The sequence below is a fragment of the Engystomops pustulosus genome, chromosome 10 (genome assembly GCF_040894005.1).
Source record: "Engystomops pustulosus chromosome 10, aEngPut4.maternal, whole genome shotgun sequence".
Taxonomy (NCBI): domain Eukaryota; kingdom Metazoa; phylum Chordata; class Amphibia; order Anura; family Leptodactylidae; genus Engystomops; species Engystomops pustulosus.
The window spans coordinates 28,219,984-28,508,341 of record NC_092420.1 but is presented as its reverse complement, the minus strand read 5'-3'; the positions used below and the strand labels follow the sequence as shown (position 1 = coordinate 28,508,341).

The 288,358-nt window shown below is 42.7% G+C and overlaps 9 protein-coding genes and 2 long non-coding RNA genes across 17 annotated transcripts; 4 read left to right on the top strand and 7 right to left on the bottom strand.

The window, feature by feature from the left end:
• Window positions 1-23,944: 23,944 nt before the first annotated feature.
• On the bottom strand, window positions 23,945-26,316 carry LOC140104492 (germ cell nuclear acidic protein-like). Its single transcript, XM_072128062.1, has 8 exons — window positions 26,208-26,316; window positions 25,741-25,812; window positions 25,535-25,616; window positions 25,392-25,434; window positions 25,059-25,209; window positions 24,834-24,963; window positions 24,538-24,745; window positions 23,945-24,317 (listed from the first exon to the last, which is right to left on the bottom strand). Exons 1-8 carry the CDS (start codon window positions 26,277-26,279, stop codon window positions 24,230-24,232), a joined length of 846 nt encoding a protein of 281 aa, XP_071984163.1. The 5' UTR covers window positions 26,280-26,316; the 3' UTR covers window positions 23,945-24,229.
• Window positions 26,317-31,055: 4,739 nt separating this feature from the next.
• Window positions 31,056-33,453, bottom strand: LOC140104434 (germ cell nuclear acidic protein-like). Its single transcript, XM_072127973.1, has 8 exons — window positions 33,339-33,453; window positions 32,872-32,943; window positions 32,666-32,747; window positions 32,523-32,565; window positions 32,190-32,340; window positions 31,966-32,095; window positions 31,669-31,876; window positions 31,056-31,448 (listed from the first exon to the last, which is right to left on the bottom strand). The coding sequence occupies exons 1-8, from the start codon at window positions 33,408-33,410 to the stop codon at window positions 31,361-31,363; spliced, it is 846 nt and encodes a 281-aa protein (XP_071984074.1). The 5' UTR covers window positions 33,411-33,453; the 3' UTR covers window positions 31,056-31,360.
• Window positions 33,454-61,028: 27,575 nt separating this feature from the next.
• LOC140103635 (uncharacterized) lies at window positions 61,029-74,232 on the bottom strand. The gene is made up of 3 exons (XR_011850153.1): window positions 74,127-74,232; window positions 65,792-65,891; window positions 61,029-62,397 (listed from the first exon to the last, which is right to left on the bottom strand). It is a non-coding gene; the product is annotated as an uncharacterized lncRNA (long non-coding RNA).
• LOC140103634 (platelet glycoprotein IX-like) lies at window positions 65,787-80,956 on the top strand. Of its 2 annotated transcripts, none has more exons than XM_072126787.1 (2): window positions 65,787-65,827; window positions 79,874-80,955. In XM_072126787.1, exon 2 carries the CDS (start codon window positions 79,880-79,882, stop codon window positions 80,492-80,494), a length of 615 nt encoding a protein of 204 aa, XP_071982888.1. In that variant the 5' UTR covers window positions 65,787-65,827; window positions 79,874-79,879; the 3' UTR covers window positions 80,495-80,955. The 2 variants fall into 2 exon arrangements, with proteins under 2 accessions (XP_071982888.1, XP_071982889.1); XM_072126788.1 differs by lacking the exon at window positions 65,787-65,827 and adding an exon at window positions 75,770-75,875 and having other exon boundaries at window positions 79,874-80,956.
• A 6,905-nt stretch (window positions 80,957-87,861) lies between these two features.
• Window positions 87,862-108,879, top strand: LOC140103779 (platelet glycoprotein IX-like). 4 transcript variants are annotated; one of them, XM_072127014.1, is made up of 3 exons: window positions 87,862-88,004; window positions 96,333-96,527; window positions 108,139-108,879. In XM_072127014.1, the coding sequence occupies exon 3, from the start codon at window positions 108,140-108,142 to the stop codon at window positions 108,773-108,775; it is 636 nt and encodes a 211-aa protein (XP_071983115.1). In that variant the 5' UTR covers window positions 87,862-88,004; window positions 96,333-96,527; window position 108,139; the 3' UTR covers window positions 108,776-108,879. The 4 variants fall into 4 exon arrangements, with proteins under 4 accessions (XP_071983115.1, XP_071983114.1, XP_071983113.1 ...); XM_072127013.1 differs by lacking the exon at window positions 87,862-88,004 and adding an exon at window positions 94,219-94,277; XM_072127012.1 differs by lacking the exon at window positions 87,862-88,004 and adding an exon at window positions 95,153-95,232.
• A 52,005-nt stretch (window positions 108,880-160,884) lies between these two features.
• On the top strand, window positions 160,885-170,720 carry RAB43 (RAB43, member RAS oncogene family). The gene is made up of 3 exons (XM_072129193.1): window positions 160,885-161,175; window positions 165,424-165,607; window positions 169,102-170,720. Exons 1-3 carry the CDS (start codon window positions 160,984-160,986, stop codon window positions 169,353-169,355), a joined length of 630 nt encoding a protein of 209 aa, XP_071985294.1. The 5' UTR covers window positions 160,885-160,983; the 3' UTR covers window positions 169,356-170,720.
• A 2,507-nt stretch (window positions 170,721-173,227) lies between these two features.
• LOC140103809 (haloacid dehalogenase-like hydrolase domain-containing 5) lies at window positions 173,228-190,342 on the bottom strand. Its single transcript, XM_072127053.1, has 8 exons — window positions 189,983-190,342; window positions 183,019-183,228; window positions 181,820-181,932; window positions 180,317-180,410; window positions 179,325-179,358; window positions 177,643-177,817; window positions 176,490-176,678; window positions 173,228-175,853 (listed from the first exon to the last, which is right to left on the bottom strand). Exons 1-8 carry the CDS (start codon window positions 190,088-190,090, stop codon window positions 175,451-175,453), a joined length of 1,326 nt encoding a protein of 441 aa, XP_071983154.1. The 5' UTR covers window positions 190,091-190,342; the 3' UTR covers window positions 173,228-175,450.
• Window positions 190,343-194,803: 4,461 nt separating this feature from the next.
• On the bottom strand, window positions 194,804-219,372 carry ISY1 (ISY1 splicing factor homolog). The gene is made up of 11 exons (XM_072126877.1): window positions 219,261-219,372; window positions 217,520-217,542; window positions 215,730-215,781; window positions 215,316-215,381; window positions 208,225-208,267; window positions 204,962-205,074; window positions 203,840-203,957; window positions 200,858-200,980; window positions 199,069-199,181; window positions 197,071-197,157; window positions 194,804-195,015 (listed from the first exon to the last, which is right to left on the bottom strand). The coding sequence occupies exons 1-11, from the start codon at window positions 219,261-219,263 to the stop codon at window positions 194,908-194,910; spliced, it is 849 nt and encodes a 282-aa protein (XP_071982978.1). The 5' UTR covers window positions 219,264-219,372; the 3' UTR covers window positions 194,804-194,907.
• A 7,370-nt stretch (window positions 219,373-226,742) lies between these two features.
• LOC140104143 (uncharacterized) lies at window positions 226,743-231,965 on the bottom strand. The gene is made up of 2 exons (XM_072127531.1): window positions 231,204-231,965; window positions 226,743-227,068 (listed from the first exon to the last, which is right to left on the bottom strand). Exons 1-2 carry the CDS (start codon window positions 231,942-231,944, stop codon window positions 226,763-226,765), a joined length of 1,047 nt encoding a protein of 348 aa, XP_071983632.1. The 5' UTR covers window positions 231,945-231,965; the 3' UTR covers window positions 226,743-226,762.
• An 11,459-nt stretch (window positions 231,966-243,424) lies between these two features.
• CNBP (CCHC-type zinc finger nucleic acid binding protein) lies at window positions 243,425-247,383 on the bottom strand. 3 transcript variants are annotated; one of them, XM_072128759.1, is made up of 5 exons: window positions 247,225-247,383; window positions 245,478-245,618; window positions 245,235-245,327; window positions 244,452-244,650; window positions 243,425-244,367 (listed from the first exon to the last, which is right to left on the bottom strand). In XM_072128759.1, the coding sequence occupies exons 2-5, from the start codon at window positions 245,599-245,601 to the stop codon at window positions 244,250-244,252; spliced, it is 534 nt and encodes a 177-aa protein (XP_071984860.1). In that variant the 5' UTR covers window positions 245,602-245,618; window positions 247,225-247,383; the 3' UTR covers window positions 243,425-244,249. The 3 variants fall into 3 exon arrangements, with proteins under 3 accessions (XP_071984860.1, XP_071984862.1, XP_071984861.1); XM_072128761.1 differs by having other exon boundaries at window positions 245,235-245,297; XM_072128760.1 differs by lacking the exon at window positions 247,225-247,383 and adding an exon at window positions 246,813-246,950.
• Window positions 247,384-247,717: 334 nt separating this feature from the next.
• LOC140104960 (uncharacterized) lies at window positions 247,718-276,132 on the top strand. The gene is made up of 3 exons (XR_011850464.1): window positions 247,718-249,504; window positions 251,810-251,861; window positions 271,248-276,132. It is a non-coding gene; the product is annotated as an uncharacterized lncRNA (long non-coding RNA).
• Window positions 276,133-288,358: the final 12,226 nt, after the last annotated feature.

The following is a 288,358-nucleotide window of genomic DNA, read 5'->3' as shown; positions in this document are numbered from 1 at the left end:
TTTATTTCTGTTTTAATTCCCATCACTCAGTGTAAGATTCTAGAGTGTGGGTGGGGACTCTCTAAGCAGACACTTCCTGATCTATCTGTGCTATGAGATACTGTGTGCTGACAATGTGCTTATATTATCAAGGTACAGGTTTTTCTACACTTTCATTAAGCTTCTGAACATTCTACTAGTATGTGACACAGAGAAAAAGAAAGATGATGAGATCCATGAGATATATATCACACACAATGACACGCTGTTAACTCAGCTCTAACACACACAGGCAGCGCTGCTACGTGCCTCCTTTCCCTACTGTAAAAACCAAGTTTGTCCAAGGCTACTTGCTGCCAAGAAGTGTCTGTGTTTGAGCTTGTCTTGTAATGGACAATGGAGATCACACTGCATCAAGCAGGCAGCTATTAATGAGAACAATCTGCCATGTTCAACCATAAAAATCAGAAGATTTACAGTCATATCCTGGAGGAACTGAAGTTTTGTACACCAGGACCGATAGAGACAGTTGGAATTATATTTGTGAAATGCTGTATTTTTGTTAATCACAGTGCATTAGGGAATGTGTTTTTTTTGTTATCTGTTGGATCAGGCCTAACTTGTCTTCATGAGAAAACCCCTTTAAAGGAAACCTATAAACCAAACATACCTTGAGAATGCTGTAGCTACACTGATGCAGGATCATATCTTGGTTAATCCCTTAGTTGAGTGATTTTGCTGTAATAACAATTATAACATTCAGGACCTTTGGAAAGCTATGTCAGGCTGGCTGCCTACATAAACACATTACACACAGAGCTTTTCATTACACATGTAGCTTAGTCAAGACATGACTAATCAACCTGAGCTGGATCACTCATACACAGCAGCTGGGGGATGGTGCAGCAATTAATTATTATGCCTTTAGGCACAACCCAGGGATTACATCATCCTGTGGTGCAGTGAATAACTAATGTGTTAGGAGAAGCACTGTAGCAGCCATGGTAGCAAGACAGCTTCATTATCATAATTTTATAATTGTTTTATCAGCAAAACCACTCATTACAGGGATTAACCAAGATATGATTCTGCATTAGTGTAGCTGCAGCATTCTCAAGCTATGTTTGCTTCAAGATGCATCAAATCAAATGGTAGGTTTTCTTTAAGGGCTGTTTAAGTGTAAGGTTACCTGAAAATATTAATAAATGCGTTCTGGTCTTCTACCAGTCAAATGATACAAAAAAGTTGTGCAGTTTGGCTGAAAAATTACAATAGTCTCATAATTGTAGTCCATCTGTATTCATAAGCAAAGTTTTCCCCTCCCCTTAGGGTGATGACAGTATATGCACACATGCAGTATATGCAGATCTAGCTTAAATTTACTGTTGTTTAAACTCCAAACTATGCGTAAAACAAAACCCTAGAACACCAGAAGTTACTGTTTCTTTAATTCTATATAAAGAATATTCTGTTCGATTGTAGAGCCAACTCGACATAAAACTTTTATAGCTGACGCTAGAGCGGCAGCTTTGGTCTCCAGGTAACTGGAAACAATCACTGCACTTTTTGGATCCCAGATGATTCCTCACAAGCAGCGAGTCCTCTCAGTCTTTGTAAGACTTCATAGCACGTTGGCAGCAAGGGACTTCTACCTAGCAGATTGATTGCATTGATTAATTGTCTCTACTATTCCCTTCTGTCCTACAATATTGAACATTCCAACTTACTGCCTATATGAACAGAATTAATTTAACAGTTAAAATGCACAATGCAGGACTCTTCTACTGTACCAAAACGGAAGACCATTCAGTGTAGGCTTATGCGAAAAGTTATCTAATTTATTTACTATTTATCGACTCCCTGTTTGATCATTAAGGGAACCTGTTACCAAATTACCAAAGTACCACTTGTGACAGGTTCCCATAGATCCCTATTAACTAGCTGACACCCTTCTTTTAGCCAAAAATTGTTTCCCTTACATCCTGTAATTTGCTGTGATTTCATGTGATCAGATACATACATGGGGTAGATGTTGCAAATGTAACAGGACCTTAGATGACATCACCCTGGTCACATGACATGATGTGCCCAGTGATGTAACATGTCCTAGCAGTGAGACCTGCCAATCGGGAACAAGGTGGCAGGGAGTCCAGATAACTGCATATACTGGACCCCATTACTATCACGGGATTAACATCAGGTAAGGTGAATATAACTTTGAAAATTAATTTTTAACATTGCATCCATGGAAAGGAACCATTTAGGGATAAGAACAATGCTTTTCAATCATAGTTTTGTCCAAAGCCTTTAAAATTGGTGGATTTGGACAATTGTAATCTAATGTTACATTTAGCTGAAATACTAGTCAGTACATACTTTACATAGAGAAACTACACAATTTAAAGCCTGTGTCAGTAAAATGTGTATTGCTCACTGCAGGGTTGGACTGGGGGGGGGGGGGGGGGGGTCTAGGACCCACCAGTGAAATAGATTCTGGCGGCCCACCTACTGCTACATGGAAATATTAGCTGCATATTCTTAGGCTGCATTTGCATAATGTGGTTTTATTGAGTCTGCATTCAGGGAGGAGATTCTCAAGATGCACCTAAAATGTAATTCAATCTTGTGAGCATTAGGTGTGGCCTCTCACCTTCTGCTCATATTGTGGCCTCTCAACCTCCCCTCATATTATGGCCCCTCTCATATTCTCCTCATATTGCGGCTTCTCTCATCGCCCCCTTATATTGTGGTCCATCATCTCCCCCTCATATTGTGCACCCTCTCATCTACCCATCATATTGTGGACCCTCTCATTTCCCCCTCATATTATGGCCCCTAATATTGTGGCTGCTCATTTCCTCCTCATATTGTGGCCTGTCATATCTCCCTCATATTTGGCCCCTCTCATCTGCTCATATTGTGGCCTCTCTCATCTCTTCCTCCTATTGTGGCCCCTCTTATCTCCTTCTCATATTGTGTTCCCTGTCATTCCTCCCTCATATAGTGGCCTCTCATTTCCCCTTCATATTATGGCCCCTCTCACCTCCTCCTCATATTGTGGTCCCTCCTATCTCCTTCTCATATTGTGGCCCTACTCATCCATCCCCCACACATACCCCCCTATATTGTGGACCCCCTCTTACACCCTATAGTGCAGGCCTCCTCTCATAGCCCCCTATATTGTTCCCCTTCTCATATCCCCTTAATATCACAAAGACTGTGCAAAGTCCAACAGAAAACAGGCACACACCCCTTAGTAAATCTTCTGCAATGAGTTGTTAGGGAGGTGTCTAGCTGTCTGTCAACTCACACATAAGGAGGAGAGAACATAAACTGTTCGCATTGCCTTTCCGGTTACCTTCGACACATTTGGTACAATTAGAACATTAGAATGCAGCGGTCTCAGCACACTCTAATTTAGGCCACATTCACATTCTGAGAAGAATGTCTTCGGTTTTAATTGATCTGAGAAGCATTACAATAAACATAAACTTTTACATATTAATAGGGCTGTACCAAGTTGACATGTTATCCCCTATCCACAAGGTACCACTGGGGTACATTTACTTACAGGGTCACTGAAGTTCACTGAAAGTGCATTGTCCGACAGAGTTCCCCATCTTTTTTGTGGTGCATTTTAACCATAGGGCGTGTGAAACAATTTAAAAGTTAAATACAGAGCTCAGTCCGAATCAGTCGGATTGTCTGATGGCACACCTCCCTAATTTGTGTCGCATGGAAGCCAGTACAGCTGCGCCAAAAAAAAAGGGTCGTGTGCGATACAATCCCAGCGTGGACACTTCTTAAATACCTGTGCAAGCCGTTTTAGCCACGAAAAAGGTGCACAGTCCGAGTAAAGTGCACTTGGCTACCATTGGTAGTTTCATTTGGGCAGCACGATCACCAACGATTAACATGTTCTCCCTATCCTGTATATTAAAGGATAGGATGACAGCTAAGTGGAACAATTTCAATTTGTATGCGTCCTCCTTCTTTTCCATGTTCATCTAATGGTGCTGTTGACTGCACATGACCAAACTCTATCCCATTTGTTTATGAGATTTTAACATATATGTCAACATTTTTCCTTGACTTAGCACTGCTTTGCTCCTGGACTTAAAATAGCAATAGTCAACTTACTCACTTCCTAACTGTGCAACTACTGCTCTGTAATGTAATAATGCTTTCAGGATGAAACTATATTAGGGTACATTCACACGCGGTATGCCCGCCGTGCATACCGCCGTGTGCTGGAGAGGAGGTAACCCCTCCTCCCTCCATAGAGAATAGCGGCGCATGGCCGCACACACTCCGAAAGATAGAGCATGCTCTATCTTTTTGCGGTGTGCGGCCCGGATTGGTGCCACACATGTGTGGCACCAGATCCTGGCCGTGCCGCTATTGTCGTCTATGGGGACATACATGTGGCCGCAAATTTGCGGCCGCATGTACAGTCCCGCAGACGGCAGTGTGAATAAGCCCTTATATGCATGGAGGAAGTGACTTGCCATATCATAGATGTCCATGGTGCTGTGAGTCCAAATCACTGAACAGTGTGAAGAAATGTGTAAAAATTGTTCTAGACTCTGGTCTTATTAAAGGGATTGGCAAAAACTATGTATTGTTTACTTATCATCAAGATAGGCCAACAAAACTTCATCATGAGAATCTGACATCAGCCCCCTGTAATAATCAGCTGTGATGCAAAATTGGAATTAGTTGAAGGGGTATTCCCATCTGGACATTCACATTTAATTTAATTCAGCTACCACAATATAGAAACATTTCTTAAGTTTGATGTTATTTAAAAAATGTATCTGTGTAAAGATAATATCCAATAAATGTAGCCATGTTGTCCCTTAAAAATGAGATGGTTGTCCTTGAATATGACCACCCCAGGACTCTGGTAGCAGTGGCAACGCATTTGCTATTGAGCCGTCCGACCACCTGGACTTAGTGTTCATTACCAAAGGACGGCTGTGGGACATGCAGTAACTCCCGGCATCATTCCAGCAGGGGTGGTCGTATCAAAGGACAACAATTTCTTTTCTAAGGGACCATATTTGAATTATTTTCACACAGTTACATTTGAAACTGAACCACGGTTGCAGTCATAGCTTCTGTTCGAAACAGAGCCTACTGCTTTTGGATCCATCTCCCTGTGTGTTAAACATCCGCCTAACTGAAACGTCAACCCCTTTAATGAGGCCAACATCATTTATACTACAACTTTGCAAATTGTATCCTATAAACCAGGCTTATTAACTTCTTATCAGTATGCTACTTATCTTTTCTTCTTTTCATCCCAGAGGAGCATTCCATGGCCTATAATACTCCTCCTAAGGAGAGACAATACGCCATAAGTCAAGATCAGAATCTTTAGAGCTAATTTACCTATTAATAAGTGTTTACATTGCTCTGAGTCAATCTGCTGCTGTAGGAAGAATACACCTGTCATAGGTAATAAAAGGTAGTAATCCGGGTGAGCTCTGGGATAGCTCAGCGCCTGTCTAGATCTGACACATGAGCAGCAGGGAACATTACCTTCACTGTAACAGCACATGTTCATCTGCCCTCTGCTCCACATCTGCTCGTGCTTTGACCTTGATTCCTACACAGATAATGGTCCAATTTAATCTGTATTCACAAGATTGATGTCCAAAGGGAAACATGTCCCTTACCAGATTGGCCTTACATGTGCATCAACCATCTTTTGTGTACAATAGATAATTCAATGGCGGATGTCTGAGATTTAATTTACACATAGGTATTGGAGGCTACATTGTGTAATTCTGTCATCAAATGTCAGATAAGGACCTAGCTTTTAGTAGACAGATTGTAGCAGTGATTTACTAATGTCATTTCGTGATATTTGGAATTTGGAGTACAGTATATGTTGGTCATATTTCCTGGAGTGAACATTGTTCAAGCCCTAAACTCAAAACACACCATAGTCATCTATGATACTGTCTGTGAGTCACTGTGGGACTAAAGTCCTATCCTATAATGTATTCAGTGTGAAATAGTAGTGTTCAATTCTGTAAATGTGGCCAACACACAGTCATGAATAAGATTGTGAGATTAACAATGATTTTTGTGAGATAATCCTTTATAGACATAGAGGATAATCTATTCCCCCACTGCCGGTGTTTGGAGGCGTATCTACCAGGCTGAGAGGCTTAGTAGATATGGACGCAATTCCCGCCAGGTCAGACCTCTTTAATAAAGCTCCCCCATAATCTTAAAGGAAATCTAGCATTTGTTTTTATTTATTGTGCACCAAACATAACTTGAGAATGCTGTAGCTACACTGAAGTAGAAACATATCTTGTTTAATCTCTGATCAGAGAGGTTTTGCTCAAAAAACAATTATAAAATTCAGGACCTTGGGAAAGTTGGGTGCAGACTGGCTGCCGTACATAAAAGAGCTGCCTGAACTGTTCAGACAGGACTAATCAACCTGAGCTGGATCACTCATACATTGAAACTGGGGGATGGTTCAGCCATCGATTACTTCTGCCTATCAGGGACAATACAGTGATTACGTATTCCCAGCAGGTCATGGCTGGAGCGGTGCGTATTTACGTGCACTGAGGGGGTAGACTCCCTTTTAGACCTTGTGCACATGAACATATTTTTCCTCTGTCCATAGAGGCTTGTAGTTTTGTTTTCCCCCATTTTTTGCCCCTTATTTCTCCATCATCTTCTGTGAAAATGGCCCTAGTGTCTTCCATATTAATTTTCTGCGTATCCGAAAAAATGGAGGATGTCTTAATGATGTCACTGCAAGATTCACAACTCTCAATCAAGAATAAAAATCCTCAGGGAATATTAACTCAGAACCGAACTCTTGCCTGCACTTGACTCTGTAGCTAAGCAACAGAATAAAAAAACAGGCTGTAAAAATTGATAACCTGAACGCAATCGGCAAAAAGTGAAGACCCATGGGAAAGCACTGCATGCAAAAATGGCTAAGAATGGCCCTGAGATTACAGTCCATAGATGCAAACATGACACTAGGAAATAAACATCAATAGTTATGAGTCCATTAAACAAAATAGCAACCTAAAGCTTCATTCACATGGACGTATCGGGGACGCAAGCTTGTGGCCGTACATACGACCCCTATAGACAGCAATAGATGCACTGAGAAATACGGTACCGCTCTGTATACATGGAAAAGATAGGACATATCCTATCTTTCCCCAGTGTGCACAGTCAAATGCCGTGCATTTCTATAGAGAGGGGTCACCGCTCCTCCTCTCCAGCGCGCCGGATGTGTGCCTGCCTAGCTACCACCAGGTGGGCGCACGTTCCTGTGAATTTAGTCTTAGTAACCCACAGATACAAAGGGGCACATTTATTTACCCGTCCCGTTGACGCCGCAGATCCGGAAAGCGCGCGAGGATTCAGAGCTGCCGCGATTCATTAAGATCGTGCGTACAATTTCCTGCATGTGATGCTTCCCCGCTGAGGTCCGCCGGAGTTCACTTTCTTCTTCCCGGTGCATGTAAGTGCTGATCTTGCAACACAATTTGATTTTTATATTCCGCGGTTTGTCCGGATCAGTCTGGTTGTCCGATGGCCACGCCCTCCGATTTGTGTCGCATGAAAGCAGGCGCTGCTGCGCCATAATCCGATCGCGTGCACCAAGAACAGTGCAAAAATTCGGGAAACCCGATGGAAATGCGTCTGACGGACCCTTAGTAAATGTGCCCCAAGGGCTAGAAAATTACTGAAAAACACTGGTGTGCAAGAGGCATAACTGTGACAATTTTCTGTGAAATCTAAGAATCTTTATGCCGGACCCAATATCAGACTTTTCACTAGTGAAGTTAAATGTACAATTGAGAAATCAAGAAAAATACATCTAGCAAGCAGACAATGATCAGCACTTATCCCATCAATCTGCGGAGAACACAGAATCCTCATTCAGGCTGAATAGAGAATGTTTGAGTAAAACTAAGATTCTTTTCACCTGCAGGACATTCTGAAGACATCTCAGCTGTTACAATGAGACAACTTAAGAAACTGGAAACGTTAAATTCTTTGTTCTGCACATTGTGGTGTTGCATCTGCAATCCAGAGCAGTGAATATCCTAACAAGTCTCCAGTAAAGATGTGTTTGTGAAAAGTTCAAATACAGTATATGGATATCTAGATGGAAATAAATAGCCTTAAGTTCTTAAATATTTCCTGAATATACTGTAGTCAGTTTTTCGCTAAATAGATCATCAGTAAGGGAGAAAATATACTACTTCCATTGCCAATAGAATTAACCGTCCTATAGTCACCTATATATATAATGTCTGTATATTTATAAATGTGTGCTTTAAAGATAGGCAGGACATAAATGTTTCCAACACAAATGTACTGAATATTATTTGTTTAGTGAGCCTATGAATTTGTTCTTAGAAACAGTATTCCAGTATTCATAGATGACCTCAAGTCTGAGCCAATTATTTTAAGGCTAAAGAACATCGGCTCTACACTGACTTGGGTTGGCAGCAATGCAGTAACCACACAGGCAACATCTCTAACATTTTTTGAATATTGAGGAATTGCCTCGTGAACAGTCAGCTTTGACGAAGAGTTGACCTTTCAATATCAGGCTTTCCTTTGGGAACAACTCACTGGGAAACATGTATCTTTATTTCTGCTAGTCAAATTGTCTAATTAGTTTTTGCAACTTTTCAGTGCGACTTTTGCTGTCGTTTTTCAAGTATGCCTTGGTCTGCACCTTGTGCAGTGCGCTTTATGTGTCTTTATTTTCCAGATGTTCCGCGTGACCTTTCACTTATGTATCACTTTTTTTGCTTATTAACGCATACATTAACATCATGTGACCGAAGCCTATGGGGCAGATTTACTTTCCCGGCCCATTCGCAATCCAGCGCCATGTTCTCTGCAGTGGATTCGGGTCTTCCAGCGATTCACTAAGGCAGTTCCTCCGACGCTGTCTGCGGCTGTTTTTCCGAATCCGTTTGTTTTTTGTTCGGCCACGCCCCCAATTTCCGTCGCGTGCATGCCAGCGCCGATGCACCACAATCCGATCGCGTGCGCCAAAAACCCAGGGCAATACAGGGAAAATCGGCGCAAATCGGAAATATTCGGGTAACACGTTGGAAAAACACGAATCGGGCCCTTAGTAAATGACCCCCTATAGGTCGTCATCTCCCTGGGGTGTGACTAGAGGGCTTAAAAATGCAGGACACAGCCTCAAATCCAAAATTTACAGTAGAGTCCACTCCTGTATATAACCCCCTCACGTGGCTTGTGTCCATGTCGATTTGAAACATTTGGAACAAAAAGTCTCAAAAAGAAGCCAAAATTTGCACCTGCCAGGATAGGAAAAACTGAACATGTATCACAAGTAAAAAGACATGATCATACATAAGGCGCAAAAAAGAGTTGAGAAATGTCACATAAATTCACCAAAGAAAGAAAAAAAGATGATACATGTCCCCCACTAAGTGTTTCACATTATAATGCTGCACAGTATAGTAGTGCTAGGTAACATGAAGGCTTGGCTTCTTTACCTATAGTACTTTTTCATGTGTGTTTCTGTATTTATGAACTTGAGGTGTTGGAAAGTAGTTTTCTCCTCATATTTTATGTATAGTGTATAGAATTTACCTTAAAGGACATCTACCACCAAGATGAAGGTTTGTAAACCAAGCACACTGACATATTGGTGTGTGCCCCCTCTGGTAGGATCTGCTCATCTTTTAGCTTCTTATGCCCTTGTTTTTAAGAAATAAAGGATTTAAAAATTTTGAAAATGAGCCTGAGGGGCTCCAGTCTCTATTGACATCTATTTAGCCTGTAGCCCCACAGATGCATGATCTTTAAAACCTTTATTTTCATAAGAACAAGGTCCTAAGAAGCTAAAGGAAGACCAAATCCTGACAGAGTGGGAACACACCTGTATGTCATTGTGCTTGGTTTACAAACCTTCCTCCTGGCGGTAGATGTCCTTTAATCCTTGTTGTCTGGTCTGACAACATTCCCAGTGCCTGTTTACTGTGACCTCTATGGGATAATTGTACCCACATTTATCTCAACTAAAAGCCTTCATCGTTAGATCAGGAAAAGAACTGACATTTATAGGACACTCCATAATTTCCACAACTTTTTATAGAAAAAATATTCAGCACATATTTCAGTGAACTAATTATAACAATGTGTTATATATAGTTGGAGTTGGTCCATTTATTCCACCAAAATTGTCACTGATCCAGACTCCAACTCCACAGCCCTGGTTGAAAAAAATTGGATTGAATTAACTCTTACAGACTCTTTAAATGTTGATTTGACATACACACACTATATATAAATATATATTGCTAAAATTTCATTGATAAGGTGTTTACTGATAAGCAATAAATTAAATAATGTAATTAAAATTCTATTCTTTAGGATCTATTAAGTTTATTTCTACCAAGTTTCCCAAAAGCGAAAAAGTACCTGACAGCAGGTCAGTAGGGGGGCTCTCATGGAAGGGCCAGTTTAGGACCTCCCTTGTCTCACTGGCTTATGGCAGATGAAGAGAGCCGTGCTGTCATTACTTTATGTCTGTCCCTTCCATGATAACCATTCCTATATCAGTAGGTGGGAGGGGTTGCAAATGTAATTGGCAGGTCTGTCCATGATAGGCACTTCCATTTCAGTGGTTGGAGGGACATACTGATTGCAGGCCCCCCTTCATCTGCCAGAAGCCAGCAGGACATGACCCACGGTTCCTTCCGGAAACAGAAAAACTTTACCGGGGTTAATACAATATGGGTGAGACTTTTTGGGTCTTGTACTCTTACCAAACCCTTTAATAACATTTAGGGAAGGCTTTTCTGCTGCTGAAGAGCAGTAAGAAGGGTTAATGGCAAATGAGGGCTAATGAAAAGAAGTATTGGGAACTGGAAGTTTCTGTAAGCATCACTTTGTTCGCTATATAAGGCTGCTGAATGAATAAAAAGTATAAAAGGTGTTTGGGAACATATTGCAAAAAACATGCAACGCACAGGGATAGTTTATGACAAAACCTTGCCCCGAGACAACACCTTTAAATTTCTTGAACAACCAATTCCTTACAGGAGAAAATGAAAATTCCCCTCAGTTTCCCACAACTTCATGATCCAAGTCCAAACCCTTATAGACCTCCTAAATCTTCTAAACATCATATCTCAGCATTATTAGGACATACATTTAGAAAACCCCACAATTACTGGTAACTTCCCCAAAATAATAAATGTATACTGTAAGTTGGGTAGCCAGAAAGTTACTATAGATATCTTACACTGACATCCCTCCATCCTTGATCCTTAGGAGGTTGGAATTATACAGGACAATGTGGATTTAATTGGTTTCAGTTCTGGTATAATACAGATGCTGACAGCAACAAACTGTTTAGAGAGTTGGTACAATAAATGTATCTATACAAAGATTTCCATGATGCAGGCCGTGAAAAGTTCCAATTAAAAGGCTTTGTTATATAGACTCAAATACTTGGGAGAATGTGAAAGAGGCATCTGCTTTAATTGTTTGGTCTCAATGATATCCTGCGGAATGAACAGAAAATATTGTCCCTTTGAATGTAAATTAGAGACATTATTCGAATATCTGCAGATGTTGTTTCTAACCGGCTCAATTATTTTGATGTAAAGTTTGACCAATCACCATCAAACGTGCTTTACCGTCTGACACTTTTGTCACACTCTAGCAGTAGCAGTGTAAAAAGAAAGTCTTGTTATGAGTTCTATTATTGGCCAAGAAACATCATTTATTTTATGCATGAATAACGTAAACATATGCAACACCCTCGCCGATGCAATGGCGAGGGAGGGTTTGCGAATAAGCCCCATAACATGTCACCACATCACACAGGGGACATTGCAGTGGTTAATCCTGCCTGGCAAGGCAGAAGTTAAATCTGTATATGATGTACAAGTCCAGTATCCAATGATCTGTGTTACATCCTGTGCTCTGTGAACTGAGAGGTAATTGGAGGAGCAGCCACCACCTGACCAAAGGGAGGTAATAAAACCCCCTGGCCAGGAATGTTCTAGAGAAGTTTCTCTCAGGAGAGAGAGGAGAGCAGTCTCTCCCAGAAGGGAGAAGAGACCGGTCCTAGTCAGGCCCTCTGGGTCTGCAGGACGCATGCAGAGAGTAGTTAGCTGAGCAGCAGCTCAGAGTCTCTAGCACACCGGACCAGTGCAGGAAGAGCCTAGCCCCTGCCTGAAGTGGAGAATAAGACTAGAGTTAGTGTAGTGAGGAAAGGGGTATCATCCTACCTTCAAGGGTGATACCTGAAGAGATCCAGGACCGAGCTGAAGCCTCCTCTAAGGACACAGCTGCCTCCCAGCCTGCTCTTACATCCAGGCTGGTGACCTACATCCTGTGGCTCCCTCCAAATACCTCTCCAGTACTCCACCATCTTGTTAAAGGCACGTTTGCTGCGGTTCCTGCGGTTCAAATAAAGAACTGTAAGTTGTTTTCTTCAACTTCTGTCTCAGTCTGGTCCCTGCTAATACGTCTGCCTTCATCACCGGCACCCTGTCCATCACCCAGAGACTCACACTCGGGACATTAAGGGGTTGCCCCAGGGAGATCCGCTATAGCAGCCTCTCCCTCATCATTTCTTGCCAACACCACCCTGCTGGAGACCTGCCAGGCTGTAGGACAGCCCTCCGGTTCCCCCGTACCAAGCACCGTGACAATAGCGTGCTTAGGCCGCAACCGCCAGCCACTCCGGTACCGCGGGCCCCGGCTGTCTCCAGGCCTCACCTCAAAGGGCTAGGCCCCGGTGGGGGATGTTGCAAGTGGCGTCACGAACAGGATTGATACTTCTGTGCCTTATTACGGCATTAAAGACTTTCCTTTATTAAAAAGACTGTGCTGCCTAACCCTGCTGACATTCGGGTTTAGGCCCAAGTGCTTGTGTGTTTCTGGAATGAACTGTGTTATACTGCTGCCACGTGCTGTCGAGCGCCGCTCCAGCACTCCAGAGGTTAATCCTGGCAAGAACTGTACCAGCTCTGCTACATCCGGCGCTGCCGTGCCTGAAGATTTTTACCTCAGAAACTGTGGCGCAGCAAATAATTCAAGCCCGCCAAAACCTTCACTGGCGGGAAACCCAGATGACGCATCAAACTTCACCCACGCGCGAGGGGCGCGAACCCCGCCTCCTGTGGCGCAGGAAAAATTAGAGCCCGCCACAGCTCTTGGCGGGAAGGACTTGGACTCCTCCCACTGGCTAGAGGCGGACTTCTTGCCCTGCCTCAGAGAAGCGCCAGAACTCGAGTGGATTTTGGACAGTGAGGACAGCATCATGTGGGGTCCTCCGCCCTTCCCTCCTGTGGAGCGTCCTGAATTCTATGAGGTACTAGAGACTATGGTGGTGGTCTCTGCGCAGCCGGTCCGGAGACCCTCCGCTGGACATCGGCTGCACTGAGGATTGACTCGGGCCTTCGTCACCAGGACGTGTTTTCAAACGGTGACGCAGTACCAAGTCCCACCCGGGCGGTTCCTCATACCTATCCCGGTTACCATCCCGGTACCGCAGGCCCACGTGGAGGCGCCACGTGGGGAAGCCCCGACTCCTGTCGAGCCAACGCCTGGGCCTACTGCGGCTGTGCCACCTGCTCCGAGGCCTACCATTCCTGCTGTTCGGCCTGCTAGTCCTGCTGTGACGGTTCCTGATCCTCCGGCTGCTCCTGCTCCTGTTCCGGCACCTGCCCGACCATCACGGAGATCCGAGCCTGCACCGGAGCCCCGAGCCCCAGCACCGGCACCTCCGCAGCCTCGAGGCCGAGGTGAGGCCGCCCGCCAGCGACTCCGGGACGCTGTCTTGGAGCAGCGACGCCGCGAGAAGGAGGCCCAACGCTACATGGCCGGCCGGTCTACAGCTGGAGCCTGGGTGGAGAAGAACCGCACCACCGGCATGGTCCGGTTCTTCGATAAGCAGCGTGGCTATGGCTTCGCCACCCAGGACTACACCGGACGGGAAGTATTTATACCCCGCCGGTCCGTCAAGAGGCCTGATCTGCCGGAGAGCCAGCACAACCTGAAGCCAGGCGAGTGCATTGAATTCTCCCTGCAAGAGGGGCCCCGAGGACCTTGGGCAGCTGGTGTGATCCGGATCCCCGACTCCGATGAGGACCGCTACTTCCCGCACGACGACTGGTATGAGGACGACGAGTGGCCGGAGTCTCCGAACACTTCTTCTTCCTCGGCTGCGAGTCCCCGGGCGGTGACCCACGTGAATGCCCCATCCACGGTAATCGTGAGTACGGGTCCCATTGCCATCTATGGGCCGGGCATGATCCAGGGCGCCACCCCCACCGTCTCCCCTGCCGGGAGCGTTGCCAGGTCCCGCGGCTCTTCTGTGGGAGAAGACATCCCGGCTAGCGAACCTTGTCCGGAGGTTCCATCTAGGCCCACATCTCCCCTTGCCGGTTACCAATGGGGTGATGACCCGGCCCCGGAAGAACCGGAGCTGGAAGGAGCTGCGGCGCGGCCGCCGGGCCCTGTTTATTTCTTCCTGGACCCCTCCGTGGTCCCTGGCTCAGTTGAGCCCCCGGCTGGAACAGCCGACACCCCGGGCGACAGCGCTCCTCCCCCTGAAGGTCCGGAGGATGTTGCTGCCCCTGCAGTACCCGCTACTGCCACCGGGTGTCCCCAGCCGGCACCTAGTCCCGCTGAGGATGCACAGGATTCCCCGCTGGAGCCGGATCCTGTCTCTGCTGAACCCAGCGATGCAGAGTAACCCCTGAAGGGCTGTAGCCCACTTCAGGTACTGTACTGTACATATTGTATATTTCTGTCCTTTCCCTAAAGAGCCAGAGACTTTCCTGAGACTCTCATCCTTATTTATCTCAGTCAAGAGATTATACACTGTCATGTGCTATGATAGCACCCTTCCTCTGCCACAGCAGAGATTCCTACCAAAGGACTCCGTCCCTCTCCAAATAGAGGAGAACCTTTGCTTCTTTATTGCACTTTTCCCCACCTCAAGGGCTGTACCCAGAAGATGGACTTTGTCATTAGAGACCTTCTGAGAGACTTTTGCCAGATACTACCAGGAAAAGTTGCCATGTAATTGACTATTATTTTGCACTTAATGCCTTCCTTTTTAGGTACGGACATTCTGTTTGCACTTTTTATGCCTTTCCTTTTCAGGTAAAGAGACATACTATCCTGCTACCCTGAGTAGCCTATCTACCTCTGTAACGTTTGTAACGTTTAAGATGTGTACCCATTGGGCTCCTAAGCCAATGTGATCTTAACCTGTTTGCACACTGTCAGAAGATATGCCAGTAGTCTGCATTAACCCTTTCATAGGCTTTACAGGTTGTAGTGTGGCTGTGTCGGACCGTCTTTCTTGTAAAACACTGACCGCTACCTGATCCCTCAAACTGAGGTTTGCACATGGGGGTAGTCCGTAAACTGCGGGTCCTACGGGGACCGGGGGTGTTACAGAGTTAGCACCTGGATGCCACCCATACATGGGTAAGGATACCAGTCAGGAGGTACTTGTGTCGCATATGCTAACGCAATGCAGATAGACACCTTATATAATTGCCGCCAGGGAAGAAGCGTTGATACAACAAATATACAGGCCTTGGTGCAAGGAGTGGATTACAGGACATGACACCACACCTTTCCTACTGTTCGGTTTAATGGCGTCAGCGACCAACTGTCATACAGCTATATGTTTTTGTCTTAGTCCGACACCAACCCAGGTGCCTGTCTCCAGTACCATGGGCGGTTTGTCCCTACACCTCACATAGCCTGCACTTCCCAGAAGTGCCCTTAGCCCCCTCTGTGCCCCAAAACATCTGTAGTCGAGCCGAGGGCGGCTCTTTCAATTGCCCCCGGGGTATGCAACACCCTCGCCGATGCAATGGCGAGGGAGGGTTTGCGAATAAGCCCCATAACATGTCACCACATCACACAGGGGACATTGCAGTGGTTAATCCTGCCTGGCAAGGCAGAAGTTAAATCTGTATATGATGTACAAGTCCAGTATCCAATGATCTGTGTTACATCCTGTGCTCTGTGAACTGAGAGGTAATTGGAGGAGCAGCCACCACCTGACCAAAGGGAGGTAATAAAACCCCCTGGCCAGGAATGTTCTAGAGAAGTCTCTCTCAGGAGAGAGAGGAGAGCAGTCTCTCCCAGAAGGGAGAAGAGACCGGTCCTAGTCAGGCCCTCTGGGTCTGCAGGACGCATGCAGAGAGTAGTTAGCTGAGCAGCAGCTCAGAGTCTCTAGCACACCGGACCAGTGCAGGAAGAGCCTAGCCCCTGCCTGAAGTGGAGAATAAGACTAGAGTTAGTGTAGTGAGGAAAGGGGTATCATCCTACCTTCAAGGGTGATACCTGAAGAGATCCAGGACCGAGCTGAAGCCTCCTCTAAGGACACAGCTGCCTCCCAGCCTGCTCTTACATCCAGGCTGGTGACCTACATCCTGTGGCTCCCTCCAAATACCTCTCCAGTACTCCACCATCTTGTTAAAGGCACGTTTGCTGCGGTTCCTGCGGTTCAAATAAAGAACTGTAAGTTGTTTTCTTCAACTTCTGTCTCAGTCTGGTCCCTGCTAATACGGCTGCCTTCATCACCGGCACCCTGTCCATCACCCAGAGACTCACACTCGGGACATTAAGGGGTTGCCCCAGGGAGATCCGCTATAGCAGCCTCTCCCTCATCATTTCTTGCCAACACCACCCTGCTGGAGACCTGCCAGGCTGTAGGACAGCCCTCCGGTTCCCCCGTACCAAGCACCGTGACAATAGCGTGCTTAGGCCGCAACCGCCAGCCACTCCGGTACCGCGGGCCCCGGCTGTCTCCAGGCCTCACCTCAAAGGGCTAGGCCCCGGTGGGGGATGTTGCACATATTTTAGGAATCTTAAAATGCTACAGAATAATAAAACATTCTTAATTAAAGTGTCACACATTGGGTGCTCCAACATTGGCTTAGATTTTAACTCTATTGGGAGAGTATAGTAGCAGACTTAGGCTACATTCACACTGCTGTATGGGGGACGTGTATACGACCGACATATATACGCCATATATACCTCTGCCATAGTCGGAAATGGGAGCGGGTGCGGCACTGTACCATTCCGTAGCTGGGAGGAAGATAGGACATGTCCTATCTTTCCCCGAAATACGTGCACCATATATCGCTATGTAGAGGGGCATCACTCCTCCTCTCCCCAGTGCCGACGTGTGACAGCAGGCACACATTGTGTGACTGTAACCTTAGTAAGAGGTCAGAACCTCATAGTAATTCAGGCATGTCACAAAGTACCAGTACCTATACATTAACCCAAAATCAATCAGCGATGAAGCAGCACTCCAATAAATATAAAAGAAAAATGTATTTCACCATAACAATGCGACGTTTCGCCTTTTCAATCGAGACATACCTATTGTTTTTTGGACTTAATACATTAACCCAAAGTGTTCTAAAGTTCTAAACTAACAAAATTGGTCACCATGTGTAGACCATATTTCAATGCTTTTATCAGAACTTTCTGAATGGGTTCTTGCTGCAGTTTTCTGAGCTCGTGAACCACACGCTTGGCTGTTCTGCTTGAGAGTGTGATTGACAGCATGCTCTACAGGAATAATTCCATTGGCTAAGGTGGGTGTATGTTCTGTGGAAAGCTGGGTGACAGCTGTGGTTTGAATGATGGACTGCCAAACTAATCAGCTGCTGGGGTGACTTCCAGGAACTCCACATATACCTACTCTTCACTTCAATCAGGTGCTGGTTATACTGGTCTCTTGACTGTTCTACCGTCTCAATTGTGCTATTCTTGGTATTCTGATTCTTGCTACATTTTGACCTACATTTCTGTGCCTCAATGCCATCTTGGTTTTAACTCCGCTATCCTGACTCCGCTTGTGTCCCTCTGTCTCTGTTCGTTTGTCATCTGTTCTGAGCACATTCTCAGAGTAGGGACTGTTGTTCATTTCTCATTTGCAAGTAAGTACAATGTGGGCAAGTAGGCAGGGACAGGGGTTGTGGCTTAACTCAGGGACTGCACCTCTTTCTCTGTTTGTGACAGCTTTCTTGGTAATAAAATCTAAAATAATAATTACGTAAGCCATTTTGGGTTTTAGAACCAAGAAAGCAATACATGCAGAACCTAAATACTGTATTGATTTATTTTGGATATTTTAACACGTATTTTAAAATTGCTGTTATGACATTAGCTTCATGTACTGTTTTACATGGAATTCTTTTGTAAACCTTCCCTCGGTTCTTAACTAGAACTTTAACACCAGGGTTATCATATGTACAATACAATCACAGATGTATACAAGAAGTATAAAGAGTTCTAAAACGTGGATTAGGATTGATCACCAACTCCTATGTGAATGCCGTCTCAGCTATCTGGTCAGGCTTGTTATTCATAGTCAGAGCATCAGGTGCTTCCAGTTCTTGACTTGTCGGTAGCTGTATTGGGCTGCGCTTCATTACAATGCACTCAATCGATACACCTGAAAAGACGTGGCTCTGGAAATTGCATTCACATGCGGCAAACTGTGATTCATGAAGATGTTTGCGCTTCTTAGCTCAAAATTGTAACATCCAAGTTATTCCATAAGTAATTGGACTTCTTGTTGGAACATTGCTTGCAATCTTTAAAGGTTGATAGCAATCTGCTGCTAGCAACAGGGAGACATGAAGTCTACTCAGGTGCAAGCCCAAGCTGATAATCTGTTCCTCTAAGACCCATCACGAGGTGATCTGACGCTGGTGCTTATTGTTAAAATGAAGAACTGAGAACCACAAACGTTGCAAAGGAGAGCCTGAAATCTTTACTGAGATGACCTAGACCATGAGTCGCTCTGGATCACCTGGAGACTAGGAGAAGATGACACCGTGTTTCTAATTAAATTAATTCCGGCTGCACATATCTGGTATCTATGGAAACAGGAAGGAAAGATAACAAGCAATGAGACTCTATGACACCGAAAAGCATTGTCCTTTTTTACAGTAGACCACACAAAGCGGAACTCTGCACAAATAGTGTTACTCCAGTTACTAATATCTACTTTTACTATAAATCATAAATAATGTCACCTATTACAAGAGATTGATAATATTGCTATAAGATTTTTAAGAAAATATCTATTCATTTTTCTTTTACATGATGGTGTTTTTTTAAATGTAGACCGGGCACCTGTTATGGTCCTACTAAATAACTTCACTTAGGATCAAAGCATACGTAGAAGATGTATTAATCTGTCTATGCCAGAATACTGGAGTGATTTGCACCTGAAATACTGTGCGCTAAATTTATTAAAGGTTGTAGACCACTTTTAGGCAGTTTTCTGATTTGTTTATTTTTACAGGTGCCCCTGAAGCACACACAATAGGCTGGTATTTCTGGAATTTGCTGGGCAGCTATAGTCGCCAAAGGTACTCATTGGCCCAAATCTGAAGAACTGGTGCAAGCTGCCTTAGTGCAGTTTGACTTACTAATGTGCAGTTTGCAGCAGATTTTCTAAAGTGTATGACAAAATGCAATGGTGACACAAAAGTGGTAAAATATTTAAAGCGTAACTGTAAAGCTATAGGGATATAACCAAATTATTAAATGTCATCCCCCCTTTGAAAACAAGCAGAATGATGCCTACTTTGTGCTGCTCACCCTTTTCTTTCCAAAGTTATGGAATTTCTTTGTTCTGTAAGTGTTTGACAAAAAATCTTTCTTCCCAGAGGTGAAGTGAGCGGAGGCTAATGTCTGTCTGTCCATGCCCTCAGGCTGAGGCCAGTTAGCTTGCCCGCAGATCCCATAATGCCTTGTGTTCACTCTCAAGGTAATTTAGCATTAAATCCATTTAGTTTCCCACAAGTAAATCCAGTGAACACTGCACAGTACACATACAGGATGTTTATGGTGACAGGCTGGTGGCTTCCATCACATGGAAGAGCAGGGGACATGTAATAAGTGGTAGAAAGTACACCAGTAACATGCAGTCTATAGCCTGTGCTGTGTGAGCAGTAAGGGTTAATAGGTTATCTGGAGAGAGCTGATGACAAGGTGGGGGAAGTGAGCAGCACAAGAAGAGAGAGTCACAGACTGGGATGGAGGGACTGATCGGGAATTGTATCTCACAATTCTGTGACATCTGTAGACATAGGAGACATCTGTATTCACACATTCATCTCTGCTACACACACTGTCACATGACCTCCTCCCCTGTAAGCAGGGAGCAGCAGCTGCTCCCCTCCCTTGTAACTGTTTCAGAAACATAGTGTAAACAAAGTATGGACTCATAAGGATTATCAGCACATGGAGAGGAGGCGACCATTGCAGCACTGAGGTAATCTGTGGGGGATAGCAAGGAAACTACTGAATATAGGTAACAAAAGATAATAGGCAAAGTATTTTACATACCAAGAGATATTGATTTCTGGAAAAAAACCCTTAACGTTACTCTTTAATAAATACATGTGCAAGCTGCAAGCACCCTTTTGTAGTGCAAATTATATAGGCCATTATCTGTAAAGGGTAATGAATTAAACTTTGCCTTCTTTAAAATAATTTTGAGGTTTTGCAAAAAATAAAAACAACAGTGCAAGTAATATGCATTAACCCTTACAGGACTCAGCCTTTATGCGTGAGGGCTTGTTATCTGCATGACAAATTGTACTTTTTAGTTGAACCATTTAATATTCCATGCAATGTATGGAAAGTCAGAAAATATTCTAAGTGAGGTGAAATTGAAAAAAAAAAATTTGAGTTTTCTTTTGGGGTCTGTTTTTACAGCTTTCATTCTGCACTCCAAATGACACTTCCTCTTTATTCTATGGGTTTATATGATCACATTTATATAGGTTTAATTAGGTTTTAATATATTTTTTAAAAATGTAATCTTTTGCACACAAAGAAATATTTGCCATTGTGCCAAATTCTAAGGCCAATAACCTTTTCACACATTTTTTGTGGCACGTGAAAAAACTCTCTGCAAAGAGTTAAACCATTAGACACTTTATCAGGCTGCTTTATCTCTCTACTGAAAGTGGATACAGGACAGAAAGCTGATTTACACAAATTGCTAAAGGAAACTTCCATCTCGGATCTACCTATCAAGGTATATCCGGTGACAAGTTCATCTAATAAACATTATCTGAGCCCTTTTAGGGCTAATCTTTCAGTGCCCGCTAAATTCAGAAATCTTTTATTACCAATGCAAAAATGCAAATATGTGGAAGAGGAAAATGGGGTGTGGAGTAGCCGGAGTTGAAGCTACACGGCGCAACTACTACACGTCCCAGTAGCCTCATTCGATCCTCCTACTATATCTTCAGTGCGCATCTCCTGGTAGCACTCGTCCGTGCTTGAGCTGGTGGCTGCGCATACTCGGTACCGAGCCGAGTGCACACAGCTGCCAGCTCTGCTTAGAGAGTCTATGCAGAGCGCGGACGAGTGTGGACAGCTAGCAGGAGCTGCGCGCCGAAGATCTCATAATAGGAGGATTGAAATAGGCTACTGGGGTGTGGAATAGCTGCAGTTTCAGCTCCGGTTACTCCACGCCCCAGTAGCCTCTTTCACATATTTGCATATTAGGGTAATAAAGGATTTCTAAACTTTGCGCAAACTGAAAGATTAGCCCTAAAAACGGCTCAGTTGATATTTATTTATTAGATGAACCTGCCACCTGATCTACCTTAATAGGTCCAACACAGTAGGTTTCCTTTAAATAAGCAAGAAAGGCAAAGGAATAAAAGTATATAGTATATTAGAAAGTTTACTATTACCACTTCCATGATTAATGTATGCTATTGTGTTGAAAGTTTAGTAGTTAGAATAATCAATTAATATATTGTATTGAGGAACAAAATGCAGTGGCCAAAAAGTAAAGTAAAGTAAAAAAATGAGCTGCATTTTACAGAGGCCCTGCTTGTTATGTATGCTGAAAGCAATACATTAAAATCTAAAATTATAAATACAGTATTTTTCGGACTATAAGGCGCACCGGAGTATAAGGAGCACCATCAATAAATGCCTGCTAAAACATCTAGGTTCATATATAAGGCGCACCGGAGTATAAGGCGCACCTGATTATAAGGATGAATGACCAGCAGGTGGCAGACCTGTGCACAGTTCAAGGCAGCTGTTGTCTGTAAGTATGGTTTATATATAAGGCGAACTGGACTATAAGGTGCACCTTTAATTTCTGAGAAAATCAAAGGATTTTTAGTGCGCCTTATAGTCCGAAAAATACGGTACTGTAATTAATTTTATTACTATTATTTAATCTCTTTTCCATACCAATGAGTTATAGATTATCTACTTTTCCAAGCTGTGGCAATTTCACCTGCTCATTTGCAGAAATCAGTTTACAACATGCTGACCTTTCACATTCTTTTTTTCTTGAGGACATGTTATAGACCTTAAATAATGTCATGCTTCATGTATTGTTGTAACATATGTACCTAAAAATTGCCTAAAGCCATAGAAAAATCAATGACTTACTTACATGATAAATTTGATGGTCATTATATAAAAATAGTGGAAATGAAATTTAAAAAGGTGATAGTACACCAACCTTTGCGTTCACAGACAGCCTAATAGTAGGAAGGATATCGATAGACATTTGTCAATTCAATGACCAGGGAGAATTATACACTTGATGATGTCTGAAACTTCAGCCTTTATATTAATAGAAATAGATTTAAAACTCCAGATCAGACCCCCAAATTATTACACATCCCATACAAGGCTCCAGGACATTCCTTTTGTACCCTCTCACGCTTTCCCATCTTTTGTAGTCCACCTCTTGTCCAAACCTGTCTACTAACCATTATAATCATACAGGGGCGTAACTAGGAGAACTTGGGCCCTATAGCGTATTTCTGCATGGGGCCCCTTTCCCCTTAAAAAAATATATACATATTTGAACAGACGCGATTATATAATCACATAAGTTTACTAACTCAAATACACGCACACACAATTATACACTCATATATACAAACATTTATATAATATATACACATAAAGTTCTACATTCATACACACGTTTATATACTCACACACAAATACATACATGTATACACTTATACGTACACATTTATGTGCTCATATATACATTTATACACTAATACGTACAGTATATACTAACTCATACATTATACAGTATGTACACATCCATACATTTATACACACATATTGTATAGAACATATATATAAATAAAGATTATTATTATTATATGGCCTTGGATAATGGCATATTGGTTCTGCTATCCCGGGCCCCTGAGTAGAGTGGGCCCCATAGCAGCCATAGCTGTTACGCGACTGTTTATATACACACTTTCATTTACCTTCTGAACATTGTACTAGCATCTGTCACATAGAAAAAGAGAGATGAGACAGATCAGAGATGATGAGATCCATGACATGCATATTAAACACAATGACAGTCATCTCTGCTATTCTACAAAACACTAGATCTACTGTGCATTCCTGTTGTGCCTCCCCAGATAACTAACTTATCTGCCTGTAGCTTGTTGTCCTCCTCTGGCTGCTGCTACCGGCAGGAAGTCAGATTGTATCAGTGTGCATTAGTGAGTAAGCTCCGTCATGGACTGCAAGAGGGGGAGCTACAGTGCAGAGAGGAAGAAACTCAGCTCCACGACCGTGACACAGAAATCCAAGATGGTGTCCCCATTCCTAAGTCAGAAGTTACATTCTATGGAGCTGAGTATATGAATCTTCACTATCATATTAATATCCCAATGTGAGAGTTGCCACAGCCCCAAGTATACTCCCTGCCCACCCCAGTTTTGCTGTTGTGCTTTTGGTTATAATACATATCACCTGTTATCGAATCACTTGGACTGTTCCATTTTACCTCCCAATTCTACCGGCTTTGAGTTATTTTGTAAAATGATTAATGACACTCTGCAAATATTTTTGGCCAAATGTAAAAAATTTACTAAAGCCAATTAACCTATCAGTATATTTTTGTTATGTGGGAGGAAACCGGAGTACCCGGAGGAAACCCACGCAGACACGGGGAGAACATACAAACTCCATGCAGACGATGGTGAATTGAAGACCCAGTTCTGCAAGGCCACAGTGCTAGTCACCGAGCCTCCGTGCTGCCCAGATGGTAAGATGGTAGATGTTACATATCACGGGTCTTCTGGGTGACTTCTCTCTGCTGGGATCTTGGGTGGATCTTTACTCTTGACTGATGATGGAGTCGGAGATGTACTGACTGATGTCTTCAGGTGGAGTCTAGGAGGATGATGTCTCCTTTACAACGGCTGCACACAAACCTCTGTGTGTCTAGAGAGGCTTTCCAGCGTCCAACCCTAGAGAGATAGAAAGATTATATTAATGGTAAAATCTATAAACAATTATAGAGCCTCCTTTATTCATTACTGTGGAAAACAGTCTGCAGATATCAGTGAAGCAAGCAGTGGTGGTAACTAACACATTGTACATGATCAAATAATAAAGAAAAACTCCTGAAATACAAGAACCTCACACTCCAGGACACCACCCTGGACACTATAACAGGTGGCATCTTACCTGGACTGGCACCCTGTGCACTCATACATGAACGGGTAGTGGATCTCATAGTCGTGGTATCTGGAGATCGGTGGGAGGTCAGGGTGAGCCTGTGCAGCCGTCTGGCAGAAGAACAGCCAACGCCAGCCGTGTCCAGCGTTTCCATCTCCATCAATGACCCAGCAGGCAGCATGACACATTTCATGGATCAATGTGTCCCGAAGTCGTGCTGAAGAGAATGTGAGAGAAACTTCCAATCAGTATATAAAGAGACATGGAAGATATAGAGCAGTTGTAGTATATGAGGAGACACATACCTGCAGAATCACAGATCTTCTCTGATATCTCTATGATGGCACAAGGATCGCCGCTGTCCCCTAGCAATCTGGTGACACCGGCTGTTGACGTCATCCTTTTGTTCCATCTCACTTCCATGTCTGCAGGAAGCTACAAAGAAGGAAGAGTAACAATATAGATATAAGAAATATAAGCTTTATGTCTATAATTCTATGATGTATACACTCAATCTACTCATTGTATACCTCATCGTCAAAGACGGTATGGTTAAAAAACTCATAAAGAAGTTTTGTCAGCTCCTCTTTGTTCTCATGGAAGTTGTTCACATATTTTGAATGAGGAGAAGCAAGATCTGTCAGGAGACCGTAATTGATGGGACGCTCCGGTCTCCCAAAACTGTAAGAAAACATAATAGAGGATCACAGATCAATAATCAATATATTCTAAGAACATACACAACATGCAGATTCTACACATCTGATCGCTAAGCTGACAATATAATGTGTAACTAATTATACTGCCACCTAGCGACCAAATAATATGAACCTGATAACATGGGGAATATATAAATACTGTACCTTTCCTCCACCAGCTCAATGCTCAAGGATGGAGAATTCAGATCTGGAAAATATAACAAATAATAACATCATATCAGTAATAAAATTGCAATTTATTATATTCTACTGGGGATTCCTGATCATTATAGAAGTGTCCTGTATACCTGCTATGGGTGGCTGGTAGGGACCAGAGCCACCATCCTCCTCTTCAAGGCTCCATGGAGAACTTGGAGTAAATGGATGAGACTAGAATAAAGAAATATAAGAGACAGATTATTATATAGAAGGAAAAGAAACCGTATAAAAGTGTAATAAATCCTGTAGAGCCGCTCAGGGCCATAGAGAAGACTGTAGAGAAGCGGCCACCTACCTGATGTAGAGTCTCATCATCGTCCAATGTGTTGGACTCAATAAATGTTCGGCGCTTCTTACTGACCAGAATCTAGGAAGGAAAATATTAACAAATTGACAAAATTTTACCTGGATAAATTCTAGATACATGTTGTTTAGTATAAGGGGACATCACACTGACACTATTACTACTAATATACGATGGATTGTGCAGTGATTTATCATGAGGATATGTGCCCTGATACATGGCTGGGAGACAAGTCTGAGCCCTCCTACAGTATATGGAGGGGGCAGAAAGCTCCAGAATCAGCTCCTGCGGTGACCCTATGGGGGCCCTCGTACTAGGGATAGGGGTGACACTGCTGTATACATGTAACTAGAACATGGAAATTCAGCTATAATATCAGGAATGTGGATGCAGTCAGTTTTTATATTATATGTATGATACTAAAATGACACAATTTTTGGCCAAAAAATGGAACTTACCTGGTCCTCGCTGCCGCTGTCTTCTGAATCAGAAGAAATAACAATGCAATGTTTTCGCTTTTGCTTGGACATTTCTACACAACTGGATAGCAAATGTCTCGCACCACGAACTCTATAACCCTCAGCGGGTCTGGACGGAATCAGAACCTTTAGAGCTCCTTCATATTGTGAAATCATAGTTTGTGTGACATCACTAATATTCTGGAACATGATGGCTTTTGTTACATCAGGGTTACCATGATACTCACACGTACATCACAGATAGATAGATATTATATAGACATCCACAGTGATGGTAAAAATATAACCAAAACTGTAGTATAATCATCTAGCAGCGATATTAATATGTAATATGAGGTAGTTACAGGCAGGACCACCATCTTGGGGGGGGTCTAGTTAAACTGTGTTCAAAAGGGGTGCCCGACTGTCTCACAGTACCCACAGCCCCCCAAACGCGGATCTACCTTTAGGCAGGCCCTATATGAAGTTCCACCATGAGTCTAAAAACAAAATAAAAATCTATACTCACTTTTCAGCATCTTCCCCTGGCCCTGTGGCTCCGTTTTCTCCTCTCCCGGCCTGGCTGGCGGTGTTGCAGCCGTGTAATGTCATAGTGTATGCACCATGCGGACCGTTACACTATGACGTCACACGGCCTCAACACGACCGCGTCATAGTGTATGCGTCCGAGCTGGAAGAGGGGAAGACAGAGCCGCAGTCTCGGGGAGAAGAAGCCGAAGGTGAGTATAGACTTTTTTTCTCGAGGAGCCTGCTATAGATATAACATAAATTATGGAGGGCGATTTATGTAAGAGGGCATCTGGGTGGACATTTCATTAAATGGACTGGGGGGCTGTCTATGGACTGAGGGCACATGTGCTGAGGGCACTATATACTGAGTGGGAATGTGCAGGAGTTTTCTATATACTGAGTGGGAACGTGCAGGAGCTTTCTATATGCTAAGTGGGCACATGCTGGGGCTATCTATATATTGAGTGGGCACATGTTGGGGCAATCTATATATTGAGTGGGCACATGTTGGGGCAATCTATATACTGAGTGGGCACATGCTGGGGCTATCTATATACTGAGTGGGCATGTGCAGGGGCTATTCACCAGATACGTTATGGAACTTGGTCACTATGTCGCCACCATCCTGTGTTATCGACTAAATATACCGTCAACCTTTTTCTTCACATAGGAAATCATTTGAGCGCTTCTTGCTCACCTCCTTTGGTTCCTCTCGGCTACCCATTGGTTTGAAGCCTGAGTCCATTTAGGGTATGTCGCCATGACACACTCTAGCCTGCCGCTGCTGCCGCTGCCTCTGCATGCCGTCCCCTATAGTGTCAGGGCAATTATTGCATGTTTTAGATGCTATCTAGCTTCATTCTGTCACTCTGTCATGGCCATGCTGTTGCCCATAATTTTGGCATACTGGTGCGATTAAGCAGCCTCAGAGGCATCCATGCATGCTGCCCCTGCTGTTTCCTGTCCATTTCCGTGGTGTTTCCATCCTTTTCTGAGGTTCCCAGGTGTTTGGCCAAGCTTCCCTGTGCAGAGCCGTGGTCCCCTTGAAAAATGCTCGAGTCTCCCATTGACTTCAATGGGGCTCGTTATTCGAGACGAGCACTCGAGCATCGGGAAAATTTCGTCTTGAATAACGAGTACCCGAGCATTTAAGTGCTCGTTTATCTCTATCTACTACTAGTTCACTGCCTCCATACATCGTCCTTTTATCAAACGAGCTGTGTCGGGCAGAATTTTGGGTTGTTTTCATGGCTTCCACATCAAACTTGTTAACTTTGTCGTCACCCTGCTGTGTAATCCACAAAATATACTGGCAAACTTTTATCATTTACCGATATTATTTCAGCGCTTCTTGCGCATCTGTTTACATTCCCCTCACCCGCCATATCCTAAACTTATAAGATCGCTACTACACTTGATCTTATACAAAAGGTTCTTAGAAGTGCTGTTTGGGGAGTAGCCTAGAGACAGGGGCTTGGATTGGCGAAAGCTTGCCTGGCAGCGGAGCGCCAGCTCCATCTCAAGATCCAACTAACATAGTTTTAACTGCAGCACCTTTAATCTACTACTAGTTCACTGCCTCCATACATCGTCCCCTTATCAAACGAGCTGTGTCAGGCAGAATTTTCAGGTGTTTCACCAGATACATAGTGGAACTCGGCCCATCTGTCGCCGCCATGCTGGAGACCTGAAGTTGCAATCATAGCAGCGCAATATGGATGCCCCATACTGTCGCTCTTAATCATGGAACCATTTCCGTAAAAACAATTAAAAATAGAACCACTATGCTATTCCATTATTCCTAGGTGAAATATTCAAACGACCCGGCCTGCTTTGAAAATTATAATTTTTTCAAAGTAAACGCTTCTGGCCCCCAGGCCCATTTTGGGTGGGGAGGAGCCGAGAGACAGGGGCTTGGACAGGCGAAAGCTCGCCTGGCAGTGGACCGCCAGCTCCATCCCAAGATTAGGCAGCCTCAGAGGCATCCATGCATGCTGCCCCTGCTGTTTCCTGTCCATTTTGCCTCCACGATCCTCCACAGCGTCCACCAATGTCTCATTTCAACACTCTATACCCCTGACGCTGGAGCACGAGAGGATATGCAGCACATCATCTCCTTATCAAACGAGCTGTGTCAGGCAGAATTTTCAGGTGTTTCACCAGATACATAGTGGAACTTGGCCCATCTGTCGCCGCCATGCTGGAGACCTGAAGTTGCAATCATAGCAGCACAATATGGATGCCCCATACTGTCGCTCTTAATCATGGAAGTCGTCTCCATGGCTGCCTCCACATGTCGTCCCCTTATCAAAAGAGCTGTGTCAGGCTCATTTTTCGGGTGTTTCACCAGATACGTTATGGAACTTGGTCACTATGTCGCCACCATGCTGTGTTATCGACTAAATATACCGTCAACCTTTTGTTCACATAGGAAATAATTTCAGCGCTTCTTGCTCACCTCCTTTGGTGAAGCCTGAGTCCATTTAGGTTATGTCGCCATGACACTCTCTAGCCTGCCGCTGCTGCCGCTGCCTCTGCATGCCGTCCCCTATAGTGTCAGGGCAGTTATTGCATGTTTTAGATGCTATCTAGCCTCATTCGGTCACTCTGTCATGGCCATGCTGTTGCCCATAATTTTGGCATAATGGTGCGATTAAGCAGCCTCAGAGGCATCCATGCATGCTGCCCCTGCTGTTTCCTGTCCATTTCCGTGGTGTTTCCATCCTTTTCTGAGGTTCCCAGGTGTTTGGCCAAGCTTCCCTGTGCAGAGCCTTGGTCCCCTTAAAAAATGCTCGAGTCTCCCATTGACTTCAATGGGGCTCGTTATTCGAGACGAGCACTCGAGCATCGGGAAAAGTTCGTCTCGAATAACCGAGCATTTTAGTGCTCGCTCATCTCTAGTCATTATATAAAAATAGTGGAAATGAAATTTAAAAAGTTGATAGTACACCAACCTTTGCGTTCACAGACATCCTAATAGTAGGATGGATATCGATAGACATTTGTCAATTTAATGACCAGGGACAATTATACACTTGATGATGTCTGAAACTTCAGCCTATATATTAATAGAAATAGATTTAAAACTCCAGATCAGATCCCCAAATTATTACACATCCCAGACTCCAGGTCATTCCTTTTGTACCCTCTCACGCTTTCCCATCTTTTGTAGTCCTCCTCTTGTCCAAACCTGTCTACTAACCATTATAATCATACAGGGGCGTAACTAGGAGAACTTGGGCCCTATAGCGTATTTCTGCATGGGACCCCTTTCTCCTTAAAAAAATATATACATATTTGAACAGATGCGATTATATAATCACATAAGTTTACTAACTCAAATACACGCACACACAATTATACACTCATATATACAAACATTTATATAATATATACACATAAAGTTCTACATTCATACACACGTTTATATACTCACACACAAATACATACATGTATACACTTATACGTACACATTTATGTACTCATATATACATTTATACACTAATATGTACAGTATATACTAACTCATACATTATACAGTATGTACACATCCATACATTTATACACACATATTGTATAGAACATATATATAAATAAAGATTATTATTATTATATGGCCTTGGATAATGGCATATTGGTTCTGCTATCCCGGGCCCCTGGGCCCCATAGCAGCCATAGCTGTTACGCGACTGTTTATATACACACTTTCATTTACCATCTGAACATTGTACTAGTATCTGACACATAGAAAAAGAGAGATGAGACAGATCAGAGATGATGAGATCCATGACATGCATATTAAACACAATGACAGTCATCTCTGCTATTCTACAAAACACTAGATCTACTGTGCATTCCTGTTGTGCCTCCCCAGATAACTAACTTATCTGCCTGTAGCTTGTTGTCCTCCTCTGGCTGCTGCTACCGGCAGGAAGTCAGATTGTATCAGTGTGCATTAGTGAGTAAGCTCCGTCATGGACTGCAGGAGGGGGAGCTACAGTGCAGAGAGGAAGAAACTCAGCTCCACGACCGTGACACAGAAATCCAAGATGGTGTCCCCATTCCTAAGTCAGAAGTTACATTCTATGGAGCTGAGTATATGGATCTTCACTATCATATTAATATCCCAATGTGAGAGTTGCCACAGCCCCAAGTATACTCCCTGCCCACCCCAGTTTTGCTGTTGTGCTTTTGGTTATAATACACATCACCTGTTATCGAATCACTTGGACTGTTCCATTTTACCTCCCAATTCTACCGGCTTTGAGTTATTTTGTAAAATGATTAATGACACTCTGCAAATATTTTTGGCCAAATGTAAAAAATTTACTAAAGCCAATTAACCTATCAGTATATTTTTGTTATGTGGGAGGAAACCGGAGTACCCGGAGGAAACCCACGCAGACACGGGGAGAACATACAAACTCCATGCAGACGATGGTGAATTGAAGACCCAGTTCTGCAAGGCCACAGTGCTAGTCACCGAGCCTCCGTGCTGCCCAGATGGTAAGATGATAGATGTTACATATCACAGGTCTTCTGGGTGACTTCTCTCTGCTGGGATCTTGGGTGGATCTTTACTCTGACTGATGATGGAGTCGGAGATGTACTGACTGATGTCTTCAGGTGGAGTCTAGGAGGATGATGTCTCCTTTACAACGGCTGCACACAAACCTCTGTGTGTCTAGAGAGGCTTTCCAGCGTCCAACCCTAGAGAGATAGAAAGATTATATTAATGATAAAATCTATAAACAATTATAGAGCCTCCTTTATTCATTACTGTGGAAAACAGTCTGTAGATATCAGTGAAGCAAGCAGTGGTGGTAACTAACACATTGTACATGATCAAATAATAAAGAGAAACTCCTGAAATACAAGAACCTCACACTCCAGGACACCACCCTGGACATTATAACAGGTGGCATCTTACCTGGACTGGCACCCTGTGCACTCATACATGAACGGGTAGTGGATCTCATAGTCGTGGTATCTGGAGATCGGTGGGAGGTCAGGGTGAGCCTGTGCAGCCGTCTGGCAGAAGAACAGCCAACGCCAGCCGTGTCCAGCGTTTCCATCTCCATCAATGACCCAGCAGGCAGCATGACACATTTCATGGATCAACGTGTCCCGAAGTCGTGCTGAAGGGAATGTGAGAGAAACTTCCAATCAGTATATAAAGAGCCATGGAAGATTTCAGAGCATCTGTAGTATATGAGGAGACACATACCTGCAGAATCACAGATCTTCTCTGATATCTCTATGATGGCACAAGGATCGCCGCTGTCCCCTAGCAATCTGGTGACACCGGCTGTTGACGTCATCCTTTTGTTCCATCTCACTTCCATGTCTGCAGGAAGCTACAAAGAAGGAAGAATAACAATATAGATATAGAAATATAAGCTTTATGTCTATAATTCTATGATGTATACACTCAATCTACTCATTGTATACCTCATCGTCAAAGACGGTATGGTTAAAAAACTCGTAAAGAAGTTTTGTCAGATCCTCTTTGTTCTCATGGAAGTTGTTCACATATTTTGAATGAGGAGAAGCAAGATCTGTCAGGAGACCGTAATTGATGGGACGCTCCGGTCTCCCAAAACTGTAAGAAAACATAATAGAGGATCACAGATCAATTATCAATATATTCTAAGAACATACACAACATGCAGACTCTACACATCTGATAGCTAAGCTGACAATATAATGTGTAACTAATTATACTGCCACCTAGCGACCAAATAATATGAACCTGATAACATGGGGAATATATAAATACTGTACCTTTCCTCCACCAGCTCAATGCTCGAGGATGGAGAATTCAGATCTGGAAAATATAACAAATAATAACATCATATTAGTAATAAAAGTGTCATTTATTAGATTCTACTGGGGATTCCTGATCATTATAGAAGTGTCCTGTGTACCTGCTATGGGTGGCTGGTAGGGACCAGAGCCACCATCCTCCTCTTCAAGGCTCCATGGAGAACTTGGAGTAAATGGATGAGACTGGAATAAAGAAATATAAGAGACAGATTATTATATAGAAGGAAAAGAAACTGTATAAAAGTGTAATAAATCCTGTAGAGCCGCTCAGGGCCATAGAGAAGACTGTAGAGAAGCGGCCACTTACCTGATGTAGAGTCTCATCATCGTCCAATGTGTTGGACTCAATAAATGTGCGGCGCTTCTTACTGACCAGAATCTAGGAAGGAAAATATTAACAAATTGACATAATTTTACCTGGATAAATTCTAGATACATGTTGTTTAGTATAAGGGGACATCACACTGACACTATTACTACTAATATACGATGGATTGTGCAGTGATTTATCATGAGGATATGTGCCCTGATACATGGCTGGGGGACAAGTCTGAGCCCTACTATAGTATATGGAGGGGGCAGAAAGCTCCAGAATCAGCTCCTGCGGTGACCCTATGGGGGCCCTCGTACTAGGGATAGGGGTGACACTGCTGTATACATGTAACTAGAACATGGAAATTCAGCTATAATATCAGGAATGTGGATGCAGTCAGTTTTTATATTATATGTATGATACTAAAATGACACAATTTTTGGCCAAAAAATGGAACTTACCTGGTCCTCGCTGCCGCTGTCTTCTGAATCAGAAGAAATAACAATGCAATGTTTTCGCTTTTGCTTGGACATTTCTACACAACTGGATAGCAAATGTCTCGCACCACTAACTCTATAACCCTCAGCGGGTCTGGACAGAATCAGAACCTTTAGAGCTCCTTCATATTGTGAAATCATAGTTTGTGTGACATCACTAATATTCTGGAACATGATGGCTTTTGTTACATCAGGGTTACCATGATACTCACACGTACATCACAGATAGATAGATATTATATAGACATCCACAGTGATGGTAAAAATATAACCAAAACTGTAGTATAATCATCTAGCAGCGATATTAATATGTAATATGAGGTAGTTACAGGCAGGGCCACCATCTTGGGGGGGTCTAGTTAAACTGTGTTCAAAAGGGGTGCCCGACTTTCTCACAGTACCCACAGCCCCCCAAACGCGGATCTACCTTTAGGCAGGCCCTATATGAAGTTCCACCATGAGTCTAAAAACAAAATAAAAATCTATACTCACTTTTCAGCATCTTCCCCTGGCCCCGTGGCTCCGTTTTCTCCTCTCCCGGCCTGGCTGGCGGTGTTGCAGCCGTGTAATGTCATAGTGCAGTGATGGCAAACCTTTTAGGGACCGAGTGCCCAAACTGAAACCCCCAAGCCCCCTCGTTTATCGCAAGGTGCCAACCAAAAATAAAGCAGTAACCTATTGCTCCCTGTTCTTCAACAACGTTCAATCGTACCTCCTGAAGACACCAACATAGTAAAAAAAAAAGATGGAAAATTTGCATCATTTTAGCTTCTTTCCAGTGTCCCTCTGTACACAGAGAATCATGGGGCCAGCAGGAGGTCCTCCAAAGATAATTCGGCGCTGTCTACACATTCCCCTCTTCCTACATTCCCATGTAGCCAAGTACGTATCACTTTAAAATATGACTGAAAGCAGCATCTTTTAAATTGTATGGAACTGCAGGAAAATTCTTTGAGTCCTGTCTGGTGTGCTGGGGTGATGGCCCGGGTGCCCACAGAAAGGGCTCTGAGTGCCGCCTCTGGCACCCGTGCCATAGGTTCGCCACCACTGTCATAGTGTATGCACCATGCGGACCGTTACACTATGACGTCACACGGCCTCAACACGACCGCGTCATAGTGTATGCGTCCGAGCTGGAAGAGGGGAAGACAGAGCCGCAGTCTCGGGGAGAAGAAGCCGAAGGTGAGTATAGACTTTTTTTCTCGAGGAGCCTGCTATAGATATAACATAAATTATGGAGGGCGATTTATGTAAGAGGGCATCTGGGTGGACATTTCATTAAATGGACTGGGGGGCTGTCTATGGACTGAGGGCACTATATACTGAGTGGGAATGTGCAGGAGTTTTCTATATACTGAGTGGGAACGTGCAGGAGCTTTCTATATGCTAAGTGGGCACATACTGGGGCTATCTATATATTGAGTGGGCACATGCTGGGGCAATCTATATACTGAGTGGGCACATGCTGGGGCTATCTATATACTTAGTGGGCATGTGCAGGGGCTATGTATATACAGAGGGAATATATGCTGGGGCTATCTTTATACTGAGGGAACATGTGCTGGGGCTATCTTTATACTGAGGGAACATGTGCTGGGGCTATCTATATACTGAGTGGACATGGGCTGGGGCTATCTATATACTGAGTGGGCATGTGCTGGGCATATCTATACACTGAGTAAACAAATGCAGGGTCTTTCTATACACCGAGTGGGCACGTGCAGGGGCTATGTATATAATGAGGGGGCATGTGGTGGGGCTAGCTCTATATTGAGTGGACACGTGCAAGGGCTATGTTTATACTGAGTGTTTATATGCTGGACATTTCATTAAATGGACTGGGGGGCTGTCTATGGACTAAGGGCACATGTGCTGAGGGCACTATATACTGAGTGGGAATGTGCAGGAGATTTCTATATACTAAGTGGGCACATGCTGGGGCTATCTATATACTGAGTGGGAACATGCTGGGGCTATCTATATACTGAAGGGACATGTGCTGGGGCTATCTATATAGTGAGTGGGCATGTGCAGGGGCTATCTATATACAGAGGGGATATATGCTGGGGCTATCTATATACTGAGGGGACATGTGCTGGGGCTATCTATATACTGAGTTGGCATGTGCTAGGGCTATCTGTGTACTAAGTGGGCATGTGCTTGGGCTATCTGTAAACAGAGTGAAAACATTCTGGGGATATCTATATACTGAGGGGACATGTGCTGGGGCTATCTAGATAATGAGTGGACATATGCTGGGGCTATCTATATAATGAGTGGGCATGTGCTGGAGCTAGCTCTATATTGAGTGGGCACGTGCTGAGTATATCTATACACTGAGTGAACACATGCTGAGGCTTTCTATATACTGAGTGGCCACGTGCAAGGGCTATCTACACTCACTGGCCACTTTATTAGGTACACCTGTCCAACTGCTCGTTAACACTTCATTTCTAATCAGCCAATCACATGGCAACAACTCAGTGCATTTAGGCATGTAGACATGGTCAAGACAATCTCCTGCAGTTCAAACCGAGCATCAGTATGGGGAAGAAAGGTGATTTGAGTGCCTTTGAACGTGGCATGGTTGTTGGTGCCAGAAGGGCTGGTCTGAGTATTTCAGAAACTGCTGATCTACTGGGATTTTCACGCACAACCATCTCTAGGGTTTACAGATAATGGTCCGAAAAAGAAAAAACATCCAGTGAGCGGCAGTTCTGTGGGCGGAAATGCCTTGTTGATGCCAGAGGTCAGAGGAGAATGGGCAGACTGGTTCAAGCTGATAGAAAGGCAACAGTGACTCAAATCTCCACCCGTTACAACCAAGGCAGGCAGAAGAGCATCTCTGAGGCAGATGGGCTACAGCAGCAGAAGACCACAGCGGGTGCCACTCCTTTCAGCTAAGAACAGGAAACTGAGGCTACAATTTGTAAAAGCTCATCGAAATTGGACAGTAGAAGATTGGAAAAACGTTGCCTGGTCTGATGAGTCTCGATTTCTGCTGCAACATTCAGATGGTAGGGTCAGAATTTGGCATCAACAACATGAAAGCATGGATCCATCCTGCCTTGTATCAATGGTTCAGGCTGGTGGTGGTGGTGTCATGGTGTGGGGAATATTTTCTTGGCACTCTTTGGGCCCCTTGGTACCAATTGAGCATCGTTGCAACGCCACAGCCTACCTGAGTATTGTTGCTGACCATGTCCATCCCTTTATGACCACAATGTACCCAACATCTGATGGCTACTTTCAGCAGGATAATGCGCCATGTCATAAAGCTGGAATCATCTCAGACTGGTTTCTTGAACATGACAATGAGGTCACTGTACTCAAATGGCCTCCACAGTCACCAGATCTCAATCCAATAGAGCATCTTTGGGATGTGGTGGAACGGGAGATTCGCATCATGGATGTGCAGCCGACAAATCTGCGGCAACTGTGTGATGCCATCATGTCAATATGGACCAAAATCTCTGAGGAATGCTTCCAGCACCTTGTTGAATCTATGCCATGAAGAATTGAGGCAGTTCTGAAGGCAAAAGGGGGTCCAACCCGTTACTAGCATGGTGTACCTAATAAAGTGGCCGGTGAGTGTATATACTGAGTGGGTATGTGCTGGGGCTATCTTTATACTGAGTGGACACCTGCTGGGGCTATCTATACACTGAGTGAACACATGCTGGGGCTATCTATATAATGAGTGGGCATGTGCAGGGACTATCTATATACTGAGTGGTTTTATGCTGGGGCTATCTATATACTGAGTGGGCACATGCTGGGGCTATCTATATACTGAGTGAGCATGTGCAGGGTCTATCTATATACTGAGTGGTTATATGTTGGGGCTATCTATATACTGAGTGGGCACATGCTGGGGTGTTTATATACTGTGGGGGCATGTGCAGGGGCTATCTACATACTGTTCTTCATGAATCAGGCGCTCCATGCACTGCTCTGACTTTTTATTGGTGCATCTTTAACATTAAATGCGACACATTTCTGATGCCCCTTTCAGTGCAGAATTTTGTGTCAGGTATAGTGCAGCTCTGACACAGATGAGGCGCTAACACCAGTGGTGTAACTACAAGAGTCAGGGCCCCATAGAAGGCTTTGGCATGGGGCCCCCCTTCCCACTTGAAAATTATACATATTTGTATACTCACACATGCAAGTTAAAATGTGTACACTTATGCACATATGCTCATATAGAGCATATACACACACATACAATGACATTTACAAACACACAGCATATATACACACATACAGTATATGCAGACACCATACACCATATACACATACAACATATACACATCACAGATATATACATATTATGATGTAGAAAGTGCAGCATAATATGGATATAATGATGTACATCCTCCACTCTTTAGTGTGTCAGGTCGGATGCTGGGGCCCCCTGACACTGTGGGCCCCATAGCGGTTGGTATGGCTGCTACCACTGTAGTTACGCCCCTGTAATCATACTGTCAGAAGTGCCCTAGATGTGATGGCGCCACTCTATATCCAAAGTTTTCAACATAGATAAAGGCAACCTTGGCACATGGACAAAACCTATTTGTTTTCGCAGTGGAGTGCCAAACGTTTGTGGAGAAAGTCGCGAACATCTGCAGACTTTCTACACTTCAAATTTGTGCTCAGATCCTATAACTATGCCCTTCACCTTGCTATACCGTTATTTTACTAATCTAATATCCTTTCTCTAACAATCCCAAAAAGCTCTTCAATACACTTCACCCATTACTAACACCAAAGGTGCAGCCACCACCTCTGGCCTTGGGGGTGAAGCTCTGGCCACCTACTTTAATGATAAAATTGGTTGCATTCACATTTCTTAATCCACCCACTCCCTTAATCCCTCCGATACTTCACCATGTTCGTTCTCTTCATTTGAGCCAGTCTTTTCCTCTGCTCTCCAACTACTTGCATCAGTGACCCCATGATTGAAAAAGACTATGGGGGATATTTATCATATGCCACAGCTGTATCCAGCGGGGTCCTGCACAGCGCTTATCTTGGACTTAGCGTAGAAATAAACGCAGCCGGTGAATTTTCAATGTAAAAATTTGCCAGCTGCCGCGCACCCCCTTGGCCGGCCGCACACTGGTGTGAAGGTGGCAGATTGGGGTAAATAATTGCAAGTGCTAGCAATAAACTTGCATTAGCGATTATTCCAGGGCTTCTATGTCACTGAGGTGGCGCAGAGGCCCTAATAAATATCCTCCTATATGTTGAAAAGTTGCATCTTTGAATATAGAACACTTCACTGTTTTGATTGGAACCATAAGGAGTGTTGCAGCCTTTTTTCTTAAAGTGACCCCCATCCCTTTACATCTAGAATGATCCCGCTCCCCAGCAGTCACTTCTCATTAAAATCTTCAATCTCTCTCTCTTCTGGTGTCATTCCCTTTTCTTTTATGCATGTGGTTGTTACCCCATTACTAAAAAAAACCTTCCCTGGACCCATCCAGTGCTGCTAACTACCAACCAGTCCATAATGTCCCTTTCATCTCCAGACCCCTGCAACGCCTGGTCTATTCTGTACTAACCCGCTATCTCTCAGCTAACTCCCTCCTTGACACACTACAGTCTGCTTTCCATACTATGCACTCTACTGAAAAGTATCCATTGATCTCCTCCATGCTAAATCCAAAGGTGACAATTCTCTCCTTATTCTTCTGGATCTCTCTGCAGCGTTTGATACTGTGGACCACCAGCTAATCCTTAGGATGCCTCATTCCATTGGCCTGAAGGACACTGCACTCTCTTGGTTTTCCTCCTATCTCTCTGACCGCACTTTCAGTGTCTCCTTTTTTGGATCTTGCTCTTCTCCTCTTCCTCTCAGTGTCGGGGTTCCTCAGGGCTCAGTCCTAGGATCTCTTCTCTTTTCCCTCTATACCAGTGATGGCGAACCTTTTAGAGCCTGAGTGCCCAAACTTCAACCAAAAGCCACTTATTTATTGCAAAGTGCCAGCACAGCAATTTAAGCAGTAATTGTATTTTGACAACTTTCAATCGTTCAGCCTCCTAAAGACACCAATGCAGTTGAAAGGAGGAGGGCAAATTCGCCTATCATTGTAGGAAGATTCTTTGAGTCCTGTCTGGTGAACTTCATGCTGGGGTGATGGCCTGGGTGCCCACAGAGAGGGCACCGAGTGCCACCTCTGGCACCAGTGCCATAGGTTCGCCACCACTGCTCTATACTGACCCCATTGGACAAACCAGCAGCAGATTTGGTTCCAGTATCATCTCTATCCTGATGATACCCAGCTATATACTTAACATCACCCCTGCCTTAATCCAGAACACTAGTGATTGTCTCTCTGCTGTCTCAAACATCATGTCCTCTCGCTTCTTGAAACCTAACCTTTCTAATACTGAACTTCATGTGTTTCCACCATATACTAACTGCCCTGACCCTGTACTCTCCATCTCGGTCTGTGGGATCATTATAACACGGAGGCAGCAGGCCCACTGTTTTTCGCTGGACTACGACCTCTATTTTGCCCTGCATATTTAATCTCTTGCTCACGCTTGCCACATGCATTTCAGAAACATCTCGAGAAACCATCCATTTCTTACAATTGTCTGTTGCCCAACTCGTGCTCTTCGATCTGTCAGTGATGTTAGATTAATCTCTACCTTAATTCGAACCCCTCACGCAGCTTTCCAGGACTTCTCCCAAGCTGCAACAATTCTCTGGAATACTATTGCCTGGACCATCAGACAACCTCCAAAGTATTAAACATGCTCTTAAAACCCATCTCTGTAGGCAGCCTATCACACTCACATACTGCATGAAATGTCAAATCTCTCTTTACTTATGCATCCTTTGTCCTCCTCCCATCCTCCACTAGGTATATACCAAGCTCCAGGCTTCTCTGCAGTCACATTCACCTTGGACTTTGTATATAAGATGGTGGCTGATGGCTGGTTCAAGCAGCAGCATTTTTATTTATTAAATTATTTTATTCTATTCCCTTATAAAAAAATGGCTGGACCATTATACATCGATGGAGGAGGCCACAGCACGCAGAGGATTCCAAAGAATGAAGGCTTTATTCACATAAAAGACATAAAATTTGCGATGTTTCGATTCGCAAGGAATCTTTCTCAAGCATAAAAACATGGCCGATATGGGCACATATATATACACAGGTGTGTGATGACATCATTTCCTTTTGTGACGTAATGTGCAAAACTTGCAATAGTGAAATATTCAATTCAAATACAAAGTAATAAGGTGCTACAATGTGCAAAGAGATATTTAACAATTCATATCAACATAAATATACAATAACATCTCTCGTGTGGATCAAATAAATACAGTGAGTCCATGTCTTATTCTATGTTCAGTTCATGAACTATCGTGCAGGACTTAGATTGCTGTCTCTCCCTCACTTTTCTGGACCATTATACAAGCTCTTGTCCCTCTTGTGTCACCCGCTCATTCTCATTTACTGTAAGGTCTGGTGATCAGGGCTCTTACTCCTATTGTTCCAAATGACTGCTTGTACTCTGTAAGGTCATATTTTATTTGTATATGTCAACTATGATTTGTAAAGATTATTATTATTATACATATGGTCATTTTGCAAGTGTTTTTACTGCTGTCAGTTTTAGAATGCATGTTTATCTCTTTAGTGGTTCTTTTAGCTTAGCTTTAATTTTCCCACAGGAGTTTATATAATGAAAGCCTAGCTCTGATTGGTTGCTTTGAGCAACTGCTAAAGTTTTGCTCTCAAATGCTTTTGATAAATTGACTCTTTTCTTGATGCTATTTTAGTACATGGATTTCTACAGATTTCACCTTCATGAATGTAGAGACATTTCTCAACCTTGTCAGGCTCTAGCGGCAGTGGGCCCACTGGACCACTGCGGACGATGACACCTGGGACCGGAATCTAAATAGCACCTGGTTTTCATCAGAGCCTGCGGCAAAGCGTGTTGGACTTGCTGCGGCGTGGTACCCCCAGGTCGTTCCACAGGTGCAACTTTGTCCGCGGTGGCGGCCAAGACGAGGTACAAAGACGGTAGTCAAAATCGTGGTCGGGAACAGGCAGGATTTCAAGACAGGCAGCACAGGATCAACATCTGGAACAAACCAGGAGGTAAGGGCAGTCAGGACGGAGTCATGTTCAGGAACGGAACAGGGGTCACTGCTGAAATCAGCAGACAGGCACTAGGCAATGACACAAGCTTTCTGAAAGGCATATAGCACAAAGATCCGACAGGAAGAGTTTGGGAATTTATCAGAATTGGCAGCCGGCCAGCCCCATTTATCGGCGTGCTGGCCCTTTAAATCTCAGGAATCCGGCACACAGGCGCCCTAGGAGGCGGTGGAACACGCGCGCCGTACCGCCAGAGTCAGTGCTGGATCGCGGTGAGGTAAGTGAGCCAGGGGGAAACCGGTGCAGCAGAGAGGGCATGGGTGCACCTGTGACCCGGGAGGTGGGTCGCAGGATCACCTGTGACAAACCTTTTAGGTCCTGTGCCAAAACATTATCCTCTTTCATCACAATCTAACTATTGAAAATTATAGCGCTATTTATGCACCAAAATAAACACCCTGCGCCCAAATGAATAAATGTCTGGCAATGTTTTTGGGTTATTTTGCAAGACCTAGCAGGAAGCAGTTTCAGGATCACTTCTGAGGTTTTATGACAGACATTACAACAAGGCATGAAGAATGGGAGATACAAGGTTTTGACAGGTGTGGATACATAAAGAGTAATAGAAAAAGTGCTCTAATGTTACATCCATTATTTATATTCATATCTACATGAAAATGTAGCAGAGGAGAAATGACATGTGCTGGATAGAGAGATTTGTGTCCTTTATTCATTCTCAGACTAAGGATCCAGTACAGATTTAAAGGAGAATTCACACTTATTGACCTATGCAGATGCTGCCTCATCTATATCAGATTGGTAGGGCTCTGACACACAGGGCCTTCACTGTTCAGTTAATTCTAGCTGCCCCCAAACCAGAATTAATGTAGAGATTGGAGCATATAGATTAGTAAACACATATAAATAGGATTTATATAGTACATAAATGCCTAAAAAAAATTGGCAATGCAAGTTCTGCGCGTCAAAAGCACGCGCAGAAAACGCACGTGAAAAACGCAAGTGTGAAAGGGGCCTAAGATGCTTAAAGAAAAATGTAATCTGCCAGAGGGGGCACACACCAGTTTGTCATTGTGCTTGGTTTACAATCCTTCATCCTGGTGGTAGATGTCCTATAAATAAAGATTATTTCAATATTTTCTATTTTCATCTGAACTATTGATTTATGCATTTTGCTTAAAAGTTTAGTTACACTTTAAGATAACCATTTTACGTTGACAATAAAAATAGAGTTCTAATTTTTAATACTTTAGAATTAAATGGCAAAAAGTCTAAAATGGAAAGATAAAAAGTAATTAAAATGACTTTTATATGTTAAAAAAAACATGTGCAGAGTCTCTTAATTGACGCTGTATTTTCCCTCTTTGCCTCTTGGTTTTTTTTTGGCCTGGAGGCTGTTTGAGTGACAAGTCAGCGGCCTCTCTGATTTGGTTGTGTGCCCCAGGTTCCAAATGGAATGACGGCAGGTTGAGCCAATCGGCTGCAGGTGTGGCATCAAGTGACTTGATTTATACCTGGTAGTTCAATAGCCTGTGCTAATTATTGGCTCTGTCTTGCTGCACACAACATATATGCTGGCTGTGAGCTAGACATACAAATTGCCGCTAACTCACAATTGCCATTAACTACTATTATGCAGGATCACGTTGGGGTGAGCACACTGTGTCTCACTGTACAATGATGGGCAAGTGCAAAATATTGCACGGGGCTGCCTATCCCCTATGGAGATGGGAGGGCTGTGAAGCGCTCACCCCTCCCATCTCCGCCCCGGCCGCCTAAAAATACCCTGTTTGCTTCCCATTTCAGCACACAGTTATTTGTACGAGGCTTTAAAGTTTATGTATTAGTTTATTTACATTTCACAGTTAATATTCTTAAAACTAAAAAACTATGTAAGATTGCAAGGTTTTGTCTCCCATTGTACTCCACAAATGATTATACATTCTTTTGTTCCGAGAAAGTGCATTTTCAGACGATAATGCACTGTGCCGCGATTCACTTAGATTGTGTGCCCTATATCCTGCATGTGTTGCTTCCCCCATCAGGTCCGACAGAGTTCACCATCTTCTTCCTGGTTTATGTAAGTGGGTTGGATTGCGACACAATTTGAAAGTTAAATCTCGTGCTCAGTCCGAATCCGACAGCCCGTCCCCGATTTCTGTTGCATGAAAGCCGCCGCAGCTGTGCCAAAATCTGACCGCATGCAACACAATCCCCTTCTAAATACCTGTCACAGCCATGCAATCCCCGAAAATGTTGGAAAATCCGACTAAAGTGCGGCCGCGGACCCTTAGTAAATAAGCCCCAGTATATGGTACATTATATCATGCCAATAAAAATACATGCTGTCTCACAAATAAAAATCCAACATAATGATAAAAGAAGAAGCTGAAGCAAGTGCTCTGTGTCTTCTTACAACATGTCTTAGACATCAGAGCAATCTAATCTATCATAATAAAAGTATCCCTAAACAAATGTAACTGATCCTCATCCAGAAATTCTCTGCAGTTTAGTAACTTTACCAGGACTATGAGGCACATTATACTTTCATCGTTATTCCACAAAGTAAAATCTGGAAAATAATTTATGCAAAGACGTCTGGAGCTCCAGCCCTTGCACATTCATATCACAGTAGCCGGACCCCTAAGCTCACATATACATCTGTTCCCACAGGGCAAGAAAGCATCTTGTATTGAATAAACTTCTCAGACTATTCATTTGTAGTGACATTGACACATCCTCAGATTGCTGTAACCAGCTAAATCCATATTTTTGACGGCTGCTTTGGGACATATTTGAAAAAGTAAAAAAAAATGTTAAATCTTTTAGCAGATCTCAAGGCATATTATTCAGCGCCAGCGTATATCATCCTCCCGGCTGTTCTATTTCTGGCTCTTCAATAACCTTATCCGTGAAAAAAAATATAGTAATCTTCTACCTGCATTTAAATGTTAAAGCGCCTTTTGTGAATACTTTTATGAGACTGAATATAGGATTTCGTGCTATTCTGCAAAATAACCAATTTCCTGGGACTGATAGAATATAAAAGGAAAAGGGATTCTTTGAACGAGCCGGCGCTGCCGTGAATTCCACTCCTAAACAATACTCCTGGTTTTATTATACCGCACTATCGTTCATAACGATAGGGAGAAATGATGTTACTAATGGACAGAAAGTATAATAATCTCCTGGAAATTGACTCATTAGCTTTATTTTTCAGAAAGTGTAATGCTAGTAGAATGGTGCCTAGGAGTCACTGTAATACAAGATCCGTAATGAATTAAACATAAGAAGGTTTTTAGAAGTGGAACCGTGGTGGAAGAATAGATTTCAATTAATATGTTCTGTGTATTTATTGTATTTTCTTCATTCTCCCAAAAAATACTTGCGCTTTCCTGACCTTACTGCTTTAGTAATTACCTTCAACTAATTAAACAGTAACAGGTAGGAACAGCTAGTATAACGGATACCAGGAAAGACATAAAAAAGAGGAGACAATGTAATATTTCACCTGGTAGTTTGTTTAGCATTTTGGATTTACCAGAAATACACTGCGGCTCACCCTTCATTCTTTTCATAAACTTTTCAATATCTTTAGAAATTAATGGAAATGTACCAAAAGTTATATCCTGAGGATTTATTAAGTACTGGTCCAGTCACCATTTCGCGCCTGAACCGGGATCATACTGGTCAATTCCAGGAGATGCCAAAAAAGTAGTCCGATGGAACCATCTGTTCTGAGAGCGGGCAGCTCAGTATTCAAAAGACTTTCCATCGGCTGCTGCTCATTGACAAAGCCCAACCATTGACGCAAGGAGGGAGCACCGGGGGAGCGCCAACAAGCTGGGATACAGGCCTTGGCCGCGTTAAGAAGGTAGCACAACAGGGATTTCCTGTATGTGGCAAGGGAAATCTCATGATGGTGAAGCGGAACCCAAGCGGGATCGTCCAAGCAGCTCTCTGCCCGTCACCTCGCAAATCACCCCCAACACCGCTGTCCAATATGGAGCAAGTGAGGGGCAGCTCAAAAAAATATGAAGAAGCGTGCCCTCCTTTTTACCCTAGCACCAACAGGTCTGAGGGATGCCAGGAAACATCTTATGAAGGACATGAGGCAACCTATACCATCTGGTTAGCAACTTATAGTTTGTCTCCTGATAGGCCGTGCTCAGTGAATATTTATGTGCCAGTTCGTATATCTTCTCCCTTTGCTCTGTGGAAAGGTTCAATGTCAAGTCTTGTTCCCATTTGGTCATAAATGATTGAACAGCGGGGTTGGGGGGATTGAGGAATCTATATGCTAATGTGAGAGTACCCCTAATCTCACCCTTTTGGGTGCATGCTCCCTCAAAGCCTGTCAATGACCGGCTAAAGGCAGGGAGTGACACGAAGGATCCCAAATAGTGTGCTAATTGGAGACCCTGCCACATCGGTGCCCACGGGAGGTCCGGCGGGGAGAGTAGGTCTTCTCCTCCGTGCTATATCCCATCCACCAGGGAGTGGCAAACCCTAAAGTGGCCAGCTCTGACCCATTGTTTGAAAACCGGCGACGTGATCCCTGGGGAGAATACGGGGTTACCAAGGATTGGTGTTAGGAATGAATCAGTGGGGGAAATCGTGGCCCTTGATCTGCAATGTTTAAAAGCCAACAGGGTAGCATAAATGGTAGGGTGAGTGGACAGTACTTGCCATTGTTTTTCTCCACCCATTTGAGGCAGGACAATGAGACACGGGTAAAGTGCTGCTCAATTGAAACCCAGGCCTTCATGGTCTTGTGTCTGCACCAGTCAACAACCCTACTGAGGTGGGAGGCCACAAATTATTTAGTGATATCTGGGAGCGCCACACCACCCTCGCTCTTGAGCAGGTATAAGATTTTTTTCTGCAATCTCGGGGGTTTACCGGCCCAGGCAAAGGTCTCGAATAGTTGTTGTACCGAGGTTAGGTAGCTAGCAGGGACTCTGATCAGCAGGGCTTGGAAGGGACAAATCAGGAGAGGAAGAACATTCATTTTGAGGACCCCTATCCTCCCAAACCAAGAGAGGAATCCTTTCGACCATTTTTGCAAATCAGTCTTAAGGCCTGTAGTAAATTTATACAGTAAGTTTGGTCCGGGTCTGCTGGGAGGGGTTCATATAGCAATTTAAAATAATAAACAGAATAAACAGCATGTGCAGCAACAAAGAGCCCCAATTACTACCCCCTTCGGCACAGCTGAAACGCTTCTTGTAGCCATCTAGAAGCTTCTGGCTCTTCTCCGTTGAGATTTTCTCCCCCTCCCAGGGCAGATTTTCAATGGGATTGAGGCCAGGACTCCATTTATTTCTTTTTCAATCATTCCTGTGTACTTTTGGATGTGTGTGTGTGTTAGGTCATTGTCTTCCTGGAGGACCCGCAAACTTCAACTGCAGCCATGTTTTCTTATACCGGTTAAGGCATTTTGCTCTAAAAACTCTTGATAATTGTCCAATTTCATTATACCTGTGATATAGTCAAGCACTAGTACCAGACACAGAAAAGCAACCCTTGCTTTACTGTTGTTAGGCTGTTCTTTTCCTTATAAGCTTCATTGTGCCATCTATTAACAAACTGTTTCTTTGCATCACCAAAAAGCTCTATTTTTGTTTCATCTGTCCATAGAACATTTTTGTAGAAGGATTGTGATTTGTCCAGGTACTCTCTGGCAAAGATCATTTATTCTTTTTATGTCTTTTCTTTAGCAATGGTGACTTATTTGGCCTTAGCCCTTACAGCTCTGGTTGGTTTACCATGCAGTGTATGGTACTTGACGAAACCATGACCTCAGACAGTTCCTGGTTGGTCTCCAGGTCTTTGAATGTTTGACATGGTGCCCATCTTTTTTTTTTTTTTTTTTTCTATAAAGCGCTTTATTAAAGGGGTTATCCGGGTTTAAAAATTTTTTTATGGCCGGGCTGGGGAGGGCTAGTTAAACATAATAAACATGGACTTACCTCCTCCGGTGCTGCCGGTGTCCCGCGCCGCGGTCACTTCGATCCGTGCCCCTGTAAACAAACAGGGGCACGAAAGCCGCGCACAGGGAGCTTCCGGTCCGCGATGTGGACGGCTCCTCCCATCCGTCCCTCTCTCTCAGCGTTGTAAGCGCTGGGAGATGGTGCGCATGGGAGCTTCTGGCCGGCCGGAAGCTCCCTGTGCGCCCTTGTACTGAAACCGGCGCATGGAGAAGACGGGCCGCGGCGCAGGACATCGGCAGCACCGGAGGAGGTAAGTACATGTTTATTATGTTTAAATAGCCCTCCCCAGCCCGGACATAAAAAAATTTTTAAACCCGGATAACCCCCTTAACAAATATATAGGCAGCAACATTATACCAACATCACATTTCCATATAATAATAATAATAATCTTTATTTATATAGCGCCATCAAATTACGTAGCGCTTTACAAATCATAGGGGACATATACAACTATATTACATTACAAAGAACAAACAGTCATATAGAACAATAGGAGTGATGGCCCTGCTCACAAGAGCTTACAGACTATGAGGATGAGGGGGTGACTCAAGAGGTACAAGAGCTTGTATAATGGTCCAGCCATTCTTTATAAGGGAACAATATAAAATAATTTAATAAATAATTTACTAAACAACGATGTTGCTGCTTGAACCAGCCATCAGCCGCCATCTTATTTACAGGGTCCTAGGTGAAAAAGACTGCAGAGAAGCCTGGAGCTTGGTATATATCAGCTGTTTGCCAGATAACAGATAGGATAGTACATAGGATGGATTAGTAAAGGGAGAGTTGACATTTCATGCGGTTAGCGAGTGTGATAAGCTTGCCTAAAGAGATGGGTTTTAAGAGCACGTTTGAAGCTTTGGAGGGTGGGTATTAGTCTGAGAGTCTGGGGAAGGGCATTCCAGAGAATTGGTGCAACTCGGGAGAAGTCCTGGAGACGTGCATGAGAGGTTCGAATTAAGGTAGAGATTAATGTCACTGGCAGATCGAAGAGCACGGGAAGGGCGATAGACTGAGATGAGAGAAACCATTCTGACATTTTCTGAGCATTCTTAACTCAACAATATATCCGTGCTATTGCTGCATATGCACAAACAAATACTATTATACCTTTAAAAAGTAATAAAAAAATAAAAACAGAAAAGGACCTAGTCTTTAAGGGGTTAATATTAAATGAATTGCTGGCAGTGCACAGGAGAGTTAAGGCTCAGAAGTGACTAGCCTAGGCTGGAGTAAGTAGCTCAAGAGGGAAACGGGTGGACCTTGGAAAGAGCAAATAAGGCCAAAATCCTTGACGCCGGACACTGTGGTGGCAACTGACGGATACTCTTAGCTGCAGCCAACCCCAGGGAAGAATAGCCACGAGGCCTTCAATAATCCTCAAAGAGCAGGTTCCCAGACCACCAAACAAACCAGATGATAAGTCCAAAGACTCACCCACACGTAATGTAAATGTCTGTGCTGCAAATTGTAAAGACTCCATTCTACAGCTTTCCACATCTGGTGCAAAATATTCAGTTTAGATGTAGTTTGAACAATGACACCAATTTTATTTTATAAATGGCCAAATAATTGGGCAATACTTGAAAAAACCAATGCAAATATCAAATGAGCTATGCAGACTACTATGCAATTGAAAGGTCAGTGCTGGAGACAGATATATTGATTTTCTATAAATCTTCCCTTTTGAGTGATTTGTCAGTGAATGAATTCCACAGACACTTAGGCCGGTGCCACACGCACCGCTTTGTCTGCATTTGGAGCTGCCGCGATTCGCTAAGTTTGTGCGTCCAATTTCCTGCATGTGTCGCTTCCCCCCTCAGGTCCGCCGGAGTTCACCTTCTTCTTCCTGGTGCATGTAAGTGCTTGGGCTTGTGACACAATTTTGAATGTTAAATCCCACGCCCCTCTTTAAATCCGATGGTCTTTTATTGCCTTTTCTTATAAATGGACAGATTGCCTAAATTGTCATGGAACCATGCTGGTCATTGTCAGAAAATGTAGACCTTATACAGGAGAAGGGCTAAACATGTCTGCAGCCTGCACTGAAATGGTTTGAAAAGGAACCAAGACCATCTTTGCGTTCTGAAATGAGAGAGTTAACTGCAACTTTTTGAACCCTACGGGGCACATTTACTTACCTAGTCAGCAGAGTTCACAGAAAGTGCATTGTCCGGCAATAATGCACTGTGCCGTGATTCACTAAGATTGTGCCCCCAATATCTTGCCTGTGTTGTTTCCCCACTCAGGTCTGACAGAGTTCACCTTCTTCTTCCTGGTGCATGTAAGTGCTTAATCTTTCAACACAATTTAATAGTTAAATCCCGCTCTCAGTCTGAATCAGTCGGATCGTCCAACAGCACACCCGCTGAATTGTGTCGCATGGAAACCAGTGCAGCTGTGCCAAAATCCAGTCGCCTGCTACATAATCCCAGTGCAGACACCTATTAAATACCTGTTAAAGCCATGTAATCCCCAGAAAAAGTGCAAAGTCCGCCGAAAGCGCGATCCGCGACCCTTAGTAAATGACCCTTTATGTGTCAGGTGATTTAATTTCCATTGTCATGGCTCATCTACTATCTATTAATGTTTTATATTTAATAAACCTGTGGATTTTTTCTTATAAAGAAATATAAAAATTCTAAACACAAGAAGATGCAAATAGACGTCCTTGGAAGTAACGCAGGCAAGGGGAATAAGTGAACTGCTGAGATTGCTGCCTGAATTCAGAGAAGTGGAAAGAGTTTTCAAAAGGAAATCGGTTATAGATTACAAATATTAATTTTATAATTGAGACATTGTGATTGAGAAAAGGGTTTAAAAAACAGGCACACAAGATTCATATATCCCCACAATTACTGCAAAACCAAATATAAAGAATCTTTATTAAATTATAACTAGAGATGAGCGAACATACTCGTCCGAGCTTGATGCTCGATCGAGCATTAGCGTACTCGTAACTGCTCGTTGCTCGGACGAGTATTTCGCCCGCTCGAGAAAATGGCAGCTCCCGCCGTTTTGCTTTTTGGCGGCCAGAAACAGAGCCAATCACAAGCCAGGAGACTCTGCACTCCACCCAGCATGACGTGGTACCCTTACACGTCGATAGCAGTGGTTGGCTGGCCAGATCAGGTGACCCTGGAATAGACTAGCCCCTGCCTGCGCTGCTCGGATCATTCTCTGTCTGGATGCCGCTAGGGAGAGAGCTGCTGCTGGTCAGGGAAAGCGTTAGGGTGTTCTATTAGCTTACTGTTAGGCAGGAGTGATTCTAAAAGAACCCAACAGCCCTTCTTAGGGCTACAATAACGTTATAATTTTTTTTTTTTTTTATTTGCAGCTAGTACCATATTGTGAGGAATTTGCAGGGGGACTTGCTACCGTTGTGTTTAGCTCTTAGTGACACACATATCCACCTCAAACACCAAAGTGGGAAAATTTATTAGGGGTTTGAGTAGAATTAGGCACAGTCTGCCAGTTTCTTTTTATTTTACGTTTATTGTTTTAATAACTCAGTGTCATCTCATCTGGCATAGTAGTGTGCTGTAATACTTGGCTAGAAAATAGCCATAGGAGAATACAAACGGCCTAATTACGCCTACAGTAGCTTATATATATTTGATTTCTGGTTGATCTGCTGGTGGCTGTAGTTGTTGCAGTGCATCTACTAGCAAATTGTGAGCAATTTGGAGTCAGACTTGCGACCACTGTGTTTTGCGCTTAGTGACGCACATATCCATTGCAAAGACCGAAGTGGGAAAATTTATTAGGGCCCGGGGTTGTATTTCAATTAGGCACAGTCTGCCATTTCCTTTTTTATTTTACGTTTATTTTTTTCATAACTCAGCGTCATCTCATCTGGCATAGTAGTGTGCTGTAATACTTGGCTAGAAAATAGCCATAGGAGAATACAAACGGCTTAATTACGCCTACAGTAGCGTTATATATATTTGATTTCTGGTTGATCTGCTGGTGGCTGTAGTTGCTGCAGTGCATCTACTAGCAAATTGTGAGCAATTTGGAGTCAGACTTGCGACCACTGTGTTTTGCGCTTAGTGACGCACATATCCATCGCAAAGACCGAAGTGGGAAAATTTATTAGGGCCCAGGGGTTGTATTTCAATTAGGCACAGTCTGCCATTTCCTTTTTTATTTTACGTTTATTTTTTTCATAACTCAGCATCATCTCATCTGGCATAGCAGTGTGCTTTCATACTTGGCTATAAAAGCCAAGCAATAGGATAGCATTGTTTGGTTTTAAAAACTAAGAAAAACAAAAAAAAAAACAAAAAACAAAAAAAAGTTAAAAAAAAAATTCAAGTTATAACTCTCATTTTCAAAATGTTTAACCCGAGGGCTAGGGGTAGAGGACGAGGGCGGGGACGTGGGCGTCCAACTACTGCAGGGGTCAGAGGCCGTGGTCCTGGGCGGGGTGAGACACCACCTGCTTATGAGGGAGCAGGGGAACGCCGCAGAGCTACACTCCCTAGGTTCATGTCTGAAGTTACTGGGACTCGTGGTAGAGCACTGTTGAGGCCAGAACAGTGCGAACAGGTGATGTCGTGGATTGCCGACAATGCTTCGAGCAATTTGTCCACCAGTCAGTCTTCCACGCAGTCCACCCATGTCACCGAAATCGGCACTCCTCCAGCTCCTGCACCTCAGCCTCCTCCCCCCCAGTCTGCCCCCTCCCAGCAAAATTTGCCATTTGAACCGGCATACTCTGAGGAACTGTTTTCTGGACCCTTCCCACAGTCACAAACCACTTGTCCGGTTGCTGATGAGCAATTTTCCGATGCCCAGGTTTTCCACCAGTCGCAGTCTGTGGGTGATGATGACCTTGTTGACGTACTGGAAGAAGTGTGTAAAGAGGTGTCCGACGATGAGGAGACACGGTTGTCAGACAGTGGGGAAGTTGTTGTCAGGGCAGGAAGTCCGAGGGGGGAGCAGACTGAGGGATCGGAGGATGATGAGGTGACAGACCCAAGCTGGGTTGAGAGGCCGGGTGAACACAGTGCTTCTGAGACGGAGGAGAGTCCTCGACCAGAACAGGTTGGAAGAGGCAGTGGTGGGGCCAGACGGAGAGGCAGGGCCAGAGCTGGTGCATCAGCGCCAAATGTGTCAACTAGTGAAGCTCCCGTGGCGAGGGCTCCTGCGGCGAGGGCTAGATTTTCAGAAGTCTGGAGGTTCTTTAAGGAAACACCGGATGACCGACGGACTGTGGTGTGCCACATTTGCCAAACCAGGATCAGCAGGGGTTCCACCACTAATAGCTTAACTACCACCAGTATGCGCAGGCATATGAATGCTAAACACCCCACTCAGTGGCAACAAGCGCGTTCACCTCCGGCCGTGCACACCACTGCTCCTTCCCCTGTGTCAGCTGATAGTCAGCCCCCTGATAGTCAGCCCCCTGCCCAGGACCCTGCCACAAAAACCCCATCGTCGCCTCCACGATCCTCCACAGCATCCACCAGCGTTCAGCTCTCCATACCCCAGACGCTGGAGCGGAAACGCAAATATAGTGCAACCCACCCGCACGCCCAAGCCCTTAATGTGCACATCTCCAGATTGCTAAGCCTGGAGATGCTGCCCTATAGGCTAGTAGAGACCGAGGCCTTTCGCAGCCTCATGGCGGCGGCCGCCCCTCGGTATTCGGTCCCCAGCCGTCACTACTTTTCCCGATGTGCCGTCCCAGCCCTGCACCAGCACGTGTCAGACAACATAATCCGTGCCCTGACCAACGCCGTTTCTGACAAGGTCCACCTGACCACGGACACGTGGACGAGTGCTGCCGGGCAGGGCCACTATATATCTCTGACGGCACATTGGGTTAACTTGGTGGAGGCTGGGACCGAGTGTGAACCTTGCGGCTGGTCATATACTGCCGACGCCGAGGATTGCGGGGCCTACCTCGGTCCAGGTGTTTGAGGCCTACTATGCCTCCTCCTCCTCCCACCCCTCCTCCACCTCCTCCTCCGAACGACCATCCGTGGGCATGGCGCCATCAGTCGGTAGCTCTAGGCACAGCAGCAGTGCCGTCGCTAAGCGACAGCAGGCGGTGCTCAAACTGCTGAGCCTAGGCGATAAAAGGCACACCGCCCAAGAACTATTACAGGGCATCACGGCGCAGACTGATCTGTGGCTGGCACCGCTGAACCTGAAGCCAGGCATGGTTGTGTGTGACAACGGCCGTAACCTGGTGGCGGCTCTGCAACTCGGCAGACTGACACATGTGCCATGCCTGGCCCATGTGTTAAATCTGATAGTTCAGCGTTTCCTCAAGACATACCCCAATCTGTCTGATTTGCTCACGAAGGTGCGCCGCATCTGTGCGCATTTCAGGAAGTCCAGCACAGATGCTGCCACTCTCAGGGCAGCGCAGCGCCGCCTCCAACTGCCCGCTCACCGACTGTTGTGCGACGTGCCCACGAGGTGGAATTCAACACTGACCATGTTATCTAGAGTTTACCAGCAGCGCCGAGCGATTGTAGACTGCCAGATGTCAACTTCCACCAGAACTGGTAGTCAGGTCAGTCAGCTTCCTCAAGTCTACAATGAGGAGTGGACGTGGATGTCTGATATCTGTCAGGTGCTGAGTAACTTTGAGGAGTCAACACAGATGGTCAGTGGCGATGCCGCCATCATCAGCCTCACCATCCCGCTGCTTGGCCTGTTGAAAAACTCTCTGGTCAGCATGAAGTCGGAAGCTTTGCGCTCCTCACAAGAGACGGGGGAAGAAGATTCCCTTTTTGATAGCCAAAGCACCCTTAGGTCTGTTTCTCAGCGCATATCGGAGGAGGTGGAGGTGGAGGAGGATGAGGAGGAAGAGGAGGAGAATGTTGGCGAGACACAAGAGGGGACCATTGTTGAGTCCTTCACTGTTGAGCGTGTATGGGCAGAAGAAGAGGAATTGGAGGAGTTGGAGGAGGAGGAAATGGACAGTCAGGCCAGTGAGGGGAGCGAATTCTTACGCGTTGGTACTCTGGCGCATATGGCAGATTTCATGCTAGGCTGCCTATCCCGTGACCCTCGCGTTCAAAGAATTTATTCCAGCACCGATTACTGGGTGTTCACTCTCCTGGACCCACGGTACAAGCAAAATCTTTCCACTCTCATCCCTGGAGAGGAAAGGAGTGTGAGAATGCATGAATACCAGCAGGCCCTGGTGCACAAGCTGAAACAGTATTTCCCTTCTGACAGCGCTAGCGGCAGAGTGCGTAGTTCTGCGGGACAAGTAGCGAGGGAGAGTAGGTGAGCAGGCAGCTTGTCCAGCACTGGCAAGGGTACGCTTTACAAGGCTTTTGCCAGCTTTATGTCACCCCAGCAAGACACTGTCACCTGTCCCCAGTCTCGGCAGAGTAGGGCTGATCTTTACAGAAAGATGGTGAGGGAGTACGTAGCTGACCATACCATCGTCCTAAATGATCACACAGCTCCCTACAACTACTGGGTTTCAAAGCTGGACATGTGGCACGAACTGGCGCTGTACGCCTTGGAGGTTCTTGCCTGCCCTGCCGCTAGCGTCTTGTCCGAGCGGGTTTTCAGTGCAGCTGGTGGCATCATCACCGATAAGCGTACACGCCTGTCGACTGACAGCGCTGACAGGCTGACGCTTATCAAGATGAATAAAGCATGGATTTCTCCTAATTTCCAATCTCCAGCAGGTGAAGGAAGCTCAACCTGAATAATTTATCCACTCCTCCTCCTCATTTTCCTCCTTCTCCTGCTCTTTGTACAGTAAAGCAGAGGAAACTGGCTATTTTTTGACAGGGCCCACTGGCTCTAGCTATAGTACTTTATGCATTTAATTTTTCTGGAGGGCCACCGACCCGGTCCTCTGTTTTAAACAATTTTTGGGAGTGCCACATACAGGCACTCAATCTATTCAATTTTTCTGGAGCTCCACCTACCTGCTCCTCTGGTTTGAAAAATTTTTTGGACTGCCACATACAGGCACTCAATCTATTCCATTTTTCTGGAGGGCCACCTACCTGCTCCTCTGGTTTGAAAACTTTTTTGGACTGCCACATACAGGCACTCAATCTATTCAATTTTTCTGGAGGGCCACCTACCTGCTCCTCTGGTTTAAAAACTTTTTTGGACTGCCACATACAGGCACTCAATCTATTCCATTTTTCTGGAGGGCCACCTACCTGCTCCTCTGGTTTAAAAACTTTTTTGGACTGCCACATACAGGCACTCAATCTATTCAATTTTTCTGGAGGGCCACCTACCTGCTCCTCTGGTTTGAAAAATTTTTTGGACTGCCACATACAGGCACTATCCAAATTGAATTGTCTCCATAGCAGCCTCCACACGTTGTCTCCATTGCTACCTCCAAAAGTCGTCCATATAGCTGCCTCCATACATCGTCCCTTTATCAAACGAGGTTTGTCAGGCCGAAATTTGGGTTGTTTTCATGGATTCCACATCAAAGTTGTTAACTTTGTCGCCACCCTGCTGTGTTATCCACAAAATACACTGGCAAACTTTTACCATTTACGGATATTATTTCAGCGCTTCTTGCGCATCTGTTTACATTCCCCTCACCCGCCATATCCCAAACTTATAAGAACGCTACTACACTTGATCTTATACAAAAGGTTCTTAGAAGTGCTGTTTGGGGAGTAGCCTAGAGACAGGGGCTTGGATTGGCGAAAGCTCGCCTGGCAGCGGAGCGCCAGCTCCATGCCAAGAAACAACTAACATAGTTTTAACTGCAGCACCTTTAATCTACTACTAGTTCACTGCCTCCATACATGGTCCCCTTATCAAACGAGCTGTGTCAGGCAGAATTTTGGATTGTTTTCATGGCTTCCATGTTAACTTTGTCGCCACCCTGCTGTGTAATCCACAAAATATACTGGCAAACTTTTATCATGTACCGATATTATTTGAGCGCTTCTTGCTCACCTCCTTTGGTTCCTCTCTGCTACCCATTGGTTTGAAGCCTGAGTCCATTTAGGGTATGTCGCCATGCCACTCTCTAGCCTTCCGCTGCTGCCGCTGCCTCTGCATGCCGTCCCCTATAGTGTCAGGGTCAATTATTGGATGTTTTAGATGCTATCTAGCTTCATTCTGTCACTCTGTCATGGCCATGCTGTTGCCCATAATTTTGGCATAATGGTGCATTTAAGCAGCCTCAGAGGCATCCATGCATGCTGCCCCTGCTGTTTCCTGTCCATTTCCGTGGTGTTTCCATCCTTTTCTGAGGTTCCAGGTGTTTGGCCAAGCTTCCCTGTGCAGAGCCTTGGTCCCCTTGAAAAATGCTCGAGTCTCCCATTGACTTCAATGGGGCTCGTTACTCGAAACGAGCACTCGAGCATCGGGAAAAGTTCGTCTCGAATAACGAGCACCCGAGCATTTTAGTGCTCGCTCATCTCTAATTATAACATTTTATGACAACCAAATTGGGCATCAAGGCCTAAAAACTGTTAAAATGCACCGAGATAGTAGTCATGGTCCGAATAATATACATCACATGATTATAAACGGCCATGATAGAAATAAGAGCCTGGATTTTTTTTCAGTAAAGAAGGAAACTGTTCACTGCAGACCCTGACTCTCTGGACTTCTTTTTCATTGGGTTGCACCACGCCTTACCATCCATCCCGGAGAGCAGCAGCAAGTGGTGACACTTTGACCCAGCATAACAATGGGGCCACCCCTTGATCACTGCACTAGTGTTGCTAAAATTTAATTGCTTAAAAATTTTTAAAACCCCCTAAAACCAACCTACTAAGAGGTAAAATTAAAAGCAGATGCAAACTCTACCAGTTCAGACCTGTAGACCATTTCTGAACTGGCAGAGTTTTTTGCTACAGCCGGTTGTCCGTTAACATCTTTGGACGCCCACCTCTTTCTCTGCTCACTGACACATCCATATGAGCGTGTGAGTCGGAAAAAGGCCAAAAGATGGTGGGGAGAGGGAGATTCATGGGCTTTCTCCTCTATAAAACTGGCGTAGAAAGCATAATGAATCTCCCCCAATGTTGCAAATAAAATCTAAACCTCTTTGTAGGAATATATCTGGATTGTCAGAGAGCCTGGTGTGTGCAGTGCATCTAGTGGACAAGGTCAGCGGCCATTGGAGCATCGCCTTGTTATTCGCAAGACATTTTGCATAAATGACTCCTTCTCAACAGATTGTATTCAGCCTTTATAATGTATTACACCTGTTGTGAAGGATGTGCAACTAAAAGCATATTACACCTTTTAGGACCTTGCACCACATTTAACATGCAAAGTCTAACAGAAGTGTGTCGCATGCCCTGGTTCGATTCTAGCTTAAACTGAAATGCTTCCTTCCCCACCAAAAAAGCCTACCCCTGATCCTGTGCTATTTTGGGCCCACTCTGAATTTATAAACAAAAAAAAAGCTTCTACAACCTGTTCAAAAAATGCTAACAGCCTTACTAACAATTAAGAATGTTATTATTAAGTAGTCAATGTCACAAGCAGAATTGGCATCTAGTACCTTAAATGTGATGAGGACTTCATTATATTTCCTCCTGCCCATAGTTTATCACAGCCAGAAGTCTTCAGCTCCGTGCGGCACATCTCCAAACTGCAGCGGTAAAAATACCACAGTCACTTAACATATAGGGGCAGATTTACTTACCCGGTCCTGTCGCTATCCCGCAGTACGAGGATTCGGGTCTGCCGTGATTCACTAAGGTCGTGCGTCCAATTTCCTGCATGTGTTGCTTCCGCGCTGAGATCTGCCGGAGTTTACCTTCTTCTTCCTAGTGCATGTGAGTGCTTGATCTTCCGACACAATTCCATTTTTAAATTCTGCAGTATGTCCGAATCCGTTGGGTTGTCCGACAGCACGCCCCCGATTTCTGTTACGTGCAAGCCAGCGCCGATGCGCCACAATCCGTTCTTATGTGCCAAAATCCCGGGGCAATTCGGCGCAAAACAAAAATCGTCGGGAAACCCTTCGAAAATGCGTCCGACGGACCCTTAGTAAATGAGCCCCATAATGTCACCTGGATGACACTCGTTTTTGCGTTTTTATTTTTCGATCCCCACCCTTCAAAAATCTATAACTTTTTTATTTTTCCATGTAAAGAGCTGTGTGATGGCTTATTTTCTGCGTAACAAATAGCACTTCGTAGTGGTAGTATTCAATGTTCCATGCCATGTACTGGCAACTGGGAAAAAAATTCTAAATGCAGGAAAAATGATGAAAAACACATTTGCGCCATTTCTTGTGGGCTTGGTTTTTACAGCTTTCACTGTGCGCCCCAAATGACATGACTACTTCATTCAGTGGGTCAATACGATCACGGGGATACCAAATTTGTATAGGTTTTAAAATGTTTTCATACATTTACAAAAATTAAAATTCTTCATTTTGCCATCTTCTTGCGCTAATAACTTTTTCATACTTTGGTGCATGGAGCTGTGGGTGGTGTCATTTTTTGGGAATTTTGATGACGTTTTCAATTTGATTTTTATGTTTTTTTTATATAATTTTTTTTTCTTTTTTTTTTTTTTTTCAGACTCCCTAGGGTACTTTAACCCTAGGTTGTCTGATTGATCCTATCATATACTGCCATACTGCAGTATGGCAGTATATGGGGATTTTGCACACCGCACATTGTAATAGATAGCCTAAAACATGATAGCCTCGGATCTTTGTGTGATCCGAGGCTGTCATGGCAACGGGGAGCGACAATCAGAGGCAAGATGGCGGAGCCCACATGCGGCCGGCTCTTTAGTGCCGCTGGCAGCTTTGCAGGCGGCGATCAAAGGGTTGACACCCGCGATCGGTGCAAGTACCGATCGCGGGTGTTAGTGACGGGCGTTTGCTTCATTATGAAGCAAATGCCCAGTGAGTATAAAGAGGGCTCAGCCCGTGAGCCCTCTTCCTACTCCACCATGCGCAGCAAGACGTAAGGGTACGTCTTATTGCGCTATGGGGTTAATTATTAGATGTATTTCAATTACAGCCCCCACTAGTTTAATTAAAATTTGATCTCCATATACAGACCCCCCCAGTTTGATTATACACAGTATAATATACACCTTCTCCTCAGTTAAATTGCAATCTGGCCCCTACAAGCAGGGTGTAATTTTATACAGCCCTATATATACAGATCCCCAGCCCAAGTTTAAATATGTACAGCACCCTGCCCCCTAGTTTAAATTCTGTCTCCTATATACAGATCTCATTCCCTACTGTAATTAAACACAGTACCCCAGTTTAATTAAAGGAGTTTCCCCACAAACAAAAGTGCTGATTAGTGAGGGTCTCAGTGCCGCACTTTTAGTGTAGTGCTCACTGTTCCATGTCAGCTCCATAGAGATTAAAGGAAACCTACCACTTGTAGTGGCAGGTTTCTGATGGAAATACCGGGCACCAGCTCAGGGTGAGCTGGTGCCGGAGCTTACTTTTGTTAGTGTTTTAAACCGCGGTATCACGGTTTAAAACACTTTTGAAACTTTATAGCCGGCGCAGGGAGGTACGCGCTCGACGCTTACCATGCTCGCGGCTCTCCTTCACTTCCTATGTAGCCGCACGCATGGTAAGCGCCGAGCGCGTACCTCCCTGCGCCGGCTATAAAGTTTAAAAAGTGTTTTAAACCCGCGATACCGCGGTTTAAAACACTAACAAAAATAAGCTCCGGCACCAGCTCACCCTGAGCTGGTGCCCGGTATTTCCAAAAGAAACCTGCCACTTCAAGTGGTAGGTTTCCTTTAATAGAGCAGAACGGTCATGCACAGCCGTCTGCTCCATTACTCTGAATGAGCAACGAGGTAAGTAGGATCCCATCGAATCTCTCGTTTTCGTAATCCGTGGGGGTTTCAGAGACCCCTACTGATCAGCCGTCTCTTTCTTCCCCTGGGTTGCGGCTCCTCTATGTCCTCCACAGCACTTAGAGCGGTGCAGACAAGTGGGTATCATTTGCGTCGCTGTACATCTCAACACAGATGCAATTGATATGCGTCCCTCAGTGTAACACATGTGTCCTTGCCAGTGGTAGGTTCGTTCTGTTGGTGGGCGATTTAGGCAGGTGCCTGAACAACTCACGTTAATAACGGCAAATCTGTCACCACCTTCAGGGCTCAGTCATCTGCCGCCTCATAGGAGAAGCCGCTCTATGCATGCCCCTTATTAAAGGTGCACCAAAAAAAAATGGTGCACTTTATCGGGGTCATGCAGGAAACACTAGACTCATGAAGAATGGGCACCACAAATCATGGCTCTGGCACCCTCTGCAGTTTGTATGGTTTTTAGTAAATGTGCCCCACCGTATGTGATCCATTAGTAATGTCAATATATACTATATCGCCAGGCAGTTTTATTACTCCTATTAATACCACTATCATCTGCAGGGTAATTGAGAATCCCAGGATCCTCTGCTGTTCCGCAGTCCAGGTAGATGCCGCCTTATACCTTATTCTACTCAAGATGTACGGTAATCAAGAATTTACCAAGGACAATGAGAAGAAATTTAAGTTGATATTTATTTCTGTACTTGAAAATTTTTTTATTTAATGTCACTTTTTTTAACAATTTTTAGATTCTGGTCAATAATAAGAAAGAGATTTTGAGTTCCATATAGAAGACAGTAGCGGTAGATGAGACTTCACATCAAGTGGCCGAAACAGTACAGTGTTATCTATGACACTGAGACGCTCTGTGCAAGATTTATTACACTTTTATACTTTTGCCTCATTGTAATAGTATGACTAATTTTTCTTCATCTTTATAGTCTCATCCATCACCACCAAGGTCTCCAAGGAGCCTTGAAGAAGTGGAAGGTGAATCTGGTCCCTACCAGTCACTCATAGCAGGTATACAGGACACTTTAGTAATAATCAAAAATACCTTTTCAGTAGATTACAATAAATTCCATTTTTGTTCATTATTTAACCATAATTATTAAAATATTTTATACTGTTTCTACTTTTTGACATGTGATTAATAACGTATATAAAAATTTAAAAAAATTATTATTAATAAGAATATATTGTATTTGTTGTATTTTCCAGATCTCCTTCCTCAAGCACTAAGCAGGTGGAGGAAAGTGTTTATATATTCACCATGTTATCTGGATGTTAGTTGGTTGTGTTATTTAGTTATATGTCCTATATATTGTGTGTGTTTTTTGAATGTTCTTAGAATCTATTGATTATTGGTTTGTGATCTATGTTTTGTTCCAGTATCAGGAAACAGGGTTGTCTCATTAATTAAGATCTCACTTCTCCTCAATACTTATATATAACAATCTTCCAGGAGAACAAGGAGGAGCTGACAGGACACCCACATGAGTTTTACAAACAAACTGTATTTGATGATGAAGTATAGGATATAATATACACCCATCTACATGTTGGGATCTTTACCACTTTTATGAAATAGAGTTAGAGGCAGAAAGTTATGGGTTAGGATCAGTAAAATGAGTGTATTTCTCTATGCTTTACAGAATCATTGACATAACGGTTCTATCTGTTACTGTATATCTGTCATTTTTATCCTCCCTTCTTGTGTAGATTCTTGCAGATGTGACAATCACCTGGAATACAAGGTTGAAAACAATAGGCGGTATCCCCAGATTGCGTGAATCTGTGTTACTACAGGTGAGTTACTTCTCATGTACAACTGATGTTTTGGAATCTTCATGTCTCTTTATATACTGATTGTAAGTTTCTCTCACATTCTCTTCAACACGACTTCGGGACACATTGATCCATGAAATGGATCGATGGAGAAGGAAATGCTGGACACGGCTGGCGTTGGCTGTTCTTCTGCCAGACGGCTGCACAGGCTCACCCTGACCTCCCACCGATCTCCAGATACCACGACTATGAGATCCACTACCCGTTCATGCATGAGTGCACAGGGTGCCAGTCCAGGTAAGATGCCACCTGTTATAAAGACCATGATTGCGTCAGACATAAATAATTGTTAAACATCTATCTATTATCTTACCATCTGGGTTAGCACGAAGGCTCAGTGACTAGCACTGTTGCCTTGCAGGACTTGGGTCCTGAATTTACGATCAGACCAATAACATTTTCTACATTGAGTTTGTATGTTCTCCCTGTGTTTGTCTGGGTTTTCTACAGGTACTCTGGTTTCTTTACACATTGGAAAAATATACTGAAAACCTACAGGATAAGGGATACAATGGATAAATACAATAAAATAAATAAGAGGTTACACCTTCAAATGGTTAAAGAAAACTAATTCATCGGGTAGTGGCTATCTAGGACAATAGATAATAATTCAAATGCACACTTAAAAGGGTATTCCCCTCTGGGCATTTACATTTAATTTTATTCATTTGCCATATGTAAACATTTCTTCAATTGGATGTTATTAAAAAAATGTTCCTGTGTGAAGATAATTTCTCATAAATGTAGCCATGTTGTCCCTTAGAAACGAGATAGCTTCCTCGGATACGACCACCTCACATTTTGGCAGCAATGGCCATACATGAACTATTGAGCCCTGTCTGACCACCTGGCTACAGCAATCATTACCACAGGACGGCTGTGGGACAGTTTCTCTCAGACATTTCATATACAAAAACCTTTTGTTTCTTTGTGCAATCCCTCCAGCAGAGGTGGCCATATCCAAAGAGTCAGTCTTGTTTCTAAGGGACCATATGACTACATTTATGAGAAATTATCTTCACTCAGGAACATTTTTTTAATAACATCTATTTGAAGAAATGTTTATTTATGGCAGATTAATTAAATTGATTGTGAATGCTGAGACGAGAATACCCCTTTAAAGTATCTTAAAATGATATGTGGCTATAGGAACACAATACCAAATACATGCCTGATTGTGCACCTTCATAAATCCCCAAATAATGAAAGAGCCACGCTAAAACTGAATTAATCCTCCAAGAGAGGTAAATTTTAATATCCTAATGACAAATTCTCATGGCAGGCTAAACTACAGGAGTACAATCAAGGGGGCGAGAAAGTGGGAGCTGATGGAAGTGCTCTTTGGTGCAGGAGCCCAGGCAGTGATGAGTACATCTAAGAAGTAGTCACAGCTTCTCCTGCTGCTCTGCTCTAGATCCAGATATTAGTTGTATGTATCAGCATCAGGAACCAGTGCAGTTATAGGGGGGGTGAAACCGGGGCATGCGCCCTGGGGCCCCTACCACTTTGCACTTAAAGGGGCCCCCACCAAATGTGGGCAATTCGGGTGGTCACTTGACCGCAGGAATTGACCACGGTGTATTTGAGGCCAGGCCGTATCCAGCAGATGTGCCCTGACTTCAGTCTATGGCAGAGCAAGGGAACAATAAGTTGCCTGCTTTTCCATAGACGATCGGGGGTATACAAAGATGGCGCCGCCATCTTGGTACACCTCTGATATTCACTATCCTGACACCGCAAGGAAGGAAGATGAGATTCTCGTGCATTGGGGGGATGATGGAAGGTGAGTACAATTTTATTCATTTTACCTAGGACTGTTTATAGTTATTATAGGGGGATTGTATATAGTTATTATGGGGGGGCTGTATATAGTTATTATAGGGAGGTTGCATATAGTTATCATAGGGGGACTGTATATAGTTATAGGGAGGCTGTATATAGTTATTACAGGGGGCTGCATATAGTTATTACAGGGGGCTGTATATAGTTATTACAGGGGGCTGCATATAGTTATTACAGGAGGACTGTATATAGTTATAGGGAGGCTGTATATAGTTATTATAGGGGACTGTATATAGTTATTATAAGGGACTGTATATAGTTATTATATGGAGGCTGTATATAGTTAATGCTGGGGGCTGTATATAGTTATTGCTGGGGGGCTTTATATAATGATAACTGGGGGGCTGTATATAGTGATTACTGGGGCATGTATAAAGTGATTACTGGGAGCTGTATATAGTTATTGCTGGGTTGATGTATATAGTGATTATTGGGGGTCTGTATATATTTATTGCTGGGGACTGTATACAGTGATTACTGGGGGCTGTATATATTGATTGCTGGGGGAGCTGTATATAGTGATTACTTGGGGCTGTATTGACTAAATACTGGGCGCTGTTTATAGTAGTTACTGGGGACTGTATATAGTTATTACTGGGGGCTGTATATAGTTATTGCTGGGGAGCAATACATAGTGATTGCTGTTCCTTGTCTGGACTACATTAAGTGGGGGCTCTCAACAGTTTTTGCCCCAGGGGCTCCCACCAACTTAATCTGGCCCTGTCAGTACTTGCCAGCTATACTCACTCACTGGGGGGGATTTATCATTGGGCCAAGTACCCAAACTATAGCCACTTATTTCCGACAAAGTGCGTATAAACACAATTCAATCAGCAACTTATTGCTTTGTCCTCTGACACAGCTTTGATTGGCGTATTAGCGTCTTGAAGGCACCAATAAAGAAGGAGGAACTTCAGATTATCATTGAAGCATCTCTCCATTGTCCCCTTGAACAGGAATGCTCCAATAATAACCCAGCCCTGCCCACAACTCTATGCTCCTTTAGCAGTCCCAGTAAGTCCTGGAAGTGTCGCCTTAAAACAGCGCTGAGCGCAGCACTCCCATGCAGGAGGAGACCCTGAGGCACTCATCTTGTCTGGCAAACTCTGTGCTGGGATGACAGTTGGGCACCCCGATAGAAAGGGCTCTGAGTGCCACCTTTGGCACCTGTAGGGATCCCACCAGTGCTATAGGTTAAACTATATCCTTGGACTCTTAGGCAAATCACATGTAAAGCTATTTTTGCCTGGCTTTTGCTCTGTTCAGAATGTCCACTGCTGTTTCTGGTTAATGTCAGGAAAAGCTATAAAACATGAGCTTTACTTATCTATAAGATCCATCACTGCTGCTCTGGTTCACCCACAACCCAGTATATAGCTGAGGCCATCGAATGGCTATAATGGTTGTGTGTGTCAATGTGCCATCGGTCTTGTAGGCAGGTAAACAAAGCCCAATGGGGCAGAATAAGAGAGGCAATGCTAGCTCTAAATGGCAAATAAAGGTTATTTATGGTGAAAATACACAGTCCTTTTAATAAGGGTCAGAAATTAGCTATTGATGTGTAAAGGAGAAACTGTGGCAGGCTGATATCATTGTGGTGTCCTGTGCTTCTAAAAATGTATTACCCTGAAACCAGAAGCCCATCCTACATCTCATTGCAGGCATTTTATACATGTCATAGAGTATTATCTGGCGGGGACCACTGGGAGGAAGGCATTTAGAGGAGTCAGTGTTTCCTTCCTGCTTCCTTTGTACATTAGATAAGTCTTAAGTATTAGTGAAAATAAGTAGAGCAACTTACATCACTGCTGACCTTGAGCTACTACACTCAATAAAGGTAAGAGGGGTGTGTGGTGCAGGCCATCACTTCAATTTCTCCACCGTCTTCATAACTTTAACATCTGTAAAATATTAGTTAGAATTTCCAGCCAATAGGATGGAAGAAAGGATGGATTAGATGAGCAGGTATAACATATACAGTGTATCTACTGTCAACTCTATGTATAGCCCAAATGTCATCCGCTTGCATCTAACGGCTCTATATACATTCCATATTTTATCAACCTGATGCTAATGATTTTATACACAGTCCATTTATTGACAGCCTGAACCTAACAACTATATTTAGCCTATGTGCAGTATGTATACCCTATGTATACAAGTCTATATACAGCCTATATACTCTCAGCTTTAACCTAGTATCTCTATTGTCTGTCATTTTGATCCTAACAGTTTGATATACAGTCCGTTTATTGTCAGCATAACCCTAAGAATATATTTAAATATATTGTCAGATTGACCCTAAAATTTCTAAATACAGCTCAAATATTGTCAGCTTCAGCTTAACAAATAAATATACATATATATTTGTGTGTGTATATAGCCTGCTCTCTCTCTCCCTCTCTCTCTCTCTCTATATATATATATATATATATATATATATATATATATATATATATATATATATATATATATATATATATAATATAGAGAGAGAGAGAGAGAGCTTGACCATGACAAGTCTATATACAGCTCATATATTTTCAGCTTCACCCTCATTGTTTCATATACAGTCCATATATGTTTAGCCTGACCCTAACAACTTGCATATCCTATATATCAGATTGGCCTCTTTCTATATTTAGTATTCTATGCCTTGTACTGGGAAGCTGGAATAAAATTCCAAATGACAGCTCCCCTATTCTTTGGGTAGGCACGATCACAGAGATGGAAAATGTATTTGTATTTTATTATATTTTAATCAATTTTAAAAAATGAAAACCTTATGTACAAAGAAATTTCTTTGTCTTGCCTTAATCTGATGCTTGGGTTATTTTTTCCGGGATGAGCTAATGTTTTCATTGCTACTATTTTGGGGAATTTTGTTATTGTATTTTTAGACTTCTGATCCCTACTACCATCTACTGCAGAATATAGCCATTTTACTGCTGATTTTTATCGGTGTGTCACTGACAGACCGTTACAAATATGTCTGAATGACAGGCCCTGGAGTCTCCAGGTGTATCGTTGATCTCTTGATAGCATGTCTGTAGAGTTCATATGATCCCCTAATCCAAGATAGCGACGTGTCTACGCCCCCAGAATTTAAATGGTTAAAACCTGCAATCAATGCAATGAAAGAGATACAAAATGTGTTTGGGTTTTATTATATTTTGATAGATTTAAAAAAATATAAAACTTTTGTACCAACATTTTTTTTTGCCCCTAATCTACTTCAGTGTATGGAGCTGTGTACTGTGTTATTTTTTGCGGAACCAGCTGATGTTTTCATTACTATTATTTTGGGTTTGGGGAATTTTTCGCTGTATTTTTCAACTTCTGATCACTGCTACTATCTACTCCAGTACAACTGTATTGCAAGATATGGCTATTTTACTGCTGATCTATATCGGTGTGTCAGACCGTTACAGATCTGTCTAAATGACAGACTCTGGAATCTCAAGGCTGTCAAGGTGACAGATTGTTGATATCACTATTGCGATGATCCAATCCTCTGATCCAAAATGGCGACGTGTATGTACCGACAGCTTTTTAAAGGACATCTACCATCAGATCAAGGATTGTAAACCAAGCACACTTTCATGCTGGTGTGTGCCCCATCTGGCAGGATCTGCTCTTCTCTTAGCTACTTATGCCCTGTTTTTTTTTTTTTTTAAAAAGGCTTTTACATTTATGCAAATGAGATCGAATGGGCTCCGGGATCCATAGGTGTTAATGAAGCTTGGAGCACCTCAGGCATATTTGCAGAATTCATAAAGTGTTCTTTCATAACAGCAAGGGCATAAGAAGCTAAAAGAAGAGCAGATCCTTCCAAAGGCGACACACACCAGTATGTCGGTGTGCTTGCTTTACAATCCTTTAAATGGTAATACTAACAAGCTGTGCACCTGTGTGACATCGCATGGACAGATTGCTATCCACCGTAAGTAAACAGAGAAGCTTTCTAAAGAGGGGCAGCAAGCAGAGATCTAGAGAAATGTGAGGAATTGATACAGAAAGTAAAAAAATTGGAAAATTGTGTAACTTTTCCTTACACAAACCATATCAATTATTTGCTGAAAGTGGACAACCCCTTCAATGGCCTTGTTAAGTCTAACAGAAGAGCTAAATAAATGACATCATCTGATACTACATCTATACTTTGATAGGGTGAAAGCACCTTGAGGTTGTATTCTGGTAAGTTGGCAGGTAAGTATAAAATATAAGATATTAGAAGTTTACATTTGACTAAGTTTGGTGCATAAACGTATTGTGGTAGAGGGAATGGTGTCTGTCTGGGAGAGGTCATTTGAATGTCAATTTATAGTGAATAAACTCATCTTAAGAGATTTAGTGGCCCTTTAAGACGGCTTTTATTTGATCATGGACTGAGCTAATTTGGAGAGAACATTTAGTTTCAATTATGACTCTATAACAGTTGTTAATGAAGTTGACAAAATTAATTTTATGGGAGATATTTCTCACACAGACAATTAATTCCAACTTGGGTTTCTAAGTTCTTCAAAAGTTGCATTGTTTAATTAGAAAGGAGCTGACGAGATATGAAGCAGATAATATCATCTCCCAAACCACCTGGTTTTTATAACTTGGGAGTCCATTACCCGGATTATTAATGTGAGCCTCACCACATTTATTAATCTGACGTAAAATGAATATATGAGAGTTGACTACTGCCGTAATTACACAAAATTATAATGATCATTACTCAGTGTGAAGAAAATCCCCTGCTTCATCTAGCAGCAAATATAATATGGAATGAGGCTCTACTGACCCTAATACTTAGGAAAGGTTGTAGTATGGACATCAAACCGCATATATAGGACCCATTTCCCACAACTTCATTGGGTTTTAAGGGGTTTACCAAGTTGGCAAGTTATTCTTTGTTCAAACAAGCTGAGATTGTCGGTGAGGTACCAACTACTGAGCACTGATCACAAGAATGGGATGTCCATTAGTCTGAGAACAGGGGATCTATCCAATCAGAATGGGAGTGTCAGAAATTGCAGAGCACGGCACTCCATCTAAAACAATTAATGCGAGTGGGCTGGAGATATCCGAGTGCTGTGCTCAGCAATTTCTGACATTCCCATTTATTGAATTGAGAAGCAGGACCTATTCTCCTCCTGTCCCTCCAACTATTAGTAAGAATAGGGACCTTTTCTCCAGATTTCTATGGGTCCCGTTCTCATGATCATTTGGGGTCCCAGAAGACGGACCATCCCCAATCAGCTTGGCAATATTAATGGAAAGACAAATATTTTATAGCTCAAAGTGCGCCATGAACCAACTAAAAACCACTAAATTATATGGCTAATGCATGGCCCTTCTTCCCTTCTGGCCTCGCTGTGCGCTCATAAAACAAGTAACGGCCACATGTGGGGGGTCTCTCTACTCTGGAGAAATTGTAGAACAAATTGTATGGTGGGTTTTCTCTTTTTATCTTTTGGAAATGTGTAAATTTTAGGGCTAAATGAACGTATAACTGACAAAATGTGACCATTCTAAATTTCACCTCCAATTTGTTTTAATTACTATGAAGATCTCAAGGGGTTAACAATCTTCCTAAACGCTTTTTCTTATAGTTTGAGGGGTGCAGATTTGAAAATGGATTGATATACAGGGGGTTTCTAATATTATAAATACTTTCATTGAAAACAGTAATGATCCCCAACAAAGTTAATTCTGAAATCTCCTTGAAAATACTGAAAACCGATATTCGATTAGTAAGACGCGTGACATCAAAATACATTTTCCAGACATTTCAAAAATTATGAAAACGTAAAGCAGACATACGGGAATTGTTATTCAGCAAAGTTATTTAGGTGGTAAATCTATCTGCCTGAAAGCAAGATAGTTTAGAATTTTGAAAATGACAAATTTTTCAAAAAAATACATTATTTTGTATTTTTTTTATATATATATATAAACTCAAAACCTATCAGTCAAGATTTACCACTAAAATGAAGTACAACATGTTACAAAATACAATCTCACTTTGATAAGTAACAGTGTTCAAAAGTTATAACTATATAAAGCGACGCAAGTCAGAATCCAAAAAATGGGGCTGAGCCTTAAGCTACAAAATGGCTGCGTCCTGAAGGGGTTAAATTATATGATTTGCTATGTATATAAATATTCTTAAAGGTGTTCTTTAAGCGTGTGTTTTATTAAATAATTGCATATCTTACAGTACAATTCAGCTGTTTCCAACCAGAATGTGGACATAAATGGAAACATGTGGATGTCGGGTGGGAGTACCTACCTCAGTGTTTTCCTTTGAGTAATATCCCAAGCTGGTATAGTTGTCATGGGACTGTGGCAATTACAAGCTCAAAATGTATAAACCTAAAACTTAGTACAAAAAGGTCCACATATAACCTGAAAATATTGATGGATATTCCTCAGAACCACTTCATTATAGTAATGGTTTCTGCACTGTTGTATTTCTTTGCTCTATTCTCAGTTAAGCTGTTCTTAATAGGTCGTAATTCACACTGCGCGCCTCTGGCTGCAAAACTCGGTTTGTCAATGGGTGCTTAGTAATGCATCCATATTCCTTGCAGAAAAGGGCAAACCCCTTTTTCTTGTGAACACATATCATTAGGTCCAAGCAACAAGTCCATCAAAAAACCTGCATTACGATGGAGTTGTAAATTACGCAGCCCCTCTAACAAAAAAAATATTACTTTTTTTTTCTCCTTGAAAATCTTTTCTTTTTATTCATTTTAAAAATGGCTTATTGTATATTAGTATTCTATAATTGTATGATCATGAAAGATTTTCTTTGATCTCTGCATTGCTCCTGTTCCTCTAAATGGAATTCCCTGCTGTCCTCCATCCCTGAACACTACCTAAAAAATAAAAATATTTGTAAAAATTAATGAAAGGAGATTGGAGCTTTTAGGTGGAAATCTGTTTTCGAGGACTAATAGGGGTTATATAGAAATTTTCAGAACAATTGGAGCAACGTCGGTTCAGACTGAATAGATTCGGAAAAATTTCAAAAATGTCAATTGCATCCTGGATTATTCACTCCTCTCTAATGGCCATCAGTCACATGGCCTGGTCCTTCCAAATCAAGTGATTGAAGCTGAGATACATTACGAAGCAAAGCCATGGTGATTTAGTGGTTAGCATTACAGCCTTGCAGCGCTGGGGTCCTGGGTTCAAGCCCCACCTGCAAAGAGTTTTTATGTTCTCTCCGTGTTTGCGTGTGTTTCCTCCAGGTTCTCTGGTTTCCTTCAACATTCCAAAACATACTGGTAGGTTGATTAGATTGTGAGCCCCATTGGGGACAGGGACTGATTTGACAAGCTTTGTGCAGCGCTGCGTAATCTGTGTGCGCTATATAAATAAAGAATAATTGTTATTATTTATTATAAATGTTCAGCAGTGTGCATGGGGTTGCCAGGTGTCCGACACCCTCAGTTCCAATATTAGGCCCCTTCCACACTTGCGTTGCATTTCACGTCAGAGTTTGATCAGGGTGCGATCTGGGTTTGGTCAGTGAAAAACGCGCATTTTGCATCAGAGTGCAATCAGTTTTCAGTCAGAGTTTGTTCAGTGTCTCAGTTTTTCACGCGCGTTTTTGATGCAATTTCAATGCAATTTCAATGCGTTTTTCACGCGCAGAAAATGCGTGTGAAATGGACTCAGGACTGAGCTCTATCTTTTCTATGGCAATCGATGCGTGAAAAACGCATTGCACTTGCATTGCACTTGCATGTGTCTCAGAGTGCAATGCGTTTTTGATGCATCTCCATAGACTTGTATGGTGCGTTTTTGTGTGCGTGAAAAAAAATGCAAGTCTGAAAAGACCCAGTGGTAACAATGGGTCAGAGTGCAATGCAAGTTCTGCGCGTCAAAAGCACGCGCAGAAAACGCGCGTGAAAGACGCAAGTGTGAAAGGGGCCTTATTGAAACACCAACCCTAAAGTGCTAAAAAAAATCCTTTAATAACATGGTAAGAGTAACATTTTCACCAATATAATGAACATATCTCAAAAAAATGACTTAAATACAAAGATATTGCACTCCCCAGGATATCCTCGGGGCAATTAACGTCTTCCATTAAGTTCTGGTTTCTCACCTCCCTTTTCTCAAGGTAAAACGCTCATTTAGCTGCAGTCTGTGTAAGGTGCACAAACCTAATTTGCAATTCTTGGAGACATTTCCACAATTAAGTTTCCGTTTTAATATTTAATTTCTCAACCAAGCTTCCCAATGGAAATAACCTTAACTGGATATGACATTAAAGTTACTTAGTTACTGACTTTAATTCGCCAGACTGATGACATATCTTGACTATAAAAACATCCTTTGCTTAACCCTATACCTGCTCTATGAAACCTACAGAGGCGGCTCCTTTCAATGTACCCATTATGTTATCTGTACACATTGCAGATTTCCATGAGGAAAATCCTCACCCAATACACACGGTTTTTATGTGCATTTTTCATGCAGATTTAATACAGATTTGTCTATTTAGTGTAGTGTTTTTTTGTGCGTTTTTTTTTTGTGCAGATTTTCCACATGAGGTTTTTTTTTACCTTTTATGTTTCACCTGATCTGATGTCATTTTAAGTAAAAATCTGCATCGAATCTGCATCATGGTGCGGATTTTATGCAGATTTTCACTCTCCCAGAGACTTCAATGTAAAAAAGCACATGCAAATATCCACAAGGACGCACAAGAAAAGTGACTTCATCATTATTTTATTAAATGCATATAGTGAAAAAACACATTGGGGCACATTTACTTACCCGGTCCAATCGCGATCCAGTGGCGCGTTCTCCAACGTCGAATTGGGTCTGCCGCGATTCACTAAGGTCCGTTCAATAAGGTGTCGATGCTGCGCCGAGGTCCGCCGGAGTTCACCTTCTTCTTCCCGGTGCATGTAAGTTCTGATCTTTCGACACAAATCCTTTTTTAAATTCCGTGGTTTTTCAGAATCCGTCGGGTTGTCCAACGGCCACACCCTCCATTTTCTGTAGCTTGAAAGCCGGCGCCGATGCGGCAAAATCCGATTGGGTGCGCCAAAATCCCAGGGCACGATTCGCACCCTTAGTAAATGAGCCCCAACATCTACATTAATATTTCTAAATTTACTTTAATGCTGCTGTATTGCTTTGATGCTGCAGGGCTCCTGGGCAGCATACATGACACTGCACAATGAAAACCTAATACATTGCAGGGGAAGAAAGATGAAGAGTAAACTATCAGTACATCAGAGATCATTTTTACCAGGGGTATAACTACAAGGGTAGCAGCCATAGAAACTGCTATGGGGCCTGTGGTATCAAGGGGGGCCTGCCCCTGGGGTATTGGGTGTGTATATGCTGTATGTCTGTATATGATATTGTATGTGTGTGTATATGTGATATGTATATGCTCTATGTCTGTGTATATGATGCATGAGTGTATATAGTATGTATGGAAATATGGTGTTTATATAATGGGGCAGATTTACGTACCCGGTCCATTCGCGATCCAGCGGCGCGTTCTCTGCGGTGGATTCGGGTCTCCCGGCGATTCACTAAGGCAGTTCCTCCGACTTCCACCAGGTGTCGCTGCTGCACTGAAGTTCCCCGAGGCCCGCCGGAGTTCACAATCCATTGCTGGGTGAAGGTAAGCGCATGTCCAGCGACACTTTTTTTTTAAATGCGGCAGTTTTTCCGAATACGTTGGGTTTTCGTTAGGCTGCGTGCATGCCGGCGCCGATGCGCCACAATACGATCGCGTAGTATGCAGAAATAAATAATAAAATATCCAGGAAAGATGGAAAATGTAAAATAAAAATATGGAGGAGCCACTAATACGGCATACTCCTGTATATGCCACAAAGTCACAGAGTCAAAGATATAAAATTAGTGCTCTACTCCTTATACTGTTTGTCAAATGGCTAGAGCCTCTCACCACCTCTTCATGGACTGGAAATAAAAGATATCCCAGACTCCTTGCACGGCCAATCGTCCTCCTTTAGTGGGTTGAAACACAATCCTCGTCTCGTTACCGTGTGCACGGCGTGTTCCCAATCCTACATCAGGAGGTATGCGAAAGGATAGTGCAGATTGACAGGTTCAAAAAGGAAATAGTATTTATTGTATATACTCACACATTCCAATTTAAAAGCACGCACGTAGTAAAAGCATAAGACACCTAAAACACCTCGCCCGACCCAGGTTTCGCCTATTCAGGCTTCTTCCGGGGCATGGTGTTTGGCGTCATCACTGGTGTTTTCATACCAAAAATCACATACACCGACACAAAACCACTTCCCCCCTAACTCAGGGAGACCAAAACCTTCCATCCGCATAAACATGATGTCATGTATTGCCATACAAGCCGATGTTAATTTGCATATCAAAATACAAAAATACACAAAAGCTTACTTACATGTAAACAAATTTTAAAAAACAAATTTAAAAAACTTTAAATGTTCGTTCAATATTGATGCTGTACATATTAAGATCGCCTCCTTCATTCCTATATCATTCCTATATCAGCATTGAAACATTATACAGTTATACAGTGATTACTAAAATAATTATACAAGAAAACTTTTTAGTTCAGAGTCTATATTAAGGCCATATGGTTGGAGGGTGTTCAGGTGGTAAATCCAAAAACCTTCCCTGACATTCAATTTCTGGTTCAGGTCTTCTCCCCTCCAGTGTGCCTCAACTCTTTCCAGACCAAAAAAAATTAAATCTTTAGGGTTCTGGTTATGCTTCTCACGAAAGTGGGCAGACAAACTGTGTGTCTTTAAACCCTTCTTTATATTTCTAACATGCTCGCGAATTCTAATTTTTAGCTTTCTCCCCGTCCTCCCAACATACTTGAGTCCACATGGGCAAACAATCAAATAAATAATGGCGCAAGTATCGCAATTTATAAAATCTTTTATCTGTATTGAATTCCTTTACTACCCCTTTATCCACCCAACTTCTATACTTGCATCCCTGACATTTTTTGCAACTATAGAATCCTTGCATCCCTGGACCCTTTGTGTTTCCCTCTCTCACAAAGCTTGAGGTGACTAGATCCCTAATATTATGTGCTCTTTTAAAGACAGTCTTAGGTCTAGCGGTGACCTCTTCACTTAACACCGGATCACTTGTTATGAGATGCCAATGTTTCTCTATTATTTTTTTGACATCCAGTGCCTCCCTGCAATATTTCGTAACAAAGATGGGGTTAGAGGAGATGCTTTCACTTTTATCTTTTTTTTCCCCCAAAATTTTTTGTCTATTGTCAGATACCTCTTCATATGCCCTCCCCAGAATATCGCTGGTGTAGTTCCTTTCCTTAAACCTATTTAAGATGATTTCAGCCTGTGCAGAAAAATCGTCCTGTTTACTACAATTCCTTTGAATCCTTTTTAGTTGGCCTTTTGGTATGTTGTTAATCCAGGGGCGATGATGGCAACTATTAAATTCAATGAAACCATTTACATCGGTGGCTTTAAAATGATTTCTAGTTAGAATCTTATGGTTTTCTATGTATATTTCTAGGTCCAAAAAATTGATTTTTTTGGGATCAATTTCGTAGGTAAAATTTAGATTAAAATTGTTTGTATTGAGGTACTTAATAAATCTTTCAAACTCAATAGAAGTACCCAGCCACACAATGATGCAATCATCTATATACCTCCTGTACACTTGTATATATTGTTGGAAGGTCTTTGTCTCCCTGAGTTAGGGGGGAAGTGGTTTTGTGTCGGTGTATGTGATTTTGGTATAAAAACACCAGTGATGACGCCAAACCCCATGCCCCGGAAGAAGCCTGAATAGGCGAAACCTGGGTCAGGCGAGGTGTTTTAGGCGTCTTATGCTTTAACTATTTGCACGCTTTTAAATCGGAATGTGTGAGTATATTCAATAAATACTATTTCCTTTTTGAACCTGTCAATCTGCACTATCCTTTCGCATACCTCCTGATGTAGGATTGGGAACACGCCGTGGACACGGTAACGAGACGAGGATTGTGTTTCAACCCACTAAAGGAGGATGATTGGCGATGCAAGGAGTCGGGGATATCTTTTATTTCCAGTCCATGAAGAGGTGGTGAGAGGCTCTAGCCATTTGACAAACAGTATAAGGAGTAGAGCACTAATTTTATATCTTTGCCACAATACGATCGCGTGCACCAAAACCTGGGGAAATTCAGGGGAAATCGGCGCAAAACGGAAAAATTCGGGTAACCCACCGTAAAAACGCGATTCGGGCCCTTAGTAAATGACCCCCATTGTGTGTGATTGTAACTCAGATGTGTGAGTATACAAATGTGTATATATTTTTTCTTAAGGGGGGGGCAGCTTATGTGATAAGCTACAAAGCAGAAAGTAGTGCCAGTGGCTTATTATTGGTGTGGGGAAACCTTTAGGGTATGGGTTCCAAAACGTTTTTGGTTTTGACATTATGACAAGGGTATTGAAAAGAAGCATTCAAGAATGGGACGTGTATTTATAAAGTTGTGGGACTCCATCGGGTCATGATTAGGTTTAGGTTGAGAGTCGTCTAAGTGGTCGACATGAGCTATGAGGTTAGTTTGGGGAATGGGCTTATTAGTGTACATTACACGTAAGGGAGCTTTAAGGACCTGCAGTTGCATTGTCCAAAGAATACAAAGATCCAGAGAGTAATGCAGCAAGTAATATACAGATCCAGGTCAACAGAAATGAAAGGGTAAACAATATATTTGAATACCTATGAGTGGAGCAGCAGGAGGAGCATGTGTCCTGCTGCCTTAAATAATAATATGGTAGTGTCTACAATTGCTGATTACAGCACTCTGGTATCTCCATTACTCTGATTCATGATCTATGTCAGTGATGGTGAACCTATGGCACAGGTGCCAGAGGCGGCACTCAGAGTCCTTTCTGTGGGCACCCGGGCCATCGCCCCAGCACACCAGACAGGACTCAAAGAATCTTCCTGCAGTTCCAAGCAACTTAAAATATGCTGCTTTCAGTCATATTTTGATACTTCCTTCGCTACTTGGGACTGTAGGAAGAGGGAGAATAAATAGACGGGTCTGAATTATCTTTGGAGGACCTCCTGCTGGCCCCATGATTCTCTGTGTACAGAAGGACACTGGAAAGAAGTAAATGTAAATTTTCCATCTTTCTACTGTGTTGCTGTTCTCAGGAGGCCAATATGATTGAAAGTTGTTTAACAGGGAGCAATAAGTTACTGCTTTCATTTTTAGTTGGCACCTCATGATAAATAAGGGTGGTTTGGGGTTCAGTTTGGGCACCTGGCCACTAAAAGCTTCGCCATCACTGGTCTATGTTAGTGCTGGAGATAACCCAACACTCTGCTCAGCTATTTCCAACATCCCCCTAACCATTAAATGGAGCAAATGACACATCCTTGACTTGCTGCTTCACCAATTAGTGAGAATAGATTGCTAGTGGACCCAACTATTGAACCCTTAATGAATAAGCTAGAATAACTTGCAAAGTTGTTACAACCCCTTTAACTCCTATTTCTAGCCAGAAAGGTTTAGCAAATTAAACATTAACTTTAATTTTAGATCATTTTTAATATTATGGAACATTTTTCTTAAAAAATTCTGCTTAATTTGTAAAGAAACGGCCCATAAAAAATTATCCTTAGTAAAGGAATTACTTCTTTGTCAAGAACTGCCTGTCTACCAGTTTGAAGACGGGACACTCTCCTCTGTTTCGTTTACACCGTTCTGAGCAGTGATTGTTAACTATTTCTGTTCTCTCCCTTCGCTCTCCCTATGCTTTGAGCATTATTTTCAAACATCAAATTGATAGTGAAGGGGTTAATCCTCATTGCTCATAGCTGTGTAAACAAACACATAAGGGCCCATATCGTGTTTTTCCGTCGTGTTACCCGAATATTTCTGATTTGCGCCGATTTTCCCTGAATTGCCCCGGGATTTTGGTGTACGCGACCGAAATCGTTGGCGTGGCCGTAAGAAAACCGACGGATTCGGAAAAACCGCTGTATTAAAAAAAAAAAGTGTCGCTTGACACGCACTTACCTGCACCCAGGGTAGGACGGTGTATGTCAGTGAACTCTGACAGAATTCAGCGCAGCAGCGACACCTAGTGGACATGGGGCGCACTACCTTAGTGAATCGCCGGAAGACCCGAATCCTCCACTGAGAACGCGCTGCTGGATTGCGACTGGACCGGATAAGTAAATCTGCCCCATGGAGATTAGATGTAAATTCATAGTCCACTCCATAGACACTGTACAGGCTGGAATCTGTACTTGAGGGGGTTTTGCAGCCTGTTTTTTTAATAAACTAAGCAGAATTTCCTAATATATATTATTATATTAGAAAAATGTTCACAACCCTCCACCCCACACAATATTAAAAATGATCTAAATTGACAGATCATTTTTAACCCTGGCATACAAGATCGACATTCCGGGGATTGTTTATTTCCACTTTTTTCAGCTGTTGATTATTTGTCGAATTGTTTGTCGATTCCACAATATGAAAGGAATATGCAGGGTTATAAATGTTTGCAGTTTTCCCTTGGTAAATTCTTGTATTGTTGCAATGCAATGATCCAGACACATTCCACCTCCTATTATTTTTATTTAAAAACTTGAATAATATTAATATGATTTCTGGTAATAATGTCCTATTGTTTTCATCGGAAATGGTCTTCAAATATGTCATCTGTATCAGTAGCTACTATTACATACGGTGGAGTCCATTAGCAGATATGAAGAAACTACTTAAAAAATACTAAAACACATACTTACAATATTCAGAGAAAAAAAAGTGATGAAAAATTGAGCGACACCGATCTAATAGTTGTCATTGCCTACATCGTTGAATCCAAGGTGACCTTATCTACTAAAAGTGTCAAACTCTTCTACAGCTCCTCTATTTATTCAGTAATGCAGAGACCTGTCTAACGGGAACACGCCGGCAGCGCGAAATAATAAAATATCTTTTTTTTTTTCCAATTTCCAGGCAGTTCCATGCGGAGGCAGAACTGTTGGCCTAGCACAAAGTGGAGATAAACTGTATGGGCAGGTAGATAAATTAGGTCCCTCAGATGAAAAATTGATACTGAAGTTGGAAATGAATTAATGCAAGCTACAACTCAGCAACTAAAATATAATCTATAGCAATAATGTTTTGCTGCAAGGTGTTTGGAAAATAATGTATTGGGGATAATTCACTGCACAGGAGAACAGCCATTGGAATTATGTGACAGGAGGTACAAGGAAATATGGAGCCTTTAGTAGGAGCTGCAGATCCCAGAGCTGAGCTGATAAATGTTGTGTGATAGCGTATCAGAGACATTACATCCTTAGTGAATATCAGCACCACAGGCACGAGAAATAAGTGTCGCCTTCAAAAGCGCCATTCAATTGCACAGCATCGACTGTCCATGTCTGAGGAATGATTCCATTACAGGCAATGCTTTATTCTTTACACCACTAAACAAATCAGAGCCAGAATCAGAACTTCTGAAGGAAGTTCTTAAGTTGAATTTGTATGAAAGTCGAAACTGTATGTTTTATAATTGTAGTTCCAGACAGCCTGGTCAGGAGCCCCCATACATATTAGATGGTCGACAAAATCTTGTTTTCATCTGCTTCACATCCAATGTGATAAAAAAAATATGTACCATATCCCGTCTGTACTGTACATCAATATATGTTATAATAAAACAACAATCTAGGATGATTAGAAATAATTAATATTGCATATTATTTAGTATTATTGTTACCTTGAATGAGCACAGAATACATTGATCATAACTTGTAACCTCAGGTCTTGATTTTTTGATTATTTCATCTACCGGTATGTACATATATAATTCTATCCCCGTTGTAAACTGTAATGTCTTTTGCTTTCTAGGCATAGATGGCGCGGAGAAAGATCTCTGTATGCATCCTGCTCACTGCACTGATTCAACTTTGTAACTGCAGCATTGATTCATGTCCAGGACCTTGCAGCTGTTTTCCATTGCAGACAAGTGGACTAATAGTGAACTGCAGCTCAAGGCATCTCAAAGACGTGCCAGATCTCCCGGAGATTACTGTACGGCTTTATTTGCAAAACAACCTGATAACATCTGTTACTCCTGGAGCTCTTGATCACTTGGTCGGCCTCCAAGAAGTCGATATGTCTGGCAATCCTTGGAGTTGTGATTGCCAAATTTTGTATCTAAAAAGCTGGATTGAATCTATACCTGTCCAGAGAAATCCTAGAAATCTTAAATGTGCAACTCCAAACACAGTATCCATGAAACAGTTGGAAAACCTTACAGGGAATGACATGTCCCCATGTAGAAGAACATGGCCCATCAAATGCAGAAAGTTCTTTATACGAGATCTATATTTGATTGGACTTACTGTGTTGGTGCTTATTTTGATGTCCTATGTGGTCCGGATGGCAAGAAAACTGGCTTGTCGTATTGCAGTCACTACCAGGACTTGTCACAAAAAGGCCTCAAGTGAAAGCTACAAGTCTAAGTGAGGCAAGTCTTGGCTGCAATGCTGGATTATAAATAAGGATTTGAGAGTCTTCGAGATTCTGGATCCAAAAGAGTAGAGGATGAATGTTAAAAAGTGTATTATTTTTATGGGTGCATGCGCTATCACTCTAACACTGTGCTGTTTGTTCAAGCACTAGGCGCTGCTTACTTTAGTAAGCAGCTCCTAGTGCCGAAATTTTGGGTGAGTCCCAAAATTAAAGTCCTCTTTAATTTTGATCACTAAAATAATTTCAATATTCACCACAATGGAGAAGATTTATGATACTGTCTCTGAATTACAATTGTATTTGTTGCCTACAGCAACCAATCACAGTGAAGCTTGCATCTTGTACTCTGCTTTTAAATATTTGGACGCTATGGACAAAACTATTTTATAAACTTGCCCCAATTTTTTACAATAAAAGACTTCTTGCCTTACTTTATAAGGGAACATTTATCTCAAATTTATAATGAATGGATAATAAATGCAATTGTTTTCACTGTAAAACTTAAGCAAACCCGCCAAACAGTGGGATCAAACATTTGGCCGTTGTCATCGGAGAGTTTTTTGCGGGAAAAATTTCAGTACAACTTCTATTTTATTACTATTCAAATCCCTGTTCTGTCTATTCCTATAGGTCCATGGTAAAACATGATGTGGGAGATTTGGCCCAGTAGAGACCGTGGTAGCGGTGATTCGTGATGCAGTCCAAGACAGTGACACCAAAGTTTAGTCCAAAACAGGTCTCGCTTGCGTTTATTGCAGCAGCAGGTACAAAATAAAACAGCCTTTACATTCAGGCATCAAAACAAACAAAATCCTACCCGTCTAGTTGCTAACTAAACAGAGTTCCTCTAACTCACCACTAAAACACAAAAGACGTCGCTGCTCCAGGCACAGAGGTCAGGGCTGTGTGTGCTCTCCAGCCTCCTTTCAGAGAGACAACGCTCTCAGCTCTGCTCAGCAGCTTTATGCAGGCTGATTAGGCTGCTCCCACCACCTGTGTCTAAGGTGCTGGACAACACAACCTCTGCATTAGGGCCTTGCATAGTAGGAAAAGCCAGGGGAAACATACCGCCCATCCACAGTTAACCCCTTCAGTGTCTCACAATGAGTACAGAGCTTTCCCAAAGCAGATGATGGAAGTTTAAAAAGATTCCCACCTTATTGCTTATAATTAATAATCTATTTATAAGAAAAGCCATGAAATGTCTCGGTTGTCATCCAAATAAGGATCCCAATGATCATCTGATTGCTTGTAGCCTCCGGACAACGCAGGAATCAACACAGAGCATGAAAACTTAAAGGAAATTTACCATTACTAGTATGGTAGCAAAGATAAAATACACATACTCGCCTATAGTCCTCTTCTTCTTGATCCTGGTGCTGGTCTTCTTTAATCTTGACAAACCCGGACCACTGAAAAAAAGACTTATACAAAGCCCAGAGTGTGGGGACACGACGTCTGGTACGCCTCTAGCGTGATGTGACCTCATGCACTCTTTTTCAGCAATCCAAGTGTGTCAAGACTTAAAAAGACCAGTGCCGGGGTCAAGAAAAGAGGACTATAGGTGAGTATCTGGAGTTTATTTTTGCTTACTAGTAATGGCATATTTCCTTTAAGTGTTTAATTAGACTTCAAAGGAATTCGGCTGGTTTATACATTGTAAACTTTGCAACCTGATGCAGGATCTTACCTTGTGATAAGTTTTATATAGTCTCCTTTTCCTAAACAAAAAGATATACTAACAAGCTTCAGGGGGCGTCACCAACCCCTCCAGACGCAAGGCTAAGAGAACAGCTATGGAGGCCAAAGCCCCTCAGGTTCATTTGCACTTTTTTGTAAAAAAAAAGCTAAAAGAAGCTAAAAGAAGAGCAGATCCTGAGAGAGCGGGCACACACCAGCATGTAGGGGGACTTGGGTTACAATCCTTTATCCCGCTGATAGATTTCCTTCAACACAGCCATTATCTCAACACAATGGGGCATATTTACTTGCCTGGTCTGCAGAGTTCCCCGAAAATGCATTGTCCAACCAGAACACACTCTGCCACGATTCACTAAGATTGTGCGCCCAATATCCTGCATGTGTCGCTTCCCCACTCAGGTCCGCCGAAGTTCGCCTTGTTCTTTCTGGTGCATGTAAGTGCATGATCTTGCGACACGATTTTGAAGTTAAATCCCGCGCTCACTCCCAATCAGTCAGATTTTTGGGGGCAAAAAAATACTCCCACTACCTGGGACATGGGGAAAGAGGCTGCTCTATCTCCATTTGAAGCTGTGACTACCATCAGCCTATCAATCTGCAAAAGAGAGGGAAAGAAATATATTGTTAACACCAGGGATTACACAAATGGACAAGAAAGACAAGATCATTCGCTTCATAACTACATTTGATAATGGAGCTAGCCAAGCTAAGAAGGTCTTATAAAAACATTTGGGCCTCCTCCTTTTTGATCCACCAATACATTGACTATAAGAATATAGCAGTGATATTTGAAATCACATGTATCTGTGGGGTTGAGTATATTAGAAAAACATATAGGGAACTGAGTAAAAGAGTAGGCGAACACGTCAGCGACATCATTAATGACAATGACACACCGGTGGCAATACATGTCAATCTCCTACATAACCGTAACCCTAAGTCCCTGAGCTTTATGGGGATTGACAGGATCAAACCCTCTCTCAGAGGTGGAAATTGGGATCAGAAAATCCTGATGAATGAATTCAGATGGATTTTCAGATTAAACACCACTTCTCCCAATGGCCTGAATGAAAAGCTTCATTTTAGCTGTTTAATATGAAGAACCGTTGTGATGATGTCCGACCAATAAAATCAGTCAATTAGTCTACATTAATTCACCATTGTGGGGAATAAATAGATCTCTCTGATCTATAAAGATGACGCATAGAATGTGCCTCTGTTTTAGCGCGGGTACTATTTCCAAGCAGTTTTTTTTTTTTATACAACCATGATCCTGAAAAGATTGTGCCACCATTGAGTGATGCAACAGTAATGTCGCTATAGCACTGCTTCCCCTGGACAGGACGTATCTCCTCAATGATGCAACTGAGTCTCGTGACCCGGATATCGGATGATTAAACATGGGAGACATGAGGACGAGTGAGTACAGAATGCGTCACAAGATAGGATATGGCGGCGAATCAGTTCTCCGCGTCAGACGATTGCAGTGGTAGTCACAGTTCCAAACGGAGATAGAGCACCTCTGTTTCCATGTCCCAGTAGTGGGATCATTTTTTTGCCCCATAGACTTTAACTGTCTTGTGGGATACACTTTGGCTGTGATCACCTCAATGAAACCCCTGATGATTGTCTATGTATAAAATAGGATGAAACGCGTAGGCAGGGCCGGCTCCAGGTTTCAGCGGACTCCTGGGTGACGGACCGTGCCAGGCTGGACATAAGGCGTGCAGATCGGGTCAGGCGTGAGGTGCTGCCCGCACCATGTCGGCTGCGCCACACATGAGGTGAATAGGGTAATGCAGGGCGGGGCACGGTGGCCTATGCGGGACAGGAGTGGATGGGATTCTGAATTATACTTTGCCCCCACTACCTCTCCGCCCACCTTCTATGTGGGACGGGCCCATAATACGGCTGTTGTTACACGGCCCACTGTTTCTGGTCCATCGTCGTGGTGGGCCCCTTTGGAGCTATGGGGTCAGTCAGGTGCTGACGCCGGCCCTGCACGTAGGACGAGGATGGAGTACATAATGGCGTCAGAAATGGGACTGCCCCTGTAAGGGCAGGAGAAATATTACTCTGGGGCTAGGCTGCAATAGAGTCTTTTTCTCTTTGTGACTGGAATCATCCTAGTACATGAACTTGGACTCTACAGTCCAGAAACAACATGGGCTTCATATATCCTGACCTCTCCTGGCCTGTAATCACCTAGAGCAGTGATGGCGAACCTTTTAGCGGCCGAGTGCCCAAAATCCCCCCTTATTTATTGCAAGGTGCCAACCAAAAATTAAAGCAGTAACTTATTGCTCCCTGTTCTTCAACAACAGCAACACGGTAGAAAGTTGACAAATTTTCATCATTTTAGCTTCTTTCCAATGTCCTCTATGCAAAGAGAATCATGGGGCCTCCAAAGATAATTCAGCCCTTTCTATACATTCTCCCTCTTCCTACAGTCCCAAGTAGCGAAGTAAGTATCAAAGTATGACTGAAAGCAGCATCTTTTAAGTTGCTTGGAACTGCAGGCAGATTCTTTGAGTCCTGTCTGGTGTGCTGGGGCGATGGCCCGGGTGCCCACAGAAAGGGCTCTGAGTGCCGCCTCTGGCACCCGTGCCATAGGTTCACCACCACTGCCCTAGAGTAATGGTAAGAATCTTCCATACTGTATAGTAACATTAGTTGATTGTGGTCCTCTGATAATCTTCCTGTCAGTAACAGGACTATGCTAACAGGTATTAAGGTGTGTCACACCTGAGCTGATGACTAAGAAACTATTCATTAAGGATCAATATTGTTGGGATATTCACTTTGGATGTCTTATTGGGTAGACTACCCGACACAGTAATTGAGTTCTTTGTGGAGCATCATTTTATTTTATTTTTATTTTCATATATATTTTATTTAAGTTTTCACAGTATAACAGATATATAACGTCATACACAATAACATAAGACTCTAGGCTTGAGTTAATGTTAAATGTTTAAGTTTATTGTGGAGCATCATTTTATATTGCTCCACGAATGCTGTATTCGTTTTGACTATGTACGAGTTTCCAGATCTTGGACTAAGGAGTGGAGGTATTTTTGCTTGGTTCTCAAACTCTGTGCTGTGGTGACAGCCTGGGTGCCCACATCGAGTGCCACCAGTGCAGTAGGTTCGCAATCAGGCCAGTCTTGTACTGACAGAACATTAAACCTGCATACAGAACATTCAGGAATTTGCTACTGGGGACTGTGTGATATTATCTCAATGGGAGTGTTAAGATGGACATTTTGGGTGCTGCCAGCCTGTATAATGTGGTCCAGGCATTACGGGAAGGTGTTCTAGGAGCAGCATCCTATGTGCCCAATGATTTACATATCATCATATATATCAATCATATATATATATATATGTATCATATATTCAAATATGGCATATTCACAGGATACACCATAAGCGTCCGAGTTGCATCCATAAAACCCATGCCCATTGCAATACCAGCAATAACCCCTACTACTGTGATGGTGATCTCCACCAACCTTTATCCACTCCTGTTTGTAAAGATCACAAACTGTTTTTAGAAAGATTTCCATGATGAAGCTATTTCTGGATCTTGTGAGAAGTAAGCAATTTATTTGTGTCAATGCTCAAATTACAGAAAGGTTATTGCAGTAAAATGCAGTAAAAAGAGATGAAATCTCCAAAAACATTTATGGTCACAGCAAGGATACAACTAATAACCATGGGCCGCAGTTTAATAGCCAAGATATGAAGTCCTCAATGGGCAATAAATCTTTCCTACAGTCCTTTATTATGTTAGATCCTTAAACGTCTCAATAAGTCCAGGAGGTGAAGAATATATATAAACTTGTTATAAGGCTGCGGCCTCCAGAAAACATAGGTATTGTATCCAAGGGCTGTATACTGCTGGGTTAATTATGTGAAACCCTGAAGACAATCCTATGAGCCTTCATCTATGCCCTACTTTCCATATATTCAATTACTATGATCAGTAATGCAAGACACATGAAACCTCAACAGCGGGCACTTACCCACGATGCAGCACATCGAGGACTAGTTTGCTTTCATTGAAATAGTTAATTACAGTAATGCACCGTTGTGCTGGTTTATTTGTGCACATATTTATGGGATAATTATAGAATATTTCTATCTGTAAGCACTCAGCTCTTCAGTATACAAGTATTTGTTATAATTTACTAGGTAATGGATGGGAACAAGAGATCCAAATCTCTGCACGATACCTGAACGCAGACAGAGATCATGGAAGTGTAACAGAATAAATTGACAAACCCATCACGTCTGTAGCTTAATAAATGACAGCGCGCGCAGCGTGGTATTACACGGTGGTCACACATAGCATACAGCACAAAAGCCATTTTCTACAAATACACCCACACAGCTGTGAAGAATATCTCACTACTCACAGCCCATTCTTGCTATTGTAACAGGGAGAATGGAAATCGGAGCTGCCTACGTCAGTATTACTAATGTCATTTACTATGCTTCACTTCTGCCTCTACTCCTCTCTGTGCAGGCTAGAAAACAACTTTTGTTATTTAGATTTAAATCGATTTTATATTGACCAAAAAAAAATCAAAAAAATTAAACTTTTTGAAATTCAATCCAATGGTTGATGTAGAATATGGATCGCTTTTAGCCCATTATTAAAAAGTAAGTAAAAAACAAGTCACATTCTTTCCACTTTGTGTAATCTGACTTCTTGCTAAGAGTGAATGCAATTTTTGAATGTGACAGGGAACAAAAACTTGTTAAGCCTCTTTATAAAAATCACAAGCAGGGAGAGGTCTAGTGAGGTCCCATATACTTCAATGGGTTCCCTGTTATGTGTCTTCTGATATTAAAAACCAACATTTTAATGTTTTAAAGAGAATCTGTCATATTAAAAGTTCAGACAAATCTGAAGACTATATGGATTCAGTACATGGAGGTCATTGTAAGTACCTCTTGTTGGAAGGGGTGGTGGCTGTAAGGTCAATTTTTTTGTTATACTTTGTTAGACTAAAGTAAGCAGCTACTGGGAGCACCCGTGACACATGGCTTCCTTCCTTTTAAAATCAACCTTTGAAATTATGCTAATAAATAACAAGGATGTTACCAGAGCCGCTCTGTGCTGTTGCTTCACAGGCTGTTACACTGTCTCACCTTGCAGCAGCTACACCAATAACATTACTGCCCGTACATAAGGCTGTATCATGTGCAGGAGAGTCATAAATATACCAGACTTAGCTTCAGGAAGGATGCTTGTTGAACTCACCTCGGGTCACTTGCATAAAGCTTTGCAAACTGAATCTTTAAGAGGGATGGAGAGACCTGAGAGGCAGGGGCAATGCTTTCTAATGGCACTTTATGAAAATATATTTTGTTTTGAGGGCTTATGTCAAGACTTGAATCAGCAGACTCTGCTGTCCAGAGATGCAGCTCTCTGAACAGCTCCAGCACTGATCCTTGGCCTAGTTCTTGATCTTCCAGTTCCCAGTTTCTGTTCACCGATTTTGTTCCACCCCTTTTTTGATTCAACTTTCTATTTAAACACACCCCTTCTTATCCTTCCATACAAGATTATTGTGTTCCCAGCCTGTAATCTAGTTTAACTCCTACTCTCGTGAAATTGACATCTCCTGTGCATAGACCACTGACTTACTATGATACCTGCCTGCCTCCCAAAACTGACTCTGATCTTCTGTGATACGACCACCAGCTTCATCCTGACTATGTTACTGCTAAGCCTCTCCTGTGTGCTGACTTCTGGCTTCAGCAACCATGATTCCTTCCTGCAATTACCCAAGTAAGTAGTTGCAATACTTAGACCCCAAACCAGACCCACATAATTACGGCATAATTTGACTGAAAAGCTGTGCACTTTGTTAAAAGTGAAGACTGATTTCCATAGAGCCCTTTTAACTAAATGCCAAATCACAAGAGAGCCCTTTTAGGACTGCCAGGCAAAGTACTATTTTATTTACAGAACTGTCCTAAGACAGGATAGAGCCTTAACGGTCAGGCCTAAAACATAACTTTTAATAGGTCTATAAAATTGTAATCAATTGTTAATCTATTATCACACAGTGAATTAAAATCCGCAAGTCCGAGGCTGCTGATTAACCTAGTATGATCTATAATGCTGGGTATTCACTCAGCCAATAAGTACATCGATGGGTCTCTGTTGTGTAACGGGTCACTGCAGAGACCATTGATGTACTTATTGGCTGAGTGAATACCCAGCATTATAGATCATACTAGGTTAATCAGCAGCCTCGGACTTGCGGATTTTAATTCACTGTGTGATAATAGATTAACAATTGATTACAATTTTATAGACCTATTAAAAGTTATGTTTTAGGCCTGACCATTAAGGCTCTATCCTGTCTTAGGACAGTTCTGTAAATAAAATTTTAACTAAATGCCACCCTTCTTTTAGCTAAAAGTTGTTTCCCTCACATCCCCATAAAATCTACTTTGTTACCATAAATTGTTGACAAGTTTGCAATGCCAAAAGATGTATAGTAGAGAGCCTATCTCTTCCTTGCATCTCCAACATATGTTTGAATATTGTGGGTACATTTTTGCTATCCTATATGGTGTGAAGTACCACCTATACATTAGTTTCCTTGCTGTCTTTTGGTCATTGTATCATCCCATACCCAATTCCTTGGGACCCAGGTATTGCCCTGCTGTCTCTAGGTATGGAAAACATTCCAATCTCTCAGGCAACAATTATATCTCATTGTTTAAATGCAACTAGAAATCCTATAGTTAAAAATTGTAAATCAAACTCCCTTCCCTCCGTACAAGAAATTTTCTGTACAGTTAACAACAATTATAAGATGGAACTTCTTATTTCCCTCACTACTTATTTCTCCCATTTCTTAATTTAGGCGCAGGGGGGCACTGGAAACGTGCTATATTGTTTAGTGTGATGTTTGTGGCGTAAGAGATTAATGATTTGGCGTATGAGCCAAAAGGTTAAGAACTGTCCCCCCATTCATGAAGGTGAAATGGAACATCTCTAGACCAGCTTTTAGCTGCTCTAATTATAAAAATAAAAGCATCAGAAAAGTGTCAAATTCAAAAGCAGCGCCTCAATTTGGCACCCAAAAATAGAACAAGTCATAATTGTCGTAAAAGCACCAAAGTAAGGAGCAAGAGGAAAAAAAAATAAGCAAATTTTCCGTTTGAAAGGGGATAATAAATGCCTCCACCGTGTCTACATATTGTTATGTAAGTGTTATTACAATATCATAGCTCCCAGCCAACCGTCCTGGATTCAGCGGGACAGTCCCGTTTTTTACAGTGCTGTGCCATCAACCTGATGGTTGGGAGAATGTCCTGCGTTTGCTCACTGTGTCCCACACATCCCCTCTGCGTCCCGCCTCCTGGTGCCAAAAAGAATCACTCATCAGGACCCGGAGACAGAATTTAGAGAGAGCATATATACAGGACACAGCTCCTCCCTCAGTGCTCTGATTCCTACCTCTTGGTCTAGAAGCTACATGCCTGTTGCCAGCTCCTCCTGCAGTCTTGCTTAAGCCATGTCCCTCCTCCCCCAGCCATGCTCAGGGATGAAGCACAGTCATAAAGGCAGCTGCTTGGGGGGAAAATGAGAGGTGCTGCTGGGGGGATATGAGGATGGAGATGGGGGGAAATATGAGGGGGGCTTCTAGAGGGGAATATGAGGCTAGCTGTTGGGGGATATAATGGGGGCTGCTGGGGGGGAAATATGATGGTGGCTGATGGGGAGAATATTAGGGGGAGATACTGGGGGATAATATGAGGGGGAACTGTTGAGGGGACACTATTATGGGGAGGGGTTGGGGGATAACATGAGGGGAAGTGTATTTGTGTTTGCCTCTAATAACCAATCAAAGCTCAGGGCTCACATTAATGACCTGTGGCAGAACAGCAACCAATCACGGCTTAGCATCCAACTGCCACAGCAGCAGCAGACAATGGCTCCTGTATATTGTGGGTAATAAGTGGATTTTGGAAAGTGTGAGGAGAAAATTTCAGCTCAATACCTGTGCAAAATTTGGTGATTGTAAACGCGACGGTACAGATTCCTTTAGTGGACTTACATACACACACACACATACACTTTGCTTTTTATATCAGACTAGCTGTAGCTCCTGGTGTTGCCTGGGATAGTAAAAACTGCTCTTAGCTATAACAAAATAGAATGGGTTAGCAAAAAATATTTATATGTAACTTTAGACTGCCTCAGCCTGTCTCTGACCATCTCTGTCACTGACCGTCCCTCTTTTGTACGTTTTTGAGCATCTCTGTCTCTGACCATCTCTTTCATTGACTGTCTCTGACCGTCCCTTTCAGCGACTATCTCTGACCGTCTCTTTGGGTGACTGTCTGTCTTTGGCAGTCTCTTTGAGTGACTGTCTGTCTCTGGCAGTCTCTTTCAGTGACTGTCTGTCTCTGGCCATCTTTTTCAGTGACTGTCTGTCTCTGGCAGTCTCTTTCAGTGACTGTCTGTCTCTGGCAGTCTCTTTCAGTGACTGTCTATGACACTCTCATTCCTGTGACTGTCTCTGACACTCTCATTCCTGTGATTGTCTCTGATACTCTCAGTCCAGTGACTATATCTGTCTCCGAATGTCACTTTGTCTATGGGGAGATGTATCAGAGTGTTTGAGAGCAGAACTGCCTATGGCAACCAATCAGAGCTCAAGTTTCATTTTTGCACAACAGTTTATAAAATTACAGATGATCTAGGATTGGGTTCTATGGGTAACTTTATGATAAGTCTCCCCCTATCTCTGTATCCCTATCCATCTTCCCTCACACATAAGCATCTTATACAAATTGCCTACAGTAGCCAATCAAAGCTCAGAGCTCATATTAATGACCTGTGGCAGAATAGCAACCAATCATGGCTAAGCTTTTAACTATAACAGCAGCAGCAGACAATGGGGGTCATTTACTAAGGGCCCGATTCGCGGTTTCCCGACGTGTTACCCGAATATTTCCGATTTGTGCCGATTTCCCCTGAATTGCCCAGGATTTTGGCGCATTGGCGCTGGCATGCATGTGACAGAAATTGGGGGGCGTGGCTGAACGAAAACCCATGGATTCGGAAAAACCGCCACATTTTTTTAAAAAAATGTGTCGCAGAGCTTGTACTTACCTTCACTGGGAACAGGCCGGTGAACTTGAGTGCTTTCCGATGCTCTTCGGAGGACGTCGGAGGAACTGCCTTAATGAATCCCGGCCGGACCCGAATCCACCGCAGAGAACGCACTGCTGGATCGCGAATGGACCCGGTAAGTAAATCTGCCCCAATGGCTCCTGTATATGGTGGGTAATAAGTGGTTTTCGGCTCAAAACCAAGTTTACATCATTCCCGGAGTCACAGAGAACAACTGTGCAAAATTTGGTGATTGTAAACACGATGGTATAGATTCCTTTAACGGACACACATACACACACTCAGCTTTATATATTAAATTATATGATTCAGTGTTATATGATTTTTCCACACATAAATATCTTTATTCTGATACCAGATAAATCATTTCCCATGATGCTGTGATTCATTATTGAAATTCTATATAGCGCATTTACCCATTTACATATATCAGTGGTGCTTCGGGATATTTACTGCAGGTGCCAGGCTCGCTGAATGCTAAAGTATGATGTAATAAATCACTTGATCAATAAACCATTAAACCCTAACCTGCCTGCGGTATTTATTACCACGTGTATGCTATCACACAACTATTCAGGGAAGAGTAAGGAAAGGACCACAAAATTAGCAGAGAAAATGCTCCAAAATTTATGTGGAGATATTATCCATCTCCAGCAGAGCTGGGTTCAGTTTTGGTTAAATAATCACATGGAGGATTTTTATGTATGATCTCGGAGTAATAACCCCAGTCCGAGGAATACATAACTTTCCAGGTGTGTTAGTAACCTTCTCACATCTCATTTGGTATGATATTGCAGTATTCTTTATAAATCTTCTTTCTTATGAGTATCCTCTGACATTTTCTGAGGTTGCACACTCACCTATGTTTCAAGTATGCCATCTAGTGATGAAAACTCGATTTTTGTGAGATTCTTCATACTCTTGAATATTTCAAATTCCATCATTTACCTTGTATGAGATCCACATTGCAATCTTAAAGAAATCATGATATTGCTCTAGTTATATATCTAAAGTGGAAGGAAGGGGTAAAGTTTCCTTTGACACTTTAAGGGATTTCCCCATATGTCATCTTTTCAAAGATTCAAATCTTAAAGTCTAGTAATTCCCAAATAATTTCATAAATGGGAGCACCCATGTATATTGTCTTTCTTTCAGTGGCGTAACTAGGAGAAGAAGGGCCCCATAGCCGGCTTCTGTATAGGGGCCCCCCTTCCCACTTAAAAAAGATACATGTTTGTATATTTTCACATGCAAGTTACCATTACACATTTATACACTCATCTAGAGAATGTACACACATACATACAGTTTATACAGACACATATGTATACACATACACATCACAGATACAGCATATATACATCAGATGTTTGTTATATACATATAATGCTGTACAAGTTTCAGCATAATATGTATCTAATTGTGTACATCCTCCACACTGTAGTGTGTCAAGCCAGATGATCGGGCCCCCTGACACTGCGGGCCCCGTAGCGGCTGCTATGGCTGCTACCACTGTAGTTATGCCCCTGCTTTCTCTGTCTCCTTACTAAAGGGGTTGTCCACGGGCAGGGTAAAATTACCATGGGTCTTGGGTCTTGTATTAAGATTGTTGGTCCCCTATCAGTACAAATGTTTTTGAAGCAATCAGACCATTTTTGCCTAGTTACAGTACCAGATCAAGCTTACTTCATAGATACTGTAACAGAACCAAGCTTTCATAAGAACGGACCATGTTAACTTCAGCTCCGTCTTTACAAATGGCAGATCCCTCCATACAAATTAGCAGAAAGAAAGATGTTGGTAGCTACCACCAGTCACCACTAGGGACCAGGGCCAGAGTAAGGGGGCGGCAAACTTTTGCCCAGGGTCCCCTGTCCTAAAGGGGCCACTGCATGTGGACGTGTTGCTCCTTTAATATCCCTTGGTTGAATGCCCGGGTGAAGATACCTATGATCTATCTCCTGTCTATATATCTATCATCTCTCTGTCTAGTTATCTATCTCCTATAGTTTGTATATTTCCTATCTATATATCTGTCTATCTAACCATCTATTTATCTATATATCTCCTAGCTACTTGTATATCTCCTATTTATTACCTATCCATCAATCAATCGATCTTATAGATCTCTTCTATCTATGTACGTATTTCTCATATTTATCTTCTATCTTTATAAAATCTACTTAATATTTATGCTTCAATAAATCTATCATTTATCTATAAATCTATATCAGGTTTCAAGTTTCTCTTTTATAATCTATCTTCCTATCATCTGTTTATCTCCTATAAAATCCTCCTACAGTTCAGTATTACAGATACTTCTCATACTACTGTTTGTAACTACAACATGTTATTATTGTTGCTCAAGGAGCCTCAAGGAGCCTCTTACTGACTGTGTCTGTTCAAAAAATAGATTTATTTTGGGGCCCCACTTTTAGTTTGTCTGGGGCACCACTTCCTCTTAAACCGGCCCTGCTAGGGGCAGCTTTCTAAACACTGAAATATGCAAGTTACAGTTCCTTTATTACTGTACCGTATTGCTTCAAAATGTTTACTTTTCACATTACAATGTCGTTTATTAAAGTTAATTTATAGCCAAAACACAGCTTTACAGAAGTTTACACACTTTTTGCATTAATAGTTGAAAGCCTCAGATTACCTCCAACAGTCCCAGATCCAGTAGAACAGTCCTGGATTTTGGACTAGTGTCCCTGGGAAGCTGGAGGCAAGTCCTGGGCTTCCTCTGGACACAATGATGCAGGGAGCCAACAGTTCCCCACATAACAATTGAGCCTCTGCCATGGTTGTGTGTATCAGAGGCCGGCAGGCACAATGCGATGACATCATCAACTGCCAGCTTCAGAGCCAGGAGGGAGGAGCACTGCTGCAGAGGATCGAGGAGAGGTAACTGGTACCTTATCAATGTGAGCTGGAGTGGGCCACCATGTAGGATGGAGGCTATACTATAAGGGTGGGCTACAATGTGAGGGGAAGGTAAAGCCACTATTTGAGGGAGAGAGCAGTTGTAATATGAGTGTGGAAGAAATTTGATAAATAAAAGGAATATCATTTAGAGGAAAAGATAAACAGAAAATGAGGATTTAGTGGAAAGTTACAGAGAGGGGGGTATTATAAATGGGGGCATTATATGTGAGGGTTCTACAGGAAGGAGGCGCATTATATTTGCGGGAGGGGCAAAGGATAGGAGGCCTCATAATGGGTGGTGGGCATGTCGCAGGAAGGGGGCATTATACAGTGTGAGGGCACCTAAGGTGGGAATTATATTGTGTGGTAATACTGGGCAGTGGGATAAGTGGCAGGGCAATTGCAGAAATATTTTACAAGGTCCGTCACATTCTGCGTCTGTTCTTCTCAGCCACATAATTAGGGAGGAAAGCAGAAGTGGATCAGCAGCACTGAAGAGATGAAAATCTTCCCATTACTGTTTTCTTCCGCTTTTGTTTCACACATTACTGACCAAATGATGTAATTGTAAAATTATAGACATAGGACATGATATGAGTTGAGTAACTTATGAAGTAGCGCAGTCTAGGGGACATATGTACCGTATTTGATGGCGAGGGCTCAGTATGTTCAGAGCCCAAAACCTGATTGTGAAAGTGAAGTGTAAAGTAAAGCTATACTGATCTGGCTAATAAGGGGTTAAGGTGAACACGAAAAAAAACTTTTTTCTTTATCTTTAAACTTATTGGACGTGAAAACTTTTGGGCGGAGATGTGTGTGACTGTGTGTGTTCTTGTACTGATAGACAGTAAATACGCGAGTTTGAGAATAGAGTGAAATATTTCCACTGGACTATCTATGGTAACTTCAGAGCCGCGTGGACTTACCTACTGAGGTAGAACTGGGGCTAGGGCATCATAGCAAATATCTGTAGATCATGCTTGGGTGTGTTTAGAGCACACTCCAGCTGTGCCATGTTAGGAAGTAGAAGAATGATTAGACTTTTACAGGCGGTCCCCTACTTAAGAACACTCGACTTACATACGACCCCTAGTTACAAACGGACCTCTGGATATTGGTAATTTACTGTACTTTAGCGCTATACTAGAATAAACAGCTGTAACAGTTATCACAGGTGTCTGTAATGAAGCTTTATTATTAATCCTGGTTCTTATGACAACCCAACATTTTTAAAATCCAATTGTCACAGAGACCAAAAAAGTTCTGGCTGGGATTACAATGATAAAATATACAGTTCCGACTTACATACAAATTCAACTTAAGAACAAACCGACAGACCCTATCTTGTATGTAACCCGGGGACTGCCTGTATATCTTTATTTCCCCATGTACCAAAAAATTTTCCCAAAACAATAACTTTTTTCAAAAACTGTTTTGTGTGAAGACATGAACCTTACCTTTGAGTCAAAATGCCTTGACTTCATTCTAATAGCCTACATCAGTAAATGTTCCTAGTTAGGGTCATGAGTCATTTGAGGAACCTCATTCACCAATTCTTATTAGATTTTCTTATTAGATTTTCAGCAGATTCTTTAAAATAGATCTAGAAGATGGAGATGGCTTCCATTAACTCATAATGAAGATGTAAATAGAGCTTTGGCCATGATATAGAATATAAAATGTATGTGTATCGTATAACTCATACATTGTAGGTATGTTTTAAGCATATGTTGTAGAATTCAAGCAATTTCATACATGTATTTTATTTGGTACATGACCACTGTGCATTGTTTTGTAGCACAGTCATTTACAATGTAAAGATAAAACGACAGATATACTCTACATAATGTCATTATAGTTTTGTTGACAACTTAAGCAAAAAATATTCATGAAAAATAATTATATTTTCATAGCATTCCTTCTGGTTATGTGTACAGCTGGTATCTTGTTGACTCCTTATCAATCCAGAACACTAGTTTGCTGGTGGCTTTTCGGTAGCCCTAACCACTGCCTCTTATCTCTCCCTGACAACAGGACATGTCACGTCAGCTGTCACACACATCATGAATACCAAGCTGTATCTTTCCTCCAATGCTCAGTCATCATGTGCAGGTCCGAAACTGGAAGGAGAATTAAAAGAATTGTTTAATTACAATGACCAGACTCCGTGGTCAGGAGACACTAAGACGTATAGACATGGACACGTGTGGATCGAAAAAGTAGCTAAAGGTAATGAAAATTGTTTTTTTGCTGCCAGCAAAAAGTCACGTCTGTTTGGGCATGTGCAGAAGGAGGCATTCGCAGGTTAATAACAAATAATCAGTGAGAACATATGTATTGGAAACTGGAAAATATCTCTTGCCTAAATGATATTAGCATCCACCTCAATGACCTGAAGCATTTGTGAGGCTTTATGAGGGATTACATACACAAGTAAAGCTGAAATAATAGAGTTTTAGGAAAACCCTTACTTTGTTAAGGCATCCCCCTATACAATCAAACCTCTAGTAAGTGTCAATGTAGGGAGGTAGCAGACACATTTATTTTAGTAAATATTTAAATTCTATTTAGGAAAATTGGCAACTGGTTGTTACCCCTTGAGCTGACCATGTCAGACTGCCGAGGGGGTATGATAACACCCAATCCATTCCTATATTCTAAGGCGGAACCACACAGAGTAGAGCTCTAAGAAAACATAGTCAAGAGTTGATACTTAGAGGGAATGGAACAGATATGTGGGGAATGATCAGATTCTTCCTCTCATTGAGGAGTAGCTGTGTGTCTACCATGGTTATGATTTAGGGGGTAGCCAAAACCTTTAGCTTTGGTCGCTACTCAGCCACCGTGTCGCTTGTGTCCTGGCACAGGCTCAATGTGATCGCGTCCTCCTGCAACAAGTCGCAAGCTTCTCAGGAAATAGGTTCTGGCCTGTGGCCTGGGCAGTATTTGCACTTACATCGGAGGAAACTATGACATCCCCACGACCTACTGAACCGATTCGCACACTGCTTAAGCCAAAGGTTCGGAATTTCACTGTGTGACCAGGCAGGTGGAGACGATAATGGACATCATGTTCACCTGTGCCACAGTGATCTGTATCTCATGATATGGCTGTGAGATGTAATTAGGTGAGCAGCGGGGCAGGGAGCCATTAGCTTCCGTGCTTCTGCTACTGTAACATTGATGACAGGGGGAACCGGATCACAGTCCCTGTGAAAATGTAATCATTTCTGCAGGGAAAATAGGGAGAACTGGCTACAGTCCTGAGTATAAGGGGCAACTTCTGCTGGTCTACTCATGTCTAGGACTTTGCCGCTGCTTCCTCTACTCTATCAAATAAAGAGTGGTCTAGTAGAATACTAATGGAGATAGTGGGTAATGTGGGTTGTCCATGGCAGTACAGTGGTTGATAGGAATAACCCTGATGGTTAAGGGTATGAGCAGAAGGGGACCCTTGTGCACCTGAACAGGCTCCCATGCTATCCATCCGCCAATGATTCATTGCCCTATATTTAACATTTCCATATTTTCTGAAATGTATGTACTAATACTAAACTAAACAGTACTAATGGTACTGGACTACAACATTAGAGGAGCTCTGAGCATTATTCAATGTCAGAGGTACTAAGATTTTAGTGTACACACTGGCATCATTATAGGGGAGATCTTGGGAGGCTTTACCAGAAGCATCTAGACCCATAATCAGGAAGGGATCGTCCAAAGAGGACACCTTTAACCCCTTAAGGACCAGGCCCTTTTTCGTTTTTGCGTTTTTATTTTTCACTCCCCACCTTCAAAAATCTATAACTTTTTTATTTTTCCGTGTACAGAGCTATGTGATGGCTTATTTTCTGCGTAACAAATTGCACTTCGTAGTGATGGTATTAAATATTCCATGCCGTGTACTGGGAAGCGGGAAAAAAATTCTAAATGCAGTGAAAATGATGAAAAAACACATTTGCGCCATTTCTTGTGGGCTTGGTTTTTACAGCTTACACTGTGCGCCCCAAATGACAGGTCTATTTCATTCATTAGGTCAATACGATCACGGGGATACCAAATTTGTATAGGTTTTATAATGTTTTCATACATTTACAAAAATTAAAACCTCCTGTACAGAAAAAAAATTCTTCATTTTGCCGTGTTCTTGCGCTAATAACTTTTTCATACTTCGGTGTATGGAGCTGTGAGTGGTGTCATTTTTTGCGACTTCTGATGACGTTTTCAATGCTTCTATTTTTAGGACTGTGCGACCTTTTGATCACTTTTTATAGAATTTTTTCTATTTTTCAAAATGGCAAAAAAATGCCATTTGCGACTTCGGGCGCTATTTTCCGCTACGGGGTTAAACGCAGTGAAAAACGGTTATTATATTTTGATAGATCGGGCATTTTCAGACGCGGCGATACCTAATGTGTTTATGATTTTTACGGTTTATTTATATTTATATCAGTTCTAGGGAAAGGGGGGTGATTTGAATTTTTATGTTTTTTTAATATAATTTTTTTTTTTTTACTTTTTTTTATTTTTTTTTTTCACTATTTTTCAGACTCCCTAGGGTACTTTAACTCTAGGTTGTCTGATTGATCCTACCATATACTGCCATACTACAGTATGGCAGTATATGGGGATTTTGCATACCATCTATTACAATGTGCAGATCGCACATTGTAATGGATGGCCTAAAACATGATAGCCTCGGATCATTGTGTGATCCGAGGCTGTCATGGCAACGGATCGCCGCTCCCCGGTGACGTCACGGGGAGTGACGATCGGAGCCAAGATGGCGGCGCCCACGCGCCGCCGGCTCTTTAATGCCGCCGGCAGCTTTGCCGGCGGCGATCAAAGGGTTAACACCCGCGATCGGTGCAAGCACCGATCGCGGGTGTTAGCGACGGGCATTTGCTTCATTATGAAGCAAATGCCCGGTGAGTATGAAGAGGGCTCAGCCCGTGAGCCCTCTTCATACTCCCCCATGCGCAGTAAGACGTAAGGGTACGTCTTATTGCGCTATGGGGTTAAGAGGGTTTCACATTCTTTATTTGATCCCACTATTAAATGCTGAATCTAAGTAAATGCAATAATGAAACCGACCTCTAATCTAAATATATTATATTTGCTTTATCAAATTTTCATCTTTTAATTTCACGCCCCATAAATTTAACCTCCATCTTTACCTCTTACAATTTAAGAGACTTTGGAAAATAGCCACGTACAAGCAAAAACGGCACAATTAAAATGCACTGTCATTTGATCTCCCTGATAGATTCAGTAGGGGAAATACAATGAGAACAAGAAGCAATTAATATACAGCTAAACAAGTGTAAGTCAGAGAAGGTTAAATGCCACCAAGTTTTAAAGGTGGCATATTCTTCAATTTTATGTGACTGTTTCATTACACGATCATTCACAGCCCACACAAGTAGCAGCTGATAATTATGTTCTTACCAATTTTCTCCCCATCGGGAGGGATATTTCAGAGGTAGATACATAGTAACCTGTTCTCTGCTAGCAAGATATAGATATTTATAGTATTTAAACAGAGTGGTAAACCTACCTTTAAGTACTGCCTATCCTGATATCCTTTGGACGGCCTCTTTATTTTAGAAATGTCTTCTTGATTATGGGATATTCCACGGCTCAGAACCCAATTCATCAGATGTGATCTAAGGGGGGAATATAGCAGAAGGTGTTTTATTTACAGTGAGGACCAACAAATATTAAATAAAACATTATGGGGCACACTTACTTACCCGTCCCGTGCGCGATCCCCGATCCGGAATGTTTGACGATAATGAACTCTGCCGCAATTCACTTAGATTGTGCGCCCGATTTCCTGAATGTGTCGCTTCCTCGCTCAGGTCCGCCGGAGTTCACTATCTTCCTCCCAGTGCATGTAAGTGGTTGGCTTGTGACACAATTTTTATGTTAAATACCGCGGTTTGTCAGAATCCGTCAGATCATCCGTCGGCCTGCCCCCCTTTTAAATGCGCTGCAAATCGGAAAACGTCGGAATATCCAACGTTTGTGTGGTCCACAGACCCGTAGTAAATGAGCCCATATATTGTTCTCTGTTAAAGTGTACCCAACATTTCAACAATGTTTTCATAAATTAGTTGTACAGTGTCTCTACATGAGGAGTAGCGATATTTTTGATCATTATATGACCTGTACTCTGCCTTTTAATCAGTTTATCCACAAGGAAAATTTTGGATAATCTGTTCCCTCTCTCTTTTAAAGTGTCACTATAAAGTTACTGATAAAATAATACATAAGCCATTGACAACAATTCAAACAATATCTGTATCATGCGGCTGGCTTCTTCCTAGCCTGAGATATAGATTGGTATATATATCATCCCTTCTTATAAAATCATATTTAGCTATTCCTGAAGTAGGCAGCACTTCCTGGTTGTAACATGAGCTAAGGGCATTGAGGCCAGAACACTTAAGACATTCATATGAACTAGGACCGCATGTTTGTAAGTGGACGACCTGAAGAGTGTGACATCACTCCAGGTCCTATTTTCTTGTACTCCTCTCCTGGAGGCCCTCCCAACAAGCCTCCGGTCATCTCTATATGGTCTCCCATGGTTACCAGAAAGCATGACAAAAGGAGAGAGGGGGACAAGATAAAACATTTACTAGCAGCTAAACATATGCAGATGGCTAATTAGAGTCAATTAGAGAATTGCTTATTTTTGCTTAGTGCACAGTTAGGAAAACATTTTTATACTTTACAGTTGTACTTTAAGCATCAGTTTCCTTCCCCTCTCCATAGACTTCTTTTTAATCTGAATACATCAGTGAACTGCATAACCTCTTGCTCTCTGAAGGCAATTTAATTTCATCCATTTGTCTCCATGCCCCTATAATGATCCACCAAATAAACTGGCAGACAAAGCTAAGTAAATGCCCCTAATATCTTTATATCTTTAAGGAGGATTAAAAGACATCTACCAGCAGAATGAAGGATTGTAAACCAAGTACACTGACATACTGGTGTCTGCCCCCTTTGGCAGGATCAGCTCTTCTTTAAGCTTCCTATGTCCTTGTAGTTAAGAATAAAAAGGGTTTAAACATTATGCAAATGAGCCTGAGGGGCTCCAGGCTTTATTCACACCTATGGAGCCAGGGCCCCTCAGGCTCATTTGCATAATATTAAAAGCCTTTAAAAAAAATAACAGGCCATAAAAAGCTAAAAAAAGAGCAGATTCTGCCAGAGGAGGCAAGCACCAGTATGTCCGTGTGCTTGGTTTACAACACTTCATCGTGGTGGTAGATGTCTTTAAGGAGGGAAAAAGCCTCCATAAGTGGAAACTTATGCATATTTGATATCTGATCTGATATTATATATTGTAGACATCTCACTGGAGAAGTGCTCGAGGGGGTGTACATCTCACCTAGGTTGCTACGTAGTGTGAGATGGTAAGTCCAGGATTGATCTGTTGCTCAGCAGTATTATGCTGCTGAGTTGTTGTTTAATCTTGCCGGGCCTGGATTTACATGGAGTGGCAGGTAGGTTTGGTAGTGGGACTTGCCACTCCCTCCCCTCGATCCAGTTCGGGTTTTGGATCAGGTGAGCTCTGCTCCTAATCAGCCTGTGAAGGTAAAAGCTTTCCAAAGCTTGCAGGTCTGGGCTCTCAGCCAGGAAACAGCCTATGTGGGTTTGGAGGAGCCCTGCATCTTCCTGTCTATGCGGCCGCTGTGTTTACGAGTGTTAGATAGGTGAGACAACCTGTTAGTAAGCGCCCAGACGGGTAGGTCTTTTGTTTGAACTTTTAAAAGCACGGTGTTGCTGTATTTATGTTTGCTGGACTGTTTATGCTAAAAATAAACGCCAAGTTGATCTTTTATACATCTACGTCTGCTGTGAACTGTGTCCTAACACACCATCCCCCGGGAAGATCCCTACAATTGGTGCTGCGGAGCGGGCAAAAACGGTTGCTAGGGGCAACGGTGTGTATCAACTTGGCTACAGCTGCTTATGTCCTGGGTGAAGACTGCTACTTCACTCCAAAAACAGACAAGCGCCATGGAGGAGATGTGGAAGCAGTTTATGCAAGTGAATTTGCAACAGCAGCAGGCTCAGACAGCGGCTAACCTGCGCCATGAACAAGCAATGGCTCAACAACAAAAACTCATCGAGCTCCTGATAGCTAAGCAAGAGGCGTCTGCAGAGGCTAATCCACAGCCAGCGGTGGCAGCCGCTCCAGAGACTTTTTATGTGAGACGGGCTGTGCAGCGAGCGCTGCAAAAGATGACTGCTGAGGACGATGTTGAGGCCTACCTAACTGTCTTTGAGCGTGTGGCTGAGCGAGAGAAGCTACCAGCTGCTGAGTGGGCAGAGGTCATTGCGCCCTATTTAACAGGTGAACCTCAAAAGGCCTACTATGACCTCAGTGAGCAGGAGGTCAAGGACTATACTCGGCTAAAAGCAGAGATACTTGCCCGACTAGGAGTTACCGCTGCTGTCCGTGCCCGGAGGGTACGCAACTGGAACTACAGTCTGGACAAATCTGCGAGGTCCCAGATGTATGACCTGATCCATTTGGCAAGAAAGTGGTTGGAGCCAGACACCTCTACTCCTGCACAGATCCTAGAGAGGGTCGTGATGGATCGCTACCTCCGAGCACTGCCTGCTGACCTGCAACGCTGGGTGGGACAAGGTGATCCTAAGAATGCAGACGAACTTGTCAACCTTGTGGAGAGGTTCCAAGCGACTGAGGACTACCTCCGTGATGTTCCTGCAGCTTCTTCACCTCCCCGGAGTGCCAGGTCTGTGCCGTCACCTGGTAAGAGACTTCCATCGATTGGGGGAGTGTGGAGGGGTGCTGATCGAGGGAAAAGGGCTCAAGAGGTATCTCAGGGGCAAAAGACTGGCGATGGTCCCGGGTGGCCAAGTGGCCCTAAAAAGGACTCCCTGCCAGGGAGACCAGGCCCTATCAAGTGCTGGAGATGCCATGAGGTGGGACACGTGTCTGCCCATTGCCCCCTTACCTCTGAGCCAATGGAGTGTGACGCTAGCCGGCGTCAGTCGCTATTTGCGGAACCATCTTGTGTTGCAGTTCCTGGACTAGAGACTGAACCGCAAGTCTGCAACATTACCATTAATGACTTCCCTGTTAAGGCGTTGCTGGACTCAGGAAGCCTTGTAACCTTGGTGCATGCCAGCCTGGTGGCTGGGGACTTTGGGTCAAAAAAACACATGAGTGTGGTTTGCATACATGGTGATACAAAAGTTTACCCTATAGTGCTGGCTAAAGTCGGGACTGAACTAGGCTCCGTACAGTATGAAGTGGGTGTGGTTAAAAACCTCATGCATAATGTAATATTGGGACGAGATTTTCCGTTGTTCTGGGCTTTATGGGGAAAAAGAAAAACCCCCGAAAGGAGTGAGAATACCCCTAAGGTTGTTGCATTACCCACTGTAAATGATAAAACTGTGCAGGATGAAAGTGATGCTTTTCCTTTACAGGTCCTGGCTGGAGAGGAGGAGGAAGCTCCTCCCACTGAGCAAAATATACCAGACTTAGAGGTGTCTAGGGTTAATTTTGGGACTGCACAGTTGCAGGACCCCACTCTTAAGAATGCGAGAGAGCAGGTTACTGTTTTGAATGGGGTACCTCAGGAACCAGATGCTGAGAATAAATTTCCACATTTTTCCGTGACTAATGATTTCTTCTATAGAGTCACTAAAATTAATGATGAAATTGTGGAACAGCTTCTGGTCCCTAAGCCGTACCGGCGTCAGGTGCTTGACATGGCACATAACCATGTTCTTGGGGGACACTTGGGGACTGAAAAAACGCGGGAGAGAGTCCTCCAGAGGTTTTATTGGCCTGCAATTTATGATGACATTAAAAAATACTGCGAGTCATGCCCCACATGTCAGCTTAGCGCCCCAGTGTCACATTTTCGTAGTCCTTTGGTGTCGCTCCCCATTATAGAGGTGCCTTTTGAGCGTATTGCCATGGATTTAGTGGGTCCCATTGTAAAATCGGCTAGAGGACACCAGTACATTTTGGTTGTCTTAGACTATGCGACCCGCTATCCTGAGGCTGTGCCCTTAAGAAACACTGCATCTAAAACAATTGCCCGGGAGCTGTTTTATATGTTCTCTAGGACTGGGATCCCCAAAGAAATCCTGACTGACCAAGGTACGCCCTTTATGTCTAAGGTGATGAAGGAGCTATGTAAGCTATTTAAAATCACACCTATACGCACCTCTGTATATCACCCCCAGACAGACGGATTGGTGGAGAGGTTTAATAAAACCCTCAAACATATGTTGAAGAAAGTGGTAGAAAAAGATGGTCGTGATTGGGATCACTTGTTACCTTACCTGATGTTTGCTGTGAGGGAAGTTCCCCAAGCGTCCACAGGGTTCTCTCCCTTTGAGTTGGTCTATGGTCGTCACCCTAGGGGTCTATTAGATATTGCAAAGGAGACATGGGAGAGTGAGTCCACCCCATACAAAAGTGTTATCGAGCATGTAGCACAAATGCAGGACCGTATAGCCACTGTAATGCCCCTAGTAAGGGAACACCTCCAGAGGGCGCAAGAGAGCCAAAGTAGAATTTACAACCGTTCTGCGAGAATCAGGACATTTAACCCAGGTGACAGGGTTCTCATACTAGTTCCCACTATAGAGAGTAAATTCCTAGCGAAGTGGCAAGGTCCCTATGAAATTGTTGAAAAGGTCAGTGAGGTAAACTATAAGGTGCACCAACCAGGTAGAAGGAAGCCTTTCCAAGTTTATCACATAAACTTGATCAAATCCTGGAAAGACAGGGAATCCTTGGTGGCAACAAATCCTGGTAATAATTTGTCACAACCAATCCCTTCGGTCAAGGTTGGTGATACCCTATCAGGGTCACAGAAACAGGAGGCTAAGGAGTTTTTGCAGAAAAACAAAGACAAGTTTTCTGACCTTCCAGGGCGTACACACCTCATCCGTCATCACATTGAAACTGGGCCTAGAAGCAGAGTAAACCTCAAGCCCTATAGGATACCAGAAGCACGCAGAGAGGCAGTGTCTGCTGAGGTGAAACGTATGCTTGACCTAGGAGTGATTGAAGTTTCACAGAGTGAATGGTCCAGTCCGATTGTGCTAATCCCAAAGCCCAATGGAACTTGGAGGTTCTGTAACGATTTCAGAAGGTTGAATGAGATCTCCAAGTTCGATGCTTATCCTATGCCCAGGGTAGATGAGCTGATTGAAAAGATGGGTAATGCCAGGTACATAACCACCCTCGATCTCACAAAGGGCTACTGGCAGATTCCTCTTACTGATGAGGCTAAAGAGAAAACTGCATTCTCCACCCCTGAGGGGTTGTTCCAGTATGTAGTGATGCCATTCGGGTTACATGGAGCACCTGCGACTTTTCAGAGGTTGATGGACTTGATTCTGCGACCACATCGTGATTATTCAGCTGCCTACCTCGATGATGTGGTCATTTTTAGTCCCGATTGGGAAAGTCACCTCTGTAAGGTACAGGTTGTGTTGAATGCCATAAGTGATGCAGGGTTGACCATAAATGCCGAGAAGTGTGCACTAGCCCTAGAAGAGGCCAAGTACCTGGGTTACATTATTGGGAGGGGTTTGATTAAGCCACAGTTAAATAAAATTGAGGCAATACAGAATTGGCCTAGACCCCTGTCAAAGAAACAGGTCAGAGCTTTCCTGGGTATTACGGGCTATTACCGTAGGTTTGTGCCGAACTTTGCCTCAATTGCAGCCCCGCTAACTGACTTGACAAAGGGCGGAAAGTCAGCAATGGTGACGTGGACTCCAGAGGCCGAGAAGGCTTTCCAAAGCCTTAAGTCTTCTCTGTGCCAACAACCTGTGCTAGTTACCCCCGATTTCAGGCGAGAATTTCTGGTCCAGACAGATGCCTCTAACACAGGGTTAGGTGCAGTTCTCTCACAGGTGGTGAATGGTGAGGAGCATCCGGTGATGTACTTGAGTAGGAAGTTAACCCCGGCCGAGAAGAATTATGCTATTGTGGAGCGTGAATGTCTGGCAGTGAAGTGGGCCCTAGAATCCCTGAAGTATTACTTGCTAGGCAGGAAATTCAAGTTAGTGACAGACCATGCCCCCCTAACATGGATGAAACTAAACAAGGAGAAAAATGCAAGGGTGACTAGATGGTTTCTGTCCCTACAAAATTTCAATTTCACTGTGGAACACAGACCAGGGAAATTACAGGCGAATGCTGATGCACTGTCAAGGGTACATTGTCTGTGGGGACAAAATGCTCAGCCCTCCGGTCTGAAAAAGAGGGGGGGGATATGTAGACATCTCACTGGAGAAGTGCTCGAGGGGGTGTACATCTCACCTAGGTTGCTACGTAGTGTGAGATGGTAAGTCCAGGATTGATCTGTTGCTCAGCAGTATTATGCTGCTGAGTTGTTGTTTAATCTTGCCGGGCCTGGATTTACATGGAGTGGCAGGTAGGTTTGGTAGTGGGACTTGCCACTCCCTCCCCTCGATCCAGTTCGGGTTTTGGATCAGGTGAGCTCTGCTCCTAATCAGCCTGTGAAGGTAAAAGCTTTCCAAAGCTTGCAGGTCTGGGCTCTCAGCCAGGAAACAGCCTATGTGGGTTTGGAGGAGCCCTGCATCTTCCTGTCTATGCGGCCGCTGTGTTTACGAGTGTTAGATAGGTGAGACAACCTGTTAGTAAGCGCCCAGACGGGTAGGTCTTTTGTTTGAACTTTTAAAAGCACGGTGTTGCTGTATTTATGTTTGCTGGACTGTTTATGCTAAAAATAAACGCCAAGTTGATCTTTTATACATCTACGTCTGCTGTGAACTGTGTCCTAACACACCATCCCCCGGGAAGATCCCTACAATATTTTAAAGTCTCTTGTGCAATTGATTTATGAAATGTTTTTGAAGCCTTAGTGATCATTTCAATCATATGGTATTCTTATAATAGTTGCATACAATTTTCTAACAAAGGGGATCTTCCTCAAATAACTATCAGCAGAAAAACGAGCTAGTCAAATCATTACTTGAAAAAACATATATCTTTTTATTCATACAATTCCAAGTCAAACAAGTAAATATACACACAAATTATGTTAAAAATATACCAAGGGAACCAAGTGTCCCAGATGGCAATTGGGACCACACAGAGTACCAGAACGGCCCCCCCTCCTCCGTCTAAAACCCCAAAATAAAGCAATGTGTAAATAACTAAACAGTTTAAGCCCAATAGTAGGGCCAACAAGGTAAGAAAGGGGTAAGTAGCAATGCAACCCTTTAGCCCATTCGGTGCCCCGGAGGTACCATCCGGGGTCTATAGTCAATGGCTATTCATATTGCACTTACCCGCAGGCATGGTGACAGGGGGCAGACAGGAGACAGGAGGAAGGCCGAGCAGGCACACCCCGACGCGCGTTTCGCTGATGCTTCGTCAGGAGGTGAGGAGTGTGTGTTGTGTCCTCCTATATATACATCAAACCGCCGCGTCCGCTTGAAGACGCGCCCACCGCGTGACGCGTCGGTCCACTGAGGTCGCGCACCGGGCATGCGTCATCATGGTGCGCCCGACCCGATCACGTGGTCAGGATCTTCCTCAACCCTGATGCTTATAACAACAGGACTAAAAGGGTATATGGGTTGAGTTTGTATTTATGATAAAAAATGTAACTTTTTGTTTTCAATGTCAAATAATTTGATATAATAAAAAATAATAATAAGCAAATAATAATAAATTATTATTAATAATAATAATAATAATAATTTTATAAAAGCAGCTGGTGAAACCATCACTCTGGTACATTCTAGATGCCTTAATTTTTTTTTTCAGATTTTGATCATCTTCTTTTTTCAGGATGCTGATTGGTCCATATCTAATACTTATTGGGATCTGGTTCCTGACATTTACTGATGGAAGTAATTGCCCTGCACAATGTAAATGTATAAACTTGACTGAAAATAAATTACGGGTGGACTGCAGCTCCCGGAACTTGAAGATCTTTCCTTTCCTACCTAAGGACACAGAGGAGTTATACTTACAGGAGAACCTATTGACAGAAGTTCCTGCTGGGGCCTTGGATTATTTAATAAACCTGAAAAAGTTGAATTTATCTTCCAATCCGCTGCATTGTGACTGCAAGATCCGGTACTTAATTATGTGGCTCTCCGTTGCTAACATGGACGGAGTCAGCGGGATACGATGTGTCTATCCCTCCTCGCTGTATGGGAAACCAGTCAGCCAGTTAACGGGGAACGAAATCAGTTCTTGCTGGAGGCGCGCAAGACTCTGTTCAGACTTTCTATTTAATGATGCTTTACTTTACACTCTTCTTTTCCTCTTGTTCTTCCTAATGATCTTATGCCTGAAAACTTTTAAAATGATAAAGTTTAAAATCAAAGTTAGTGATAATGACATTGAGTTAAGAACATATCAAACACCCAAAGTTGGTTTCCTTAAGAGAAGATCTGTTTCATATGTAAAAGCCTGTTAACTCCTTGAATATCTGTGATATTATGTTTATTAACTTATATTTTAGTTGCTGATTAAGTGACAGATATACTTGGTGTTGTTGTTTATGGTTATCCAGGAAGAAATAAAGACCATATGTGCTTGTACAAATAGGGGGTTTCTAGGAATTCTGGTTGATGACGGATCGTGTCGCCCCCCCACTCTGATCAGCTGTTCCGATCAGCTCTGATCAGCCGATATACGCCCCCCATACACTTCTATGGGCTCACGACGCCCTACGGGAGCGGTATGGTGCAGCACACATGCGGCACCGTACCGTTCCGTAGCCCGGGAAAAGATAGGACATGTTGTATATTTTCCCGTATTACGGCGCCGCGGCCATATATCGCTATGGAGAGGGGCGGGGGTGAGCGGCGCTCACCTCCTCTCCCCTCGCTGCCGTGTGCCCGCCGTGCTATGGTGCGGCGGGCACACAGCAGTGTGCATGTAGCCTAAGGCTGCATGCACACTGACGTATACACGCATGGTTACGTCCAGGTTAGCATACGTCTGGCGCCGTGGAGAGGAGGAGGAGTGACCCCTCTCCACAGCGATCCACGGTGCACGGCCCATAACACAGGGAAAGATCGTTTCCCCGTGTACGGAGTAGGTGTGGCACCATATCGCTTCATGCTGCCATTGCCGGTCTATGGAGGACGTATATATGTGTATGTAGCTGTAACGCCCATACAAGTAATTGGGGCTGAGCTGCAGTACCAAGCACAGCCACTACAACTTGTATGGGGCTGTGCTGGGTAGACGAGGCTACACAGCAAAGCATTCTGGGTACATACATTTTTATCAGAGCTATAGACTATTAATACAGAATATATAGTTGTAGGCATAGCATTCTTATAGCCCATGTAATGAGGTGTGGACGTTTTTTTCTACTATTTCTTTCTACTAAGAATAGAAACATTGGATTGTCTATCTCCATGTAACTGTTAACAGTAAATCTTGGCCATTCATAGAGACCCATATAAAAATACACTATACATTAATAAGTGCGAAGGAAACTGTATTTGTCCAGGCAAGTCCTTGGTACCAGGTGTAAATGAATGATTTCAGGGTTGTTGTCATCTTCTAATTGCATCTTCTGCCGGTCTCAGTGACGATTTCCTCAACTCTGAGTAGATATTAATGCATATGGAAAACATGGCTTATCCACGTATCCTGTCTAAGTGGACCTGACACTAAGGGGCACATTTACTTACCTGTCCCGTCGCGATTCCTGAGGTGCGTTGTCAGACGAGGATTCGGCAAAAAGCCTTTCTAAATGCGGCGCACATCTGAAATCGTCGGATATTCCGACGATAGTGCGGTCCGCGGACCCTTAGTAAATGAGTCCCATAGTATCCGAGGTGAACTCATTGGGGGTCATTTACTAAGGGCCGATTCGCGTTTTCCCGACGTGTTACCCGAATATTTCCAATTTACGCCGATTTCCCCTGAATTGCCCCGGGATTTTGGCGCACGCGATCGGATTGTGGCGCATCGGTGCTGGCATGCACGTGATGGAAATCGGGGGGCGTGGCCGGACGAAAACCCGACGGATTCGGAAAAACCGCCGCATTTAAAAAACAAAAAGTGTCGCGGAGGTTGCACTTACCTTCACCAGGAATAGGCCGGTGTACTTGAGTGCATTTCAGCGGACTTCAGCGCAGCAGCGCCATCTGGTGGATGTCGGAGGAACTACCTTAGTGAATCCCGGATGGACCCGAATCCACCGCAGAGAACGCGCCTCTGGATCGCGAATGGACCGGGTAAGTAAATCTGCCTCATTGTAATGGTTTATATATACCATACACAGTCACAGAAGAAGGAAGCGAATCCTTGAATTTATTTCACACTTTTGTGCAGGTCTATTTTTCAATTAAATTTTTTTAGTAATCACTGCAGAAATCCAGCTCATTGCAAACAAGTTTAATAACATATTCTTGCAACTGAGAACATTTGGAGACAGAAGTTGCACCAAGACAATTCATTCTTGGGCCCTCTACCACATAATGGGGCTTGTTTACTAAGGGTCGCGGATCGCACTTTCATCAGACTTTACATAATTTTCAGGTTTTGCGCGTCTTTGATAGGTATTAAACAGGGGATTGTGGTGCACGCGATCGGTTTTTGGCGCAGCTGCGCTGGCTTTCTTGCGACAGAGGTTGGGTGAGGGCGATACAACGGATTCAGACTGAGCAGTGGATTTAACATTCAGATTGTGTCACAAGAACAAGCACTTCCATGCACCAGGAAGAAGAAGGTGAACTCTGTCGGACCTGAGCGGGGAAGATAATGCATCATAAATGATGTCCCTTAGGAACAAGATAGCTGTCTTTGGATACGACCACCTCTGCTGCAAGTGATTGCACAAAGAAACAAATAGTTTTTGCATATGAAATGTCCGGGAGTTACTGCATGTCCCACAGCCGTCCTGTGATAATGAATGCTAAATCCAGGTGGTCAGACAGGGTTCAATACCGCATGCGTGGCCACTACTGCAAGAGAGCTGGGGCCGGTCGTATCCAATGACAAGTGACAAAGATGGTGCTGATGGATGGACTTCAGTCGATCAATAATTAATAAGCTATAGATAAGAAATCAAAATTGTGAAACCTAAGAAACCTATTTGGAGTGGTGACATCACTATCCTGTGCCTCTATGCCAAGCTACTGAAGACAGGAAGAAGCCTGCTGGGAGGTGAGTAATAATTTTTTGTTGTATTGTTATATAATAAAGACTGGGGTAGAGGTGCATGGCATTATAAAGACTGGAGCAGAGGCACAGGGGCATTACAAAGACTGGGCCAAAGGAGTGGGGGCATTATAAAGACTGCTGGGAGGCTTCTGTATATTTTTTATTAATAATGGGAGATTGCTTTTGAGATGCCATTTTTATGAATGGGGAAGCTGCTGATCATTTAATTAGTGAGGGAAAACTGCTGCATATTTCATTAATAAAGGGAGGCCGTTGTATATTTCTTTAATGAGGAGAGGCTGCTGAACATTAAGTTAGTGAGGGGAGGCTGCTTCATTTTCATGAATAAGGAAAGGATGCTGTATATTTCATGAATGAGGGGTAGCTGCTGGGGATTTAATTAGTAAAGTGAGGCTGCTGCATATTTCCTGAATAATGGAAGGCTGATGCATATTTCATGAATGAGAGGAGGATTACATGAATGGGGAAGCTGCTGATCATTTAAAGGACATCTACCACCACATTTAGGGGTATTAGACTTTCCCAAAATGGATGCTTGCGGTAATGGGGGACTCCAGCTGGCATGCTCTGGGCCGTCCTCTATACCGAAATATGCAGTTATAAACACTGGCTGTCGTGTGACGTCACTGGCTGTCTCCAGCGCTTTCTGCCAGCGACGTAGATGAATATTAATGAGGGGGCGTGCATAAATTATGTTCTGACGGAGCCAGGAGGCACTCGCCTAGCCGATTGGTGAGCGCCTCTGGCTTATTTGCATAAAGTTTATAACTGCATATTTCGGTATAGAAGACGGCACAGAGACCGTATAGAGAGCATGCCAGCAGGAGTCCCCCATCACCCAAAAGGTAATGAGCATCTGTTTAGGGATAGTCTACCACCCCTAAATGTCATGGTAGAAGTCCTTTAATTAGTGAGAGGAAGCTGCTACATTTAATTAGAGGAGGCTGTTGAACATTTCATGACTGAGGGAAATCTGCTGGACATTTAACTAGTAAAGAGAGGCTGCTGGAAAGAAAGGGGGAGGCTGCTGGACATTTCATGGATGAGGGGAAGCTGCTGATAATTATATTAGTGAGGGGAGGCTTCTGCATATTTCATCAATGTCCTTTAAGGTTATCACAATTTACATTCAGTTTGTTGAAATTTAAGTAATAAATGTAACTTGTTTATTTATGATGGTAAATTTTATCTTCCTGCTTTCTGCATTGCCAGTTAATTGCAGTGGTTTCCCTAGATGTAAATTACAGTCTAACTATTCCATATTCTCTGCGTTATTCAGATTTCTGTAAACTTTCCCTGCTGGATCAAGACTAATTTATTGTAGCTGGATTCCATCTGCCTAGCAAATATTTTGTCATCTCCCTGCACTGTTCCTGTCCAAGTAGTATTTACCATCTGCTAGACATGGCACTTTTTGGCATCACAGATATAGATCCGTCTTTCTCTCTGTCGATTGCTCCGAAATCCAAATAAACATTTCTTGGCATTCATACAGTGCTTCTCCTGCTATTTCAATTATTAGCATTTTTTTGAGGAAGAGGTAAACAAATGACTATGCTAAGTCTCTTCAAGGCATTAAAGGTTAAAGAAGAAAATAAGGGAATAATTACTCCCAGTATTGGACATCCACCTAAACTTCATTACACCTGCATTGCACATATGCCTTTCTGCCTTTTCTAAGCATTTGCATTACATTATAATTGTGTGTTTTAATTTACCTGGCTTTCTGACAGAATCCTCTGTGTAGTCCCAGGGGTTGGGCTTTGGTTTGGATGCATTTCAAAAAACAACATGTGACTTGTCTGTGGTGCAGACTGCTCAGCTCTCAGCCCCCACCTTTGTTCTCCTTTATAGCTCCTCCCTCCCCCACTGATGTCAGCTCACCACCCAGTGAGCTCTGTACCTGTGAAGGTGGGGCTGAGAGCTGAGCTGAGCAGCACAGACAAGTATAGTGTTGTTTTTTGAAATGCATCCAAACCAAAGCCCAACCCCTTGGACTTAACAGAGGATTCTGTAAGGGTACAAGGTAATTTATAACACACAATTATATTGTAATGCAAATGCAGAAAGGCATGTGCAATGCAGGTGTGATGTCCCTGGTGCCAGATTCCAGATTAGCACTTGAAGTGGTAGGTATAAGAAGGCAATACCGAGCAATGCCGGAGCTTATTTTTGTTAGTGTTTTAAACCGCTGTGTTGCGGTTTAAAACACTTTTTAAACTTTATAGCCGAAGCTGCTTCGGCGCACGGAGGTACACACTCGGCGCACCATGCGCGCGACCGTGCGCGCACCTACATAGGAAGTGAATGAGAGCCGTGGGCACGGTTGCGCGCATGGTGCGCCGAGTGCGTACCTCCGCGCGCCGAAGCAGCTTCAGCTGTAAAGTTTAAAAAGTGTTTTAAACCGCGATACAGCGGTTTAAAACACTAACAAAAATAAGCTCCGGCACCAGCTCACCCTGAGCTGGTGCTCGGTAGTTCCCTCTTATACCTGCCACTTCAAGTGGTAGGTTTCCTTTAACATAGAGTGTGCAACACAATTCTATCAGACAGTGCATGAAAAATGTGGCGCCCCTTTATGTGCAGAATTTTGTGTTGCATTGGGAATAGTGCAGCCGAAACACATTATAAATACATGTGCAAGCTGTTCACTGAAAAGAACATGCCAAGTCAGACAAAAAATAGTTTCAGGGGCTTTAATAAACCTGGGCCAATGTCTTCAAATAAATCAAGGAAAAAATAGGGTACTTGCTAATACACCTGGGTGAAAAATCTGTTGCTCAGTCTCCACTTGTTTTGATGCACAGGTGCCTAGACGGCCAGCCAAGGACCCAAGTTCATGGAACAAAAATCTTCAAAAATGGCCCAGCAACCAAAGTTAAAATCCACTAATCTTTATTGTATAAATGTTTAAAAAGTCCAATGCAAAAAACTAACGCGTTTCAGGAGTTTATCTCTTAATCATGGTTGAGGGATAAACTCCTGAAACGTGTTTGTTTTTTGCATTGGACTTTTTAAACATTTATACAATAAAGACATGTGGATTTTAACTTGTGATGCTGGGCTGTTTAAGATTTATAAATACCTGTTTATCAATTTATTGTATACATCATATATTATATATATACGAGAACTTTTGTTAAATTATTCCAAGATTATATCGGACTTGATTATTGGCAATTAGTGCCTCTCTGACCATTGGAATACATTATAAGGATACTGGGGTTTCTGTAGACCAGTTTATTGTCAAATTTAAAATGTATCAAATAAAATACTATAAATTGTGATAGTCTGCAAAAAAAATCCATCTCACTATTGCGATTGATACGGTATTTAGAGAAGGAACAAACACTGCACCTTTTATATACACATCATCTATCCTTCCCAACTCATTTACTTTGCATATGATTCTGTTCAACGCCATTAACCCAATGACTGTTCCTGAGCATTTACTCAAGGTAGATGGGGGGGCTTGAGAGAACCTGTCAATATAAATAGTTTTAAGCCATCAGTAAGAGTAGCCACCAAAAAAGGAATCATTGATCATAAAATCTGAAAATACATCCTGGGACATCGGACATTGCAACCCCATGTTTCGGGCTGCTTCTTTTAACTCTTTTTTTTCACAGCGATCTTGGCATGTCAAGATTAAAGAAGACAAGCAGTGGGATCCTGTAGAAGATGACTATAGGTATGTATGTTTAGGTTAATTTAGTTTAATGTTAAAGGAAACCTACCATCTCTTATCTACTTGTTCATGGTGGCAGGTTCCTCTAATAAATGCCATTGCAGCTATTTTTAGGGCTAATCTTTCAGTGCTGATAATTTTGGAAATGTTTTATTGCTCTAATATGCAAATTAGTAAAAGAGGCTACAGGGGAGTGGAGTAGCCGGAGATGAAGCTACACAGCATGGCTACTTCACGCTACTGTAGCCTCTTTCACTAATTTGCATATCAGGGCAATAAAACATGTACAAACTTATCAGCCACTGAAAGATTAGCCCTAAAAAGGGCAATGGTGGCATTTATTAGAGGAACCTGCCACCGGATCTACCTATTAAGGAGATGGTAGTTTTTCTTTAACCCCGTAACGACCGGGCCCTTTTTTGTTTTTTCATTTCCTTTTTTCCTCCCCACCTTTTAAAAATCTATAACTTTTTTATTTTTACACTTAAAGAGCTCTGTGAGGGCTTGTTTTCTGCATAACAAATTGCACTTCATAGTGATGGTATTGAATATTCCATGGCGTGTGCTGGGAAGCAGGAAAAAAATTCCAAATGCAGTGAAAATGGCGAAAAAACACATTTGCGCCGTTTTCTTGTGGGCTTGGATTTTACGGGTGTGTGCCCCAAATGACATGTCTACTTTATTCTTTGCGTCCGTACGATCATGGGGATACAAAATTTGTATAGGTTTTATAATGTTTTCATACATTTACAAAATTTAAAAGCTCCTGTACAGGTTTATTTTTTATTTTGCCATCTTCTGGCGCTAATAACTTTTTCATACTTTGGTGTACGGAGGTTTGGGTGATGTAATTTTTATGACGTTTTCAATGCTATCATTTTTAGACGACTGGGGAGGGACGTTCTTCAGCAAGATGCCGGCGCCCATGCGCTGCCATCTTTTTGAAGCCACCGGCTTTGCCAGCGGTGATCGGCGGGAATGACTTACCGGCTATGAGCCCTCTCCATTTACCCGCACCCGACGTGCGCCGTACTATTATGGCGCGCGTCGTTAAGGGGTTAATGGTTGATTTCCTTTAAAGGGGTTGTACCAACTTTAAAAGTTATTCCCTATCCACAGTTGGTGTCTGGTAGGAGTGTCGGAAATTGCAGAGCACAGTGCTTGGCTATCTCCAGCACTCATATACTATTGAATGGAGTGGCAAGAGGCACGGCCACTCTACCCATTAGTGGGTAGTGCTGTTCTACCCATTAGTGAGAATAAAATTCTCATTCTCCGGATTTCTGGGATTGCTGCCGTTCTAATGACTGATGTCCCAGCAATTGGACCCTCACTGATCACCTTGTTATCCCTTATCTCATTGAATTTGAAAAAAAATTTAAGCTGTGTGGCGCATCATGGGCGTAGCCGCAAGAGTACCCTCTACTACCCACTTTCACAGACGGAGCATGGCACTGTCATTTAAGACTGCAAGGGAAGTGGTAGGTGGTAAAATTAGGCAACAGAGTGATCACCAAATCTAGTGCCAACAACCAGGATGCTCCAAAATGCATATTTGAACAGAAATAAAAATAAAGGTGCACTTAAAGTTGTATTCCCATGAAGACAAGACTCTTAAATATACTTAGGATAACAAAATAACACATTCTATAATTTACTGTTATTAACAAAAGTAGAGCATTTCACAAATATAATTCCAACCTGTCTCTATCAGTCCTGGTGTATGCAATTTTGGTTGTCCCTGGATACGACCATAAATCTTCTGACTATGCTGAGATTCTTCTCATGAATAGCTTCTCTTGTCTGCACACTGCAGTGCTCTCTGCCCCTTCTTCCTGCACTGCAAGACCAGCTCAGACACAGGGACTTCCTGCCAGCCAGCAGCAGTGTGCAGAGACTTACTTTACAAGCTACAAACAGATAAGGTCTTCCATGAAAGTTCCCAAAATGCACAGTATACTCGTGGCTCCTTAGAGCTCAGTACAGAATGATGTTTCTTCTGGATAAACCATTCGTTGATGTATCATCTCTTGCAAATCTTTAATATCACTAGAGAGGGGAGACGCACATGTGAGTTGGGGGCAATCATTATTCACAAGCAGATGGAGGTGTATAATGAGTTTGTGCTCCTAGCGATAAGTTTTAAGCAGGTAGAATTTCAATGCATTTGTGGTCTTCACATGAGCAGAGGAATCATAATCAGGATAATATGAGAATGCTATAAAATGTGAATTATTTAACATTTTCAGATGAAAGTTTCCAAGATTGGATCCATTGCGGTATAACCTTTACAATGGACTTTATCCTGTTAACACCGTTCTCATTAGATTTTTTATTTGATCATGAGAACAAGGCACAGCAGTCAATAGGTTAATTATAGTTCATTGCTTTTCAGCATGATTTACAGAGTTTCTTGTGGTTCTGTAGTAGATAATTGATGACTGTTAGATAGAACCGCATACTCACCTAACAGAGTAAGGCCGGCTGCACACAAGCATGCTTGGTCTGTGGAAGTCAGAATCCATAGACCAAGCACAGAACAGTTGATGGGACTCTTTGCATCATAGTGAACTGTGCATGCTGGCTGCAAAGCTACCGCCATCTTATTGGAGATCGTCGCTCCCCTTGACGTCATCGGGTGGCGATCAGTTGGCATGACAGCCTCTTCCGAAGACCCGAGGCTGTCTGGATTTAACCCATTCCTTACTATGTGCACATTGTAATGTATGAGGATAAAAATCCCCATATACCATATGCCATAATGTAGTTTGGCAGTATGTGATAGGATCAATCAGACAACCTAGGTTTAATGTCTGAAAAATAGTCTGAAAAATAGTATAATACATAGACCAAGCACAGTACCGTTGGTGGGACTCCTCGCATCATTGTGAAATATGATGCAAGGAGTCTGTGCATGCTGGCTGAACAGCAGCTCTGCCATGATACTAATGTTCTGCTGAACTACAGGAATCCTTACATCAGATATAACAATGAAGCAAGGACTCCTGTCCCCTACAGACAGATCACATTTGTGTGCAGCCAGCCTTACAGCAGGATTCCCATCCCCCCCCCCCATTACTATATAGCATGTATTTTTCTTACGTATCTATCCAAATTTATCAGCCTAATCTATGTACATGAGAAATAACACATTTGCATGGCATTATGGGATTAGCTCTGATATTTGCTTGCTAGTAACATGGAATTCAGCAGAGAAGTAAAAGATTAAGAAAAAAGTGCAGATTAGGAAGAAAATTAGGAGATTAAGAGTCCAAGTAAGCGGAAAAAGACGGATTTACCCTTGATAAGATATATTACAAGGTTAGTCAGCAGTGACGTAACTAGAAGAGGCAGAGCCCCATAGCAGGCTTCTGATTGGGCCCCTTTTCCCACTTAACAATTATATGTATTTGTACACTCACACATGCAAGTTACAATCACACATTTATACACTCATGCGCACACATATGGAGCATATACACACACATACTGTGTCATATACAAGCATACAGAATATATACACACATACAGCATATATAGACACCGTATACACATAAAGCATATATACATCACATATATGTTATATATGCAACACCCCTGCCAAAGCATAGGCAAGGTGGTTTCACCCTCTCCATGTTAGGAGCTGTTATCACCTCTCTAGGAGGTCTCTAAGTACTGGAGAACTTAGTGATTGCAGATATAGCCACTGCCTGGTAAGGCAAGAGCTAAGCATGCTAGATGTTATTGTCCAATGATATTCTTTGTAATATTGTAAAGTAAGCTGGAAGCTAGTTGGAGGGAGTATAAGGGAGTATAAAAAATGCCTGGTGGGCGGGAGCACACAGTCTCCGTGTAATCTCGGGATCAGGCTGTATCAACATCATGGGCTTCCCATCCTCCATCATCCAGGGACTCCTATATACACCTCAGGGGTTGCCCCAGGAATAAACCTATTGCATCAGCCTCTCCCTCCATATTTTTTGCACACATCACCTGCTGGAGACGTGCCAGGTTGTGGGTCAGCCCTCTGGTCCCCATACCAAACAGCGTGACCACAGCATGCCCAAGGCTGCACTAACCAGCCACTCTGGTATTATGGGCTCTGGCTACCTCCAGGCCACAAGAAAAGGCTAGGTCACTCCAGGGGCGTAAGCAGCAGAGGCTGGGCCCCATAGCAGACCTTTGAATGGGACCCCCTTCTCTTCCCCATACATATTTATACACACATTTACACAAGTACAATCATTTTTACACACGTGTCTACACATTCATACATTTATACACACATAAGTATATGCATATCATATACACACATATAGTATATAGACATCAAATTTACAACATATACAACATACACACAGATATACAGCATATATACACGCAGATCCAGTATATACACGCAGATATAGAGCATATATACACATACACATCCAGTATATACAACATACACACACATATACAGCATATATACACACGCATCCAGTATATACAACACATACACACAGATATACAGCATATATACACACACATCCAGTATATACAACACATACACACAGATATACAGCATATACACACACGCATCCAGTATATACAACACATACCCACAGATATACAGCATATATACACACGCATCCAGTATATACAGCACATACGCACAGATATACAGCATATATACACACACATCCAGTATATACAACATATACAGCCTATATACACACGCATCCAGTATATACAACACATACACACAGATATACAGCATATATACACACGCATCCAGTATATACAGCACATACGCACAGATATACAGCATATATACACATGCATCCAGTATATACAACACATACACACAGATATACAGCATATATATACATATAAACACACATCCAGTATATACAACATACTCACAAATATACAGCATATACACACATGCATCCAGTATATACAACACATACCCACAGATATGCAGCATATATACACATGCATCCAGTATATACAATACATACCCACAGATATACAGCATATATACACACACATCCAGTATATACAACACATACACACATATATACAGCATATATACACACACATCCAGTATATACAACATACACACACATATACAGCATATACACACACGCATCCAGTATATACAACACATACACACAGATATACAGCATATACACACACGCATCCAGTATATACAACACATACACACAGATATACAGCATATATACACACACATCCAGTATATACAACACATACACACAGATATACAGCATATATACACACGCATCCAGTATATACAACACATCCACACAGATATACAGCATATACACACACACATCCAGTATATACAACACATCCACACAGATATACAGCATATACACACACGCATCCAGTATATACAACACATACACACAGATATACAGCATATATACACACACATCCAGTATATACAATACATACGCACAGATATACAGCATATATACACACAAATCCAGTATATACAACACATACACACAGATATACATCATATATAAACACGCATCCAGTATATACAGCATACACACACATATACAGCACATATAAACAAATATACAGTATATACACAACATACACACAGATATACAGAATATATACACACACATCCAGTATATACAATACATACGCACAGATATACAGCATATATACACACGCATCCAGTATATACAACACATCCACACAGATATACAGCATATACACACACACATCCAGTATATACAACACATCCGCACAGATATACAGCATATACACACACGCATCCAGTATATACAACACATACACACAGATATACAGCATATATACACACACATCCAGTATATACAATACATACACACAGATATACAGCATATATACACACACATCCAGTATATACAACACATACACACAGATATACATCATATATAAACACGCATCCAGTATATACAGCATACACACACATATACAGCACATATAAACAAATATACAGTATATACACAACATACACACAGATATACAGAATATATACACACACATCCAGTATATACAATACATACGCACAGATATACAGCGTATATACACACATCCAGTATATACATCATATACACACACATCCAGTATATACAACATACATACACACATCCAGTATATACAACATACATACATATATGCAGCATATATACACACACATCCAGCATAAACAACACATACACACAGATATACAGCATATATACACACACATCCAGTACATACAACATACACACAGATATACAGTATATATACACATCCAATCAGTATATACAATATACACACACATATACAAACACATATACATGCATTTACAGTATTTACATACAGCGTTTACATATGTATTAATTATACTTACCCACGGTCATCGCGTCGCGCCTGGAACGTGGAGTCGGGACGCGGTGGCGGGGTCACGAAGCAGACGAGGTGGGCGGGCCGCGGGTGAGGGGGGTGGCCCGCGGGTGAAGTGGGCGGGCCACAGGAGAGGCAGGCGGGCGGGAAAGCCACAGGAGAAGCGAGCGGGCCGGGCCGCAGAAGAGCCGCAAGTGCCGAGGGCGGTACGGACCGGTTGTGAGCTGGGCGTGTCAGGTGGGCGGGGCAGGCACCAGTTTCAGCAGCAGAGGTAGTGGGACGGCTCCTGAGCCCGGGATGGACAGCCGAATTATAATTTGTTAATTATATGTCCCCGGGCCCGTCCCACTACCTCTCCGCCCACTTCATATGTGGCCTGCATGGCAGTGGAGGTAGTGGGACGGGCCCGGGGACACATCATTAACAAATTATAATTCGGATGTCGGTCCCGGGCTCAGCTCCCTGTACTAGCGTTCCTGCTTCCTGCCAGTCCATCACGGGCCCCCCATGAGCCTGGGCCCCGTAGCAGCTGCTACGTCTGCTACGGTGGTTGTTACGCCACTGGGTCACCCCATAAGGGCCCCATAGCAGCTGCTATGGCTGCTACCACTGTAGTTACGCCCCTGTTTGTCAGAAAGCAAACCTTTAACGTTTTGGTTGTCTGTATGGCCATGGTTCACAGTCTATTCATAAAGACAGCCTCTTCCTACTTGAGGCCTTCTATAGACATCACATAGAAGGTCCTCCTACTTAACTCTTAAAGGTAATCTACCATCAGGATTAAGGATTGTAAACCATGTGCACTTACATGCTGGTGTGTGCCCCCTCTGTCAGGAACTCATTTGTATACATTTTACATTTTTTTTTTCATAAAAACAAGGGTATAAGAAGCTAAATGGAGAGCAGATCCTGACACACCAGCATATAAATGTGCTTGCTTTACAATCCTTCATCCTGGCAGAAGATTTTCTTTTAGTGTTGTTCCATCATTAACCAAGATCATTTGCAAGCTGATTTTCAAGAGTAGTAGCACTGTACAGACAATCCTAACCTTAAACCCCAGTTGCACCCTGGATCTTAAGGACCAAACAATTTTTTTTACATAACTTATCGATTAATGTTAAAGCATTTTAGGGGAATATCAAAAATTACATATTTTTTGCACTTGATTCTGGTTACCACAGGCATAAAACAACAAAATAACTTCATTCTATAAGTCATTACAAATACTAAATCATTCTGGGTGCTTTTTAGCTTTTGTACTTTTGCACAATAAAAACACGTTTCAGTGAAAACTAAACTTGAACTTGAACGCCCTTCAAATTATCAAATAATACTTGAACATTATTCTACGGTTTATGGATTATTCTACAATTACGGCAGCAACTAATATAGGAAAAGATTTTTTTAAAAATCGAAAAAGCAAAAGCATAATGATAAAGACGTGATGTCGAAACATTGCTATATTTTGTGAATAAAGTGCACTACTTTGATTTATTTATAAGTAGTGCTGCTGCTTTTTTCGATTTTTGTGGATTGGAGGTCCTAGCAACATGGATCCATGGCTGGGTGCACCCAGAACAATGGGGCAGATTTACTTACCCGGTCCGTTCACGATCCAGCGGCGCATTCTCTGCGCTGGATTTGGGTCCGGCCGGGATTCATCAAGGTAGTTCCTCCGCCGTCCACCAGGTGGCGCTGCTGCGCTGAAAAGCATCTGAACGCGCTGGAGTTCACCGGCACGGGTCGAGTGAATCTAAGCGCGTCCCAAGCAACACATTTCTTTTTTTAAATGCGGCGGTTTTTCCGAATCCGTCGGGTTTTCGCTCGGCCACGCCCCCCGATTTCCGTCACGTGCATGCCGGCGCCGATGCGCCACAATCCGTTCACGTGCGCCAAAATCCCGGGGCAATTCAGGGGAAATCGCCGCAAATCGGAAATATTCGGGTAACACGTCGGGAAAACGCGAATCGGGCCCTTAGTAAATGACCCCCAATATGTTGAATTACAGATGAGTATTTAAGTGCTGCTTTATATCTTTTTATTTGGAAAAGATTTCAAATGGAAGAAATATTATCATAGTATTTTCTTGTTTGTTATATGTACTGATGAAAAATGGTGTTCCTATTATGTATTGGTATTGGTGTATTGGTATTCCTATGTATTGGTGTTTCAGCAGTCCAGTCAATATAAGACAATATGAGCCAAGGAATTGGCTCTCCATATTGGAATCAAATCTGATGTTTTTCTTACTTTTACCATATGTGTGTTCGGTAGCCTTATGGACCGATTTGGCAAGCTTTGTGCAGCGCTGCGTAATCTGTAATAAAGGAATTAAATTACATTCATTAAATTATGTTTCTCTCTCCTCTCAAGACGAAATGACTGGGATTCATAGGATTATGCTGATTTATGCCAGAATCAATCTTCATGTTAATTTTGCAACCAATGGATTGGCAGGGACCTTCACAAATTGGGTCACTGCTAATAACACTTTTACAATCCAGATTCTTGAAATTCTGTAAATCTGTCTTTCCAGCTAAAAGAGGCGTGGCTTTTCTTATCTAATCCTGGAAAATGTATTAATTGGAAGTCTTTATAAGGAAAACTCTTACATCATGACCCTAGTCACAAGCCTCTCACAAACCAGTTCCCTACACTGTACTGATGAGACCCAACCAGGTCAGAACAGTGCTGTCCACAGTTGGGAGTCTGTTCCATCTGGAAAAGATATACTGGTTTGGTTTTAATCCTGCATCATGTCATAGGGCTTCTTGTGGGTCAGGCTTGATGTCAAGGGAGCTAAAAGAGGCGTGGTTTTCCTTATCCCATCCTGGAAAACGTATTTGCATATTTTTCCAGTTTCAAGGCATATGTTGGACATCATTACATTTGTAAATTTTCTTCCGTTTTTTTAGTGGAAAAAAATAGCGCAGTAGCCCTAGTTAATATTTCTTCTATTAATAACGGAAGTAGAACAGAAGCTACTGTTACTTACATGGATCTTTATTGGAAACACAAGGTGAACTGAAGACTTAACATTCACTTTCTGTATTTCGTTTTTAACAAGTTCTTCAATAATGGATATTGTAAAGGAATCCCCTGATGCAGCTGTATATTCAGCCTAACTTAAAGATATATTGGGTAAAAAAAAAATTCTATTTGCAATACAAAATTGTGTATTCATAAGCACAACATGTGTAAAGAAAATGTAATTTTCAGACCATAGACGACTCTCGCAGACCCTCATCATGGAAATATAATCCAATGTGAGAGGTGAGACACCACCAACAAGAAGATCCTGTAATAATATCTCACTGCTGGCACACGGCTCCCATTTCCTATAGCATTAGTGCCATACTTTTATCTCGGCCCTTGACATGTAATAACAATGTGCTATCTAGTGTCTTATTATTGCCTTTTCATCTGTCACAGACTCTTCTAGTGGTAGATAATAACAAAGATTATATTATGATCCCCGATACAGTACTTGGCCCCGCTGCTGTTGACCTTGGCAATGTCACCCATTACCTACTCAAACATTTCTAGTAGCAAATATGAATAAAGTAACTTCCTGGAGAAGAAAATATATCTTTTTGAGTGCCTAAAATGACATTTTCACTCTTATCCAAATCTGAGTTACCAGCAGAATGAACCCATTGTGTAACACATCAATCATCAATAATTCATGCTTCACTCCACTGTCACAGTAATGTCAGTCGGGTTGTCGTATAAAGGACCTTGCTGGTACAATCTCTTTTTGCTGTTTCAGATTTGGGAAACTTCTCATAGAAAAGTAGACGCACTTACAAAGGGAGAGTAAAGTGTAAATAAAAAAAGACAATAAAAATAAAAAATATATACTCACAAATAGCTACACCGCTTATCACTGTGATAGATACAATTAAAAGGGTAGATTTATAATACCTTGGCGTATGATGAAGCGCCTCCCCTCTGGGACCACCCAATACATCAGGAATTTCCAGACTCCTGATGTTTCCGGCTGTGCCTGAAAATGATTCTACACCAAGTCCATCCTGGAATAGAATTGCGCTTCTCCTTGGGACTTTTCAGCCCTGAATAGTAAGAAGCAATAGCAAGTGCGCAGGTGCAGATCAGGCAAGTGCTTTCTGCTGTGGCTATATTATCCGTTTCATCCAAAGACGGGCATTTTGCAGGAGTGTTCACTTTCAGTGTTTCCTCTGTTCCGAGGAGGCCAGTCATTGGATTGAGCAGGTGTTGTGCTCACTCACAACTTCAGGTCTGGCGCAGGACCTTCACCGTTACTGGAGTAACAATGGAACAGGAAGGCAGAGCGTCAAAAGCATGTGTTCTTGTTTTTCAAAGCCCAACCTTGGCCGCCTGGAGGTTTTCCATGTTCCCTTTATTATGATATCCAAATCAGATTTGAACATGGCTTTCGTCCTTTTATAAACCTATACTGTAATGTTAAAGGGGTGTTCCCATTCCAACAAATTAATGTTATTGTTTGTATTATAAAAACATATACAATTTTCCAATATATACATTCTGTATAGAGATGAGCGAACATACTCGTCCGAGCTTGATGCGCGTTCGAGCATTAGCGTACTCGAAAAAGCTCGTTGCTCGGACGAATACTTCGCCCGCTCGAGAAAATGGCATCTCCCGCCGTTTGGCTTTTTGGCGGCCAGAAACAGAGCCAATCACAAGCCAAGAGACTCTGCACTCCACCCAGCATGACGTGGTACCCTTACACGTCGATAGCAGTGGTTGGCTAGCCAGATCAGGTGACCCTGGAATAGACTAGCCCCTGCCCGCGCTGCTCGGATCATTCTCTGTCTGGATGCCGCTAGGGAGAGAGCTGCTGCTGGTCAGGGAAAGCGTTAGGGTGTTCTATTAGAATAGTGTTAGGCAGGAGTGATTCTACAAGAACCCAACAGCCCTTCTTAGGGCTACAATAACGTTATACTTTTTTTTTTTTATTTGCTTGTGGCTGGGCTTGCTGGCACTAGTAGTGCAGCTAGTACCATACTGTGAGGAATTTGCTGGGAGACCTGCGACCGTTGTGTTTAGCTCTTAGTGACACGCATATCCACCTCAAACACCGAAGTGGGACAATTTATTAGGGGTTTGATTAGAATTAGGCAGAGTCTGCAGATTTTTTTTTTTTTTTTACCTTTATTTCATTTTATAGCTCAAACTCATCTTGCAAAGCACAAAATCCAGTTGTGTGCTGTCAGTGTAGGTTAGAAACTAGCCATAGCAACAGGATAGCATCGTTTTGTTAAAAAAAATAAAAAACTAAAAAAAAATAAACACAAATTTTTTTTTTTTTCAAGTTTACACTTTAATTTGGAAAATGTTTAACCCAAGGGCTAGGGGTAGAGGATGAGGGCGTGGACGTGGGCGTCCAACTACTGCAGGGGTCAGAGGCCGTGGTCCTGGGCGGGGTGAGACACCACCTGCTGATGGGGGAGCAGGGGAACGCCGCAGAGGTACACTCCCTAGGTTCATCATGTCTCAAGTTACTGGGACTCGTGGTAGAGCACTGTTGAGGCCAGAACAGTGCGAAGAGGTGATGTCGTGGATTGCGGACAATGCTTCTAGCCATTTGTCCACCAGTCAGTCTTCCACGCAGTCCACCCATGTCACCGAAATCGGCACTCCTCCAGCTCCTCCACCTCAGCCTCCTTCCCCCCTCCCACCAAAATTTGGCATTTGAACCGGCATACTCTGAGGAACTGTTTTCTGGACCCTTCCCACAGTCACAAACCACTTGTCCTGCTGCTGCTGAGCTATTTTCCGATGCCCAGGTTTTCCACCAGTCGCAGTCTGTGGGTGATGATGACATTATTCACGTAGTGGAAGAAGTGTGTAAACAGGTGTCGGACGATGAGGAGACACAGTTGTCAGACAGTGGTGAAGTTGTTGTCAGGGCAGGAAGTCCGAGGGGGGAGCAGACTGAGGGATCGGAGGATGATGAGGTGACAGACCCAAGCTGGGTTGATAGGCCGGGTGAACACAGTGCTTCTGAGACGGAGGCGAGTCCTATAGCAGAACAGGTTGGAAGAGGCAGTGGTGGGGCCAGACGGAGAGGCAGGGCCAGAGCTGGTGCATCAGCGCCAAATGTTGCCCGTAGTCAAGCTCCCGTGGCGAGGGCTAGATTTTCAGAAGTCTGGAGGTTCTTTAAAGAAACACCGGATGACCGACGGACTGTGGTGTGCAACCTTTGCCAAACCAGGATCAGCAGGGGTTCCACCACTACTAGCTTAACTACCACCAGTATGCGCAGGCATCTGAATGCTAAACACCCCACTCAATGGCACCAAGCCCGTTCACCTCCGGCCGGGCACACCACTGTCACCCCTGTGTCATCTGCTAGTCAGCCCCCTGCCCAGGACCCCGGCCCAAACACCTCCCGTGCGAAAACCCCATCTTCGCTTCCACGATCCTCCACAGCATCCACCAGCGTTCAGCTCTCCATACCCCAGACGCTGGAGCGCAAAAGGAGGTATAGCGCAACCCACCCACACGCCCAAGCCCTCAACGTCCACATCTCCAAGTTGCTAAGCCTGGAGATGCTGCCCTATAGGCTGGTAGAGACCGAGGCCTTTCGAAACCTCATGGCGGCGGCCGCCCCTCGGTATTCGGTCCCCAGCCACCACTACTTTTCCTGATGTGCCGTCCCAGCCCTGCACAAGCACTTGTCAGAGAACATCCTCCGTGCCCTGACCAACGCCGTTTCTGACAAGGTCCACCTGACCACGGACACGTGGACGAGTGCTGCCGGGCAGGGCCACTATATATCGCTGACGGCACATTGGGTTAACTTGGTGGAGGCTGGGACCGAGTCTGACCCTGGGGCTGGTCATATACTGCCGACACCGAGGATTGCGGGGCCTACCTCGGTCCAGGTCTCAAAGGCCAACTATGCCTCCTCCTCCTCCCACCCCTCCTCCACCTCCTCCTCTGAATTACCATCCGTGGGCATGGCGCCATCAGTCGGTAGCTCTAGGCACAGCAGCAGTGCCATCGCTAAGCGACAGCAGGCGGTGCTCAAACTGCTGAGCCTAGGCGATAAAAGGCACACCGCCCAAGAGTTATTACAGGGCATCACGGCGCAGACTGATCTGTGGCTGGCACCGCTGAACCTGAAGCCAGGCATGGTTGTGTGTGACAACGGCCGTAACCTGGTGGCAGCTCTGCAACTGGGCAGACTGACACATGTGCCATGCCTGGCCCATGTGTTAAATCTCATAGTTCAGCGTTTCCTCAAAACATACCCCAATCTGTCTGATTTGCTCACGAAGGTGCGCCGCATCTGTGCGCATTTCAGGAAGTCCAGCACAGATGCTGCCACTCTCAGGGCAGCGCAGCGCCGCCTCCAACTGCCCGCTCACCGACTGTTGTGCGACGTGCCCACGAGGTGGAATTCAACACTGACCATGTTATCCGGAGTTTACCAGCAGCGCCGAGCGATTGTAGACTGCCAGATGTCAACTTCCACCAGAACTGGTAGTCAGGTCAGTCAGCTTCCTCAAGTCTACAATGAGGAGTGGACGTGGATGTCTGATATCTGTCAGGTGCTGAGTAACTTTGAGGAGTCAACACAGATGGTCAGTGGTGATGCCGCCGTCATCAGCCTCACCATCCCGCTGCTTGGCCTGTTGAAAAACTCTCTGGTCAGCATGAAGTCGGAAGCTTTGCGCTCGTCACAAGAGACGGGGGAAGAAGATTCCCTTGTTGATAGCCAAAGCACCCTTAGGTCTGTTTCTCAGCGCATATCGGAGGAGGTGGAGGAGGATGAGGAGGAAGAGGAGGAGAATGTTGGCGAGACAGAAGAGGGGACCATTGTTCAGTCCTTCACTGTTCAGCGTGTATGGGCAGAAGAAGAGGAGTTGGAGGAGGAGGAAATGGACAGTCAGGCCAGTGAAGGGAGTGAATTCTTGCGAGTTGGGACTCTGGCGCATATGGCAGATTTCATGCTAAGCTGCCTATCCCGTGACCCTCGCGTTCAAAGAATTTATTCCAGCACCGATTACTGGGTATTCACTCTCCTGGACCCACGGTACAAGCAAAATCTTTCCACTCTCATCCCTGGAGAGGAAAGGAGTGTGAGAATGCATGAATACCAGCAGGCCCTGGTGCACAAGCTGAAACAGTATTTCCCTTCTGACAGCGCTAGCGGCAGAGGGCGTACTTCTGCGGGACAAGTAGCGAGGGAGAGTAGGCCACCAGGCAGCTTGTCCAGCACTGGCAGGGGTACGCTTTACAAGGCCTTTGCCAGTTTTATGTCACCCCAGCAAGACACTGTCACCTGTCCCCAGTCTCGACAGAGTAGGGCTGATCTTTACAGAAAGATGGTGAGGGAGTACGTAGCTGACCATACCATCGTCCTAAATGATCACAAAGCTCCCTACAACTACTGGGTTTCAAAGCTGGACATGTGGCACGAACTGGCGCTGTACGCCTTGGAGGTTCTTGCCTGCCCTGCCGCTAGCGTGTTGTCCGAGCGGGTTTTCAGTGCAGCTGGTGGCATCATCACCGATAAGCGTACACGCCTGTCGACTGACAGCGCTGACAGGCTGACGCTTATCAAGATGAATAAAGCCTGGATTTCTCCGCATTTCCATTCTCCACCAGGTGAAAGAAGCTGAACCTGAATAATGTATGCACTCCTCCTCCTCATTGTCCTCCTTCTCCTCCTCTTTGTACACTAAAGCAGAGGAAACTGGCTATTTTTTTTGCCAGGGCCAACTGGCTCTGGCTATAGTACTCTATGTATTTAATTTTTCTGGAGGGCCAACTACCCTGTCCTCTGTTTTAAACAATTTTTGGGAGTGCCACATACAGGCACTCAATCTATGTAATTTTTCTGGAGGACCAGCTACCTGCTCCTCTGGTTTGAAAACTTTTTTGGACTGCCACATACAGGCACTCAATTTATTTAATCTTTTTGGAGGACCAGCTACCTGCTCCTCTGGTTTGAAAACTTTTTTGGACTGCCACATACAGGCACTCAATCTATGTAATTTTTCTGGAGGACCAGCTACCTGCTCCTCTGGTTTGAAAACTTTTTTGGACTGCCACATACAGGCACTATCCAAATTAAATTGTCTCCATAGCAGCCTCCACACGTCGTCTTTTTAGCTGCCTTCACACGTTGTCTCCATTGCTACCTCCACACGTCATCGCCATTGCTGCCTCCAAAAGTAGTCCATATAGCTGCCTCCATACATGGTCCCCTTATCAAACAAGCTGTGTCAGGCAGAATTTTGGATTGTTTTCATGGCTTCCATGTTAACTTTGTTGCCACCCTGCTGTGTAATCCACAAAATATACTGGCAAACTTTTATCATTTACCAATATTATTTCAGCGCTTCTTGCGCATCTGTTTACATTCCCCTCACCCGCCAGAACCCAAGCTTATAAGAACGCTACTACACTTGATCTTATACAAAAGGTTCTTAGAAGTGCTGTTTGGGGAGTAGCCTAGAGACAGGGGCTTGGATTGGCGAAAGCTCGCCTGGCAGCGGAGCGCCAGCTCTATCCCAAGATCCAACTAACATAGTTTTAACTGCAGCACCTTTAATCTACTACTAGTTCACTGCCTCCATACATGGTCCCCTTATCAAACGAGCTGTGTCAGGCAGAATTTTGGGTTGTTTTCATGGCTTCCACATCAAACTTGTTAACTTTGTCGCCACCCTGCTGTGTAATCCACAAAATATACTGGCAAACTTTTATCATTTACCAATATTATTTCAGCGCTTCTTGCGCATCTGTTTACATTCCCCTCACCCGCCAGAACCCAAACTTATAAGAAAGCTACTACACTTGATCTTATACAAAAGGTTCTTAGAAGTGCTGTTTGGGGAGTAGCCTAGAGACAGGGGCTTGGATTGGCGAAAGCTCGCCTGGCAGCGGAGCGCCAGCTCCATCCCAAGATCCAACTAACATAGTTTTAACTGCAGCACCTTTAATCTACTATTAGTTCACTGCCTCCATACATGGTCCCCTTATCAAACGAGCTGTGTCAGGCAGAATTTTGGGTTGTTTTCATGGCTTCCTCATCAAACTTGTTAACTTTGTCGCCACCCTGCTGTGTAATCCACAAAATATACTGCAAACTTTTATCATTTACCGATATTATTTCAGCGCTTCTTGCTCACCTCCTTTGGTTCCTCTCTGCCACCCATTGGTTTTAAGCCTGAGTCCATTTGGGGTATGTTGCCAAGACACTCTCTAGCCTGCCGCTGCTGCCGCTGCCTCTGCATGCCGTCCCCTATAGTGTCAGGGTCAATTATTGGATGTTTTAGATGCTATCTAGCCTCATTCGGTCACTCTGTCATGGCCATGCTGTTGCCCATAATTTTGGCATAATGGTGCGATTAAGCAGCCTCAGAGGCATCCATGCATGCTGCCCCTGCTGTTTCCTGTCCATCTCCGTGGTGTTTCCATCCTTTTCTGAGGTTCCCAGGTGTTTGGCCAAGCTTTCCTGTGCAGATCCTTGGTCCCCTTGAAAAATGCTCGAGTCTCCCATTGACTTCAATGGGGCTCGTTATTCGAGACGAGCACTCGAGAATCGGGAAAAGTTCATCTCGAATAACGAGTACCCGAGCATTTTAGTGCTCGCTCATCTCTAATTCTGTATCAATTCCTCACGGTTTTCTGGATCTCTGCTTGCTGTCATTCAATGCAAAGCTTCTATGTTTGCTTCCAGTGGACATAAATCTGACCATAGTCACACAGGTGCACAGCTCGTTATATCACACAGTTCTGATTATTCTCTGTTATATAATGAGCTGTGCACCTGTTTGACCAAGGTCAAATTTCTATCTACTGGGAGTAACATAGAACAAGCAGAGATCTAGAAAACTGTGAGGAATTGATACAGTAATTAAATTAGAAAATTGTATAACTTTTAATTGTAAAAATATTAACATGAATTTGATGAAATGAGAAAACGCCTTTAAATACAGAATTTATGGAACAACAGCTTTAGTTTAGACTTAGTATTTTAACCCTTTCACAACCCTTGATGCAATAGCATGTCACAAGTTGACTGCGAGTGCATGGAGAGGGCTCACGGGACCAAGCCCTCTCCATTGCATATTTCAGCAAAGACTTAACGGTACTAGCACCAATCGCGGATGTTAACACGCACATCGCCGCCGGCAAAGCTTGTTGGAGATCGTCGCTCCCTGTGACATCATCGGGGAGCTGCGATCGGTTGCCATTCCCTTTTTAATGGAAAACAGATGAGATCAGATATCTGGGGATTTCTCTAACAGCAGATCTCAATAGATTATTCAGAAATAATTTTGTACCTTTAATGAGTCAGGTAGAGAAGGACCTGGAGCAGTGGGTAAGGGGACTTTCACTTGGTTGGGTAGATGTTCTATAATAAAAAATGAATCTATTCCCAAGAATTTTATATCTCCTACAGGCAATTCCAATTACCATCCCTTAATCATTTTTTGAGAAAATGGCTTCATGTATTTTTTCCTTTATTTGGAGGAGGAAAAAGGCCAGAGTTTCCAGGGAGACACTATTTCGACCAAAATGTAAAGGAGGATTGGGAGTCTCTGATATATTTAGGTACTATATAGCTATACACCTCTCAAGGATGATAGACTGGTATAGGCTTAGGGATCTGAAATTATCATTAGAAATGGAATTTCTTCTCTGCCTGACCTTAAACACCCAACTATATCTCCTACATTAAAGATCTGTAACAAATATCTACAGGGAAGCTCTTTATCTCCCCTACTCTCCCCATTATACCCTATCCTAAATAATCCAAACTTTAAACCAGGAAGGAATGATCAGAGATTCAGAGAATGGGCGCAGCATGGGAGGTTATATTCCAGGGAATATATAAAGGCGAATGACTGGTCTTTGGAGGATATAATCTCACAAGAGATTCCTAATCACCTGGGATACTGGAAAGCAATACAATTACATCACTTTTTGAACTCCTTACCACCAGCCAGCGCCTTTTGTCGGGAGTTAACAACATTTGGGGAAAGATGCCTGGGCGAAGGGCATATTGCCCATTCTCTCTCGGTAATCTACGCACAGGTAAGAGATGGGGAAATTAGAGGCAGACCAAGCTTTATAGGAAAGTATGAAAGAGATCTTGGATTCAATATTACAGAACAACAGGAATAACAGATCTATAATCTGTTATTAAAAGTTATTAGTGCCAGAAGAAAAAAAGTTATTAGCGCCAGATGAAAAAAAGATTTTGTACAGGAGGTTTTGATTTTTGTAAATGTATAAAAACATTATAAAACGTGTACAAATTTGGTATCCCCGTAATCGCAACAACCCAAAGAATAAAGTAGACATGTCATTTTGGCTGCACAGTGAAAGCCGTAAAATCCAAGCCCATAAGAAAACAGCTCAAATGCGTTTTTTTCACCAATTTCACTGCATTTGGATTTTTTATTCCCGCTTCCCAGTACATGGAATGGAAAAATATATACCATCACTATGAAGTGCAGTTTGTTAGGCAGAAAACAAGCCGTCACACAGCTCTTTATGAGTAAAAAGAAATAATTATAGATTTTTGTTTGTGGGGAGTGAAAAATAGAAATGAAAAACAAAAAAGGGCCAGGTCCTTTAAGGGTTAAGCTGAAATCCCCCTAATATAGTCATTTTATCTAAACAATATTTGGATGAGAGATTTATCCCACTTGCTAAGTATTATCTATTTTTAGTCATTTTAGCATACTGTTCTGCAAATATGCAATAATTTTTGCAACTTTTGTTAAAACGGTTTGCCAAGCTTACCAGCTAATTGCTGTTAGACTTACTTTACTGGGCAACGAAAAATGCAGATGCTACAAATCTAACATTACTATTTTCTGCTTAAATACTACTAAAATGGACACTATGGAGGATATTTTTGATAAATACCCTCATGCAGCGGCTTATGATAGCCCCCCCACCCTTCCGGCATAGCCAGCTCAGACCGCTTGATGTATCTGGCAGGTTTTATGGCAGGTCCCGCCCCATGCCCACTTTCTGACGGCCATGCTCCCCTCTCTAACAATACGCTAGCATTTGCAATTATTTCAATGTGGTTCCGATCCCGGGTACCAGGGCTGAGCTGTGATAACACAACCTGGCACTGACAGCAACAGGACTTTAAGTCCTGCAATCTTCTGTTGTAGTTGTTACTTTGCTGTCCCCCGATCCAAGGAGGCCACTCATTGGCCGAAGCAGGTTCTGGATCCCCGTAGTGTTTTCCAGAGTTCCTGGAGCATTTTATTAACATCAGAATGATGGGAGAAAAACAATGGATCCTATGGCTCAATTCTAACACATAGGGGCACATTTACTAAGGGTCCGCTCTTTTTCGTCGGGTTTCCTGAAAATTACCGATTTGCGGCGAATTGCCCCAGGATTTCCGGATCCCCGTAGTGTTTTCCAGAGTTCCTTGAGCATTTTATTAACATCAGAATGATGGGAGTAAACCATGGATCCTATGGCTCAATTCTAACACATAGGGGCACATTTACTAAGGGTCCGTTTTTTTTCTTCGGGGTTCCTGAAAATTACCGGTTTGCGCCGAATTGCCCCGGGATTTTGGCGCATGCGATCGGATTGTGGTGCACCGGCGCCGGCATGCATGTGACGGAAATCGGGGGGTGGAGAAAACACTTGTATTTTTTTTTTAAATGTTTGCTTGACACGCGCTTACATGCACCAGGAATAGGTTGGTGAACTCCAGCGAACCTCGGCGCAGCGGCGACACCTGATGGACATCGGGCGCAGGAATTGCCGGAAGACCCAAATCCTCGACGGAGAACGTGCTGCTGGATCGTGACAGGACCGGGTAAGTAAATGTGCCACATAATGGCTAATATCAATCAAACCCCAAGTTTAACTTTTATTTTTCTACTGAATTATTTAGGTCCCAGTTTCAATGTCCCAGTGCAGTTGATAAAAAAAAGCAGAACTATGATTGCTGTGGGACCATATCCGTCAGACACTTGAGACACATTTTATACTATTTTTTAAGTGATTCGAATATGAAACAAAAAACATAGCTATAAATATATTCATTAATACCTGGTTAGGGTTAATGATAATTGTAGCGTCACCTTCTATAACTTTAGAGCACACGGATGCAGAAGGATGGTTACATCCAGAGCCGTCATTCATTGTATACATTGTCTGATTTGTTACTGTCTATGCTCCCTATTACTTACTGGTGACTTGTTATAAATAACAGAAACTAATAAAATATTAGCCACAAACTCCGTGTTAGTACAAGAGTCTCCCCTGAGCGTCTTCGGGACGTAATACGGATGGCGGGAACCTTTTATTAACATAACTGTCTATTAAAAGAAATTCAATTTTCCAATTAAAAAGCTAAACGAATTCCAGAGGCCGATCAATAAATCTATCTATAACACGCTGGCTCAGACTACAATCCTCCTGATTATTACTAGATGAGGAAGGCTGTGTACACAGCCCCAGGATATGAGTGAAGATACATCAAAGGAAAAAGCAATTATGTGCAAAATAGTCTTGTGTCTGATTAATGAACAAAGCGACATTGCTTCCATGCTTCTACAGATGTGATACAAGAGAGCTGCAATGCAGCTGGAAAGTTCTTGATAACATTTCAGTTTGCACTGTAGAGTTCAATGTAAAGTTCAGACAGGGACACAGTAAGGGGGCGCTAATGAGGCCAAATATTCCCCTTCTTCACTGTCAACCCCAAACTGAAAAGGGCTTTCCAGGCTATAGACATAGACACAAATATATCAGGGATATCCAACCATCTAATACAAAGTCTAGCAGGAGGTTATACTGTACTGCTCTCTTACTACCATCCTGCTTTATTGGACGGCTAAAAATCCAAAGGCAACATATGTCCTTGGGGGAGTAAATCTGGGAGAATCCCTTGTTGAGAAGGACCTGGGGGTACTAGTAGATCGTAAATTGAATAACAGTATGCAATGTCAATTAGCTGCCTCTAAAGCCAGTAGGATCTTGTCATGCCAGTTCTGGGCACCAGTCCATAAAATACATGCCCTGGAGAAGGTTCAACGTAGAGCCACAAAAATGATAAGGGGTATGAAGGGTCTCAGTTATGAGGAAAGATTAAAACAACTAGATTTATTTAGTCTGGAAAAGAGACGTCTACGAGGGAACATGATTAATTTGTATAAATATATGAACGGTCCATACAAAAAATATGGTGGAAAGTTTCATAGTTTATACGGTTGAAAAAAGACACCTGTCCATAAAGTTCAACCAAGGAAGGGTAGGGATTGGATGAGGAAGGGATTTAGGGGAAACAATTCTATATAACATAAACATCAATGTTATTTAGGTGTAAAAAGGCATCTAGACCCTTCTTGAAGCTCTCTGCTGTCCCTGCTGTGACCAGCGCCTGAGGCAGGCTATTCCACAGATTGACAGTTCTCATAGTAAAAAAGCCCTGTCGTCCCCGGTGATTAAACCTTGATTTCTCCAAACGGAGACAGTGCCCCCTCGTCTTTTGATTTGAGGAGTTGTTTCAGATTAAATCAAATCAAAAGACGAGGGGGCACTGTCTCCGTTTGGAGAAATCAAGGTTTAATCACCGGAGGCGACAGGGCTTTTTTACTATGAGAACTGTCAATCTGTGGAATAGTGTGCCTCAGGCGCTGGTCACAGCAGGGACAGCAGAGCGCTTCAAGAAGGGTCTAGATGCCTTTTTCTAAATAACATTGATGGTTATGTTATATAGAATCTCTTCCTCATGCAATCCCTTCCCTTCCTTGGTTGAACTTGATGGACAAGTGTCTTTTTTCAAACATATAAACTATGATACTATGAACTTGCAACAGTCAGCAAAGAACAAAGCGGTCTAGAATATATCCATGACAGTAGGAAATAAGGCGGCATTTGTCAGGATAAAAACCTCATAGCCTTTATAAGAACACTGTTGGATGCCATTTCACAGAGCGATGACCCATTTTGTGTTTACAAGCCTGTGGCCATACACAGTACTGCACATTCCCATATATTCAAGATAAGTGTAGTATTACTGTGCTCTATATATATATGGGGTGAGATATATAGTACTGTGTTGTGCCACATTTGCAGACTAATAGGAGTAGCTCTTTGCAATGACCATATAAGCAGGGAAATATGCTCGGGTTACACGAATTTTACCGTTTTGCGCCGATTTTCCCTGAATTGTCCCGGGTTTTTGGCACACACGATCGGATTGTGGCGCATCGGCGCCGGCATGCACGCAACGAAAATCGGGGAGCGGGCCGTCGGAAAAACCCGTCAGATTCGGAGAAACCGCCGTATTTTTTTTAAAAAATGTGTCGCTCGACACGCCCTTACCTGCACCCAGTCTGGTTTGGTGAACTTCAGTGCACTCCGACGGAATTCGGCGCAGCAGCGACACCTGGTGGACATCAGGGGAATTGCCTTAGTGAATCGCCGGAAGAACCGAATCCTCCACAGAGAACGCGCTGCTGGATCCCGAATGGACCGGGTAAGTAAATCTGCCCCATTGCCTCTTTTGGATACCCTGTAAGGCAGACCCCTTAACATGAAGCTTGACTTTCAAGAAGCTTAATGACATGATGCAGGATAACAGCCAAACCAGTATATCAAGAAGGAACAGATTCCCAATTATAGTCAGAAGAATGTAGGGAACTGGTTTAACTGAGTTAGAGGCTTTTGACTATGTCTCCTTAATCCTACACCATTATATAGAAATATAACTATTTATACCCAGGGCTGTAACTATCAAAGCTGCAGGGGGGATTGGGCCCAGTGATGGAGGGGGCCTGCACCTGGCAGATACACATAACACTGATTGCAGAAGCAGCATAATCAAAGATGTGCCTGTGCGCTACACTTCCTACATATACTCAATCACCACCACTGTCACCAATGCCGCATCATATGTTGTGTGCCGGTAGAGCACATGGACCTTTCTCTGCTTGCGCTGCTGCACTGGAACCCCCAGGGACTTGACGCACCTGAAGGTGAGTGCTCAGTTTATTTTTATTTATTTTTTTAATATGACAAGGGGACCTGTGTCTGCTCCCTTTGACATTTAACTAATAAGGGGAGGGGGCTGCTGCATATTTCATTAATGAGGGGGATGCATGACATTTCTGTAATAAGGGAAGGCTGGTGGACCTTCCAATAATAAGGGGTGGGGTTGCTGGATATTTTATTAAACAAGTGGCTGCTGGACATTTTAAGAATAATGGCGCCACTGCTGTACATTTTGTTAATAAAGGGGATAACTGGACATTTCATTAATATTAGGGGCTGCTGTTGGAGATTTCATTAATAAGGGGAGGCTGTTGGACAATTCATTAATAAAGGGAGGCTGCTGCTGAACATTTCATTAAAGGAAATCTACCTCCCTCTCCTAGTGCGGTGATATCACATGAGAGGCATGAATTCACTCCTCCTTCGTGATAGATGCCTCCCTCTCCCATGTTGTATTATAGCAGTCTAGGGTGTCGGACATCTTGTCCTCGCGCTCGGTACTGCTAATTATAAGTTTACTTTCTAGATGATCCTGGTGTGTCTAGTTTAGCGAAGATGAAGAGGAGCGAAAGTGAGTATCTATCTGTTTTTTAGGTTTTTTTAAATGGTACATTTCCTTTAAGAGGGGGGTGCTGCTGGGCAGTACATATATAAGGGGGGGCTGCTGGACAGTATCTTAATAAGGGGGGTAGCTGCTGGACAGAATCTTAATAAGCGGGGCTGCTGCTGGACATTATATATATAGTGTATGAACATGTGCTGTGTGTACGCATAAATATGTATTCAGAAGTGTAATGTGCAGGACAGGGGTGGCAGCGATAATTTAGGTATGTAGGGCCCCAATCCAAAGTTTGCCCACTGGGTTCTTTATATGACTTTGTTTATACCAGTACCTTAGTGCTAACCAAACAACAAATATATATATATATATACAGGCGGTCCCCCTACTTAAGAACACTCGACTTACATACGACCCCTAGTTACAAACGGACCTCTGGATGTTGGTAATTTATTGTACTTTAGTCCTAGGCTACAATAATCAGCTATAACAGTTATCACAGGTGTCTGTAATGAAGCTTTATTGTTAATCCTGATTCTTATGACAATCCAACATTTTTAAAATCCAATTGTCACAGAGAGCAAAAAAATTCTGGCTGGGATTACAATGATAAAATATACAGTTCCGACTTACATACAAATTCAACTTAAGAACAAACCTATAGACCCTATCTTGTATCTTGTATGTAACCCGGGGACAGCCTGTATATATATATATATATATATATATATATATATATATATAGATAGATAGATAGATAGATATATATATATATATAGAGAGAGAGAGAGAGAGAGAGATAGAGATATATATATAGATATATATCCCTTTCCCTTTTTTCCTTTTATAATAAAAACATATCATTTGGGACAACATTTTTTGCTGGACAACCAGTTATTATTTTTAGAAAGTGCTAAGACAGGATATTAACATATTATAGGATGCATCATTTTAGAAGACAGTACAAATGTAGCAAGGTACACAAAATTTCTCCTAGCAAAAACAACATTTTGTGCAATTTGCTAGAGTGACCTACTTTTCTTTCAGTCATAATGTGCCACTTAATACGACTCCTCTAAAGTTTAACAAAGCCTCCGAAGTCTGTCCAGGAAGGAGCAAAAACTGTCCCATTCTTCATATTTTTGGCACAATTTCCTCTAGAATTTTAGTGGAGTAAATTCTTTTTCTGTCATTGGAATGACTTTTTATCTAATAAATCATTGATATTAATGACATTTCTTCAGTAATATGTTCATGATAATTGAGAGATGATTATTAAACAGTAATTTGAAAATATTACAAATACTTGCAAACCATAGAAAATGTGATCTGATGATGTATTGTGCAAATAATGACATTATAATAAGGATTTAATTGCCCAGTGTTTGTGTATAATTAGCTTATCAGAATTTTAGGAGGAATGTGTGGTTGTTCAGTTGTCAGTAATATCCAGCAGATGAACATGTTTATTGCCGTGGCGCTGATTCACCACTAATCCACAATTTTAGAATGATATCTGTTGGATTGGCAATTAATGATTTAAAGGGGTTGTACCACAATTAAAGGGGTTAAAAAAATTATATGTGGCCCCCTCTCGTACAAATATATATTTTTTTTAGCTTTAGGACAACACCTTTAATGATTGATATTTATGGAGCAGAATGGTGAGGCGCGTCCAACCATTGAGTGGCGAAGGGGTCGTGGGACCTCTCGTTTTCGCGATCTGAGGGGGTCTCAGCACTGAGACCCCCACTGATCAGCAAGGTAGGGCCTAACTTGTCTTCGTGGGGAAAACCCGTTTAACAGATAATGGGTAGGGGCGGTGCTAGTATGCTGCCACCTACTGTTTAAAGTGTATAGCAACATCCTCATCCACTTAAAGGGAAACTGTCACCAATTTTTACCCCACTGAACTACTAAACCCCCACAAGTAGGGTATATTTGGTTAAATATTACTTAGAAATATGCTTTGTGTGTCATATTAAAGATAAGAATCTCATCTTTCAGATCACATCAGGCTTATGGTTCTGTGAGCTACAGAACAGGACATACAGACAGGTAAAATAGGCAAAAACTGGAGCTTCATCTGCAGCTTGCATTTCCAACTATGTGTTTAGCTGCCTGCATCTCTGGTTCTGTATCTTACAGAGCCTGACGGGATCTGAAAGATGGCATCTGTATCTTTAATATGACACAAGCAGCATGTTTCTAGATGCTATAGAACAGAAGATACAGGATACACTACCCTTGCAAACACTAAACTTGACTCATCTTTTGTGAAACTTGAAGTGAGAAGAGTCTTATTTGCCTGATTTTGGGAGATATTTTTTTTAATAGGCAAACGGATGAGATTTCAAATAAAAGAGGGAATTCTGGAAAGGACATTTGAACCCCTACCTGAGTAGTAGTCTACTGGGGTAAAACCTGGTTCAGGTTCACTTTAAGGGCAACATTTGTTCAATACCAGTAGAGAAGTGGTAATTGATGCAGAGCCACCCTTGTTTATACAGCTTCCACCGTGCTCTCCAAATGACACCTTCCCCTTATCCTTTGGGTTTGTAAGACCATGGAAATGCAAAATTTATATTGGTTTTCTTATGTTTTAAGATATTTAAAAACAGTTAATATCTTTTGAAATCAAATTTCTCCATTTTGCGCCATATTCTGGGGCCAATGACCTTTTCATACTTCAGTGTACAGACTTTTGTAAAGTGTCATTTTTTAAGGTGTCATATTTTTTGCGTGATGAGCTGACGTTTTCACTTTTTCAGACTTTTTGCCAGTATTTTCCATTATGGGGTTAACCCAGGTGTATAAATGTTTTTCTAAGGCGATACCTAACATGTTAATTTGTTTAATTTTTTTATTGATTTGAATTAGAAATTTAGAAATTTTAGGTTTTTATGGAATTGTTTGGGAACTTTCTTCCCAACTGGCATAGCAACCAATCACCTGGCATTAGCCCTCTCGATACACACCTTGCTTCAGGACGCAGTAATTCTATGTCCATCTGCATCAAAGGCTCCGTTCTCTTAGCAGATTCAGGCAAAATCTACGTCAGGACGGACATTCCCAGACCAGGTCTGATCTGGCGGAGATTTCTGCTATACTGTCCAGTTTTCAGAGGGAGACTTATGACTTATGAGACTTTTTGCAGGGACTATAGCAGCAATCTTTGCCAGATTAGGCAGCATGCCCCTGCCCACCCACCAGGGGGAAAACTACAGGCATAGCAACTGCTACTGGGCCCGCAGTGTCAGGGGGCCCGGCCACCCGATCTGTATGTATGTTAATACTGTGTATATCTGATGTGCGTATACTAACATGATGTACATATACTATATATATGTGTATAAATGTTTATATCGGTTTATAAATATGTGCGCATGAGTGTATTAATGTGTGTGATTGTATAAACATGTGTGAGTGTACAGATATGTATATTTTTTAAAAGGGGCCCCATTCAGGAGTCTGATATGGGGCTCAGCTTCTCCTAGTTATGTCCTTGCCACCCACCACCAGCCCTGCCCCTCTGACAACTCTCTAAAGTGGCGAAGGAGAGATTTGCAAGCGTTCTTGTCTAGAAAACTGGCGGAGAAGCCATAGTAAATATCCCCCATTGCGTGATGTAAGGTGTCAAGCAATTGTGCACTTCTGAGGAATGACTGTATATACTGTATATAGTGTCTATAGTGTCTATAGTGTTAAGTTTGTGTTTCTGCTGTAACTAATCTTTACTTCTGCCATTCCTGCACAATGTTACACTAACATTACTATACATTTAAATGCTTTAAAAAGACAATTACCTTTAAGACTAAATGGATTTTAAACACCAGAAATATTGTATTCCCGGAGCAGTATGTCTTACACAGAGAACAGTAGATTTACCAGCTTTTGCTGACATATCTAAAATTGGAGAAAATCTTCCAGCTCAGTGTAATATCTCCCGCAGAGACTCTCTGGCGGACACCACTGGGGGCTGAGATATTTTTTCTTCCCTGCTAAGAGCTTGACAATATCAGTGAGTGCTTCTTAGCATTTTCTCAGTGTCTAAGCCGACCAAGTATTCCTTTCATTGAAATCAATCCACACAACATATTTTGGGATTAGAGTATTGATTTTTGAGTACGTGGGTTGTAGCAGGAGTTTTGCTGGCCTCATGATTGTGATGTAGAAATAGGGTCTCCCGCTGTTACAAGTGGTCATGTTTAATGTATGGCGCAGTCAGGAGGATCTCTGTGGCTATCTCACATTGAGTTGAGAAAAAGTAGACTAGATTGTCTTTAACAGTTTCATGTTTCATGTTTTTATTTAAAAAACACTCACATCAAGGTCTAGTTAAAGGGGTTTTCTAGGGGGAAGGGTGACAAGAAATAAAACAATGTGTGCTTTCCCTGCCCCAACTCCTGTTTCCTAAATCGCTCCTGTTCCTCTGGAAGAGCCAAAGGGGTTATGGCACCCACTTCAACCAATTAGTGGCCACTTAGACCACGGCAGGTCACTTCCTCTTACATCATCAATGTCAGCACCTGTCCAGCAACAGTGCAACCACAACCAGGCTTGGAGCTAGCTGTCAGACTAGGTAGGTGGTGGCGAACTCACCCTGCGACGTCCCTGCAGGCTAAAGCAGATAAAGCAGATAAACCGCCCTGATAAGGGCAAACCCACTATCAGGAACCTAACTGATGGACCCTGAGCAACCCTACAAGATGACAGGGAAAACTTACTTTGTCTGGCAGCTGCTGGATGGTGGAACGGACAGCTAACAGGAATACAGATATAGACCAGTGTTCACACTGGCGCACAGAATACTAACACAGGTCTGAGACAGGGAAAGCGGGAGAACGCTAGGAGGTAAACGATACTGAGGGACAAACACCTTCAGGCGGGATATACACAGGTAAGTTCAGGATCAAGAGGGTTATATACTGGTCAGGTCTAGATACAGACAGACAAGCGGAGACAAACAAGGTCAAAACCAAGATGGCTGCAAAGGTACAGAATCAGATACAAAACACAGAATACCAAACAAGATAGCAAGAGCACTAGATACACTTGAAGACTTGAAATAACCAGCAAGGTATGATGGGAGCAGGCAGGTATATAAGGCAGTTACCGGACACGCCCCCAGCAACACACTGGAGAAACTGTCAATTAGGCTAGAAATGGGCCGGGCTGAAATGCAAGGAGCAGGGTGTTGCTCAGTTACCCAAACACCAACACTAAGCCACAGTTCACACACAAATAAACGCCAACTATTCTGCCAACTGCAGATAGAGCGACGTTAGGCACGGACGTTACAATCAAATTCTGTAACACTTTACAGATTCTGGGGAACATATACAAGTAAAATAAGACATTACAGGCAGTCCCCAAGTTACATACAAGATAGGTTCTGTAGGTTTGTTCTTAAGTTGAATTTGTATGTAAGTTGGAACTGTATATTTTTATAGTTGTAACTCCAGACAAATTTTTGATCAGTTGGATTGTCATAAGAACCAGGATTAACAATAAAGCTTAATTGCAGACACCTTTAATAACTGTTACAGCTGATTATTATAGCCTAGGGCTAAAGTACAGTGAATTACCAACATCCATCCATTTGTAACTAGGGGTTGTCTGCAGGTCGGGTGTTCTTAAGTAGGGGACCGCCTGTACTGAGTTATAACAATGATATGGAACAATAGGAGGGAGGGCCCTGCTTACAAGAGGATAAGGAGGTGACAAAAGAGGTAGAAGAGCTTGTATAATGGTCCAGCCATTTTTATAAGAGAATGGAATAAAAATAATTTAATAAATAAAAATACTGCTGCTTTAACCGGCCATCAGCTGCCATTTTATATACAAAGTCCTAAGTCAGTGGGACTGCAAAGAAGCATTTTCTGGATAACAGACAGGGGGAAGTACCCAGAATTGGTTAATAAAGAGTTACAGTTGCATGCAGTTTGCGAGTGTGATAGGTCTGCTTAAAAAAATGTTTTAAGAGTATATTTAAAGCTTTGGGGGTTGGGTATAAGTCTGATAGACCATAGCAGGGCATTCCAGAGAATTGGTGCAGCTCTGGAGATGTGAGTGGAAGGTTTGAATTAAGGAAGAGAATAATCTAAGATCACTGACAGATCGAAGAGCATGGGTTGGATGATAGAGTGAGATAAGGAAGGAGAGGTATGGAGGTCCAGCATTATGCAGAGCTTTGTGGATGAGGGTTATTAATTTCAATTGTATTCAGAAGGAGACAAGCAACCAGTGCAGTGACTGGCACAGACTTAAGGAGTTGGTCTGAAATACAAACCTGGCTGCTGCATTGAGAATAGATTGTAGAGGAGAGAGTTTAGTAAGCAGAAGACAAATTAGTAGGGATTTACAGTTAGAGTGAATCAGAGTGACAATTAGTGTTCTATAAGTTATTTGTAAGAAATGGACGGATTCTGATTCTAGAAATGTTTTTAAGATGGATCCGGTAACTGTGAGCAAGAGATTGAATATATACGGTGTAAAAGAGAGGTCGGAGTCCAGCACAAAATAATATGATGACATCACAGACAGAAATGGAGAGATCAGGGTTAGTAGACGGTGGAAAGACAAGAAGTTCCTTTTTGGAAGGATTAAGTTTCAAGAAGAGAGAGGACATGATGTTAGAGACAGCAGAGAGACAGTCACTGGTGTTCTGGAGTAAGGCAGGGGTGATGTTACGTGCAGAAGTATATAGCTGGGTGTCATCAACATAGAGATAATACTGAAAACCAAATCTGCTGAGGGTTTGTCCAATGGGGGCAGTATAGAGGGAGAAGAGAAGAGGACCTAGGACTGAGCCCTGAGGAACCCCAACAGTGAGAAGAGAAGAGAGAGATCCAGAAAAGGAGACACTGAAGGTGCGGTCAGAGAGTGTCCTTCAGGCCAATGGAGTGAAGCATCCTGAGGAGGAGCTGGTGGTCCACAGTATCAAACGCTGCAGAGAGATCCAGAAGAACAAGGAGAAAATAGTGCCCTTTGGATTTAGCAGTGAGGAGATCATTGGAGACTTTAGAAAGAGCAGTGGAGTGCATAGAGCGGAAACCAGATTGTAGGGGGTCAATGAGAGAGTTAGCTGAGAGATAGCCGGATAGTCGAGAATAGAGCAGGCGTTCCAGGAGTCTGGAGATAAAAAGGAGATTAGAAACTAGTCTGTAGTTAGTAGCATTGGATGGGTCCAGAGAAGGTTTCTTTATTAAAGGGGTGACCACAGCATGCTTGAAAGAAGAGGGGATGACACTAGAAGACAGAGAGGCTGAAGATTTTAGTGAGGTGAGAAGTGACTGCTGGCGAGAGAGACTGTACCAGATGTGAGGGGATGGGGTTACTGATGCAGGTAGTGGGGCGAGCAGAGGAAAGGTGCCTGGACACTTCTTCCTCTGTGACTGGCTCAAAGGAAGAGAGTGAGCAGGGTGAAGTAGCGGAGGGATGTGGATTCATGGAGTTAGTGGATTAAGATTTTATTTTCTGGCGAATGCAGTCAATTTCGTCTTTAAAGTAGTTAAAGCAGTTCCAATAAACCTCTTGATTATAAGAAGTGAACTTTTTTAATTTTTACATTAATGTAGCATATCATGACTTGGTATTTTCAGGATGACTTGTATTTTTATTGCCATTGTTTTGGGTTGTACATGTAGTATATTTATCAGCCTTCCACCATTGTTTTTATTTATTGTTTCTACAGGTGGTCCCCGGGTTACATACAAAATAGGTTCTGTAGGTTTGTTCTTAAGTTGAATTTGTATGTAAGTCAGAACTGTATATTTTATAATTGTAACCCCATACACATTTTTTGGGGGATTTTAAAAATGTTGGATTGTGATCAGAACAATAAATCTTAATTGCAGACACGTTTGAAAACTGTTATAGCTGTTTATTGAAGCTTAAGCCTAAAGTACAGTAAATTACCAACATCCAGAGGTCCGTTTGTAACTTGGGGTCGTCTGTAAGTCAGGTGTTCTTAAGTAAAGGACCGCCTGTACTGCCATTTACCGAGTGGCAAAAATAAATCTGATTTATATAGTCCTGAAATAAATGTATATCTATATTTCTGTACTTTGTGTTGCTATAAATGTTTAATTGCTTTCTTTTTCTAATTAACAGTCATATGAGGGCTTGTTTTTTGTAGGAGTAGTTTTAGGTTATTCTATGGCTTGAATATGGTAGTTATCAATATGTTTTTATTTTATCGTAAACCACCTTTGAAATAAAAGAATGAACCTTCATTTATTTTATAGGACTGCCCGTGTTAGCCAAGAATAAAGGGGTACAGGGCACTAGCATATGCTATAGCACATTGACATTGACCAAGATTTATCAATACTTACATACACATGCAAGCAGTTTGCACATACTTTCTAGTGCAACGTCAGACAGAAAACTGGCGCAGCCAAGTTAATAGATTTGACCTATTGTCATCACTTAAAGGAACACTCCATTTAATGTTAATTCATTGTATAATGCATGGTACAGTGTCTAGAGGAAGCAGGACTCATTTTCATTGTATTCCTTGCTAGAACCTGGAGTCCTGCTCCTTCCTTCAGGCCCTGCACAAGGTATAATCCAATGAATCGGCTGTGACTGGAGTGTTCCTGTAATATCACTAGAAGGGCTTACAATCTAATCTGTGCTATTTTGTCTTTTTACACCACCAGTTAAAGAAAAAAATGATACTGAACAAACCCTTTAAAACATAGTGGGGGTCATTTACTAAGGGCCCGAATCGCGTTTTTACGTCGGGTTACACTAATTTTACCATTTTGCGCCGATTTTTCCTGAATTGCCCTGGGATTTTGGCGCACGCGATCGGATTGTGGCGCATCGTCGCCGGCATGCACGAAACAGAAATCGGGGGCGTGGCCATCGGAAAACCCGTCGGATTCGGAGAAACCGCCGTATTTTTTTAAAAAATGTGTCGCTTGACACGCGCTTACCTGCACCTGGCTTGGCTTGGTGAACTTCAGTGCACTCCAACGGACTTCAGCGCAGCAGTGACACCTGGTGGACGTCGGGGGAACTACCTTAGTGAATCACCGGAAGACCCGAATCATCCACAGAGAACGCGCCGCTGGATTGCAAATGGACCAGGTAAGTAAATCTGCCTAAATATTATTAAATTATATATAAATACTTGGTACAACCCCTGTAAACTGTGCCCTCTTGGGAGGAGGGTACCAGATTCAAGTTGTATGTGGTTTACTATCCATTGTTATTCTGGCTGCAGTTTAGACATCTGAAATATTTGTGACAACCCCTTTAAGAATGAGTTTAAATAGTTCAATTATTTTGCCTTCAGTGATTCTGCTTTGGATAACTGCAATGATTGCGGTGATAATAAATAGCTTTTTACTGTTGATCAGTGTCAGAAAATCCAGAAAAAAATTATTCCTGCCTCTCACAAGTCTCCATGAACCAAATCCTTCAGATTTTGTCTCCTGAAAACACACATACATTTCACCTAAACATCAAATGGTATTCAGTTCACGTCATTGATAAATTTAATTTCTTACAAAGTTGACAGTTTGTTAAATAAGGGAGTAAAATAAGCTTCTGCTGAAATATATTAAGAGACTTGGTCTTTTTTTCTGTGAAAAAGGCAAATTAGGGAAATTTTGAGAACACTGAGGTGGAGCGCTACTGCCATCTAGTGGTCTTTTTAAGAAAATAATTTTAAAGAGGACCTGTCAGGCCAATTTGGGACCAAACAACCTACACATCCATATGGACCTGTGTTTTAGGGTTTCAAATTAACCTGTATATAAGCTGTGAGTGGCTGCAATAAAAAAACAAACATTTATACTTACCTTGATGTGAGTTCAATGAGGATCTCACGTTGGCGCCTCCTCCTGACAGTATCCCAGCTTGACTGTGCATGCACTGTACCTATGGCACTTGCGCAGTGAAACTGGGGTGCACAATGCAGCCTTCACTAGCCACAACAAGCAGGCACCGGGGGCTCGAGAAAAAAGTTTTTTTATTTTTTTTTTAAATGACCATGAAAAGGTTTAGGCGATTTGGGAAATTGCACTGACTGGTTCCCTTCTTCACTTACTGGAGCAGATGGATCAAACTTTTGTCTTGCCTTATTTTTTAATTTTTGAGACTTTTGATGGTGCTTGTGCTCATTTACCACATTTTTTTGCGCCTAAAACAGTCTCTCTTTAAAGTTTGCCATTGTCTGGTTTTCTACAGTGTTCCCTCAGTTATCACCTCAATCCAGATGTGAATGTTGTGACTTTTTAAATAGCTTTTTTTTTTCAATTAACAGTCATATGAGGGCTTGTGTTTTGCAGGAGTAGTTATAGGTTATTCTATTCTATTCAGGCTGGTGATAAAGATAGGTACGCAAGCTTACTATATACATGCATACACAAACTCCGCATATACTCAAACATCATCTTTACATGTGCACAGCTGCATATGCCATTTACACAAACATCCATACACGAGAAACACACACAAATGTGTCTAGTATGAGCAAAGAGCAAATATACTTTCATACGCTGAAAATCTGTATACATGCACATACATATTCATGTGTACTGACACACATATAGGCTATCTACACACTCATACACATATTCTGCACACACATATAGACACAATGGGGGACATTTATCAGGGCTTCGAAGTGTAGAAGTGCACACCAGGGGGGGTGGGGGGTGGGGGTAGAGGGAAATGGAGTGGGAATGAATGTTCACCTTGAATGTTCACATGGTTCTGTGTCCATAGTTTTGGCTGTCCGCTGGATACATCAGGAGGCCTAAGTGAGGTAGGGCCTCCAGGGCGGAGCTTCCATCATATGCCGACTCACAAGAGCCTGTGTATGATAAATCTCTTTCCATTTTTAATACAAACAAGCTGGTGAACCTCCCTATGGAGCTCCAAATTTGCTTGTTCCCTAAATAGTATTAATTATAAATGTCTGGTATTTTGTGGCCATCACCAGGGGGAGCTAAATGTATGTGATTTTATATGGCCGCCTTATAAGTCAATAGGAGCTTAAAGAAACCCTGTGCATTGAGCTCCTCCTGGTGGTGGCTACAGGAACATACACAGACACATGAAGCAAGACACGCAGTGTAGTATCCTCCTTCCAGATCGGAGTAAAATTTGATTTTTTCCTTAAAATAAGGAATTCATTTCTACCTCTGAACTAGTTCCTGTTCCTCCAGCCCGTTACTTTACGCAATGCTTTTTATGGCACTGTGCACTCTACTTCTCTATACTTCAAAAATGTACAGGAGTGCCAAGGGATCCTGTGACATCAGGAGAGACTTTACAAGGATTCCCTGAGTGGAGAGAATATTTAATCTGTGTACAGATCACAGGTGGAAATTAATGATATATGCTCCATAAAAAAAGCATATTGCGATATAACATTGTCAAGGAAAATTAATAAGCAACAAGCTTATCTATAAATAATACAACCCCTGCTTCATAGCCACATAACGGTGGAATGCAACCTGGCTGATACCCTCCTCGTTAAATGCTTTAACGCTATGACAAAGCGCAGAATTAAGTTGTGCGTTAGTGGAACCCCCAGATATAATTGGGCCCCGGAAACCTGGTGCTGCTATTACATTATAAAGCAACCCTATAACAGTGCCAGCACACAAGACACAATGGGGCTTATTTTCTAAGGGTTGCGTTTCGCACTTTCGTCGGACCGTTCATCGGTTTCGGGATTTGTGCAGCTATTTAACAGGATTTTGTGCTGTGATTGTGTCACACGCGATCAGATTTCATGCGACAGAACAATCTGATTTATTTGGACTGAGCGCGGGATTTAAGATTCAAATTGTGCCGCAAGATCATGCACTTACATGCACCAGGAAGAAGAAGGTGAATTCCGGCGGACCTAAGCGGGGAAGTGACACATGCAGGATATCGGGCGCACGGTCTTAGTGAATCGCGGCAGAGTGCATTATCGGTGGCCAATGCCCTTTCTGTGAACTCCAAGGAACTCCAATGTGACCCATTTACTTACCCAGTCCCTGCACAATCTCCGATCCGGAATGTCTGACGAGGATGAAGTCTGCCGCGATTCACTACGAGTGTGCGTCCGATATCATGCATGTGTCACTTCCCCCTATCAGGTCCGCCGGAGTTCACCTTCTTCTTCCTGGTGCATGTAAGTGCTTGGCTTGCGACACAATTTTAAATGTTAAATCCCGCGTGTTGTCCGAATCCGTCAAATCGTCCAACGGCCCACCCCCCCATTTGTGTCACGTGCAAGCCGGCGCAATTGCGACACCATCCAATCGCTTGTGACACAATTTCTGACACGATCCCTGAAAAGTTGGGAAACCCAAAGGAAATGCGCGACGGGACCCTTAGTAAATAAGCCCCAATGAGATCACAATGGAGGGCGGCCTTCCCATCATCCCTTATAATGACTGATTATTGCTTCTTCTGGTCGGCACTTATATTAATGGCATCAGACAACTTTACAAGGAATCATTTCCACCATACATTATGTGGTATCATAACACAAGAAATATATGTAATGATGTTACGTACTGATATGCATCTACCTCAGAATTATGATCTTTGCATCTGAATTAGTACAGATACCAGCAGGTGACTAGGAAGTGTTGTTATTACATCCATATCCCCAGCCTAAATTTCTATTCATTGCCAGTGTTTATTATTCGGTAAACGCCTCATCTCTACGATTATTAGCCGCTCAGCATTGTCAGACACTTTATGAGTTATACTTGTAATAACTTCTCTGACTTATTCATCATGTACAATACATACAATGCTATTATCTGGAGGACTGTGAGGGAATAAGTCTATTCTTCTACTTCACAACTTTATGTCTTCCATTTGTTTCTTTTACTGATGTATGTTATCTCCAATACTGATATACAGATGCAATCCACGTCCTGCTGTTACAAGAAAGGTAACCGGCACGGTCAAAACAAAAAAGTTTGGATGCCGGTGTCAGTGGGGGCTATTGCGTGTTCAGTTCAGCTGGCTCTAGTGGTCATGTGACAACATTCACCTGTAGCCCAGGTAGAGATGAATCCTGTAATGTATATGGAGAGTTAAACTTGGGATATATTTGAATCTATTTAGGCAGTTGTGGAATTTTCCAACCAAAAATGTTTCCCAAAAATGTTTTAAAGAAATTTTTGTGCTAAGGCAGAAACGTGGTGATTGGGTAAAGTTGGTGACCAGAAGAGTCAGGTAGGATTATCCTATGCCTACTACTGAGAGACGCTGCTGCTTATACTTTTTTTTACATGGCCAGTCTAATCTCTACATTGTATAGTTAGTATAATAAAACTATTGAACGCTGTTTGATGTGTGCTCTATCACGCTATTTGGCAATTCTATTCCAGGTGAGGTGCAGTGTTCACACAAATGGGAACTGACTGGAAACCACATTTTTGGAGAACTATCTTACCTGCAGTCCAGGGTGAACAGGCACTTTCTTTGCAACTGGGATTGCAATATAGTTTGAAGCTTGTACCTGGGTTGAAACCAGGGGCGTAACTACAGCGGTAGCAGACATAGCAGCCGCTATGGGGCCCACAGTGTCAGGGGGCCCCGACATCTGACCTGACACAATAAAGAATGGAGGATGTGCACCATTATATCTATATTGTACTGCACATTATCCAGCATAATATGTATATAACATATACTGTGTATATATGCAGTATCTGTGATGTGTATAAGGTGTCTGTATACACTGTATGTGAGTATGTTGCATAAGGCACTGTATGTGTGTGTATATGCACATGTATTTATATGTGATTGTAACTTGCATGTGTGAGTATACTAATGTGTATATTTACTGAATGCACAGTACGTCGAACTTTGAGGCAGATGGGCTACAGCAGCAGAAGACCACACCAGGTGCCACTCCTTTCAGCTAAGAACAGGAAACTGAGGCTACAATTTGCACAAGCTCATCAAAATTGGACAGTAGAAGATTGGAAAAACGTTGCCTGGGCTGATGAGTCTCGATTTCTGCTGCGACATTCGGATGGTAGGGTCAGAATTTGGCGTCAACAACATGAAAGCATGGATCCATCCTGCCTTGTATCAACGGTTCAGGCTGGTGGTGGTGGTGTCATGGTGTGGGGAATATTTTCTTGGCACTCTTTGGGCCCCTTGGTACCAATTGAGCATCGTTGCAACGCCACAGCCTACCTGAGTATTGTTGCGGACCATGTCCATCCCTTTATGACCACAATGTACCCAACATCTGATGGCTACTTTCAGCAGGATAATGCGCCATGTCATAAAGCTGGAATCATCTCAGACTGGTTTCTTGAACATGACAATGAGTTCACTGTACTCAAATGGCCTCCACAATCACCAGATCTCAATCCAATAGAGCATCTTTGGGATGTGGTGGAACGGGAGTTTTGCATCATGGATGTGCAGCCGACAAATCTGCGGCAACTGTGTGATGCCATCATGTCAATATGGACCAAAATCTCTGAGGAATGCTTCCAGCACCTTGTTGAATCTATGCCACGAAGAATTGAGGCAGTTCTGAAGGCAAAAGGGGGTCCAGCCCGTTACTAGCATGGTGTACCTAATAAAGTGGCCGGTGAGTGTATGTGTTCATACCGCCATGCTCTGTATTCCTCTGTACCGCATCACAAGATTCTATACATTCATGCTGGTAAGTTCATTTGACTTAGCCCACATATGTTGAGCTCAGCTCATGCCACTGGAGACAATCACCCCAAAAAATCATTATGGGGTTCTACCGGGTATAGCAATATCCATATTGTGGCAATAATCAGGCACACAGCAGGGCTCAGAAGGGAAGGTGAGACATTCGGTTTTATGTGTAAGGTTTTATGTATAACGGGTAAATCATCCAGGAAATGATAAAATAAATAAAGGGGTATTCCATGAATACGCATAATTCATATTCAAATGTGTTATTAAAATATAAGATAATATGTAATTAGTTATTTAAAATTTTGTTCCCCATAACAGAAAAATGTTGTGGACATACACTGTAATGAAGAATTAAAATGGCCCAGCCCATTGATTTTGTCCCTGTGGAGGAGACACAGGACAGAAGATGGCCGCTGGTCACATGTCCACATCCCATGTCCAGCACTATGTTTGGCTGTAGTCAGTTGCTTGCAGTGCATCCAGTATGACCAGTGTTGTGGTGAATCTGCTAGATCATCACTGGCAGCAGAGCATGAGAGGACGAGCTATTACTGAGAATGGAAGGATCATGGGAGTTGTAGTTGCAGATGGCAGCCATCTTGGAGATTACTCCACCTACTTTAGAGAGGCCATACAATTTTGTGGCTCATAAAAGAATACTGTTTAAAGGGGTTGTCCAAAAACCGTAAAAAAACATTGGTGGCCGGGAGGGGGCTGCTTAAAAAAGTAAATATTTACTTACCTCCGCGGTTCCTGGCGGCGTCCCACGCTGGCATCCCTCCGGTCCGTGCCCCTGTAAACAAATAGGGGCATGGAAGCTGCACTGTGTTCAGCTTCCATGCTGGCTCCAAAAGCTTCATTTTGTCATTAATTGCATTGAGTTTATCATTAATTTATAGCACTTTCTACTGGAAATAATTACAAAGGGTCATCCATATGGGGTCAGAAGTCCCAGGCACTTCAGTCTGTACACCTCCAATACTGCAAATATTTTGCGGACCATGATTTTCCCTGACCTGAAAACAAAGTACTGAAATGTGCATAACACCTACACACCTTTCACTACCCTCTCCTCCTGAAAGGATCTTCCTAATACAGTGTGCACTCCTTCCTTCTCCTAACATGGCGTGCACTCCTCTCTCCTCCTAACACGGCGTGCACACCTCCATCCTCCTAAGGACTCTTTGGCATTGTTTTTCACATCTGTGGTTCCGTGATTTCCACAGATGCTTCACAAAGCCATTGATTTCTAAGGGATTTCACACTGGCATCTATTTTGTATTTTCACTGTTCCGTTGTCCGTGGAAAAAATTATGAAACCGTGCTTCCTAGCAAGGCATGTACTCCTCCCTCCTCCTAATACAGTGTGCACTGCTCTCCCTCCTAATATGGCGTGCACTCCTCCCTCCTGCTAACACAGCGTGCACTCCTCCCTCTGCCTAACAGGAGGTGCACTCATCCCACTTCTCCTCCTAACACAGCGTGCACTCCTCCCTCCTCCTAACACGGTGTGCACTTCTCCTTCTTCCTAACAAGGTGGGCACTCTTCCTAACACAGCATGCACTCCTCTTAACACTATGTGCACTCCTCTCCTCCTAACACAGCGCGCACACATCTCTCCTCCTACCACAGCAAGCACTTTTCCCTCCTCAAAAAACATCGGCGTACACTTCTTCCTCCTAACACGGCTTGCACTGCTCCTAGCATGGAGTGCACTCCTCCCTCCTCTCAACATAGCATGCACTCCTCCCTCCTCCTAACAAGGCGTGCACTCCTCCTAACACAGCGTGCACTCCTCCCTCCTCCTAATACGGCGTGCACTCCTCCTAACACCGCGTGCATTCCTCCTAACACGGTGTGCATCCTCTCCTCCTCCTTACATGGAGTCCATCCTCCCTCCTCCTAACATGGTGTGCACACCTTCCTCCTACTAACACGTCGTGCACTCCTCCTTATACGGCATGCACTCTTCTCTCCTCATGATAAGGTGTGCACTCTTCTTCTTCCTCTAATAAGGTGCACACTCCTCTCTTCCTTGTAACAGGGCGTGCACTCCTTTCGGAGACGTGGTGATGTCTTTAATGTGTGGCGTCACACATCAGCGGAAATATCCGCGCTGAGCAACAGAGTTCAGAGATAGATATATAGCGACATATATGGCCACAACCAATTAATGACAGGGATGTTTTTAGCAAATTTAGCTGTATTTTCTGGGCAATACCTTTAACATTTTTGCAGTGTTTTTTTTCGTGACACTTTGGGCTAATTAAAAATAAAATAATGGTCAAGGATCTTTATTTCATTTTTAGCTTTTTGCCTTTTAAAGTCTCTGAGAGTCAGAGACCTGTCCTGCTCCTGCAATTAACATAGAGCAGGAGAAACTGTAGTGACTTGTCAGCGGGCAGTCGGGATCAAGTTAAGGGTTTGCTCTGGGGTCTACTAATATAATAATATTAAGATCCGAGTCTGGGGTCTGATAATATTAAGAGTCTTGCCTGGGAACAACCTGGTGGTATCCTGCCACAGGAAGTCCAACCCGCTTTGCGGCGAGCTCTGGAGAATCCCCGGTCCCGGGTGTTGGCTAGTTCCATCTCCCGCGGTGGTCCAGAGGATCCACTGATCCTAACAACCAATATGATCTGTGGGAGTTAAGATTGCAGAGACCGATCACAAGAAAGGCATCCGAGTAATCCAAAGAACAAGGGTCCCGTTCTCATTAATGGGGTGAGACTTTTGGAAATAGCACATTAATTCTTATTGTGAATGGGAGTGCTAGAAATAGCCAAGCTCAGTCACCCCCCCAGACTTTTGAATTGAGTGGAAGGATGCATGATCTACCGATTTCTGGGGTTCCTGGAAGGTCGACCCTCATGGCGCGTTCACACGTTGTGTAGCACCCTCCACTTTGTGTAAAATGTCGGCCCATTAAAATAATTTTGAAAGTTGATTTTAGAAGGAAGAAGGGCTTGGAGGACAAATATATGAAGACATTGGGGGACATGTATCCTAGTTTTTGTTCTTTAGTGTATATTTGAGACTTTTGGCAGGTCTTTTTAGCGCCTTATGTATGATCATGTCTTTTCTCTTGCGATACATGTTTTTTTGTCAGGTCCAACATTTGGCTTTTTTTTAGACTTTTTGTTGCAAATGTCTGAAATACACATGGACACAGGCCATGTAAGGGGTTTATATACAAGAGAGAATTCACCCAAAGGGAACAACGACATATGATGGTGTGAACACAGGCGTTTTGTAAACGCCATGTTGACAGCAATGTAATTAGGCAAATTTCCTCTTCTCAACTAAACGCATGCGTTTATGTGTAAAATTTTAAACAATTAACCTCTAGGCGCACCTGGGCGTTATAGTACATCCAGGTGGCTAGATACTTGGCGCACCAGGATGCACTATAACGTCCTGCTTCTGGTACCGGCTCACGAACTAAGCCGGTACCAGAAGCAGCGGCTGTCAGCTGTCTATCACAGCTGACAGCGCGCTGTAACACCTGCGATCGTAACCGGCTCTGATCGTGGGTGTTAACCCCTTACATGGGTATTTCTGCTATTTCTGTATGGGTGTTTCTGCTGTGGATATGATCCCCCGTGCCGCTTACCGGGGGATCCGATCCTATTCTGGGCAGCCCCGAAGTCTGCCTAATGCTCTGGGGCTGCCCGATGTCCCTGCCAGTCAGATCCCTTCCGGGTCTGACTGTAAACTGTCTGAGCATGCGCCTGCATGCTCAGACAGTTTACACTGCTCTACAATGCAAAAGTATTGTAGAGCAGTGTATTGTACTTGAACCAGCGATCAGAGCATCGCTGGTTCAAGTTCAACTATGTATAAGTAAAAAAAGAGAAAAACACAAAAGTTAACACATTAGAATAAATAAAAAATAAATACATTAAAATATAAGCCCCTAAAATGTCACTTTCTTATAAAAACACTTAATAAACTATATATATTTGGTATTGCCGCGTCCGTAAAAATCTATATAATAAAACAGAATTGTGTCTGGACCTGCACAGTAAATGCCAGGGGGAAAAAAACGCAAAAAATGTTCCGAAAAAAGATAATTTTTAATTAATACCTTTAAAAAAATGCTCTAAAAAGTGATTTTAAAAAGTTACGCACTCTAAAATGAGACCACTAAAAATAACAACTCTACTTACAAAAAATAAGCCCCTAACCAGATTTGTCAGCCGAAAAATAAAAAAGTTCTGCATATGAAAAGATGGTGATGCTAAAATGAACAAAATTTTCTCCAAATTAGTTTTTATTCAGTTAAATTGAATAAAGTACACAAAACCCCCACATATTTCGTATCCCTGCGTCCGTGACAATCTACATAATAAAAAAGAATCATTATTGGACCCACAAAGTGAGCCCCGTAAAAAAAACAACCTCAAAAAACTCCTTTTAAAAAGTGATCTAAAAAGTGATTTTAAAAAGTTATGCACGCTAAAATAAGACCACTAAAAAGAACAATCCTTCACGCTAAAAATAAGCCCTTAACCAGATTTGTAAGCCGAAAAATAAAAAAGTTATGCATATGAAAGTCGGTGATGCTAAAATTAATATTTTTGCCAAATTACTTTCTATTCAGTAAAAATGGAGAAAAAAAAATTAAAAAACCTACATAAATGAGGTATTTTCGTAATCGTGGAGACCCATAGAATAAAAATAATATACTATTTTTACGGTATGGTAAACGGCCTAAAAACAAAACAAAAAAATGTTCCTAAAAATTGATGATTTTCATTTCCTCTGCCAACAAAGAGTTAATAAAATCTCACCAATTAGCTATAGATGCCCCAAAATTATGTACCAGAAAAGTGCCCCTATAGGTCCACAATAAAAAAACTAAAAAATTATAGTCTGTACAATGTGTCATAGCAAATCTGATCTGGATGGCGCCTCCTTCCCTTCTATGCCCGGCCGTGCGCCCATACAGCAGGTTATCACCACATATGGGGTATCGGTGTACTTGGGAGGAATTGGGTATCAAACTTTGGGGAGCCTTTTTTCATTTAATCCATTACAAATGTTTAATTTTCCACCCAAAATGAATGTATTGTCAAAAAATATTATAATTTGTAGACCACACCTCCATTTTGTTTTAACCCCTATAAAACAAACCCTAAAAGGGTTAACAAACTTCTTAAAAGTGTTTTTTTCGTACGTTAACAATTCTAGCTATTGTTTAGGCCTCTCACAGTCAATTAAAAGTTGAGCAGGTCCATCTAAATATTAGTTTTGGTGATTTTCCCAAAAATTTAAAAAATGGCACCCAAATTCTGAGCCTCATAACATTCTAGTAAAATATGTGGAATCTTAAAAAACCATCCAATATAAAGCAGACATTTGAGAAATATAAGTTATGAATTTATTTGGGTGCTATGACGATCTGCTTCAAAAGTAGAGAATTTAGAACTTTGAAAATAAAGAATTTTTCAAAATTTTTGCCAAATTTAGTTTTTTTTCATAACTAAACACAAAAGATATCATCCAAATTTTTAAACTAATTTGAAGTACATTGTGTCATGAGAAAACAATCTCAAAATCCCCTGGATATCTTATATCGTTCCACAGCTATAACCACTTATAGTGACACAGGGCAGATTTGAAAAATGGGACCGCGTCCTTAAGGCCAAAAGAGGCTGAGCCCCGTAGGGGTTAAAGCATGTGGAATAATTCCTAGGTTTTCATTCTTGATTGTGGTGGTAGATTTCCTTTAAGGAGCAATAAGGAACGTTCCTTAAAGAGTAACTGTAAAGGTTTTTTTTTTCCACAAAGCAATAGCTCTTGAGATGTAAAGTTGTCTATTATCTTTGTTACCTATATCCATCAGTTTCTTTGCTATACCCCTCAGATAAGCTGCTTCTTCTCCATGTGCTGACAAGCCCTAGAGTCCGTAGTATAAACAAACTCTGCAAACTCTGTGGACATCTGGGAGAGGAGGAGCTGCTGCTCCCTCCTCACAGAGGAGAAGGCCATGTGACAGAGCTATCTCTGTGTATGTAGCAGGGCTAGATGTGTTCAAGACTGTGAATACAGATGTTTCCTGCACAGAATAGAGGTACAACATCTCCCCTATTCCCTATCAGTCCCTCCTTCCCTCCCAGTATGTGATTGTACAGAACTTTCTCTGTCTCCTCATGCTGCCCCCAGCTTGTCATCGGCAGTATCAGCTCTGTGCAGATAATATATTAACCCTTAGTTCTATATTCTACAGGCTGTACATTGCATGTAACTGGTTTACTTGGATTTCTTCCTCTTATTACATGTCCCCTGCTCCTCCATGTGATGGACGCTGCCAGGCTGTCACCATATTTATTCTGTATGTGCACTGTGCAGTGTCCATTGTATTTACTTGTGGGAAACTAAATGGATTTAATGCTAAATTACTTAGGGAGAGAACACATGACATCACAGGATCTGTGGGCAAGCTAACTGGCCTCAGCTTGAGGGCATAGACTGACAGATATTAGTTTTCGCCCACTTCACCTGTAGTGAGAAAGATTTGTGTCACTTTCAGAACAGAAAGAAAATTTTATAACTTTGGAAAGAAAAGGACGAGCAGCACAAACTAGGCCTCGTTCTGCTTGTTTTGAACGGGGGAATCACATATAATATAATTTGGTAAAATCACTATAACTTTACAATTACAATTTAATTAATACATTTACAGGATATGTATTACTGTTTAGTGCATCAGAGAAAATTAATCTGGGTTAAAATACTTTTAATAAAAAAAAGCAGAAGTATTTTCCATTAAAATACAATTTCTAGGGTGGCATCTTCTATATTATATTACCAGCGGTCCTGGCTGTGGACAGCTGTTGCCAAGTAGTGTATGGGCTGCAACATAACAGGAGCCTATGTGTTATAATGGTGTGTAAACTATTCAATTCCAAGCAGGCAGAATGGCAGACAGCTCTGTGCACTGGTGTATCTGTCACGTAATAATCCGGACAGGCATTGCCGCAGACAGCTCTGTGTCTGATTGGACAGCTTGCGCTGTGAGCGGTGTGCGGAGCAGCCAATGGGCGGCGGCCGCTGGGTCCTGACTCTTCTGAAAGCTTCTCCTGCAGTTCCGCGTTGTCAGATCGGCGGCTGCTCGCACCACGTCACGGGCTGCACCTGGAGGTCTCCCGGGACCCCGGCATGTCCGCTCCACTAGAATCGGACGATGCCTACGATTTCCTCTTCAAGATCGTACTGATCGGAGATGCCGGGGTCGGAAAGACGTGCGTGGTGCAGCGCTTCAAGAGTGGGGTGTTCGTGGAGAGACAGGGGAACACTATCGGGGTGGACTTCACCATGAAGACTCTGGAAATTCAAGGGAAACGGGTGAAGGTGAGTGAGGACAGGGGAGACACCTGCAGGAGAACTACAAGTCCCAGCTGTTACCTCCTATTATGTGGAGTACATGGTGGAGGTATTCTTATTTTGTGATCATACTTGTGATGGCACACGTGGCGTTTTGAATGCGTTTTTGGTGCGTTTTTTGACGGACTAAAACGGGCCAAAAAACGTGTTCAAAACCTCATGTGTGGCATCACCCTTAGGGATACCTGGGTCGTCCATGCGCTGCACCCTGGCGCTTTGCCCTCCCCCCGCGTGTCCCTTCACTAGAAGCATCAGTGTGCCCCGGTACTACCACCCCCAGCATGTCCTCCTGTAAGTCTGTAGCACACAACAGCTGAAGGTTGTGCCAGCACTTGTCAGAGAATACGGTCACATGATTTCATAAACAGGATAGTGAGAGATTCCTCGTGTCGGCAAGCTCCGGGTCGCGCCAAAGGGCACCGTACACCGCACCTGAGAATTGGCGACAAAGTCATACTCTAGCACCGGCGTATTCTTCTAGGGCGTCACATACACCCTGGAGGATATCACCTGTGATATTATATAGGGGAACTGCTTCTAGGTCATAGATGAGAAGCGTCTGATTGGCTACTCATCTGGACCGCGGAGATGTCGGTGCTCGGCGGCGGCGCCCTGTGCCCAGCCTATAAAGCTATAGCTTAGGAAAAATGGCAAGGGATTTTGGGGAACTCAAGGTTATATTACAATATAATCGTCAATATGGCGACGCTGCTGGAGAAGAATGGTCTCATCCCTGACATTTATGACTTGGAGGAGATCTCTTATCTCAGACCTGCCTTCTGGATAGGCTATAAATGTCTGTAAATTTACCTTTTGAAGGGGTTATTCAGTGTCGCAGACAACCGGACTATTTTCTTCTAACAGAAAGGTGCATAATATTTACTTTCCATTAGTTAAGATGCTCTGACTGGAGGAGTGATCACGTGATCCCGGATGTTTAGTGCTATGATGATATAATAGGAAGCTGCGTACCCTTGCTTTGTGTAGTCTCATCACTGCCCTTCCTCCTGCCCCTGTAGTATGTCATCTGTGTCCCGAAACACCAAACCCCTTTACTTGGCTCAAAGTGACTTGCAGCTGGTCAAATCCAACAACTTTCCAAAAAGTGACAAAACTTCTAGGATCCTGACTTGAGTTGTATTACTATAGCAAGTCCATGATTATGCAGGACCCCCAAATCGGCTGCACCCTTTCAAAAAGCAATGCAAACCAATAAATACATTCTAGATGCTTCCAGCCACCTCAAGGGGGAGCTGTTGCTACCGGAAACTATATATAGGAAGTGCACTAACAATACTTATGCAACCAGATGAGAGAGCTTTAATTTTTCATGTCGTGCCTATATAAATATACCGCACCCTGCACCACAGGTTCCCTACAGCCACCATTTTCGGCCATCAGGATTCTTCTTTATAAAACTGGAGTCAATCTAGATCAAGTATCTGTATTTCTTATCCTTTAGAGTGGAATGTTGTGTTTTCCTGCGGTGTGTGAACTTCTTTTTCTGATTTTGGGATAAATACAGTGAAATCTCGTTCCATCCTTCATACTGTATGTATGTTGTGTCTGTGCTTTTGGCTCTGCGGCTTTGTTCCTTTGTCTCTGCTCGGCAGCATGTGATGTGACCTGGGCACGGAGCTGACTTCCTGTTGTGACATTGCACTTTTCTGATGGCGTTACCCTCATGACAGGTGTTTTATAAGGTTATCGTTGCTTTTACAGGAATTTTAGAGTTCAGTATTGTGTCTGTGTTCATTATGTGACCTTACAAAATAAATTGACTTTTAATTAAGCAAACTTCACTATCACCTTTGTGTTAAATCTTTGATACATTTTGATTCTGAAGTGTTAGAGTATGCTGTTGGTGGGTCTGTTATTATTTTAGGATTGTTATGAATTAGCGGTTTAGGTGTTTGTTGGTCTGGTTCATATTTATAATGTATAGTTAATAGGATACGCCATATACCACTATAGAACATCTACATCTTCTTGCATCAAATCTTAGTTTTTCAAATGGCTGTGGGAGGTCTCCTGATCTGCCTGTCTCCAGATTTTACCCCATTAAACTACTAACCCCCTCTGGTACGGAGTGGATATGCTTTCTAGAATTTCTCTAAACTTGACTCTTCTCAGGCAAATATGACTCTTCTTTGCTTATTTTGCAGGGGGAATGTCAATTCAGAGGCTCTTACTTTCAATTCCGTAGCACCTGGTGTCATATTAAACTTAAGAATCTCATCTTTCAGATCACGTAATGATCTACAGAATGCAAATCCAATTCTTTCAGTTATCTGCAGCTCACATTTCCAACTGTTTTTAGGGTGCAGTCACACGTCGTGTTTAACGCATGCGTTTAAAACCCCAACAGCCAAGGGGAGATTTGCCTCTAAACTTGACACATTTCAAGCAAAATATGACTCTCCTCTGCTCATTTTCACATGACCTTGGAGGATTTTTTTAATATAAACGGGCATACACCTATAAACATATCTAAGTGGGTTAGGAGTTTAAAGTGTTAACAGCATCACATGTCTGACATAAAATTTGTGTGGTCTATTTTACGTCTTGCCTTTAGATTCTTTGTAGCTCTTCAGAAAAGCGTTGATAAGATACTTAATAAACTTGACCCACATTCTCCATTTTTAGATTTTGTTTTTGTATGATCATTAGCGGAATATTTCCCAGCTAGTAAGAAGTGATGTGTCACGTAGTAGAGACCATGTCCTAGTCGGATGTTCCTTCAAGGGCCGAGCCAATGTGCCCCCAGGTTACACTCCACCTGCTCCCAAACCTGATGCTTTCATATGCAAATACTTAGGAAACTCCAGTACAACACTTGGAGGAAGAAGATTTTAACACTTACCGTACTCAAAGTTGCAAGATACTTTTTGAGTAATATTCACCATTTCCTGTAACTTGTTACCTCTGCCAGTAATGTAGATCATTGTCTGGGACTACGCAGATGCAATGCACAACATGTCCGGGGATTCTAAATCTCATTGTTGCAAAGTACATTCTGCCAATTATTTAATTGTTGTGTTGTGTTATGGAAACTTTAAGTAAACTTTTACAATATTTAGTGGAAAAAAAAACTTGTGGTAGCAGCAGAGTAAGTTCACAAAAAGAAGAACCAAAACTCTTCTCACTGATTTTCCCACTTCTTGGTTCCGTCTCTGCACACAGAAAATTCCTTTTTTAATTTTTTTTTTTTTTTTTTGCAATAAAAATATTTGTAAGGGACGCTCCACAGCAGTTCCATCTCCTCTGTTCCTGGCCGTTGTCTTGTCATAGGCCTTCTGAACTGGCTCATACAGGAGGCTCCTGAGTAGCCAAATGCAAAGCCTGAGATACACAACAAATTCTGCATTGATTTTTGGGATGACGGGGTTCAGGCTGCACCCCAACATAGGGCAACTAGAGTTGGTAGTCGTGAATTTGGTGTGTGGTGTATAAGGAATTTTGTTCACTACTTTCAATTCTAGACATGCAACCGTAATAATGGCTGCCCTCCTTCATGGCTATATGCTATTATTTAAAGGAAACCTACCACCACAGATCTACCTATAAAGGTAGATCGGGTAGTAGGTGCATCTATAGGACGTGAGGATAGCTCTTTTAAGGGCAAATCCTCACGTCCCCACAATCTTTTTATAACTAATTTCTAAAGAGGCTGCTGGGGCGTGGAGTAGCCGGAGCTGAGGCTACCTTTTATTACTTTTGTGCATTATCCCACTTCCAAGCTATTCCCAGTTTAATCTGTATGCTAATGAGACAGTTGGTGCCCCTGGGGTGTGTCCTCAGCACCCGGAGCACTGCTATTCCTGCCTGGACCGCTATCCTCCTATTCAGATATGAAGGGGATTATACTTTTGAGAAGTATAGTGCAATGCTGGGAGAAGAGGGGTGCTCCAGGCAGGAATAGCAGTGCTCTGGGTGCTGAGGGCCTATTAATCTGGCAATAACTTGACAACGGCATAGTGGAATGAAATAATAAAGGTGGGTTGGAAGTCGCCGTTCATTCCTCTACAACATGGCACCAGCAGATTAGAAAGTGGTGGGGGTGGCAGACGCCCTTTTTATCTGGATCTGCAATGGCCACAGGAGGGTCCTGTTATACTGTTATAGGGTGTTGTGGCCCTTTGTCACAGTTGATTAGAGGATTAGATGATAATGGGTGCACAGACAGACCTCTTATGACATATTTCTTGTCCTCAGTTGCAGATCTGGGACACTGCTGGACAGGAACGCTTTCGGACCATAACACAGAGTTACTACAGAAGCGCCAATGGAGCCATCATCGCTTATGACATCACCAAGCGCAAGTCGTTTGAGTCGGTGCCTCGCTGGATAGAAGATGTCAGGAAGTACGCCGGCTCCAATATCGTGCAGCTGCTAATTGGTGCGTTTACCGCCACTTTCCTTATACATACTGTGCGTAAAGCAACTGCGCACAGCGCCATGTATCCTGCTGGGAGAGGGGGTTACTGTGTTGCCTATTGTATAACAACCTTCCAAATCATCAAATATTTCACATTTTTGACTTGCATGTTTAAAATTCTAAAAAAATTTTGTATAATATCCCTAAATATCAACTGTCGAGCAGTTTAAGGTTCCGGGTGCCCATGTGTATAGTAAATGATGTGTAATTGTATTCCCTATTACTTAGGTCTCTTCCACAAATGTAGAAGGGGCCTTACTGCTGCTATTGTGATACTTATTTTTGTGCCGTGTCTATGTATTTAGTTTCCTGCAGCCTATCCGTCTTGCACACCATGAAAAACTGATCCATTGTACATTCACGTTTTATTCCATGTCTGAACAATGTCGACTTCCTTTTGATTGTAAGAAGATGGTGATCAGTATAGACTATCTAGGCTGCTGACCCTATGTAAGAGCGAACAGCCCAGAAGGAAGTGCTGCTTTGATTAAAGGGGTTGTTATTGGTCTCCCCGATCCACAGGACTGTTGGGACCCCCAAATGATCAACAGACCCTTGCCGGTCAGAACGGTTCTCCCGGATTGAATGAAGCAGCAGGTTGTGCAGGCGTCCTGCTACCCCATTCAGAATTGAAGGAGAGTGGGGAAATTGGCAAGCACAGACCTCAGCTATCTATGGCACTCTCCTAGACAGTGAATGGAAGTGATACCCTAGCGCTGGGCTCTGCAATTTCTGACACTCCCTTAGTATTGAATGGAGTGGTCGACCAGCTGTTTCATCAATTAGTGAGAATGGGATGTCTGTTCTGATCGGTGTGGGACCCAGCGGTCAATCCCCCACCAATGAGATTGCTATCCCCAGGACACTATTATACTTGGTACAACTCCTTAAACAATAATAAGTGATCAATAGATGGTTACCTTAAAAGATCAATGACTATAAATCTATTGTGTAATGTCAGCACCTTTATCTCTGTGGCCTGCCATGTACGGGATGATTCGGCTGATAACCCTGAGCCTCTGCATACATTAGATGTCTTTAACCCATGACATATCACCCGCCGGACGCCGCTTTCTACATCCTTATTGCTTCAGACTGAGATTACACAATTGCGCTGGAGCCATGATCTGGATCAGGCAACGACTGTAATAAACCGAAGGTCTATAGAAACCAATGACAAACAGGACTAACAGATGGTTCAGTGTCCTAGTAATGATCCTCTCTGGGTAAACATGGAAACCAATGGGGTTTTTTTTTTTTTTTCTTATTGGGATAATTATTTGTTCACCAAACACGTGGGAGCCAGTTTCATGATGTAAGTATTGCCTTCCAGTTCAGCTACAACAAAGCTGCAAAACCGTAGCAACAAATAGACTAAAGCGTAACTAAACCTGCAACCACATTGCATGAGTCGTAAACTGTGATATACTTTATTGTAGAATTATTCTCCTGTCTCCTTCTTTTCTTCTGCTTTTCTCCCTGTGATGGGTAAATCAGCGTTCCGTCCGTTATCCGCTGACAGATAAAAGGAGCCTGATAAAGTGTCTAATGACTTAATTCCTGACAGACAGTCCCTGGATGGACTGATCACCTCAGAGAGCTGAATCATCAAAGGATATATTCACTAGATTTAAAGGGATATTCTCGTCTGGGCATTCACATTCTGTTCCATTAATCTGCCATTTATAAACATTTCTTCAATTAGATGTCATTAAAAAATAATTTACATGTGTTAAGATAATTTCTCATAAATGCAGTGATATGGTCCCGTAGAAACCAGACTGTGTCCTTGGATATGACCACCTCTGCTGGAGTGATGACACAAAAGGTTTTTGTATATGAAATGTTCAGGAGTTACTGCATCACCCACAGCCGTCCTGTGGTAATGATTGCTGAATCCTGGTGGTCAGGCAGAGCTCAATTACGCATGTCTGGCCACCGCTGCCAAAATGTGAGGTGGTCGTATCCAAGGAAGCCATCTCGTTTCTAAGGGACAACATGACTACATATATGAGAAATTATCTTCACACAGGAACGTTTTTTTTTTATAACATGCAATTGAAGAAATGTTTACATCTGGTAAATAAATTTAATCAAACTGCACGTAATGATGCTGACCTGTGCATTTTGTATTATATTAGTTGTGCTATATATCTGCAACAATGTCAATGTTTGCTGCCTGCGGCACATATTTTCTTTGTTTGTATGTATGTTTTGGGTTTATGGGGGGAGGGGGGGGGGGGGGCTTTAAATAAAAAAATCTTTTTTTTTTTTTTTACAAAAGAGGTCGGTTCAGAGAGATAAGGCTAATGATTAACTCTTTCCATACCTATAGAATATTCCCATTGATGGTTCATCTCTCTGATTCTTTACAGCAGTCCCTAAATAAGCTAATTTCCTCAAACACTTTTATCTCTGCTCTCAGTGGATACGGGAAATAAATCTGATTTATACCAACTTCTTACATAAGGAAGAAAGACAAAGGAAAAAGGACACCAGAATGGGGTTCTTTAATACTACGAAGCTTGCGCTTATCACCTGCACTATTCTTTTATGAAAGTTTGTTTAGTTACACTTTAAATTAGTGTTTCTGAAGTCCAGTCTTTCACCAGTTATTCCCATCAAAAGTGAGGTAATATACCATTATTTTATGTCTGGTTAGGGTCTAATACCGGAGCCCCCTGCATTTCTAGAGAATAAAGTTGGTGAACCCCTTTTAAATTGAGAGACCAGAACAAGGAGTTCCTTAAAATAAACTCATTAAAAGAAATCTACCATCAGGATGAAGGATTGTAAACCATTCACTTACATGCTGGTGTGCGCCCCCTCTGGCAGGATCTGCTCTTTTAGCGGCTTCTTACCTTGTTTTTCCAAAATAAAGTTTAAAAAAATGATGCAAATGAGCCTAAGGGGCTCTGGGCTCAATTAACAGATATGGAGCCTGGAGCTCCCCCCCCCCCCCCAGGCTTATTGAAATAATTTTCAAAGTATATATTTAAAAAAAAAAAAAAAAAATCGATAAAGGTATAAGATGCTTAAAGGGTTTTTCTCACAAATAAAAGTTAGGCCCTATCCACGGGATCGGGTCTAGCTTTCTGATCGGTGGGGGTCTCAGTGATGCCATCTGCTCCATTAGTCTGACAGAGCGTCGAGCGGTCCGACGGAGGTAATTGGACCCCTCGTTTTTGTTATCTGAGTGCGTCTCATCACTGAGACCCCCACTGATCAGAAAGTTAGGCCATATCCCATGGATAGGGCCTAACTTTTGTTTGTGGGACATCCCCTTTAAATAAGAGATTATCTTGATGGGCGGCAGACATCAGTAAGTGCTTGGTTTACAATCCTGGTGGGTGACCTTGTATGTGCGGATTCTGTCAGGTGGAAATGTTTGAGAATAAAATAAGAGCCGCTGTATATATCATCAGACACTGACCGCCCGTATCCTCCCCCTTCAGGAAACAAGTCGGACATGCATGAAGCACGTGAAGTCCACCTTTCAGAAGCTGAAACCATGGCCAAACATTATGACATCATCAGCGCTTTTGAAACCTCCGCCAAGGATTCCAGTAACGTGGAGGAAGCTTTTGTGAAGATGGCCACCGAGCTGATGATGAGGCACGGAGGGCCGGTCTTCAGTGAAAAGTCCACAGACAGCATAAAACTGGATAGCAAAGACATGGCTGGAGACTCCTGGAATTGCGCTTGTTGATGACCGCTTTTTTTTTTTTCTTTCTCTAATATCTATTAGGTATTTAATTCCATGAAATCGCCTACAATTAGTACAGTAGACAACTCCAGTGGCGTGTGGGTGTGAGCCTGGGAGCCACTTCTTGTTTTGCATTAGGGGAATGCTAGTGCTCCCTGTGGGGGATGGTGTCAGGGAGCTACCCCTTGTGTCGCATTAGGGGGACACTAGTGTCAGGGAGCTACCTCTTGTATCACATTAGGAGGGGCACTAGTGCCAGGGAGCTACCTCTTGTATCACATTAGGAGGGGCACTAGTGCCAGGGAGCTACCTCTTGTGTTATATTAGGGGGACACTAGTGCCAGAGAGCTACCTCTTGTGTTACATTAGGGGGGTCTAGTGCGAGAGAGCTACCTCCTGTGGCATTAGAGGGGACACTAGTGCCAGGGAGCTACCTCTTGTGTTACATTAGGGGGGTCTAGTGTGAGAGAGCTACCTCCTGTGGCATTAGAAGGGACACTAGTGCCAGGGAGCTACCCCTTGTGTCGCATTGGAAGGGGAATTAGTGCCAGGGAGCTTCCCCTTGTGTTACATTAGGGGGGTCTAGTGCGAGAGAGCTACCTCCTGTGGCATTGGAAGGGGCACTAATGCCAGGGAGCTACCCCTTGTGCCACATTAGGAGAGGCATTAGTGCCAGGGAGCTACCTCTTACATAGGGAGGCACTAGTTCAGACTGGAACCACTGGCTACAAAACTCTTCCATGCAATCTCAAAGTTTCTTTAACACTTTTTTTTTTTTTCCCCCCTGAGCGGTCTACTACCTGAAACTTAACATGATTCCGATGACAATGGGAGGGGCAAGAGCAGGAAAAAAAACGTGGAACTGGTTTTCCACATTTGGTCCAAAGACCTGAGCACTGTAACTTTCTATATTAACCACACCAAATGCCTTGTAGTCTATGGATTGTTCTGAATTGTCAGAACCCTAGATGATTCTCTAACATGAAACCATGTTTGTGATACTTAAAAAATGTGGCGAATGGCCACGACATCTACATGTAGGACCATCTGCATTTTTTATGCAGTTTGTTTTTCTAAAATTTGTAAAACTTGAAGAAAAAAAAAAATCTATTTTATTGATATTTTATTCTTACGCGACAGACAACTGGCTTATTATTGCTTAGTCATTCCTGAATTTTTATAACCTTTTGGTTGGTTGACCCACAGAACATTTCAAGACTGGGAAAAATGTGCAATGTCTCAATCATTTAAGAATTTAACATTTCAGAAGATTTTTGACTTATTTCGTAGGATTTTATTTACTACTTTTCTTTTTAAATATAAATATATTTATCACCAGCAAATTTGAAATAAATAATTTTCAATGGATGCGTTTGGTTCTGATGTCGAATGTTTGATATTTGATATCCATGTTAAGTGTGATTATCCTTTTCTTTCCAGTTTGGGTAGAAATGATTATAAATTGGTAAATAGTATTACTTGTAGTTTCCTCTCCAAGAAATCTCTGTCCTTATAGGAATTGAATAAAGGAAAGAATTCCATCCTGATAAACCAGGGACACTTACTCATAGATCCAGGCACAATGACTGTGGTCATCTTCTTATATCTGTTATCCATGGCCTACTTCCTTCTAAAATCAACTTTTACAATTATGCTAATGAGCCAGAAGGGCTCATCGGGGTGTTACCAGAGCCTCTCTATCCTGCAGCTTCACAGGCTGTTACACAGGTCCTCTCACTGTGTGCTAAAACTGCTGCAGTTAGAGTACATCAGGCAGAGGGAAGGGGAAGTGCTGAGGGAGTGAAGAGGGAGGCATTGTAGCAGCCTGTGAAGCTTCAGCACGGAGGGGTTTTACCCCTTCTAGTTGATTTTAGAAAAAAGGAGGCAATGTATAACCAATATAAGAAAATTACCACAGTCATGGTGTCTGGATCGATGAGTAAGTGTCCCTGGTTTATAATAATTGATTTTCTTTAAACCCCGTGATGGGGGCCATAAGGGACTACAATGATGCACAGAAGACCCCATTGTTCTTTATTTTAAAATAAATACAATTTTCTTATGAAATTCTGCAAAAAAATAAAATAAAAAAATTTTAGGCAATAAAGAGAATTAATGAAAATTAAGCAAATATGCAAGAAATGATGGATGTATTACTGGAATTGCAGTGCAGAAAAGATTGAAGTACCAGAAGGGACCAAGTTCTGTACTGTCCACAAAGCCCCCCCCCCCTTACATATTGCAGGACATGTCCGAGGACGCAGATGACTCACTATGGAAGAGCCAAGGTCTGATCCAGACTGATTTACAGGATAATGATGATTCAGCCTGTGGGTGTAGGATCCACAGAATGACTTTTTTTTTTGTGTGTGTTTTTGTCCTCTGATTTACTAATTCCTGGATCCCAGCATTTTTCTAGTGTTATTTATCATGTCAGTTGCCAAATTGTAATGCAACGTGGCCAAAGAGCTTCAATGTAAAAAAAACCTTACTTACCTCAATCCTACCAATGCGGCAGCTAGGTGATGCCATAGTATGTGCGTGCGAGCAGGAAGAGGTAAGTATAGAATTGGATTTTTTTTTTACATTGAAGCTCTTTGGATGTGTTGCGATCAGGAAGAGAAGAAGACAATGGGTGTTAAGTTTTGCCGGTGTGCAGATGTTTTCTTTAATTTTTGCCTTGTTCACCTCCTATTTAGATCAAATGACAGAGTTTTTAGGCACAAATCAAAGTACAACTGACTTCCATACAGGTGCCTTAAAAGTCGCAAAACATTTTCTTTTAAAAATGTGCAAACAGCAGAATTACAGAATGACGCTGCTTAACTCCTATCAATGGTATATTGTGTGTAAACTGGGACCAAAATGCCTTAAAGTGCCCATATTTACGGATTCACTGTTAGGCGTCATGCACATGAACACGTGAGTGCATGATGGGTGCCAAACAGGCCATGTTTCCAATGTTTGTGGAATATAAAACGGCTGCATTGCAAATTGGGGGCGAGAATCGGACCTTTATGTAGTTTGCACTGCAGCCATAGTAAACGCACCGCGGCCCTGCATAATAGGGGGCTGTTGTGCGAAGTGCAAAGAATACGGTTGTGTTCATGAGGCTTTGGTGCTAGAGCACACGGCGGGCGGAAAGGCGAGCGCTCCTCACCCCTCCCCTCTATAGAAAGCTGAGCGACCACATAAGACATGTCACGTATCACTGGCCCCTATACTGTTGTGTGCATGGAGCACTAGTGTAAGTGCACACAATGGCCCAGACCTACTATTGTCCCTGCGCCAGTATTCTGTGTAGTTTGGAAAATTTACAGTCCATGTGCAAACTGCTAGTACATGTATTTATGGAGCGTGTGCGCTGTGACAATATTGTGCACCTATAGCAGTGATGGCGAACCTTTTAGATACAGAGTGCCCAAACTACAACCAAAACCCACTTTTATGTTGCAAAGTGCCAACATGACAATTTGAGCAGTAACCTATTGATCCCAGCTGTATCACAGGTTTCAATCCTATTGGCGTCTTGGAGAGCAGGAGGAAGTCTTGAGTCTTACCTGGTAAATTCTGTGCTGGGTGCCAACAGAAAGGGCTCCGAGTGCCACCTCTGGCACCCGTGCCATAGGTTCGCCACCACTGACCTATAGGGTGCCACGTTTATGTTGGAAAGTTCGACATTATGTTACACGCCTGTTAAACTGAGTGCGCCATATTATTGTATTGGCCGCACTCTGCACATCAGTAACAGTAAATCTGGGCCATTACATATTACCTGCGTCTTTATAGCATTGTAGTATATGGGATCTATGACAATCCTATACCCACATTGTGGAAGAAAGAGAAAAAAAAAATAATATAACACTCACTACCGGTAGTTTGTGATGCGAGACAACTTTATTATAACTGTATGTAGGGAAAAAAAATATTCTGTAACAGACTCATAAATAAAAAAAAAAATTTTTTGCAGGATCCATGATGTATACAGCAACATGCAGAGAACAAAGGCAGGCAACAAAAACTATTCAAGTCACATGGCGGGCGCCCCTCGCCCATCGCTCCTCAGTAATACAGTAGAAAATGACAAGTTTTAATATCATTTTAAAATGCCCATTAAAAATAGTGGAAATGTTCTATAAAAACAGCAAAATATTGCACCGAGACTTTAGGGAAAAGACGCCTCTTATAGGTCCTAAAAACAGTAAAAAGATATCCAGCAGCGCGATTTCTTGTACACCGGTGACCCCGGGACTGGAGTTTGTGTAGGCACCCGGTGTGTTTGTGCATAATTAACCTCAGGGCTGTATGACACGGCTACGACTACTCACTATGCGGATCCCATGTGCCGGGGAGATTTGTACAAGGAATGGGAATGCTGAGTCCATGTGACACTCACCTGTGTCTAAAAATGAAGTAACTTGCAAATAGTCTTCAGTACACATAATACAGGTTGTGTGTATACAGCTCCTATGACTCCTCCTGCGGTCGGATCGCTTCCGACCAAGCACACTGCTCTACATAGTACAGTGGCTGGAAATGGTATTGCAGCTCGGTCCCATTCGCTTGAATAGGACTGAGCTGTGGCTTAGGGATCAAACCTCACCACAGCAGTATATATATTTATTATATATACGTGGATGCACATTACATTTACGAAATGTAACCCTGTCAAAGCCAATTGCCTGCAAGCAATTTGGTCCAACAAACTAGCTCTATGTCCAGGATGTAGCAGGCTGAACGTGAAAGTATTTGATGAGTTCAGTTCAGTGACTCTAGGTTCGGTCCTGTAAATCCCACATGCGCATGGAGATAGTTTGTCAGACTAAACCGGCTTAAAGGATGAAGAACTGTATGCAAATTAGGCTGAGGGGCTCTAGGTCCCATAGGTGCTAATGGAGCCTGGAGTCCCTCAAGCTCATTTGCATACAGTCTTTCATCCTGGTGGTAGATGCGCTTTAATGTATGGGGGGGGGGGGGGGGGGGGGTTAGCTGCAGATTCGGAGCACAATCTGCATATTATACTGCTAGTTTAGGCAACATCCACCATGGAAATATTCCTCGGCCTCCTTACTTACCCTCATGGAAGGGAGGAACACATGACTATGTGATTAGACCAAACTAAAGTTTGCAGCCTACAAGCAGGGAGCATAGGAGCTATATACGTATACAGTACTAGACTATATGCAGGGAGCATAGGAGCTATATACATATACAGTACTAGACTATATGCAGGGAGCATAGGAGCTATATACATATACAGTACTAGACTATATGCAGGGAGCATAGGAGCTATATACATATACAGTACTAGACTATATGCAGGGAGCATAGGAGCTATATACATATACAGTACTAGACTATATGCAATGTTGTTCCTTTTATTTTAGATACACGTGCTTACATTATACTAGAGAAGTCAACTTTCCCTAATACACTCAGCAGCAGAATAAAAGGGCGGACAGAATGGATGTGGGAAGTGAAGGTCCTCCTAGTATTCGGGGATACAGGGAAGAGACAGGGTTACTAATCTGCCCTCTATAGTGTCCGCAATGACTGAGGACAATGTACACAAACCGTTTTATCCATATACTTTCAGCATATGGTTTCCACAGCCCCACATGTGAGCCGAGTTTGCCGCAGTCTTTTCTAAGGACTTTGGCGTGTGAGTGGACGCACGGACCGCGGATCCGTCGTTTGTACCCCAATAAAGCAAACGTTCTTCTGTAACCAGCACATACCAGGCAGCAGAACAAGTGAATATCTTCCATGTAACCAGCCCTAAGTCACAAGGTATATAGATGATATAACCGAATAAAACCACTAATAATATGTTACACAAATGTGAAGAGAGGCTCAACTTATTTCTATCATACCCAGAAGCCGTGTTCTGGTAGCTTACTCCATAGTCTCGGAGCAAACAGTATAAATAGTCTAAGAAATCTTAAAACATGTCTATATAATAAAAGGGTAAAAGATGTAAAAGGACAGAGATGAAGGTAAAGTGCAGCAAAATAACAAACGTCAGGAAGGTCTGAGGTTAAAATGGGCTATATCCTGATACCATAGAATTTATATATAGATCTATATAGAATTCTCCATTAAGTCCTATTGTCGGTTTTTGGCACAAAGGTTTCTAGTTGGAAGATCAGGTCAACAGCAGCATCAACATCCGGGACAATGTGACCCGGTTCTACCAGGGCGGGATCGATCCTGAAATCCCGATGACCGTGAAATACTGTTTCAGTAACGGACTGTGAGGGGTCGGCAGGCACTTCGGCGTGAGGGTTGTAGATCCCGGTGCAGACTAGGACTGACTTGCACTGAGTAGCGCCGGGGAAGGAGAGCTCACTTTCCCAGGGAGAGTCGTCCTCCTGAGACACTGTGGTGACTCGGGCTCCAGAGCTCGCTTGTACCAATGCCGTGGAGCCTTTTACAGAGTTCCTATTCTGAAGGTAGCGGTTGTAGAGGTTAGCACCATAGATGTCAGTCATTAGGTTGTCTCTACGGGAATACAAATCAGGGAAAGCGCAAGTTATTCACAAATTTCTCACAAATTAGATTCAATACTGAATCGGTCCGAACTGGGAGGACGTGGAAGCCATGCCGAACCTTCTGGAGCTGCTGGCCCTTCTTCCAAACCACACCAAAATCTCTGCTAAGATGCAAAGTCACGCTGACAATGAGTCCAGTGGTTTGTCATGGCTTTCACAATCTCTCTGTCTCGCCACAGAGCCTCAGGGGACCCAAGAGCATGGCCTTCAGAAGAGAAATGGGGCTCTGATGACCTGGAGACCTTTGCAGCATAGCACATAGTCTAATGTGGCAAAATTTCGGCCAAAACCGGGATTTTCTCAAAAAGTAGCTCAGAGTCATGTTGAGAGCCTCCAGGAAGTTGGTGGCTGCTCTAAGAGATCGGTGACTTTTTTTCACAACCTCTCAGAACTTTAGGACCATGGATCACAAGGGATTTCTGATGAGTGCGGAATTGAATTTCTCATTAAATTTACCCATCTCAATAATCATGAAAAATATTATCCATCATGACAGTGTGCCAGCCACAGATTCATCCAAAACTGCTCAGTGTTGGACCCGGTGGACTACCTAGACTGAATAGCCATATAGCATATAGTCACTTACCCTATAGCATAAAGAGTCTTGACGGGTTTATTCAGCTGCATCCCCGCTGCTATGGACCGGATGAGGTATTCCGCATACTGATAAGTCACCTCACTGGGTTTCCCCATCAAAGCCTCGTATTTCAGCTCCTTTCCTGTAATCTTCTTATAGATGTTCTCTAAGCAAACCATGAAGATGCCGTGGCCGAACCTGCAATAAACACGAATATCATCAGCATCAAATGGTGGGAGGCAGAAGAGAAGCTGAATTTATAATTATATATGGTCATTTATTTTTATTATATGCTTAAAGGGGTTTTCCCAGAAATGGCAATTAACCGCTATGCACAGAATAGTGGATATGGACCTGAAGATGAGAACAGATGGGTCATAAGAAGTCTTTATTTATATAGCGCACAGCGCATGTCAAATTGGTCTCTGTCCCCATGGGACTCATGATCTAAACAACGTGACAGTATGTTTCGGAGTGTGGGAGGAAACTGGAGGACCGGGAGGAAACCTACACAAACACGGAGCGAACATACAAACTCTTTGCAGATGTTGACCTGGGTGGGACTTGAACCCAGTGCTAACCACTGAGCCACCGTGCCATGTGAATGGAGCAGGGACATACAGACACCTCTCTGTATTGTACCCCATGAAACTAACAGGTATGGGTATGACATTCTAGAATTCCCTCTTTAATGTGAAATCCCACCCGTAGACCTAAAAAAAAATGTAAAGAATCCTCTCCATTGTCAGAGAAATGTAGAGAGGAGTCTTGTATTACCTGAGATGAGTCAAGTTTAGAGCCTGCAGGGTAGGGTGTCACTTCAGATGCCACCATCTGCAGTTCTATATTACCTAGCTACATGGTTGGGGCTTGTGGTTCTATTATCTACAGACCCAGAAATACAGTTGGAAATGTGAGCCTCGGAAAAATATCTAACTTCTAGCTTTTTTTAAAACTGTCTGCAACTCTGGTTCTGTAGCTCACAAAACCACTGAATTTGGAAGAGACGATTCTTATCTTGAATATGACACCAAAAGCATTTTTAGGTACTATGGAACTTCCCCTGCATCTTCTGAACTTCACTTATCTGGCAAATTTGACTCTTCTCTGCTCATTTTCACATGACTTTAAAAAAAAAAAAAAAAAATTAGCAAACTCTTACCTGGGGGAGCGGGCCTCAGCCATCCACATCAGATCCATGTTACAGGCCAGTAGAGGGATGTGTGGATAGTTGGCAGATCGATGAGGATTCGCGGGGCGACCATCAGTCAGTAACACATCAATAATGATCTGAAGATTGGTTTCCCATCTAATGGGTTCTCCAAACAGGATGACAGCTGAAAGTACAAGTCACTTTATTACAATAAGCTCAGTGCTCATCCATTATTAATGGTTTATCAGGTTTTACACATCACAGTGAGAAGCATTTGGGCGACACCGACAGAACACCATAGGATTAGTGACCTACTTTACCACTGCTCTCTGTGCTGAATGGACGGATATCCACAAAACCAGATCACAAAATTGGTGGAAGCCCCTTAAAGGGCATCTACCACCAGGATGAAGGAGTGTAAACCAAACATACTGACATACTGGTGTGTGTGTCCTCTCGCCCTTATTTTAGATTTTAAGGTCCTGGTTTTTAAGAAATAAAAAGGCTTTGAACGTTATGCAAATTAGCCTGAGGGGCTCCAGGCTTCATCAACCCCTTTGGAGTCCGGACCCCCTCAGGCTCATTTGCATAATTTCGAAAGCATTTTTATTTTTTAAACAAGGGCAAAAGAAGCTAAAATCAGAGCAGATCTTGCAAGAGGGGGCAAACACCAGTATCTCACTGTGCTGGGTTTACAATCCTTCATCCTGGTGGTAGATTTCATTTAAAGGAACACTCCAGTAAAAGCTGATGAACCCTGCTCCTCCCTTTAGGCCCTGCATTACTCAATGAATAAGCTTTGACTCGGGTGTTCCTTTAACTTCGGAATACTAAACCTAACTATAATGGGTTTCAGTATCACCTGATGGTGTTTTTAGGCCTGTTGCCCATGAGTGAGTTCTGACAAACTTGCTCCCTGTGCATTTACCAGACCAAAATCACTGAACTAAACATGTGTGCCGCACCGTCCTGCGCCGTGCAGCCATTGCCAGCCTATGGGGGACATATATACGGCAGCCGTATAAACGCCCCCCTCCCCCCCTACGGTCGAGTGAATACGGCCTCAATAATTCACTGTTCCTGTTGACTCCTTTATTTCTTTTTAATTCAGAAATCAGTAAACTTTATTACAAAAAGTGACCAAGTCCTTTTGAAAGGTTTTACAAATTCCTTACAGAGCAGACTGATGTGGAGAGGCTGCTAAAGCTTAACACCTTATAGACCTAGATACTTTATTTGATAGCTCTGTAAGTCTACCAAGTGATTGACTGTAAGGAGTTCAGTCATGGGAAGCTTCATCAGTTTCTCTTTATTTATCAGCTGTCAGTATAAGTTTGGGAGGGAAAGCAGATTTATATATTCTACTAAGTGCAGGAAGAAAATAAATAGGTCAACTAAGGATTTTCCTTTAAAAAATATATATATATTACAGAGTTTGCTACTATTACTTGCACTATTCATTAAAAAAATACATTAAATGGTGGCATAACATGTTTACACTTTAAAGGAGGTGAATAAAGGGGGGGGGCTGCGTTTCTTTTTGGGTGTCCGCCACTTGTCACATTTCTGGTCAGTCTGCCTAGCTCTCCAAAACCTTTACATTTCTGGGGATTGGCCAACGACCCAATGTTGTATATGTCATCTTGACCTGTGTATCTTTTACATTTATACGTCAGCAGATATAAACGTACCTTCTATTTTGGGGAGATCCACGGCTGCAGACGGCTGTCAATGACAAAACAAAATTGAATTTTATCGTAAACTTCTCCCGTACTGGTTACAGGTTAATAAACTTTTATAGAAGTTAAACTTAACTGGTTTTATGACTAAAGTAAAGATCACACAGCGAGAGGACGGAGTGATGTCTGACGAGGACGCTCCAGCTGGTACCGGCAGTAGGTCACAGCGACGCGTAAAACACAACAATATGTATACACACAGGGATGTCCAGTCCTAACATCTCTATGGTGTATGCACAGACGTCAGACAGCAGGTAGGATTCCGTTGTTACCACCCACAATTAAAGGGAACCTGTCACCTGGGACCTCATTTTCACCAAAGGCAGGTTTACAAAGCTCATCAAAACTGCTGTGCAAATCTGCCTTTCTGTCTTCTCTAAGAATTTGCATTACAATATAATTGTGTGTTGTAACATACCTTGCATCCTGACAGAATCATCTGTGTAGTCCCAGGGGTTGGGCTTTGGTTTGCATGTATTTCAAAAAACAACACGTGAAGTGTCTGTGCTGCACATTCTTCATCTCCAAGCCCCCACTTTGTGCCCGTTCACAGGAACAGAAGTCACAGCCTGGTGAGCTGACATCAGTGGGGGAGGGAGAAGCTATACAGCAGCAAAAAGGCGGGGACTGAGAGCTGAGGAGTGAGCAGCACAGACAAGTCGCATTTTTTAAATGCATCCAAACCAAAGCCCAACCCCTGGGACTACACAGAGGATTCTGTCAGGGTGCAAGGTAAGTTAAAACACACAATAATATTGTTATGCAAATGCTTGGAGAAAGCAGAAAGACATATGTGCAATGCAGGTGTAATGGGCTTCTGTAACCTGTCTTTAGTGAAAATGAGGTCCCTGGTGACAGGTTCCCTTTAATATATCCTATGTAAAATGACATATTTAATAGTAAAATATAATATAGACACATATAAACACACACAAAACACTTACCAGAATCCTAGGTCTTCGGGTATGGTCCACCATATCCAAAAAAGGGTAAGACTCTCGCACAGAGTCTATTGTAATAGGATTCGAAAACCCTAAACTGAGCCATCGGTTAAGGAAAATATATATGCGAATACAACATTAAAGTGATTGTACAGGGCAGCAGTTCAATGGAGGGAGCAACCATCGGACCCCCGCTGCTCTTAAACTGACCACCTATCAATAAGCAGAGCACCCATTAAAAACTCTCTTTCACCAATTTTGGAACCGTTTCTCTGTTTTTCCCTAGAATTATTTTTTTTCCTTTGTAACTTCTCCATTTGGCGAGATAAGACAAAGTAATCATTTCCAGGGCACTGAACAATCCAGATACCCAAGAATTGAATATTTCAGAATTTTTCCTAGAAGGGAAATATTTTGTCTCCCAAACAGCAGGGAACGGCCTAAATACTTGCCTCGTCATGTTTTTTTTTTTTTGCTGGCAGACTCTACTGACTGACAGTATGTTGCTAAAAATAATGAGAAGTTATTAGGAAGCTATTCATTCCCTTGGAGTAGCGATTTCCTGGAAGATCACGGTGGTTGATGAAATGCTCACAGGGAAAATATCTCTTCATTGAGCTCACATTTGCATCTGAATGGAGAAGCAGTGAGCACTCGGCATGCGCTGGACAGATGCCGCAGCTCTATATTTTCTGCAGTCAGCACTGACAAAGAAAATAGTAGCTGGTCGCTCCTGTTAGTAGGAGCAGGACTGTGAAAAAGGCACTTATATTCCATGATTGTAGCTGGACTTGCTGCAATCCTGAGTGAGATCTCTTCAGTGAGCACAGGACAGCCCCCACCACAATCTTGAGAAAAGGAGCTGGGGGGCAGTTTGAATGCATTGATCCAAGAACACAGTAGTGTTAGGTCACCTCCCAGTGCTCCAAGTCCAGCTACAATCCTGCAATATCAATACATTATTCCCCACAGTCCTGCTGCTAATAACGCACACAAAGGTATGGTTACACTGATCCCCAGGGCCAATACCCAACACAATCTACAGGGCTTTATGGCCATAACTACTTGTACACTTCCCCTTTGGAAGCAGCACTTTACAAGGGTCGGTTTACAAAGTCTTGAACCTTGACCTATTATACCACGGAAATCGTTTGACTTCGCCTCAAGACAATTACAGCTGGAATTTACTAGGCTGTGTAAATATTTACTAGACAAAAAGCTTAAGATATGGAAAGCACAATTTTTCCCAAGAAATCTACAACGAATGTTCTCAATCCCCAGTAATCTACATTTTACACCCTAATGCTGATCCATGGGTCAACAGATGACAACCCCCTTCATCCCTTAAAGGAGGTCAATTTGTGACGTTAACTAAATTAGGTTGTAAAGACGCACAAGAAAATCCACAATAGTCTCCCAAATTTCTCCAAGTAAATATCTGCCCATAGCCCTCTTGTAAATAACCAATTTCTCATATGTTGTAGAGACTCAATAGGAAAAGGATACTATTTAGCGATATCCAGAACCGGTCCTTGTCCAGATACCAAGACGCACTTATTGTGATACTGTCTGAAGATGCGCAGGGGACTGTGTGACATCATCACCTGATCCTGGGAAATCTGTGGAATGGGAGAAAATAGGCATGAGCATGGACACCATATGGGTTGTAGGTTATATAGCGGCGCAGGTCTGAGCTTCATATTAGGCGGCCGTGTGCTTGTCCGGACCAGATCCCGGGTGAGCTCAGGGTGCGGGAGGAAGCTGTGGGAGGGGTGAGCACTCTTTACCCCTCCACCCTCTATAGGTAGACGAGTGGCTGCAAATCTGCTAAAATATGGGGCAAGTCCCATATTTTGTGGCGCGGCCACCCGACTCGGTGATGGTGCAGTGATACAACGAGTGCTCACCGCACCGTCACCGGGAGCCATGGAAGTCTACGTGTGCCGGGATCAGGTCATAAATAGGACCAGACCACAGCCCCCCATAACGGGTGTCTGAATGCACAGTTAGGACAAGAAAGTTTGTTCCTATAAACTTGCTCCACGTGTATGTGAGATTTAGGCCGAGCCACATGACCATGTTGCGTCTCGTGAATCCTGGGCAGTGCGCCGACTGGATTTCAAGAACCAACCACAGTGCAGATGATGCATCGCAGGGATTTATGCAACCATATGATTATAGTTCGGTGCTGCCATTGTGCAGGGAAGCAGGGACTCTTTGTATTATATATCATTATGATGCTTGGAGTCCCGCTCTCTGCGCTGAGCTCGGACCCATGAAATCCAGCCAGTGTACAGCCTGGTAATCGCAGTCCGACCCCAGTCACCGCTCTCTAACTTAAATGGTCTGTGTGTGTTGGGTTTCATTTAGAAGTTCTACCTTGAGTTCTGCTCAAGCATGCAGGAGGCAGGAGGGGTAAGTGCTCCTCACATCTTCTCCTATCTATTGAGCGAGCAGCTGGCCCCATGATACGGCAAAGTATAGGACATATCCTATATTTTCAGCTCAGTCGTGTTGCGGTGAGACAGCGTGTGCTGACCAAACCGTGACCTGGTGCCATAGACGTCTATAGGGCAGCGAGATCAGGTTCACCCATAAGGTAGTGTGCACGAGGCCTTAGTTTGTTGGAACAAACTTGCTTGTGTATTTGCGGTCCTCATCACATACATTGATGTACAATAAGATACCGAATCCTGTCCACTTACCGGCACGCCGAGGATGTCCGACAGCTGATTGGCTTTGGTCTGACGGAGGCAGTTTCCAGCATTCGTAACAAAAACGACTGGCACCAGGAACTGGCCTTGGCTGTTCACCAACTTCTGAAAGGCTTTTCTTGCAGCAGGGATTGGGGTCTTTCCACGGACGAGGACTCCATCAATGTCAAAGAGAAGTCCGAAAGATGGCTGGAAGCCCGACTGAAAAGAAAAGGACAATCGGTACATTGTGCACTGAAGGGGGCGACATGTAGATGCCATAAGTGAAGGCTGCGGCAGAACAACTTAGTATTACATGCCAGCTTTGCTGCTGCTAATCTAACCCCTCACATGCTGCAGCCAAGTTCTGCCTTCAGGACACAAAAATTATTTCCTGCCTGAGAAAATAATGACATAACTCCATATTTAAAAGGGTCGTCTACTTTTAGCAAATGAGCAATTGTTATACATTAAAGTTATTCAATTTTCTTTATCAATTCCTCCCTGTTTCTAGGTCTCTGCTTGCTGTTTTGTTGCTGTATTATTTACTCCCTGTGGGTAAAAGCCAATCCATGGTCATGTGCTATCACACAGGTGCAGGGCTTGTTATATCCCTGGTCATGTGCTATCACACAGGTGCATGTCTCATTATATCCCTGGCCATGTGCTATCACACAGGTGCATGTCTCATTATATCCCTGGTCATGTGCTATCACACAGGTGCATGTCTCATTATATCCCTGGTCATGTGCTATCACACAGGTGCATGGCTCGTTATATCCCTGGCCATATGCTATCACACAGGTGCACGGCTCGTTATATCCCTTGTCATGTGCTATCAAGCAGGTGCAGGCCTCGTTATATCCCTGGTCATGTGATGTCACACAGGTGCAGGTCTCGTTATATCCCTGGTCATGTGATATTACAGGTGAACAGTTAGTTATATCCCTGGGCATGTGATGTTACACAGGTGCACGGCTGTACAAAGCTCTCATCACTTTCTGTGATATATCGAGCCGTGCACCTGTGTGGCATCACATGACCAGGGAGCAGCTTATATCCACAAGGAGTAAACAATGAAGCTTCATGTTGAATAACAGCAAGCAGAGATCTAGACAGCCATGAGGAATTTATACAGAAAGTGTATTATTTTACAGTATTAAATGTCCCAATATTTTTGTACACAAAGCGCACATTAGGGTATAGACATGATGCTCTATATGTTCCATATCTGCAATGTGACTCATGAACCTCATCAATACAAAAGGATTTCATCTTAGTTGTTTATGACGCTCTCAATGAGAATTCTTCTCCATCTTATACCCCCATGCCGGTTATTATTAGCTCTCCCCTCTCCCACTCCTCCTGTTCTCTGATGCGGAAGGATCCGGCCAGCAGTCACAGGTCAATGGAGCTGACTAAATGGGAGTTTTACAGTTCAGATCAATGACCGTCCATCCGTCACTTGTCTGCAGATGTGTCAGTCCCGTTACATTTCCCAGAACCTTCCTGGGGATCTATACCAGGGAGTTCCTATGGTCAGTGCCCAGTGTAACATCCCAGGAACATAATGTTTCAGTATACTGATACCTTGTACTTGGAGCAATCTAGTAATACTATGTAATTTCCACCAATATATACTAGACACGAACATAATCATATAATAACAGAGATACCCTGGTAACAAACATGTACACATTGTAATTATAGCATCTGATAGGATCGGCCTCTCCCAATATAATTACTGAGATAAACCAGACTCATCCGCTCTGACCCAAAGCCTACAGCGTAACGTCTCCAGGCTCAGCGTCCCACCCTTCCTCCGCCAAGATATGGATATTCTGGGATTAGAAGATTGATAATCAATCCATAGGATCAGGCATCAATATGTTATCAGTGGGAGGCTTTACCCCCCCCCCCTTCCCCCATGAATTATGGGGCGCTAGTTGCAAGACCCTCACTAATGTGATATTGATGACCTGGCTCCAGAAAACCCCTTTTAAACTCCTGTGACATGTGCCAACCTGCATGAATATGGTACAGGTTAAGAACATAAGTCTAAGGCCACCAGCACATGACACTGGTTGGTTCATGAAAAACGGGATATAGGATGCAAGGAGTCCCTTATTCCCCACCAAACAGTAGTGCCATAGTACCATGATTACAGTAGGGAAGAAGGGACTCCTAGTATATCACCACGATGCCCAGAGTCTTGTCCAAGACACTGTGGCCAGTCCATCAAACAGATACTGTCCTTATCTCTCGTTGCGTTGCTTTACAGAACCACAATCCTGTTGCAATTTGAAAGAAGAGATTCTTGTCTATAACATTACCACCAAACATCTTTCCTGGTGCCATAGAACCAAAGATTTGAAGTGACACTTCAAATGCAGCCTCTAAACTTGACTCATGTCAAGCAAAATATGACTCTTTTCTGCTCATTTTCCCATGACTTTGGAGGGTTTTTTTTTTTTTATATGTAAACAGCGGAAATGTCACATAAAAGAGGGAATTCTGAAATGGACATTTGATACCCTACTTGAGGGGGCTGGTAGATTAGTGGGGTAAAATATGGCAAACACCTTTAAGGTAAAAAAGAATAACAACATTCTCCCCCCCTCGATTTTGGCCAATCCCTTAAATGAAACCAGACATTCCAGGCTATTCTTTACACCTACAAACCTTTAGACCCCGGTAAACACACACACACAATATACTTTTGTTCTATGGAAAGAAACATGAGACGTCTAATAGGAAACTGGTGGAGTCGACTTGTCACAACAATGGCAGCCATTACCTCAGATGAACAAGGAAGGTCTGTGGGTGCTAGAAACAGGCGTGTGGCTCCAATGTCACACATATCCTTCATGCTCAGCATTACAGGCCAGGGCCGGGGCAAAGGTCATGTAATGTGACGAGGTCACGGGCTCCCAGTGTATATATAGAGACGGAGGATATAAATAGATGGGAAACGAGTCGTGTTCCTGTCAGGTCTATAAATTGCCGGTTTCCTGGGAAGATACGGCTGAAGGCGATGCATGTGTGTAACCATAAGAATAAGGAACACCACTCCTATGGGCACAGACTATCAGCAATCTGGACATCCACCTGATAAAATAGCTTCTTCAAATGACAACTCCCCCATAGACATGCACACTCTGCTCAGCCGAGCGTGCAGGTGTCCTGGACAAGTCGGGAGAAATCCTCTTTCAGAAATTTCTATCAATAATTTTACTCCCTGGGATCAAAATAGTCAGGAAGACCCTTATATCTGCTACATCTGAAGGGAACAGTCACCATAGGTTATCCACCCAAAGGTCCCCGTGAGAATGGGGTAATGGTACACATGCTCCACTGAGAACACGTGGATTAAAGGACATCCACCACCAGGATGAAGGATTATAAACCAAGCACACTGACAAACTGGTGTGTGCCACAGGCTTTTTAAATTATGCAAATGATTCTGAGGGGCTCTAGGTTCCATATATGTCAATAGAGCCAGAGCCCCTGAGGCTTGTTTGCATGTTTTAAAGCCTTTACTGGTTTTTGAAAACAAGGGCACATGAAGCTTAAAGAGGAGCAGATCCTGCCAGAGGGGCTCGCAACACTATATGGTGTGCTTGGTTTACAATCCTTCATCCTGGTGGTAGATGTCCTTTAAGGATAACAAGTAGATCTGTGGGTGTCCAACTGCTGACTGGGACAGGGAATGGGGGACTCCGGGTATCTCCAGCATTCCCATTCACTTTCTATGAAAGAGTCATTTCCAACACTCCCAAACAATTGAATGAAGCGTCAGGATGCAGCGATGGTACACACGTTATTCAGATCGCTGGGGGACACATTTTCTTGATCAGTGGGGATCCCAACAATTAAACCCTCCCCATTCAGCTTGTTATCCCTTATCCACAAAAAACTTGGGACACCCCTTTGAAGGAGCACCTTAGTGGACTTGCATTTCCCTTTTCTTCCCCAGAGAATCACACATGCATTCCCTATCCCGGGGTTAGGTAGGTAAAGGGGTCTCCCCATAGACCACACCAATTAAGCGTTTGTGTATGGCCACCCTCAGCCTATGTAGCTTATTTTTATCTGTAAATTCTCAGATCTTGTTACCAGAGTTTTTTTTTCCCAACAATTAAGCCATCCCCTATCTGCTGTGATCTCCTAATCTCTACAGGAAAGATCATCAGGACAATAAGATGACTCAATCCAATTACACAGGAAGATCTAATGGCTAATTAGGAAAATCCCCGGATAATGAGAGGAAAGTAAAGAACCCTGATATACATAGAAAGTTAAGGTAACAGTATAGACCTTATAGGGGTTATCCCACAACAATAGTCCCTTCCATTTGATAAATGTCTGATCAGGTTGTATATGACGGGCGATTTGTGCCTTAGGGTGCATAATAGTTTGACTATTTCATTATCCTTATGAACATACCTGACGAGTTACTGTGGATATATGGAGATTTTATTGAAGGAATCATAAGTTACAGTATATACTCGGGTATATAAATAAAATTAATTCTGTACTCACTTTTCCAACGCACCCCAGAAGGTCCACTACCTGATCCCTGCCCACTAGCGGCACATAGGCTATGACATCCGCATGCGCACACAGACCTGTCGGCAGACTGGATCAAGTAGTGGACCTGCGACCGGGGATTGGCATTGGAAAGGTGAGTACAGAGTTTATTATTTTTCTGTGCTGGGCAGGGGTATGGCTAGCTATATACTAGGGGGCAAGAGGCCGACTATATACAGGGGGCTGGCTGGCTATATACTAGGGGGCAAGTGGCTGACTATATACTAGTGGCCTAGCCAGCTATATATTATGGGACTGACTGGCTATATACTAAGGGGCTGGTTGGCTATATACTGGGGGGGGGGGGGGGCAGGGCACTAGCTAACTATAATCTGGGGGAGGATGTGACCAATGCTTTTCCCATCCTAGGTTTATACTCGAGTCAATAGGTTTCCCATCATTTTTTAGGTAAAATTAGGGGCCTTGGCTTAAACAGTATTTGTAGTTTTGCCCATTACCTATATATGTGCTAAGATTCTCCTGCTCTATAACATGCAGCATGCTGCTTGTGTTGTATTTTCACCCAGATAGATTCACATTTGCAACTAACACCATTTCTGTAACAAAAAAAGCAGTACCCTGCCCCCACCAATTACCTACAGAGGATACATGTATACAGAGAAGCCTGTGAATCACTCCCTGGCTGGTGGGGGATGGTTTCCAGTTCATTGATGACCCTGCCACACAGATTTACATACAATTACATACACTGCATGCTCCTTATCTATTTACTTGCTATATATTGACACTGGACCGTGTCTGGTCTCCATTATGATACAGCCCGGTATATAGTTTTTAAATAATTTTAAATAAAAAAAAAATGGATTCAACTTGCTAGAAAATCTTTTCTACCAACTAAACACTAATGCAATGTGACCTACCAGAAAGAGGAATAAGATGGTGAGTGACTGTGACAGGTTGATGTTGCTGATGTCACGTTACTGGGATTACATAAGCGCAGTACGGTGGGAGTGAAGAGATGTCTGACCAGGATACAGCCTCAGCCGTTGCTTACTAGGAGATGGAAAATATGACCCCAAGTATCCCTATTGCCTATAGGATCGTCTAGCATCATCGACTACAACGGTTACACTATAAATTAGGTCATAGACAAACGCAACATATCCTAAATATTCACTACACACATAACAGAACTGTGCCCCTGGCTCCAGCCTCTGTGATGAAGGCACAGCGGGGGTCTGAGTGTCTGCCCCCCACCCATCTGATGCTGATGACCTTGCCGCAAATAGGTCATTATCATGTTAAAAGGTGGAAAGCCTCTGTGTTGGCAACTAAATCATTGCTTAGTCTTTCCCCTATGGGTTCAGTTATTTTTAACATAAAAGGACAAAGCATAAAACATACATCATTTCCTTTAAATTACCAGAAATAAGATATGTGCAGGACAGATTCACATTATCATGGACGATGCTGTGTCCAGAGGACAGGGACTGTCAACATCTTAGTGATATGTAATCATGATCACAGCAGGGAAGCAGGGACTCCCATCATAGATCACTGAGATGCTCAGACACACACATTAGATCTATGCAGACCATCTTATTGTACATGGGGTCCCCCAACACCGACAGAGATAAGGATTTATTAGTTAGTTTTTAACCATCTGATCCTTTTGTTTCCGTAAAGATAAGTCTCTGCCAGAGGAGACAGGACGGTCTGACAGTAGCTCAAGGATTAGAAAAGATGTTGTGTCTGGCTGAGCCAGGTGTGCATGTGTATATGGAGGAGAATATTCACTAAAACACACGGCTAATGGCTATTTTAGGCTAAAACTACACTCACACACACAGGAGCAGTAACAGAAATAAGGAGCAAAAAAGAAAAAAAAAAAGACAAGAAAATATAGAAGAGCAAAATAATGGGATCCAATAGAGACCTGGTGTATAGGTTATCAAACTGCATAGTAGGATGTCAGAGCCCCTTACAGTCAATGATGTCCATCACATGGATGACCGGGCACTGAGAGGATCAGGACAAGGTCACGTAAAAAGCATCTGTGACCCCATCTATGTGTTATGGGGCAGCATAAGACCCCAATAACAGATCTCCATCTTACTGCAGATAGCAGAGATTACAGAAAAGGTAGCAGTCTGGATAATTGGCACACAGATAGTTAAAGGGGAGATCTGTGACCCCAGATGTTATGATGGGTGGGGGTCCCAGGGGTGAGACACTATACAATACTGGTTAGCATATTAGACTCTATAACATGGTGACGGTACTTTAGACAGTAAAGTCGCATGCGGTACTGACGTCTCCATAGACTAGGTGTGTATGGGGTATGCGGAAGCCAGCGCCCTCCCCCTCCCCATACACCTGAGTTACATATCGGTCAGTTATCGGCTGAATGGAGCGATCTAGTTACCTGCTGTTCGTCGGTGGCCATGCACACCCCGGCCCGGTGCTGCCTCCCGAGGTTTCCACGTGTATTCAGCAGCCGGAGCCCCCGACACAGCGGCCATAGCCCCTTCATCCTGGCGAGGACCCCCTGACCTCAGGCTGCACAGCGCTCCGTGTCCCGGCAGCTCAGCTCTGGGGTTATGGATACGGCTCTGGCTCGCTGTCGCTCCTGGGGAGGGGGGAGATCCGGCGGGATCGGTGGTCTGTGTACTGCCGATGTGTAACCGACCCCCGGGATATATCTCAGCTGTGCGGGCAGCCAGAGCCAATCAGATGCCGCCCGCTTATGAACACACAACCAATCCGGGAGCGAATTGAGGTCCCGCCCAGAACCGGCCCCTTATACTAGGACAGGCGACACTTCCGCCACAGACAACAACAGTCAGCGGCAGCTGGAGGAGACTACACCACAGCCCGGGGCATCATGGGAGGAAATCTATACATATATACATGTACACAAGTACTGGAGGAGACTACACCACAGCCCGGGGCATCATGGGAGGAAATCTATACATATATACATGTACACAAGTACTGGAGGAGACTACACCACAGCCCGGGGCATCATGGGAGGAAATCTATACATACATATATATACACAAGTACTGGAGGAGACTACACCACAGCCCGGAGCATCATGGGAGGAAATCTATAGACAAATCCTATACACAGGAGCTGGAGGAGACCTCGATAGATGGATAGATATAGAGGAGATATTATATATACACATATATATATGCCCTGGTCCGGCAATAAATAAAAATATAAAATATCTATATATACATATATATGAGATGTTTCATAACGTCCCGGGTCATGGCAGCATGGAAGAAGCACATGTATGTAATACACACACAGGAACGCGAGGAGAGGTCTCATAACACAGTATAATGGCAATAACTCCATGTACATATTATATACTCACACAGACATATATACCTATATACAACAAGCTGCAGAACATTTCCGTTCATAGCTGTCATCTATCCTGACTTGTGGGTCCTCAACTTAAAAGTTTTTATTTTTATCCAAATAAAACTAAAAAAAAAAAAAAAAAAAAAATTACAACCCCCCCCTACTGGACACCACTCTATTCCAGCCACCTGCTCCTAGCACCACCACTTATATTTGCGTTTGTCTCACCATACATTATGCCGGTAACAGGGGCACCTTTATAAAGCTTAATAGCTAGAGTACAAGAATTAAACCATCACTAATCTCATATTGGTGGACTGTCCTAAACATCAGCACTATTTTAGAAACCCTCTTCCAAATTACCATCATGGCTCAGGGGGTGGAGACCATTAAAAAGCACTTACCAAGTTACCAAGTACTGTTATTCGCTTACAGAGTGCAAAAAAAAAAAAGGGTAAAAAGTAAAAACAAACAAAAAAACACCCTAAACCAACAGACGTCTGGGAGTCCTGACACTGAAATAAGAAGCCAGTGAAAGGGACGTCTAGCAGCAAACAGGACAAATCAATGCTATGAAAAGTGGACTCTTTTTTCTGTTTTTCATTGCCAATTTAGATCAGTCTGGTTTGGATTCACATAAACAAATGTCTAGGAGGAATACATGAAAAACAGTTGTGACTTGGACACGCTGTAATTTTGGACGGATCGGTCGCACGTTACGTTTAAAAGTATTGGATTCCATGCAGCAGTGTGAACCCTAATCCTGTGTACGAGCAGTCCCTGGATAGATCATCCACCGTACACTTCCAGGATGATATACACCAGTGGACATAATTTATTTTTTTAGTTTGATCAGCTGCCAGTCCAAGTAGCCCCAAGCTATGAGGAGGAGGAAGCTGATCCTATATATCACATTAGCCAAGACAATCCCAGTATCTGCTCGATCCTGCCCAGTTAGGCAATGGTGTAATTATATATTTTGAACATATATAATATTCCATCAGGTTCAGGATCAACATGTAAAACAAGAACAGGAAGGGACACAAATGCAATCAAGCTCCAACTCCAGTATGTAACAATGGACAAATCTTTGCTATTACAAGCTATAACAACTAGGTGAACTTACACAAATGGGAATGTACCTTCCTAGGGAGATCATTTCCCAATTTGTTGACTGTAATGATGGAGAAATCACTTGCTTTATGGGAAAGAACAAGGTTTGTGTATGTCATTATCAAGTTATCACATTAAAATGTCAAACGTTTATCTCTTCCACGATGATTGTACACATAAGATGAGAGTCAATGAGAGCCTTATAGGTTGATTTTAATATCCCTTATTATTTTATTCACAGTGAGATGAGCAGCAGTGTAGTCTTACGGTGATGCCACACATGGCGTTTTGAACCCGTTTTTTGGTCCGTTTTTAAGCAGTCCATTAAAAAACGCATGCGTTAAAATACACATCTGGTTTTTTAAAAACATATTTTTTGAAAACGCATCCGTTTTTGACAGGTTTTACCAATTATCTTGACTAAAAATGGTAAAAAACTGAGGTTTTTAAAAACCGCATGTGTTTTTACCGCATGCGGTTTTTAACGGACTGCTTCAAAAAGGGACCAAAAACGGGATCAAAACGCCATGTGTGGCATCACCCTTATAGGTCAATAAGAAGCGTACATGCTGAGCGGAGTATACCTGTCTGTTGGGGTGGGGATCATGTGGCATCACAACTCCTCTATGTTAAAAGGAAATCTACCATAAGGATTCACTGATGGTGTACTACTACTATTAGCAATTTTACCCAAAATTACAACATGCTTGGATTTCACTACTACCCCTGTTCACAGATTGAGTGTTACTTCCACTCAGCCCCCCCCCCCCCCCCTTCACTTCAATACAGCCAAGTTGCCATAGACAGGGGTGAAGGAGCCATGTTTTACTTAACCAAAAATAAATCTCTTTACATGATAAAGGTAAAACATTTAGTAATGCTAATGTCCAGATACAATAGAGAACTAAGGAGCTGAGATCAGCCTCACCCCACACCCAGCCCCTCTATTATAGTCTGCATCTCCCCATCACCATATACTGCAGAGATACCTGCAGGGGGTAAATGGAAAAGGACAGAGCTGGACACAGTAACAAAAGCTTGGCTCCAGTTTGTGGTTGTTTATGTATGCAGACACATTTACCTGATGGAGCTTGGTATGGCCTGGACTTGCAAAGTACTAGAGCATTTATACCAATACATCAGTTTAAAGGAGATTGAATTAAAGCACAACTACTAAGTAGGGGCTAATGTGCTGTTCCTACCACCGCAAGGAGTGTCCAGCTATGTTCTCTGTAGCAGTCGGCGCTAGAAACTGAACACAAGCTGCTGTTGAAGTAAACAGTATCTACACTGCTGTTAAGATTAAAAGGTGTTGTCCACTTTCAGCAAATGATATTGTTTATGCCATAAAAAGTTATACAATTTTCCAATATACTTTCGGTATCAATTCCTCATTGAGAAACACCGATCCATGGTCACGTGATGTCACACAGGTGCACATCTCTGATTACTACCTGTGATATAATGAGCCGTGCACCTGTGTTACATCACATGATCATTGACCTTATTTTATCCACAGGAAGTAAACCATTAAGCTTCCTAAAGAATGACAGCAAACAAAGATTGAGAACATAATGAGGAATTGATACAGAAAATATACTGGAAAACTTTTTCAAAACACAAACAATATCAATTGTTTGCTGATGGTGGACAACCCCTTTAAGGGTGGAAAACTCCTTCAACTTGGAATGATCATTGGTATAAAACTAAATGGAACTTTTGGATTTATTTTCTAGGTGCTGGATTATGGGTCCCAAGTGTCAGAACCCCACCAATCTATGGATAGGTCATTAAAAGGAGGGGGGGGGGGGAATTTGAGCTGTCCATACACAAATGTTAAATACATTTTAGAATTGGCTGAAAGTACAAGCATAATTAATTATTGGCTAAGTTGTGCTATTCCATGCCACTTTTAGCATGGCCAATCAAAATCTTAAAGTGTATGGGGGCCATGGTTGGACCAGGCGGTGAACAGATTTCTAGGACCAACCACAGTGTAGAGGACAAGACTAAAAACATTGTATATCTTCCAAAAACATTTTTGCGGGAAATAATTGACTCCTTTTATCACTATGATGCTCGGATCCCCGTCCTCTGCGCTGTGATTGGTCTGTGAAATCCGGCATATGTGCAGTCCGTGATTCACATATTAACCATAAGGTCACGTATTTGGATGCGTTTTAAACGCATTCAAAAAGAACCAATCATGATCACATGCTAAGGTAACAATGTGTTAAAACCTTATGGAAACGCAATGTTAGCTTAACATGTGATCACGGTTGGTGCCTTCGATTGTATTTAAACCGCGTCCAAAAAGCAGCATGTGAACGCGACCTGAATCGCTCACTTTGCTCAAAACACGGACAAGGCTAAACACATCAACATTCTCCCTCGCTGCTATTTAGTTTGATACAAGTCATCCTTTACATTGTTCTAAACTCGCCTGTAGGTCAATCACAGCTACTGAGACTCTCGGCTGTCTGTCAGGCTTCCTGCAGACAAGAGAAAATCAATTCTACAGGAGGTAAAATAGTCAAACCTTTGCCCCCTCCTAACCAAGTGATAAACAAGGAACTGACAATTTTACCACCTTCCCCACAATCATGATACACGTCTTTCGGGTGAAAGGTACGTCAGAATCCACATAAGATCGATATGCTCAGAAAAAGATTCTGTACCTGTCAAAAAAGCAAACGAAAGCACAGCGCTATGGCTAGTCCAGTCATATTCATGGTAATAATCAGCCACGTGACCACGTTTTTTTTGTACCAAATCAGTCTATATTTTTTTTTTTCTGTACAAAATGTAACAAAATAGGAGCATTTACAAGGACCTGCCGGGTTGCTGTATGTATTTACAATTTTATACGCCTAAAAGCCGTTTCGCGTCTTCGCTCTGAGCCATGAGCGCCTCACTGGCGTATTTCTGAAGTAGCTCCATCTTCTTTCGTCGTAGAAGGGCTTCCTCAATCTGTAAAAACAAAAATAAAGGGTTACTGTCAGAAACACACAGATTTAAACTACTAAATCTGTCTGTGAAAAAATGGACTGGCTGGATATTCATAATTATTGTTTATTTGGGGAAGAAGCGTCTCTCTGTATCACTATGATGTATGGAGTCCCACCATGGGCATCGTGGTCGGTCGGCCTACTGGTACGTTTTTGGTTTTTTTTTTAGAGGCAGAACACAATTTTGAGCCACTGGCCTTAGGGATATCCACACACCACAGATTAATAAGCAGGAATTACTCTACCCATTCATATGAATGCAGTACAGTCAGTGCCAGACTTAAAGACGACCAATTTACAGATGACCCCCCCCTTGTTACAGAAGGACCTCTCTGCCCCCTGTGAACTCTGGTGAAGATGTATGGATGTTACTTTAATCCCAAAGTGCAATGATCAGCTGCGAGTTGTCTGTAATGAAGTTTTATTCATCACAGACACCTCACATTCTCCTTGTTCCCATGAGAGCAAAGAATTTAGAAAACCCAATTGCCACAGGGACCAAAAAAAAAAAAGAAGTTTTCTCTGGCATTACACTCTTACTTACATATAAATTCAACTTTAGTACAAACCTAAAGAACTTATCCTGTGAGTAACCTGTAGTTTCAGCAGTGTGTACATGAATGGGACAGTCACAGAAATGTTAGAAGCCAATTTGTCAAGTGCACATAGACTTGTATTGCTCTCAGGGACACAATTTAGACAAGATTATCCCATCAGAGCATGTTACAAAGCAAACTCAAGCTCTGTAAAATAAATACTGAAAGGTCCCTAAAAACTATTTTTCATGCTACCCTTTTTCTCCAGACCTATGTGTTCTGTAGATGGGTAACAAAGCAAATTACAATTTCTATACTACTGTTAAGGAACACTAGCAAGTCACACATAGTGTACTCTTATACAGATTGAGGGTACCCTGATCTCCAGGCTGAAGATCCAGTGCAGGTGTCAAACACATTTCTGATACCAGATAAAGAGCATGTTTGGCGTCAGCAGGTAACCTGGATCATGCACAAAGGGGGTTGCAGGACTAGCTGCGGGTAAGAGCTAACTTAGTCCCCTTTTTCTATACATCGCTGTGATGAGGAGGAGACTTACAGGAAACCTACCATGAGAAATCTATCAGAAGTAGATCTGATTGTAGATTCCTCCTGCTTGCCTCTGCCCTAATCTGTAATTTAATAATCCTGAAACCTAACCTCACTTGTTAAAAACTTTATTGGTAATATGTAAATTAACTGGAGTGTGTACTAGACTGGCCGGGCGCTGGGAGGTAAGGCTAGTACACACCCCAGTAGCCTCTGCACTTAAATATTGGTAAAATAAAGTTTTTAACAAATTCAGGTTAGGTTCCAGGATTATTAAATTACAGATTAGGGCAGAAACAGGCAGGAGGAATCTACAATATTATTCATTGTAATATTTCAAGAGATCTGCAGGCGATGGACAATATTGTACTGAATTATAATAAAAAAATATGGGGGGGGGGGGGAGTTATATTTAAAAAAAAAAAGAAGACAATTGAAGGGGGAAAAAAAAAAAAAAAAAAATCGGCCAGTAGAAGTTGATGGGAAATATTTGCCCAGTTTAATCATTAGTATATTCAATTGTGAAGTCCAAGTTGAACCGATATTAAAGCTCTTCTGTATCATAGCAAATATTTACATGGCAAATAAACACATGGAACAAAGAAACTAGCTGGTATCTAGAAACCTTCTGCAATGTTCCTTAGGGTTAATGCGCACAGTCTAGATAAAACGGCATCAAATGCACCGCAAGTAAATGCATTCAGTATGGTTCTAACATTTATTTAACATGTTCCAACTGTAGAATCGAAAACCACACCAAAAGCAGCATCTAAACTGAATCCAGTTCTTCTTCATGGAGTCTCATTCAGTCTAGCAATGGTAAGAGGTTCACCGGGCGCCCCTCCTCAAAATAGCTGCAGGTCTCATATATGGGTCTTCACTTATATGGACAGATCGTAAATATGTACCATGAGAATAAGACTGTACATTACCTCTTTCTGAGATGGCACTGGAACGTGTGCAATAAACTTCTGCTGTCCTTCCTCTCTTTCGTACTCATTGTCACTGTCTTCCCCAGACTGAAACACAAAAGAACATATTTCAATTAAGGTAAAAGCTATACAAAAACACACATCCCTGAGTTATCTGCTTGATGCACTTGTATTTGCATGCAGCCTTCCTCCTAGCTGGGGTCAGACACAGAGAAAGACCTTCTATTGTGTTACTAATAAATATTGCTGACCAGGCCACTGGATGGTGCCAGGTAAGCCAGGAAAGGTCTTCTATTACTGCAGAGGAAGAGTGGTCCTTGGTTATTACTGTTACACATCAACAGGCTGTGATGGTCCACATAAAAAAACAACATGGGCTTTCCTCTATCGCAGCAGCATAAACATTCCAGTACCAGGGTCTCTATTCTCGGTGCGAGATCAAGTCTCACCTTTAAGGGTTCCCCCAGTAACGCTATTCCTAAACGAGTCCCTCACACCTTCCCCTCCCTTCTCAAAATCCCTTTTGGTTCCATTATGCCCTCTCCCCATTCCCTAAACAGCTTTTTCATACATGGTGCAAATCTTCACCTTGTTCTCCCTTTTGCTCAAGTGACCCACAGTAAAGGTAAATCAATATTCTATATTTTATTAATAAAACCATGAAAGGCTTAATCATGCCCTAAAACAATAAAAGCCGGTCTAAATATTGTTCAATTCTCAGGACTCTGATCAATAAACATTGAGTAACTCGTGGACATGCAGCATTTTCATGACCAATGTCATTCTGCCTTTTCAAGTCTTTATCTGGGCACAAATTCTAGTCATGTCGTGCCCGCATCACATGACCTCATGTCAAACAATGTCCCTTGTCATATGTCCAGCATCACGTCCTACACACATGAATACTCTACTCGGGGCTGGTAATCTGTGCTCAGCGGTTTCCAAACAGGGCAAAGGTTTTGCTTGGACTTGTGCTGATCAGCTGATGCCAGGGATATATTTTAGGTGGTGACCTAACAGGTAAACACAGAAAGACACGTGTCCCAGAGCACCCAAAATAGTGACACAGCAGCCACATAACCTATTATTCTTCCTCCAATGGCTTGCCATCTACAACCATCTAAAGCGTATGTGGGTTCCTATATTGGGGAGATATGCTCAATGTCTGGCAGCACATCTCTCCCCTCTCCCATTCACTACACATGCACCAATAACCTATGCCGAGCATGCATGTGTATATTGTAGCTGCCTAGTGGAAACTTCCCTTAGGATCTTCCCTTTCAGACAACCGACTTCATTTCCATGTTATGAATGAGCAAGTCATAAAAGGTGACAATGACTGCATATTAAGAAATGCAGAAAAAAAAGAAGCAAGTAAGTTCAATCTCCTTGTCATGTGCTACCTATAACTTTGTTACCATCATTAAATCTGCTCCAGGGTTTCTCACCAGCCCTTAACAACTTAATAAAATAATGGGAAGCATATGCTTCCCTCTTATCTGGAAATAACACATTAGGAAAAGAACACAAACCCTTATGTGGTGTTAAGCAGAAGCCTGTGTAGTATAATGTTCTCAATTATTGCCAATTCCACTGGATAATCCATTACACAGAGCGGAAATTCATTTACATGGCTACTGTGCAAGGCCCTGTACCTAAACATAGGTCTAATGTCCTGAATTCACAACATCATAGACTGTCTGAATGAAGAAGTAAACTACCTTTATAAGGCTGGAAACAAACATCCGTGGTCGCTCCATGAATTATGCTGTGCTGTCCGGATTTCAGTCCGGATACAGTGCTGATAACAGGACTCTGAGTAATCATAATAGTGATATATAATACAAGGAGTCCCTTCTTTCCGGGGACCAGCAATAAAGCTGCTATACAATGTGATGTGCTGCATTTGGGATATACTGATTAATTCTCACCCTCAATAAACAGATGTGTGATACGGGTGCTGGGTGTCAGGTCTCCCCTTATGGACAGTGCACCTACCTCATCAGCAGCCACTGCATAGATATTTACTTCTTCCTCCTCTTCATTCTTCTCCCCAGATGCCAGGCGAGCTTCCTTTTCCATTCTCCATTTCTCCACAGCCTTCGCAATGGCTGAAGAAGAGTTAAAAGCACAGGTGAACACTCCAGGATATTACCGAATACATACTCGAGTATAAGCCGAGGCATCTAATTTTACCACAAATACTGGGAAAGCTTATTGATTTGTGTGTAAGCCCTGAGGGTGGGAAATGCATTGGTTACATATTCCCCCCCACCTTACCAAACTAATAAACCACTCTGCTCCTTACCCCCCAATATTTTTGTTTTTGCATTTCCATTTTAAACTACCCAACTTTTTTATTTTTCAAATAGAAGATCAGTGTTAGGGCTTGTTTCTGCATAAAAAATTCCACTTCATAGTGACACCATTTAATATGCCGTGTACTGGGAAGCAGGGAAAAACGCCATTAATGCCATTTTCTTGGGCTTGGTTTTTACGGCTTTCACTGTGCACCCCAAAAGAAATGTCTCCTTTACTCTTTGGGTCGATCTGCTCCTGGGGACATTACATTTATATAGGTTTTATAATGTTTTCATACATTTACAAAAATTAAAACCTCTTGCCCACCCCACCCCACCCCAGTTGCAAAATGGTGACATTTTCGACTTTGGGTTCTATTATCCTTTACGGGGTTAAATGCTGGGAATCAATCAGACAGTTCGGGACGCGGCAATATCTAACATGTTTAGGATTTTTACTGCTGATTTTCAGTTCTAGGGAAGGGGGAGGGGGTAATTTAAATTTTTATGTGTATTACATGTCTTACAAAGACCCAAGGCTGTTATGGAGTTAGATGACGTCACTGGGAGCTTCGATCCAAGACAACATGGTGGCACCCATGCACCGCCGATCGCAGGGTTAACACAGATCATGGGTGTTTCCTGCAATATGCAGCAAACAACCACCTAGTGTGGAGAGAGTTCAGCCCGTGAGCCCTCTGCATACACCTGCAACAGACATGGGACGTATTAATACGTCAAGCATCAGTAAGGGGTTAAACTGCTCTGCTGAAGCCTCACCCCCACTAATGCCCTGTAGCTATTTTCCCCCACTAATAAAATGCTCTGCAGCAGCCTGGACCCGTCTCTTTCCATGTTGATACATAAAAAGCCGATTTAGATAGAGGGGGGAAAAAATACAATTTTTTTTTTTATAGATAACAGTTTTTGCTCCTAAAGAGGCACCAGGTCATATTTTCAGGGGATGTCTCATGAACAAAAAAAAAAAAAATTCAACAAACTTCTCTAACATCCTTACAACACTCCAAATTAAATTGCATGCCGAATTTCTTGTGACTCCCCTTCTATTGGAATCATTGGCCCAAAACTCTTGTATACCAATAGCACTGTCCTTCAATGACCCCTTCTTCTCTAGGTAGCTGCTCTTATCTCAACAGTCAGTGATTTTACCCCATGAATCATGTCATAGCCTCTTGCAGTATCTAATATTAGTGTACGGTGTGGGGGAAGCTGTAGCAAATTCTGTCCCTAGCTCTTATTTGCAGGGGAGGCCTTATATTTCGAAGCTTGAAAAGCATTGTACTAGATCTAATATTTGGGGGGGGATGTCCTATTTTCAGGGAAACGGGGTAATAATCCATTACAGTTATCTCCAACTTGTAAATGGGAGTTTAGTAACTTCTCACTTTTAATACTGTAAAGTAATCATTTTTGAATGTAAAGCTATAAAGGACAATTCAATGAGCAGCACACTTGAAAGCCATTACCTCTTTTCTCCTCCTCCAGCTCCAGGGGGACCAACACACCATCATCTTCATCCCTGTAGCCATAATACTCGGCATCAATATCTTTCATCAGCTCAGCGCGTGTTTTACGGGGTGGAGGAGCAGCTAAAATTAAACAACAAAATATAAAAACATATTCCGTAAGTGTAATAAGTGCAAATGACACTGGATAGGACCTAACTTGCTGAAGAGTAGGGCCTCAGTGATGAGACCCCCACAGATCACGAAAACGAGGCATCTGATGGGGTCCCACATACCTCCGTCGGATCCCTCGTCGCTCTGTCAAACTAATGGAGCAGATGGAACCGAGCGCTTGTTTGTGGGAAAACCCCTTTAACTCTAAATTATGTCAGGATTGGCAAAATGTTCCCTGGTTTGCCACCATCACATACATTATCTGCATGCATCAATTTAACATTTCCATCTTTAATACCCCCCTCCCCCCAAATCCTGGCTCACGTGGTCTTTCCTACAGAAATGACAGCACGGCTCCTGCAACCCTTCATGATAGCATCACCAATTTGAGTGAAGGACTTTTTTGTTTTTTGTTGTAACTTTATACTATTCCATACTTTATTTAGACTTGAGAATTCTATACAAACCATTTAAAGAAATCTACCATCAAAATCAAGTATGAATAAACTAGGGGCATTTACCCATAGATCCAGGCACTGTCACTGTGGTAATATTATTATATTTCTTATCCATGGCCTCCTTCATTCTAAAAATCAACTTTTAAAAGTTATGCTGAAGAGCACTGAGGTTACAGCAGCACCAGTGCTAAGAAAGCAGGGGAGAGACAGTATGAAGCCACATCACAGAGGGGCTAGGGTAGCCCCTCAGGCTCATAAGCATAATTTTAAAAGTTGATTGTATAAGGAAGTAGGCCTTGGATAATAAATATAAGAAGATTACCACAGTCACGGTGCCTGGATATAACATTAAGTACAATAAACTTAAGATGCTCAATTTTGATGGTAGATTTTCTTTAAAATAGAAAACATACATTAAAAAAAAAAAAAATCTGTTTTCATTACTAATCCCCCTTGCGTCTTGACCTATTGTAAGGCATTTTCCTATGTTTTTCAAACAGTAAAACTAAAATAGAAAGCATACAGGATATAATGAAAACCAGAATTACTGCAATTTACAGTTTTGTTAGCTGTAATCTATAATCTCTATTACCCCATGTTTTACCCATATAATACTGCTGTTCATTCTGTTGTGGTCCTGCACTAGTCTGCATTTGTGTGTATATAGGGGCTCTAAGGTTGTTAATATGTCCAGTCTTATAGATACCGCTTCCCATTTCCTAATTCTCTTAGTTCCTCTGGGTTACAATTATTAAAAGGATAATTGGTGACCTGAGCAAAATGAAGCAGTGTGGCACCAAGATCTCCGCTCATGTGATTGGTCTTGTGCCGCAAATAAAACTGAATGAATCTGATGTGAAGCTGCATCTTCTCAATGAGCGATTTTATTTAATTATAAACCTCCTAATGGAATTTGTAGGAGAAACATTCAGCATCTTGATTTTAATGAAAGCAAATTTAAATCACATTTTACTGCTATCAATTTAAAAAAAATACAGACACTTCAACTATACATTACTGTACCATCACATTAGTCACATAATGCTGTGATTATAACTGATAGCAGATCTGCTCGGTTATACAATGAAGTCAATGGAGAGAAAGCTGAACATGCATGGTCTCCTCTCCATCTACTGTGGTTGTGAGACCCAATGTTCTGGAAATAGCAGCAGAGTCTTTTAAACTGCATAGGTGATAAATATCTTAGAGGGGATCTTTCACCATATCCATCAACTCCAAATCTGTGCATCATTTAATAGGAGCCTCTCTCCAGATCCTGAGGTAGTTGGATTTTAGGACAGTGCCATTCTCTCTGCTTCACCAATCTGACGGCACAGAGCAAATTTTGAATTTGAATTTTGGGGAAAGAAACTATGCCAATTAGGCTCCCTCCGGTGGTAGTCCTGAGCAGGAGCATGAGAGTTGATACAAATTGGGGTTGGTGATGCTGATGAAAAGTCATCAAAAGATCTAAAAAGAGGTTGTCGGGGGTTTAAAAAAAAAAAGATTATATATCCGGTTTGTGGGGCTGTAACCTTATCCTTACTGCCTCCGTTGATCCTATTGTCCTGTGCCGCTGCCCGTCACAACAATGGCAGTTTGTTTACATAAGCAGTCGCCCCCTTCTGACTACTTCTACTCGCCTGATACAGCATTGTCTCAATTTCATGCTGTATCAGGTGTGAGGCAGTGGACAGGTGGGCACGTCTGCCTATGCAAACAAATAGGGGCAAGACATTAACAGGCAGGAGCGCCAGCCCCAGGACAGATAGTTTTTTTTTTTTTTAAGACCAGATCCCTTTAGGACAAGTATAACACACCTGAAAGAAAAAAGAAAGCACAACAGCAGCCGTTCATAGCGGAAATGAGAATATCTCCATGTCTGCCATGTCACAGGGAAAATCTCCCAAACCAGTCAACAGGAATTATGGAAAGAGTAGTGTAGCAGATTTTGGCTGTTTTCCTAACTAGAACCACATCAGCAGGGCAGAGACAGAGCAACACCTCTTTAAGAATGTATTGCAAAACATTAAAAGTATGTTCTATATGTTCTATAAAGTTTAGGAAAGTTTTTGTCTCTTAAGACAGAACTATTGTGAGGACAGCTCTGGAGTACACGCACAGTACAGTCACTGCAAAATTTCTTTAGGTGGTTTTTCTGCTGTGATTTCGCCATGGTAGGTGAGCACAGTTCAACCTTTTCCACATTTTGTTTGCAGCATGTGGATGGGATTTGTATAATTTTTTAGGGCCTATGTGTGCCCAGTTGAAAAAGAGACACTACCTTGGAACCGGCACAAGTATTCAATACAATTCAGCACAGCTAGAATCTATTCAACTTCATTTTATACACTTGGGAGCGGGCACTTACGTTCTTTTTCAAAGAGTTCCCGAACTCCTGGCAGATCTTTGGCTGCTCCAAAGTACTTGTAGCCCCTGTTTCCTGGCACCTCCTTCCCTTCATGGTCCAGCATCTTAGGTCCAAAGCGCTAACATTAAAAACAAAATTAAAACAACATTTGTTTTTCTTAAATGTGTAGAGAAAAAGAAACAGGGAAAATGTATATTCAAATCATTCTGATTAAAGGGGTTGTCAGGGGATGCATGAGCATGTTTTGTGCCGGTGTTGGAATTTAGCTGTATAGAAACGAGTGTAGTTTTCCCACAAAACACGTTAGGTCCTATCATATGACGGCGCTCAGCAATCTCATTCAGCTCCGTAGAGATGAACGGGCAGCCCAACCATGTGCAAACAGCTGCTACGGTCATCTTGGGGAACCACAAGGGGTCCAACTGGGGTATATCAGAACCCCGTTCTCATGATCTGTGTGGGTCCCATCACTGAAACCCCCACAGATAAGTTGGACCCTATCCTGGGTTTTGTGGAAATAACCAGTTATTTTTTTTGATCAAAACATTTTTATTGTAATTTTGTTTTTTACAACCCATTACAAACACACTGTTGCACAAAGGACCAAAAACAAGAAACAAACCACTCCCCCCTCCCCCACCCACCTCCCCCACAGCAGACAGATAAAGACCACATTTATTAATTATGTCTAAGGACCAATTGGACACTCTACCAAGGTCATGCCTAGAGAGCAGAAAATAAACAATTATTAAATGCAATTAAAATTGTTCTACTCAAAATAAATCCTATCATCTATAACAAACTCTGTTTGATCTTTGATCTTGAAGGTCAGTACTACAGGAGCTGTCATATTTGTTTATAAGCACAGACTAGGCACGTGGTAATGCCAAGTTCATGTGAGTAGTACATGGACTGATGTCAAAGCATTAGCAGGCTGTATTATTGATTTACAAGGGCTCATATCTGCCACAATGGGGCTCTCTCATGATCTAAACAATTTTGTGATCTTTTTATGCTCTTATACAACAAATGGACTACAAGTTTTTGTTTTTAAACCACTTCCACATGCGGGGGAAAAAAAAAAACACAAAAATCAACTTGTATGTTGTGAGCTTAACTTACCCTATAATCAGGACCACCCAGCTCTTTGATTCTGACTTCCCAATGACCCTTTTCTCGGATCAGCTTGTTAATTTCATCATTTAAGTCACGGATCCTAAATTCACCAAGACCAGCTAAACAGAAAGATGAATAGTTATTATCAAAAGTAGAAAGCAAAGTATTTGATGTTTGCAACATTGAATCACTAGGACATGAAGTAACGTTCATATGAAACGTTAGATGCTCAGGATCAGCAGTACACAGATCAGTCATAAATGCTGGAACCCTGGGACGCCAATGATCACTACACCTCAAAAAAAGCTGAAGAGTATATAAGTGGGGGAGGGGGGGGGGGTCTAAGCACTGTGGCCCTCAGGGATCTGGTAGCTTTCAACAATCCTGTAAATATGTGGAACATTTTCTTTGTTGTACAACTGTTTTATGCATGTGCATACATATTCCCATAATACTGCAGCACCAAAAGGGAATTACACTAAAAAGTTATCAACATCCTTAACATAAAATATAGGATAAAGAAAAAAAATTATCTTGCCAGAGAAAAACGTGTCTCTCTGAAACTGAAACGTGCCTTACTAGTGACAGGAGGATCATGGTTATATTAAATGCAAGTCCCTGCTTCCCACGGAGAAACAGCACCGAAATGTAATTACAGCTCCGTCCAGCATTTTTTGTGGAGAGGCAGCGACTCCATGTATCATATATCAGTAAAAAATCTGCAAGTGATGAACATGTGATTCACCAACTTCCACACAATTTTCATGTGCAAACAATCTGTGCGGTTTATGGCACAGACTGGACAATGAAAGTGAAAAGGGACACAAGCCCCATCTAAGGATGCATTCACATGTTGAGAGGTATACATATAATTGAGAGGTGCTACCCCTCCGTTTTCTTATTACTCTCACTCCCGTCCTGGTTTGGACATCAAAAACTAAACATGTGAACATGCACTAAAGCAAGAGCAACAAAAAACCTGACTTGTGAGCTAAAAAAAAAAAAAAATGGTGGACCTTCTCAAGGCACAGTTAAAATATATTGATTTTAAGTGAAAGCCTGGATCTCTGATCTTCTCCTCTTTGAGGCTATTACCCGTGGAGTGCTAGACTAGCAAACACCTCATCTATTATCCTGCGCTCCCCACGCATCCTTTAACAAAGCAGCTAAAAGCAGTACATGACGCTTGTGAATGGAAATAGCGATTTGTCATAAGTATTACATCTGACTGTAGAGGAAAATAAACTATAAAGAAACAACATGTTCTAAAGACAATTCCCATTTAGAGACTGTTTACGCTTGTTAAATGAAAATACATAAAAGGGGCAGCGGCAGGGGGGCATCCTACAAAAAGTCAACAGCTATATATGTCACAGAGGCTTAAGAACAATCTATAGCTCTGTCTGGTTATTTTAACTTTTGTAAATCTGTGAAACAAACATAAAGGGGGAGATTTATCATACGATTTATCATATCATATGATAGCATCCACACCAACACTTATGTCCAAAGCAGTGAGGAAAGGAGAGGAACTACATGTCTTGGCTGTATATGTGGCAATGAGTGAGGCAGATTTTTAAGATTAATTTTCTTCTCAATCGGACTAGACAGGTTGCTTTAGTCCCATTTATCCCCCAATTGTTTCATGTCCTAACACTGGTAACTACTCGCTGTATACCACGGATGTGGCCGAAGGATACGCTACCGTCTATGCAATATATTATAGATCAGATGAAACTTTAGAGAGATTAGAGACAGAAAGAAATAAGAGCGCAAAGGCGAAGAAATTCTTAAGTGAATTGAGAAAATGGGTCATAGTTTATATGAATGTGGCAGAAAATGCTTGCTATGTGGTGGTTATAAGCAACAGAGAATCTGTTATTTAATTGCTAGGTCCTAACCTAGTTACAGGTTTCCTTTAAAAGCCTTGAAATGTGCCTTCAAGTCTCAACAACATCCTCCTTGCACTACTACTGTAATGCAGCATATGGGGATTTACTCACCAATTTATAACAGTGTGCCATGGGCAACGATCCAGACCAATATGGCGGTGCCAAAGCGCCCAGGGCATTTAAATGGTTAAGACCTGCAATCCGTGCCAGCACCGATCATGGGTGTTAGTGGTGGGACCTCTTCATGCACTCACTGGCAATGGGTTAAAGAACCACTCCATACATTAACTCCATTTATATTGTTTTCTCCCTCTCCAAAGTCATTGTTGACCTTGCATGCAAACTGCAATTTATCTCAGTTTTTACATCAGTGGAGGGGGAGGAGGGGAGGAAGAGATTTACAATTCATGGTGCAGAGACAGAAATTGAGACTACCCCCCTCTAAAAGCCACATGGTCGGGCAGAGGGTTCAGCTATGGCAGTGGTGGCGAACCTATGGCACGGGTGCCAGAGGTGACACTCGGAGCCATTTCTGTGGGCACTCAGACCATCTCCCCAGGATAGAGTTAGCCAAATATCCATCAGAGCCAGATCCACCAAATATCCACCAGAGCCAGATCCATCAAAACTTCCTGCAGTTCCAGGAAACTTAAGAGATGCTGCTCTCAGCGCTATTTTAAAGCTACACTTCGTTGGCCGTTTGGAATTGCAGGAATGGTGAGAAGGTGCTGACAGAACTGCAATATCTTTGGAGGTCCTGCTGCTGGACCCAACATTCTTCCTCTACTGACCCTGTAGAGAAGCTACAATGATGTCTGAATTTGCCCTCCTTCTTTGAAGTGTATTGGTTGCCTCAGGGGGCCGATACGATTGAAAGATTTGGAAGAACAGGGAGCAATAAGTTACTGCTTCAAATGCCATGTTGGCACTTCACGGTAAATAAGTGGATTTTGGTTGTAGTTTGGGCACTTTGTCTCCAAAAGGTTTGCCATCACTGAGCTATGGAGTGGGCTGGTGGAGGGAAATCACGCACCTGCGCATTAACCATAGCCTGAACCAGTACAATGCACAGGCTATACTGCATTTCTACTATAGGCAGGACCTGGTGTAGAACAGATTCTGCCTGGAATAGAATTGTGCTGTAACCGGTGCTTGATAAATCTGCCCCATTGTGTTACCCAACTGAGCTTCTCCGGTGTTTAATAGTCACACAGCACAACTGTAGTGCATATATTGCATCTAAAAGGAGCATACAGGAAGCACTGCATTTAGATGTTTTAAACAGATTGAGGATTGTGAATTTATCCAAATAAGCAAAGCAGTTATATAAGTTTTTTTCTGGAAATACAGAAATACCATTACTACAAACAATCTTACCATTCTGAATCTGCGCTACTTTCTTTGAGATTTCACCAATGATCTATGAAAAACAAACAACAAAAATTAAGTTGTAAAAATTAAATAAGCAGAATGTCTTAGCCCCCTGGGGTCAGATCCTACAGACTGAACACAGTGCATTGGACGGGAGTCCTTGCATCATAGTGATATATGATGCCAGGACTCCCTATCAGCTGAATAGTGTCACAGATCAGGGACTGCTTATCCTGTAGTACTACATTTGTTTTCTATTATGTGACAAGCCTATATATACACCAGGGGAAAATTGCTTAACCTCATGAGAAACTGCCATCAGAGTGAATAACATGAAAAAATTGTTAACACAAAGGTAGTGAAAGGAAATCATACAAATAGGTGCAACGTCACTGAGCTTTGCCCCTTTCTTATAGTAACCAGAGTGGTTTACAACAATTAATGTTAGAGAGAGATCTGTAAATACTAGATGGAGAAGGAGCTGGAGGAGTGGAATCCTTTCGAATTTTATTTTTAGATTAATGCATTTTTGCAGATGTAAAGTGGACATGCCCGTCTGAATGAGTCCTTAGTATGTGTTTCACGTCTTGATATATTTTATAACATACTTCTATGCAGTTTACTGTTTTGATGTAATAATTCAAATGTTATATTTAAAGGGAACCTGTCACCAGGGACCTCATTTGCACTAAAGACAGGTTACAGGAGCCCATTACAGCTGCAGTGCAAATAGGTCTTTCTCCTTTCAATAAGCATTTGCATTTCAATATAATTGTGTGTTATAACTTACTTTGGACCCCGACAGAATCCTCAGTGTTGTCCCAGGGGTTAGGTTGCATTTCAAAAAAACAACATGTGACTTGTCTGTGCTGCAGACTCCTCAGCTCTCAGACCACACCTTTGTGCTCCTGTACAGATCCCTCCCTCCCCCACTGATGTGGACCTCGGTAAAGGAGCAGAAGGGAGGAGCTGTAGTGGAGCACAAAGGTGGGGGCTGAAACAAGTCACGTGTTGTTTTTTAAAAATACAGCCAATGCTCAACCCCTGGGACTACACCAGAGGATTCTGTCAAAAAGCCAGGCAAGTTAAAACATACAATTATATTGTAATGCAAATGCTTAGAGAAGGCAGAAAGGCAGATTTGCAATGCAGGTGTAATGGGCTTCCGCAACCTGTCTTTAGTGAAAAACAGAAGTTACTCACCGGTAATGATGTTTCCTCGTACCACGACGGCACCAACCAGAGAGAGAGGGATCCGCCCCCAGGGACAGGAAACCTGAGCTTAAAATCGTGCTCCTCCTATCCTGCCTCAGTGGGTTACAGAGACTTGGAAGAGATTCATCGTTAATACATCAGAAAAACATTTTCCATGCATGCGTAGTATGTGGATATATACCCATATACGTGCGTATATGAATATTAAACGTATATAAACACTTTTTTTTTTTTTTTTTTTTTTTTTTTGCGACACCCAGTTGACCGACACCAAGAAAAAAGTAGGAAATAACACCCGGGTGGGAATATACCAGGTGCCGTCGTGGTACGAGGAAACATCATTACCGGTGAGTAACTTCTGTTTTCCCCAGCACCACGACGGCACCAACCAGAGAGATTTTCAGAGAAGAAAACTTTAGGGAGGGATAATAGAGGAGAGAACCTTCCTCCCGAAAGAAAGGTCGAGAGAACCCGCCACATCCAACCTGTAGTGTTTAAAGAAGGTGTGGGGGGAAGACCAACATGCAGCTTGACATATCTGTTCTAATGAGGCATGTCTGAACTCTGCCCATGATGTAGCCAGAGCTCTGGTAGAATGGGCATGAATATTTTCTGGAATAGCTCTTTCGGCTACTTCATATGCTAACTGGATGGTAGCCCTGATCCATCTAGCGATAACCGTTGATGATGCACTTTTCCCCTTGTTCTTCCCTGAAAAGAGAACAAACAGACTATCTGTCTTACGGAATGATTCTGAATTCTCCAAATATTGAAGTACACTACGCCTGACATCCAGATTATGAAAGGACTTTTCTTTATCTGACTTAGGCTTTGAGCAAAAGGAAGGCAGCACTATATCCTGAGATCTATGGAAGTCTGAGACTACCTTCGGAAGGAACTTGGGATCAGGTCTCAATACAATTTTATCTGGGAATAAAATAAAGTATGGAGGTCTACAGGATAGTGCAGCAATCTCGCTTACCCTCCTAGCCGATGTAATAGCTACTAAAAATACCACTTTGAGGGTAAGTAGTTTTGAAGAGAGTTCTTCTAAGGGTTCAAAAGGAGGACCTGACAGAGCCTTTAATACTAAGGATAAATCCCAGGGTGGAAAACTTGACCTAGCAGTAGGGCGGAGTCTTACGGAGGCCTTAACAAATCTAGACACCCAAGGATGGTTGGCTATGTCCTGGTCAAATAGAGCTGCAAGGGCCGACACCTGGACTTTTAGGGTGGACGGTTTCAGCCCCTTTTCTAGTCCTAGCTGTAAGAACCCCAGAATGTTACCGAAATCTGGCTTACACATATCAATTGGTCTCTGACCCATAAACCTAAAGAACGCTTTCCATGTTCTTAAGTAAATCCTGTAGGTGATGGGTTTTCTACTTTTTTGAAGGGTCGAAATGACTTGACCTGACAGACCCTTCTTCTCAAGAATCAACCTCTCAATAGCCATGCCGTAAGATGAAGCCCCCTCACTTCCGGATGACAGATAGGACCCTGGTATAACAAGTCTTTCCATTCTGGCAGGACCCATGGATCTGCTACTGTCATGTCTCTCAGACTCGAAAACCAGGCACGGCGAGGCCAAAAGGGGGCAATGAGGATGACTTTCGCCCTTTCCCGTTTTATTTTCCCTAGAGTCCTGGGAATTAAGATCATTGGGGGGAAAGCGTATAATAGGCGATGGTCTCCCCAATTTTGGGAGAAGGCATCTATTGCTAATGGACGATCCCTGTAATCTATGGAGAAAAAACGATTCACTTTTCGGTTTTTTCTGCTGGCAAAAAGGTCTATTTCTGGGACCCCCCATCTTTTGGTTATCAGGTTGAAGATCTCCCCATTGAGGGCCCATTCTCCCTGTCGGATGACATTGCGGCTCAAGAAGTCTGCTTGGGTATTTTCCACCCCTCTTATGTGTATCGCCTTTAGGGATGCTAGGTGAGACTCTGCTAGGTGAAAAATGTGAGAGGTTATCTCCATGAGTTGTGGACCCCTTGTTCCCCCTTGCTTGTTTATATAGGCTACTGCCGAAGTGTTGTCTGATCTTACTACAACGTTCTTGTCCCTCAGGAATGGAAGAGCTGCTTCCAGCCCCTTTAGTATAGCCCGTAATTCTTTGTTGTTTGATGAAAGGGTTGCTTCCTGAGAGCTCCAATGGCCCTGAAAAATTCTGCCTTCCATGTGAGCCCCCCAACCCCCCGGGCTTGCGTCTGTGGTAATGGATTTTTCCGACTCTACAACCCAGGGGAGGCCTTGCTCTAAGTTTGTCCGATTCAACCACCAACTTAGAGATTCTTTTACTAATTCTGGAATGTGTATCTCCCTGTCTAAGGAAGAAGGATTGTTGTCCCAAACTTGAAGAAGGAAATACTGTAAGGTTCTTGTGTGAAACTGAGCCCAGGGAACTGCGGGGATGGTGGCCACTAGACTCCCCAGAAGGGACATACCTTCCCTGATGGTTGTCTGTGAGGACCTTTTTATGTACATTATTCTTTCCCTTATTTTCCCCTGTTTTTCTCTGGAAAGAAAGGTTTTTTGATAATTTGAGTCTAGGAGAACCCCCAGAAAGAGTTTCTGTTGGGATGGGATCATTTCTGACTTTTCTACATTTACTAGCCAGCCCAGAAAATTCAGAATTTTTCGGACCCTGATCACTTGACCCTCTACTGCTTCTACTGAAGGCCCCACCAGAAGAAAATCGTCCAGGTAAGGTATAAAAAGCCCCTGATCTAGTCTGATGAAGGCCGACATCTCTGAGACAATCTTTGTAAACACCCTTGGCGCGATGGCGATACCAAAAGGGAGGGCTCTGTACTGGAAATGTATTATCTTTTGACCTAACTGAATCGCAAATCTTAGGTACTTCTGATAATCCGGGTGAATAGGTACATGGTAATAGGCGTCTGTAAGGTCGATTGACGCCATAAAACACCCCGGATATAACAGATTTACCGCAGATCTTAGCGTTTCCATCTTGAAGCTTGGAACCTGTAAGAAACTGTTTAATTCTCTCAAATTTATGATAGTTCTTAGGGCCCCACTTGGTTTTTTTACCCAGAATAGGGTCGAGTAGAATCCTATCTGTTCCTCCCCTAATGGGACTGGGCACAGTACCTTTTTGGAGAGCAATTCGGTTACTTCCGCCATCATCATGCTGCCTTTTTCCCCCGATGGGATTCTTGTTATCCTGAACTTCTGAGGAGGAAAGTTCTTGAAGTTTAGCTTTATCCCCCAGGATATGGTATTGAGAATCCACCGACTGCATGAAATGTGTTTCCAGGCAGGTAGGAAGTGGGACAATCTTCCCCCCACCTGGGGCCTCGCGTCATTGTGGTCGGAAAGTGGACTGCCTAGACTGCGAGTGCTGTTGTCCGAACAAATAACCCCTAGTTGGCTGAGTGGGTCTGGGTGGACCTGGTCTGCTTTCCCTATCCCTCCTTTGGTACCTTGATCTCCGAAAGGACCGAAAGGATCTGGGTCTATTAGGGGTAGAGGTAGTGGGAAAACCCTTCTTTTTGTCCCCTGCTTTTTCCAGCAAATCATCCAAGATGTGCCCAAACAAAAAATTACCATCGCAGGGAATGCCGCATAGTTTACCTCTAGAGGCCATATCCCCTGACCAGTTTTTTAACCATAAAGCCCTTCTGGCTGAGTTAGACAAGGCTGCGGATCTAGCTGAAAGTCTTAACACATCTACAGAGGCATCGGCCAGTAGAGCCGCCCCTTTTTGGATACCTGCTATTGAGGTTTTAAGGGATTCCCTAGGGACTTTGTTCTGGATATCCCCCCCAAGCTGGTCTAACCATAACAGGAGAGAACGAGCCACACAGGTTGCCGCCACTGCTGGTCTGAAGGAAGTGGTCGCATATTCCCATGATTTCTTGAGAAAACCTTCTGCTTTTCTATCCATGGGATCTTTTAAGGCATTAATATCCTCAAAGGGTAAGGAGGCACCACGAGAAATTTTAATAATGGAGGCATCCACTTTTGGTGGAAGACCCCAGCCGGACGTAGCGTTCTCATCAAAGGGGTATTTCCTCTTAATAGCCCTAGGGATATAGGATTTTTTATCGGGGCTCTGCCATTCTTTTGAAATCAGGGAACGAATGGTATCATGGATAGGAAAGGTACGCCTTTTCCTCTCCGTCAGTCCCTCAAACATAATGTCTTGCACTGATTTATGAGGTTTTTTCTCCTCTATGTCCATGGAGGATCTAACCATCCTCAATAGCCCTTCCGTATCCTCTGCCAAAAATAAAGGACGCCCCGATAATTCTTCTTCTGAGGCTGAAGAATCATCTCCTTTTTCTCCTTCCTCTTCTGACACGGATAACATTTCCATGGGAGTAGCTGAGGAAGGACCTGGGAGGTCTTTACTTATGAAGGCAGGTTGTTGGTCAATGATATTTTTAACCGACACCTGCACTTCCTCTCTAATGACAGTCCGCAAAGATTCCAACCAAGAAGCAGACTCTTCTGCCATAATTTTTGAGATGCATGAAGGACATGTACTTTTCTCATGGTTCACAGGCAATTTTCTACTACAGATCTTACAATCCCTGTGGTGGGTTTTTTTAGTGGCTTTTTTGGGGACCTCTTCTCCCTAAAAGCAGTTTTTAGAAAATTTGCATCAGTGTCAGAATAATCACAGTACAGAAACAGTAAGAACACTCACCACCCTGAATTACCGGAGTCGGGGTCCTCAGGGGCTCAGGAGCATCACGTCTTTCCGCCATGTTGAAAGAGTGTCAGAGCGCCGTCCATGTGAAAGCCCTGGTCTTTTATTCAAGAAGGCTCCGCCCCCCGCCTTCCGGCATGGTCCTGGCTCTTGTGGGTTTATTAAAACTCTTTAAGAGCCCCAAAACAAGGCCAAAACTAACTTTTGCCGGCGTTTCACTCACCCAAGGAGGAGTGCTACAATCCCTGGGCTCCTCCTGGATCTTGCCGCGTGTCGGCGAACGCGGCCCCGCGAACCGGAAGTACAACATCCTTACTTCCGGTCGCGCTCCATCCTGCACCAGCACATGCGTGCGTGCGCCCGGTCCCGGACGGGGATGAACAACCACGGGTGCGACTCCCTGAATGGAGGCCTCCGCTGGTAAGGAACTAAAAACTGAACCGCCAACCAGCGGTTCTAGAAAAAAACAAACAGAGAGCTCAGGTCCCTTCCAGGGACAGGAAACCACTGAGGCAGGATAGGAGGAGCACGATTTTAAGCTCAGGTTTCCTGTCCCTGGGGGCGGATCCCTCTCTCTCTGGTTGGTGCCGTCGTGGTGCTGGGGAAATGAGGTAATACACCATTGTACATATGTTTCCAATGATGTACTATATTATATTAAAGGATGAAGGATTGTAAGCCAAGTACACTGACATACTGGTGTGTGCCCCCCTCTGGCAGGAGGGGATCTTCTTTTGCCCTGGTTTTTAACAAAAAATGTTTTTGTGTACTCTGGATATTCTTTTGGATATTGTAGATCAAGTAGCTATCCATTATCTCTATTAGGGTAATTCTTTGTTTGTCTAGCACCTTAAGTAGTTATAATCTTGAGATATTTTTTGTTCAGTTAAAGTGTGCACCGCTGTGCGGTGGGCAGACAGGGAGTCCTTGCATTTCACTACGATGCTAGGACTCGCATCAACTGCACTGTGTTAAGTCCAAGGAATCTGACCTGCAGAGGAGCCCAGTTTGGGCTTAGCACATTCTTTGATTATATTCAGTGGGACATGGTCTTCTAGGACCCCAGCAATACTTAGAATGAAGGGGTCACTGCAGTGAACCAGGGTTGCTTTCCTTCAGTATTGCCTGTAAAATGTTTCCAATCTTGTATTACCCCCCTTCCCCCCCTTTTTTGTAGCCACATAGTAAGAATATCACATACCTGCCTTCTCCACTTCTCTGCTTTTGGTAATTCGTTACATTCTGAGGCAAGAAATGGACGCCTTTCCTGTCGGTGGAAAATTTTATAACAAAATGTTAATAAAAGGTGCAGTAACACTACAGAAACACTAGACTCATGTTATAAGTCAGGGGTTGACCACAACAGTAGAATTGCTATTTAATTCACAGGAACAAGAGAATGTTTTGTACTCGCATCTAGTTACAGTTTTGAGAAATTACTATCCATTAAAGAAAGCCTGTGGTACTAGTACCCACCACGATTCTTTGGGGTGATTGGCACCCCAATAACACTCATGCTGCAAGAGCCATCAATCTTGTGGAGTTCTGGATGAAATGTCGGTTGTCTTAGCCAAACAATCTAAAGAGGAACTTAAGGAACTCTCTGCCATCTTACCTTAACTTTCCCTTCTTCAAGCTGGGCTTGGCGAAACCTCGCCAGAGCCGTCCTAGAAAAAAAAATATTTCATATTAGTCATAAAACAAATAATTTCAAGCCAACACATAATAACCTCACTCTGACTGTGTACCCTTACAATTGAGGGCAGCCCCGGGAGAGAGGAGAAGTGAAAATTCTTTGGGTGTCTTCTGAGTGAGGTCTCCCATAGCCTATAATGAGAATATACTGAAGTTTCTAGCAGGATGAAAATGCACAGTTCGTTAAGTTTTTTTCATCCAAAGTTTTCTTCTGGATGTAACATATACTGACGTGGATACATAGAAAATGCATGCCAGTATATGTCACTGGACAGGTTCAGTGTTCATGCTGGGAACATGAAGTGGGTACGGAAAGTATTCAGACCCCTTTACATTTTTCACTTTGTTTCATTGAAGCCAATTGGCAAGATCAAAAAAAGTTTTTTGTTTATTAATATACACTCTATGTTGACAAAATAAGAAATGTATATATTTTTGCTTATTTATTAAACAAGAAAAACTGGCATATCACATGGTCATAAGTATTCAGACCCTTTGCTGTGACACGCATATTTAACTCATATGCTGCCCATTGCCTTTTAATCCTCCATGAGAAGGATCTACTGCTTCATTGTCCAATTGTGCTTAATTAAACTGATAATTAAGACCTCACAGTGCATGTCTGAGAACATGAGAATCATGAGGTCTAAGGGATTGGCCAAGGAGCTCAGAGACAGAACTTTAGCAAGGTACAGATCTGACCAAGGTTACAAAATAATTTCTGCAGCACTCAAGGTCCCTAAGAGCACAGTAACCTCCATAATCCTTAAATGGAAGAAGTTTGAGACAACCACAACTCTTTCTCAACCTGGCCACCCAGCCAAACTAAACAATCATCAAGGTGCCTTGTTGAGAGGTAAAGAAGATCCTCGAGATCACTGTAGCTAAGCTCCAGAGACGCAGTAGGGAGATGGGAGAGAGTTCCACAAAGTAAACTATCACTGCAGCATCCACCAGTCGGGGTTTTATGGTAGAGTTTGCGGACGGAAGCCTCTCCTCAGTGCAAGACTTATGAAAGCTGCATACAGAATGCAAAAAACAAATGAAGGTCTCCCAGACCATGAGAAATAAGATACTTTGGTCGGATGAGAGGAAGACCGAAATTTTTGGTGTTCTTTCTAAGCAGTATGTGCTGCTCATCACGAGCCAAATATTATTCCAACATGTGCATGGTATATAGTTTGCGAATGTTAGGAGGCTAAAGAACCTCATTTGATTTCAGCATGCCACCCTTGACTCACTATAGATATCCCTGGATACCAGGTAAAATGATAAATTTAATTATATGTGGATCTGAGGGTAAACTAATTTTAGCTAAAAGAAGGGTGTCAGTTAGTTACTAGGGCTCTATGGGAACCTGTCACTACCTGTATTTGTGAAAAATGTGGTGACAGGTTTCCTTTAAGTTGGATTTGTATGCAAGTATATTTCATAATGATAACTCTAGACAATTGTTTTCGTCCGAGTGAAACTTGGATTTTCAAAGTTTTGTGATGTCATGGGAACAAGGAGTATGAAAAAAACTTCATTACAGACACCGTACAGCTGATCATTGCAGCCTGGGACTAAAGTAAAGCATCCAGAGAGCTTCACCAGAGGTCACAGTGGACAGAGAGGTCCATCTGTAACTCGAGTGTACATCAGGTGTCCTTAAGTAGGGTACTGCTTGTATCTGAATTTGTGCAAAGTGGGAAAATAACTGATACTTACATGGCTTTCTCTGCATTGCGAGCCTAAAGAAAAAAAAAAAAAAGCATTTTAGAAAATACATAGAGCAACTTGTACACATTTAGAAAGAACACAGAAATTTCTATTACCATTTATAATACTTTCTGATTGGAACAATAGAGTTTTTCCACAAAAAAAAAATCTGTAGCCTAAGAGTGCAATTTTAGCAGACCCGGAAGATTCAAAGTTTCTCTCACGGATCTCAGCAACGCGGCTGTGCAGGGGGACTGCAGAAGGACACAATTAATTTAAATGGGACTGGGTGCAAGCCCCTTTAGCAGTTTAGTGGACAAAGGCATTGTCCAGGAATAAACTCACTCCCAATCAGATGCAATCACTTTCCATGGAAAAGCATTATGATTGGTAACCAGCACTCGATGCATTGTATGGACATCTACCACCAGTTTATCGGTGTTAGACTGTTCTATAATGTATGCTCGTTATCTCTAGGGCATGATGAGCCAGTTTCAAGCTAGATTCTGAAGGTCCATATGAAGCAAAAAAAGGTGGTTTTAAAAATATGCAAATTAGCGTAATGCGCTCAGGCTCAAGTCAACCGAGGGCCTCATGGCTCCTCTGCTACTGAATTTATGCACGTGCACCCCCACCCCAGTTCATTAATATTCTCCGCTCACGTGACTCACACTGGTCAGACAGCCGGTGACATCATCCAGCAGTCTGGAAATCTTGCGCATGATCTTCTACCTTGCACAGCCTGAAGGTTACCAGTGAGGCTGCACAAGGAATTCATGCGTGAGATTTCAGGCCAGAGCAAGCGGGGGAAGGGGGGAATATCAATGATCCGGTGGGCGTGAATAAATTAAGTAGCGGAGGAGCAATGAGGCGCTCAGGTGATGTGAGCTTAATTTTAATATTACTAAAATCTTCTTTGCTGCATCACATGGACCCTCAGGGCGCGTTCACACGTTCCGCTAGCGCACAGGGGGCGGGGCTTGGAGGGATTGCATATGCGTTTCTAGAGAACTGCATGCGATCGGGTTATCAATCGCATGCGTTTCCTGGGAAACGCATATGCGATCGGCCTGAGCCCCGCCCCCTGTGCGCTAGCATCCCGTTATGAATGCAATGCTAGCGGAACGCGTGAACGAGCCCTCAGGATCTAGCTGAAAACTGACTCATCACCCCCCAGAGGCAACTAGTATACATTATAGGACATTCTATTACTGATAAACTGGTGGTAGATCACAGCATACACGTCCATTAAATGCAAACCACCGGGTGCTGCTTACAGATCATATGAGTTTCCATATAAAATATATATGTGATCGGACCAAGGCCTGCCCCGATGCTGGGCCCGCACCATGAATGAGGCAGAGCTCTGCATACGCCACATGATGAATGATAGCGCAGTCACTTGCAGGGATTCCAGGAAATGGGCCACTACTGACGTTGCCAGGCAGACAATTATATTTTCACTTTTTTTAACCCAATCTCTCAGTTTTATAAAAATCCTTTCTAAAGTAAACACAAAGAAATCTATGATGGGAATTTTTTAGGCTCCACCCCGACAACACAGCAGCACAGTGCACTTCATCTATATCCTCCTGAGATCAGCACTAATAGGCTTTGTCCTAATGCAGACACCGGATTCATGTTGGGAACCTCACTTTATTTCCCTGATGGTTTCAGAAATCTATGTAATGCATGACTGTAAGCAGTATCAAGTTACAACGACCGCGTATAAATTACATTCAGCTCTCACCATTTTCCGACCACTGACAGCGCCGCAACGCGAGTTCTACTCGACACAGCAGGCGCACCGGAAGTGACGACACAGTAAAGACGCAAAGATCAAACGTCATACTTAGCCCGTGCAGCGCGCCACTGCCAGACTTATTCACAGCGCCACCTGCTGGCAGGAGGTTACATTACAGTAGTGTTGAAAAATTCCAGCAACTAATTGCAATACTGAATCTACGCTTCTGCTGTAAGTGTGTAGTGTAGTGTAGTGTAGTGTGGAGTTAGATGCACTGAACTTTTGACTTCATACTAAAACACAAACCCTTTGCAAATAGAAAAAAAGCCAAATTACACACAAAATGTATCTATAATGCCCAGTATTTATGTGCCATATTATGTTTCAATACTGATATTAATAGGGTGGCTCAGCTCCCATTGGTGTTTACTCCCAGACCTATTGCAGACATTTATGGTTCCCAAACATTGAAAGAAAAAGGGGGCGTTTCACGCGTTCAGTTTTTCAAATGTAGGTTTTGATGTCCAAACCAGTAGTGGAGTGAAAACAGAAGAGAAACAGATCCTTTGTGGGTGCATTCACACATTGCGTTTTGGATGCAGTGAAACGCATGCGTCAGGACAGGTGTGTCAGAACCCATGCATTTTTAAATGTTACAACGCGTTTGGCTACTTTGGAAGCGTTTTTCTTCATTGCTGTAAGTGTAAGCAGCTGTGAAAATGTTTACACAGCTGCTTACACCTACAGCAATGAAGAAAAATGCTTCAAGAATAGCAAAATGCAACGTACCATTTAAAAACGTCTCTTGACGCAAACATCCTGGAGCATGCGTTTCGACGTACACGTTGTAATGCATCCACATGTGTGAACATACCCACAATGCTATCTTCTCAACCATTATGATCCACTGAACGTATGAAAGCACCCTGCGTTGAAACATTCAGTTTTTCAGATGCAGTTTTTTTCATGTCCAAAGCAGATCAAATTTTGGGGTACAACATCTATTGGTATAAACAGTCCGGTATAAAGGGGAAAACTTATTATCCAGAAGAATCCAACATTTCAGGGCAGGGAGATCCTGGTCCTTTCACGTCATCACAGCCACCTTACGAGCATGATAGAGAACAAGAAACTTGTTTTACTGTAATGACCATGCACCAGCTCATTTATTATACCCAGGAGACACACCTTTGTGGTGAGTGGTTTAGGGAGATCTGAAGTACCAAGTGATCATACCTCAAGCCCCTTTCCAAAGCTGTAAAGAGTAGGTCAAGAGAGGGTACTGTAATTTTTATACCATTCACCGTCTAGTCCATCAAGGCCTGGCGTCTTATCCAGGGTAAATGAGTTAATATCCAGTTCCAACCTGTCTTCCGAGATAGGACCATCCAATTCAAAGGATTGTGATGGAGAAAGGCACCAGTGGGGATGATCTCCAAGGAACAACTCCATCTCAGGAACCCGTGGCAGAAGAATAGATGTCACGGAATAGAAGACAGCATTAATATTCTTAGGGTCATCTGCACAACGTCTGTAATGCCTTGGTGTTGCACCATTACTAACTGTTCCACACTCAATCAGGGAGATAACTACACATTTTATCTCCTAGGTCTGCTACATTGCTATTCCAATTTTCCATGGTATTTTATGTTATTATATTGCTGTGCTTATGGATGTTCCTGATAGATTGACTCTGTAATGGTTAAAATACCTGCTATTGACAAAATGGTTGCAAGACTTGCTACATCTGCAGAATGCACAATTGTCATTTTCTGGTCTAAACCAGGATGTGCAACATCCCCAACCGGGGCCTAGCCTTTTCTTGGGGCCTGGAGGCAGCCGGGACCCAGAATACCGGAGTGGCTGGCGGTTGCGGCCTAGGGCACGCTGATGTCATGGTGCTTGGTATGGCAGGTCTCCAGCAGGTGATGTGTGCAAGAAATATGGAGGGAGAGGCTGATCTACTGGTTCTCCCTGGGGAAAACCCTGAGTGTCTGTAAGATAGGTCCCTGGGTAATGGATGGGGAAGCCCGTGGTATTAGACAGCCGTATCCAGGGATCGGACGAAGGCAACGTTGAGCAAATTAACTCACAGTTCTTTATTGAACAACAGGTAGCAGGCAACAGGCCTAAACGGTTAACAGCAGATTCTGGTACTGGAGTGGTCGTGGAGAGTGGTCCACAGAAATAATGCACCACCCTGGTAGTAGATGTAGGCTCGGATGGAGCTGTGTCCAAACTGTGGAAGCTGCAGCTCTGGATTTGAGTCTCCTGCCTCTGGTCCTGGGATTGGATTGAGTGTCACCACTGAAGGTGTACTGAACACTGGCTCTCTCTTCACTCAGTCTCTGTAGAAAGACTATGAGGTCTAGAGCAAGCGCTTTGAGAGCTGGTGGTAAAGAGCATGTGCTCCAAAAAGGCCTGTGCTCCCACTGCACAGGGGTTTTATGCTCGTTCCCCCTGGTAAGGTGGTAGCACCTCTCCAATCACACTCCAGTTTACAATACGGCCACATAATTGGAAAACATTCTACACCCACTTAACTATTGTCTTTCCAGCCAGAGACTACAGCTGCAGATGACCTGAGACCCCCCTGCATTATCCCTTGGGTGAGTTGATCAGACTCACTACAAGGATCCTGACAGGTAGAGGGCCTTATTCGAAAGCTAGCACCTTGCCTGTACGTTGGCAGGGGTGTTGCAGTTGTAAGCACGGACAGAGGGTATATAATTTAGTCCCTGTAATAAATTGTAACTAGTGTTTTTCTGCTCACCCCCTGTCAGGAGACCGGTTGGGTTAGAGCTATTCTTTCACAGAGCTCCTGGCTGGAGACAGGGCTCCCAGCTCAGTTGTTCCAAGAGAATGTGTCAGGAGACAGGTTAGGGGTCCTGCTTGATGTCTAGAGGATCATCCCTGGCTCCAAGAAGCTTGCATCAAATCCAGTTGCAACAGAGTGTTTTCCAGCCACATAGGGACCCCTGGTCCACGTGCTGAGGAAATTACTACAACAGCCATTGCCAGATCTGCCATTTCTCTCAAGGATTTGTTACCAGCCTGTTACACAGATGCTGCTGTTGGAGTACTCTGCAATTAACTCAATAAGCTCTTTTCTTTTATTTTCTTTTGCTTCACCCTGCTGGCCCATGACAGGGGTGGATGACGCATACATTAGGACAGTGGTGGCGAACCTATTGCACGTCTGCCAGAGGGGGCACTCAGAGCCCTTTCTGTGGGCACTCAGGCCATCGCCCCAGGGAAGAGTTCACAAAACAGGTCCAAATACACCGAATCTTCCTGCAGTCCCAGGCAACTGCTCTCAGTGCTATTTTAAAGCGACACTTCATTGACTGTTTGAAACTGTGGGAAAAATGAAAATGTTTTGATAGAAGATCTTTGGAGGTCATCCTGTTGGACCCTCAATTCTTCCTGTACAGAAAGACCATGGAGAGAAGCTATATAATATAGTCTGAATTTGCCCTCCTTCTTTCAACTGTATTGGTGGCATCAGGGGGCCGATTAAAAGATGTGGAATAACAGGTAGCAATAAGTTACTGCTTAAAATGCCATGTTGGCACTTCATGGTAAATAAGTGGACTTGGTCTCTAAAAGGTTCACAATCACTACCTTAGGCCATAGTGCTAAGATACTGGACTGTGCCAAGCCAACCATTCCAGTCCTAGCCCACAGGCTGCACTTCCACCTGCACACTTCTACTTATACAGCCCCCGGCGTGTGTTGATTGCACATCAATAGAAAGGGCCTTGGACATAAGAATGGAGACATACTTGGAATAGACAGAGTACATGGAGTAGAAGCACCTCAGGCTCACTTAAAAGCAACCACTTTCTTCCCCTTTGGGTGGGTCTCCTGGATACATACAATATGAGGAGACTGCTTCTTGTTAGAGTCTAGACTTAGGGTACGTTTAAATTTAAAGTTAAGAGCTCAAACATTCTAGCTTAGGCCAACCATCCAAACATTGGTGTGCCTCCGATGATTTTCAAAGTCATCCGGCTTCTCAGTGGTTGCAGATATTTGGCATTAAAGTTTTACATACTGCATCTCCGAAATTCTGTGTTCAGTCTCCATGAGCCTCTGCTTCGCCTTGTGAACATAATGATGTAAGACAAATTCCTGGCTCAGCTCATCAACTTTGGTGACGAACATGGACTGGCAGGAGTTTAATAGCAGCTAGAACCTCAAAAAAGTTCCACATGGTAGAGAGGTCAGGAGGGTCATCAAGGGTTAGCAGGAAAGTCTGGTTGGGGAGGACTGTGGGATACCTGAAACATAGGTGTAGAGGAAGATGGGGACCTCTTTGGTGTGCATGGCTGTGTGCAGGAAAATTTCTCCAGCTTTAGACTTAAAGGGGTATTCCCATCTGGGCATTCACATTTAAATTAATTAATTTGCCATATGTAAACATTTCTTCAGTTGGATGTTATTTAAAAAAAATGTCCCTGTGTGAAGATAATTTCTCATAAATGTTGCCATATTGTCCCTTTGAAACAAGAAAGCTTCCTCGGATACGACCAGCCCACACTGGTGGCCAGACATGCGCTATTGAGCCTTGCCTAACCACCTGGTCTAAGCATTCATTACCACAGGACAGCTGTGCGACATGTAGTAACTCCCGTACATTTCATGTACAAAAACTTTTTGTTTCTTTGTGCATTCCCTCCAGCAGAGGTGGTCATATCCAAGGACACAGTCTTGTTTCTATGGGACCATATGACTACGTTTATGAGAAATTATCTTCACACAGGTAAAAAAAAAATTAATAACATCTAATTGAAGAAATGTACCGTATGTATATGGCAGATTAATTAAAATGCCCAGACGAAAATGCCCCTTTATGCATTATACTATATCTACACCAGCACGCCTGAGTTGTGGAGGGAAACAGACTATACAGGGTTTCAATAGTTTGAAGGGGGGAAGGCGGGGGCAGGAATTTATTCAATATTTGAAGGTAGAGTGGAGGCACCCGCTGCCATCGTTTGAGGCCTAGGTCTGCATCAAAGGGACCGGTCTGGTGCTGTAAGAGGAAATAAGACCTCCATAGGATAGCTTTGAAGCTCAGTGGTGGCAATGGACACTCGGGACAGTTGAAGGTGGCAGAGGCTGGAAAGAGGGGACAGAAACTGATGCTGTCAAACAAATCAGGTGCAGACACACCAACAATCTGGCAGCGATCGCAAGTATTAACCTTTTGGTCACCACCGGCAAAGCTGGCAGCGGTGCTAATAAGTCAGCATCACGTGGATGCCCCCATATTGGCTTAGATTGTCATTCCCCGTGATGTTATCGAGGAGCGGCAATCTGTCTCCATGAAAGCCTCGGGTCCTTGTAAGACCCGAGGCTGTATGTTTTCTGGCCGTTTGTTACAATTAAAATCCTCATACCATCAATCATACCATCATCCTGGTAGTATCAATAAGACAACCTTGGGATAAAGTATCCTAGGGAGTTTGAAAAATAGTATAAAAAAAGTAAACATAAATAATAAATAAATAAATAAAAACTAAAATTCCAAATCCCCCTTTCCCTGGGACTGATATAAAATTTAAAAAACAGGAAAAATCATAAACATGTTGGGTATTGCCACATCCCAAAATGTCCAATCTATAAAAATATAGCACCCAAATGTTCAAAACGTCACTTTTTTGCCTTTTTTTGCCAACATATAAAAAATGCAATACAAATCAAAAGGCTGTACAATTCTCAAAATGGTAGTAATGAAAAAGTCATCTCATCTCGCAAAAAAAATTGACATGTCACACAGTTCCATGCAAGTAAAAAATGCAAAAAATATTAGCGCCACATTAAAACCTATAAAAATTTAGTATCCCCTTGATTGTACTGACCAAAAAAATAAAGAAGACATGTCATTTGGGGTACACAGTGAAAAACCATGGCCAACGAGGGAAATGCGGTGTGCGGACCCTTAGTAAATGAGCCCCAATGTGTTTTTTCACGAGTTTCACTGCATGGAATTTTTTTCTTGCTTCTCAGTACACAGCATGGAATATTAAATACCTATATAGTGCAATTTGTTATGCAGAAACAAGCCATCATTCAGATCTTAACATGGCGGTCTAGCGCTCGTAACCATTCAGATGGCTCAGGCCTCTCTATAAAAAGGACCTGTCAGGCCAAATCGACCATGATTAAGTCTTTACATGCAGAAATATATGAAATGTAAAACTTTTTAAGTCACTTTAGTGTAAATATAATGGATTATTGTATAAGTAATGTTTTTTTTGTATAATGTGTATATTTTGCAAAATAAAGAAAATTTTAAATACTTTTTTTTTTTTTAAATACAATCGCTTAAAAATACTTTGGTTGGTTTAGCGTCCTTTACAGATGCTAAATCTGTAGACCAGTTTTTTGCTATAGTCTTTGCTGGTTATAGAAAATTTGGCGGTCTGGGCGTTCACTCCCCTGGGCATCCGAAAACAAAAAGGTTGGGGACCACTGGCCTAAGGGATACATAACATAGACAGCCCTCAGGTCAATCACTGAACCTGGGCTTCCTTGCAACACCATCTGCGCCCTGCAATTGCAGCAGCAAGGTGCCAATAGGTGGCAGAGGGAGCTCGCTCTCTCTGCACTCGCTTGCACACAGCCAAGCTATGGCACCATAAGGAAGCAATTTTGTAGAAAGTTCAACAATGTTTGCATAAATCAATAGTACAAATATAGATATGAATATTTATTATATATCTTATCATTATTATTATATTAGATATAAAGGCCTTTCTTTGCCACTTGTGAGGCCCCATCTGCCTCCTGCCCTATTTAATGGTATAATCTATCTTCAAAAAAAGCAAAGATGAGATTGCCAGCTTAACTGTGTGGAGGATTCGGGTCTTCCGTCGATTCACTAAGGCAGTTCCCCCGATATCCACTAGGTGCCGCTGCTGCGCTGAAGTTCGTCAGATTGCACTGAAGTTCACAGTCCTCCGCTGGGTGCAGGTAAGCGCGTGTCAAGCGACACTTTTTAAAAAAAAAATGCGTTGGTTTTTCCGAATCCATGCCGGCGCCGATGCGCCACAATCCGATTGCGTGCAATTCAGGGAAAATCGGTAATATTCAGATAACTCTTCGGAAAAACGCGAATCGGGCCCTTAGTAAATGACCCCCAAAGAGTTGCTGCTGTCTCCCAGAGCTGTATTCACTGCTGTACTGCTCAGCACTGATGTATAATGTCCTACATTCTGCTGTTTCTGATAAGGGAGCAGGATCGTGTCTTCTCTCTATGTGAAAAGATGGGAGACACCATAGCAGCTAGTCTACCCCCATTGTGGAGCTCAGCTTAGGGAAAACTTTCAGAAGGAAAAACTGATTTAAATATGAGTCACATCATGGCTAGAAAGAGAAGTATTCCATACACATGATTATAAATTCTGAAAAGCCACATGAAACAAGAGGAAACCTAAATCATAAATAAACATCAATTTAATAAATTAAATTTTTGCTACACTTTTTTTTTTACAATTAAATTACAAGATGACACAAATCTTAGAGGTGCTTTGTTCTGCGGATTCTGTATTTACTTCTATCTGGTCATTTATTTTGTAGATAGAGGCAAACTCCTGTTGTGTCTGTCGGGTCTCTCCACGATCACCAGTCTGTGTAATCTTTGCTCTCACATCTGATGTTTTATCCGATTTGTGACATAAAAGGCTCCGGCATTTTATAACCTCTTCTGTCAGCAGGTAGATGTCCTCTTCTTTTCGCACATTTTCTCTGTGAAGCTCAGCTACTTTTTCTTTTAAATACTCAATGGTTCCATGGGCCTCCCACAGCTGTAACAAACACAGATGAATAAACGTTTTGTTATCTAATGTTTTTAGGGTTATAAACATGAAAGATTAACAAAAAATGATCTATTACATCATACTCTATCATTAGAATCGCTTCAAATTTGGTAGTGGCATCGGAATACAAACTACAGTTTCTATTCTGCCTATGGGTAAAGGCATTATTCCAAAAGTAGCAGCACCCCAACCATGCAATTGCAGCTAAGCTCCATTTCATTTCTATAAAGCTGAGATGCAATACCAGCACAAACCATGGTCAGGTGTGGCGCTAAATTTGGGATAAATCAGCCAGAGTTGCTGTAATCTAGAATTTGTCTGGTTGCCTTAAGTAGGGCATGATGCATACAAATGGAAGTTTGCCCTGGGGCTGTAGCCATGGTGAGCATCCAACCTGGTAGAGGAGAGATGATGGGTGAGCGCTCCTCACTCCTCTCCATAGAAAGGCTTGCGCCGTAGGCCAGCACCGCCGTGGCCGGATGGCATTGATGTCCCCCCTTACGTTTGTGTGGTTGAGGCCTACACATTGTGTTTTTGGTCCGTTTTTAGTCCGTTTTTTCCAATTATCTTAATAAACAGGTTGTAAGCAGCCAAACGGCCAAAAACCATCTGAAAACGGACCCAAAACGACATGTGTGGCATCACCCTAACCCAGTTAGAACTGAACTTTGTATCTGCTAGATCCATCTTGTTAACTAATAGTTCTGTCTTATAAACAGCTTTTCTGGGGCAGTCTTGCAAAGTGACTCATGAAAGAAGCTAAATTTGCTTAATTTGGTTTGTAACAGTGGCCCACATTTATTAAAGTGTTTGCGCCAGTTTTCTGTCTGACTTTGCACTGAAAGATATGTGCAGGCTGCTTGTACATGTGTTAATAAAGACAGAAAAAATGTGCACCCAAAGGGACGTGTTACTGTTTGGTCAGAGTTTGCGCCACAATTATGAAACATGAACAAAGTGCACCAAAAAAAACAGGTACACACTTCCTGAGCAGTGCAGGGTTCTCCAGGTTAATAAAGACTGGGCACTCATTGGTTGTATTAATTAAAATGAGGTTTTCTATGATCTAAACCCTGATCAACTATGCTATGGGATTGTTACAGCACTCCCTACCTTTACGTTCTCGGGGTATCAGAAAAAAAAGCCTTTAAAGGGAACTTGTCACCATCCCCATTGCTTCAAAAAAACCAAACATATAAACAAATGTATAAACTGCCAGCACTGTCTTCATCCGGAAAAATAATGCTTTCTTCTTTACAGCTACCAGTCAGGGAGGTTGGGTATGGGGATCTGCAGTCAAGCAGGCAACCATCCTCAAGGACCCCTTGTTCGGTAACCTCGCCTCCTTCCCTCCATGTAGCTGTTTCGGGCCCGGCCCCCAATATTCGGCACCTCCCTGTCCTCCCACGGTCACTTTTCAAATATTGCGCATGCGCTGCTTTCTGGGATGCATGCTGTGGCAGCGGATCGGCCGGCTAGCAGATACGAGGCGCTGATGTCGCTAGCAAGTGGCGCATGTGTAGCACCCTCCACTTTGTGTAAAATGTCGGGGCCTACAGCTATGGCAATGTGTCGTGCATATCCCTTTAATTGTTTTATGTTTAATAAAGAAAGGGGCTGGCCTACCAAGATGAGAGAGTAGTGAAGAATTATGGGAAGAAGAGAGGAGGAGTTAAGAGAGGGTGAGTGTGAGTAGAAGTCTGAAGTGAGGGTGAGCGAGGAGGGAGTGAAGTCAGTCTGCGGGAGCAGTCAGAGGGAACAGCACCCGCTGAAGCATATCCTAGAGGAGACAGGCAGGAGGGCTGGGTCTCAGAGAAGCTAAGCAGCACAGCAAGCGGAGGTTGTGCCTGTAATCAGAGGAGTTCAATGCAGCTTAGGAACAAGCAAGAATCATATCGAGGAGGACAGCTCACCAAGGTGGCCGGCATCCCTATAGTACAAGTTCAAATGCAAGTGTATGAGTTGTTTCTTTGGCGTCGCTGTCAGTGCAAGGCAAGGGACTTACACCTCCTCCTCCATCCATCCCCTGGGAGCCAGCCCTAGTCGGGAAGGGTTCATAACATCACTCTGACCCACAACACCTATCTCCCAGGGCTGATTATCCCGACTGGCATCACAAAAATTTCCCTACAAGTCCTTTCCTTTTCAGGGGAGTGTAGTGGCTGCCCCTGGTTTCCCATCAGCACCCTCGGCCTAATGGACGGGGTGCAACTCATGCGCAGTGTAAGTTCCTCCCTCTAGGTACACGGAGAGCTGGAGGGGATATTACAGCCGCAATGCGCATGCACAATATTTGAAAAGAGACTACAGGAAGACGGGGAGGTGCCGAATATCAGGGGAAGGGCCCTAATCAACTACACGGAGGGAAGAAGGCAGGGGTTACTGAACGAGGAAGCCTTGAGGGTGGCTGCCTGCTTTATTGCAGCTCCCCACCCCCCTGACTGGTAGCTGTACAAAAATAAAACATAAATTTTCCGGATGAAGACAGCGCTGGCAGCAGTTTATGAGGACATGGCTGTAAAACAGTTAACGGCCCGTATAACGTATGTTTGGTGGTTTAGAAGTCAAATCTGGATCATCATACAAGTCACCTACTGTGTCACCCCTTCATCCTCATAGACTGTAACCCCTGGTGAGCGGGGCCTTTTGTTTTGATTGATAATGCTATTACTCTGTATTGGTTTGTTTTATTTGTATATGTACCCCATGATCTGTACAGCTCTGTGGAATATTATGGCGCTCTATAAATAAAGCTTTATTATTATTATTATTATACCATCAAGCCAAGATAAGCGCCCAATGAATAAGTGACATATTTTATTGCTGATAGTCTTTTTATGCATTTTTTTTTAAAGTGTAGCATTTGGGGAGTCTGCAGTCTCACTATCAATGAAATCGGATGTACAGCTCTGAACAAATCTGATAACCATCAATTAAATCTGATCTACATTACAAGTAGGAAGAAGCTCCTAACTGTTAAAGGGAATCTATCATCAGTTTTGAACATAATACTGCAGACAGTGCTGGGAATAGGCATAGGCCCTGGAAAGCTGTGCAACTATATTCTGTGTGTGTAGTAAGTAGAAGCAGGAATGTGAAAAATGAACATTTAATCCAGGTTCACAAATTGTAATAACTTTTTTACAGTGCTTTCTGATCTTTTCTAAGAACTGTTCCACAGCCCCTATCCTCTGCTGTGAGCAGGGCCAGTTCTAGACAAAGTGGGGCCCTGGGCAAAACTAAAAGGGGGGCCCCAAAATAAAAAAAATGTATGACCAGTCACAGTCAGTAAGAGGCTGGCTTCAGTATGGTAAAACAATCTGTAATATGGGAGACTTTTATAGGAGATAGATGGATGATAGGGAGATTGATGGGCAGAACGGTGGCTCAGTGGTTAGCACTGCAGCCTTGCAGCGCTGGTCAACATCTGCAAAGAGTTTGTATGTGCATCTCTGTGTTTGCATGGGTTTCCTCCGAGACTTCCAGTTTAGATTCATGGCACCTAGAAACAAAATTCAAGATTCATTTGAAAGAAGAGATTTTCCTTTCAGGGGGCCCTGGGCAATTGCCCACTTTGCCTACCCATAGCGCCGGCCCTGGCTGTGAGTGACTGCTGTAAGTTTCCAACCAAAATTCTGACACTACTCCTGCTTGTAGCAGAGGGGAGGGGCTGCGAGGGAAGCACAGTACAGAGGGCGGAAAGCTCTTCAGGCTGAAAGACCCACCCAGAGCCCCTGCAAAAGCTACAGAGATGGATTATCACTCCATTTTCATAGTCCTGTCTCTACTAAAAACACACATAAAGGAATGGTTACACAGCTTTATATGGTCAAAACTGCTGACAGATTCTCTTTAAAGCTTTTTCTTCATGGCTCTCCAACCATAAGTAAAAATAATTTCTTTGTTATTGCCATATTAATAATATATGTGAATTGTTCCCACAAAATTTAGGCTGCTGATTGAAGTATCTTGTAGGGGCTTATCTTGGAGGGGTTTTATTCTGCGACAGCTCTCATATATCTATTACTTGTTTACATTACTAACCATTTTTAGTAGGTTGCTCTGTATAAGATATGTAAATATGTGTAAGATGTTTCATAGAAAAAAAGAAAGCAAAACTTACACTACAAGTGACTTTCCTGCAGTAAAGTTTGAGCTCCTCCATTTGTTCTAGCTTGTACTGACACTGGGACAGTAGATCAATCAAATATGAGTTGTCAGCTTCTCCATCATTTACTAGAGGATTTTCATCTTGTTCACTTGACTGTGGAAACTTTAAATCACTTTCGTCCGAGCTTGAAGCCGAGTCATTATTACATTCTGATACTGAATGTTCTGGATGTGATAACTGTTGATTATTGTACTTTAGCTTTAGGTCAAGAAGCCTGAGGTTTCTTAGTGTTTTCTTAAGTGGAAGGTAAATTTTCGAGTTGTTTTGCACTGTTTCCATTTGTACTGTGAGTAAGTGAGGATCAGTCTCGCCAATGTCCAACTTTGTGTCATCCACAAATGCTGGAAAATCTTCCTCATTTAAGTTCTCGGCTCCACCGCCAGTCCAGTATGTGGCCGTCTTCTCATTGCACATTTTAGGTTCCTCCTCTAAATATTTTAGATCCTCTTCTCTACTTCCTGTATCTACACAAGAATGTTGAAGAATCACAAAATCTTCCCCTGTAGTGTCCAGATTCATCATGTCATTCATCTTAATTTCCAGTGAATTTTCGGAAAGGTGGTTGGTGTCCTCAGTAAGAGATGAGGGGCATTCACCCTCTTGATCGATTGCTATTTCATCATCTATAGGTTCTCTACCAGGTTCGCTATCCAAAGGGATATTTGTTTCCCATGATGCAAATGGGCTTTCCATGTTTAAGTCTCTCTTCACTTCATCTACTGTCTGGAAAAATGTGGGCCAGAAAACAGAGAAAGCTTATACATATATAGGTACACCTGTACGTTACATACATTTATTCATATTTTATTAATACAGAGAGCAAGAATTAAAAAAAATAGGCTACAAAATGTTAAAAGTATTATAAAACACCCATCCTAATGAAATCATGATCTCGTTAGAGGGTATTTCATTTAGGATGCCGGGCCCGGGTATAGAATAGGGAAGACCAGGCTTATACAATTGATTATCAGAGTGCATGGACAGAGGCATTTATGTGCACTCTGCCCATGCACACTGTGTGACATCCTACAGTGTTCCTGGGCAGAGTGCACAGACTTGTCTCTGCCCTTGCTACTGCAATAGGAGGAGGCTGCTGCTGGTCAGTTTATTGAGTGGAGGATGTTGTTGTACATTTTATTGTGTGAGGGCTGCTGCTGGACATTTTACTGCGTCCTGCATGTAGGACCAACTGTTCTATTTATTTGTGGGTACAACAGACCCCCATCCTTGTAATCCAGAAGGGTTCCTGAAGGTAGGGAATATTGGTTGTGATTGGAATTAAAGGTAATCTACCATTAGATTTTTATGAATTGTGAACCAAAAATACATTGAGAATGCTGTAGCTGCACTGATGCAGAAACATATTTTGTTTAATCCCTGAACTGAGTGGTTTTGCTCAAAAAACAATTATAAAATTCAGGACCTTGGGAAAGCTGGGTGCCCTGGCTGCTGTATATAAACACATTACTTCCACATGCACAGGATCTGCCTGAACTGTTCTGACAGGACTAATTGACCTGAGGTGGATGACTCGTACACAGCAGCTGGGGGATGATGCAGCAATTGATTACTTCTGCCTGTAAGGGACAACACAGTGATGACATATTTTCAGCTTATGCTGGGCAGCACAAGGCTGGAGCAGTGTATAATTAGGGCAAGAGGAGAGCGCTGGGGCAGCCACAGGAGCGACAGAGCCTCATTATCATAATTTTATAATTGTTTTCTCAGCAAAACCACTCAATTCAAAGATTCAGTGTAGCTACAGAATTCTCAAGGTATGTTTGGTTCACAATGCATAAAAGCAAATGGTAGATTTCTTTTATGTCTGACCTGCAACAACATGTAAGTGCATCTTTTACACTGATTTCCATGATACACCTTACCCTCTATGTCTACAATTGTTTTTGACTAGATATTACTTCTGCTTTTTGACCCTTGAAACAACATACCTGGTTTTCCATTTTGCACTCTACCTACCAGTATGGTTCTTATTGTGCTGGTTTATAAGAAGACCATCTGTTGAGACCATTAACCACCTGCTCCTTTAACACTCTTCTTCCTGGTCACTTATACGCTACTCATAATTTTTATTTCTGAAAATCCTACATTCATAGATGGGGGCAGTGTACCTATTTATGTTACGAGGGAGTACTATAAGTAGTGGTCCAAATAAATTCTTTTTTAGTATTTAAAGTATAACTAAATTTTGAAGCAAATATATTTTGATTTCAGAAATGAATAGACATTATATTATATTGTATTATATTCCATTAAGAAAGATAAATTACTGTATCTGTGATTATTTCTGCTCCTTCTTTCTCCTGTAGAGAGCAGTTTATCTGGAGGCCATACACAGGATAGAGATAAAGAAAGAAGGATTAAGGGTAACTTTTTCCATACCTATAGACTACTTTTCTTGATGATTCAGCTCCATAAGGAGATTACAATATTCAGGGACTGTCTGTAAAGAATGTGACTGTGGTAATCTTCTTATGTTTCTTATATTAATTCTTATATCCTTACAAAGTCAACTTTTGAAATTATGCTAATGAGACAGAAAGGCTCTGGGTAGGCCCTACCAGAGCACCTACCTGCTGTAGCTACACAGACTGTTACATTTTAAAGGAACACTTTCTCCTGCCAACTGTGTTCTGAAATGTCCTGTGAACAGCCTGTGAAGCTACAGCAAAAAGGGGCACTGGTAATGCCCCACAGAGACTTTCTGGTTCATTAGCATAATTATAAAAGTTGATTTTAGGAGGAGGGTGGAGGCAATGGATAACAAATATAAGAAGATTAGCACAGTCATGGTACCTGGATCTATGAGTAAGTAGATTTCCTTTCAGTAAGATATACATTTTACTATTGTCATTAATATTATTGATTGATGCAATTTTGTTAAAAGTTTAGCTAAACTTTAAGAAGTGGGTGCTGCTGCTGAAAACTGTTAATGAAAGTGTACAACACTTTGATGCTGGTATCTTGATAGTTACCTTATGTTAAATATGTAGAATTAATATTCATTTAAAAAATTGTAAAAGATTAATCATATATCCAATGACATCCAATTTGATATAATTCTGTGATGTTAAACATTTACTTTATTTTTGTGGGGATCTCCGATAGTTTGTCAACGAAAAGTAGGATTAGACATACTGAATATCTTCAGGAGATATGCTGGAGGTGTTTTATTCCTCTATCTCTGTTGAAAAAAAAAATTACAAGACCAACTTATAGGTTTATGTTGTTGCCAGGAATAGCTTTATGGTGTTATGGTGCAAAACAGTGGTGGAACTACCGCCGTAGCAGCCGTAGCGGTTGCTACGGGGCCCGGGAGCTTCAGGGGCCCGTGGGGCAGCACATCACAATGTCTGCTGCACAGACTGCGCAGCATTTCCGACCCGATCCGACCGAGGCCCGGGGCCCTACTATGCGGCACACCAAGGCCCCTCCCTGCCCCTGTGTATCTGTCCCAGCGCCCACCCCTGTGTATCTGTCCCAGCGCCCGCCCCTCTGTATCTGTCCCTGCGCCCGCCCCTGTGTATCTGTCCCTACGCCCGCCCCTGTTTCTGCCCCCTCCTTACCAGTCCTGCGTCGGCAATCCGCCCACCTGTTCTGTAACTCCTCCAGGTTGCACCTCGCGGCCCATGTCACGTGACTGACGCGACCTGACGTCATGTGACCAGAGGCGCGCGGTGCAACCTGGAGGAGCCGAGCCGCCATTTTCATCCGACTGCTGTGAAGTGAAGGTATACGGAAGAAGACATCACCGGAGGGTAAGTATATGTTTATTATTTGTATAGGGAAAGCTTTTTTATTAGATAAGGGAGGCCACAGGGGCTTTTTTATTAGTTAAGGGAGGCCCCAGGAACTTTTTTATTAGTTAAGGGAGGCCCCAGGGGCTTTTTTATTAGTTAAGGGAGGCCCTAGGGGCTTTTTTTTATATTAGTTAAGGGAGGCCCTAGGGAGGCCGTTGAAAGTTCTGGTTTTGTTAATGTAACTTAGAAAACTTGAAATGTATTTTATAATCAATGCTGATTGGAGAAACATGAACAGAATTTGGATTATTTATATATTTTTTTCAGGTTGGCGAGTTTTTCATATATTTAATATGTTCGAAAAAAAAAACATATTTTTTCAGAAGATGCAAACTAGTTGAATATGATAATTCCTGTCCAAGTAAGTTTTGACGAATTACATATAAGTTAAGACACTTAAATTTTTAATAAATTTTATACCGTTCTATAATTACAAATAGTTATATAGCTTTATGCAAGATTAACCGCTATCATTTTTGTGCTTTAGGTTCTTCCTAGATGTTTTAAAGTTAAAATTTATATCAAGCAAGAAGTGTGTGTGTGGGGGGGGGGGGGGGGCAGCCAGAAGTTTTCTATGGGGCCCACTCATTCCTAGTTACGCCACAGGTGCAAAATATCTTAGCATGTAAATGTATAACGTTTTAATCCAGAAGTTTGTTAGATTTATTTATTTTGAGAGGTCTGCGCTTCCTGACTGTTGTCATAGGATAAGAAGTACAGGTTATGGACTTTACATGTAGTTTACCCTGGCTGTATTTGTACCCATTGGAACTGCAGTAAGAACAATGCCACAGAGATGTTAAAGAAGAGAGTTCTGAAATATGACCTATAAATAATGTGGTTTTGTGAATGTAGTTTTTTTCTAACTCCATTTCACAGCCACCTACCATCTGGTCACTGTGGTTAAAAAATGCATGCGGCCAGACTGTATTCAGAAACAATGGCAGAATGGGGGAGGATGAGAAATCATTGAGTCATTTTAAATTTAACATCTATGATCAATAAATGAAAATTGTATGTAAGATTTTCCTTTAAAAAGTCCATATGCAGAATAATATCCCCATACTATGAAACTAATAAAAGGCGGCTGGATTGAGTTGTTAGGCATAAGTTTGGTTATGGCCCTTTAGTTAATATGTTATATATATTGACCTAAAGACCTTTCTATTAGAAACACAGTGGGGAACATTTACTTACCCAATCCGACGAGGATGAAGTCCGGCGCGATTCACCAAGATCGTGCGTCCGATATCCTGCATGTGTTGCTTCCCCAATCAGGTCCGCCGGAGTTCACCTTCTTCTTTCCGGTGCAAGTAAGTGCATGTCTTGTGACACAATTTGAATTTTAAATCCCGCGCTCCTGGGTTGTCCGACGGCCACGCCCCCTGATTTTTGTCACATGAAAGTCAGCGCCAAAATCCGATCACGTGCGCCAAAAACCCCTGTTAAATGCGGCGCAAATCGGAAATAATCGGGAAGCTGAAATGCGGTGTGCGGACCCCTAGTAAATGTGCCCCCTTATTTTTTTAATAAGGTGATGGGACTTTTTATAATAAAAGTATTATTGCAGAGTGTTAATCTCCTGGTATGAACACATCCATATACAGGCAGTCCCCGGGTTACATACAAGATAGGCTCTTTAGGTTTTTTCTTAAGAAGAATTCGTATGTGAGTTGAACAAGGTATATTTTTTAATTGTATTTCCAGACAAAAATGTTTTTTGTCCCAGTGACAATTGGATTTGCAACATTTTTTGCTGTCATGGAAACAAGGATTATCAATAAAGCTTCATTATTGATACCTTACAGCTGATCATTGCAGCCTGGGACTATAGTAACATTCAGAGACTTCCCCAGAGGTCACAGTGGGGAGAGGGGTCCGTCTGTAACTAGGGGTCCCCACTACATAGGCAATCCTCCACCTGTATTACAAGATGAACGACCACCACTTTATATAATTTTAGAGTCTTTTACTCAAACTGTTACTATTCCTATTGCTACAGGTTCTCACTGGATGACATTACCCAGTAGTTCCTCCTAAAATATAAGACTTACCTGATGTTACATGCGCTGCCTCTACTTCATAAGGACCTGTTGCTGTTTCCTTGGCTTCGGCTGTAGAGATGCTCCACAATGGTGACGTGCCGGACCTTCTCGTATAACAAATATTGTGTTACACTTTCTAAGCTTTGAAACTGAGATGTAGACTGCGTAATCCAGCAACTATTAACTGTTTCCCTTCTGAATGGGTTATACTCAGTATATTTTTATATTTCTATTTACATTTTACCAATTTGTCAAGCTTTGTGCAGCGCTGCCTAATCCTTGCGCGCTATATAAAATAAAAAATTATTATTACATTTTCTGAAATGTGTTACAGAAATAAAATATAAGGATACATCTAATGGGCTACAAACCAGACATGTGATGAGCCTTTGGGTTTTGGTTACTTTGTATTTACTGTTCTAATTTATGAAAGGTCGTCAATGTTGTAAAACAACTATTGGCGTACAAGATTAACATTAAACAAAATAAACAAAAATCCATACTATATTGCTTTCACGACTCTGTAAAGGTTATTGTGCCGGATGATTACATTAAATCAACAAAATGATGATCTGGGGTTCTGTCCAGAGAGTGCAAATCTATTGTTTGGCACAAAAGAACTTGCAAGTGTTAACATCGAGCGTATCTGATACTCAAACACGTCATATGAGAGTCTTTACAGAACTGTCTTGCACATGACGGCTGTATGTGGTAGTATGTGGCAGAATGGTGTATGACCAACTTCCGCTATAATGGGGAGTGACCACCCCCAACTCTACTGTAGAGAGAAGACATTACCATATTGTAAATTGCTACACTTACTCAGATGAGAAAAGAGTTTTATTTGTATTATTTGTGCTCATATTTCCATTGATGCTTAAGAATTAAAGGGGTTGGCCGCTTTTTTTTTAATGGACTGCTTAAAAAACGGCCCAAAAATCGGTTCAAAACGTCACATGTGCCGCCGGCCTTATTGATAATCCTTGGTCCAATTACAGCAAAATATTTTGAAACTCCAATTGTCACTGGGGATAAATTTTTTTTGTCTGGAACTACAATTATAAAATATACCAGTTCTGACTTACATACAAATTCAACTTAAACAAACCTATGGAACCTATGATGGAAGTAACCAGTGGAGTGCCTGTAATCTTGGGAAAGACATTTATCTATTGCAATTACATTGTTAACTTGACATGATGGGGTTTGTAATAATGTTCCTGCCCTTTACATAAGCAGCTGTGCTTATAATTAAGATTCACAGCCTAGGTGTGGCTGCACAGGTAAGTATGCTCTACCTGAATGAACTATAGGACATTTACATTGAGCTCACAGTGTTATTATGAAACAGGCCCAGTCACTTACTAGTAATGGCAGCTTTGCTAATAAAGAAACTTCAGAACTCTCCTAGGACTATGCAGAAGGAACTAGTTCTGGGGAAAGATGTTGGTCTTGTGTCTGGGACTTGCCAGAAGAAATGGTGGCCAACATGTGCGTACAATCTAGTTTTCTTAGGCCCGTTCCACACTTGCGAGTGTGATGCGATGAACTCGCATCCCACTCGCAACGCATGCTGCCGGGAACGCACGGCCCGAATGCTACACCGCGGGAGTGAACTCAGCATGTCAGTTCACTCCCGCGGTGCAGCGTTCGGGCCGTGCGTTCACTGCAGCATGCGTTGCGAGTGTGATGCAAGTTCATCGCATCACACTCGCAAGTGTGGAACGGGCCTAAGGGTGAAGACACACATGGCGTTTTTGGGCCGTTTTTACTAAGTGCGTTTTCAGATTGTTAAAAACGCATGCGTTAAAAAACGCATCCGTTTTTTAAAAATGCATGCGTTTTTGTCCGTTTTTCCGAAATTGCGCAATGAAAAACGGACAAAAATGCATGCGTTTTTAAAAAACGGATGCGTTTTTTAACGCATGCGTTTTTAACGGCCCAAAAACGCCATGTGTGTCTTCACCCTTAGTCTCATATGCTTCATATGATCCACATGAGAAAATAATGCATGGAATGATTTTTTGTTACCCTTCTATAGGTCGAAGTAATGGGTCCACTTTCAACAGTGGTGTAACTTGAAACTGATGTGCTGGGCCCCCGAATATAATGCATGGCTTATAGTAGTAGTCCTTTTTATGTGGAAAGTGACACCTTATGGGCCCCCTAAGGCCGGCGGCACACGTGGCATTTTGAAACCGTTTTTGGGACGTTTTTAAGCAGTCCTTTAAAAAAATGCTGCGTTTTTGAAAATGCATCCGTTTTTTGGAAAACTCGTCATTTTTTTCCAATTATTATTCCATAATTAGCATAATAGGGGAAAAACGGAAAAAACTGTTGCGTTTTCAAAAAGGCATGCATGTATTTTTTAATGGACTGCTTAATAACGGCCCAAAACGGGTTCACAATGCCATGTGTGCCGCCAGTTTAAGCCTCTTGAGTCTGGTTGTGACCGTACCCTCTGCACCCCCTCAAGTTACGCTCCTGACTTTCAATATAGCTCAGACATCCTGATGTATCTGGCAGTCAGCTGCACTATTGTACAAATCTACTCCAGGCCCTGAACAGGTCCAGGGCAGTTTCCCACTTGGTGTTTTTAAACGCATCCAAAATGCAAGAGGGAGGGGGAAACGCATATGCGTTTTGGCCAAGCCGCCTCCCATTTGCGTTCTAAATGCGTTTACAAACGCAACAAAAACAGCACATGGGAAACGGCCCACAGGCTATAGCTAACATGCCGGCGCAGGACCCCCTTCACACCCAATTGGCATGCAGGGAGTGTAAGGTGGAAAATAATAGCGATTTCCTGGCAGTGTAAGAATTGTGATTATTTCAAGGCTTATACAACAAAAAACTGGCGTAAAAGCCCTAATAAATCTCAGAGATGCATCCTCTTTGTCATTACACTTGCATGCTTAATGTTTTTGGGTACGTGCAGTGGATCTAATACCAATTGTCAAGGGCACCACTGTAGAGGAATATGGATTAGCCAAAATGAGGAAAAAAATTAATATTGTGTTAGGCCGGCGGCACACGTGGCGATTTGAACCCGTTTTTGGGCCGCTTTTAAGCAGTCCGTTAAAAAAGTAGTACATTACTGTTAACGCTTGCATTAACAAAATGCTATTTAATTGTGATGTTAACATATAAGTTTTGTTAATGCAAGTGTTAACAGTAATGTGATCAGGCTAATTGCCTCTCCTTTCAAAACACAGTGTAAACACAAACATCTACAGTAAGAAGCCACAATTTTAAAACTCCTACTCTGCATTGAGCTCACTTCTAGCAGACCTCATGCTGTTGGAATGGTTTAGTAACTAGATGCTTATTGTACTGTACTAGGAGAGATGAAACCTCATTTAACACCACATTATACAGCACATCGCCTCCATTCATCATTAATCCTCATTTGTTATCAGGTGCTGAATACTGGACACCCTCTCACTGCCATACCAGGTTACAAATGGAATATGGTTCTTATTCTACATACAGAAAGGAGTTCTAAAAAACAAAACAAAAAAACTACATGAAATGGCCAATTATGTATCAGAGCATGTTCTGTAGCAGGGACAGGGAGGCAGGGCAATGCAGTAACCACCGAATATGCAGGGCTTCATTGGAGTTGCTTATAAACCGATTTATTTTTTTAACATTGCAGCCATGGAAAGGAACCATTAAGCATTTCTTTTCAATGGGTTTAGTTTTCTTTAAAGCTTAAAAAAGGCTATAAAAATGCATAATTATTTCAATAATAAATAGAAAAGGCAAATTGATATAAAACCACAATAAGGACCTTGTAGGGCCGGTTGCCTGTGTATGCAACATGCCTTTATTAATTGAGACTGTTGCCTGCAGCCGGAAAAATTAATGTATATTCATGGTCCGCTTCCAGTCAGGAGGATGGTTCCAAGCACAGCAGTTAAGGAGGCGCCGGCCCACACGGCCCCATGCAGTCTCGTCCCAATTATCACGCACACGCAGGGTCAGAGCATAGGTGACCAGTGGATTTGCGAGAATTGAGACGAGATGGAAATTACAGGGACATAGGGAGGCTCGGTCATGTAAAGATGTGGCCATGAGGGCCGGCGCCTCCTTGACTGCTGTGCTTGGAACCACTACCCCCTGACTGGAAGCGGACCATGTTAATTTTTCTAGGTGCAGGCAGGGATGTCAATTTATAAAGACATGTCCGGTACAAGGGAAACTGGCCCTACAAGGTACTTATTGGGGCAGATTTATTTACGCGATCCAGTGGCGCGTTCTCCGACGCCGATTCAGGTCTGCTGGGATTCACTAGGGTCCGTGCACCCGATGTCCACCAGGTGTCGCTGCTTCGATTTTTCCAAGTCAGTCGGGTTTTCCAACAGCCACGCTCCCCCATTTCCGTCGCATGCAACCTGGCGCGATTGCTCCGAAATCCTATCACGTGCGCCCAAATCCCGTTAGAATTCAGAAATCGTCAGGACACCCAACATAATTACGCGATTCGGACCCTTAGTAAATGAGCCCTATTGTAGTCTTATATCAATTCGCCTCGTGACAGGTTCCCTTTAAGAAGCTTCTCTCTGTGGTGAGCAGTTCATATGAAAGGCTTCTGAAGTCACTACTTCAGACAGATAAGGAGGCTAATGATTCAATAATTCAGCGCTCTGATGAGTTCATCTGACAATATCAGGATCTTTTTTCCAGTTGCCAGTGGGTACAGGAAAGAAAGCTGGTTTACTCAAACTGCTTAAAAGAAAATTAACAAATTTTATAATTTTTATCAGAAGTTTAGCTCCTTTACTTAAATGATAAAGTTTGTTTCTATAAATTGAGCACAAGTCCTTTGGGGTGTCACCAGTCTGGCTATTACACATGCCCTAAAGCCATCGCTGATATTCAGTACAACTGCAAGGGAGCTGCTTCAGGGGACATATGACAGCTAAAGAGCCCACAATGTGTTTCTGGTGACAGCCCCAAAGCACCTGCTCATTTAAATAAAGTAAATTTTCTATAGTGGTAGAGCTCAAAATAAACACATGGGGAGATTCATCAACACATCTAAACCAAAAATGTTGTGCACCCCATTTATTATTTTAGACCACTTTCAGACCGTTTTATTACTTGCCTAAAATAGGGGGTGTGGCCTACTCAACCAACAGGATAGCTGGTCTAAAGTACTTCAGTTCTAAACTACTCCAGAAACATTATCCATCATGACTTGTGTGATCCAACTCTGCACTTATCCATTTACTGACACTTTATAAATCTCCCACACAGTTCTTATTACACTGCATCTACCTAGCAGTGTTACTAATTTTTTTTAAAATCTTGTTGCAGATTTCCTTTAAATAAGGACAAAAACTAGGAATACGGATAGATTTCCATAGTAAAGCTTTTACTATTAACATCTGCACTATTTATGCACCAAAAAAAAAAAAAAATCTGATATTTGTGTTGCAATTGAATGTTAAGATGGATATAGTTTTCTAGAGTTATGTAAATGCTCAAACAGTTGAAATGTTGTGAATATTTAAAGGTTTGTAATATGAGACTATCACTATGGAAGTTAAGACTTGGGTGAAGATGGTATTGTATATTGCTTAGCACAAGGCCTTGTTGCATATACACAAGAGAATCAGTCTGTAAAGACCACAAAAAAGGGGTGGGGGGGAGAACCTTTGGCACTCAGCATAGAGTTCATAAGACAGGGCCCATGGCCTCCCCCTGCAGTCCCAGGCCACATAGGACATTGTGTATTCAGTATCATTTTAAAGCAACACATCCTTGGCTGTCTGGAACTGCAGAAGTGAAAAGATGTAGACCAGGCTGGGTAATTAGAGCTACTACCATGGGCCCTGCAATTCTTCCTGTACAGGGAAACCTGGAGGGTAGCTACAATAATCAGAATTCTTCCTATCTCTACTGTATTGATGCCCTCAGGATACCAATGCAATTGAAAGCTATGAAAAAGCAGTAAAGGGTTAAGTTATTGCTAAAATTACCATGTTGGCACATAAATGAGTTTGTTGTAGTTTGGTCACTCAAAGGTTTGCCATCATTGCCCTAACAGATTACCTACTTCACAACCATTCATCACATACCAAGTTGCAGCTCAGATTAGTGTGCATCTGAGCTGTAATAAAGCACAGCCAGGATACAATGTATGGCAATGGGCTTCTGGCTGGGCTTTGTAGCTCAGCTGCAAACACCTGAACGTACCGAGACCATGTTACATCACTGAACTGTGAATGAGAAGTGATACTCAGTGAAGTGATTTTAACTATCACAGGTTCTCCACTGCTTAAGAAAGTGAATGGAAACAAACTTTAGGCAAACTCCCCTTCCTCCTCCAGCTTTATTGATAGTTTAAAATTACATTTCTATGTTCCAGGACTTCAGTTTCTTTTACCATCTGACTTTAAAAACTGATTACAAGCAAATGAAACTCAAACAGTTGTCTAAAGTGATATAGTATACAAAAATAACATCTTGATTTCTGTGAAAACATTTCTCTGCAGCTCCTGAACAGCTTACTTTCGCTATATTCATTGATGCATATTCTGGGTTTTACTCATTACTTCCATGAAAAGTTAAACAAAAAAAATCCAGATCTTTCTTTTCACCTGTATCTCCGATTCTAACTTGGTGGCCGCGGTTCACCAGATTTGTACACAGGGCCACTCGCCGACGTTGACGTGTTAACTCTGCCTGAGCGCGATACAGATGTCGTTGATGTCAAGAACAGCTGAGGTCAGACAATGAGACCATCAAAAATTAAATTTGCAGAAGTTTTCACTAACTCTCCCAGTAGCAGTTCTCCCTTTTGCACAGGTGCTACAATTAACCTGAGAAGGGTCTACTGGTCTGACTCAACTCTTCCCATTCATTTCTTCCCAACTCACCAGTGGCACGGAAAGGGGGTTCTTTAACAAAGCATTATACATAACACCTCTACCAAACTAAACATAAACATTTTTTTTTGTAGTTAAATGCAGGAAGTCGTTTTTTTCCCACCCTTTCCTCCTTTTGCACGTCAAGTAAAGCTCACTGGCCTGGGACTAGCTCTATCTGCCAACCTTTGGCCAGTGAAGAGGATTCAGAGAAAATAATACAACCATCAATCAGAAAAAGGAGGGGCGACAAAGGAAATTTAAGCTGTAGCTTCAATCGTGCATTCCCGTGCAAGGTGCCCCGACTCCCCACAGCGGTAACAGTTGACTTCGCTGGTCTTGCTGCAGTTGATGGCTACGTGGCCAGTCTCCCCACACCTGAAACAGAACATGAACAGATTTGTTAAAGGCTTACATACAGGAACAATGAATGGGCACAAGGGCACTAGTATCACCTGTTACCTGTAGCATTTGACTTTGGTGCAGTCTTTCTGGATGTGACCAAACTCTCCACAAGAATAACACTTCTGCTCATCAGCGTGGTCACAGTCTCGAGCAAGATGACCTGGTTTGCCACAATTGTAGCAACACTGCTCCCTCTCTTTCCTTGGCTCCTTGCAATCCTTTGCAATATGTCCACCTCGTCCACAATTATAGCATGCTAAAAAAAAGCATAATAAAAAACCTTGTAAAGGACAGTTTACAAATATTTTAAAAAAACATTTATTTATCCAGTCACAATCCTGTATTTTGCCAAATTTTTACTGGCTTCAGAGCATGGAGAAAGTTTATGCTTTAAACAAGGCAAACTTATTGTAGTTAAGTAACACACATTAGACTTCAGTCTTTCAGCAGCTATTCCTTCCAAATCCCTCATACACATGAGAAAATATGCATGCAATCTCAAAAAGAAATTGTAGAATATGCTGGTCTGGAAGGGATTGACCAACCAAACATGTCCAAGCTGTACTCTGATAGCAGATGTAGTCAGGAAACGTGTATACCAATGGAACGGTTTGTCCAAAACGCATATGGGTACTTAAATTACCATTAGTGAATGTAACCTAGCACTGTAGAATACCTTGAAAAAGCCAAAATAGCTACAGCAGATGTGTTACAAGTTGTTTTCAGTGAAAATTACTGTAATATCCTGCTATCGGGAGACATGTTGGGGTCAAGGTTATGTGTATTCTTGTTCAAGTGATATATGAACTATGAGTGTTGTGGTGTAAACTGGGCGCTCACCATCTTCTTGTAGATCACAATCCTTAGCAAGGTGGCCAGACTCTCCACAGCGATAACAAATGTCTGGAAGAGATGAAGAAATAAATTGGAACCCTATATTGGAGAAGAAAAAAAAAAGTATATTAATAAAAACAGCAAAGCAATAAAATGTGTTAAAAGAAAATAAATAACCAACCAACACAAAAGGGCCAAGGGGAGGGAGGCGGCAGCCCAAAGCAGAGAACGGAAAGAAAAATGCATTACCTCTTGAGGAGTTAAATCCACCACGCCCTCGCCCTCTACCACCACGGCCACGTCCACCACCAGTAGGGCACTCCCTGGCCCAATGTCCAGAACGTCCACACTTAAAGCACTCGTTGCTGCTCATGATTCAAGAGTTGGTTTCTAAGAAAAAAAAAAATCAAATCTCAGTATGAACTTGTATAGCAATACAACCAAGAATGCTGGAGAAACATCTGACCCCACATGGGAATCTTAGTTACTCAACTTTAGCCTGGCATTGTATTATGAATTTTTACCCGAGAAGCCATTAGTGTGTGCCCCCTTAGGCATTTATTCAGTCATCAGATAGCAAGAGACCTTTGGGTCTGCAGCCTTTATAATTTATATAAAATTACCAGGCAATGCAATGGACAACTGTTTGAAATGAAACATTTATTTTATAGACTGGGGGCTGTTATGAGGCCAAAGATACAGATGGGATGCAAATTTACATCTTAAAAAAAAAATCCACTCTTTCAGGGTGCGCAGTGTGTTTGGAATGCAACCTAAAAAGAAAGTGGGGAACATAGCCTCCCAAAATCTTCTATATAAGATTTTGCTTCCACCACCTACTACTGTAGTACACACCCATAGCACATGCTAATTATCTAGGGAAAGCACCCTACATATTACAAAGGCGGCACAAATAGGCATGTTGTGGCTACGAAGTGCCAATCCAATAATTATGTATGCCCTTATTTACTGAGGCCGAGACTAGACTCAAGAACTGATGCACCATGTGCCCTACATGGATGGCTCCACACACACACACAAACCCCTCCTTGCCTCAATTCTAGAACATGTGTAACCTGCATGTGCATTCACACAGAGCACATGGGCTGTTCTTGTAATTTAAACAAGTAATCCCCCATTCACACAAGAGGTTCTGCAGGATCCCCAACCGTCCAGGGATTCTCATTATCTGGAACCCTTGGCAAGTGATCAGAGGATAATTTACATAAGTTATAAAACAGCCCTTTAATATTTGCTACATTCTACAGCAGATTTTAGTCTTGTTGTACAGGTGAATGAGATTGTATATCAGCATTGATTTCACGAAACTTAACCAACCCCTTCTAACTAATTACAATGAGAAATCTTGTACTTTATACAGGTATGGATGTGCCGTGTGAACACGCTCTTAACCTCACACTGTTGAATTAGCTCCTGAATCTATGGAAACACATTGGGGCTTGCAGCACATGCAGTAAGAGGCCTAGAGCCCAGGTCTATACACATGTGCCTCAGGATCTGGCGCTATATAATTACTCATGTATCACCCCGAGGCGGCCTCCCTTGTACCCTGCACCCTTGTACCTGCTCCTGCAGTCTCCTCACACAAGTTTGTTCTGATTGAGATCAATGAGCTGATGAACAGGGGGCGCTGCACTATATGAGGCCCCATTACCCTCTCGCCATATATGGAAGAGACCAGGAGACCACGTGTCCCTGCGCTGATCACCGCCGCGGCGGCTGCTGCAGATATAAATAGTCTGCGGCCCGGAGCGGCGGCGGTGGAGCAGGCCGCAGTACCTATAGCGCCGCACAGGGTGTCCCCGGTAACGCTGAGCTCGGAGGAGCGCGCCGCGCCTGGGCCTAGCACCGCGCCCCCTTCTCCTCAGCGTACACACAGCTGTCAGCGCCGCGCTCCCTCCATGAGGCCCGAGGCCTGGCTTCCCCCTCCACCAGCACATTGACCCCGCTCTGTCCCCCGTTTCTCCTCACTCACCGTTTCGCTGCTGTTTATCTCTAGTTCCTCTTCGCTGCGCCACACGCGGTTTGCACACGACCCCAAAAAATGCCCGTCGAGCTGCGCACGTCGCCTCTAGCGGACTAACCAATCAGCTTCCACAACGCACAGCCACTGCCTCACGACGAGCCAATCCCCGGCGGTGTATTGCACCACATGAACACGCCTACCCATAGTTAAGGTAGGCTGTCGCTTGTCAATTAGATCTAACCATTCAGCAGTACTATTAGGGGGTGACGATTTACGATAGTGAGAAAAATAAAGCCACCGGGCGAAATTCTACAGTAAAATCAAACAACTGTGATGTACAACTTAACTTAATAAGTTCCTGGAAACATTTGCTTACTAATTAATCATGCTGTAATTAAATCATAGTATGTTTGGTTTTCTCCCCCCCCTACGCTGTAGCTTCGGCGTGTACAGTGTGTGGCTACGCAGTAGTACCCCTAGATGGTACATTCCGTCCACGTGACCCGAGGCGCGCTTTGGGGAGGTTCCCGCCTTCTGACCTGTCATTTTACCTCAGTCAGGCGGGGCCGCCATTTTCTGCTTTTTATTAGCAGCTGACTGGTTTTGGGAGGCCGCGCGGATGAGCGCAGGCGGCTGCACGTGCTGGGGTTCGAGAACAAGGCTCTGGCGGCCGCCTGTCATTATATGTTTATGCCCCCTCATGTATATTTAGCCGCAGCCGCCATTAATAGGGAATAATAGGAAAGGATAGAGTTACTCCGGCCTAGAGAAAATGTGTGATGTGAAATACATGAGTGTAATGACGTGTAGTGGGAGCTCTATGAATAGATAAGCCGGGCCTAAAAGCCTGTAATGTATGCAGACCAGCTACCATCAAATTCCAGTTAAAATCTGTCTATTGTTATTCTTATGGCTCTAATAATAACATAAATTGGTTGATTTATGGCGCTTGCATCGGCACAACGTCAGCTGATGCGTTCTGGATATATTTTATAATGTGATTTTGTAGGTTGCTTTTGCGTTGCGTTTCGGGGTGGGGTCACATGTGGTGCTGGCGTTGTGTATACTAGAGCCTGGGGACAGACCTTGGCCCAATTGCATATTTGTGTTTCAACTGAAACGCATGTGATCAGGTGTCTTATATTGTTTAAATGAGACACACTGGGTGCTGGTTACAGTGGAAACGCATATGCTTTAGGGTGAAGATACACATGGCGTTTTTGGGCCGTTTTTACTAAGTGCGTTTTCAGATCGTTAAAAAACGCATCCGTTTTTTTAAAACGCATGCGTTTTTGTCCGTTTTCATTGTGCAATTTCGGAAAAACGGACAAATGGATGCGTTTTCAAAAAACGGATGCGTTTTCAAAAAACGGATGCGTTTTCAAAAAACGGATGCGTTTTCAAAAAACGGATGCGTTTTTAACTAAGTAAAAACGGCCCAAAAACGCCATGTGTGTCTTCACCCTTTAGGCCCGTGGTACACGTGGTGTTTTGAACCCACTTTGGGGCTGTTTTTAAGCTGTCTGTTAAAAAACACATGCATTTTTTTGAAACGCATCCGTTTTTTGACCGGTTTTACCAATTATCTTAATTTAAAAGGGACAAAAGCGCATGTGGTTTTTAACGGATTGCTTAAAAACGGGTTCAAAACGCCACGTGTGCCGCTTGCCTTAGGCTGAGGCCTGCCCACTAGCCACAACGCGCCACATGTGACTGCACCCATAGCAATGTAAATAAACTTGTGCAGGGCTAGGCTGATTACATATGCCTTTCCGTTAAAAATGCATGGAATTGGTAAGAGGTGCTGTAAACCATGCAAAACTTTACTGCTAATTACTGATTGCATGAATTTCAGCAGAAACTTACATTTGTAGTGCATATAGTTTTATAACCTTTTGAGGCAATCGCACGACTTCTGCACCTCTCAGCAGGTATTTTGGGCCTCTTCTTATGAATAAACTACTGCAGTTGCCTGGGGTGTGAAGGAGCCTTTTCTAGATGCAATGTTTCAGCTGCTTCCAAAGATGCTCAGTAGGATTTAGGTCAGGGCTCACAGAAGGCTGTTTCATTATAGTCCAATGTTTTCCTCTTGGTTTTGTGTTTTGGGTCATTATCCTGTTGCAAGACCTGTGACTGAGACCAAGCTTTCTGGCACTGGGCAGCACATTTCTCTCTAGAATCCCTTGATAGTCTTGAGATTTCATTGTTCCCTGCACAGATTCAAGACACCCGGTGCCATATGCAGCGGAGCAGTTCCAGAACATACCATAGCCTCCTCCATGTGTCACAGTAAGGACCGTCTTTTCAAGATATGCTTCAGCTTTTCATTTGTGAACTTGGAGCTCATGTGCGTGGTCATAAAGTTTGAGTTTAGTCTCATCAGTCCATCGGACATTCTCCCAGAGGCTTTGTTGCATTTCAACATTATAGATCATTTAAAATAGATTGAAAATACTTACCAACGCTCCCCTTCACGTTGACCCCGGGGGTGGTCTTCGGACGGGCATGATTAGCAGCCTGCTAATTATATGTTTCAAGCTTACCCAAGACCACCGCTGGGAACAACATGAAGAGGAGTGTAGGTAAGTATTTTCATTCTACTTGGGCTTATTTTTAGTGGTAGAAGTCCACATTGGTCAAACAGCAACGGATGGTGTGATCTGACACGGATGTACCTTGGGCTTGAAGTTCACTTTTAATCTCTATAGAAGTTTTTCTGTGCTCTTTTTTTTCTACAATTTGTATTATTTGTCTCTTTGAATTGTCATGAATGTTCCTCCTTCGGCCACATCCCATAGAGCTTTAATTTATGAACAATATCTGCAACTGTATTTACAGGAACATCAAATGCTGTGTGGTACCATGCACCATATCACCAAACAGCACGGGGTGGCTGTAGCCCTATGTACAGGCCCATGACTGTAGGCAACTGTGATGCTCATTGGTGGACACGCGTTGATTTAACATGTCCCTTTGCTCACATTTTTTTCAAAGGTGCCATCATTTCTGTCCAGGCCTGTTTCATGATTTTTTTTTATTCTGTTGAAGCATGTTTGAAAAGCAATGTCTGCCTTTCATTTGTTTATTTTCATAGAAATTATATTTATATTTACTTTTGTTGGATTCAATTATTTGTGACCATTGTGGGTTTTATTGTGTATTAACTTGCACCTAAAAAGCTGTGCTCCACATTTACTGAAGGTCTTAGACCATTTTTACCACAATTTTTTTGACCATTTTGGGCGCTATTTTTCATGTATTTATGAAGGGTTTGTGCCACTTTTCTATTGTGGTTGCACTTTCTCGAACACTTTTATAAAACTGTGCACCTAAACAGGATAAAAGTGAAAATCCTAAATACAAGGGGGGCAACATTATAGGAGTGTGGGGGTTGCTATAGAAAAAGGCGTATTATAATGTCCTCTTTTCTGTATGTCTTCTTATCAATACAAAAGGAGCACTATAGAGGGGGCTGCAGAAAAGGGGATATTTTAGACCAGGGGATACAGGAAATGGGACATTATATGGGTTGGGGTTAGATATGGACTACTTGTGGGGTACACAATTTTTGGGTGCAGCCATTCACTAGATACAAAAAGGTTGGGGAACACCGATTTAGAGGACCATCGCAGAGTCCTGCAAGCTCACTCCGTCAATCTCCAGTTCCTTGCAAAGCACCAGGGCAAGACTGACATCTTTCGTTCGCTGGAAGAACTTCCTAAGTTTCTCAGCACACTGGAATTCTCTATGATTGATATTGATATCAGCTTCTGGATCCTGCATGCCGTGTGCATTGGGAAACAGCTTGAAAATCCACCAAAAAGAGGTCATCCACATCAAGATCCCATCCTGAAACTTCATACAGTGTATGGAATGTACCAATTCACTTGTCAAAGTTGGGACAATCAAGTCTAGCTTGTTACAATTTTTATGGCTTTATGTTGAGACCGTGACACCCTGCTTCAAGTGATCCCCAGAGATCGTGTTTTAGGGTAGTTTTCTACTTACATCAAGCAAGTAGTGATTGGGTGAGGAGTCTGTCAGCCCCCAGGGCTTTCATGATTCTCATCCAAAGAACAGATGGCTGCCGGCTCCACCGCTGGAGAACAGTGTTACACTCCTGGCCTTTGGACCTCTTGTTTTTTTATGATAATCAGTCTTGTATAACATTTTAGTCTGTACTTTTTTTTGTTTTTAGCAGTTTTGTATGTTCTTGTCTTTATTCTGTTGTCTTTCTTCTTTCTCCTTATTTCCTTCCCCCCTCAACCCCAAGCCTTGTCTTAGAGTTTTCCCCTCACTCTATAATCATTTTCCTCCATCTTGCCAATATATACATTTAATGTAAAAGATTGTAATGTTCCCAATAAATGTTGCCAAATCTTACTTTTTACATAAGAAATGGGCTAATGTAGTTATGCTACAGGAAACTCATTTTGTGTTAAATAAGGTTCCCTGGTTTAGGGACCATCCTTATCAGACATGGTATCGTGCTCCTGGGAAGGGTTCATTTTCACCAGTAGTGCTGGAAACTGATTTTAATGGTAGGTTTCTATTTCGTAAGCCTCTAAATGCTAACAGATATTTTCCTAACCAGGGTCAGGTAGCATTCGCGCGGATTTGGGACTGTTCCTTGGACACCTCCTATGGTAAGTCTTCTCCATTTATGGCAGCAGTGCTTAAGGCGCCTTCCTTTGTAACGTTTTTTTTTGCGTTTTTAAATGCATCCAAAACGCAAGTAGGAGGGGGTTTGCCTGAAACGCACGCGTTTCCAATGAAAGGCTACAGAAAGAACAAGTACCTCCTATTGGACACATGGAGAATTTTTCATCCCCTAAACAGGGACTACACGTTCTATTCCTTAGCTCACAAATCATATAATCGTATTGATAGGCTTGAAGAAACGTGGGGGGCGCTAGAAACTTCCCACAGTAAAAAAACAAAAAACAAAACAAAGTACTAACCTTCTGGCGCCCCCACTGCTTGTATTCTTCCCTTTTTCAGCAGTAGTGACTCGGCTCCATGCGCTCCTCTGGCACACACAATGACGTAGTCTACGTGCCGGCCAAATTCACAGAGCTGGCTCACGCTACTACTTAAGAAGAGTGGAGAAGGAAAGCTCTTGGGTCACCGAAAGGTAAGTATTTAGTTTTTGTTTAGGGGGGGGGGGGTGTCAGTGTACAGGCTATAATAATAATTATCTTTATTTATATAGCGCCATCAGGTTCCGTAGCACTTTACAGATTGCGGGGAACATATACAAATAAAATAAGACATTTCAGAGTAACAACAGTCACATGAGACAATAGGATTGAGGGCCCTGCTCACAAGAGCTCAAGATCTTACTGTCTATGATGAAAGGGGGGGGGGGGGTGACAATAGAGGAATAAGAGCTTGTATAATGGTCCAGCCATGTTTTTTTTTTTTAAAGGAAATGGAATAAAAATAATTTGATAAAAATAAATGCTGCTGCTTGAGCCAGCCATCAGCCGCCATCTTATGATACAAAGTCAATGGGACTGAAGAGAAGCATTTTCCGGATAACAGACATGGGGAAGTACCTGGAATTGGTTAATAAAGAGTTAAAGTTGCATGCAGTTAGCGTGTGTGATAGGCCTGTCCAAATAAATTGTTTTTTAAAGCATGTTCAAAACTTTGGGGGTTGGGTTACATATATACTGAGAGGAGCTGCAGTGTGCTGGCAGTTTGGCTCTGTACTGGGTGCTGGCTAGCTATATACTAGGGGGGCAGGGGGCTGAATGGCTATATACTGGGGGCTAGCTGGCTTGCAGGCAATGGATGGAGTGATCATGCGTTTCTCACTCAGTTTTTTGTGGTAAAATGATGTACCTCTGATTATATTTGGGTCAGCTTACACTTGATTATATATCGTATATACTTGAGTATAAGATGCAATATATTTTGTTTCTGCCTGTTCCTGGTCTTGGCATGTGACCTTTTCTGCATTTGTGGTCACTACCAGTGTACTGTTCTTGAAATAGATCTGGGTCCTAGAGTCCTATAAATGTTATCTATAAAAATAAATGCTGAGATAAAAATACCCCTCTTAACGTTTTAGAGGCTCCTGATCTCTGTCAGCACCATTTTTAACAATTTTTCCAAGGCTAACCATGTTTTTTTATTTTTTTTTGGTGTTTCCGTTTTTCATTTCATTTGCGAACTGGGTCGTAGGCCTTTGGCCAGATTGCTAAGTAAGGGACCGGACTTGTCACCAAACTAGTGGAGCTCTAACTCTAGGTTAGATCTGTTGAAACTTTTCTGTCTTTCTGCCTATGTTTTGAATTCCTCCTGGGCTTGGGTCCAGTTGGATTTGTGCGCCTGGTATGGGGTGTCCACAAATGCTGTATACGCTTGCCTGACCCTCTCACTAGCCTGTTTAAATTAGATGGATGTTGTTCTTTTTAATGTGTGGACATGCTTCATGATATGGTATCGCACCGCCACCTTCCCTTCCTCCCCAAAATAGGAGGGGTTTGACTACATGCGCATTTCGAGGTTACCTCTGCGAGGTAGCACAGCACCGGTGGGTGGTCCTAGAATACCATATACCCAATCTGTATTCCAGATACTTTCGGGGATCTCGGCGGGAATTGTGTCGCATGCGTTTGGATTATGTTGCAATCGCGCTGGCTTTCACGCGACACAAATTGGGGGGCGGGCCGTCGGATTCAGACAATGTGTGGGATTTAACATTTCAAATAGTGTCGCAAGACATGCACCCACATACACCGGGAAGAAGAAGGTGAACTCCGGCAGACCTGAGCGGGGAAGCGACCCATGCAGGATATCGGGCACACAATCTTATTGAATCGTGGCAGACTTCATCCTTGTTGGACAATGCACCTTGGGGATCACGCAGGGACCGGGTAAGTAAATGTGCCCCAGTAGCTGGCTATGTATCATTCTAAAATTATTTCTGTCCATTCCCCCTGTGGGGCGCATATGTTATGTCATGACCCATTGTAAGGCACTATTATGTTTTTGATTAAATAAAATTTATGTTGAAACTAGAAACAGTGCAAGTGTATAGTGCCAGGTGCGCCAGATTCAGGATTTATGGCGCACGTTCTTCATGAATCTGGCGTCCTCTACACTGCTTCAACTTTTTTTTATGTGCTCCTTTAGCATAGCGCATACAACATAATTCTTGGTCTTTGCATGATAAATGTGGCGCGGACACCTAATTATACACGTGCAAGTAGTTTGCACTGAAAAGAATGTGCAAAGTCAGACAGAAAACTAGTAAAGGGCTTTAAAAAATTATGCAAATGAGTCAGAGGGGCCCCAGGCTCCATTTACTCCTATGGAGCCTGGGGCCCCTCAGGCTTATTTGCATAATTTAAAAAGCCTTTTTTTTTGTAAAAACCAGGGCATTAAAAGATAAAAGAGCAGATCCTGCCAGAGGGGGCACATATCAGTATGTCCGTGTGCTTGGTTTACAGTCCTTGATCTGGTGATAGATGTCCTTTAATAATTCTGGGCCAATGTGTCACAAGTCAACCATGAATCCTTTGTATACCAAAGTATTTGGGGCACATTTACTAAAAACTGCCGTCTGTACTATATGCAGTTTGCCTTTGTAGTGTGCAGAGTGCGCCAGATTCAGAAAGTGTGGCGCCAGTTCTTCATAAACCTAGCGCTCCTGGCTCTGCTCTGACAGTGTACACCAACTTATTTTTAGTGCACCTTTAACATGGGGTGTGTGACACACTATGGACTCTGCATGATAAATATAGCGCACTGTCTGATTGAGCACTGGAACGGCCCTTTCATTGACGAAATTTGTGTTGTGTGAAGAATCGTGCAGCCGCGACACAAATAAGACATGTACGACACATATGCAGTGCAGACACTTATTAAATATCTGTGCAAGCAGTTTGCACATAAAAGAACATGCAAAGTCCTACAGAAAACAGGATGATGGTCAGTCACAGTCCAGACACAGCCCAAAAGCTATGCAGAGAGTAGTACATACAAAATGCACACAAACCTCAATAAACTGAGGCAACAATGTAAAATATAGTGGGCCAAAATCCCTCCATAGTCATACAGAACGCAATAGGCCACATTTATTAAAGTGTCAGCACTGGTTTTGTGTTGTGGCGGCACTATGCACGCCGCGCCACAACATTCTGCACATAAAGGAGCGCATTAGTGCTTAGTCGGAGTGTGTGCCACATTTATGACTGACGTGCACCACAATCTTGAAGCATGAATAAAGTGCACCAAAAGAAATGGCGCACACTTCAACAGCAGTGCAGGGAGCTCCAGATTAATCAAGGCAGTGTGACAGTTTTAGCTCCTGGCAATGCTCTGGATTGTAAATAGGTTAACAAAAAATATTTTATATGTATCTATAGATTGTCTCAGACTATCTCTGACCCAGTGGCGTAACTACCGCGGTAGCAGACGTAGCAGCCGCTACGGGGCCCGGCCTCTTAGAGGGCCCGGATCCGACCTGCCACACGAACTATAGAAGGGACGATGTGCCTGTACAGCACATGTTTCATGCTGCAGAACTTTATGCTGAGCTGCTGCTCCGTGTAGAAATGCCGGGAGGGGCAGAGGAGGGCAGCGGCAGGAGACACCTCAGGTAACGTCCTGTCATGTCACCCGGCTGCCTTCTTATCTATGTGGCCTGCAGACCCCCAGCCTAGGAGCAGCTCTCCTGGGGCCCGGGGCTGCTGCTGAGCTGGGAGCAGTGTGGCACAGAGCAGGATCTAGTGACTACCACTACCTGCCTTATACTTCTGCCCCTCTGCCTGGACAATGTCTCCTGGGATGTAACCAGCTCCAGTGCCTGTGACAAGATCACTGGATGCTGCTCCCAGGGAATACAAGTGTAAGTGTGCAGGGGGTGTAAATGTATATATGAGTGTATGATGTATATAAATCAGTGTATGTGGTGTATAATGTGTTTGTGTGTGTGTGTGTGTGTGTATGAGTGTGTAATGTATTTATAAGTATCTAATGTGTATGATTGTATAAAGTGTATAAGTGTATGATGTGTGTTTAATGAGTGTATAATGTGTATATGAGTATATAATGTGTGTATAATGTGTATATGAGTATATAATGTGTGTATAATGTGTATATGTGTGTATAATGTGTATATGTTTGTATAATGTATATATGAGTATATAATGTGTGTATAATGTATATATGAGTATATAATGTGTGTATAATGTGTATATGAGTATATAATGTGTGTATAATGTGTATATGAGTATATAATGTGTGTATATGAGTATATAATGTGTGTATAATGTGTATATGAGTATATAATGTGTATATGAGTATATAATGTGTGTATAATGTGTATATGAGTATATAATGTGTGTATATGAGTATATAATGTGTGTATAATGTATATATGAGTATATACTCATATATACATTATACACACATTATATACTTGTGTGTATACATTGTGTGTATAATGTATATATTGTGTATGTGTGTGTATCAGTGTAAAATGTATGTAATGAGTGTATAACGTATATTTGAGTATATCATCTGTATATATGAGTTTATTCATTGTGTGTATGATGTTTACATGAGTGTATAATGTGTATATAAGAGTGAATAATCTATATATGAGTGTACAGTATATTGTGTGTATAAGGTGTGTATGAGTATACATGTTTATATATGAGCCTATAATTGTATGTGTATATGATTTTATACATGTGTATATATTAGTGTATTTTGCATGTATAAATGTGTGTATACATGTATGTGAGTTTAAAAATGTATACAACTCATATTATAATGTATATTATTATACGCACATAATGTATATAACTGAGTGAATGTGTGTATATATGAGTATAAAATGTATTTGTATCAGTGCATAACTGTATGTGTATAAGGGTTATATGTATATGTACATAAACATGTATATGAAGGTATCTGTATAAATATGCATATAAATAAAAAAAAATATACTATACATAAATCCGACATACATCCGCCAAAACCTTAAAATACATTTAAAGTCAAGTTAAATGGAGTTTTCCAGTTGCAGAATATTATCAGCCTCTGTGTAGTACAGGTTAGTAATGATGATGTGACCCTGCAGTTGCGGTTAAGCACCACTACACAATGGGCAGCGCTGTTTACTTCTGTCTCTGCCCTGTGTGTAGTAAAGCTGCTGGAAGCTGCTCTCCTCTGATCAGCGCTGGTGCCTGGTGTCCATCTCTCATAATTAATCTATCCTACTGAAAGGCTGCAATATTTTGTGACTGTAAAACGTAACTTCAAATGTATTTTAAAAGGAACCTGTCAATAGGATTTCACATATCATGTTAATGGCAGCTACTGTGGGTCCCATTATTTACAACAAAAACATGTATTTGAATATATCTGCTTGTTTGAAAAGGTATCTATCTCTATACAACTTCTGGAGCCTGAGTCGTGTGGGCAGGTGTTTCATGGTGACTCCACAACTCCTGCTGCTTGAATGACTTGGGCCCCAGAAGCTGAATAGACATAAGTACCATTTCTAAATGACATTTCTCAAAAATAATCTATAAAAAATACATACCGTATTTGTTTAGTGTATAACGGGACATGCGGCAGCCATTAACCTGATAACTGAAACCCTGCTGATAGGTTCCCTTTAAGGTTATGCAGCACCATATTACGTAAAGGCTTATATCTTGGGGGCCCCATTCAGAAGTCTGCTATGGGGCCCTGCCTTTCCTAGTTAAGCCTCTGCTCTGACCGTCCCTTTTTTAACCGTCTCTGTCTCTGACCATCTCTTTGAGTTACTGTCTGTCTTTGGCAGTCTCTTTAAAGAGAACCCGTCATGCAAAATAACCCCCTAAACTAAATATATTTTCATAAACTGCCATTAGAGAGCATTGCCTCTATCCCTTCATTGTCCCTCTACATGCCTGTAAACCTAAGCAATGAGGTCCTAAAGCTGTATGCAAATGACCTGTGAAATGTCCAATGAAGCATTAGCATATTCAAGCTGTCCACTCTATTCATGAGTGGGAGGCACAGCCACACCCCCAGTGTATGACTGACAGCCTGTATAATGATGTGAGGCTGTATAATGATGTGCTTCCTGGTGCTGGTGGCCACGCCCCCTGCAGCCTGTGTGTGTGTGTGTGTGTGTTTAGGAGAGATACAGCAGCTCCAGGCAGCCATGTTACAGCAGAACATGTCAGATTCATGTGTAGCTGATGTCTGTGTCTCTCACCTGTATATTAGGAGGATACAGCATGTCAGCAGATGACATACACACACTAACTATGCTTTACTATACATTACACACAGACATGAGCAGGGGGAGGAGAGGGGAGGGGTAACAGGGGTGACATCACTGCCTCTGACCATGTGACCAGCCTCATTTACATGATAAAGAATAGATGATTTTACAATGAATAATGTATGAAATAACTAGATAAAGGCTGGGATGGGATCCTTGTGAGCTGCTCCAACAGGTAGTAGTGACAGGACAAGTGACACAGACCTGATGACAGGTGTCCTTTAAGTGTCTTTGGCAGTCTCTTTCAGTGTCTCTGGCAGTCTCTTTCAGTGACTGACTGTCTCTGGCAGTCTCTTTCAGTGACTGACTGTCTCTGGCAGTCTCTTTCAGTGACTGACTGTCTCTGGCAGTCTCTTTCAGTGACTGACTGTCTCTGGCAGTCTCTTTCAGTGACTGACTGTCTCTGGCAGTCTCTTTCAGTGACTGACTGTCTCTGGCAGTCTCTTTCAGTGACTGACTGTCTCTGGCAGTCTCTTTCAGTGACTGGCTGTCTCTGGCAGTCTCTTTCAGTGACTGACTGTCTCTGGCAGTCTCTTTCAGTGACTGGCTGTCTCTGGCAGTCTCTTTCAGTGACTGGCTGTCTCTGGCAGTCTCTTTCAGTGACTGACTGTCTCTGGCAGTCTCTTTCAGTGACTGACTGTCTCTGGCAGTCTCTTTCAGTGACTGACTGTCTCTGGCAGTCTCTTTCAGTGACTGACTGTCTCTGGCAGTCTCTTTCAGTGACTGACTGTCTCTGGCAGTCTCTTTCAGTGACTGACTGTCTCTGGCAGTCTCTTTCAGTGACTGACTGTCTCTGGCAGTCTCTTTCAGTGACTGACTGTCTCTGGCAGTCTCATTCCATCACTTTGTCTATGGGGAGATTTATAAGAAGTGTCTGAGAGCAACCAATCAGAGCTCAGCTTTAATTTTTCCCACAGCTGTTTATAAAATTACAGCTGATCTCTGATTGGTTTCCATGGACAACTGGAACAGTTTCGCCTCAAACATTTCTGATAAATCTCCCACTGTTTCTATATCCCTATCAATCTTACCTCACACATAAGTTGTCTTCTACTCATTGCCTGTAGTAGCCAATCACAGATCAGATCTCATATTAATGACCTGTGGCAGAAAATCAACCAATCACGGCAAAGCTTCCAACTGCCACAGTACGAGCCGCAGCTACACTGGGTCACGAGAGCGACTGTGCAAAATTTGGTGATATATGATACAGTGTAATATATTCTATTTCTATAACTTCTAATTTCCTAATTAGAAGACCCTTGGGACTGAACCTCTTTATCCCTCGTAATGTTCTGATACGTAAGCCATAGAATGTAATGTGGTAGCAACTTTCCTTTTGTCATTGCTCTTTATGGTTTGAAAAACTGTATCAGTACAGCAGATGTAAAAACCTCCTAAACTACTGGCACCGGGCAATAATATAAAAGGCACCTAAATTATAGTAAGGCAGTGTGCACACTAGTGTCATGGTTATCACAGGAATAGTTTTCAAAAGTTATTAGAAAAGTTTGTGAACTTTGTAATGGGCAGGATGATTCCCATAAAAAATGTGAGACATTTTTTTTCACCATCTTTTTTTTAAATTGAACTTTGCACATAAAATACAGAAACTGTCACTAGAGGGCACACCGGCTTCACAATGTGTACAGTGCACTTAAGGCATAAAAACCATAACAGTGTTACTTTATTCGTCAACTATGTTACAAAACATAACGTCAGGGTAATGCAATAAGCCCTATGGCTTGTTCGTACTGTAAAAAAATAAAGCAACCCTGGAAAAGCGTAGAAAACGCCAAAAGCACATCCTTTGTGGCCTTCCCAAACCAGAAATGGCAACTTTTTTTTTTTTTTTTTTTATTGCTTTCTTAATACTCTACACCAGGATGGTTTATTATATACAGGCGGTCCCCTACTTAAGAACACTCGACTTACATACGACCTCTAGTTACAAACGGACCTCTGGATATTGGTAATTTATTGTACTTTAGCCCCAGGCTACAATAAACAGCTGTACCAGTTATAACAGGTGTCTGTATTGAAGATTTATTGTTAATCCTGATTCTTATGACAACCCAACATTTTTAAAATTCAATTGTCACAGAGACCAAAAAAGTTCTGGCTGGGATTACAATGATAAAATATACAGTTCCGACTTACATACAAACTCAACTTAAGAACAAACCTACAGACCCCATCTTGTATGTAACCGGGGACTGCCTGTATATAGGTATCATTACAGTATTAATAATCTTAACTGCAGGCAGAATTAAAAGTGCAACTGTTGCTTATCTCACCACTAAAGTTATATTTTTTTTATATCTGACTGTACTCACTTTTTTCCTGGATCCATGAGGGACTCTTTTTGAACACGTATATTGTTATTTACGTACGATTTAAAAACCGTTATCATATTTTGATAGATCGTCATTTTCGGACGCGGCGATATCTAATGTGTTTATGATTTTTACTGTTTATTTATATCAGTTATAGTGAAAAGGGGGTGATTTGAATTTTTAGTTTTTTTTTTTATTATAATTTTTTTTTTTTTAACCCCCGGTGCATGGAGAGGGCTCGCGGGCCGAGCCCTCTTCATAGCCGGTAAGTCTTTGCTGCATATTGCAGCAAAGGCTTACCAGTAACACCTGCGATCGGTGTTTGCTCTTTCCTAAAATGGGGTCACTACATGGGGGTTTCTATTGTACTGGTACCTCAGGGGCACCCCAACACCAGTCTAGTGAAACGGTTGCTCCAAAAGCTAGATTTTGCTTGTCCCTTCTCCGGCCTGCTGTGTCCCCAGCCTGTAGACTATTGCTACACATGGGGCATTGCCATACCCGAAGTAACCCACTGAAGGATTTTTGGGGTGTTTATCCACAGTGGGATAAGTTGGGCTGAATCCATTTCTTCCTACTTTGGCACATTTGAGAAAACAATGCAATTTTTACACTGCCCTCATCATTTTGTATAACATTTGACCCAGCATCTCAGGGGTTGAAATGTTCATACAACCCTAGATAAATTCTTTGAAGGGTGCCCTTTCCTAAAATGGGGTTACTACTTGGGGGTTTCTATTGTACTGGTACACCCCAACACCAGTCTAGTGACAAGGGTGCTCCAAAAGCAAAATTTCGCTCCTTCCCTTCTCAGCCCTGCCGTGTGCCCAGCCTGTCAATTTTTGGCACATGTGTGGTATTGCCGTACTCGGAACAACCCAAAGAATTATTTTTGTGTTGTTTGTCTGAAGTGACATTAGTTGGGCACAGTATATTAGGTGCTATAATGATATTTTTGAGATAAAAACTCAATTTTTAATATGCACCATTTACTTTGCATTAAATTTTGACCATCATGTTGGGGGTTAAAATGCTCACCACACCCCAAGATAAATTCTTTGAGGGGTGTAGTTTCTAAAATGGTATAATTTCTTGGGAGTTTCTATTGCACTGGTAACTCGCGGGCCCTGCGAACATGACATGACCCTCTAAATCCAAACGTGTGAAAGCAGAGCTGCAAAAGCAAAATTTTGCTCCTTCCCTTCTCAGCCCTGCTGTGTGCCCAGCCTGTCAATTTTTTGGCACATGTGTGGTATTGCCGTACTCATGACAACCAAAAGAATGTTTTTTGGGGTGTTTGTCTAAAGTGGCATGGGTTGGGCACAGTATATTAGGTGCTAAAATGACATTTTTGAGATAAAAACGCATTTTTTAATATGCACCATTTACTTTGCATTAAATTTTGACCATCATGTTGGGGGTTAAAATGCTCGACATAACCCCAGATAAATTCTTTGAGGGGTCTAGTTTCCAAAATGGTATAATTTCTCAGGGGTTTCTATTGCACTGGTACCTCACGGGCCCTGCGAACATGACATGGCACTCCAAATCCAGACAGGTGAAAATGGAGCTACAAAAGCAAAATTTTGCTCCTTCCCTTTTCATCCCTGCTGTGTACCCAGCCTGTCAATTTTTGGCACATGTGTGGTATTGCCGTACTCGGGACGACCCGCAGAATGATTTTTGGGGTGTTTGTCTAAAGTGGCATGGGTGGGATACAATATATTAGGCAATTACATTTTTGAGATAAAAACACATTTTTTACTCTGCACCATTTACTTTGCAATAAATTTTGGCCAGCATGTTGGGGATTAAAATGCTCACCTCCAACCCAAGATAAGTCTTTGAGGGGTGTAGTTTCCAAAATGGTATAATTTCTCGGGGGTTTCTATTGCACTGGTAACTCACGGGCCCCGCGAACATGACATGGCACTCTAAATCCAAACGTGTAAAAACGGAGCTGCAAAATCAAAATTTTGCTCCTTCCCTTCTCAGCCCTGCTTTGTGCCCAGCCTGTCAATTATTGGCACATACTGTATGTGGCATTGCCGTACTCGGGACAACCTGCAGAATGATTTTTGAGGTGTTTGTCTTAATTGGCATGGGTTGGTATATTAGGCACTAAAATGACATTTTTGAGATAAAAATGCATCTTTTACTCTACACCATTTACTTTGCATTAGATTTTGGCCAGCATGTTGGGGGTTAAAATGCTCACCCTAACCCCAGATAAATTCTTTGAGGGGTCTAGTTTCCTAAATGGTGACATCTTTGGGAGTTTTCTATTATACTGTTACTTCAGGTGCTCTTCAATTACACTGTGGCACCACAAAACATTTGCTGTCAAATTGGCCTTCCAAAAACCCAATGGTACAAACTCTGTTCTGGACATCACTATTCGACTAAAGAGCAGTTGACATCCACATGTCTGGTATTACCGTACTCAGAAGAAGCAGGGCAAAAATTTTGGGATGTATATTTACCTCAAATTCCTTCTGAATTTGTCCATTTTAGGGCTAAATGAAAATAATCTTATTCAAAAAATGAAATTTCAAAATTTTCAATCCATTTTTGTTTGCTTCCAGAGAAAGATTTAAAGGGTTAACAGACTTCTCAAATGCTGATTTGAATAGTTTGAGATGTTAGGTTCATAAAATTGTGTCACTTGTGGGGGTATATAATATATAAGCCTTTATAGAGCACTTCCAAACTGAATTGGTCACTAAAAATTTAGCATTTTTCAAATCTCTTGAAAATCTGAGAAGTTGCTACTAAAATTTGAAATCTTCTCAGATCCGTAAAAAAAATGGAAATGTAAAACAAATTATGGAAATAAAAATAAGACCAATGGCAAAATCAGGTCCTCCATGCCCATGCATAAACAGGGAATAGACATATTTAAAGATCTAATATCCGGAACAGTGTATATTGGCACATTTGAGACATGGAACTTCTATTATGCTTTTACTTGTTATTTGATATGATATAATGTTATATGCTCAATTGTAAAACTCTAATAAAAAGAATTTTTAAAAAAAAGAAAGCTGATCAGGTCCTTCAAAACCCAAAGTTCTCATCCTTGTAACATTCTTGAAAAATGAGAGGCACTTAGAAAACAAGCCAGTATAAAGCAGGCATTCAAGTTAGAAATTATTTACTTTTCAGGCAGATTTTGATACCACATAAAAAGCTGAAATTTTAGCCGAATTAAATTTTTTTCATAAATAAATGCAAAACATATCACCCAAATGATTTCTCTAACGTGAAGTTCAACGTGTGAGGAGAAAATATTCTGAAAATCACTTGGATATATTAAAGCATCTCTAAGTTATAACTATTTATAGTGACACATTTCAGATTCTAAAAATAGGGCCTGGTCAGAAAGGTGAAAAATTGACATTTTTTGCGGTAGGAAAAAAAAAACATTTGCTAAAAAATTTTGCATGGCAAAATGGTTAAAAGTGTTTATTTGGAAATGTGGGCATTTTTTCCATACAAGCGTTCACTGTATGGGATAATTAGATTTTGATAGATGACTTGCTTATTTATGATTGTATTTCCTTATATATGTACTTATATACTCGAGTATAAGCCTAGTTTTTCAGCACAAAAAATGTGCTGAAAAACCCAAACTCGGCTTATACTCGAGTCAAAAAAATAAATATATCTAAACTCACCTTTCCGGCGACCCCTGTATATCTTCGGTGCTATCTGTCCGGCAGCGGCGGCAGGCTATATGCACTGGGGCAGGGTCTGGCAGGCTATATGCACTGGGGCAGGGTCTGGCAGGCTATATGCACTGGGGCAGGGTCTGGCTGGCTATATACACTGGGGCAGGGTCTGGCTGGCTATATACACTGGGGCAGGGTCTGGCTGGCTATATACACTGGGGAGGCTGTGACCAGTGCATTTCCCACCCTCGGCTTATACTCGAGTCAATAGGTTTTCCCAGTATTTTGTGGTAAAATTAGGGGCCTCGGCTTATACTCGGGTCGGCTTATACTCGAGTATATACGGTATGCTAGGAAAAAGGGGGGAAGTTTAGTTTTTGTTTTTAGATTTTTGCAAACTGTTTTTTATTTTGTAACTTTTTTGTTCCTCTAGGGTGTTTGTACCCTAGAAGGTCTGATGCATGTGATATATGGCGATAATACTTTGTTGTTGTATATTGTACATATATCTACTTTTCTATTACTGCCTGTGGCTTAACCTCTTGGATCACCAAGAGGTTAAAGGGGATTTCTGGGCTCTGAGAAGTTGGTGGTTAAATAATAAAATTTATAAACTCTCCTCTGGCTCCTGGGGCTTAACTCGCCCTTTGGTGCATGTATACGTGTTGTTGGTCACTTCCTGGTTCCTTCTGGCGTCCCGCACTGCTGTCTCTTTCGGTTTGTGCCCCTGTAAACAAACAGCTGAAATGTGTTCAGCTTGGGATGGCCCGAGGTGGCCCTCTTTGTTTACATGGGCACAGACCAGAGAGACGGCAGCGCGGGACACCAGAACGGACCGCGGAGGTAAGTAATTATTTCTTTTTTTAAGCAGCCCCCTCTCTGCCACCAATGGGGGGGTTTTTTTCGGTCTCGGACAACCCCTCCAGTCACAGCTGATCTGTTGAATTGTACCATATTTTTCGGACTATAAGGCGCACAAAAAAATCCTTTGATTTTCTCAGAAATCAAAGGTGCGCCTTATAGTCCAGTGCGCCTTATATATTAACCATACTTACAGACAACAATTGCCTTGAACTGTGCACAGGTCTGCCACCTGCTGGTCATTCATCCTTATAATCAGGTGCGCCTTATAATGCGGTGCATCTTATATATGAACCTAGTCATGTTAGCAGGCATTTATTGATGGTGCGCCTTATAATCTGGTGCGCCTTATAGTCCGAAAAATACTGTACCTTGTTCAGGGTCTGAAGGAAGGAGCAGAACTCTAGGTGTTAGCAAGGTCCTATGAATACAATGAAAATGAGTCCTTCTCCTCTCTTCTGGCCCCGCACCATGTATTAATGAAAATAGTGCTTGTGAGGTACAAATAAACCCAAAATATACTTACCAGCCTCATGATTCATTTACTGTATGCTGTTCTTTGCTTCATATTTTCCATAGAACAGCCAGTCATGGCCATACCATAGGTCACTCCAGGAGAAGGAGTTACCTGTCACAGTTTGCTTTTGGGGGGAGGGAGGGGTGCCCTGGTTTATTTTGCAATGTGCATATCTGTATAATCTGCAGTATATACATGACATGCACTATTATTATTATTTACAGACATGCCAGGAAAAAAAAATCTATCCAATGACATTCATACAATGGACTAATTGATGGCAGAATGAACCCGACACCTCTCCAGGCTATAACCTCAGTTTGATTGATTAACATTAGTCCTAATTACTATAAAAACAAACTGCGCTCACTGCTTAGCTGACACGAGAGTATTTATTTTTCCATTTAATTGGCCTTGACAAAACCAACCACCCAACATCGCTTCTATATAGATTGATTCTAAATATCGGAGAACAGACCAATATATAATCAAACAGAAAGATACAGCGCCCCCCTGTGGCTGGAAACATAATCTTTATCATCGTCAAACAAACGTCATCATCATATGGTTCCTTATTTATGGCAGACTTCTCAGACAAGGGGGATATTTAGCTGGATGCGTGTTAACATGTTCAGCTTTACAATGCTGGTTTTCAAGTGTCCCATGAAATATACAAGAGCCATTCTTGGCACCTCCAGCAGCTTAGCACCAGCTATAAACTTTATGCCAGCGTGTACAATTGGTCATTATACTATATTTAACTGGGAGTTAGTGTAAGTAGTTTCCAGGAATGGCATTTTGGATTACATTTACGCACATCTTTAAGACCACTGGGAATAACCATACACTGCAGGACTGTGATGCCTTTAAAAAAGAAGTCGCGTTCACTTTTTTTTGGCTAATTAATCAGTGAGTAGATTCATTTATATTAATAATTCTATGTGTACCATGTTTATATGATCTGTTTATAAATACAAGCCTGGCAGTGTGGCTATGAAAGAACCTATTAGTCCCCTTTAATGGATCATTTCATCCACGACCAAAATTCACGCTACCCCTTTTTGCAGCCTAAGTTATTACCTCCAGATAACATCCAGTCAGAGGGAAAAGGCACCACTTTTTCTGTGCATTAGGGCTCTTTCACATTGGCATTGTTCAATGATTTCCATGGATGGCTTACAAATCCTTTGTTTTCAATGGGTGTTTTCACATTGGCATTGTCACGGGTGGTCCCGCAAACCATATCGCGGATCGCGGGCTCACCAGTGCTCCTCTGCCCCCGCCAGTGCATCGCCTGGCGTGGCTCACCTGTCCTGGCTCCTGTCTCGCTCCCGTCCGCCATGCACGTGCTGGCTTCTCTAGATTTAAAGGGCCAGTGTGCCATAGATTGGCGCTGGTCATTTCCTCAAAATTCTATATAAGCCTGCCTCTTCCTGCAAACCCTGCCGGATCCTCGTGCCTTAGAGAAAGTTGTGTTTGCCATGCGCTATTTCTGTGATTTCTTGTTGTGACCCCGGTTCCGTTTCTGACTCCGCTCCTTTGCCACCTGCACTGACCTGTTGCTATGTCTTCGACCCTGATCCTGTGCTGCCCGTCCTGACCTCTTGCCTGTCCCTGACTACGAGATTACCTGCCGTTTCTGTACCTCAACCTTGGCTGCCACTGCGAACAAATCACGCCTTCGGAACGACCTGGTGGTACCATGCCACAGCAAGCCAACCGACTTTGCAGCGGGCTCTGGTGAAAACCGCGTGCCACTTAGACTCCGGTCCAAGGTAGTGGCTTGTGTTATCGTCCGCATTGGTTCAGAGGATCCACTACCTCTAAGCTTGACAGGCATTTTCTGTCGCTGCTCCATTGTCCGGATCCTCCTACCCATATATCTTCAGCGCACAGCTATGAGGAGCTCTGCACCCTCGTCCGCCAAGCCAGCGTTCTGCGCATGCGCAGTAGCTCCGGCTTCGATCCGAGACCACGCAGCCGCGGCCTGCGTTCTGCAAATGTGCAGAACGCTGGCTTCACGGACAAGGGTGCGCAGCTCCTCGTAGCTGCGCGCTGAAGATATGGTATGAGGATCAAGGAGGCTACTGGGGCGTGGAGTAGCTGCCTCAGCTCCAGCTACTCCACCTCCCAGTAGCATCTTTGGCAAATTAGCATATTATCACAATTAAATTTAAGAAAAAGATAAAGGGGACTAAAGGATTAGCCCTAAAAAGGGCTATCCTAACATACATTAGAGGCACTTACCACCGGATCTATCTTAATAGGTAGATCCATAGTGGTAGGCTTCCTTTAACGGACATATGTGGTAGTACAGTCATGGCCATAAGTTTTGAGAATGACACAAATGTTAATTTTTACAAAGTCTACTGCATCAGGTTGTATAATGGCAATTTGCATAAACTCCAGACTGTTATAAAGAGTGATCCGCTTAACAGCAATTAATTGCAAAGTCAAATTGCCTAGAAAATGAACTTTTTTCCCCAAACCACATTTCAACTTCATTGCAGGCCTGCCTTAAAAGGAGCAGCTAACATTGTTTCAGTGATCGCTCCATTAACACAGGTGTGGGTGTTGATGAGGACAGGGCTGGAGATCAATCTGTCATGATTAAGTAAGAATCACACCACTGGACACTTTACAAGGAGGCTGGTGCTTGGCATCATTGTTTCTCTTCTGTTAACCATGGTTATCTCTGAAGAAACACGTGCAGTAATCATTGCACTGCACAAAACTGGCCTAACAGGGAAGAGTACCGCAGCTAGAAAGATTGCACCTCAGTCAACAATCTATCGATTCATTAAGGAATTCAAGGAGAGAGGTTCCATTGTTGCCAAAAAGGCTCCAGGGCGCCCAAGAAGGACCAGCAAGCGCTAGGACCGTCTTTTAAAAGTGTTTCAGCTTCGGGATTGGGCTACAAGCAGTGCAGAGCTTGCTCAGGAATGGCAGCAGGCAGGTGTGAGGCATCTGCATGCACTGTGAGACTGCGGAGACTCTTGGAGCAAGGCCTGGTGTCAAGGAGGGCAGGAAAGAAGCCAATTCTCTCCAGAAAACATCAGGGACAGACTGATATTCTGCAAGAGGTACAGGGAGTGGACAGCTGAGGACTGGGAGAAAGTCATTTTCTTTGATGAATCCCCTTAGGACAATAGAGGGAGGTGGGCACATACACGGAGCACCCGTCTCTCGCTAAAGTACATACATGTAAGTGTCTGCATGCTACTGATAGATCTGCATTTGAGTTTGGTGATAAGAACGGTAAATTACTTGCATATCTTTCCTGTGCTAAGCGTCTTTGTGCATCTGTCCCTTCCATTGTAGATACTAGTGGTGTATACGTTGTTGATCCCAACCATGTGTTTAAAGATTTTTATTCTTCCCTCTATGCTTCTGGATTTTCTGCCACGGCTGCTGGGATTTTCTAGATGCATTCTAGACACATTTATATACTTATAAACATACAGCATATATACACTATATACACATATACTGCATAAAAATAGATACAATAAACACATACATCATATAATATATACACACACATACTGAATATACATACACAGAATATACATACCCAATACCGCAGATGCCGAGGCCCCCTGACACTGCGGGCCCCTGTAATTATGCCCCTGGTTCGTGAGAGTGGAGGGGTTGAGGCTGTTTGTCTTGTGTGCATGTCTGTTTGTGTGGTTGCTTGTTGTTGTCAAACTATGGTATTATGATTATGGTATTAAAATTATGGCTTTTTGCCCTGTCGAACTAGTGACCAATACCACTGCTGTGGGTTTGTTATGCTGCCTCTATTCCCATACATCCCACTGTTATTGGAATGTTATGTTGTTCTGTAATCTCAAGTTTATTGTATTGGTTATTTTTCAATGAAAAAGCATAACTAAATAATTTTAAATGTTATGGAACAGGAGAAGCTGAGCACATTGTACATAGGGGCACATTTACTAAGGGTCTGAATCGCGGTTTTCCGCCGGGTTTGCCAAATTTTTTCCGTTTTGCGCCGAATTGCCCCGGGATTTTGGCACACGGGATCGGATTGCGGCGCATCGGCGCCGGCTTTCAATCTGGGGTGGTGGCCGTCGTAAAACCCGACGGATTCGGAAAAAACGCGGAATTTAAAAAACAAAATTGTGTCGCAAAAATAGCACTCACATACACAGAGACGAAGAAGGTGAATTACGGCGAACTTCAGCGCAGCAACACCTAGTGGACATCGGGTGCACGACCTTTGTGAATCCCGGCAGAACCCGAATCAGCGTCGGAGAACGTGCCGCTGGATTGCGACTGGACTGGGTAAGTAAATCTGCCCCGTAGTGTCCTATCTGCAGACACTGGGGCTCATTTACTAAGGGCGTCACTGCTCACTTTTGTCGGACTATGTACCCTTTTCGAGGATTACAGGTATTTAAGAAGGGTCTGCATTGGGATCTTCGCGCATGCAATCCTTTTGTGGCGCAGCTGCGCTGGCTTCCATGTGACTCAAATTAGGGGGCGTGACGCCGGTCTGTCCCACTGATTCGGAATGGGCGCAGGACTTGACTTTCAAATTGTGTCGCAAAACAAAGCACTTGCATGCACCACTAAAAAGATGGTGAACTCTGTCGGACCTGAGTGAGGAATTGACACATACAGGATATCAGGTGCACAGTCTTAGTGAATCGTGGAACAGTGCATTATACACGGACATTGCGCTTTTGGTGAACTCCAGCAGCACTGTAAGTAAATGTGCCCCACTTTGTTATACATCAGAAAAAGCTGAGCAGATTGTACATTGGTGCACATTTACTTACCCGGTCCTAGGAGTTCACAGTAAGTGCATGGTCCGGACACTCTAAGATGGGGTGTCCGATATCCTGCATGTGTCGCTTCCTGGCTTAGGTCCCCAGGAGTTCACCTTCTTCTTCCTGGTGCATGTAAGTGCATTATTTTGCAACACAAATTCTATCTTAAATCATGCGCTCAATCCAAATCAGTCAGATCGTCCCGCCCCTCGATTTCTTTCGCAAGAAAGCCAGTGCAGCTCAGCCAAAATCCGATTGCGTGCGTCACAATCCCCTAAATACCTGTCACAGCTGTGCAATCCCTGAAAATGACGGAAAATATGACGAAAGTGCGGCTGCGGACCCTTGGGAAATAAGTGTCCTATCTGAGACAGCATGTTATAGAGCAAGAGGAGCTGAACAGATTGTATATAGTGTTCTATCTGCAGGTAGCATGTTATAGAGCTGGACGAGATGAGAAGATTGTTCATAGGTATATTTCTGCTGGCAGTTTGTAAAGAACAGGAAGAATTTTCTTATGAATTAATCTGAATTAATTACTGTCCTTATTTTTTCTAGTGACACCGCTCATGGTTTGGAAGGACGGTACAATTTAGCATTTTTCCTGTCGCAGAGCTGATTTGTCACCGTGAGCACCAGCCTCAGCCTTTTTACCTTGAGTTTCAAGTTACGCTTTTGTCTTTACGTTTCAGAACATCTGATGACACCAACTAAATTTAGAGACTCTGTAAACATAGGTGTCAATAATTCAAGGTGTTCTGTTGACCTCACAGCTCTGGTGGTTATGGCTCCTTATAAACTGCAACAAAGGTTTGACTCAGAGAAACGATCTCCAGATTTCCATTTTGGGACTTAACCTTTCCTAGTTGTTATTTCAGCACATCTAAATGCCACAGTCCAGAAACAGATTGATCAGCGTTATCCTCCTGAACATTTCCCCTTCTTTGTAATACCATCCATGGATTTTTCCATAAACAGTGTAAAAAAGTGTTAAACCAGGGACATTCATAGATTCGGGGACTGTGGCTGTGGTAATCTTATATTTGCTATCCTTGCACCTTTTCACCTTTTAAAATTATGCTAATTAATCTGAAGGGCTCCTTGGGGGTGTTACCAGAGTGCTGCAGATTAACAGGCTGTTGCAGGGTGCAGAAGTACTTCCCCCTCCCACTGTGTTCTGTAACTTCCTCTTCTGCAGGGAGATTACATCAGGCGGAGGGAAGGGGGAAATGCTGAGAGGGGAGGGTTGGACAGTGTAATAGCCTGTAAAGCCACTCATACTGTTTTGCTCTGGTAACACCTTTCATGTTCATTAGCATAATTGTAAAAGTTGATCGTAGAAGGGAATCTTAAATATATTACCACAACCACAGACCCTGGATCTATAAGTAAGTGTCTTTGGTTTACCATGCTTGATTTTGATGGTAGATTTCCTTTTATGTTCAGAACTTTGGGCATAGACTATAGACTTTTGTTTTGTATAACTTGTTTTCCCTAAGATAAAGCTGTGGTACTATCTATTGTCAGTAGTGATGTAATGATGGGTCAGTGTTAACTATATAGAGGTCATTGTACAGGGAGGGGGAGGAGATAAGCTGTGACATCATCTATTGTCAGTAGTGATGTAATGATGGGTCAGTGTTATCTATATAGAGGACATTGTACAGGGAGGAGGAGATAAGCTGTGAGATCTATTGTCAGTAGTGATGTAATGATGGGTCAGTGTTATCTATATAGAGGTCATTGTACAGGGAGGGAGAGGAGATAAGCTGTGACATCATCTATTGTCAGTAGTGATGTAATGATGGGTCAGTGTTATCTATATAGAGGTCATTGTACAGGGAGGGGGAGATAAGCTGTGACATCATCTATTGTCAGTAGTGATGTAATGATGGGTCAGTGTTATCTATATAGAGGTCATTGTACAGGGAGGAGGAGGAGATAAGCTGTGACATCATCTATTGCCAGTAGTGATGTAATGATGGGTCAGTGTTATCTATATAGAGGTCATTGTACAGGGGGGGAGATAAGCTGTGACATCATCTATTGTCAGTAGTGATGTAATGATGGGTCAGTGTTATCTATATAGAGGTTATTGTACAGGGAGGGGGAGGAGATAAGCTGTGACATCATCTATTGTCAGTCTTGATGTAATGATAGGTCAGTGTTATCTATATAGAGGTCATTGTACAGGGAGGGGAGGAGATAAGCTGTGACATCATCTATTGTCAGTAGTGATGTAATGATGGGTCAGTGTTATCTATATAGAGGTCATTGTACAGGGAGGGGAGGAGATAAGCTGTGACATCATCTATTCTCAGTAGTGATGTAATGATGTACATGAAGAGGGGAGATGTCATTAAGGGGGGATGCTGTGCTACATAAAGGGGGTTGCTGTGCTGCATTAAGAGGGGTACTGACCTATATTAAGGCTGGTGCTGCATTGGGGTGGCTGTACTAGTTTTGTAGGTTCACTGTATTAACTACTGGTTGGCCTACTTGTAAATGAGAGATAGCAGATTAGATTCACTTTTTAGATTTATTTCTTATGATTTTAAATGGCGGGAGGGCTCCAGTACAGGCCCAGATTGTGCTGCACTTTTCCTACATTTTTACATGGTTGTGGGGAGGCACAATTTTAAATGTCTCCTTAGGGCAACAAAATTCCCCATCCCAGCCCGGCCATAGACAACTGCCTGTTCTGGCTTCCCATTCCAAGTAACTCTGCTCTGTATGTAAATTAATATGTAATATGTAAAATTTAATATGTTTTTTTAATATATATTTTTAAATTTTAAAAATCAGCTCTAATTCATAGAATTAGATATTTTACATTAACTACTGTGATGATATAATGTTCATTTAAAGACCTTATAATAGACACCCAGCAGCGATTGTTGCTTTAGGAGCAGATTACGGCTATTGAAGGGTAATGCTTGCTTTTCTCCAGTCTGCCCCTCATCATGCTGATCATACATGCAATTCCAGTCCGCCAGAGACAGGGAGTACAGTTACATCTAGTGGCGTCACTCAGACACGATACACCACTGCAAAGTCTGTCCTCTAAAACACAAATTTAGAATAATAGACGCTTGGAGCTCAAAACAGGAATTTATAAAGAACATTTTGTGAAGGTAAAAATAGCAAAATGACTTTTCAAAATAAATTATTTACTTTGAACAAAGGAAAAATAGTTTTGTAGAATAAAGATTGGGAAGTGATAACCTTCAATATATTTGCTAGTAAGGTTTCGGTCACCTAAACATAGTGATTTCTGGGCCTTCCCAGTTATTGAGATAAATATCAAAATAACTTTTATTAATTAGGGAAACTAAAAATTCTAAATTCTATTAAATAGATGTTCTACTAACAACACTTATCCCACTTCCACAGGAAAAATAGGATAAAAGTCTGATCACTGATGGTACTCCCCGGAATCATGAGGATGGAAGTCCCCTATGTGAATGGAGAATTTAAGGGGTTGTGCCATGGATAATTATTATACCCTCTCCATAGGATAGAAGACAACAATCTGATCCTACTGATGGGAACCCCACTGATCATGTGAACGGACCTCTACACATCCCAAGCATGGAGGTCCCATTCTCACTAATCGAAGCGGCAGGTTGAGCAGGGGTCCTGCGGCTCTAGCTGTCATACTCCATAGATTAGATTGTTATCCCTTATACAACAATAATTTTAACAACCCCTTTGCAAGTGCGTGACCACTGCTTAAATTACTTCTGAGGTATTTGTAAGAGCGCTTTATGCATGGCTACTACCATTCCCTTCACAAGGGACCCTTGATTTTGTGACTTGTGAATTTACTTTTCAGTCCTATTCTGTGTATATACAGGCAGTCCCCAGGTTATGTACAAGATAGGTTCTGGAAGTTGAATTAGTATGTAAGTCGGAACTGTATATTTTATAATTGTAGCTCCAGACTAGAGATACTCATCCGAGCTTGATGAGCATTTAATTAAGAAAAGACAGTGAAGAATACAATTAAAACAGTGAACATAGTGAACACAGGATCATTTAAGTGAAGAACACATTGCAGATGTTCCGAACATCTGCTAACTTAGCCGAAGACACGAGCACCGATGCTGGATCAGGCACGCAGGAGCGGAGGCTGAAGTGGAGCGGAGCGGGGGATGGAGCGGGCATGGAGGAGCGGAGCGGGTATGGAGGAGCGGAGTGGGCATCACGGAGCGGGCATGGAAGAGCGGAGTGGGGGCTGAAGCAGGCATGGGGAAGCGGAGCGGGGGCTGGAGCGAAACGGAGCGGGCATGGAGGATAGGAGCGAGGGCTGAAGTGGAGGCTGGAGCGGAGCGGGCTGGAGCAGGACCAACAGCACAGAAAGAACACAGTGAAGAACAGTTTGCAGATGTTCCGAACATCTGCTAACTTATCGGAAGACACACGCGCCATACGGTGTCCTTCACAATAGTATATGAAGGACATAATGTGTGAAGAACACATTGCAGATGTATGGAAACATCTGTGGAATAGCCTGCCTCAGGCGCTGGTCACAGCAGGGACAGCAGAGAGCTTCAAGAAGGGCCTAGATGCCTTCTTACATACTAATTCAACTTAAGAAGAAACCTCCAGAACCTATCTTGACTTCAATGGGGTTCATTATTCGATACAAGCACTCGAGCATCGGGAAAAGTTCGACCCGAGTAACGAGCACTCAAGCATTTTAGTGCTCGCTCATCTCTACTCCAGACAAAATATTTTTGGCCTCTGTGACAATTGGATTTTAAAAATGTTGGATTGTCATAAGAACCAGGATTAACAATAAAGCTTCATTACAGACACCTGTGATAACTGTTATAGATGTTTATTGTAGCCTAAGTTTAAAGTACAGTAAATTACTAACATCTAGGGGTTGTCTGTAAGTTGGTTGTTCTTAAGTAGGGGACTGCCTGTAGTAAGTATTGCTTGTTGCAATACTATTGGATTTACTTCAGATAGACATCCCTCTGGACCCCGCAGTGTATTTACTTAATTTGTTACCTGGGAATATATGAGGCTCAAGTGCCAGGCTGGAAGTGTTTTGGAAGAAACCTGTTACTCCCTCATTCACGGACCTATATGCTCGACGTGAGGCTGAAGGAAAATGTAACTGCTCAACTGAACAACAAGTCAGACACATATGAAGCCATCTGGTCTCCATGGGACCTCTACTGTATAACGCACGATATCTGATGTTAGGCCGGATGCTTCTGTCCATTTTCCCTTTGAACTGAATGTGGGACAGGACCTATTGTTTATTTTTTCTGTTGTTATTTGTATGTATTTCATGCTATTTTTTCTTATTTTACCCTTAGGCACTCCTAGACACCTTGACCCTAAAACCCAAAAGTACTGAATACTATGTTACTTTTTTGCCTGTGCCTGGGCAGATGTTGATGTAAAAACTAAGAATGGAAAAATAAAGAGTTGATAAAATTTTTTTTAAAGCAGATCAGGTTAGTCTGACAACTTCTATCCTTAGTAAACCTATGCTGGCTGTCACTTATTATACTATTTGATGTCACATACTCCAGTATACAGGGGCACATTTACTTACCCGGTCCCTGCGCGATCCCCGATCCGGGCTGTCCAACGAGGATGAACTCTGCCGCGATTCATGAAGACCGTGTGCCCGGTATCCTGCATGTGTTGCTTCCCCGATCAGGTCCACCGGAGTTGCTTGGCTTGCGACACAATTTTGAAGTTAAATCCTGCGGTTTGTCCAAATTCATCGGATCGTCCAATGGCCCAAAATCCAATCGTGTGCGCCAAAACCCCCCCTGTGCCAGTGGCGCAAAATTGAAATTGTTGGGATGTCCAACGAAAGTGCGGTCCATGGGGCCCTTAGTAAATCAACTCCATAGTCTTTTACTAACCCTTCCAATATTTTCCCCACAACAAGCAGTTAAAGGAAACCTACCATTTAGAATGGCAGGGGTAAGCTGTAAGTAAAACAGAGAGTGTGGGTCCCCTTAGAAATAACATGGGGGTCATGGTGGAAGGAGATGAGGAAAGGGCCAATCTACTGAATGTCGCCTTCTCAACTGTCTTTACCCAGGAAAATCCCCTGGTGGAAGACACAATGAGGAATAATGTTAATTCTTTTTATAATGTCAACAGTTTAACCCAGGAAGAGGTACGGCGCCGCCTCGCAACCACTAAGATAGATAAATCACCGGGGCCAGATGGCATACACCCCCGGGTTCTGCATGAATTATGTAACGTGATAGACAGACCGTTATTTTTAATATTTGAAGATTCACTGAGGACTGGTTATGTTCCACAGGAATGGCGCATAGCAAATGTGGTACCAATATACAAAAAAGGATCAAATAGCGATCCTGGAAACTACAGACCCGTAAGTCTAACTGCTGTGGTGGGGAAAATATTTGAGGGGTTTATTAGAGATGCTATCCTGGAGTATCTCACTGTGCACAACCTTATAACCCAGCGTCAGCATGGGTTTATGAGAGATCGGTCCTGTCAGACTAATCTGATTGGTTTCTACGAGGAGGTAAGTTCAAGACTGGATCTGGGGGACGCTGTGGATGTTGTATATCTGGACTTATCAAAGGCATTTGACACCGTGCCACATAAAAGGTTGGTATATAAAATGAGACTGCTGGGAATAGGAGAAAATCTGTGTATCTGGGTAAGTAATTGGCTTAGTGATAGAAAACAGAGGGTGGTCATTAATGGCACATTCTCAGATTGGGTTGATGTTACCAGTGGAGTGCCACAGGGGTCAGTATTGGGGCCACTTCTTTTTAATATTTTTATTAATGACCTTGTAGTGGGTTTACACAGTCAAGTTTCAATATTTGCAGATGATACTAAGCTGTGTAAAGTAATAAATACTGAGGTCGATAGTTTAGCATTACAGAGGGATTTGTGGAAGCTTGAGGAGTGGGCAGAGAAATGGTTGATGAGGTTTAATGTAGATAAATGTAAAGTTATGCACTTGGGCCATGGAAACAAAAAGTATAATTATGTTCTAAACGGTCAATTACTTAGTAAAACTGAAGCTGAAAAGGACTTGGGGGTATTGGTGGATGGTAAACTTAATTTTAGTGACCAGAGCCAGGCGGCTGCTGCTAAAGCAAATAAAATAATGGGATGTATCAAGAGAGGAATAGATTCTCATGATAAAGACATAGTTTTGCCATTATACAAATCCCTCGTCAGACCACACATGGAATATTGTGTACAGTTTTGGGCACCAGTGTATAAAAAGGATATAATAGAGCTGGAACGGGTGCAGAGGAGACCAGGATTATTAGGGGAATGGAGGGATTAGAATACACTGACAGATTACAAAATTTGGGATTATTCAGTTTAGAAAAAAGACGACTGAGGGGAGACCTCATTACAATGTACAAATACCTGAACGGACAGTACAAGGATCTCTCCAAAGATCTTTTTATACCTAGGCCTGTGACCAGGACAAGGGGGCATCCTCTACGCCTAGAGGAGAGGCGATTCTACCATCACCATAGACAGAGGTTCTTTACTGTAAGAGCAGTGAGACTATGGAACTCTCTGCCGCAGGAGGTTGTTATGGCCGACTCTATGTACATGTTCAAGAGAGGCCTGGATGCCTTTCTGGAGAGAAAAAATATCACGGGTTATGGGGATAAAACATTTATTTAATTCTTGAAGGTTGGACTTGATGGACTTGCGTCTCCTTCCAGCCTTATATACTATGATACTATGATAAGTACCGAGCACCAGCTCAGGGTGAGTTGGTGCCGGTACTTACTTTTGTTAGTGTTATAAACCGCGGTATCGCGGTTTTAACACTTTTTAAACTTTAGAGCAGAAGAGGCTTTGGCGCTGCGCGCGACCGTGCGCTCGCGACATCTCCGCTATTTCCTATGTAGGCGCGCGCACGATCGTGCGCACGCAGCGCCGAAGCCTGTTCTGGTCTAGAGTTTAAAAAGTGTTTAAACCGCGATACCGCCCCTGAGCTGGTGCTCGGTACTTACAGCTTACCCCTACCATTCTAAATGGTAGGTTTCCTTTAAGCTTACAGGCCTGTAATTGCCTGACAAAGTTCTAGAGCCTTTTTAAAAAATTGGCACAAAATTTGTCTTGCACCAGTCACTTGGAACATTCATTAGGGAATCTCTGAAGATTTTAGACAGCGCCACAGCATTAACCCATCTGGTCCAGGAGCCTTGTACACATTTATTTTATTGAGCTTAGATTGGATCATGTCTACATTCAGCCAGTCTAGTATATTACAGGATGCATGACCCGCACTGGCACCACCCAATCCAGATTTTCTTTCTTCTATTGTAGAATAGAATAGAAAGACCCATCTAGTATCTCTGCCTTCTCTTGGCTGATTTTATTTCCTTCTTACAGAACCTAGTAAGCATTTTTTAATTGAGGATGGAGAAACTTTCAATTCTTGTTCCAGTCCTTGTAATTAAGGTGTTAAACAACACATTTGTTTTTTTTTTTAATTGTAAATACATTGACAAATTATTCTAAAGACGTTTACAGATATTTAATGGCCACAAGATAGGTTCTGTAGGTTTGTTCTTAAGTTGAATTTGTGTATAAGTTGGAACTGTATATTTTATAATTGTAACCACAGCCAAATTTTATTTTCTCTCTGTGTCAAATGGATTTCAAAAATGTTGGGTTGTCATAAGAACCAGGATTAAAGATAAAGCTTAATTGCAGACTCCTACAGCTGATTATTGTAGCCTAGTGCTAAAGTGCAGTGAATTACTTACAATCCAGAAGTCCGTTTGTAACGAGGGGTCGTCTGTAAGTCAGGTGTACTTAAGTAGAGGACCGCCTGTAGTCTTCTACTTGCAAAAAAGAAAAGGCTATTTTGGAAAATGTGGTTGAGGGAAATTATTACTTCTAGTATTTTCCAGATTAAATCACAGGCCACAAGATGATTCCTGGGACACATCCATTTCTATACAGAAGCCTGATCCTGCAAACTTACACACCGGAGAGAAAATGCGCATAACTAGAGGACTACTGTAGGTTCAGTACAGAGAAATCCTGGTGTGAATGGTTACAGTACAGTACAATATTATATATATATTTATATATATATATATGTATACAACATACTGTATATTTCTAATTTTATACATTATAAAGTTTTAAAAATAAAAAAATTCATTTACAATAACAACAACCATACAGTATAGTTATACAAGGCAATAACAAGTATTGTTATATCTAAAACAAGGATACTGTGTGAATTGTATCAGACTAAAAGCCAAATCCTTAAAATTCTGGTCCAATTAATAAATCCACAGGAAAGGCTTTTGATAAGTAATCAGCACAGATGTGGCATTCAGAAACTCTCAGAGCTCTTGGGGACATGTATTATCGTATCTGCACCCAAAAAATGCCAGGATTTTACTTTTTTGGGGGCACAGAATTGTTGAGGATCATTTATAATGAGTTTGGGCCAGGAAAAAAAACAGATGTTTCTGACTATACCGACACCTTCAGGGTTTTTTGGCGCAAGTGGGCGCACAATAGCCCAGGAAAAAATTGGTCTTAGAGCAAAATTAAGTCGCAGTGCATGTACACTGATCTCCAATGCCGACAGTCGTCCTTGCGGCACGATTAGTAAACCCCCCCCCCCCCCCTCTGTGTTATTTGTTCCACCAAGCCACAAGTGTGTCTTAAGGCTACTCCCAAAGATGGCGTCTGTGTCTGAAGGCTACTCCCAAAGATGGAGTCTGTGTCTGAAGGCTACTCCCAAAGATGGCGTCTGTGTCTGAAGGCTACTCCCAAAGATGGTGTCAGCATCTGGGATAAGACCGGAATGTGACCCCCCTGAAACTTTGGTCATCTTGGATCTTCTGAACAAGAAGAAACACAGAACAGAGCTAGCAATGCCAACTTTTATTTCTATATGGATTTGAGTACTTTCTTGATTAAAGCAGAATTGGCTTTTCCTCTGACCAATAGGGAGTTATACCTGATTTTTGTCTGGTGTGATTCTTTATACATGCACTTGTTCCATCAATTTGGACAGAAGGAACAACTCGTGTAAAAAGGGTGTCTCCTTATATGGAGGCCTCCTACCTAAACATAGTTACACTGCACATAACTGAACATTGTGCTGGGGTCAGGAGTTCACACATCATAGTTTTATATACTGTATATACTCAAGTATAAGCCAAGTTTTTCTGCACAATTTATATGTTGAAAATTTCCCACTCGGCTTATACTTGGGTATATAAAAATATAAATTGAGTACTCACCATTCCGACTTCCCGGGCAACTCCTATTCTTTCTTCGTGGCACCAGGTCAGTGACTGCTCCGTGCTCACGGCCTGACCAACACACAAACTATTATGTCAGCCACTGCGTGTGAACACAGCCTCAAATTGGGGGTTATGGGCAGAGGTGTTAGATTGACAGCACCAATAGGGGGCGTAAGTCTAGGGCACTGTATACTTACGACAAAACATGTGATAAGAAGTCATTGGCCAGTAATAGTGGTCTTTCTATTCCACGACTAGATGCTAGAGACTGTATCATTATTATGTTCTCTACCGCTGAGCAACCGGACTTCAGTATTCAGTATTTAAGAATATTCCTCCTAATAAGATACGTGTGATTACTCTCAAAATATGTGGCAGAATACTCTGTCCTCTGCCAAAAATCTATTAAGCTCAACCTCTAGGCAGCCTAAAACACTGAATACCTCCTTCTCCTCCTAACTTACCATGGAAGAAATGATCCTTTTCCCGTCAGTCAAGATTTATTGCAATTCGTCTAAACTGTTTATAGAAAATAGACGCTGGTTTATCTAATATTCCTAACAGGGCCTTCTCCATAATGAAATTTAAAGGGGATGTTCTTTCATGTGCTGGTTTTAGAAGAGTTTTTCTCCCCTGCTTGAAAATCCTTTCTCTAGGGGTCGTCTGTAAGTTGGGTGTTCTTAAGTAGGGGACCGCCTGTATACTGCAATTTCTGACTTAAGCTGTTAACAGGGAGTTTCAGAAGTTGTTTTCCAGGTTAGGCCCAGAAGGAAGATTTTTTAACTAGCACTTACGTGTAAGAAGAAAACTTCTTACAGGAAATCTACCATCATAATCCAGCATGATAAACCATAAGGGAGACTTACTCATAGATCCAGGTATCATGACTGTGGTAATCTTCTTATATTTGTTATCCGCGGTCTCCTTCCTTTTAAAATCAAGTTTTAAAATTATGTTAATGAGATGTGGGAAGGGCTCTGGGAGATGTTACCGCAGGCACTTGGTGCTGTAGATTCACAGGCTGTAACACTGCCCCAGTGACAATTTGAGTTTCAAAATATTGCTGTAATGGGACCAAGGATTATCAATAAAGCTTCATTACAGACACCTTACAGCTGATCATTGCAGCCTGGGACTATAGTAAAGTATCCAGAGAGCTTCACCAGAGGTCACAGTGGGCAGAGGGGTCCGTCTTTAACTAGGGGTCGCCTGTAGGTCGGGTGTCCTCAAGTAGGGGACCGCCTTTATACATCTCCCCCAACAATTACTATATATACAGCTCCCCCAGCAATCACTATATACAGCCCCCAGTAATCATTATATACAGCCCCCCAGCAATCACTATATACAGCTCCCCCAGCAATCACTATATACAGCCCCCAGTAATCATTATATTTAGCCTCCCAGCAATCACTATATACAGCCCCCCAGTAATCACTATATACAGCCCCCCAGAAATCACTATATACAGCCCCCAGTAATCACTAAATACTGCCCCCAGCAATCACTATATACAGCCCCCCCAATAACAACTAACTATTTACACCCCCTATAATAACTATATACAGCCTCCCTATAACCATATACAGTCCCCCTATAATAACTATATATACAGTCCCCTCTAATAACTATATACACCCCCTATAATAACTATATACAGTCCCCTATAACTAACTATATACAGACCCCTACAATAGCTGACTATATACAGTCTCCTATTATAAAAATATTCAGCACTAGGTAAAATAATAAAATTGTACTCACTTCCATTGTTCCCTGATGTGTGATCCCCTTGCCCTTTCCTCGCTTATTGTGTCAGTTAGTGTGTTTACATCGGTGGTGTACCAAGATGGCGGCACCCTGCCACAGGAGGAGCCAGGACGTCACGACGCTGTGACGTCACATGTCATGCTGCCAGCAGCAGGGTGCCGGCATCTTTGTATACCTCCGACGATCGTCTACAGCAGAGCAGGGAATTTATAGTTCCCCCGCTTTGTCACAGACTGAAGTGGGGGGAACATCTGCAGGACATGGCCCGGGGAGCCTGTACCCAAATATGATACTGAGAAGGACCTTCACCCAGGAAATCCTCGTACATTTGTTCATGCTCTCAACACTTGTACACAAGAGCCATTTCAGGACCTTTGAAGGTCCTCCAAAGCTCCTGAAACTGCAAATTGAAAGGAGGCCAAAGGGACACATCCTCCATTCTCCAAGACGCTTTATCACAGGATATTACCATATGTAGAAAGAGAATGCCAAACTCATAGGGGCTATAACATTCATACAGCCCAGGGCCCATGGCAGTATAAATCTTGTTACCCCCCATGGTCTGTCTGGTTTGCTGAAGAATAGATACATACCTTATCATGCCATGTTCTGTATTGGTTTTAAAATGAAACAATTGAGGGTTTCATGTGAAAAGCTACAGTGAAGAGTTAATCCACAAAGTGAGCTTTCTTGTTTATCACATAGCAGGAGAGTTTATGGAAGACGACCAAATGTGTCTCACTCAATAAAAATGCTGTTATTTCTTAGTCCAAAAAAGTTTAGTTTATGAGCCCATTGGTGGTTTTATGCAAACTGATTTACCAATGCTGTTACCTGTCAGCTTTACTAGAGGCTAGCATTATATTATGTGCAACCTTTAGTAGGTAAGGTATCACACCAGTATAGGAATTATATACACAATGATAATACACACACAGTTATGTCACATTACAAGCATAATAAACACAGTGGGGCATATTTACTTGCCCGGTCCTGACGCAATCCAGGGGCGAGTTCTGTGTGGAGGATTCAGGTCCTCCAACGGCCACCAGGTGTCGCTGCTGCGCTGACGTTCATCGGAGTTCACTGGACTTCACCAAGCCGGGCCGAGTGCAGGTAAACGCGTGTCCAGCGACCCTTTTTTTTTTTTTTTAAATGCAGCAGTTTCTCCGAATCCGTCGGGTTTTCGTTAGGCCACGGCCCCCAATTTCCGTCGTGTGCACGCCGGTGCCGATGCGCCACAATCCGAACGTGTGCGCCAAAAACCCGGGGCCATTCAGGGAAAATCGGAGCAAAACTGATAAATTCGGGTAACCCGCCGTAAAAACGCGTTTCGGGCCCTTAGTAAATGACCCCCATTGATGTCACAGTACAAGGATAAACACAAGAATGTCACAGTACAGATATAATGTAGACAGTGATGTCACAGTACAAGGATAAACACAAGAATGTCACAGTACAGATATAATGTAGACAGTGATGTCACAGTATAGGAATTATAAACACAATGATAATACATGCACAGTGATGTCACATTACAAGCATAATAAACACAGTGATGTCACATTACAAGCATAATAAACACAGTGATGTCATAGTACAGCTATAATGTAAACAGCGATGTCACAGTACAGGGATAATGTAGACAGTGATGTCACAGTATAGGAATTATATACACAATGATAATACACACAGTGATGTCACATTACAAGCATAATAAACACAGTGATGTCACATTACAAGCATAATAAACACAGTGATGTCACAGTACAGGGGTAATACACAGTACTGTCACAGTATAGGGGTCATGAACACAGTGATGTCACAGTACAGGAATGCACAGTGATGTCACAGTACAGGGATAATACACAGTACAGATATAATGTAGACAGTGATGTCACAGTACAGGGATAATACACAGTACAGATATAATGTAGACAGTGATGTCACAGTACTGGGATAATAAACACACTGTGATATAACAATATAATTTGCTCTGCAATGGTACAGCAACTCTTGGTTGATGGGCCCCATAACAACACCCTTGTACTTTTGAATTTGTACTTTTTTGACTTTTGTTAATAGTCAGGGTGATATGTACATACCAAAGCTTTATGACCTAAATTGACCTAAAGTAAATTAATGTAGGGTTGACAGAAAAGACACAGACCCGAAGTCCTTAAAATAAGTGATGCTTAAATATTACATTACTAGTTTCTTGCAGAAAGTAGAAACACATTTTTGGATCCTCACACAGAAACCCCATATCCAATTTGTGAGTTTAATGTGCCTGCCAGCATAATTTGCTTATTAACCAGCTCTCCGGTTGCACTTTAGCTTTGCAGATAGAAAAGTATCTGGGGACGACTCTTTTATTGTCTGTATAAGGGAGGTAACAGTCCCATATCATTATGTAGGCTCTTAACTATTTCAATGTTCACGGCCACTCATCTAGTAAAAATTTGGTTGATTTTTGTTTCCCTGTGATTTAGTTTTCCCTGTGATCCCCGGTTAGTGGATTGGGTACCACATATTACTTGTAGACGCAGACGTATACGCTGAGCATATACATTGACATATAGTGGCATACGGAGTCATAGTTGTTGCCTCTGTCTGACCACTATACCTTGCATTTGGCGAAAAAAGGCAGGATGTAAAAACGCAGCAGGCTACATCTTTTCATCCTGCTCCCTCGTGCTGAGCGACGTATGCGCTCAGCGGAGGCAAAAGAAGCCTATGGGGTGTGGATGCAGCGTATTGCATCCGTCCCAAAGGCGTGCTAAGGACAGTGATGTCACTGTCCATATGAGGACTCTGACACCACTGGGGAAACACCATCTCCATCGGCAGAAGTTGGCGATTGTACTCCCCCCCCACACACACACATTCAGGGGGAGTAGGGTTCCCCGGGCGATGTATCCGAGTGTACAGTGGGATACGTTTGTGCCATATGTTGTAAGGCCACACATCGGAATCCCCCTGACATGTCTTCACAACATATGGCACAAACATAATGTAAACCCAGCCTTACAAAAGTTGGAGACCTGGTATTAAGTACCAATAAAGTGTACAGGAATGTACGGGTATATATTATAATATACACTTATGGATAGGAAAGAACTACCCTTTATGATACAGGCAGACAGGTAGATGCCTCTTTTTTTCTTAGAATATTAGTACAGGACACAAGTGATTGAGTATCAAAACAACATTCCAAGGTCGCCCTATGGAGGTTGGGACAAAACTGTAGTAGCCGGTATACGTAGCGCTCTCCAAGGACTTTGTCACCAGTTTGAGGTCTTTTACAGATGAATTATTCATGTTCCATGTAATGCCAGATAGTCTCTGCACGGCAACATCCAAAGAAATCGTGCACTGAAAGAAAGATTGGGTTCTGTATGAAATAAATTAATAAGAACATAAGAAGACGGGATGTCACTACAAATACCGCAGATAACATGTACAGAAACTGATAAAAGCAGAAACAGATTAAATTTAATTTAATTGGGCTCAGGGGGATTTAATAGCCTTCCTAAGTTCTTATGGTTTCTCCTTTGAATTTATATTGGGTTTCTGTACTGGATATTTTACTTTCATGCTATAAGCATTTGCCCATTATAGTCCAGTCCATATCACTATAAGATGGCCTTCACGAGCTTGATTTATAATTCATCATTTATATAATATATTTATACTGTAATTGACACAATATATCATTGGAGCTGAGGACATGACATAATGTTAGGCAATACTGAGGCACGCTGGTTATTAATGCTAGCTTGTATCTCTGGGGTTAATTTATGATAATGGTTGTATCTGTTATATGGCAGAGCTGCATCCTGCCTCTGGAGTAGAGGATTCGGATTCTGTTTCTCAAATATTTTTGATGTCTACTAAGGGTGTATTCACACACAAAATATTTATCGCAGACATTTCTGCAACTTTCCCCATCTGAAAGGAATCTCCCCCTTATAAGAAGCAAGGATCAGGGGCTCTGGAGCTAAATGCATCTCCGGTGTAGACAGGGCCGGATTATAGGCGGGGCTCACGGGGCTCTGGCCCCGGGGCCCCCACCATCTTGCCCCCCCAGGGGGCCTCCACCAGTTTGCACCCCCGCGGCTCAACTCCTGTGCCGCCACCTCCCTGAAGCCCGGCTGCCCCCCGCCACAGGTGACTTCCAACTGCCCGCCTCCACGGCATAGGTCACCTCCTCCCCACCCGCCTCCATGTCCGAGCCTACCGCCCCCGGTCCATCCCCCTGCAAGGCCGAGCTGCACGCCCACTGCACAGTCGACCGCCAACACGCCTGCCCATCCACCTGCGCTACAATGTTAGTACTCCCGCCGCCCCCCGCCCAAAAAACGCCCTCCGCAACTCCCTCCGTCACAACCCCCTTCCCCCCCCGCTGGAAAAAACGCCCGCCCTCCGCAACTCCCTCCGTCCCAACCCCCCCAACCCCCCGCTGGAAAAAGCACCTGCCCTCCGCAATTCTCTCCGTCCGCCCATCCCCCCCCCCCCGGCTGGAAAAAGCACCTGCGCCGCCCCACCTCCGCCGAACAAGCAACCCTGCCGCCCCTCGCCCGAAAGAGCACCCGCCCTCCCCAGCTTCCCCCGTCTGAAAAATGCACCCGCGTCCCCCCCCCCCCCGGCCGAGCACCTGCAAGACCCCCCACCGGCTCGAACACCCGCCTGACGCTGTGGCCAGTAACCCTTAAAGGTAAGTATATAAATATGTATTTGTGTGTATATATAATGTATATTATGTGTATATATGCATTTACTGTATATATGTATATTATGTGTATATATGCATCTACTGTATATATGTGTATATAATGTGTATATATGCATCTACTGTATATATGTGTATATACTGTGTATATATGCATCTACTATATATATGTGTATATACTGGGTACATATGCATCTACTGTATATACGTGTATATACTGTGTAAATGTGTGTATATGTGTATGTATGCATCGACTGTATATAAGTGTATATACTGTGTAAATGTGTGTATATGTGTATGTATGCATCGACTGTATATACGTGTATATACTGTGTAAATGTGTGTATATGTGTATGTATGCATCGACTTTATATACGTGTATATACTGTGTAAATGTGTGTATATGTGTATGTATGCATCGACTGTATATACGTGTATAATGTGTAAATGTGTGTATATGTGTATGTATGCATCGACTGTATATACGTGTATATACTGTGTAAATGTGTGTATATGTGTATGTATGCATCGACTTTATATACGTGTATATACTGTGTAAATGTGTGTATATGTGTATGTATGCATCGACTGTATATACGTGTATAATGTGTAAATGTGTGTATATGTGTATGTATGCATCGACTGTATATACGTGTATATACTGTGTAAATGTGTGTATATGTGTATGTATGCATCGACTGTATATACGTGTATATACTGTGTAAATGTGTGTATATGTGTATGTATGCATCGACTGTATATACGTGTATATACTGTGTAAATGTGTGTATATGTGTATGTATGCATCGACTGTATATACGTGTATATACTGTGTAAATGTGTGTATATGTGTATGTATGCATCGACTGTATATACGTGTATATACTGTGTAAATGTGT

Bases quoted from the DNA above. Each gene is read 5' to 3' on its own strand.
- CNBP (XM_072128759.1), bottom strand. From the start codon at position 245,601: ATGAGCAGCAACGAGTGCTTTAAGTGTGGACGTTCTGGACATTGGGCC. The intron at 245,328-245,477 runs GTAATGCATTTT...TCTCCAATATAG, and splicing joins TGGATTTAACTCCTCAAGAG to GGTTCCAATTTATTTCTTCA. The intron at 244,368-244,451 runs GTAACAGGTGAT...GTTCTGTTTCAG, and splicing joins ACCAAAGTCAAATGCTACAG to GTGTGGGGAGACTGGCCACG.
- LOC140104492 (XM_072128062.1), bottom strand. From the start codon at position 26,279: ATGTCCAAGCAAAAGCGAAAACATTGCATTGTTATTTCTTCTGATTCA. The intron at 25,210-25,391 runs GTACAGTATTTA...GTTTTCTTACAG, and splicing joins ATTGAGCTGGTGGAGGAAAG to TTTTGGGAGACCGGAGCGTC. The intron at 24,964-25,058 runs GTATACAATGAG...CCTTCTTTGTAG, and splicing joins ATACCGTCTTTGACGATGAG to CTTCCTGCAGACATGGAAGT.
- LOC140103634 (XM_072126788.1), top strand. From the start codon at position 79,880: ATGGCGCGGAGAAAGATCTCTGTATGCATCCTGCTCACTGCACTGATT.
- ISY1 (XM_072126877.1), bottom strand. The intron at 208,268-215,315 runs GTATGTGATATT...TGTTTTTCATAG, and splicing joins CAGAGAAGTGGAGAAGGCAG to ATCATTGGTGAAATCTCAAA. The intron at 195,016-197,070 runs GTAATGTACAGT...TTGTTTTTACAG, and splicing joins CAGTGCCATCTCAGAAAGAG to ATTGAGGAAGCCCTTCTACG.
- LOC140104143 (XM_072127531.1), bottom strand. From the start codon at position 231,944: ATGGAAAGCCCATTTGCATCATGGGAAACAAATATCCCTTTGGATAGC. The intron at 227,069-231,203 runs GTAAGTTTTGCT...TGTTTGTTACAG, and splicing joins GCAGGAAAGTCACTTGTAGT to CTGTGGGAGGCCCATGGAAC.
- LOC140103779 (XM_072127014.1), top strand. From the start codon at position 108,140: ATGCTGATTGGTCCATATCTAATACTTATTGGGATCTGGTTCCTGACA.
- RAB43 (XM_072129193.1), top strand. From the start codon at position 160,984: ATGTCCGCTCCACTAGAATCGGACGATGCCTACGATTTCCTCTTCAAG. The intron at 161,176-165,423 runs GTGAGTGAGGAC...TCTTGTCCTCAG, and splicing joins TTCAAGGGAAACGGGTGAAG to TTGCAGATCTGGGACACTGC. The intron at 165,608-169,101 runs GTGCGTTTACCG...CTCCCCCTTCAG, and splicing joins TATCGTGCAGCTGCTAATTG to GAAACAAGTCGGACATGCAT.
- LOC140104434 (XM_072127973.1), bottom strand. From the start codon at position 33,410: ATGTCCAAGCAAAAGCGAAAACATTGCATTGTTATTTCTTCTGATTCA. The intron at 32,944-33,338 runs GTAAGTTCCATT...TTTCCTTCCTAG, and splicing joins ACAGCGGCAGCGAGGACCAG to ATTCTGGTCAGTAAGAAGCG. The intron at 31,449-31,668 runs GTAAGATGCCAC...CTATCTCTCTAG, and splicing joins TGCACAGGGTGCCAGTCCAG to GGTTGGACGCTGGAAAGCCT.
- LOC140103809 (XM_072127053.1), bottom strand. From the start codon at position 190,090: ATGAAGGGGCTATGGCCGCTGTGTCGGGGGCTCCGGCTGCTGAATACA. The intron at 179,359-180,316 runs GTAAGTGTTTTG...TGTCATTGACAG, and splicing joins CCCGAAGACCTAGGATTCTG to CCGTCTGCAGCCGTGGATCT. The intron at 175,854-176,489 runs GTAAGTGACTAT...GTATTCCCGTAG, and splicing joins AAGACTCTTTATGCTATAGG to AGACAACCTAATGACTGACA.